The sequence below is a fragment of the Anas acuta genome, chromosome 18 (assembly GCF_963932015.1).
Source record: "Anas acuta chromosome 18, bAnaAcu1.1, whole genome shotgun sequence".
Lineage (NCBI taxonomy): Eukaryota > Metazoa > Chordata > Aves > Anseriformes > Anatidae > Anas > Anas acuta.
The window spans coordinates 12,334,819-12,550,358 of NC_088996.1; the positions used below are offsets into that span (position 1 = coordinate 12,334,819).

Below are 215,540 nucleotides of genomic sequence, written 5' to 3' on the forward strand. Positions count from 1 at the left end.
CCATCCCACCGGTGTCGGGTGGGTCAGCACGGCCACAGCTCCGCGGGGGGGGCGCTGCCTGCACCGCCGATGGGGGGAGAGCTTCTGGGGCTCTTCCCCTCCTTAGGGGGGGCCCGCTGGGGGGTCTTTCCCTCCCCGGGGGGGCCCCGTCCGAGCCGCGCGGGGGCGGCGGAGACGCGCCCCGACCCCTCTGCGTGCGGGGGGGACCTCGGGGAGCCTCCACCTGCCGCCCCCCTCCTCCTCCCCCGGTCCCTCTCCGGTGCCCCCCCCTCCCCAAATCCCGCTGGGTGGGGGGGGCGGCGGCGGCGCGGCCCCTCCCCGGGGCAGGGGGCGCGGGGCCGCGGCCGCCATGGAGGAGGAGCCGCCGCCGCCGTGCCCAGCGCGGGGCCAGCGGCAGCCGGCGGCCGGGAGGCTCCCCCCGCCGAGCCATGGGCCGCCTCGCCGCCGCTGCCATGTCGGCCGCTTTCCTCAGCCCCAGCCTGGCCTTCAGCTCCCACTTCGATCCCGGTGAGTGCCGCAGCCCCCCCTCCGTGTGTCCCCCCCCACACCGCGGGGCCACCCGCCCGCCCTTCGCCGGGCACCGGCAGCCGCGCTCCGTTGCGCACCGCCCCGCATCGCCCCGCAGCTCCCTGCATCGCTGCAGCCCCTCCGCATCCCCCCCCCCGAGCAGCCCCGGCTCCCCCCGGCTCCCTTCAGCCCCCCCCTGCATCCTTGCAGGGGTCCCCCCGCTCCCCTGCGCTACCCGCACCCCCCGTTCCCACCGTGTGTCCGACCCCCCCGGGCACCTCCGCATCCCCCGGGCTCGGTTTGCCGGCACCCAGCACCCCGAATCCCGCACCCAGCACCCCGCATCCCTCACCCCGCACCCCCCCGACCCCCCTCCCGTCCCCACTGCCCGGTGGGTGCCGCTGGGGGCCCCGCTGGGCGGCGATGAATGAAGCGTTCCCTCGCCTCCCTCGCCTCCAAATGTCAGTGCGCTGCCCTCCCCTGGCTGTGCCGGATGGAACCGAGCCGCGGGGGCTGCTCCGCGGGGGCGCAGCTCGGCGCAGCTCCCCGAGCGCCGCCGCCACCGGGCGCCGTTGCGGTCCGGCACCGGGGCGCACCGAGGGATCCCCGGGACCTCGCCGCCCCCGGAGGCACCGGGCAGCTTCCCCACGCCGCCGCCCCCCCGGCCATGCTGCTGCCGGTCGCAGGGAGGAGGAGGAGGAGGAGGACGGAGCCCGGGGCTCAGCCCGCAGCCGCCGCCGCCGCCGTGCCGGCTCGGTGCCGGGTGGGCACCGGGAGCCCCCGCTGGCGTTAGGAGGGCGGCGGAGGCCGGTGAGGTGCGGGGGGTGTACGGGGGGTGTGCGGGGGTGTGCGGGGCCGTTATGTAAGGCGGCGTGGCGCGGCCTCGCTCGCGCTGCAGCTGCAGGAAGGCTGCGCACAGCGCGGAGCGGAGCTGGCTTTTGTGTGCGCTCGGGGCTGCTGCGGCGCGGGGCTCCGGGAGCCGGGGCGCACAGGGAGCCGGCTCCTGGCCTCGGAGCCCCCTCCCCGTGTGGCTCGCATGTGCTGGGGACACGGGGACACCTTCACGTGTGGGATCTGACCCCCGGGAGCAGGCAGCGGGGTGGCAGCGCCCCAAATCCGCGGTGACCCGCGGGTGCCAGCGCGTTGGCACCGTCCCTTTGTTTGGCAAAGCTGGGGAAGCGGTGCCAGGGCTCGGCACCGAGCACCTGCTGGCGGCACGACCCGTGCCATCGTGCCTCCAGCAAGGTCCTCGTGCCAAGGAGACCGAGCGCTGCCCTCGCTGGACACGGCTCAGCTCTGGGTGTCAGCACCGGGCTGCACAACCCGGCCACACCGCGTCCCCCTCGTCCCCTCCTCGCATTTGGGCTGCGCCCCCCCTGCTCACCAGGAGCTGCCAGGGGCTGAGGCTGTGGAGGGATTTCATAGAATCCTAAAATCTCCTGAGCTGGAAGGGATATTTCGACGTGAAGCAGCCCCGGGATTTACCCGGCCGGGTCTCTGCTGGCGGAGACTTGGTTCTCAGCCTGCTCGGTATTGATTTGTGTTAGGGAGGAAACCTCTTTTATTTGCATCTAAAATGTGGCAGCGCTGGGAATGAAGATGTATTTACTGTCCTCGTCCTTCGGTATGATTTTTCTCCGGGTTTTCTCCAAGCGCCCAATTTGCCATGCTAATCCCGTCAACCTGGGGATTTGCAGGGCACGTTTGATTTAAAAATCCTCCTGCAAGAATTTTTGCTGTCGCTGCCTATCGCCATGCTGCGGAGCGCGCTCCCGAATCCGGGACTCTGCTGCTGCTGCTGCTACGACTGACACCCACGATTACCGTCAGGGAAAGAAATTAAAGGGGGGAAAAACGGATCCTCTGCTTCACGGGCTCGTCATCTTGGGTGTTTGGCAGCACCTCCTGTCTGCGCGGCGGCCCTGATTTTCCTGCTGTTTGCTGGTGCCTGCACGGAGCAGGGGGAAGCGCTTGCGGGGCACAGCCTGGCACGGCGGGCAGGGGACAGGGCCCCGAGGGGACCAGCGGGGACAGTGCGGGGACGGTGGTGGCACCTGCTCCATCCTCAGCTTGTGCCATCGGTGGGGCTGCTTGGCTGCGCCCCCGCCTGTCCTGACCACCACGTCCCCGTTTGTTTTGAGGCCACAGAAGCTCCCATCCTCTCACCATGAAGTCTGTGGCAGCTCCGGCAGTGACGTGAGGATGTCCCCCCCCCCTGCTCCCCGCCTGCCCCCGGCTCTGCCGCTGCCCTGGCTCCCAGCCTGGACTTCCCCGTCTCAGACCGAGGAGCACGAAATTTTGAAATCGTGAGAAACGTCCCCTCTTCCCCTGCCCAGATCTCTTCTTCCCCTTTTCTTTCCGAGCAGCGCAGTGACGGCTTTTTAATAACGGAAGAGCAAACGGAACCGCTGGGTGCAGGGCCCCAGTTGGTGTGCTGGGAGGCACTGGGCTGCTGTGGTGGGCAGCACTGGGGCCGTGCTGGGGCTGCTGGCACCACCGGTGCCCCACAGCTGTGCCCTGGCACCGTGTGAGCCCTGGGATGGCTCCGTTTGCCCCCCACCCCGCTGGGAGCTGCGTGCCACCCGCGTGGGGATTCAGCGGGCGCTCCGAGCGTGGCCGTGCAGCCTGGGGGGGAGCAGGGCAATTGGGGTCCCACTCCTGGACCCCACATGTGTCAGGGCAGCGAGGGCTCAGGGGGACTCTCCGCAGCCCCCAAAACATGGGTGCGTGCTGCAGCCCCCTGCCCCAATTGTCACAAGGGTGCTGCGTAGCAGGGGACTGGGGGGAGCGCAGCGGCAGAGGGGCCGAGCCCCCAGCGGCACCAGGAGCCCCAAATCCCCTCGGCTTTGCCCGATGCTGGGGGGTGAGGGCAGGAGGGTGGGACGCTAGGGGGGACGTGGGGCAGGGAGCTGAGCCTTGGGGTGAAGGCAGCTGCTGCGGGGGCGACGTGACACCCGGCAGAGCTTGGGGAGCTGCGCGCCCACCGGGCTGCACCTCTCCTCCAGGAACCGGTGCGTGGAAGGTGTCAGCGGCACGGGGCCGTGTCCGTCCGTCCGTCCATCCATCTGTGGAGGCCAGGGTGAGGGGCTGGCAGCGAGCCCCCCCCCGAGCCTCGCAGCTGGGCTGTCGCTGGCAATGGCGTTCGCGCAGCACCGCAGTGCAGCAGGGCAGCTGGGCCCCGCGCTGCGGGAGGACGGAGCCAGCCGGCAGCACCGCTCCCCCGGGGGTGCCCGGTGGCTCTCTCTCTCTCTCTCTTTTTCCCCCCCCCTGCCTCCCTTTCTTTCCCCTCCTTCCCTTTCTCGGCTTGCTGCTCCCTCCCCGCCCCGCGCGCTCGGGTGATTCCGTTCTGGATGGCGATACGGATCCCTGTCAAAGCCAATTAGGAGAAATTAATACGCTGAGGCTGAAAGGGCTCCGATCGCGGCGGTGACTCACGGGCTCCCTGCCCGGCTCTCCCCGTCCGGGGGACGCGAGGTGCCAGCACCGGGGACGTGGGGCAGAGCTGGCACCGAGCTGCAGGCACGGCCCCGGTGGTACCGGGGGGGGCTGCGTTTGGCTGGGGTCTCCTGGTGCTGTGCCGTGTCCTGCCCCGTGGCCGGGCTGTCAGAGCGGTGCCGTGCACCTCCCAGCCTTTGCCTCGTTTGTTTCCCGTGCTCCTTTTGAGCCCTCGCTGATTCTGGGGCTGGAAAATCCCCTCCAGGTTGGGCTCCTCTTGCGCCCGGGTCCCAGTGTGCCATCACCATGGGTGATGCTCATCCCACGGCTGTGCCTGTCCTTACCCCATGCGGCTCTGGAAGCCCAGCCCGAGCTTGTGAGGGCGCTGGGAGCTGTGGGGTGGGGGTCCCGGCCGTGCCCTGCAGCTGCTCGTGGTCTCTGCTCCCCTCTGGCAGCCCCATCCCCCAAAAGACCCCATCCTTTTGGGGCCAGGCTGAGCCGTGGGGACCCTGTGGGACGCAGCCTGGAGCAGCTCCTGGACAGGGCAGCCCCGGGGAGGCCGGAGGGTGCCAGGGCTCACGAGGGAGGGAGGGCAGCCGTGCTGACACAGCGTGCCTGGGGACAGCAGAACAAATCTCCTCTGGGCATTAATCTCCCCGAAGGCCCTGAGGAAGCCTTGTCTGAGCGTGCTGCTCGGCTCTCGTAGGGCAATTACTGCTCCAACGGCGTTTGGCATCGCCAGAGCTCAGAACCAGGGACCAGCCTGAGCGTGCCGGGCTCCTTGGGGTGGCCTGGAGGGGGGTCTCCATCCCAAAGGGCGGCCGCATGGATGGCACGGGGTGCTGGGGCCGCTGCTCAATGGGGCTGGGGGCTTGGGGTGGTTTGCTGGGGCTGGCCGAGGGGACTGGAGTGTGTTGGGCAGCACTGTGAGGGTTTGGCCGCCGGAGGAAGCAGGAGAAGGTTCAGGATTTCCTGCAAGTGGCCGTGCCTGCAGCAGGGACGAGGGGAGCGAGCGCCGGGGGCCAGAGGCCCCGTTTCCGTCCCCTCGCCTCTCCCAGCCGTGGCCGCTGCCCTCCCTCGCCGCCTGCTGCTGTGTTTGTTTCAATGCTGGAGCGAAGGAAAGTTCTGGTGTGGGGGCAGGCACTGAGTGGGGTGCAGCAGAGCCGGGCTCTCGGTGTCTGCAGGGAGAGGGGGACCCCGGGGCTGCGGGGGCTGCGCACCCCCAGTTGGCCCCGAGTGGCCATCCTGCTCCTGCTCACAGCATCCTCAACACCCTGTGGGGCACCTGGGGCTCTGTGATGCCAAAAATGCTTGCTAAAATCCCATCCCATTAATTCTTGGGGTCTCTTCCCCTTGCCCACTGCAGCCGGAGCTGTTTGGAGACCTGTGGGAAGGGGCTGGAGGCGCTGGGGGAGGCGTCGCGCAGCCGAGCGCTCCGAAACTGGGGCAGGCAAAGGGGAGCTCCCCAGGGCCGGGCACAGCGCACGGAATCGGCCCTAAAAATCAGCAGGACCCTTCCCTGTGGCTGGGGGTGGGCAGGGATCCTGCCTTTCTGCCTGCCCCCAGGGCACCCCTGGGTGTCCCCAAGCCATTGGGGCCGCCCGGTGCTGCTCTCAGCCAGAGGTCAGAGGCACGTGGGGATGCGCTCGGCTTCAGCCTCTTGCAGGAGCCCTGCTCGCCTCTGTCGCCCGTTTTTGGAGCTGAAGCTGCTTGTTTCATAACGTCGCCGAGCATTTCTGATAAAAATAGGCTGCCCCGCTCCACGCGGCTTCGCTCCCGCCGTTACGTAAAGGCTGCTTCGCCGGCTGCTGGGAGCCTGCTCCTGGCCTTGCTCGTGGTGCTGTGCCCGTGGTGCCGTTCTCATTGTGCCGTGCCCACGGTGCCGTGCCCATGGTGCTGTGCCCATGGTGCTGTGCCCATGGTGCCATGCCCACGGTGCTGTGCTCATTGTGCCATTCCCACGGTGCTGTGCCCACGGTGCTGTGCCCGTGGTGCCGTGCCAAGGTGCCCCCCCAACAGCACACCCATCCTCGTGGCACCGCACAGCCCCCTTTGGGCACAGGGCATGGCAGCAGCGGGCACCCCCTGCGCTCTCCTCCCTCGGAGCAGCGCGGGTGCTGAGCTCTCTCTTGCCACCCATGGTGCAGGGCACGAGGAGCCCTCATCCTGTGCCATCCCCTGGGATTTTGCTTCAGCCACGGCCGCGGGTTTGCTGTGAGGGAGCCGGAGCTGGAGCCGGAGCGTCCCTGCCGGCGTGGGAGGCGTTCCAGTGATTGCCTTCAGGCCTGATCTAACACACGGAGCAAGGGAATGTGATTTAAATCGTCAATTAATCTTGCTCCGTGTGCTGTTTTTTTTTTTTTTTTTTTTAATTATTATTTTCTCAGAAGAAGAAGGTGGAAGCTGCCCGTGGCTGGCGTGCACCCACTTGAAATGCGGGGCTGCAGCGGGAGCGGCTTTGATGGAGGAACTTGATTTTTTTGTTCCTAATCACGCTGACGCGCTCGGTGTGTGCACAACAATGATGCAGCTCGGCCCGCACTTATCGCAGCCCTAATTTTTATTTCGTCACCTTAGAAAATGATGGACGATCTTCTTTTTATTTTCCATCTAATTATTTTTTACTGCTAATTCATCCCGAGCTGATAAAACCAGAATGAAGAGGCACGAATCAATCCTTTTAAAACCCTTCTGCGCTGGTTAACTGAGCCCGCGTTAGGAGACACACGCGGGGAGCAGCTCATCGAGGCATGCCTCGCATTTACAATTAAGATCTGGTAAACCCCGGCCATGCTGATGGGGTGGCACTGCTGGGAAAAGGTCTCCGGGGCTGTGTCGGGTGCTGCGCCCTCGCACCCCGGGTTTGGGAGCCAGGGGAGCACAGCCCTGCCTGTGGTTCCTGCGTGGCTGCTGCCGGATCCACGGCTCTGGTGGGTGACCCTGCCCCACCGTGCGCCCGGGTGCCTCAGTTTCCCTCCGGGGCTGCGAGGAGCAGCCTCGTGCCGGCGTGCTAAATGGCAGCGGGCGGCTTCTTGCTGCCTGGATGCATGTGGGTGAGCAGAGCGCTCATCCTTTGAGGTGTAAAATTGCTTTCCTGGAAGCTGCCCACAGATCCGGGCCCTTCGTCTGGCCGGGGATTAAAATTTTACCAGGGCTGTGCTTGCGCCAGGAGAGCAGCTGGACACGGTGCTGGGTCCTGAGAGTTTGAACCCAGCGCCGCACCCTGCCCGAATCCAGCTCCAAAACTGCCCCCTGCCCAAATCCGGCCCCAGCACCTGCACCCTGCCCAAATTCAGCACCTGCACCCCACACCCTGCCCAAACCCGCACCCAGCCCTGTACCTTGCACCCTGCCCAAACCCACGCCCAGCCCAGCACCCTGCCCAAATCCGGCCCCAGCACCTGCACCCTGCTCCAACCCGCACCCAGCCCTGCGCCCTGCGATCCCAAAAGGGCTCCTGCTCCCCGTTGGAACAGACGGGGCAATGCCAGAGGGCAGAGACCCCCCGGGGTGCTCCCCCCTTGTCCCATTCCTTTACACCCAGTGCCGGGGAGGGTCCCTGGGGCAACAATGGGGTGACAAAAGGGGTCTGAGCGCCGTGGGCAAGCGGTCTCCCCATTGTTCTCCCCCAGCATCCCCATCCTGCAGGCAGCAGGTCCTCATTCCATGCTGCAGGTGCCCTGTGGGGAAACTGAGGCACGGTAAAGCAGCTCAAACAGCACCTCCAGCAAGGGGCTGGGGGATGGAGAGGGAAGGTGGTGGGGGGGGGGGCATCTTGGCTGTTTGCCCCAGCGGGAAGGGAAGGAGCGGGGGGCGGCCGCTCGGGCAGGACCCCCCCCTGCTGCCCAGGGGGCTGGGGGTGCGGGGCCCTGCGGGGAGCCCGGGGGCTCTCCCCTTCCGCACACGTCAGCCCCGTTCCTCGCCCGCTCTCGCCGGGCAGAGGCGAGCGGCGGCGGCGGCAGCATCCCCGCGCGATGGCTGGCGGAGCGGCCGCAGGCGCTGGGCGAACGTGAGTCAGCAAAGGAGCCGGGAAGGGCTGAGCCCTCGGCTGAGGGGGCTCAAGGGGAGGGGGGGGGGCTGCAGGCTTTCCCGGTGCCTTTTAAGAAAGGGATTTTATTTTATTTTTAATTTTTTATTTTATTTTTTTTTTGGGGGGGGTGGGCGATGCAACAGGGTGCGGGGCGCAGCAGCGCACGCAGAGCCGAGCCCCCACGGGTGCCGTGGAGAGGGGCTGGGGCTGGTGCCACGCTGGGGGCTCTGCTGAGTGTCACCCCCCTGTCCCCTGCTGTCCCCCCCCCCCCCAGCATGGGGCTGGGGGCTGTGTGTTGCCTGCCTTGCGGGCAGTGCTGGAGCATCCCTGCTCGGGGGCTGCCCCCCCAGTGATGCAGCAGTTCCCGCTGCCTTCCCCGGCCAGGCTGGGGGTGCACCGAGCTGGCTGCTCTCAGCGTGACCCCGCGGCGAGGCTGGGCTGTTGTGGGGGGGGGAGCTGTGGCTGGGAGGGTCCCGCGGGACCCCCATGGCCTGGAGTGGTGAGGGGGGGTTCATGGAGGTGCCAGAAAGCTGTGCAGGGCTCCCGGCCCTCCTGGGGTGCTGGTGACCCCCCCTCCTGCCCCTGAGTGGCCCCCCAGCCCCAGCTCTGCCCCCCCCAGGCTGCTGGTGCCCGGCCTTGGTGCAGGGGCTGCGCGGTGCCAAGGCTGGGGAGGGATTGGTGCCGGTCACAGCTCCCACACCGCCAGTTGTGCAGGTGGGGAAACTGAGGCAGGAGCGGGCGGCCCCCCCCCGCGCCTTGTTTTTTTGGGCTGGTTCATCCAAAAAGCTCCATTTCCCGAGCTGTGGCCTTGGGGCGGCTCAGCTGACGGTCCCTGCTGGAAAGGCTTCTGTCGCCGCGCTCCGCTCCCCTGTCGGCGTTCAAAAGGCTCTGCTGGGTGAGTCATTTTCTCTCTCTCGCTGTCCCACTATCCAAGGAAAATGGTGACATTCGCTGTACAAAGTGTGTTCACCATGGAAACGGGCTGAAAGCAGAGAGAATGCCACCCCCGGCTCCTCCCAGGTTTCGGCTGTGCATCGCCGAGCCTCAGAAGATGGCTCTGGGGCTCCTCGGCGAGCACCGACCCCGACACCAGCTCCGGGCCGGCCGCGCTGCGAGGACACGGGGCAGCCCTGGAGTGGCCGTGCGGGGCGAGCGGGGCCATCCCCAAAACCCTCCTGCCCTTCAGGTGCCTCCCCAAGGGCACGCGGTGCGGGGGCAGAGCTGTGCCGGTGGTGCCAGCCCCGCTCCTTGCCCGGCGTGGGGCTGCTGCAGGGAGAAGGTTTTGGGGTCGGTGATGGCACAGCCCCGGGGCACGGGGACGCGCTCGGTGGTGCCGCTGCAGCTCCCCGTTGGGGTTTTTTTGCTTCCTCCTGCCACAATCCGCCGGTTGTTCGGGAGGCTCTGGGCAGAATAGTAATGTGGCAGCTGCCTGGCCGCGGGCGCACCGAGGGCTGGCAGCTGAGGGGACGTGGTGGGGGCTGAGCCCCGCGGGGTGGGAGGGATGGATTTGGGGTTTCTGTGCCGGGAGGTGTGCGGGGAGCATCCCCGTGCCCCATAGGATGTGGTCTGGGGTTGGTGTGGGGTTTGGGGAGATGGGGCTGGGGCTTGCCCGGTGGTGTTTGCCCCCTGATGGAGCCGGGCAGGGCACGGGGAGCTGTCGGTGCCAGCAGGAGCAGGGGTTTGGGAAGGCAGGGGGGGTACCTGGGACCCCCAGGCTGGTGCATGGGGTGTCATTGTCACCGTGTGGGTACCATGCATGGGGTCTCTGCCCTGTCCCCCTCCATGCACTCCCCTCCTTCTCCTGGCCCCAAGCTGGGGGCTCAGCAGCGCTGGGAGCCTGTGAGCAGTGCCCCCACCAGCACCACCCCCAGGGTGCATCCACAGCCCCCACGCCGGGCAGGGCCCCCCTCCTGGCCCCCCTGGTCCATCTCCTGACCCCGCAACCCCCCCACCCTGTCCCCACAGACGGCACCCCCCTTAGCGAGCTCTCCTGGTCCTCCTCGCTGGCCGTCGTGGCCGTTTCCTTCTCCGGGCTCTTCACCTTCATCTTCCTCATGTTGGCCTGCCTGTGCTGCAAGAAGGGAGACATCGGCTTCAAGGTGAGCACTGGGGGGGGGGGGATTAGGGGTGGGCAGGGGGGGCCAGGCTACTGTGCAGCCCCCGTGCATCCCCCCGGGCTCAGCATCACCGTGGGCTGTATCCTGACCCTGTGCCAAATGGTGCCGGGATGCTGCAGGGCTCAGCATCACCTCGGGTCGTATCCTGACCCCCCCCCAGGGCTCCCCGCTGCACGGGGCCAGGCCATGGCATGGTTAAGGGCCGGCCACAGTCCCACCCGCACGCCCCCGGGGTGGGAGGCACCCTGACCTCAGAGGCACAGAATGTGCCGAGAAACACTTTTCCCTAATTGCTGGCATTTTTGTGGAGGCTTGCGGCGCCCGCGGCAGGAGGGGGGTCAGGCAAGGAGGGAGGGGGGACGCACGCTGGGGCCCGTTGTGTAACCGTCCCACACCGTCCGGAGCACCTCTCCGTGCCACAGGGGAACAATGAGCCCCCTCGTGCCCCCCTGCTGGCTATATAGGGGCGCCGAGCCGCCGCCGGGCACTGCCCGTGCCCGGTGGGTTGTGGCGCACGGCACCCCGAGGGGCAGCGCTGCCGGCGGCGTTGGCAGCACCATGAGAGGCGGTGGGGCAGGGGCAGGGCGATGCTCACCCTCGCCTACCTGCTCGCCAAGGCGGCTTTTGGGAGCCGGGCGCTGGATGGGTGCCACCACCAGGTATTGGGGCTGGGGGCTGGGGCAGCGCCTGGTGCTTGGGGGAAGCTTCTTGGGGTCTCCGTGCACGGGGCTGTGCGATGCGCAGGGGGTGTGGGGCGAGCTGCGGGGAGCCTGTGGGGTCAGTTGTCTCTGCTCGGTGTGTCCCCCCCTCCCCTGCGCGCCCCCCTCCGCCCCGGCCCAGGAGTTTGAGAACGCCGAGGGGGACGACTACGTGACGGAGTTCTCGGCCCAGGGCTCGCCCGCCCCGCAGCATGGCCCCGAGGTTTACATCCTGCCCCTCACCGAGGTCTCGCTGCCCATGGCCAAGCAGCCGGGGCGCTCAGGTAAGCCGGGGGGTGGGCACCGGGACCCCCCTGTGCGCCCTGATCCTGTACCGCCGTGCCGTGGGGTGGGCACGGGAGGGGTGACCCCTGCCAAAGGGTTTATTTAGCCAAAGGGTTTATTTAGCCAAAGGGTTTAGCCAAAGCAGCTTCCAGGCGGGGGGGGGGGGATTCTGAGGCCCCTCTGCACAAGGCAGCACCCCAAACCCTCTCCTGGCACCAAGGGGAGCAGCGTGCGTCCCCAACGGGGTGCAGCGGGACACGGAGTGCCCTGTCCCATGCCATCCACCAGCCCCAGCCCTGCGTAAACAAGGCAGTGAGTGGGAGAGGAATCCAGGGGGGGACCGGGGGGGGCCGGGACCGCTGTGCCACAGCCCCCTCGCTCCCATTGTGGCGCTCCCCGGCTTGGAGAATGGCAGCAGTGTGATGGGGCCGGCGCGGTGCGGGGTGGCGCAGCGCAGCCCAACAATGGCCCCATTGCTGCACCCCTTGGCATGGGTGCCTGGGGGGGCAGGACCTGCACCGGGAGGGGGCCGGGAGCAGGGGGGGGGGCTAAATGCCAGCGCTGCAGCTCGGCTGCGCTCTGCTCTCCCCATCCCTGGGGAGGAGAAGGGGTGCGGGGACGGTGCCCGGGCACACCGGTGCCCCACGTCCCGCAGCCAGCACGACCCCGAGAGGATGCCCGGCAGGGAGAGCGCCCTGGCTGCGGGGTGCCTGGGGCTGCCCCCCCCCATGATGAGGGGACAGCAGCCGGGGACAGCGTGGGGTGGCACAGCGGGGGCACCGGGACTCGGCCGGCACCGGCGGGTAACGGGGGGCTGGCTGAGCGCGGGGGCACAGGGCTGTGGGGGCGCACGGGCAGCTGGATGTGCCCCTTTACAGTGCAGCTCCTCAAATCCGCGGACCTGGGGCGGCAGAGCCTGCTGTACCTGAAGGAGATCGGCCATGGGTGGTTCGGAAAGGTGAGTGCCAAGCCGGGGGGGCAGAGCTGGGGCCGTGGGGGTATGGGGACATCGGGATAGTGGGATATTGGGATAGTGAGATATTGGGGCAGGGGGATGTCAGGACACCAGGGCACTGGGGCAGGGAGTGTGCCAGAATCCAGGGCTGCTCCAGCTCTCGTGCCACGCCGGGACGGGGGCTGCAGGGGGCTGCGTGTGCCCGTTGGGATGCCAAATGTAGGTTTAGGGCCGGGGATTGTTGGTGAGGATTTAGCGGGACGCCTCTGCCCCTTGCCCCGAGGTGTTCCTGGGGGAGGTGAACTCGGGCATCAGCAGCACCCAGGTGGTGGTGAAGGAGCTGAAGGCCAGCGCCAGCGTGCAGGACCAGATGCAGTTCCTGGAGGAAGCGCAGCCCTACAGGTGGGTGCGGGGTCGCTCCGTGGTGCCGATCCTGCGCCGGGCACATCCCCAAACTACGGGCTGCCCCCCCCCCCCGTGTCACAGCTGGCTGAGCAGAGCTGTCACAGGGAAGGTGCTGGGTGCCTGGCTGAGCTCTCCATGCAGCACGGCTCCGTCCCGGGGCTCGCTGGCTGCGGGGAGCTGCTGGTGCCCAGCCCCGGCTGCGCTGAGGTCATGGGCACGGAGGGAGGGGGGCACGGAGCCGGCCTGTGCCCTGCGAGAGCTGAACAAATGCCCCTTTGTGGCGTGTCCTGGGGTGCTGGGACACAGTGGTACCCGCTCCCAGCCCTTCCCGTCAGCCCTCGCGCCCCGGGGGGCCCCCCCAGTGCTGCCACCCCCCCCACCCCCAGCTCCGGTTGTCTCGGTGGCAGCCCCGCGGTGCCGACGTGCCCCTCGCTCTGCCCCTCGCAGGGCTCTCCAGCACACCAACCTGCTGCAGTGCCTGGCCCAGTGCGCCGAGGTCACCCCGTACCTGCTGGTGATGGAGTTCTGCCCGCTGGTGAGTCCCCCCCTGTCCCCAAGGAGCCACCATGGGGCTGTGGCTAGCCCCTGTGGCCACTCGAGCTGCCGGACGGCGTGCCATCGTTGCGGGGAGGCACAAAGCACGGCTCTGCCAGGCTTGGCACGGCTCAGCCGAGAGCAGAGCCAGCCCCTGGGGCAGGAGGGCAGCGGGGTGACGGTGGCACCGCCCCGCAGGGTGACCTGAAGGGATACCTGCGGAGCTGCCGGGGGGCCGACACCATGGCCCCCGACCCGCTGACCCTGCAGAGGATGGCGTGCGAGGTGGCCTGCGGCGTCCTGCACCTGCACAGGAACAACTACATCCACAGGTAGGCTGCCTGGGGGGGTGGGGGGTGAGGTTGGGCAGCCCCCCCAGGACGCCGGCGTCCCCCCAGACCTCTGCTCCTCCTGCCCAACAATATCCTGGTGCTGAGTGAGTTGCACACGGAGACTCCAGCATCAGTGATTTTGTTGAGGAAGGGGAGCGCTGCCGTCGGGGCCACCCCACCTGAGCCGGGCTGCTCGGGTGCAACCCTGCGAGCGATGCTGTGGCTGCGGGGAGGGTCGTGGGGGGCATGGCTGTGCTGGATGGGGGGGGTCCTGCGGGCATCCCAGCCTCGGTGGGCCCTGCGGCACCTGGGGGGGGGTCTCCCCGCGCGGTCCTGGTGTGCGCCCCAGCTGCGCGCACCCCCTCCAGGGCTGGTGCCAGCAGGGGTAGGAGGTGCCCGGGCGTGCGTTGCTCGGGGAACCTGCTTTCTGCTCGGCTCGGCGCCTGACGGATGGACGGACGGACAGAGGCGCAGCTGGGGCGCAGCGCAGGAATTCCTGCTGTGCATTTGCTGCCTGCTTTTATCGGCACGCCCGGCGCTTGGCCGCCGCACAGCCACCCCGCTCCTGCTCCTGCTCCTGCTCCCCGCCACGGTGCTGCCCGGGGTGCCCTGTGTCCCCCCCCCTACCCCCTGGGGGTGGTGACAGCGCCGAGGTTTGCTTGGCAGCGACCTGGCCCTGCGGAACTGCCTGCTGACCGCCGACCTGACCGTCAAGATCGGGGACTACGGGCTCTCGCACTGCAAGTACAAAGTAAGGCTGGTTTGGGTGAGCAGGGGGGGCAGCGCTTGGCTTGGGTGGGGGGGGGGCTCAGGGACACACACACCTCTCCAACCCTTCCCTGCCGTGCCAGGGCAGCCCCTGCCCCATGCCCTTTGCTGGGGCAGCGGGTGGGTGCTTCCCCGGAGACCACCACCCCGAGCTGTCCTTGTTGGCTCGTCCCCAGGCAGCCCAAGCTCCGTGGCACGAGCAGGGCTTTGCTCCCAAAAAGTGCCTGGGCTGGATTTTCCCCTTGGAAGCTGCAGAAACGGCAGGGCTGGGGCTGGGAGGCAGAAGGCGAACAGTGGGAGGAGGCTGGGGGTCTGCCAGGGGCTCAGGATGGGGAGACAGCGGGAGCAGGAGGGAGGGAGGAGGCAGAAAGCAGGAACGGCACGGTGGGGCTGGGGGCTGCAGAGGGAGCAGAGCAGGCACTGAGGGGCTCGGGGTGAGGTTATGGGGTGGCACAGCGGGGCTGGGGGGGTGTGGGGAGGCTGGCGTGGCGCTGTGGCCGGTCCCTTACGCGTAGGTTTGACGTTCTCTTCTCGTACTGACCCTGCATACTTGGCAGGACGACTACTTCGTGACGGCCGACCAGCTCTGGGTGCCGCTGCGCTGGATCGCCCCCGAGCTCATCGACGAAGTGCACGGCAACCTGCTCATCGTGGACCAGACCAAGGCCAGCAACGTCTGGTGAGCAGGGCAGGGGGGGCACGGGGGGGGCTGCTGCCAGCACGGCTCGGTCTCGAGGCACCCGCTGACATAAGCAGGAGACGTCGGGGCGCATCGTTTGTGGGGCTGCGGGATGGCGGTGGGATTTTTTTTGGGGGGGTCCCCGTGTGCTCAGCATCCCGCCGTGCCCGCAGGTCGCTGGGCGTCACCATCTGGGAGCTGTTTGAGCTGGGCAGCCAGCCCTACGACCACTACTCCGACCGCCAAGTGCTCGCCTACGCCATCAAGGAGCAGCAGCTGAAGCTGCCCAAGCCCCAGCTGAAGCTGTCGCTGGCGGAGCGCTGGTGAGCGCATCCTGCCCCCTTCCTCTCCATATTTCCCCGGGGTGTGGGGGTCTTTCTCGGGGTCCACCCCGTGCCACGGCTCCGGCACGGCGAGGCGCTGCTGGGGCCGGAGCAGAGCGGCCGTGCTGAGCCCCCTGTTCGCCACGGCAGGTACGAGGTGATGCAGTTCTGCTGGCTGCAGCCCGAGCAGCGCCCGACGGCCGAGGAGGTGCACCTGCTGCTCTCCTACCTCTGTGCCAAAGGTGCCACGGAGGCCGAGGAGGAGTTCGAGAAGCGCTGGAACTCCATGAAGCCCAACAGCAGCGCCAGCGGCAGCCACCACGGCGCCGAGCTCTCCTCCTTCCCGCTGCTGGAGCAGTTCTCGGCCGACGGCTTCCCCTCGGACGGGGACGACATCCTCACCGTGATGGAGACCAGCCACGGCCTCAACTTCGAGTACAAGTGGGAGCACACCAAGACCGAGCACTTCCAGGCCCCCCTGGGGTCCCTGAGCCCCAGCAGCGCCGCCCGCTACCACGACCTCTACTACCCGGCCGCCTCCGCCGGGCGCCTCAGCCTGGGGGTCTCGCCCTCCTGCTACGAGTGCAAGCAGCCCGGCTGCCCAGGCCTCCCCGCCCCCGGCGTGGTGCCCATCCTGGGTGCCCACAGCCCCTCTCTCGGCAGCGAGTATTACATCCGCATCGAGGGGCCGGCCGAGGGCAGCGCCGAGCTGGACTACGCCATGTGCTCCTACAGCCCCGAGGGCGAGCGGGGCTCCCCGCGGCCCCCGTCCTGCTGGAGACCCCAGGGCACGCGGGGCGGCAGCACCTACGACTCCGACAGCAGCCCCACCGTCTCCCTCAGCATGGAGCCGCTGCTGGGCCACGCGCCGGCGGGCGAAGGCTCGTGGGAGTGCGCTGAGTACTACCCCTACGCCTGCCCGGGGCAGGAGCAGCGCGGCTACGAGCCGTCCCCCGGCCACGGGGCCGAGCGGTACCTGCTGGAGGATGAGCACAACGAGCCGGGTGGCAAGGACTGGCCCGTGCCCGGCTTCCAGCACAGCATCTTTGGCGACCCTCTGGGTGTCTCCCCATCGGTGAACTGCGCCTACAGCCCCCGGGGGTACGGGCAGCCCCCGGGGCAGAGCGCAACCCGGCCGGACTGCGTGGCGCTGGAGCTGGGCGATGACAGCCCCCCGGGAGCCCCCCACCCGGAGGGTGCCAGCCCCCCAGCCCCGCAGCAACCCTGGGCCTCCAACAGCTCCTCCAACAACAACATCGGTGGCAGCCCGGCCGCCCGCGAGCCCGGGGACAGCTGGTGCTACCGCCGCATGATCACCTTCCGCGGGCTGATGGCCAAGCCGCTGGGCACCGTGCCGCGCGGCCAGCCCCAGCTCGGGGGGTCCCCACCGGGCCTCGATTTTCGCCGCCCTCGGGGGCAGGAGCAGGCCCCTGGCATGGCTGGCAGCTCCTCCCCGTGCCGCTCGCCCTCCCCACGGAGCCAGGCCTGGCAGAACCGTGACTCATCAGCCTCTGGCTGCTCTCAGACGGTGGCGATGGCGCTGGCTGGTGGCCCCGGCACGCCACGGGGCCCTGGCGCAGCCCCAGCAGCCGTATCCGGGCCCCAGCCATGCCCGCAGGATGCCCACCCGGCCGAGGGCACGGAGGTGAGCAGCCCTGCCCGCAGCCCTGTGCCGTGCGCCGCCGCTGCGCTGGGGCTGGGGGAGGCTGCCCCCATGGCTGGCACCGCTGCCCCGAACCCTGGGACCCCCACGGAGCCCGGTGTAGACGGTGCCCAGCCTACAGCGGAGGCTGCTGAGGCACCGGTGCCCGGGGAGGCGGCTGCGGACAGCAGCACGTGTCCTGCCAGCGACACGGACAGGACCCCGGACAAGACGTTTTCCAGCGCCAGTTTCCCCGCTGGGGACGAGGGGAGCGACGAGGACACGGCGGAGCTGACCTCCGGCGTCTTCACCGACTTCTCCGGGGACTACATGGAGAGGGTGGACATGGCCCCGGCGTTCAAGTCCCTGCAAAAGCAGGTGGGGACACCGGATTCCCTGGAGTCCCTGGACATCCCCTCCACAGCCAGCTCCTGCGAGGTGTTCAGCCCCACCGCCTTCGCGCCCGCGGGGCAGCCCAAGGCGCTCGACAGCGGCTACGACACCGAGAACAACGAGTCCCCCGAGTTCGTCCTCAAGGAGCCCCACGAGCCCCGAGAGCCAGAGGCTTTTGGCCAGCTGGGGAAGCCTCCCCCAGGGTTGCCGGGGGCTGAGGGCGAGGTCCCGGCCCCCGAGACGCGGCTCTCGGCGTCTTTCAGCACCGAGCTCCACGGCCTCTCCGAGAAGAACCCGTACCGTGACTCTGCCTACTTCTCCGACTACGACACCGAGGCCGAGCGCGGCCCCAAGGACGACGAGGACAGTGACGGGTCCGACAGCCCGGAGGCAGAGAAGGAGGGGTCCCAGCCCCATGCACAAGACCTGGCACAAGCCCCTGGGCTGGGCGAGGACCCGCTGCACCCCCCAGGAGCCCCTGGGAGCCCCCCGGCAGCGCCCAGCACAGCGGAGGCATCTGAAGCGCCGGACATGGGGGTCTCTGCAGGGGACTGGAGGGGGGCAGAGGCTGGGGATGCCCCGGCTGGCCCCACAGCACAAGAGGCTGGCACCGACCTGCGAGCCATGGGGCCAGGCACAGATGGAGACACCCCAGGGGTCTGCAGCGTCCCCCCGGGCTCTGTGCCACCCAAGACTTTCTTCTTGTCCCCAGTGCCAACGAGCCCCGAGGAGCCAGCACCAGGCAGAGGGACCCCCGAGGCTGAGGGCATCCCCGGACTGGGGGGGGATGCGTCCGGGGGCGAACAGACTGTGTCCCCCACGCCAGGGCTGGGGGAAGCGGGGCTGTCCCCAGAGGGCACCGGGGTGGGCATCGCCCCCGGAGGGGACGCGCCAGGGGGTCCCAGCACGCCGCTATCGGGGGGTGAGTCACCGGTGCGCTCCCCCCCGGGGCTCTCCCTGCTCCCGTGCACCCGGGAGCCACGGCCGGCCACCTCGGAGCGCCGAGAGGAGCCGGAGGAGGAGGAGGAGGACACGGAGGACAGCGACGAGTCGGACGAGGAGCTGCGTTGCTACAACATCCAGGAGCAGAGCGAGGAGAGTGAGGAGGAGCCGGCGGCCGTGCCCATCGTGGTGGCCGAGAGCCACAGCAGCAGGAACCTGCGCAGCCTCCTCAAGATGCCCAGCCTGCTCTCCGAGGCCTTCTGCGAGGACCTGGAGCGCAAGAAGAAGGCCGTGTCCTTCTACGACGATGTCACCATCTACCTCTTCGACCAGGTGAGGGCAGAGCCTGGGGAGGGCGCACGGTGGTGGGCACGGCGCGGGGGCGCTTTGAGCCCCGGGCTTGCCACCAGCGAGCCACCAGCATCTCCTCCTTCCCAGGAAAGTCCCACGCGGGAGCTGGGCGAGCAGAGCTTCCCGGATGCCCCCGAGCCTTCAGGGCAGCCCCCAGCCAGCGGCAGCCCCACGAGCCCCACGAGCCCCGCCAGCCCCACGGACAGGCTGAGCGCCTCCGACGACTCCTCGGACGGCAACGCCTCGGAAGAGAGTAAGGGGGCAGTGGGGGCAGCGGGGTGGCGGTGGGGCCGGGCGGGTGACCCCCCCTGCACGGTGGGCTCAGCCCCAGCCCCCTCGCTCTGCGTCACAGGCGGTGGCTTCGAGTGGGACGACGACTTTCCGCTCATGCCGGTGAAGCCGTCGCTGATGTCCTCGCTGTCGGGGACGCCGGCGGAGCCCGACCCCTCCGTCCCCGCGCTGCTGCCGGCCCCCAAGCAGGTGCTGCCCCTCCAGTTCTCCCGTTTCACGGTCTCGCCTGCCCCGGTGTCCCGCTTCTCCATCACCCACGTCTCCGACTCGGATATGGACTCCATAGGAGGTGAGGTCCCGCCGCGTGCCCACCCTGGGGGTCCCCAACTACCCCACAGGGCCACCCCTTGCAGCCCGGACACTTGGTGCCCTGTGCCCCCTCGGGGACCAGTCACCCCTGGGCCACCTCATCCCTATGAGCACTGTACCCAGTGCCCTGCTCACGCCAAATCTCTGCTCCTTTCCAGGCAGCAGCGAAGACGGTGACCGGGAGTGAGCCACCCTGGGTGCTCAGCTGCTAGCGGCACCGGCACCGGCACCGGCCGGCGGCCACGGAGGACAGACAGGGGCAGAGCCGGAGTGGGACCTGACCCGGGCTCATGGCACCGAGCTCCGATATTTTTTTTTTTTAAGGGGATTTGGTCGGAAGGAGTTTTTGGGTGCTGCTGCTGGTCGGAGCCGGGCACGGCCCGGGGCGAGGCGGTGGGTGCCGGCCGTGCGTGCGCGAGCGGATGGCTGCGCGTGTATACATAGATATATATATATAGACATATATATATATAAATTAGAGCATTCACGGGGTAGTGCCCTGACCTTGCTAACATTTGCGGAGTCCCCCCCACCCCAGTGAAGACCCCCACCCCTTTGGCTTCTCGCCCACGTGTGCTCCCGAGGCGGTGTTTGTCCCCACACGTCCCCCCTGTGCCGTGCACCTCAATGTTCCCCCACCGTGTCCCTCCCTGCCCGGGCTGGCGCTGGCTCTTGGTGGCTGGGGAGGGGGTCTGGGGGGGTTACAGGGGGTGCAGCACGGCTCGAGGGGGCTGGGGAGCTCCCAGCCCTTGCGTTTTGCCTGGTCCTTCTGGGGAGCAGCCCCCGGCGCGGGGAGGGACCCCCCCAGGGGGCTGAGAAGCTGGGGAGGGGGAGCGCCAACCCGACTATTTTTGTATTTAAAGAAAAGGAAAAAAAATACTAAAAAAAAACAACAAAACTTGCTGTTGACAGAACTCACATTGACGCGGTTTTAAGTTATTGTTGCCAAAGAGATGTAAAGAGTTTGTGGAGGCATTCTGGGGGGGGGGGGGGGGTCTTGCGGTTTGTTCGTTCAGGGTTTTTTTGTTGTTGTTTTCTTTTTTTTTCTTTTTTTTTTAATTCATTTAAGGCTTAGGATAATTGTGCAATTCCAGCTTCCAGAAGGAAATGGGACTAAGCGGAGCTGAGCGAAACCTTGAAATCAGGGCTGTTTCCTTTGGGGCCAATAGACCAAACCCTGAGGTGAGAAATGCCCCCCCCCAGACCTCCCCCCCCCCAGCCCCTCCCCGTGTCCTGCAGCCCGGGCTGGCTCCCGTGGGTGCGTGGGGTGAGTGCACACACAAAAACACACACACACAAACGCACACGTGTGGCTACGTGCCATGGGATGGGATGGGGGCTGCTTTTGGCCCCGGGGGGGGGCTCGGTGCTGCAGCACCAGCCCATTCCCCAGCATGGCACAGTTAAAATGCCAGGGGGTGACCTCGCACCTTCTCCAGCCCACCCTGCGCTCGTGCCTGCTGCCGGTGCCACCTCTTTGTCCCCCCCCCAGGGACGAGTGGGGTCCCCAGCCCCAGCCCCGAAGGCCGGGGAGGCTGCGCCTGCCCCGTGCCCTCCCTTCCTAATTTACCCAGCTCAATCAGTGCTTTAATTAAGCGCTTTATTTCAGCTCCAACCCAGCCCTAACCCCCTGTCCCCAGCCATGCCCTAGCACCAGGCTCCCTGCTTTGCAACCAGGGGTGCTCAGCCCCCTGCCCACCCCCCCCCAGCCCTCCCGTGTCCCCCCCCAGCCCAGGGTTTGGTCTATGGCGTGCGAGGCAGCTGCCTCTGGAGGGCAGCATGAGAACAGAGCTGTGTGCGGGATTATTTTTTTTAAAAACAGAAAAAGGCGATGATTATTACATTGTATATTTTACCAAATACGGGTCATAACTGCTGTATTTTTTAATCAGTGCTGATTTCCATACAGCTCCCAGCATGCGTGTCAAACATCATCGGGCCAATAATAAAGTTTTTAAAATATCCTTAAGCCGTTTGCTGCCCGCATCATTCCCCGGCAAGCAGGAAGGGGCCGGGGGCTGCTCTGGATTTGGATGAGGTGTGGGTACTCCAACCCCAGAGCTGCAGCACTGGAGGGCTCCGGAGCCCCCCAGCTAAGGAAAACACGGGGTACCTGGTGGGGTGTGTGTGTGGGGGGGTAAATTTTATTGCTCATAAATTACTTTTTTCATAAAAAATTCTTTCAGGTTACATCTTGCAGGTGCCACCAAGCCAGGAGGTGCAGCGAAGCCCCCGGGAGGACGGCAGCCCCTGCTGTGGGGCTGGAAGAGGACGACGTGGGGCTGGCGGCGAGGTGGAACCTGGGGCTGACCCCTGCCTGGCCACGAGCCCCCAGCCCTATCCTGTGGCCCTGCGCCCCAGCAGAGCCCCTTCCCCTTGCCCCCATCTGCCTGTGGCCTTCACCTCAACTGGTGCCCCCCCAGCTCCTGTGGGACCCCAAGAAGGCACGGCGAAGGCTGGCACCGCGTGGCTGCCCCCAGCTCCCAGCTCATCTCCCCCCACCTGTGGCACAGGCACGGACAGGAGGCTCTGCACAGCCCCGGCACTGCATTTTTGGGGTGTTACTGGTTTGGACACACTTCGGGCCAAGGTGGTGGCAGCTTCCCACGCGCGTTGTGGCAGCCGCGGAGCTGGAGGTGAGCACCCCGGGGATGCGCAGCGCAGGAAGCAGGAGGGGGGCTCTGGTGCGCAGGGTGCTGGGGGCTGCGGTGGTGCACAGCCTTGTAGAAGACACAGCACCGTGGCCAGGAGAGAACCGTGCCCGGGGGAGCAGACAGAAGCCGGCTGGTCCCAGGAGGATGCGCTCTGTGCCGGGGAACTGCCGCACATCAGAGGGGCACAGCAGCAACCGAGCCTAACTGGGAAGCAGCCCTAAAGTGGAACCCGCAGACAGCGGCCGAGGCATTCGGGGCTCTTTGCTACCTGGGCTAAACCTACCGTCAAAGCAACCACCGAGGGGGTCCTCTGAGCTCTAGCAATTAAAAAGTGCAAAAAGGCAACGAGAGCGGGAGGCAGGAGCGCAGAGGCACTGCCCCGCTGGTGCCAGCCGCAGGCACCTGGCTGCAGGCACAGCGAAGATGCAAATCCTGCCTGGAAAACCCATTCCCATTTGGGCAGCACACCCCGGCCCCACAGCGGCTCCTGCGATGAGGTTGGGGATTTGGGGGGATTCGGGGCAGGGTGCCCCCTCCTGCCGGCAGCTCTGCGCCGCCAGCGCCGTGCAGCGCGCTCGCTCGTGGGCGCGCACCCTAGCAGTAAGCTCAGCGAGTATACGTGTGGATATATCGGGCTCATGCAGCCTTGGAATAGAGGAAGGGAAACCAGCAAAGCGAGAGGGCTCGAGGGGCGAGCCTGGAGGGGAGCGCTCCTTCAAACACCAGCTTGCCCCGTGGCCTGGGCGCTGCATCCACCCCAGGCACCCATCCATGGAGCCCGCCCCTCCTCAAGTATTTTCCTAGCTTATATCTTACAGCAGTACCGTGACACCCCCTGTGCACGCTGCCGTGGTGCTGCAGCAGCTCCGGGAGCAGAGGCCGGCCCCGTCCCCAGGCTGCAGCCCTGGCACCAGCAGCCGAGGTCCCGCAGGAGGCTGAGCACTGGCTGTGGGGCTCAGCTCCCCTTGGATTATGGGGGGCACCCGCCCAGCCGGGGGGGCCCCATCTCCCCTCTGCTGCACCCTGGAGAGCAGGGAGCCCTCGGGGAGCTGCCAGCTGAGGCCGTTCTCCCCAGCCCTGCGATCTGCTGCTAATCCTAGAAGCAAACCTGGCTACAGGAGAGGTGCCGAGAGCGCCGCGCTCCCGTCTGCACAAGCAGGGGGTCGGGGCAGGGGCAGGGGTTTAACCCTCTGCCTCCGCGAGGAGGAAGGATGTAGAGAAGGGTGAGAGAATCAGGGCACTAGCTTTAGCCTTTGGCTTTGGAAGCAGCAGGATTAAATAAACTCTGCCTAAAAATGAAGGTCTGGGGAGGCAGACATGCACCGGGCGATGAGGAGGCGGCGTGTGCCACCCGGCACGGCGGCAGCGCTCCCGGCATCAGCTGATGAGCGGAGCCGAGCGGTCGTTCGTCACGGTCGGCTTCAGCTGGACGTTGGCAAAGGGGTTTCTGCAGGGAGAGAGGAGGGCAGAGTTTAGCAGAGGCTCTCCCCGTGCAGGGAAGGGAGCCTGCGAGGACCGGGCAGCGAGCGATGACCTTGGCGAGACCCCAAAAGCTCTGGCTCAGGAGGCGAGGCTGTGGCCGGAGCCCCACGCACCCCCTGCGGCTGTGGGCGAGCCGTGGGTGCCTGTAGCCCTGCTCCCCTCCACCAGCCCGGCCTCGGGCAGCGTTTCTGAAGCGGTGAGGCTGGAACTGCTCTGCCCTGCCCAGCCCCTCGCCGAGATGTCCCCAAGACGAGCTGGCGAGGTCGGTCAGCGCGGGATTTTCTCCTACCTTGCTTTTCAGCAGTAACCAAGCCGGGCTCTTCCAAAGGGAAAAACCAGGGATGCGTGCAGGGAGCTGGGGGTGCTCAGCTCAGGGTGCACAGAAGCAGGAGAAGCTGCTCCAGCCCCCCGGGCACCTCCTGCGCAGGGGAGCCCCGAGGCAGCTGCAACATGCACGGGGTAAGGCTCTGCTCTAAGGTGTGCTGGGACACCCGGGCACGAGCAGAGCTTGCAGCTCCGTGCCAAGCTGGCTGCGAAACCTCAGAAGCAGCAAAACCTCCAAGGGGCAGAGAGCAGGGAGAGGGGAGGCTCCTGAGCTGGTTCCACCCGAGCTGTCCCAGCACCATCCTGCACTGGCTGGCTCTGGGGGCCCAGTCTCCGGCAGGCAGATTGCCACACGCAGCGTCTGCGACAGCGCACAGCCCTCGGCACACATCCTGCACGCCCAGCACAGCCCCCTGCGTCCCCTCCTGAGCACAAGCAGCCCCTCGTTGCTGGCCAGCCCCCAGCTTCTGCCCCCATCCCTCCCCAGGAGCCAAACCAGCTACGGCAAAACCTGCACACGCCTGCAGCAGGGAGCTGTCAGCAGCCTGGGGGCCCCTCGCACCCTCTCCCCCAGCCCCCTTCCGTGGCTGAGCCGGTGCCGCGGGCACCCTGGTAGCAGGACAGGCATGAACATGGGGTAGGGGATGCTAGGAGCAGCCGTGGTTATCAGCTGCCTCCTCCTGGAGCAGAGCCCGCGGCTTGGGAGACGTCTCCGACATCGGCAGAAGGAGCAGGAGGGGCCTGGTGCCCCCCCGGCACTGCCCCCCCGGCCCTCGCCATGCCTCACCTTTAGAAGCGTGCTTTTGCTTTCCTCAAAAGATAAAGGGCTTTTGCTTCAAAATAGGGTAATTAATTTCCCCACCTAATTAATGCAGGTTCTTAGATCACTTTTCCCCCTAGGATGCCAAAATAGATTCTCGAGACTGAAAGGATAGAAAAGGTTGCTTTGATGAGTCACCGGGGGTTATTATTTAACTGGTTTTGTTCTGGCGGAGAAGAGCACTTTGGCCAGGAGCCCACGGCTCAGAACCACGGGGAAATCATCGCGTGGCCCGCAGGGAGCAGCGAGGGGCTGCTGCCCGGCTCCCCTGCGCTCCGCAGGGACCAGGCATGGCACAAGCAGACCCCGGGGGGGTCAGAACAAATTGGCTCCGAGCTGCGTCCCCAGAGCCTGGGGCTGGCAACGCCATCTACAAGCAAAAAGAAGCTGCTCAAAGAACTTCAAATTAGTGACAAGGTGTGGTCCTGCCCTGCCCCGGGGACAGGGTGGCAGCATCCAGGGGTGACCCAGCGCCACGGTGCCGCTGGGGCAGCGACCACCGACGACCTACAACCAAAGGGATTCGTTATGGGGTCGGGAGCACGGCGGGGAGCAGCAGGAGCTGGGCGAGAAGCCGGGGACCCCGCGGAGGCAGCGTGACACCAGCAGTGCCCGGCGATGCGAGGAGCCGTGCAGCGGCAGCGGGGTTGGATGAGGGGGGGCTCCCGCCACCGGGACAGGGACATGGGGACGAGTGGTGCCCGGGTGGGTGCAGCGGCACCGCAGAGCGTGCAGGGCGGGCGCAGGAAGCCGAGCGGTGGCAGCGTCCCCACGCACAGCCCCGCGGTGGCACCAGGTGCCCAGCGCCCAGCACAGCGAGGGGCAGACGGAGACCATCAACTTACTAACTACGGGCAGGGGCATCTCAAAACCTGGCCACTTCAACATCGGGGCTGCAAGGGAAAGAGAAGGCAGGTTGTAGGACACCGGCACGCTCCGCGCCGCCTTGACGGGAACAAAGGGTGGTGGTTAATGAGAGGAACCGGGCGGACACCGGCTGCGCCGCACGCATCTCCGGGAGGAGAAAGGAGGAAAAAAATAAAGGAGGAAAAAGAGGGATTTAAAAGTGGGAGGAAAAGTGGGATTTATGGAGAGCTGTGAGTCCCAGCAGCGCGTCAGGCACGGCCCCTCGGCACCGTGCGCCCTGCGAGGACGGGAAGGAAACGCACGGCCACAGCCGGAGCCAACCTGCGGAGAGGAGCGGGCGGCACGGCGGCGGAGGAAGGGAGGAAGGGAGGGGGCTGCTTCCTTCCCGCGGCCCCACCAGGAGCACCCCCGGAGCAGGAAGCAGGCGGGGGGCAGCCCCGCTCGCATGCAGCGCGGCGCTCGCAGCGAGGCTCTCGGGGGACAGCCAAGACGCAGCACAGAGGAGAGAGCAGAGAGCGAGCAGCTAAACAGCTTGAACGACTGAATTCGGCAAAGCTGTTTAAACAGAAACCGGGCAGGCTTGCAAAATGAGCACAGGCACGTGGCATGGAGGGGCTGGTTTGGGCCCTGCTCATGGAGGGATGGAGAAATTAAAAAAAAAATGGCATGGCAATGCAGGCTGTGATGGGCAGCGCACAGGCACGGCAGCCGAAAAAGACACCGAGGCCCAGCTCAATGCAATAAATAAAACTTTTATTCAAACAATAACTCAGTACAGGGCACATTTCTCTCTGGCTTTTAAAAAAGGTTTCAGCACTTTACAGTCTCCATACAAGTGTTACTAGGGTGGTTTTTTTTTTTTTTTTTTTTTCCCCCCTCGACATTCAGTCACTCGGCATGAAATATCCTGGGTTAAAAATCTTTAGCAAAATTATGACATCGCTGCGGGAGGGGCTCGGCACGGTATGCCCATAGTCTGGTATAGAAAACAAAAACTTGTCCGTGGGTATTGCCAGCAATGTCCTCGTAAACAGGCATGTCAAGAGGTTTTAAAAATCACATCAGAAAAAAAGGAAAGCGTGGAGAGCTCTGCAGCGCAGACGGGCGCTGGCGGTGCCGGCAGCCCCAGCCCCAGCTCTGGGATGGACACACAGACACGGCCGAGCCGCGCGGGGCTGCGAGCACGTCCCGGGACCCCCGCACTAAGGTGAGGTAACAATACCTTGCTACAAAAAAATAGAGATATTTATAAAACAACAAGGAGGAACCCCTCGGGGGCTGCCGGCCGCCCCAGCGGAGAACCAGCCGTTCCCTGCGGCCGGGGGCTCGGTGCCATCCGCTTCTCCTAACGCAGCCCTCACGGGGCTCGGTTGGGGGGGAAGCGGATCCGAGGGGCAGGGGGGGACCCGTGCCCACCTCGTGGCCAGCCCCGGGGCTGCCCCGTAACAGTACGTACACCAGAGGCCATGCATTGTGGGCTCCGTTCCGGGGAGCTCTGCCCGCGCACCGCGGCGTGCGAAAAGCCCCGGAGGAGGGATTAGTGCATCTCTAACATTCACAAAGTAGTACAAAAACTGGGTCCCACTAAAAGTGTAAACTGCATCCAGGCTGCTTCAAAGCGAGCACAGACCGATCGGCAGTTTCTGCTCTGAAAAGGCTTCAGAAACAAGGGCACTGTGAACACCGGGGAGGGGTGGAGAAGCACCATGGTTTCCTTGAAGATCACGAGAGTTTAAAATCCGAAAGTAGAGAAAGAGAAACAGGGGGAGTGGAAAAAAAAGGGGGAGAAAGAAGCAGAAAGCTCTTCCGAGCAGCGCGGTGCCGCTGCGAGCCCGGTGTCCTCACACCGTTGATACCAGACTGCTGCTGCCGCTGCGGAACAAAGCAGAGGAGGCTGCCCGAGTGCCCGGCCCAGCCGGTGCCACTCTGCTCACCACCCAAACTTTCCATTTCTATCCCAAAAACCGAGCGCATCCTGCCCTAGTGGCTCCGGGCCAGGTGGCCCCATGGCGTGGGGCTGCCAGCACCGAGGAGGGAGCAGGGGAGCCCCGAGAGCGCCGCTGGCTGCGGCCTCGCTGCCCAGGTTTGACCCAAGAGGCGGCTGCGGAGATGTGATGCTCTCCAGAGAAGCACCAACCCCATGGGGTGCGAGGTCAGGGACGGCTGGGGCTGACCCCAGGACCTGCCCTGGGTCGTGCTGTGCCCCAGCAGGATGAGCGCACATCCTCGCGCAGCCCGCTCCTGGGGACACGGCTTCACCCAGAGCCAACACCAAAACCACGTTTTTGGGTAACGCCGCAGGAAGGTGGAATCTTACCTGCTAACCGACCTCGTCCCGTAGTCATCGAGACCCTGCGGGGAGGAGAGGAAGAGTGGTGAGAGCTGGGCTGTGCCCCTTCAGCTGCCACCGGAGGGTCACGGGAACAGCCCAAAGCGCATCGGTGCCCAGGGATGCTTGGGCCAAGCCCAATGCGTTTTGGGATGAAAGGGAGATGGAGATGGCTTAAATGTGGGATTTAGACAGTGGGGTGGAGTCACACCACTCTTTGGAGCAGGACAAGGGAAAGCAGCAGCCGAGCATCCCGGCTCGCTCTGCCCTGCCCCACCTTGGCTCAAAGCTCCAGTGACTTTCGAGATGTGAGACACTTGGAAAGGGAGCAAAACTCTGAGAAACACCAAGGAAATGCTCTGTGGAAGAAGGTGTTTGTGCTGTATTAACTCCCACCAGAAATCGCACAGGGTTTTGGACCGTTTTCCCCTTCAGCTGGCGCTCAGTCTGGGACATGTGGGAACGGGGCTGGGAGGTGATCCCGTGAGGATGCTGTGCTCCGGATGAGGACGTGCCCCGGGGTCTGGCTGTGAGCAGCTCAGCTCCCCGTGCCAAACGGGATCCTGCCAGGAAGGACCTGGAGCTGCTGCCCGTGTTCCCACTGCCCTGGGAATGCTCCTGAAACCCCAAATCCATCAGCAAACCCTGCCTGGCTTCCCCTGGCATGGAGTGGGGCTGCGTTTGTCCCGTCCCTGCAGAGACAGCCAGGCTATGCTGCCCTCCTCACCACACACCGTCCCCTAACTCCTTAACCAGAAGCCCTGTGCTGGGTTTGGACACTGCTGGCGGGGGAAACCCCGGCCAGGTCTGCCCCAACCCCATGCCCCAGGTCCCTGTGGGACTGTCACCGGTGTCCAGTGGCACTCGTGTCCCTGGAGCCACCAAACTGAGCCAGCACGGCCAGGAGAAAACGCTTCCAGCTCCCCGTGAGCAGCTCGTTTCTGGTGGGAGGCTCCCACGGAGTTGGCAAGTGTTGGCCATTGGGGTCTCGCGGTGCCGTTTTGTGCCATCGCACCTCGTGTCCTGCCCCGTTCTGTGCAGGTGAGCCAAACTGGCCCATCCTCTGCCCCCAGCTCCTCTCCTGCCACTTCCCCATCCTCTTCTCCTCCAGGGGAGAGGCTCAGAAGGGGCTGGGCACGAGGGGGCCAGGCGCAAGCTGCCCGCCAGCCCCAATGGCAACCTTGCGCACGTGCGGACTTACAGCTGTCGACCTAGCGTAAGGCTTGTAGTGGGCGGAGGGTGGTTGGCAGAGGCCACTGGAATAGTCTTTAATTGCACAACCATAGGGCATAAGGTAGTCCTACAAACAACGAACACAGGCCTGTTGGAGAGGAGCCCCCATTCACCGCCACGCGCCCTGCGCCACGCGAACACCAAGCGCGCGCTTCGACGCCTTTCCTTCTGCTTTAAAACCACGGCTAGGAACGAAAAGCTGCAGGCTCCAGCAGAGATCAAGGCTCTGGGGCTCGCTCAATCACCTCCCATTTTTAAAAAAATCCCCCCCCAGCACCGGCAAAGCCCTACAGGCTGTCAGGGCTCACCTGGGAGAAGGCGGGCACGGCCACGCTGTACGGCCTCTGCTTGAAGGTGTTGACGTTCTGCGACGGGAAGGCTTGCGAGGACATGCCGTAATCAGGTGGAGGGATGGCGATGTCGTCTTTGTCGAGCAGGTTGCCCGTGCTGCTGCTCTTCCCCTGCTGCAGGCTGAAGGGGGGCAGAGCAGGGCCATCAGCAGCAGCCCAGCCCATGGGGGATGTGTCACCGAGCCACCTTGGCCAGCAAGCCCTCGGTGGCACCGAGCAGCGCCGCGGATGAGGGCGAAATGCACGGAGCCCTTCATGGGGATCCCTTCCCTCCCTGCTCCCCTTTGCTCCCCCATGTGCGGGGCAAAGCAGAATATCCCTGTCCCGAGGCAGCACCCTGATGAGGGCTGGGAGAAGCGGAGGGTCCCCGTCCCACAAAGCCCCCGCAGCCCTGCCCGGTGCTGGCACGCGGTGCTCCTACCTCGTGTGCACCCGCTCGCTGCCATCGTTGTCGAGGACACGCGTGTAGGAGAAAGGAAACCAGCCCCTCCTGAAAGAAAAAGGCAGGGGATGAAGCCAACCTGACGCTTTTGATGGAGGTGTCAGAAAAGGCTGAGCCCTCCTGGAGCCAGCCCCGGGGGGTTCGGGGTGGCCGCGGCACTCACAGTTTGGTTTTCTCGCTCTCCCCGTAGTGCCACCCATCCCTGGCCTCCGGCACCAGCAGCGTGATGAGGTCGCCCTCCTTGAAGCTCAGGAGGGTGCTGTTATCTCCGGCAGCGTGAGAGAAAATGGCCTGCACCCTCGTCCTGCCGTTCCTCTCGAGCCCTGCGGCCATGGAGCTGGAGCGCGGCAGCGTCTTGTTTTCGGCTGGCAGGAGACAAGGACCAAAAAAGGGCCGAGTCCTTCACCCGTCACCGTGTCCGGGCACAGCCAGGTGTCTGGCTCCCTTACCCTACCCCCCAACACTTCTGGTGGCTGATTTGCACTCCTGACACCTCCCTGTGCAGCGGCTGCTCCCCAGGGTGTACGCACATCGCCCACCCCTCTCCAGCATCCCCCACGTCCCTTCTGCCTGCCTCCACCCGCGGCACCGAAACCATCCCACAGGGTTTTGGGCTCTCACCGCATGGGGCAGCTTGCCCCAGTCCCTTGGGACCTCACAGATCCATGGATCCAGGCAGGATCCAGCTGCTGTTCTCGGCACCATCCAACAGCCCCATAAAGGAGCAGCCTCCCTGTATGAGCATTCCCTGCCCGCTCTCCTTCCCATTTTCTCAACGTTTTCCTCCTGGAAATCCCACCCGGGGGCTGAGACACCGCTCTCCAGCGAGCTGTGCCAGAGCCTGGCTCTGCTCAGCTCCTGGCACCACAGCGGTGGCACCCTGCTCGTCACCACCCTGCCGCTAACGAAGGGACCCCACCGCTAACAAAGGGACCCCGCCACCCATCGGGGTGACCCCCCGGGGCTGGGGGAGCCTCACCTGAGGCGTAGCTGTTTTTCGGCTGCACGTTTTTGCGAACTGGAAGCGTGTTCGAGTAAGAGTCGCTCAGCTGCTTCTGAGGCTGGGGAGGAGATAAAGATTTGGGCTGTGCTGGCTTCACCTCAGCCCAGTGGCTGTAATCGTCACTGTCTGTGCCCGAGGCTCCGTTCACCACCGGCATGGCCTCCTGCGCCGACATGCGCTAGGGAGAAAGGAGAGGAGGGGGGGGAAGACGGGAGATGCCTTCAGCAGCAGGGCACCCCCAGCAGCTCCCCGGGCAGGGACGCGGTGCCAGGGAACGCAGCTGATGGCAGACCAGAGCCTGACCCCATTGGGTTCGGTTCCCTACCCGATACAAACTCTTCTGGGGAAGGGAGCGGGGCCACCTCTACGGCACTGCACCCCTCCGAGCCGCGTCACACCCCATAAATCCCTCCCAAACCCTACTGCTCAGCTCACACCCCAACATCAGGCAGGTGACCCCCTTCTGAAAGGTATTTCCACCACGCGAGGCTCACCCCAAGCACCTTTCCCCCAAGGGTGCCTCGGCACGGCCCCACAGCTCCGCTCCCAGCCCGTGGGCTCCCCGCAGCCCCCCGACAGCCCCAGGCAGGATGGAGGTGCCCAGCCCCATGCACCCATCCATCCAAAAGCAACTTGCTGAGGACCACGGTGCCGCTGGCCTGGGCTCATCCCTCCGGCTTTGCTCGGAAGGGCAGGGCAACCTCCACCTCCCGGATACTTACTCCGACAAAAGGTGCCAGCTCCGGGGGGACAGGGAGAGGTTTGGCACCGGGGATGGGGTCAGAGATGATGAGGTTGGACTTGGATGTAGACAGAGGGCTGGGCATGATGGTGCCATTGCTGCTGGCAGCCATCTGCTGCATCAGCTGGATGGCGCGGTCCGGGATCTTGTTGGGATCGGAGCAGGACTGCTGCCACAGGGGGAGCTTCTGCGTCAGCATCTCCTTCCCCTGCCAGGGAGAAAGCGAGGTGAGAGGGTGCAGGGAACGAGGTGAGAGGGTGCAGGGAGCGAGGTGAGAGGGTGCAGGGAGCCAGGGCAGGGAAGGATCTGATGAGAGAGCATCCACATTTGGGCAGCACGACTGATGCGCTCCTCCACGCAGGGCACAAACAAGGTGGAACACAGGGATTTGCTGCTTCTGGGCTCCAAAAATTTAAGAAATCACTCTGATCACAAAAAAATATAGAGGGAAGGGGGAGGTAACTCCATCCCCAGCTGACGGAGATCCCCTGTGTGTGGCAGCTCGAGAACAGACAAGCTGCAGGGAGCGGGGCTGTGCAAGAAGCCAGTGGCCATACAAGGCACCTCTGTGCCCACGGCCCCGTTCCCCACCAGTAAAACCCTAATAAAGCTGCGGGTCGGGAGGCCCAGGGACACTCACGTCACAAGCCACAGGGACACGTCAAGGTGGCAGATGCCCGTGACACCTTTCCTGCACGCGGAGGTGGGAAGATCACACCCGTGCTGTGTGCTGGCACCCAGACCCCAAAGATGAGCTTTTTGCTTGGGGCTGCTCAGCCCCGACAGCCTCCAGGGCTGGTGTAGGGCACGGGGCAGCTCGGCACCCTGCTCCCAGCCAGGCAGAGGCAGTGCTGGCCTCATCCTTACCCAGATAACACAACAGTGGCTCAGGACAGCGCATCCCATCCTGAGACTCCCCAGGAGCATAACCACGCCATGGTCATTCCCCAGCCAAACGCACGGCACAGCCCCCGTGCAACGCACCGCATGCACACCCACAGCAGAGCTGAGCTGCAGGGGGGGGACTTTACACCTCCACACGGCTTTGTGGCTGCTCTCACAGACAGGATCGACCCAGACACATCACAACAGGCTCCCGAAGCCAGTGCAGAATCCCCAAGTTTCCCTGCCATCCACCACGGACCTCGCTGCTCGGGCACCTGCGGCGGCACCCGGGCAGGGTGGCAGCACCCAGGCAGGGTGGCAGCACCCAGGCAGGGTGGCAGCGCGGTGTTTCCAGCTCTCAAAGCCCACGTGTGGGATCTGGTGCCCACGCTGCACCCACACAGCCCCCCCTTGCACAGCCACCCTCCCTGCCCTGCTGCAGGGAGCGTTGGGCTTGGCCACGCTGCGGCCACGCCGGTGCCGGTGCCACTGCATCTGCCAGCCCCCACCCGCTCCAGGGGGCATTTCTCCCTCCTCCTGCACCTCTCGTTTGCAGTCTGCATGTGCTGGGGATTGATTCAGCCCCTGCCACAGCCGGGGACAGTGCTGACTAAGCCCAACTCTTCCCATTGCTCCCCTGCGCCAGGCGTGGTGGCGACAGATGGGTGCTGCGAGTGCCGGGGGGCGGCAGCGGGGAGCGAGCAGGAGGGGAGCACGAGGCTGCCGGGATCCACGCGCTCACAGCCCTCGGATGGGCTCAGCTCCAGCCCGGTGTCACAGCACCCCGGGGGAATGGGGACCCAGCCCCGTGCAGGGGATGTGGGTGGGTGATTGGGGCAGCGCTCTCGGCTCCGTTCCCTCCTCCTCTGCTATGGGCAGGGGGTGATGAGGGTGGGAGGGAGCCCTCCTCGCTGCCCCACAGGCACCAGTTCTGCTCGGACTTGGAGCAGGAATGCTGCTGCTTGGCATTTTTTCTGCTTCTACAAACCTGGAGCTGATGCACGAGCAACTGGGTAAGCCCCCACCAGGGTGAAGCCCTCAAACTTCAGTGACCGAGTGCCCGATGGGCACAACGTGCGCAGGATGGGGAGCGTGGGGGGGCTGAATCTGGGTGACCTCCCCGAGGTCAGGCCATGGCTGGCACTGCCCAGGAGAAGGCAGAGAGCAGCAGGACACCCTGCGGGGCTCCAGCCCTGGTCCCATCCACCCCACGCAGCCTGAAGCTGCCTCAAAGCACAGAGCAGCACCCCTGGGACACACGCACCCATCGGAGCGAGGGCAGCTCCGAGCAAGTGAGGAGGGACGGGGGCACTGCTGGTGCATCCCCCCCTTGGGCTCGCTGCTCCCCCGGCCCCAGGGCACCCGTGGCTCTCAGGGCACGGCCCTGCTCCTGTGCTAGGGGCTGGTGGCGGGGGCTGTTTGGGGAGCACGGGGGGCCCCCCTGACTCACCTTGGCGTGGTAGGTGATGGCGCTCTTCGCCACCGCGCACTGCTTCTCCACCAGGAAGCAGAACCGTCTCCTCTCCTCCGTCAGAGCCGTCTTATACCCGTCCGAGACGTAGTTTTCCAGCTCCCCTTGCTTGTTGCTGATGGCTTCGATGTACTGGAGGGGGCAGAGAAGCACAGAGGGGGCTGCGGTTACCCCTTCGCCCAGCGAGCGCCCACAGCCCCGTTAGCAGGGGACGAGACCCGCAGCATCCCGAGGGATGGGGTGAGCGGTGGGGCCAGCCCTGGGGGGTGCCCGTGGGAGGCCCCCAGCACAGGACACACACACACGTGTGCCTGCACGTCCCCCCCAGCCCGCCCTTACTCATCAGAGCCCCCCCACGCAGAGGCGCTGACTCAGCACGGGGGCCGGGAGCGCGCGGGCGGGCAGGACGAGCTGTACCCGTGCAGCCGCCCTCTCACCAAACGGGTGCCTGAGCCCCAGCGGGGGCTGGCGAGGCTGCCCCCAGGCTTCCCCCCCAATCCCAAGCTAGCAGAAGGTTCCCGCAGCCCCCACCCATCTCCTGCACCCCCCTGGGACAGCCTGGGTAAGCAAAGCACACGAAGCCAGGGCAGCGCTGCAGGTTGGCACAGCCTGGCGCACGGCATCACCCCCGGCACACGGGACCAGCACAGGGCTCCCTGCCTGCTGAGCACCTTTCCTTGATGCTGGTGCACCCCCGGGGGCCAGGCAGACGCCAGAGCACCGCCAGCAGCAGGCTGAGATGCTGCAGACGTGGCAGAAGGAGGCTCCTCTGCTGGCACGGCTCCTGCTCTACCTACGTGACTTCTGCCAGCTCGGCTGCGCCCGCACAGGCTGTGCCAGCAGGAACAGGGCACGTTCGTGTAGGTTTTGGTAGGGAGCAGGAAAGCAGCACGTGGGGCAGAGCCACGCAGTGCAATCACAGCACAAAGAAGGGCTTCAGAGCAGCAGGGTACCCTCCACGGTCACATCCACCAGCACACCAGAGGACAAAAAATGCCCCCATCTCCCTCAACCAGCCTCTTCCTCCCCACTCCCTGCCCTTGGTTTGTCTCAGCAAGGAGCTGCCGCCCTTGAAGTGGTCCAGAAGCAACCACCGAGCATCCCTGAGGGGCATCGTGCTCACCACGAGCTGTGCCCTGCCCTGCATGGAGCAGGCAGGACACCAGCACCTCGTAGGGTGACACCACGGGACAGCCACGAGCAGCCCCGTGCACCTCCAGCACTGCTAAACCTGGAAGTCTGAGCTTCCCTGGGAAGGGAATTAAACTGGAAATTCAGGGCCCAAAGCAGCTTTTCTCCTTTCTTCATGTTTAACAGTTATTTTTAGCAAGCTACGGTATTTATTAGCAGGCACAAAATGGAACAAACCTCAACAAAGCCGTGAGATTAAGTCACAGCCCGGACTTCAAAGGGGGTTTGCGGCAGAGCCGGAGTCCCAGCGCCCCACACGCACAGCACCCTCCCTGGAGAGCAAACCCCCAACCTAAACCGAGCCGGTTTAATTCCCTAAATGGGCCATCAAGGAAGGTGAGGAGCTCAGGACGGGCGCACAGCACCTTGCCATGCCAGGCGAGCAGAACTTCCCAGCAACGGTAAACTTTCAAGTTCTAATTGTGACCGAATCGAGCAAGGCGGTCTTATTTACATCCCTGATTTCAATCTTGTTTCGCAAGTATACTTTTAATTATTTAGCTAAGGAAAGGCTCGCCTTAATGGCTGCAGCCAGTTAGAACATGTTGATTTGCAAGCAGAGAGCTTGCGCTCTAAATTTAGGATTCTCACTGCTTTATATACTTTATGGAAATAAGCACGATGTGCCGCTGATTTATGCAGAGCCCTGGTTTTTACACTTTATTACATTACAAAATGGCGAACGCCACCTCTTATTCACCAGCTAGCTTTCATTTTGGAGTTGTTCAAATGGAAATGGGCTTTCAGACAATGCACTGAAACACAATTTCAATAAAACCTCACTAACTGTGCCAGACGCACGGGAAAAAGTAAGGTGCAGAGCACAGCGCACGCTCTCCCTACCATACGCCAAGGAGAGCGCTGTCTCTCGTTAGGGTTACCTGCTGCCACGTGCAGGAGTGACAGCTCTGCCTCCCAGCCTGGTTCCTGGGGGGTCCTTTGGGGCACCCCACGTCCCACGTCCCATCCGTGCGTTTTGCAGCTGGAGGTGCGTGCCTGGGCTCCTGCAGCGCAGCGGCACCATCACCGCTTCCCAACAGAAGCCTGCCAGCATGCACCTTTCCAGTTTGGAGTTTGTTTCAGAGCTTGATTTAGGCTGCCAGATTAAATTCAGATGCTAAGCATCACCTAAATAAAAATCCCAGCCTAAAGGGGAGAAGCCCCACCTGTGGCCGGGCCACCTGAGATGGTGCCAGCCCGGTCAGTGCTCACGGTGCCGGGAGCCAGCGCGCGCACCGGCAGCTCCAGAAAAGCTTTTCTGGGTTTCTAGGTTGGAGAGGCCTCAAATAACCCCCCCTTCCCCCACTCCTGAGCACATCCACCTCGCCTTCAGCAGCTCTGCTGACCCAGTTAGCGAGGTGGCAGGAGCCAGCTCCTGGGGCTCACCCAGCTGCCCAGGGCAGCGAGCGGGGCGCAGGGCACGGGTCCAGCCAGCAGCACCACAAAGGGGCCGTGCACGGGAGCTGCTCCCAGTTCCCCCCACACGTCAGGCAGTTTGGAACAAGGAAACACAAAAAAAGAGCAGATGCTGCAAAGGGACCCAGCCGCTGCCATCGCTGCTGCAGGAAAGCCAGGGCGCACCGAGGTCCTGCTGCTCGGGCTAACAGCATCCTCACAGCCGACAGCTGGAGGTGTGAAGGTGAAAGGGCTGCCAACAGATGTCAGGACCTGGGTTCTCTTCAAGCACACGCTGCAATCGGTGCTGGTAGTGCAGGCGAAGCAGCAGCATTTACTGAATTTCGCTCGAGTCTCTAATAACACGGCTGTGATGAAGAAAATTAGCTCCAACCGTTCTATCCGAGGCAAGAACACAAAGATCAGTTATGAATATAAGCCAAGGGCAATGCTAATCACCTCAGCGCTGTGAAAATCACCATTACAGATCTTTTATCAGCGCTGCCAATGTCTGTGAAATGGGCTGAGCGAGGGAACTGCTGCGAGGCCAACGGGGACCAAACCAGGCGGGAGCCAGGCTCTGCTTAGGGCACGGCAAAAAACCCAGGGACCACAAAATCAAAGCACTACGGGCACGTTTTGGGGCAGTGAGTGGCCTTGAGATTAATGCAGAGCAGGGAGGGGACCGTGTCCTCGTGGTATCCCAGACAAGAGCCTGATTTTGGGGACGAGAAGAGAGCAGAGCAGCAGGGAGAAAAGGCTGAGGGAAGAGGAGAAGGGAGAGGAGCCTGCAAGCTGTGCTGGCCTGATAGGGGCAGGCTGGAACATCCAGCAGAAGTAAACACGAGAAATGGGGATTTATTTAAGGAACCACAAGGGAGAATAATTAGAAAGTAATGAGATAAAATAGGAAAGGAGCTAGGCTGATTAACAGAGGAAGAGCTTCTAAGCTGCCACAGCCCCAAGGAGGAGCAGCTCGAGCCCTAGCACAGCCCAGGGTCAAAGTTGAGAAGAGCTCTGGGGGTGCTCAGCCCCCCCGGCTCCTGGGGAGGGAAATGGGTTCCCTTTGTCTCCAGAATTCGGTTCCTGCACACGAGTTAAGCTCCTTGGCCTGGGTTTATACAGGGCTGGGTAAAACCTGCGTCCAGCCGTGCCCCGCAGTGCAGGACGCGTGCCAGCCCCTCTGCAGGCTGCAACACCTCAGGCAGGGGTCGGCCTCGCATTGCACGCTGTGCTCAAAGCTGCTGCCTCCAAACAAGGCAGGAAAAGCACTCAGGGGTACGTGGCATCAGGGTACACGGCATCCCCGAAACAGCTCAAACCCCTCCTCGCTGGGGGAGCCCACTGTTCCCATCCCAGACCGAGCCCCACGCTGGCTCCCAGCTGGGGAGCTGCTGTAAAACAGCTGCTCCCGTGCCCCAAAGAGCCCGCAGACCTCTTCCAAAGAGAGAGAAAATGTTTTTTCCCTATGAGAAGCAGCTCGCTGGGCGAGCAGATGCCCAGAGAGCCACGGCATCAGCGGTTATCCGAGGTGAAACACGAGGCCAAGAAGCGCCCCGCTGCCCAGCCACCGGCCTCCCGTCCCTCTCCCCGAGGCACGCTGTCCTCCCCCATTTCTCTTTCTATCTCACATCTGTTCCGCGGGGCAGCAGCCTCATCCTTCTACTATTCCTGTACAGCTCCGCACACGTGGTGTTACATAAAACGTTCAGGGAACGAGCTGCGAGAGCCTCAGCGGGCTGTGCAGAGCTTCGCCAGCCGCTGCGAACGTCCCCGCAGCTTGGGGACACCGCAGGGCAACCCCTGGTGTGTGGGATCTGTGGCCAAAACGCACGTCGGGCACGGCCCCAAAAGCTGCACGTTGGGCTGGGGGATCAGCCTTCCAGAAGCAGCATGAGGCTTCTCAGCCAAAGAGGAAAAAAAAAAAGAAAACAGAAAAAAAAAGGGTTTAACTTCATTTATATAGAAAACCACTCGGTTGAGGGGTGTAGCAATTGCTTTAGGATGTGTAGGACCAGATCTTGAAGCCTCGGGGCTCCAGGGGGTTCTCCCACCAGGTCCTGAGCTGCGGGAGGTGAAGCTGCTGGGCTGTATGGAGCACACGTGGGTAACCACTGCGTTGGGACTCAGCTTCGCCGGGCTGAAAGCTGGCGAAAAGCTGGAGCCGGTTATCTGGAGCCAGAGCTTTTACATAATTCTTCCCTATTTGACTTTTACATAAGCCCTCGTAACCTGGTTTGCACAAACTCCTCGTCAGTTAGTGCTTCTTGACCTATGGCTAAAAATTACTTCTCCTGGTGGGAATATCAGAACGAGGTTCCAATTACACAAGTTTATAAAAACCTCCGGGCTATTTGGCACAGGGGCGTTTAACGCTTGCAGCATCCCTGCAGGAGCAGAGGGGGATGGCAGGGGGGACGCAGGCAGGAGCCGAGCTCGGCCACGTGCCCCCCATATTACCCCAACACTGGGCACTGTGCCCTCCTCTCCCCCCAAAAAAATAAATCCAATTGCCCCACCGGCCTCACCAAGCAATCCAATTGCTCACAGCACTACCAGGGGGTGAGGAACTGCTCGGGCCAGCGCAGCTCCCTCGGTGGTGCACTGATTCAATCAAGGCCCTAAAAACCCAGCGTGACCTCGATTTTGTGCCTCAGCCGTCACCAGCGTGTAATGAAGTTACAGCAGTTTGGGCTCCTTGATGACTGTTTCATCTTAATATTTGTTTTTGTTCTTCTTTATAAGGGACACGAAGCGAACGGAATTGGTTTATTCTCCCGGATTTGAACACAGGTCAAGAAAATCTCAGCAACTCCATAATGAGGGCAGGAGATCTGAGGCAGCGGCTGCCTCGCTGCGGTCCCAGCTTTCATTCCTCATGTACAACAGCAGCTCTGGACTGATTCACGAGAAATAAACCCCTGGCTTTTACTGCCACATTCAGCAGTAACAGCCCGTAACCGCAGCGTCTGCTGACCATGACAGGCTGAAAAAAATCCCTACAGCAGCCTAATTGCGCTTGGGGCTGCTTTTAAGGCACAGGAGTGGTCTTCCTTGAAAACCACCAGGGGTTTCGGTTCGGAACCATCTCAGTGCTGTGATGAAGCCCCTTCTCATGGATTAAGCTCCACCAGGCAGTGCCTGCAGGACATGGGCACAATGTGGGATCTGGGGCCAAGCCCCGTGCCCTCTCCATGCACCACATTCACTGCCCCGAGCAATCCCCAGCTCTGTCCTCCAGATAATAAGCAAGGTGCAGCACTTGCTGAACATCAGCTGCTTTTCCTGCCTTATAAAGGGGGAAAATCTGCTTTGAAGATGGAGAGGAGACAATCCAAGGCTTTTTTTTTTTTAAAGCAGCTCAGCACAGGCTGCAGCACCCAGGCCAGGTTGGCGCCCTGGCACCACTTCTCTGCCCCCTGCCCTAAAAACCCTGACCCCGCAGCAGGAGCTGGATGCTGGAGCTGCCACGTGGGGCTGGCCCCACCACGTCCCTCGCAGCAGGGCACAAGCTGTGGTCACTCAGCAAGCAGCAGCGAGGCGGAGGGGAGCAGTTCTGCTTCCCACAGCAGGAAGCGCAGGGACGATGACGGAGCGCCAGCCTCCCGGCTGCTGAGTGCTCCGGTGCCTTAAGTGGATGAGTCTTCAAAGGAAGAGCAAGATTTTATTGCTTTATTGAACGGGATGACTGATGCAGCTACCAGGATGTTTCTGCCAGCAGCACCTCTCCCACTCCAGGCCAAGGCAATGCTCAGAGCCGCATTCGGGGAGCTCCAGCTGGCTCTGCCCAAGCTCCCCAGGCACCAGCTCAAAGCTGACTCCAGCATCCCACGAGCCCAGGAGGTGCCTCCAGCAGCCTCCGAGGAGGCTCCTCCTGGCTGAGCTTCAGCACTGGCCACGGGGATGGTTCCGTGCCAGGCGAACAAAGCCGCACACAGCTCCCTGCTGCAGAGATGCTGGAGAAGTTTTTACGCAGCACGACCCCACGCTGCGGCACGAGCGGCTCCCCCAGCACCGGAGCTGCTGCAAGTGCCTGGCCCCAGCTCCTCCTGCTTTTTTTTTTTTTTTACATGGCATTTTCCAAGCCCCAGCACTCGGCATTTCCCCTGCCCAGCCTGCACATCGCTCCCTGGATCAGCAGCACGGCCGAGCCCCCGCATGGGCAGGAGCCGACGGAGCTGCCAAAAACCCAGGAACGGGCTCAAGGCTGCCCTGAACACTTTCCTCCTTCCTCCTCTTCTGCATCCCAGCCAGCACACTGAGGGAGAACCCCCCTCTTGACTGAATTCTGCAAATTAACTTATTTTGATCCGTGAGCTGGGAGGGGGGGGGGGCGGTGGAAGCAGTTGAGCAGTTTCATGGCTCTTTAAGCTAAAGCTCTTCATGAGGCTTTTTTTTTTTTTTTTTTTTTCAGAGATAAGCGCTTCCTAAACACTTACTGCTGAAAGATTAAGAGAATGAAAGCCTGATCCTGGTTTTCTTTGCCCAAAGAAGCGGTGCAGGCACAACGACAGCCCTGCTGCTGCCGTGCCATGGCAGGAGCAAACCATCACCATCACCCCTGGGCTGTACGCAGCTGGGGCAGGTTCTCTCCTACACGGGGGGGATCCCTGTGGAAACACGGCTGGGAGCCACCTCGTTGCTTAACGGGTACAATCTCCCTCCGTGGAGATGTGGAGCAACAGATTGCAGAGCCGCCGCCACCCCGGAGTGGTTTGAGCTGCTCAGCTTTCAAGAAAGTGCCAGCCTTCGCCGCAGCACGCAGGACACCTAAATCACACTGCAGCAACACCTTCTGAGGATGCTCAAATTAAGCGTGCCTCACACAAGCGGCTTCGGTACAGTCAGCGGAGCTGGGAGGCTGCAAATTAGCAGGAGCTCGATTCGGAGCACTCCAGCTCAGCACAGGAGCTGCGCTCAGAGCCTGGATGAGTGGTGAGATGGTTTTTTTTTTTTTCCCCCCCTTCAGCGATTATCCTGATTCACGCTACCAGGAGAGTGACTGATTTCCCAAATTTTGGTACAATTAGCAATGTCACTTCCCCAGCTCCCTGCTGATTATTTAAATGCCACCCTGTGCACAGCCCCAGCCGGCGAGGTGCCATCGGCGTTTGGATCACTTTTGGCAGAGATGGATGGCTTTGGTCGTGTTATCAGCCCGCTGCACCTGAAGCATCAGGTTCTGGTCCCAACACGCCACCTTCTCACGCCTTGCTTACAGACAGGAAGATGAGATTTTTGGCTTCAGAGTTAACCTTTCCCTTTTACCCCTTAAGGAATGAGTCGGGCTGCGGTCACTGAATGCCCCTAACCCCAGCAGTAGCAGCAGCACTGAGCCAGGCAGGTTTGCAAACGGATGCATTCATCTCTCATTAAAATCTGCTCTGTTTGGACACGATCCATGAGCAGCTCAGACCACAGGTCAGACTTCAGGAGACCTGAACTCATCCCACACATTTCCTCAGCAACCCTGCGCCGCAGCCCCCCACCACGACCCAGGCAGGGGCTGCGCATGGGATGCTCCACAACAAGACCTCGGTCCCGACCCGATCCCTGCCAGGAGCCGCATTGGGGGCCACCAGGGACCCGGTGCAGCCCAGCCCGAGCTCCCGCAGCAGGCGCAGGGCGCACGCAGCCCACGCCGCAGTCACGCTGCCGTGATTCACTCGCCAGCCTCCTCCAGCACGCGCTCGCCACCCGGGCGGGCTGGGGGAAGGGACTCCCCATCAGAAGGCACGGAAAATATTTAAGCAAAACACCATCCAGAGGAAGATGGATCTGGCACAACAAACTAATGATCTTTTCGGGTTCATTCATTAAGCAGAGGGGGGGATAACAGAGCCAGCCACGGCGGGCTCGGTGGGGTTAGTCACCAGAGTACCACCCTGCACGGTACCTGCTGGGGGCTGAGCTCTGGCACAGCCCAGGCTGCCTCCCCAACCAGCCCCTCTGCTCTAAAACCTCCTGCACGATCCACCACGGGCACCAACACCTCCCTGCCCGCTCCTCCTGTCGTTATCCAAACACCAGCACACGGCACGGGGCAGCAGCTCCTACCTGCAGCTCCTTATCCGAGTACTTCTGGGGGTTTTTGCTTCCTTGGCTCTTCTTGCGGAGTTTCTTCAGCTCTGCCTGGCACTTGTCGAGCGAGTCGCCCTTGCTCCTTTGCTCTGTCTGGTATTTCTTCAGCGCAGCCTGGGGGCGAGAGGAGAAGGCTCTGAGCTGCTGGAGTGCTGCTGCCAGGGGCAGGCGCACGGCCACCAGGAGACAGGGAGAGAACAAGCAGGGCTGTGGCAGCCTAACACCGGGGGAAAAAACAGCAATTTGTGTGGGTGACACGTCTGGTGGCCTGGGGACCCCTCGGAGCATGGCACAGCCGTGCCCTGTGCAGGGCAGGGAGGAGCAGGAGCAAACCAGCGGGTCACTTACGCTCAGGTAGCGTGAGTCCAGCTCCACCTTCTGCTCCAGCTGTGTCAGGAGCTCGTTGTGGAAGGACTTGAGCTGCAGAGAAAAAAGCAGAGGGGCTGTTTGCGTGGGCTGCCAAGACCAGAAGTAGCTGAACGCTCCCCAAAACCCCTGCGATGGGAACCGAGGGGGCCCAGGGAGGTGCACAAAAAGGGGGCTGGGGCTGGAGGGGTTGCTGCTGGCAGAGGGATGGACAGAGGGACCCGGCAGGACACTGCTCAGCCACAACGCCAGCAGCTTGGCTTTGATACGAGCAAACTCTGTGCACGAGCAGATCCACGTGGGGCTGGCTGAGATCAGATCTGGGGGCTCGGAGGAGCTGGGAGGGGGTTGCTGAGCCCAGGCTGAGGAGCAGCCCCCGTGCTGCAGCACCGACGCGCGCTCACCATCTCCTCCAGCTGGTTCTGGATCTGCCGGTGGACTTCTGCCATCTGGAAGAGCACGTCTCCTGGAAAGACAAAACGTGGGAGGGGGGCTCGAGGTGCTGAGCTGAGGGACACCCCCCATCCGGGGGTACCCCACTGGTGGGAAGGGGTCTGCAGCCAGACTGCGGGGCTCCAGGAGCGCACAGGGTACCCCTGGTGCCCACCTCCCAGCCAAAGCAGAGACATTTCAGACTCTTGGACAAACATTTGTCTCCTGTAGCACTGGGGAAACAGATGAAGGACGTGCAGCAGCCTGGCCCTAATACACAACACCCCCTGACCCGTCCAGCCCCAATGGCCAAGCCACAGCGCCCAGGGCTGCAATCCCAGCCCTGGTCCCTGCCCTGCCACCCCCATCCCCAGGCTGGGAACGGAGCTGCAGGAGGAAGGGCTGCCCTGGCAGAGGGACCCCAGCTCGGCTTTCACTCTTCCTTGAATTTTTCTTTTCGAATGTAAGACCATCAAGCTGTGCTCCCGCCTGGCTTTTTCCTGGACAGGAAGGGCCACATCCTGCCTCAGCAAAACCCCGCGGTGGCTGGAGCCAGACGGCGGCCCCACGGAGCGTCTTTAGGAGAGGAGCCAGGGCTACTGCTCGGCTGAAAGCAGCGGCTCCAGCTCAGCTTTTAGGGAGAGCCAAGCGCCGTCAGCTGTCTGTAAAAGCCAAGCTTGGAAGCCCAAACCCCCAGCACGGCATCTGGAGCTTCACAGGCAGCGATTTGAGAGTTTAAAGCCGTGATCTGCCGGAGCTGCGCCCACCTCGGACCCATGGTGCTGCCACCCAGAAGTGGCTGGGGGCGAGGAGCACCCAGAGCTCTCCCACCAGCAGCGTGAAACTCTAGGGCACAAAAGCAACTGGTGCGTACTGGGCCAGTCCCAGCCTGCCACCGGGTCACCCTGTCCCCAGCAGCGAGCCCCACGTGCTTGGGCACACGGGCAGCTCTCCAGCAGTGTCAACAGTGCTGGGTAACTGGGGACAGCCTGGTCCAGCATCCCTTCGCTCCTGGGGGCTGAAGCAATTCGGACTTTGCACCCACACAGCGTGTCTCAAAACTCTCTGCAAACATTAAAATCTGAGCCCGTTGCGTCCTGGGCGGGCACCAGCCCCTCCGCTGCGTGCCCCCTGCTTTGAAAGGTGGAAAATTTGTCTCTGAAGGCTGAAGGTGCTCAGCCAGGCACAGGGAAGGAAGCGGAGCCGCCGTCCCCCTGCCCGGCCCCGCGGGGAGCAGCGATGCACAGAGCAAGGTGACACCATCCCGCTGCGCTCCCACGCCGGGGAGCCGAGCCCCGAGATGGGCGCAGCAGCGGGCAGGCAGTTAACTTTTACGGCCTCTTTGGAAGGTGCTGAACAAAGCAAAGCAGCCCACAGCGCCGAGGCGGAGCTGGCAGGGCTCTGGCAATTACGCACATCTGCGATGAATAGCTCCACGCATGAATGGGAAGGCCTGGGCAAAAGGTCACCACTACAGAGCCCTCCAGGAAATTGCTCTCCGCTTGGGCTGCGGCCGCTCAATCATGGGAAGTGCACAAATTCCCACTGCAAGGGGAGCAAGAAGAATGACGTAAGGAGGGGGGCTGGGTCGAGGTTCCTTTTCCAGGAGGGTATCAGCGCATCGGTGGCCGTATTTCCAAAGCTCGTGCCATCCCCTCTCCTTTTCCCTTCCCATCTGACCGAAGCAGAGCCCCAGCTGACCACATTGGGCAGCAGAAAGGGCCAGCTGAGGGCTGGAGGAGAGCTCTGGCCACCGGTGCAGTGCAAGGAACAATCCCAGAGCAGGGTCTGGGGTGCTCAGAAATACCCCATGCGCCACCAGACCCAGCAGCGGGGTGCAGCAGCACCAGCACCGTGCGGCTCTGCCCCCTGTGCTCTCCTGCCTGGGGAAAAGCAGCCGGCTCCCGGCAGCAGGGGAGGTGGTTGGGACGCCTCCCAGGACACAGATAACCATCTCTGCCGATACTTTCTCTCCTCCACCATCCCCTTTGGCTGTTATCGCAGTGAGAGTGCGGGGAGTTTCAGCCCAGGCTGAAACCCACCCCACATCAAACCGGGCAGGGGCAGAGCCGTTCCCAGCTGCACCAGCACAGCGTGTCCCACTTTGAGCTGCCCCAGGTCCACCCCAGTGTGTTCCCAAGCACTGGGGTCAGTGCTGCTGTTTTCCCAGCTCAGGCATCAGGAAGCCTCGAGGGCTGCGGGGAGGTAGGGAAGGAGCACACACGGTGCTGAGCATGACACCGAGGGCAGCAGCCAGCACCCCACCGGCACGTCCCCATGGGGAACAGGCAGTGGCACGGATCCAGCCCCCAGCCCTGCTCCCGTCCCAGTTTGCTGGAGATGCAGCAGGACCTGCCCAGTGCCTGCAGCAGCTCCAGGCGAGCTCCCTGCGCCCAGGCTCCGGTGCAGGAAGGCTGCTGGATGCCTGCCCGGCGTCGAGTCAGAAGGGCTTCCTCTGAGGTTCCTCCCCAGGAGGAGCCAGGGCAGCCAGTCCCGAAGAAACCCAGCCCCAGGTTTCCCATGGCAGGTTCTGTAGCCGGGAGCCCACGCAGGGCAGCGGGATTGAAGCTATCTTTGGTGCTGTGCAAAGTCTCACGCAGCACCTCCACCACCCTGCTGCCTGCGCACCACGAGCTGCCTCGCCGCTGCAGGAAGGGTACGGCCCTTGCGAGGCACAAACAGACACCTCGCCCTGACACCGCTTGGACTAACGCGGCTTGGCAGCAGGGAAGAAGTTAAACTGTGACTAAGAGACACCACCGCGGCCGGGAAGCCTGAATATTTCAAGCCCTGGCTCAGAATAGGATCTGCAGCACTGCACCAGCGGCGCACGGTGCAAGGCGCTCGCGGCGGGGCCGGCGGCACCCGGGGGCTCCACGTGGCACACCCCAGCACGGGGCCGTGCCGGGAGCTCCCTCCCACGCCACGAGCTGCCGGCACCATGCACAAGGGCTGTCTGCAGCTTAAACACCGTAATTACAGCCGTGCAGCAGGCCACAGACAGGGAAATGGTGTGGGTCACACTGCAAAGAGCGCGAGCACCGGGTGAGCTCTGTGCCAAAACACACATCCTACGGGGCAAGAAACCCAAAGTAAGTGCTTCACCCGAGGTCACAGGCAAAGTCCCAGCAGGGTGGCAGGAGGGCAGTGGCGAGGGCTTCACCCGTGCCAGGCTGGGCACAGCTCCCTGCAGGGACGGCCACGGCGGCGGTGGCAGCGCACGCACAGGGGCGAGAAGGCTGAGGAGGCAAAGGGAGCTGCTATTTACGTCTGTCTGACTCACAGTATCATTCTCGGAGAACTATAGGGGCTATTGTGGGCCCTTCCCCACCACACCCAGCGAGGAACAGCCGAACAGGTTGTTCCACATCCCTCAGATTGCAATCGGGCACCGCAAGCCCTGAAGGAGCCAGCTGCCCGGCCAGAAGGCAGAGCAGCAGGAGCCGGCTGGCAGCGTCTCGTTCCTCAGCCCTGAGCCTACCCAGCACCTTTTTCTTCGAGCTCGATGCAGGCCATTTCCAATAAAAGCACCAAACGATGCACAGCTGCCCCGGCAGCACCCAGCAGGGATGCTCAGTTTGCTCCCAAACGGAGCAAAAAGGGAGGCAAAACCAAGGGGTCCAGGGGCCCAGCCATCCCCAGCTCTTTCCCCCCTGCTTTAAGGGGGACCAGGCAAAGCGACAGCATTGGGATGGAAGCAGCCAAGCAGGCAGAGAGGAGAATTGGTTTGTTAAGTGGGAAAAGGTGAAGGAGTTAACAGGGCAACTCGTCTGAGCGCTGCCTCCTGAGCCATGGAGCCAAAGGTGTGCCGTGGACAGGGCTCCAGCAGTTATTTACGGGGAGGTGTCAGCCTGTGCCCGTTCTGAATGGAGCATTTCCCACCACCACCAGTTACTGCTGGGACCAGCAGCGAGCCTGGCTGGAGCCCTGGGCTCCCATGGCCAGAGTTTGGCACCCGAGCTGTCGTGCGGTTGCTTCCCAACCTGTCCTCAAAACGCACAGCCTGGCAGCAGCTCCAGCTGCTCGCCGAGATCTGCTGAAGGTCCCATCCAAGCAGATTTACAACAGAAGCGTGCTACCGAAAGCTTCCACGATCTTATTTCTCCTCTGATATTAACGCGTCTTGATCCAAGCTCATGAGATGCTGCACAAGCCACAGACAAGCCCTTAAGCCACTGAGAAAAGCACTTCTGAACCCCTGATTCAGCCAAGAAGGCTCCAGAACCTGACTTTATCAGCTCTGACATGAAATGGCAAGGCAACGTGGAGGAAGATTCGTGCATGTACAGTGGGAAGGATACAAGTATGGGAAAACAATCAGCTTCTCCTCACTGATTCATCTATTTCCTCTTCAAAAAGGTTTCATTTATTTATCGCAGCCCGAAAGGATCACCCAGGATTTGTTGCTGTTATATTAGCAACTCATCAGCATTATAATGATCAGTTCTGTTTCCAGCCTGCGTTTCAACCCATCTTGGCAAAGCTTAAGACTTTTTTTTTTTTGAGATGAGGTAAAGAAAGAAGCGAAGGCTTCCCCAGACACCCTGACTCAAGAGAGGTGCAGGGCACATTTCCAGCAGCAGACCCTTGCTGGCTGAGCTTTTGCTGTGCCTCTGGCCTGGGGTTAATTCATGGGCACAGAGGGGCACAGAGGTGCCCCGATGGGCACCCAGTGCCTCCAGGACCCAGGTCTGGGCAAGCAGTGGAGCCACCGACACACTGCTCCCCCTCACATCCCCATCTCCAGGTGGAGGAGGACGCACCCCTGCCTAAAAGGAGGTTGCACCCCTGCCTAAAACCCACGATCTCACAGCTCTGCTGCTGCTGGACGGCAGAGGCCAGCCCCTGGACGTGGCTCATGGACCCCACCACAGCACCAGGGGAGCCTTGTCCCCATGGGGCTGGGCACCGGGGGCGCAGGCAGGTGGCACCCCCAGGAGATGTCACTGCCACGGCTGAAATCCCAGCACTAAACACAGGCTGCAAAGAGCCAGCAGCTGCAGCCAGACACTGAGCTCTTGGCAGCTGCTCACCCAGCAGCCTCCATCGCTTCCCCAGGCACAGGTGGTGAGAGCAACCCGGGGAGGGAGGCTGCTCCGACAGAAAAGGTTTCAGGCAGCGAAAAGGCAACGCAGACAGAACAGCCCCCCCTGGGGCAGGCAGCTTTTAAAGGCGTTGTTTTATTCCCACACCTTGGATTTAACGAGCTCCTTTCTTACAGACCCCACTCCACGAATTACCTGGATCTCACCAGGGTGTCCTCAAGCAGGACGGTGATGCTCAGCGCAGGGTGCCCGGCACTCACAGGACAGAGGGGACCCCACGCTCACTGCTTGGGGCCATCGTGCCCCCCATGCTGGGAAGTTTCTGGCTAAGAACAACCTCGGAGGCAGAGTCCTGAATTTCAGGAACAATTCCTCTGGCAAATGAGGCCTTTGACAGAGCTGCAGGGGGGAGCACCCGGCTCCAGAGCACCCGGCTCCAGAGCACCCATCCCTTCTGGCAGTGCCAGATCATTACCTGCTGAAGCACATCATTAAATCCAACCTCAGAAGGGTGATGCCTCGGGATTCCCACTGCTCCCCCACCCAGAGGCACTTTACAGGGACACCACAAGCTGCTGATCGTGGGGGGAGATGTCCTGAGAGCCGTGCTGGTTTCCCAGGCTCTGCTCTCACGGGTACGAGCAGGCACCGAGCACCACAGCCACCACCAGGCTGCTCCAGCACCTCACGGCCCCCCCGGCTCACATATTAAACACTTTGCTGCTACGATGACCTTTGGCTCTTCGGGATCTATATCTGCTGCAGGAAGCTCCTACCCGAAACAGCTGCAAATCCAATTAACAGATTAATAAACCTCCCCAGAGCATCGAGCGCAGCACAAAGCCTCCGCACTGTGCCAAGGCCACCGAGAGCCAGGCCAGGAGCTGGGACGTGCTTGGACAGCCCGGGGTGTCCCACCAGGCTGCTCCCGTCCCCACCAGTAGCACCACCGGGCTGTCCCCACTGGGACCAGCCACAGAGCCCCTCCTGGGGCACCCTGCGGGGTGCAGGTCCAGCACCCCCGGTCCGTGCGCCATGCACCACTCTCGGAGCCCGGTGTCCTCCTGCACTGGCACCGGGCAGCTCGGCAGCAGACTGGAGCTCAGAGGTGCCACGGGATACGATTTTATCGGGCAAACCGGGCATCAAAAGGCCCATTATCTCGGGGAGGCTCGCTGCAGCTGAACAATGGAAAACTAATTACTGCATTCCTTCCCCTGTCCTGGCGCCGGGCTTCACTCAGCCTCTGCTCCAAGGGGACCTTGGAGAAAAAGCAGCCCCAAAATGAAACCCTCCCCCAGCCCAAGGAGCTCTCTGCAGGTGCTGCTCAGCCCCTGGAAGAAGCGCTTTGAGCAGCATCCAGGTGATTTCAGCGCTGCATTTCTGCTGGCAGCAGCAGCACAAGGGCCAAAGGTACCCGAGCACTTTGGGGGCAGACTCAGGCTCCTTAGGAGCTTCCCAGAGCAAGTTGCCGCCGATCAGACAGGCAGCATTAACTGCAAAATTCACATTTGATAGCCTCAAGATACAAAGCGCAGCCCAGGCCAGCTCAGCACGTGAACCCCCAGCATCGTGAACCCCCAGCATCGCCTCCTCCCAGGGTGGCACAGAGCAGCTCAGCCAGCACGGAGCTGCCTCAAGCAGCTGGTTTGGGGCACCCTGCTGCTGTGCAGGGCCTGAGGGAAGCTGCACGCTGAACCTAGCCAGGACATCACCTTAGCTATGAAGAAAATCAGACTGAACATCCCAAACCCCGCAGTGGGGCTGGCAGCACGACAGTGCCCAAAAACCCAGGGCGCAGAGCGGATTACAACTCAAGTGCTTCATGATTGCTCGGTTTCCCGTTACTGCGTGAGATTATCCCGTCTACACGCTGCTCCGAAAATCTGGTGGGGAATTTGTGAAACATGTGAAGCGCTGAGCACAGAGCCGGGCTGGAGGCAGCAGCCTGGCAGGCGCCGGGGGGGGCAGCAAGGTAAGTGTGCAGCATCTTTATTTTATTTTATTTTTTTTAATAAAGCAAACACCAAGTGAGCTGTCCTGTTCTGGATACCCAGCATGTTTGCAGAGGCAGGGACCACCAACGGGTGCCTTTCCAGCACCCAGATTAAAGAACAAGCTCCTCAGAGCCGCGCGTGCTGCTGTGGTGTTGAGCTGGGCTGGAGGGGCCACAGCAGGGTCAGCCCCAACCCTGCTCCAGGAGGGTACAGAGCATCAGGAGCTGGGACAGATGCGGGCTTTCATCTCCTTTCAGAGAAGATCTGCCGTAGTTTTACTTTCTATTGATGCTTTGTCCCAGAAATGGCCCCAGAAAAATACCCCTGCTCAGAGAAGTGTTGAGGAAACAAATCCCTGATCCTCCTCTCGGAGCAGCATCCCCTGTGCTGCCCTTTGGGGAGGAACCCACCCCCAACGGGACCAGCTCAGACCCATAGATGTGAGCGCTCATTACAAACAGCCCCATTTGCTACAGCTTTTGGTAAGGCATGAAACAACCCAGAGCCCAGGGCTGGCTTCCAGCACTATCAGCAGAGGGCTGATAAGCTCAAGGTGTTCCCAGGCACTGCCTTACCTTCGGCTGGCACAGCCCAGGCTGAAGCATTCCTCAGCCCGTTTGCACATCCCCATTGGGACGGGGTGGCGTCCCTGCCTCTTATCAGCTCCGGGGAACCACAGCCAGAAATGTTATCTCCGCTTTCTTCTGCGTGTGGAGCAGCTGCCACAATAAATAACCAACAAGATCACCGCAGCAGGAGGGCCGAGGAGCAGCCGCTGGGTGTGGGTCGGGGCTAACAGGGGCTGCCAGAAATCCCCTTCCACTGCCAAGCCCCCAGATGGATGGGAGGCGCAGTCACCTGCGAGCATTTGAAACCAACCCCAAAATATCCCGTGCACACCGGGAGAGCCCTCGCAAAGCCTGCTTTCGGGCTGCTTTCCCCTGGGAAGCAGGGCCACCAGAAGCCACGCCAGGGCGAGCGAAGCCTGCAGCTGCTCCAAAGGGGAAGCCGGGTTTGTGGTCCCAGCTCCTGCCCACGCAGCTGAACCACTCTGGGGAACCTTCCCCAGGCTTTCACTTCCAGGATGACGAAGCCACCGTGGCTTGCGGCCCCAAAGAGGCAGTGAAAGCCTCGCGAGCAGCAGAGGAAGCCCTCGAACGAGGTCTGCGCAGCCTTCAGCCTCGCCTGCTGCACGCACCGCCGGCAGGGCTCTCGCTTTATTTATTAAACAGAAACAGATTGCTAGAGGCAGCTTTAATCCGAGCGATAAAGCCGGTTTCCATAGACACCTCGTGCCTCTCCAGAAAAACCCAGACTACGCCAACGAGCTGCGTGCAGCAGAGCCGGAGCTGGATCCGGCCGTGGCTCCGGCACCGCACAGCACCAGGAGCCCAGGGCCAGCCCTGCTGGGGGCTGCTCAGCACCCCGGGAGCCTTCACAGCCTCCTCCTTGCCAATCCACTGCCTCGGATGGCAGCAAAGAGCACAACTTGTGCAGCATCTGGCCAGCGAGGTGGCAGGCGGGAGCGCAGCTGGGGCTGCACAGGGTGCTTGGAGCACCGAGCACGGCATCCCCAGGGGGGAACATGAGCTGCAGCAGAGCCCCGGGAACAGCAGCTCCCCAAAGAATGGGGAAATGGGCACAGAGCAGTGGGACTCAGCAAGTCACAGCTCGGACACGAGCCCAAGCAGGTCACCAGTGGCACCGTGCCGGGACACAGCAGGCAGGGCACGAGCAGCCCCTGCAGTGGCTCCGCTGAGCTCAGCAGGGCGCTGAGTACGAGCGCAGCTCCCACACGCTGCGATGCTGCCAGGAGCCCTGCTGCAGCACGCCCGGCCTGGGTAATGTCCCCAGGCATCCCCACCTCCTGCTCTTTCTCAGGACCGAAGCCCACGGAGGTGCCCAGCACTGCCACGGCTTCCCGGGGAGCTGGGGCTGCTCTGAGCCAAGACAAAAGCACCAGCAAAGCAGCTCTGTGCAAACACTTCCCCTCCGCCAGCACCACGAGCAGCTGACATCTCAGAACCCAGAGACTAAGATTAGCAGGATTTTTTTAAGCTACATTAACAGTGAAGGGAGGCACAACCAGCATTTATATCAGGAGGATCAGCCCCACACCCAGCTCCTTCTCCCCACCAGCACGGAGCTGGTCCCATCCCCTGCTTTCAGCCTGCCCCAAACTGACTCCATCCAGCCGTGAGCAGGCGACTTACCCAGCTCCTTGGATCCTTGGCTTTCGCTGGCCAGCTCTCCCATCTTAACCAGAGCATCGAAGTATCCTTTTGCTGCGTATGTCATACCTAAGAGCATCAAAAAAAAAAAAGGCAGGTTATGGCCTCTTTCATGGCTATTACAACTTCCACGGCACTGAATAGGTGCTAGACACTAAAACAAAAAAGCTCTTACTTCAAAGGGCTTAACCCCACGGGGAGGGGTGAGACAACAAAGAGGCAAAATTAGCGCAGAAGGAACACACCGAGGAGGAAAGCTAGCGCAGCAAGATTACAGAGCTATTTAGGAGAAAAAAAGGTACGTGCAAGACCTCGGTGGTTTTCATTCCTGCGTAACCAGCAGCCTGCTCAGCGCTGCTCAGAAGCAGCACTGTGGAATAATTGACTATCACAGACATTCATTAGGAGTTCGGTCTTGTTTGTTGACATTCCAGCTACACACTTCACTTTAATCAGATAAGCAGGGGGTTTCCTCTAATCACGGGAACGTGTTGTACAGCTCCACAGCTCAACGCCACCGGATCGTGCACCACCGAAGCGCATCCAGCATCGTTCGGTGATTAATGCGCTTCCTTCAGGTGCCCCCACAAGCTCCAGGATCCCAAATGAAGGATGACCAGAGACAGCTTTAAAGATTGCGGGAAGATCTTGGCCTCAAAGCACACCCAGAGCAGGGACGTGAGAAAAACAGAAGCTGGATGATCACACCGGGTCCCCACACAGCACTGCGGTAACCGTGCGCCCAGCTCCAAACTGTGACAAACCCGGCACGCTGGAAGCAGCTGTGCCAGCCAAGTGGGTACACCATGCACCAGTGGAACATTTCAGAACATTTCTGCCCCCCAGGACTGCTTCTCCTCAGTGCTTGCACCAGTTTGGAGGCCGAGCATGGACTAAGTGGCAGCAGCACACCCAAAGCACGAGCCCCACTTCGTTAGCATCATTAGGGGCTGTGCAGTGCCAGCCCGCGGTGCCCCAGGAGGACGTCACCCCCACCACAGCTTCTTCTCCCCCCCCAGCCCCAAAAACACCACTGGGTAGGGAGGCAGCGCAGCTCGGAGGGATGCCAAGGGGGTCTGCATCCACCAGACCCCCATGGAAATACCCAGGAGCCCAGCCTGGCTGCGGGGAACAAGACAGGCTCCAGGCACGAGGCAGGAACACACAGATCCTTCCCAGAGGTCGTGTTTCCAGCACCACCCTTTAAGAACATCAGACAAATATTTTTTTTCTGCCGAGTTAAGATTATGACAGCCTCCTCCCTCGAAGGCATCTTCACCGAGCCAATTTAAAAAATAAAATCCAGGAGACACGCAGCGCAATTTTCTGAAGCGAGCAGAGGCAGAGCAAGCTACCTCTGCACGGAGCTGCTGCAGAGCTGGGCATCCAAAGCCATCAAGTCCAAACAGTTGGGTTTTGGGTTTCATCAATTCAGTTTGCTCAGTTAAATCTACACTCCTCTAGTGGCTCCCAATGGGACCCTAGATTCCCAGTTGAGAGCTGCCACCAATATTTCATTTTTTTTCCCTTCTTTTCCAATGTATTGTTCTGGACAGTGTGAACATTCAAGCGACACTTTTAAAGAGAACTTAAATAATTTTAGAGATTCAACAACGTGTGACCTGCACAGGGCTCACACCCTCCAGCGTTTCAGCCCTAAACACATCAGCAGTGTGGTTTCACTTACTTGCTAAGGCTTTTTCGTAGGTCTTCCCCATAGAAATGAAATTCCTGAGGCTGGGATTGAACTGCTCCATGATCGTCTGGAAGAGAGGACAGCAAACGTTAGCAGAGGTGTCAGGAGCTGGGGTAACTTCCACGGTGGGTAACTGAATGCACAACACATGGAAGTGGCCCAATGCTAAATCTGACACGACAACTCCTGAACACAGCCAGGAACAACCCGAGCCATCCCTCGCCCAGCCCCACTGAGGGCACCGCTGCCTTCCGCTGAGCACAGCCACCCTGGAGCAGCTTCCCCAGGCAGGCTCCAGCAGGGGCCACTGATACCAGGGGCAGAGCCCAGGCACAGGAGGGGGGTGGGCAGACCTCTCAGGCACCCTCCCTTCACCAGGAAGGACCACGTCCAGGTTTTGAACCCCATGGGGTGGGCAGTGCATGGCAATGCGGCTCCGCAGTGTGCTCGTTGGAGAGCAGCTGGGACCTACAGCCTCACACAGGAGCTTCAATTTAATAATTGCTCCAGCCCAGAACATTATCAGATATGGTGAAAGTGGCCATAATGTGGTGTAAATGACCATAACTGGCTGAGAGGGCAGCCCACAGCCCTCAGGCCAAGCAGCGCACTGGGAGGTGACCGCTGGTGAAAGCCCCGTCCTGGGAGCAGCACGGCAGCACCAGCCTGGGCTGCCACGGACATACAGGAGGGGCTGGAGGGCAGCATCCAAAGCAACTGCTAAACCAAGACAGCCCCAAAAAGTGCATCATCCCCAGCAAGCCGGTGCCAACCGTGGCTAAAGCTCCATGGGAAGAATTGCACCCCAGTGGCCGAGCACTTGGTGTCACTTCCCAGCTGCCCAAAAATGCAGAAACGAGAACACAGCACACCAGAAACAGTCCGCTGGGCTTTCCCTCCTCCCTCCCTTTAAGATCCTTATTTAACCATGAGGCAGAGAAGGACTAATCGGATCACACACAAGAACAGCTCTTTGTACGTTGGTCACAGCAGCGACTGACCCTCTCCTGCCAAAGCGACTCACTCCCAGCACCGACAGCAGCTCTGGAACAAATCTCGGACTCCCAGCTGGGCTGGGAAAAAGGCAGCGATGCCCCCATGCCCACCGCACCCTCCAGACCCTGCAGCAACCCTGGGTCCAGCCCCACATCCCTGCCCCATCCCGTGGGCAGCTGCCCACACGTCCCCAGCTGTGGGTGCCCAGGGGACCGGGGCTGTGCCCCGCACCGCTGCCAGCAGCTCCCTGTGCTGGGAAGGCAGCAGACAGACACTTCTGTCAAATAAGCTGATTAAGCAGCTGTCACCTCATCTGAAGCTGGCCAAACACTATAAAGCTCATTTTCTGCCTGGGGCATTTTTTTATCCCGAGTTCCTGCTGCCTGGCCTTTCCCGGGCACCGTGGTTTTCATTTTCTTCTGCGGGTGCCTGCATGCAGGACGGATCGGCTGGGGCAGCCAAGCTGTCGCCTTCCCCTTGTTCAAAATTTAATTTCCATGAGCAGCAACCCGCGTGGGATGATGCTCTGCCCCAGTCCATGCCGAGCACACCAAGGGCATCGCTTCAGTGCTGGCACAGGGGATCCCAAATCCCCCCCGTAACGCAGCAACAGCTGGGGGACAGGGCGCAGAGCCCCAGGGCAGCCCCGAGCCACGCTGCCAAGCCTCAGAGCCCACGATGCACAGCCCGGCAAGGGACAGGAGACGACCCAAGGGGATCTGACGTGGTGAGCACGAGGCTAATGAGGACTCCAGGGCTAATTGGGGCTGTGGGCCAGCCAGGAGGGCTCCTCCATGGCAGCACGGAGCCGCTCAGCGAACGCGCTCAGCTTGAGAGGAGAAAATTAACCCGTAGCAGCAAGCCACGGAGCGAGTTGTTTTCCCTAATTGTAGGAGGCAATTGCACAGGAGCTAATTAGCACCGGGGAGGGCTGCTCCGTCCTTCCCACGTCACGTTTGGCTTCGGTCGGCCGCGTCCCCGCGGCGTGCCACCGCCACGCAGAGCTCGGCCCCAGCCACCTGAGGCTGAGCAGCGCCCGTGCAGGAGGGAAATTGGCAGAATTTCTGCAGGGAAAGGATTTTTTAAACAGTTTGCTGGGTTAAGTGCAATAAGTGTTTGTGTATGTATGCGTGCGTGTGTGTATAAATAAACCAGTTTTTGCAGCAGTGCCCAAATAAACAAATCTTCCCCAAAATGAAGCTCCAAGAACCAGCACCCAAATGGGCTCAGCACCAGGGCACTGGTGCAGGTGGCAGTGCCAGGGAGCAAAGCTCAGGGCTGAAAGCAGCTGAGCTCCTCTCGACCTGCAGGGACACGGCACAGATTTGAGGAAATGCCCTCCCAAAATCCAACACATCTTCCCCAGGCAGGGGGCTGGGGCACAAGAGCCACGGAGCGACGCAGCAAATCAAAGCAGAACGGATCCCGCTAACCAAGGGGAGGGGAGGGAGGCGACTTGTGCTGGCCAAATAAAACCCCTGAAACCCTTCGGAGGAAGTTTGCTGAAAGTGAACGTCTTTAAGACGTGGCCTAGAGACTCCAACATAAACAGCCCCGCAGGATAAGGGCATTAAAAAAAAAAAAGGGCTCTTCACTCCTGAGATAAAAATAGAGTTTTTCAGCCCTCATTTTCACTGCCACGGTGGGAAAGGAAGCCAGCTCCAGAGCTAACACCTCCATATCCCCCAACACAGAGAAGCTGGAGAGCTACCAGCAAGAAACAAACACTGGAAGATAAACACCTTTACATCAGGGACTCAACAAGCTTCTCGTGCCCAGGAGACCCGGCACAGCACCACAGCTGCCTGCTGGGGGGACCGGTGTGCCAGCAGCCCCCGGAGGGGCACACGGAGAGGGCAGGGAGCAGCCTGTGTGTGTCTGTGTGCTCCTGCAGGGGTTTCTGTGAGCTGGGAAGGTGAAGCCAGGTTTGCCAGACGCTACCCTGAAGCTGATATTTGGAGCAATTCTGGTACTGAAAGCAAATCTCGCCCTCCCTCAAATTTTGCTCCATCAGCACCACCCCCAAGTTGTTTGCCTTCCACATGCCAGCCTGGGCAGAGTTTAGAAAAACAGAGACAAAAAAGAAATCTGGCAGCCAAAGGTTGAAAGGGCTTTGCTTTGTTCCACTACGCTGAATTCCCTGGGTAATACCACTCAGCTCTCGGGGATTGGCATGGCTTTTTTCAGCTGCCAAAAACGAAACTAATGCAAAGCACGAGGTCTCCAGGACACAGCCCTGTGAGTTAGGGGGGGGAGAAGAGTCCACAGAAAGCGAGCTCAACATCTCTCCCCTCTGAGTGGGCTCCGCTTTGTGCCGCAGCAAGGATTCACCTGCTGCTCCAGTGCCATAATAACCAGCCCACAATTAAAAGTCAATTAAGAGTGCTCCCCAAGAACAAGCTGGAAGTGGAGCTGCCTCGCATTGTATCAAGTTTCCCTTGCATAGGAGGCAGACCTTCACACCACCTCCCTGAAGTCTTTAAAAAAAATTAAGAACAGGCTTCATGATTTCCCCAAAGCCCACCCCACACCCCCAAGGCACCCCACAGCACCCCTGCGGGACACCGTGGCCATGCCAAGCTCCGCGGGGGTCTCCTTACAGCAGAGCCACCCCGCGCCGGCAGCTCAGCTACGAGGAAGTTTTGTTTCTAAATGGGTCAGCCCTGCTTTGGGAACGCCTTCCATTATTTCTGTGTTAATATTTAATGTCCAAACAAACCCCGTTGCTGCCACCACCTCCGCGCGCCCTGCCCCGAGCTCAGTGGTGGGACGAGCCCCAGCTCTGGGCGCTGTGGGGCTGGCTGTAGGGATGCTCAGCGCCTTACAACACACCCCGCTGCTCTGCCCCAGGAATTCCCCCACCATCCCAAGTCCCTGGGGTCTCAGGTACCGTGACACACAGCACAGCAGCTGCCTTTCCCAAGCAGAGCTGCTGATAGCTCTTGTTCCGCATCCCTCCGTTGCCAGCAGCAAGGCCACCGTGCCAAGAGATCCCAAAATTCGCTGTGAACGAGTGGAAGGGCTCAGGGTGGTCTTCAGGGCAGGGTAAGAGCAGGAACCCTTCTTTAAGCTGTAAACCACTTAATTTCACACCTAGGCACCACGTCAGAAGTGAGGCACCCAAGCTTCAGGGCTAGAGCCTGGGTACAGGCTTGGAGGGAGCTGAAGCCCTGCAGGGTGCAGAGCACCAGCAGCACGCTGGCTGGTGGCACCCCCTGGGAGTACCCCACAGGATCCCAAAAGCAGGAACACCGCAGGGCAGAGCCAGCCCCAGCCCCAGGGGCTCTGCTGTGAGCCGGGATGGCCACCGGGAGCTGGGGGCTGCAGGGCCACTGCTCCCAGTGCCAAAGGGCTCAGCTCTGCCAAGAGCTTTTGCAAAACCAGTGCCTGCGCAGGGGCTGCTTGCAGCCAGCTGCCCTACGCCCTGCAACAGGAGCAGCAGGGCTGCAAAACCTCAGCTGCGAGCAGGCGCAGCACAAGGAGCCACCCAAGGCAAAGCCAGCGGCACAGGGCGCATTTGGGGTACCTTGGGCAGCTTGTGAGCTACCTTCTGGATAACACTTCATAACCCGCATGTTTCAGCAGATTTGAGGGGTGCAGCAGGGCTCGCAAACCCCTCTCCACACCGTGGCAGAGCCATGGGAAGGAGGGGAAGGAGCAGCTTGGGCAGCCCTGCACCGCCAGAAGCGCCCGATCAGCACAAAGCTGCAAGTCAGCTCCGCCGCAGCGCCGAGACGCCCACAGAGGTGCAGCTCGGCAGAATCGGGCTGCCCCTGTGAAAACACCACAGCCCCGGGCCCTGCTCGCTAAGAGGCACCGATCCCGGTCTCCACACCCTGCACCCTCCTGCAGTCAGTGCAGGGCAGCAGCTCGGCACAGCTCGCTCGGCACAGCCCGCTCCCCAGCCACCAGCACAGCACCCACAGAGGTGCTGCAGGGCGCACCTCGGAGCCCCAGAGCTCAGGGTGCAGGAAGCACCCAGCGCTCCGAGGGCCCGAGAGCTCAGCACACAAAATTTGGGGGTGGCACAGGCTGGTTTCTGGGGCCAGCTCTTTCATCTTCTGTCACAGCGCGTTTTCCCTCCGCTGCCAAACACACCGAGCCACCCACCATTTCCCTTCTGATTCACTTGAGCAAGAATCTCCCCTTCCCTCTGGACTTGGAGATAATGAGGCAAGAGGCTGTTACGCTGGCAATAACATTTATTACATCTGATGTGGAGCAAGCGACTATCAGAAATTGTGTCTGTGTTTGTGCGAGACAACGAGGCTCCGAGTTTGGGGTGTTTTTAAGCAAACCCTTCTCCGCGCGCAGAGCTATTCACACACCACTGCAAAGCAATCTTCCACGCAAAGGAATGGCTCTAAAATGAAATGGAGGTTGGCCTGTAAACTGCAGTAATCTAATCTGTCGTAAGTGAGACAGATTTGTCTTCGGGGGGGGGGGAAGGAGGAATCATCCCTCCTTCCTTCCTGCAAGGCTCCGTGCAATGCGCGAAGGACGAAGCAGGGCTCGGGAGCTGCTGCACCAGGAGCAGCCCGGGCTCACGGGAAGGTGGCCAGAGCCTGATCCTCCAGCAGGAGCTTTGCCCGGCCCCGTGCTTGCAGAGCCCTCGGAGCCAGCCCCGCAGCTGTGCTGCTCCAGCAAGGTCCACACAAGTGAATCAGCGCCAGGGGAAGGTGGGATTACGTTGGTGGAAGGTGCCAGCATCCTCCGTCTCCCTCTGTAATTACTACACATGTGTAGGCAGCTGCCTGTAGTGGCAGCATCGGCAAGGGGGCGGCTGACAGCTCCTCCACCATCTCATTAGCACAGTCACTCCGAGGGTGAACACTGGTTCTGGAACATAATTACAATGGGCTTCCCAAGCAGAACGCCTCAGGAAAGCCTGCGCTGGGGGAGAAGGGTGCCGGGCACGGGGAGCGACTGCGAGAGCTGCTCCAGGCACCGCAGGGGAAGCGGCGCGGCCCCATGGCCCCAGTGGGGTTGGAAGCTGGGGAGAGGACGGCAGCAGCTGGAAGGGAGGCACGGAGCTGCTGCCACCCCCACCCTGTGCCCTGGTTTGGGGGAGGCAGCACTCAGCCCCTGCCTCAGCCCTTTCCTTTGGCTCAGCTCCTCCTGGCCCAATTTTTGCCCCATGTGCGGCTCAGGCTCCAGCAAAGGCCAGAAAAGCACGGGACAAAAACCACTTTGGCAATGGGGACGCGAAGCACTGAGGGTTGATTTTGGACTGGGAGATTCCCAAGCTTCCAGAGCTCCAGGAGCTCGCAGCCAGCACTGCCCCGAGCCACCAGCCCTGGCGCTGCGCTCCACGGGGCTGCACGAGTCCTCCAAGAAAGAGGCGAACGCCTGCTTCCTGCACGTACCCCATGCAACACCTCCGGAAGCCAAGAAAAGCACCATCATCTTCAGAGAAAAGGCACCTCATTGACTGAGGAAAATGCAAATACAGTCATCACTGTCTTCCTTCAGTCACCAGCGCTGAGAAGCTGGATGTCGCTGGGGAAAGCCACAAGATTTGCCTCCAGCTTCAAGCTCTCACCCTCTGCACCCCGGCTGCTCCCTCAAACAGATTCAGGTGCGACCTGACTGCAGCCTGTCACCTTCACGCTCCCTTTGCTTGCTTTTGGGACCCAGTGTGCTGGGACAAACCCCACGCCACCTTCAGCCAGGTGATGTTTGGACACCGGCAGCGCAGCCGCTCGCTGCGAGCTCCTCGCCAAGTTCCCAGCCCCACGGCGCACACAGCGCAGGAGCGATGGAGCCAAGGGTCAGAGGCAAGCAAAGAGCACGACCAACGTCCACCCCTGGGTTCTCAGGGGACCAGCACTCCTAAGTGCAGTTGTTCTTAGGGCAGAACTTCTCAGCACTCCCCTCCAGCCATGACAAACACCAAGGTGGGTTTGAAGCCACCCAAGAGCCACCCCGTGCGCTCACTGCGCACAGAGTCCTGGAGAAATTGTTACCTGCCCCACCAAGCTGCCATCACCACAGCTCACCCAGGACAACACCCCTCAAACAACACCTGAGTCACCACCTGAAACCCTTCTGAGCAGTTGCCCCTGGAGCCCGAGCACACCATGGGCGTGCAAAGCACCCTGCAAAGCACCGCGCGGTGCTCGCCCTGCTCCAGCACCTCCCGCCCAGTCCCGCTGATAAGAGCGCAGGAGAGGGGAGATTTTGGGTGCTTGGGGCCATTAAATCAGCACCCCAGCGTGATGGGCTCTGCCTATGTGACAACAGCCCAGGGACTGATGGACCAGAAGCATTTAGAGGGTGAAACGGAGTCCCATGGATACCCAAATCCCATGTGCTGCTTGATGGCCGTGCACAACGCTCCAGCCGCAGCCCTGCCCTACACCAGCAGCCAAACAGCTTGGGTGCCACGAGCACTGCTTGAGCAGCTGCTGTGCCCGAGGTGTTCCAAAGGAGACTTTGGAACTTTCCTGCCTCGGTGGTTTTCACGCTAAATTTTTCTGTTGGTGTTTTTTTTCCACTGAATGCTCACAAGTAACTCGGTCTGACCACTCCAGACACAGGGAACCACGCAAGCCTCCCGGTTTAATAAATGACACCCCCCACGCATGCCAGGACAAAAAGGTTCCCTGGGCTCAGCACAGCACCCAGCGGAGCAGAGAGCTCTCCCTGCACGAGGGGAGACCAAAGCGCACGAAACATTTCCTTTTTCTCATGCCACTGAGAGAGACGGGGGGAAAAAAAGGGGCAAATCGGGCAATGTGGAGATCCAGCAGCTCCAGGACGCGAACTGCTCGCAGGTACCCGAGGAGGGGCAGGGACCGCCCCGGCGAGGCTCGCCCGTGCCGACCCGAGGTGACCCGGGACAGGGGGGTTAGGAGGGGCCCCCCCCGGGCTAGGGGCCGCTCCCTGCGCCCCCCGGGCCGCCCCTCGCCGCCCTCCGGCCCCGCTCCCACCTCGGCGCGCCCCGGGGCTGCGGAGGGACCGGGGGCGGCTCGGGCAGCGGCGCCCCCCCGGCGGGGCTCGGAGCGCTCCGTGCAGGCTCCGGGGGGGGTGGGGGGAGCGGGGGCGGCTCGGCCTCCCCCCCCCCCCGGGCGGCGGCAGCACATCCTCCTCTTTCCTCCTCCTCCTCCTCCTCCTCTTCATCCACCTCCTCTCCTCCTACTCCAGCCGCCCCCGCAGCAGCCCCCGCGCCCGGCGGAGGAGGGGAGGAAAATGAGGGAAAGGGAAAAAGAAAAAGAAGGGGGGGGAGGAAAAAAAAACAAAACCTGTTGCCGGGCTCACCTTGTAGACATTCTCGGTGAGGCGGTGCACCTCCTCGGAGCGGGCCATGCCGGGCGGGCCGGGCAGCACCATGGGCAGGCGGTGCGCAACGGTGCGGAGCGGGGCCGGGCGGTGCGGGGCGCACGGAGAGCAGCGCAGCGCAGCGGGGCCGCCGCTTTTATCAGCTCCCGGTCGCCGCCGCCCGCCCCGCACCGCCCCGACCCGCCCGCAGGGAGGAGCTGAGCAGAGCCGAGCCGGGCTGAGCCGGGCCGGGCAGGGCGCAGGGTGCGGGGTGCTGGGCGCTGTAGGGTCGGGGGCGGCCGGGGGTCGCCGTGGGGCTGGGGCTGGGGCTGGGGCTGGGGCTGGGGGCGGCACTGTGCTGTGCCCCGTCTGGTGCATGCCCCCTGGGTGGGTCATGGTGGCACACCGCACGCCTGTCCTACACCCCGTTCCCATCCCATACCCCGTTCCCATCCCATACCCCAGTCCCATCCCATTCCCTATTCCTATCCCATACCCCATTCCCTATTTCCATCCCATTCCCCATTCCCTATTCCCGTCCCGTAACCCCATTCCCCAATCCCATCCTGCACCCCATTCCTCATTCCCATCCCATTCCCCATTCCCATCCCATTCCCCATTCCCATCCCATACTCAATTCCCATCCCACACCCCATTCCTTATTCCCATTCCCCATCCATACCCCCCACTGATAACCTATCCTATAGCCCCCACTCTTCCCCATCCCACACCCCGTGACGCTCCATCCCGTACCCATCCTATATCTCGTGCCCCTGTAATACCCTGCACCATGCCCCACAGTCCCTGCTGTGCCTCACACCCTCGCTGCCCCCCGTGCTGACCCCATTCCTGACCCACAGCTGACCCCCAGCTTTTCCAGGGGAAAGCTGCCAGACACCGTCCAGAAAGGACAGGAGGGTGCCACGGGTGGGCACGGGGCACACGGTGTCTGTGCGCAGCCAGGAGCAGGGCTCGGCCTGGGGAGGGGAGGCAGCCCCTGCCTGCTGCCCCCCGGGCTCTCCCTTCCTCACCCCACCAGCACTGGGGTGCTCCGGGCGTCCCCTCAGCCCTCCCGGCCATCGAGCTGTCCCACTGCTGTCCCTCGGATTGATGGCAGTGCCTTTTGTGTGGGTCCTGAGGGATGCGAGCAGCGTGTGCCTCCAGGGCCAGCACCAAACCATCCTCATCCTCACGGCCTTCCCCACCACGCAGCCATCCCCTGCTGCTCCCTGTGGTGCTGTCTGCGCTTGAACCAGAGCATCAAGGAATTCTCCCTGTCCCTGTCCCTGTCCCTGTCCCTGTCCCTGTCCCTGTCCCTGTCCCTTTGTGCCCGTGGCCACACCAGCAAGGAGCATCTGGGGTCTGGAGGTGCCAGGGTGCAAAGCACCACCACGGGCAGCCTCTCCTGGCCCTCAGAGCGAGCATTTCTCTCCTTCCCCTCCTGCCCCTTGGCCACAGGGAGCTTTGAAGTAGTTCAGCAGCCTCGCCTGCTTTTCTCAGTCATCTCCATCGATTCCAAGCAGCAGCCGCAGGAGCAGCCCCGGCCAGTCCAGACCTCGGCCCCAAAGCTCTGCTCCTGCCACCCCCGCTGCTTCCCCTCCACCTCCCGCAGGCGAGGAGCCGGGGGGCACCCAGGGGTGCTGCTCAGCCCAGGCACACCCGGCTCCCAGTTTGGCCTCTCAGAGGTTTCCCACACCAGAGGACAGAGAAGAATTTATGGCTGTGTGCAGGCTTTTCTTGTTTTCTGGTGTGGCCGGTTAACCCTCTGCTGCTAGGGCTGGGGGACAGAAGGGGGGGGACATCCCCTTGAGTGGGACATCACCATGGGTGGGACATCGCCTTGGGGGGGACATCACCATGGGTGGGACATCCCCACGGGTGGCAGGCCCCCGGCTGCCCACGCTTTGCTTCATGCTCCAGGCTGCTCCTGCCCGAGGTTTGGGGCTGCCCCCGTGGCCAATGCGCCGCCGGCTTTTTGCTGCTGGAGAGGGATTTCAGAGCAAGCGGCCGGGAGCAGAGTGCCTCCATACGCGTCTCCATCACCTTATTTTTAGTTGCGTTATGTAAGTTCTTCGCTACGTCACGAATGTGGGGGGTTCTTGCATCTAATTCCAGTGTGACAGCCCAGCAATTCAAACAAGCTGTTCTTCTGGTGGAGAAGATAAAAGGATTTGTAATTTCTCGTAAGAAAAGAGGCCTTTTGGGACGACCCTCAGAGAATCTCGCTCATCTAGGCCTGCCCCCAGCCTCCGAACTGCTCTCCTTTCCTCCTGTCTTCTGCTTCTCTTTATCTCTATCCCCAGGAAATCTGAGTACTGAAAGCCTTTCTGCCTCGCACCCCCTCGCTCCCAAAGCAAATCCTCATCTGTAAGCACCCACTGGTTTCTCAGTCGTACATTAAGGAAGGGATTTACCAAATTCCTTTTACCCCTGGCTTTTCCCGTGTCCAAACACGCTGCCGGGCACCCTCTGGCCGTGTTTCTGCTGATCCCACCACGGGGCCACCTTCCCCCAGCGCCCTGGGAATTCGTGGCAGGAAAAACCTGCCTGCGCCTCGTGCCCTACCATTTGCTTTGCTTTCTCCTTTTATTTTATTTTTTTTCTGTTAGCTGTCTTTTTGTTACCGTGATTCACTCCCCAGGGAGCAGCGGCAGCTGGAGCGTGCCCAGGGTAACCATGGTGTTGGAGTCCCTGGGTTTGCTTACATCCAGGCAGCACCTCCAGCTGCTCCTCGCCTGCTGCCTCGCCAGGCGGGGACCGAGTGGGGGCCAGGCTGGAGGAGCAGGACCCGAGGCAGGGACCTCACCCCCACGCCAGACCTCTGCCACCAGCGGGGTTCCCGTGCCCCAGAAATCAGACCCAAGCCCCGGCCGTGGAGCCAGCCCTCCCCGTTGCCAAACCCCCTTTGCGCCCGGTCTCTCCCCAGGGTGACGGCGCATCCACGCACGCGGCACCGTCCACCTCCAGCCCCGGGTGGAGCGAAGTTGCTGTGGCAACACCAACTTATGTAATCCACCCAGTTCGACTGCAGGTGTGTGGAGGAAATGGTGCTATTTTAGAAGTTTCATTAGGCTCCTTCCTAATTATCAGCATGGCGTCACGCCAGCGCGCCCAGCCAGGTCACGCGCCCCGGCACCTGGGGCGAGCACCAAGCTGGGCTGGTGGTGGCCAAAGGCAGGGGCTCGGTGGCACAGCCGGGGTCCGACGGCGCTCAGCAGGGCTGGGGAGGGCTCCTCTCATGCACCACACACTTAGACCATGGAAACTTGCTGCCTTGAGGCCCTGTTATAGCCGGCACCCCCTGGATTCGTGGCGAGGTGGAGACGCGCACGCCCGTCCGTGCAACCCGGCGTCCCTTTGGGGAGGTGGCTGCGGGGCCACATCGCTGCTTGGGGAGGGGATGGTGAGGCTGCGAGGTGTTGGTGGAGCTCCTGCATCCTCGTGGCCTCAGGAAAGCCTCCTGTCATACACGAGAGAAAAAAAAAACTGAAGGCAGGTGATGATCCCTCGCACCTCTGGCCATGACGTGGCCCCAGCCGCTACCAAGAGGACGCCCGGCTCTCACCGCCCGGCCCCGCAGCCCTGGTGGTGTCTCTGCAGGGGCAGGAGAGGGGGCACGGAGGGAGGGGGCTGCTGGTGGCAGGGAGCGGGGCTCCCTTGGCTGGCGAGGTGGCAGAAGCTTTCTCTGTCACCAACTTGCCTGGCTGGGACCGTGGGTGTGAGGGGCAGGGGCTCCCCACAATCGCTCTGCCAGCAGCAGTGCCCTGCTCGTGGCGTGCAGAAACAAAAGGAGCCAGAAGGAAAATCTCCTCCTCTACCCCTCTGCGCAGTGTGGCACAAGGCAGGAGCGTACCTGCGAGTGTCAACTTGTTAATGAGATTAACAGGAAATTTCCGGGCTTTTTGTCTGGTGCAGATGGCTTCCCCATCACAGCCCCGCTGCCGCCGCGCGTCTTCTGCTGTGGGTCCTCTCCGCGCTCTGCCAGGAGTTATTTGTTTCCAAAGCAATTTTAATATGATTTTCCTGCCATCTGACGTGGCACTTTGGGGAATCAGCCTAATGGGTCTGAGCAAACCCAGCCGAGCCCCCGGCGCAGGATGTGCTGTTCCCTCGGCCGTCTCGTCCCGCTCAGCCTCTTTGGCTGGGTACTGCTGATCGATGCGTGGTTCCCGTCCGCATGCGGCTGCAACCTGAGCCCTGGCCTGTGCCATCAAGCTCCAGGCTGCTGCACTCCCTGCCTGCTGCCTTTCCCGTCCCCCTCCAGCAGCAGCAGCAGTGCAGGGGCTCCGTGGGGCTCTCCCCACCACCTGGGGCCGGTCGCTGCCCTCCGGCAGATGAAAACCTCCCTGGGGCCTTGCACAAGTGCACAGCATTGCTGATGGCATCGGGATGCTGGCAAGGTGGCTGTGATGCCTCACAGTTGCCCTCGGTGCCCAGCTGGGTGCCCCCTGGTCCCGCCACAGCCACAGGACCCCTGTGTCCTGCCCAGCTGCGTCCCTCCCCTGTGCCACCGCTGGCGCGCTGCACATGCGAGATTTTGGGGTTTGGTTTTGGAGAGTCGGGACTGAAAAGTTGCCATGAAATTGGAGATTCCCTGCGTGTGTCAGCAACTGTCAGCCCGTTAAACCCCCCAAAGCACGAATCAAGTAAAGCCATTTATGGAGGATTAGCAAAGGATGAACAATTCGGGCTCTTATTTTATTAGGTGGAAGCTGTGGCACTGAAATCCAGCACAGAAGCTAAAACACTGCTGACAGCACTTTCGAGCCCTCATCTGGCTCTTTGCTGAGCAGGACTCCATCCGTGCCACCAAGTAGGTTGCTGGTACTTCACAGGGGAGGAGAGCGAGGCACAGCGAGCACCACAACTCGCCCCACATTAGCCTGAAGGGCAGGGGCAGGCAGAGATGGGGCACGGAGCTGGGCTGGTGGGGCGCTGGGGAAGCAGCTCCCAGCCCGGCCGTCTGCTCCTGGGGCACGGGGCTGGGCTGGGCACCGCTGCCAGGATCGGTGCCCGTCCCCAGGGTCACTGATGGCAAATAAATGTGGTGGCCCAGGATGCGGGCATGGGCTGGGGATGTGCTGGCAGAGGGCTCTCGTGGCACCGGTGCCGGCGTGGGGCCACATGTGCCGGGCTGGCAGCAGGAGCCGGGGGAGCCTGCGTGGAGGAGCTGCTCCCGTGGGGCCGGGGGAGAGCAAGCGCAGGGAGGAGCCGGAGTGACGGAAGAAAGCAGGGAGTGGGTGGGAGAACAAAGCTCTGCGGAGAAGGAGAGTGCCGTGGTGGGGCCTGGGAGGGCGGCGGGGATGGAGGCACCGGGTGGGCTGGGGGAGGCAGGACAGGGCATGGGGGGGACCTGGGCTGGTAACAGTGTGGGGCCAGCGGCAGATCCCAGCAGGTTGCCTGCTGAGGCTGAGAGGTGGATGGATCAAAGCCCCACAGCAGCCCCAAGGCCTGCTAGGAGGGGCTGGGGGGGCAGCAGGAGGGGATGCAGGGGGCTGGGGGCACCGCCAGGCTGCTGAGCCGGGCACAGCCCCGCGCGCTCCTGGCTTGCCCCAGCGCCTGGTTTCGGCAGTGAGTAATGCTGAATTACAGCTCGCTAAGGAGATCTCTGGGGATACTTCTGAATAGCAGGCATAGTTTGTGCGATTTGCATAATGGGCACGATGGGATTTCGCATCACGTTGCTGCACCGGGCACTGCCTCCCCTGGCGCCTCGGCCGGGGTCACCGGGCACCGCGCGCTGCGGAGCCCTCTGGGGCCGGGGCTGCCCTCCCAGACCCGTCGGTGCCAGGAGCCTTCTCGCTTCCCAACCCGGTGGCACAGGCACGTCCCTGGGACTGGTCTCCACTTGTTCTCTCCCCTGCAAACCGTGCCCGTGCGGGCCGTGACTCAGCGCAGCCCTGGGTGCAGCCGGCACCAGCCCCAGCGGTCGCTCCCTGGTGCCGCGGGTGGAGGTGTCCGGGTGGCAGCTCCCAGATGGGGACAAGAAGTGACTCGGCCCTGATGGCCGTACAAAGGCACGGTGTGTGCCCGCAGCTTCACCCGCCACCCCAGGACCTGAGGAACCGCATTCCTCCGCAGAGCAGGGAAGTAGCAGGAGGGTGACCCGGGGCCAGCCGTCACCTCCCAGTGCTCCTCCCAGACCTGAAACCAGCCTGGAAGTGGGCCTGGCGACCCCAGAGGGTGAAATCCCGACTCTCTGCCATCGGAGCCATCACTGCGGCAGCATTTTGGCCGCTGCCAAGCACCGCCGTGCCCCGAGAGGCGCCGGGTGGCGCTCAGCACTCGCAGAGGTCACATTCCTGCAGTCGGGCGCGCAGCTCGCTAACAAACCTGCTTTGTCCCCACCACTGCTCCAATTAGGAAATTGCGCTGATTTTCTTCCCACAGTCAAACTGTCAAACCCCAGGCTTGTTCTCTGCCAACGGCTCCATCTTCCAGGATGTGCGTTAGCAGCAGGGGGGGAGCACAGAGCCGTGGCTGGGGGGCTCGGGGCACTGCTAGGGGTCACCCCCTGCCCCAGGGACACAGCCCCAGCCACCTCCCCGTGCCCACTGATGCCAACGAGTAGCCAGAGCAGAGGCAGGAGCAAGGCCCACGGAGCAGCAGCCGCTCAGGTTTTCACCTCACCGTGGTTTCCAGGGGTGCTTTCGGGAAATGTTTGCCTTATGGGGTCCGCAGCCCCAGCCGGCAGCGCTCCGGCCGTGTTGGCATAGAAACTGCCGCGGCTCCGCCAGCATCGCTGCGGCTGCATGGAGAGGAAGGGCGGCTGCGAGCCGGGGAGAGGCTGCCAGGAGCCAGGGATGTCACCGGCTCAAGCATGGGGTCGGGGTCTTGCGTGGCCACCCGCCCCATTAAACACTGCGGGGATGGGATCAGGCACCCCTTGGTGCCACGGAAACACCCAGGGACTCCGGCAGCAGCTCCAGGAGGAGAGACAAATCAGCTCCTCCAGGACTGGACTTCACCCTCACCCTCACGTGTGCTGGGTCCGTGATGGGATGCTTGGGGTGACGCCAGCCCGGTGGCCTGAGCCCCCCCCTCGGGGCACCAGGCGCTGCGTGGGGCTGGCCGAGGAAGCGGCACGGGGCCGCCTGCATCCTGCGGGGTTTAATTAGCAGCAGCAAGGCTGCCACAGCAACACGCTCCGAGGGGGACAGCTCCATGGAGCTGCACATCTGGGACGGCTGGAGCAGCCCCGGGCTCAGCCTGCACGGCCAGGGGACGGCTCCCACCCCGATGCTGGAGCTGAGCGGGCACAGGGAGCGATAATTAAACACCGTGGAGCTGCACCCCCAAGGACGCAGCAACTCCGGGCACCTCCTCGTGCTGGCAGGAGGTGCAGGGGCTGAGAAACAGCGCGGGGTCCAGGTGGTTGGGGCAGGAGAGACCCAGAGACATCCCACGGCCTCAGCCCCCAAAAGAGACCTGCATCCAGGATAACAGGGAGGCAGCAAAGGGCCAGGCAGCTCCACCAGCCCCAGCTTGGGCCTGTTGAGAAGTTCCTTAAAAATTCCCAAACAGCCCAGCAAGACCCAGCCCAGCTTCCCTGCGACCCCCCCAGGCAGGAGGGTTCTTCCCAAACATCCACCCCAATAATGCTGCCTCCCGTGAGCCCTTCCTGGTGCTTGTGCCTTCTCCAAGGAACCGAGTGCTCTGAGTGCTGTGCATGGCCTCGGGCCCCCCGTGCACCAGCCCTGGGGAGCCGCTGTGCCAAGCAGGGGGCAGGCACAGCCCCACGGCCCCATAGCAGCAGCTTTACCACCGCAGCAATAACCTGATGCCTGGTTTCTCTGAAACGCAGCTCCACCTCACCTAATTTTGCTCCCAGCCCCTGCCACGTCTGCCTGGGCACCGCTGCTGTCGTTACCCAAGAGGAGCGCTGCGGGGACGGGCAGGCAGGCGGGATTGTTTTCCTCTTACACACGGAGCCGGGTCGGAAACTTCCTGCCCAAGGAGCAGGGAGCTGGGCAGGGAGGAAGGCAGCTCCTGCTCGCTGCAAACATTTACTTTGAAAACATGAGACTCGAAGAGGAATCAGTGAAACCATTAGAAACCGTTTATTGTTCCAGCACCGTGCGGGGGGCGCACGCCGCTCCTGGCTCTTCCTCCCCAGGAGGCTCAGCGCAATGTTTGCTCCAGGGAGTAGAAGGGGAAGCTGCTGGCGATCTGCTCCCAGTGACCTGCTCCCAATTTTCCTGTCGGGAGGTCAGCGTTCGGCCCCTTTTTGGCACCCACCGAGGCAGGGAGCAGCCTGAACCCCTCCGGCACTGCCCGAACGCGGCTCCTGCAGGGCAGGGGGCACAGAGGGAGCAGCTCAGCACCGCAGCCCCACGGCACAGCATCAGCACAGCTTCCCCAGGGGGTGTTTTGCTCGTGCCTCCCTTGTTGCCAAGAAGTTCGTAGGAGAGAAAAGGAGCAGGCAGACCACGATGACGTGTGCCAGCCCCATGGAACAGGGCTTACTCCGAGCACCAGCAGCAAGAGCTGTGCCCCGGGACAGGTCCCTTCGAGACCTTCGTGGGGGAGTCCAGCATTCACCCCTATGAGTCACAGATCAAACAGGGGAAAATTAAACAAGGAGACACCAGGCCGGCAACGCACCGAAGGAGGCTGGAAGCAAAACGTCCCAGCAGAGAGCAGCAGAAGCCACCGCGCTGGTGGGGACGAGGCTCTCTCTGGTGGAAAAAGCGGGCACTGCAACCCACCCCGGGTGGCAGCAGAGCAACAGGAGCAGAAAATCCAGCACAGGAGTGTAAACCAGACACAGCTCTGCCCTATTTGAGCTTCAGCTCTGAAAGCTGAGCGGCAGGTGGCTGTACGAGGCTGTTCCAAACGCTGGCTGGGGTGCCCGGCGCGCTCAGCACAGGCACAGGGAGCGTTTGGAGCTGCCAATTTCAGGGAAAGTTTTGTTTTCTGTTGCACTGCTCTGTAAACACGCCCGCAGCTTGTGGGGCAGCGGCTTCGTTATGCAACATTAATTAAGAGAGACTGAAAATAGGGCAGCTGCCAAGCGCACGCTGCCTCTGCTCGAGGGATCGCGCCCCACACCCTGCCCCGGGCAGGGGGCCGTGGATACCCCTCCAGTCCTTGGAACAGCACAAATGGAGACAAAACAGAGAGCACGACTTAAACACAACAGAACAGCGACAAGCAAACAAAAATCCAACACCCCCCAGCTGCTGCTGCCTCCACTGCAGGCTGTAGGGCAGCAACCTCTGGGATTAGTCAGCGGCGTCTGGCACCGGGTCACGGAGCCCCTCGGGCAGTCACCGAACCTCTCAGAGGGCCCTCTGGGTCCTGCTGCTGTCACAGGGACAGGGATTAAGGGTTGTGGCTTCCAGACTGTAATAAATAAAGATCTGCAGTGTCCTGAAGAGCATCTGCAAGCTGGCAAGTACGCTTGCTTCCAAGAACAGCTAAATCTGCCCACCACCTGGCTGGCCAGGCAGCTCTCCAAGCAGCTCCACAGCCACGCCAGCCCCGGCTACACCACGCCGAGCACCGGACTGTCCTCCACGGCCAGGTCTCAGGAGGAAACGGCCTCCCCTCTAACTCCTTCCTGAGCAGAGCCCTCGGAGTGTCGACTTAAAGACCTGCAAACTTCACGTCTGGTGCAGAACGAGCCTCTCACCTACCCAGCCTGACCTCTCCTGTCTCCTGCCCTGCGAGGAAATGCCAGCCAGGAGCTGACAGCGGGCAGCAGCATCGAGCTCAGGCCGCCTGAACACTGCGAAGGTGAACTCGGACGCTGCTGAAGGTGCTGAGCCAACACGGGTGACTTCTGGCTCGTAACAGCAGCAGAAGGCTCCTTGCTATAAATTTGAAGAGGCTCAGCAGATTTCTCAACTCCACTTCTGCATTCGGTGCCACGGATTGCCAGAGGCAGAGCGGGATCTGAATGGGAATCCTTACCAGCTGCCTCTGACTCACGCCCAGGGAGCAGCTCCTCACCTCACTGGAGGTTTTGTCCCTCTCAAGGAGAGCTGCTGCAGGCAAAGCCAAGCAATCTGTCCTGGCTTCGCCCCAGTGAAGCACCCTCACGTCTGCTGGTTTTGCACGAGCTGCCAGAACCGTTTCCAGCCGCAGCATGGAGGATTTGCTGCCTCCCCCTGGCTGCCTGCACCCAGCCCCTGCCTCCGGGGCCCCACGGGTCCCTGCTCGTCCCAGGCAGATCTAGGGGAGGATGAGAAACACCGGCAGCACATCCACAGACAGAACAGAAGGGGAGAAGCAGGGGGACAGAGGCGTGCAGACACCAGAAAGGTCAGGAGGACTCACAAGTGTGGTGGCCCTCAGACAGCCACAAGCGCTCCAAGGGAGGGCTCGTTGGGGATTCTGTCCAGGCAAAGGCAGATTTACAACTGAAACCAAACCAAGCAAACCTAAAAAAGCATTTGGCTTTGGAAGTTTGAGAGTTGTTATTTAATCCCGAGACAGCGCAGCTGAGTGAGTTCAGAATTTAAGTTACAAAAAAAGAAAGCACTAGAAAATAATCTTGATACAAGAGCAATAATCAACCAGCTGAGGCTCCCCACCCTGCGCAGGGAATCCTGCTCCGCAATCCGCCCAGCACAGCTGGGATGCTGCCGAGGCAGTGCTTGTTCCCAGCACAGGCTGGGATGGCAAACTGTCCTGGGTGAAAGTGATGGGGGAATCCCCAGGAGTGGGAGTTAGGATGCTGCCACGAGCTCTGGTTTTGGCCTGTTCTTGATTGGTGTTGGTTCTGTGGAGGAAAAAAGAGACTTGTTACAGAAACAGAGAACACAATCTCCAGAGTCATCTCCCGAGGAAGAACTCAGGCTCTCATTCCACATCTCAACAGAGCAACAAATGCTCACAGTGCCTGGAAAGTTACTAAGTTGTTCATTACAAATGATTCTACATCCCCCGTTTGCCCCTCTTTTTCACAGCACTTCAAGAATTAAAAGTTTCAGAATGTACCCGACACAACCTCAGCTAGCTCCCAGCCCAGAGAAACAGATCTGGAACAGCAAGAGATTCCTCGGAGGGCAGGGGGTGGGCAAGCTCTGCCTCCCTCCCCTTTATCCCAACACCAACCTAAAGCAGGCTCAGCCAGCTGCACGCTGCAAGGGCAGCTCGTATTTTATTTGGCCGTCCTGCGGCCAACGTGCAGAGATGACAACTGATCCGTGGTCAGTAAACAAGCACCACGACTAAACAAGCCCTGTCTGCAGAGCTCATGCTCCAGCAGGTCTGGAGTCCTGGGGCTCCAGCAACCCCCCCCCAGCCAGCTCAGAACCACTGTGGTCAGCTGCAGGAAGGTCACCAGAGCTTCAAACCACCACGAGTCTCACTGAGATTTTTTTTCCTCCTCCTTTTTTTCCCCCCCAGTGTGAATGCTGCTATCTGTGGTCACCAAATGTTGTCCTTGCACGCTGTGTTGACGTGCAGGGAACCGGTCAAGTTTTGGATCAAGCAGAGGGCCAGGGAAGGAATCCCTCGTGGAGCTTCACACCGTGACACAGCGCAGCTGGCAGCCCACCAGCGGGTCCAGAGCGTGACTTGGGAGCGGCAGGTGCAAGCCACACAAGGGGAAACCCTTCCAGAATGACTAGATGCTGACTAACAGAAAGGGACTGGGGCCTTGAGGCCTCTTAAGGCAAAGGTTCAGCAAGAAGGGGTTTGTCAGAGCCACTTACAGTAAGGAGAGGGTCTCCAAGTACTGCACAGAACCAAAATGAAAGCGTACCTGCAATCTCTGTCGGGAGTGGCTCAGAAGGAACTTCTGGAAGCTCCAGCTGTTCCTGCAAGAACATGGAAGGACACATTGCACACACCCCACACGCCAGGCGGCGGTCCCAGACCCCTGCACCCCAGTTCTGTGCCAAGATTGGGAACAGAACAGGAATAAAAGAGACTTCATAGACAAACTGACATCTGCCCCCAGAACTGGAAGGGTTATGGGTTCCAGCGCTGCCCAGTAAGTGAAGCCAAACCAAGCCAGTGTTTGGAGCCACGGGCAGCACAGAGATGGGTGGGAGTGATAACGGACACTGCTTTATCTGAACATGACCCAGGACTTTCAAGATCTTCACCTACTGAAGTGGAATAGCTCTCCAGTAAGAAGGGAGACCAGCTGACTGTAACAGTTAGCAAATACAAGTACAACCCTTAAAATCATCCCATTTTAAGTGACCCCGGTATATGGAGCAATTAGCTTAGTCTTTGCTGACACGGGAATTAGGCACAAACAGGTATAACTGATCTGTAGCAGAAGACAAGCTGTCACGAGTGGTAAAAAGACATTCCCCTATTGCAAACAGCTGCCTGGAAACGCATGCTGCAAATAATAAGAACATCAGGCTAATCCTACCTGAGTAATAGTGTTTAATTCTTCTAGAATGGCATCTTCATCCTCCTCAGTCAGGCTGCCAGCCAGTAGCTCGTCGATTTGCTACAAAAGTGAGGAAAAGACACATTCCAGTCAAAAACGATGCACAGAAGCAGCTCTGTGGCTTACAGCGGGACACGTGGGTGTGGGAAATCAACACAAACACCGGCTGAAGGGGTACTCAGAAAACTAACAAGCCTAATTTTTCTGCAGGCAACTGAGATTCAATTCCCAGCCCAATTGCCTGATAAATAAGGCTGGGAACACACCGCACGCCAGAGGAATTCTGCGTGGCAGGCTGCCTCTGCTCACAGCTGCTCACGCACACAGTACGTACCCTCTGGTACTCCACAGCATCTTGGGTTTCACCTATTATTCTTTCCACTTCTTCTATTGACATAACCTGAAGAGACAAAATTCGTGTGTAAGCGAGGCCTGCAGGGAGCCAGCTGCCAACACCCAGGACCCTGCCTAGTCCGAGGCAAGGCAACACTCAGCTGAGCTGCTCACACGTACCTGGTGCATCTTGTTCAGACACTCGTTGCCTATTTTCAGACCCTCGATGACCTTCATTTCGATCTGGGTGAACTCGATGTCCTGGACCTGAAACAGGAAGGAGAGGGGGATGCACCACCAGCTGTCACAGCCCAGGCACAGACTCCCAAGGTTCCCAGAGAAAATGCAAGGAAAAGAGCGTCAAGAGCCCCAACGGAGACTTCAATTACACCAGCAGCATGAAACATGCACAGAAAAACTTTTAACGCAGGCAGCTGCATATCCAGCAGGCCTTTTTCTGGCTCTCTAGCTGGCAACCTAAGCTGAGGCTGTAGTTTCGCTGACCACACCAGAACAAATACTGTTCCTAAAACCAAGGTCCCAAGACAAGCCAGAGGAAGTTTCTATTACAGCTGCCTGCACTGTGCCTCAAGTTTTAGTAACTTACTACACTTGTATTTAACACGGAGCTGGCAATACAGACTCAAACCAAGCTCACGCTGATTCGTTAGAGAAGAGCCGTGGCACGAGGCTGATCCCAGCGCACTGTGCGTTGGGCACAGGACTCTGCCCCCAGCAGGAGGTGTTGGCTGGAGGCTGTCACCCCCGCCCCAGCGGGGCGCCCGGCGCTCACCATGCGCTCCAAGTTGCTGATCTGGTTATCCGTCCTGTCCAGGAGCTGCTCTTGGTAGCGCTTCTTCTTCAGCAAGAGCAGGGCTTTTCTGGGGGATGAGAAGAGCAGGAAAATTCAGCACAGAGGGGAGCAAAGGGGATAAGAGCGGGGCTTTTCTGGGGGACAAGAGCAGGACAACTCAGCACAGAGGGAAGCAGACGAGCCTAAAGAGGCCGCTTTAGGTGACGGTACTCATTTAAACACCACTCATTTTGTGTTATTTTTCCAAAAGAGGAGAAACAAAAGTGAAAATTAAATGTGACCTCTGAGCTGTTCCTGTGGATAAGGGTGGGTCAATTAATCGAGCATAAATTGGCGACCTAGGACCTGTGCTTGGTGGGGACGGGGGTTTTATTGTGCTGGGGGGGGGTCACAGTGCTGGGGGTGTCACCGTGTTGGGGGGGGGGGGTCACTGAGCTGGGGGTGTCACCGTGCAGCCCCCCAGACCCGAGCCGGGCCCCCAGGGGCTGGGCCCAGCTGGAGAAGCAGCCCCAAGCCCCCCCCCAGCGGCCCCACTCACTCTTTCTTGCCCTCCTTCAGCAGCTGCCGGGCCAGGGCTCGCTCCCGCTCCATGTTGAGGCTGATCCGCTTCTGGTACTGCCTCAGCTTGTCGCGCTGCTGCTTCAGCTGCTGCAGGGACACGGCGGGACGCGCCTCAGGGCCGGGCCCGGGGCAGGGGCAGCCGCCGCCGCCTCACGGGGCCTCACCGGGCCCAGCCCTCACCACCGCCCCCCCCCCCGTTACCAGCACGGCCTTGTCCTGCTCCGTGACGCGGCTCCGCCGCTTCCTCCCGAAGAGGTTCCCCATGGCCCCGGTCCCGGTCCCGGTCCCGGTCCCGGCCTCGGCCCGGCCCCGGGCGGCCCCGGCCCCGGCCTCCCCCTCGGCCTCCGCCCCCCGACGGCGGCCGCGCAGGGCCCGGCCCCGCGGAAGGCGAAAGGCGGAGAGGGGGCCGCGGGGGGGCGGTAGCGGGGCGCGGAGGGAGCCTGAGGGGGGTGGGGGGGTGGAAGGGATTGGGGGGGGCTGGGGAGGGGGTGGAGGGGATGGGGGGGTGTAGGGGGGGCTGTAGGAAATAGGGGATGCTGGGAGGGGGCGTAGGGGATGGGGGTCTAAGGGGGGGGTCTGTAGGGGATGGAGGGTGAAGGGGGGTGTAGGAAATAGGGGGTGTTGGGAGGGGGTTTAGGGGATGGGGGTCTGAGGGGGGGTCTGTAGGGGATGGGGGGTGGTGGGGAGGGGGTATAGGGGATGGGGGTGTAAGGGGGGGCTGTAGGGGATGGGGGGTGAAGGGGGGGTATAGGGGATGGGGGGTCTGTAGGAAATAAGGGATGCTGGGGAGTGGGTGTAGGGGATGGGGGCGTGGGGGGGTCTGTAGGGGATGGAAGGGTGAGGGGGGGTCTGTAGGAAATAGGAGGTGTTGGGGAGGGGCTGTAGGGGATGGGGAGATGTAGGGAATGGGGGTGTAAGGGGGGGGTCTGTAGGGGATGTGGGTGTGGGGGGACTGTAGGAAATAGGGGGTGTTGGGGGCTGTAGGGGATGGGGGTTGTAGGGGATGGGGGAGGTTATAGGGCACTGGGGTGTGGGGCTTGTAGGAAATAGGGGTTGGTGGTGGAGTGTAGAGGATGGTGGGGGTGTAGGGGATGGAGAGTAGGGAGGGGGATTATAAAAGAGGAAGGGGGTTATAGAGGGGGGTTGTAGGGGTTGGTGGCCATAGGGGGTGGGGATATAGGGTTAGTGGCTATAGGGGATGGGGGGTTATAGGAGAAGGGATGCCACCTTTATGGGGGGGTTTGTGGGACAAAGCATTCAGGGGGTGGTGGGGTATAGGGGAGGGTAAGGGATGGGGGAGGCTGTAGGGGATGGGGCAGCATTGGGGGGTCTGTAGGGAAAGGGGGCTATGGAGCATGGGGTGTATAGGGAATGGTGGTTGTAGGGGGTAGGGGAGCAATGGGGAACGGGGGTGTATGGGATGGGGACTAAAGGGATGGGGGACTGCAGGGAATGGGGGGCTTGTGTCAGAGCCTCAGAGATCCACCGGCACGTCCCCGAACACCATGTCCCCACGTCAGATCCCAGGGCCCTGCAATTCGGAGCCCCCCGGGGCGTGCACACCTCGGGGCCTGGTGCTGTGCCCCTCTCATGGCGCTGCCTCTGCGGTGCCAGCCGCGGTGGGTTTTGGTCGGGCTCAGAAGCAGTGACCTGGGCTTGTGCAAATCTCTTCTGCCCAGGATCTCGACGTGTAAGCGGCCTCTTTGTGTGCAAACAGCCCCAAATCTCACAGTGTGCCGCCTAAAAACATAACTCCGCTGTTGGACACAGCTCCCGGCCTCTCACCCCTGTGGCACTGCCCCTCCCCACCTCCACCCCAGAAAGTGATCCTCAGACTGAAGTATTTCTGCATTTATTTTTTATTAACCATTTATCTGTTTGTAATTGTTTTACTCTCACATTACAATTGTGTTCTGTTTGTTTGTTTTTTTTTTTAATATTTTTTTGTTTTTGTAAAATAAATAGAGATAAGTGAACTTTTAGGTAGGATGCTCTCCAGATCCTTGGTTAAACTTCATGATTGAATCTCTGCGTCAGACCTGTGAAAATACAGCCCACACACACGCGCTTAGATGAAAGCAAAACAGGCCCAGTTAGTTAAAAACCCATCTCCTGGCTGCGCCGGCTGGCGGGGCACCCGGGAACGCTGGTGAGGAGCAGCAGCTTCCCACTGTGCACCCCCCCCATCTTGCCAGGTATTTCTTGTTCCTTTGACAAATACACTGATACAAGTTAAAAATCTATCGTTTGTTTTTTTAAGCTGTGTATGTTAATCGGTTACGTGTAGATCCCAAACTGCCCCCACGCCTGCCCGAAGCCCGCTGCTGGCCCCGGCGGCGCGGGGCGCGCGGGGTGGTCGCAGGCTGGGGGCGCGTACCGCTGGGACAGGCTGGAGCAGCACAGGAGCAGCTCAGTGGGTCAGGAAGAGGCACAGCTCTGTTAGACCATAATTAACTTTTGGTAACTCCAAAGTGGACTTCTAGGTAGTATTTCCTCAAGTTTAAAGCCTTTGATCCATCATCCTGGTGGCCCTCTGCCTCCCTGCTACGGGGGGACAGCAGCGGTGCTGACGGGTAAGGACGCAGCGCCCGGCTTTTGGCTTCTCTCTGCCTCCACCGTTCATGAAGCCTTGCCAAATGAATTTCCAGATGTGCACACGGCGTTTCATCGTCAGCTTCCCTGCAGCAACGCTGGAATAGCAACCGGGCCAATTCCTCTAACCCTGCACCCCTCGACGTGCAGGGAACGGGGTTATCTGGTACATGCGGAGCGGAGCTGGGTCAGATCCACTCTGCAGGTGCCGTGGCAAAGGTAAAGCCACCATCTGCATGGTATGAGAGCATTTCCCAGCCCTTCCCTCATTTGTATGTCCACCACCGTCAGCCTCGTTGCTGGCACAGTTTGCTGGGAGCCTGCAGACCCAGTATCTTGGCCAGAAGAAAAACCGTGGACTTTAGGATTTAGGAAGCCTACCTTTGTCAATGCAGTGATTTTTGCACAAGCGCAAGTTCTGTTCTCGGGCAGCTAAATTGCACCACAGCAGCACTTGAAAGAAACCTGCCCTTTGGCTTTGCCTACCTCTCCCCCACAGTGACCTCCAGACACATCATGGACTTCAAGGGACAGAAACATTCATCAAACAGACTCGGAAGGTGCCGATAATGGAGCTGCCTTTCCCCTGGGGAGCTGGGATAAGGCTGGTTTGCTCTAAGCAGGAAGACCCCTGCTGTCTTCCCCCTTTAGTGATTCTCTTGTGCTCAGATCACGTGTGGCTGGTTACACGCCCAGTCCTTGCAGGGACACACAGACAAGCCACAGCCACGCACGCAGTGTGTGTAGCTGCAGGCACCCAGCCACAAAGTGCACAAATACTCGTGTCCATCACCTTGCTGAATATTAGCACGTTGGAGCGAGATGAAAGCGTGTGGCTTGAACCCGCAGCCTCCCCTGCTGGCTGGGCAGTTTCCAGGTTATCAAACGTGTTTGCGGAGTTCACTGCGGGCAGGGCAGCGACTGCAGAAGTGACAGTGACAGAGACAGCCCAGCCTGCACCAGCACCACGTGCTTGGGTGGAAAGTGGTGACTGCAGCGACTTGCTGGGCTGACAGAGATGCTCACGCTCTTTCTTCCCTCTTTCCTCCACGTGCACCCTGATGGTATGGTGGCATCCAGCTCTGCTCCATCACCTCCTCGAGCCGCTTTCCTCAGGATCCCTGCCTTCCCTTGCCACCAAGTCGTTCTCTGTCTCTACTTCCACTGGAGGGGAAGCTGCAGAGAGGATAAGGTTCACGCAGAGGGGACGTGTCCCTGCCTCCCCTGCCCATGCTCAGGCAGTGCAGGAGCAGGCGCACGGTTCTGCAGGTGGGCAGCTTGAGTCTCGCTGCCCTGCCAGAGGAGTTGCTGTTTGGCACGGGGGAGGCAGCAGCTGGAGGGGTCCCGTGGTCAGCTCGGACGCACAGAGCTGTAGGCGAGTCCTGACTTCAGACCTCAAAGCAACCTACGCTCCAGCAAAACATGGAAACAAAGACTAAAACAAAAAGCCCTTTTCAAGGGTACCGCCTCATCCAGTCCAGAGCTCAGGAGCCGTGTTCCTAACAGAGAAGCCAACCACTGGAAACAAAAATAAAATGTTCCTTTTCTGTAGCTTTTAGAGGATACAGCTGAAAAAAAAAATATAGGAGATTGTCTCTCTTCCCCTTGTCAAAATCATCAGTAGCTAAGTCAGGAAAAAAAAAAGTTCAAGTTACGGGTTGCAGCAGCAGCCAACACTAAACATTCAAGTCGATAATTTCACTATGTACATTATGGGTGAGACACGGCCCTGCCCGCTGGGACTCCCTTCTCCGGTGACGCTGCCACGAGCCGTTATCTGATCCGCTTCTCCACTGAGTACACCGAGATGTAGTAGTCATTGCTTCCGACTGCCAGATGAGGCTGTGGAAAGAGCAAAGCAGGGATAAACATACAGGTGTTCTGCAGTGATGAGAGGCACGTCGCAGGGAAGATGGTAAGGGGTGACATTTGCAGCAGTGACACCCAGATGCTGGAAAACTCCTAAGTGCATCTGCCAACGCCGCTCTGACGACGTTTTGCCAGGACCTGCACTGTCGCAGCGAGCTCTGAGCCCATTTCAGCCGGAGGAATAAATGATGGGGACTGTTCGTTGCCAACACCTAGCGCAGTTCTTCCAAACAACTGCAGATCTGCTAGTTAGGAACAGTCGCCTGGACTGAAAATTAACGTGCCCTCTCCCAGGAGGCCCGGGCACGATCCTGGCCATGGAGACCTGGGCTGGATAGGGTTTGTGTGCTCAGTTAAAGAACAAAACATTTCAAATCATCAGCCACTTCTTCCTTCGTCCCCCAAACTGTAGGACAGCAAAATCACTGCTGAGCTTTCTGCAAGGTGACCTTTCAACAGCAAAGGGGAGATAAGCTCCCCTTTAAACCCCATTACCTTTAGGATGTAAAATGTGTGTTAACTTTGCAGCAAACCAGCTTTCCTTCTGCCTGTCCAGCTAATACCACATCCGAAGATGGCATTGCTCTTCCCTCCTCTCCTCCAGGCCCTTCATCATTCCCACTGCTGTTCCCATCACATATGAAGTATTTGTGTTCTGATTGGCAGGTTTCTAATAAACTCTCTCCCTAAATGCCTTCTCCTCCAGTTTTTCCTACCCATTCACATTGGTTTTCAATCAGTCTTTCAATCTCCTTTCTCTTATTCTCTTCTCTGTGTGAGCAGCAGTCATAATGCAGATGGGCACCCGCCTCCTAATTAAGTAGCAAACAGATTCTCTAACAACTGACTGCAGAGCCACCTCACCTATATTCAGAAATTTCCCTTTTACTCTGTTTTATCCCAGACTTTATCAGCTTGTAAGCTTTTAAGTTTTCTCTTTTTTTTTTTTTTGGACAGTTTTTCTGCTGCACAGCATTAGGTCTTCCTACAGCCTTACATAAGCAACAGTGTAAAAGCAGCCCCGGAGACACACGGGTGAGCCTACTGTCTGCAAGAACAGAGCCACGGAATAAATAAGCACACAACATTTGGCACGCTGGAAGTGAGAGACTGCACCTCTCCACCCAGCTCCAGGCAAATTCACCTTGGAGGATTTCTGTGGCAAGAGACAGAGCTACACCAGGCGGCAGACCCAGAGTGATGGGATCAGTACCAAGCTGCCCCACAGGTAAAAAGGGCTCAGCAGCTGGGACATCAGCACTGGTGGCACCCGAAACAGGCTGGAGGATGAGCAAGGAAGGACTTGGGCTAGAAAGCAGGCTCAAAGGGCCTTCAGAAAACTGAGCTGGGGCAGCAGCTCTCCGTGCTGGGGGAGTCTCTGTGCCTTTCCCTCGTCCAACACCACCTTTAACTGAGAAATGCACATTCCAAAATCCCAAAAGAGAATACAGACCCAGTGAGGATGGAAAGCCAGGCAGCTGATGGCTCCAACTCTTTGTCCCATAAAACCATCGTAGTATTTGATGTTGTTGATCAGCTCGCCATTTCCATTGTAGATTGCAGTGAACTGATTCATTGAGCCACTGGAAAGGAATGAAGAGAACACGGTGTCATTAACAACGTTGTGGGAACACCAATATTGTTGCCCACAGCCCCTTTTTCAGCTGGGGAGACCTCAGCTCATCAGGCTGGTGTGCGAGGAGCTCTTACAAGCAGTGAGATCGACTTCAGCTGTACCATGGCAACCTCAGCACAGGGAGATTTGCAGAAAGGCTCGAAGCACAGCCCCTGTTACAGTGTGTGACAAAGAGAAAAGATGGAAAGCTGATGTAGGTGCCCCCTGGAAGCAGCCCCCCTGCAACCTCCAGGACTCCTGGCTGCAGACCAGGTGCTGGTCCCCTGCTCCGTGCCCAAAAACACACACATGCTGAATTTATACAGGGACCTGACATGGGAGTGAGAGACAGCACGCTGTCACTGCTGGCAGGGGGATGCCCTAAGGCATGGCAGGGCTAAAATACCCAAACTGCAAACACGGGAACGAAACTGCACTTTTTATGGTGAGGTTAAAACAACAAAAAACACGAACGATGTCTGCAGAGACGATTCATCCTCTCTTTCCACTCCAGAGATGCAGGAGGTGAAACTGGAACTTACCACGCAAAGAGGTTGGCTTGTGGGTGAATGTCAAGAGCCGTCAGCCCTTTGACTATCTGAAGGACCTTCATGGACTCTGGCATCCGGGGGTCGAAGAACCGCACGTCTCCGTTCACACTGCCAACACAGGAGTTTCACAAGGTCAGGCTGTACCCGGAGCAGATCCTACAGCCCAGGGAACTGAGCCATGTGCCTGTCTGCGAGCTGACCGCCTGATTCAGGAAATTAGGGCAGAGAAGACACGCACCCTTGCCTTCTCTATCAGCGCAGCTGAATTTCCACTGATGTCACTTTTATTTGGTACCATCCACAAAGCGTTAAGAGCTGTGCAAACAGCCCTCAGGAGCGATCCATTAGTACTTTTATCACTCACAGCCCATCACCGAGTGCAAGTGCCTTTACTGGTATGTCATACCCAATACACTAAGCTACACGTCAGAACCGAATTCCTTCTCCTTTTCACAGTAGGAAATTGTGTTAGCGAACTGTAACCAGATGGGATCTGCTGGTACGATCTATTATGCCGAATGCCTGGGCGCTGCCGCATGTTCTTGCTGTCCAAAGCACTCTGTGGACCAGGCGTAACAAATGTTGCTTAACACTCGGGCGATATGTCAATCCTATTAACGACTTTATCAGGGAAAAGACAGGGGGGAAGGCAATAATGGCAGTGACAAGGTACCACGCTTAGGAGATGAAGCACTTTTCAAAGTGCATTTCACAAATGACTCCTCGTTGTTAATTGATGTCTCTGAAATACATCAGCAGAATCACATCTGTTGGAAGAGAAGAGGGTGCATCTTCCCCTATAGCCCCGGAACAGAGGGCTGAAGGTTTGCTGTGATACATCTGCTCTTCCACGCTTCTTAGAAGAGACTGGTGTAGGGAAAGACCCACAGAAATCTTACGGAAACTAAAGGCAGCACCAACTCATCTGACCTTATTCTACTGGCAGCAGAAGGAAGGCTTTTGGCAATACAACTTTAAAACGTTTTTTCCAAGTAGTACGACAAGATGACCACGTACAACTCCAGAGTTAAGAACATCTGAAAGCATTAAGGAGCATATTGCCTTCAGTTTCTTCACCTCTGGAATATCTAATAGCAATCAAAAGGCTGTTATACAGGGTTACTTATATCATTATAAGAAGCTGCAACTCCAGCTGCCGCATAATTAAATCCAAAACAAATTAAACTTTGGGTTGATTTCATTCCTAAAGACTGGATAGAAACATTATTTGAGACAGATCAAATATACAGTAAATTCATTTAAAGTTCTGAACCTCAATACGATTGAAAATGGTTCAGAACATTTTGGAAGACCATGTAAGAGCTTTAAAATGGAAACAAAATTCTGTGACGAGGGGACTACTTATGAGAACATGGTTTTAAGAAAGCACAACCCAACTGAACAGTAACAGTCATCAACAAGTCAACAACAGCTAACTACTAAAGCAGGATATTCAGGTGTTTAAGGACCTTTTCAGACAATGCTGTCAGCCTGATAGAAGCAGGACTGCCGATTAATTAGATGTAGTTTCCAAACGAGACATGGGGAAAGGCATTGCCCTAATGTCCTACATAACTCTGGTGTTGCTGTAGAGCTCGTCAGTAACTAGGAAACAAATCTACCGTACATTCACCAGGTCCAAATTCTCCCATTATTCCACACGAGTATTTTGGGGGAAGCCACTAGTGAACTGCTGGAGAGTAGGAAAATGCTGTGGTGGCTCGAGCACAGAGATCAGAGAGGCTGAGCCAAACCCTGAGCAGTGAACCACTGCTGAGAGATGGAGAGATGCAGAATCTGGGTCTGAGTCACCCAGCTTGTATTGCAAACTCCCATCCCTGGTCTGGATGAAAAGCTTCTCTACGATTCAGAGAATTACTCCACAAGCAATACAACGCCTTGAAGTTCTTTTTTGGGAAATAGATATGCCAGGCCCTTTTACATCCTAACATTTGTTGTTTTTTTTTTTTTTTGAACCTTGCTGTCAACCAAAGGACGGTGAATTGGGATAAACTGAGAGTGGTGTGGTTTGTCTTAAACACAGTTCCTCTGGGACGGGACCACACCTGCCTTTTGAGGTATAACCATTTTCTCAGACTTTTTCAATCCTGAGAAAAAGCATCATTTGCTCATGAGGGCACTGAGGAGAGGGAAAAAATGAGCCTTCAGATACAGGCTGGCCGAGTATACGAGCCTGACCCCTGGGATTGTTGAAAGAGATTACAGAAAGGAAGATTAAAAACTCTAATATGTGAGCTTGACAAATCTGTCAGCGGCATCACTTAAGCCCCTTTCTGAAAATCTTAATAATTTTTTGCTGGCCCATCCCCCACTCCAGGAATGTTCTGCACCCTATAAACCAGTTTTGTTTTCATTTTGTAATCAAGAAAAAGGGCCTCTCTGTGTGCAAACAGCGGTTTTGTGACGATAAATTATATTCTGCTGTTCTTTAATGGCCAAATAAGTATATGCTGCTCTCTATGCAGTATTTACCAGGCAGCAGAAATGGATTTATGTGTAGAAAATTGCTAAACAGCAGAGTAATCCTGCACAGCAATATGCCCAACAGATGCAACATAAACCTCCTTCCTTCTCGTGTTCTATCTCAAATGACCCCAGAAAGATGCTGGCAATCAAGAAGAACAACCATAAGATATGCTATATCTAGCTGAGGTTTCTGGTTCACTTGATTCCTCCCTCACATGCCTCGTGATAGTGATTTCAGCACAGATACCTTCTTGTTTACTCTCAGACCTAACCAACAGGCTTCCAAGGAAAGCTTCACTTTTTTTTTTTTTTTGCCTTCTCTCTACCACGTTTGAGCAGGAGTTAATTACTGAAGTAAATGTCAACCTAAAAAGCTTTACGCTCTTACCTTCTGAAATACCAGAGGTGGATTTTAAACTGAAAAGCAAGCCGTGTTTAAGAGAAAACAGCTCAAAGAGTAAAAGCTCTTTTACCTGACACTCATTATGTTGCCTTCAGGATGTTTCTGCAGGTATGCCTTCACCACCCAGGCTGTGTGCTCTCGGTAGGTCATGACACGGCTGGGGAACAAGCAGAGAGGAGAAACGTGAAGGGAAGGCGGAGGAAATGCGAGGATCCCACTGAAGCTGGGTAGTTACCATTCACTCAGAGCCATCCTCCTGTCAAACACGCGGATGGAGCCATCACCCAGCCCCGCCACGATGAGCGAACGATGAGAATCACACGAAAGGCTGGTCACACAGCTGTCCGCTCCGGTGGGGATGTCCTAAGGAGAAAGCAAAAAAAGCCCAGTTGAGACCATGATGTGTCTGCAAGTCTGCAACCCCAAAGAAAAGGCACTACTGGAGGCAAGGAGCCAGAGGCTCCCTGCGCCCTCCTCCTCTCCCATTCACCGTTCTGTACATCAGTCCAAAACTAAACTGGGGTTAAACCCTGATCTGCACTGGTGCAAAGCTTTTCTCCAGGCTCTCTGAACATGACCAGAAGTGAAGGAGTGCTGGCCCTGAGGATGACGGTCACTGCTGCTGTCCTGTGTCAGAGCCACGCAGCCCACAACTCGTCCCAAATTGCCCAGAGAAAGAATTCCAGCAAAACCAGCTTGTGGCTCTGGTTTATAAACCAAAACCAAGGCAAGGTCTGTTTTGGGAAGGAAAAGTTAATGTTATTCTCTTCTAAAAATATCTAATTAGTTAAAGTAAATGGCCAGAGGAGTTATTTCTCCATAAACCATCTTTTTTGGATATAAGTTTTGAATGCCATTGGAATGGCAGGCTGGGTGCTAAATATTTGGAGGAGAAAAGTCAAGAAAGATGAATATACCTGTAGAAAGGAAAAACTCATAATGCCATATATAAAAACACATATAAACCCAGACACACAATATGCTACAAGGCAATGCTATCTACGAAAAACCTGCTGAAGGAACAAGGCTATGAAATGTCAGCCCTTTTTGTGCATCAAATCAATGCCCAACCAACTTTTAGAAAATAATTCAAATGTCTCTTGTAGAAGAATCTACAGAAAAACCCTGAACAGTAGCATGCAAAACAGACCAAATGATTGATTTAAGAGAAATATTTCCTATGCAATAAACCCAGATCTAATAAGGTTTTATTTTATTTTATTTTTTAGCACTTAGATCTCTTCCTCCTTCCACCATTAGGACCATCACTGCACCTCTGCAGCACCCCAATGTTTGCTGCAATGGGCCAAGCTGAGCAGGGGACAGCAGGACTGGCTGAGTGTGACCTCCCTGCCCTCCCAGCAAGGCAGCGAGTGCTGCTGCAGCAGCTCTGGTGCTCCTGAACAACGTCAGAGCCTTACAACACGGTGAGCTGCCCAACTACAACGCGGTGCCACAAAATCTTTTACGCAAGATAAAGCCGGCCGGTGCTGTGCCACTTATCAATCCTTGCTTTAGGACCATGTGACAGGAAGATTCGGGTTATCTCATTAGATGCCAGGCACTGTGTGCATTAAAACAAACAAACAAAGATGGAAAAGGAAGATTGGAGCTTGCATGGACAGCTGTGCTGGGAACATGTTGCACACTCTTATTCTGATGCTGCTGCTTTCCCCCTTTCTACTTGCCATAAACAAAAGAATTACTTGGAATTATGTCTACGAAGGGTATAAAGAAAAAAAATCAATTGGAATAGGTATAAACTAAGTAATATTGCCAAAGTAGGATGACAATCAGGAGACACGTTAGAACTGCATTAGCTAATTTCACACTTCAATCCTATTTTTGCGTCTGTGCATATTCACCTTTCCTAGCTGCTATTCACAGCCTTGGCTGAGTGCAGAAGCTGTTGGCTGGAGGCACCAAACTTCAGGGGCTGTTTTCAGACAGCTATTCTAACTGCCTAAAAGCAGATCGCGTCTTTGAAGCAGAAACAAGCAGCAGAAGTGAAAATGAAGTACTTGCTTCTTCAGCTACATCCAAAGTGCTTCCAGAGGTTCACTTTTTTGCAGTTCAAAGAGTGGGAAGGCACCTTTATTAGCTTGGATTACACAGCTCTGCTGCTCTTTGTGCTGAATTTCAGTTTCCCAGTGTTACTGAGTCAGGAAGTTTCAATCACTCGAATTTCAACACAACCAATCTTTGTAATTAAAAAAGAAACACCGTGTTTTCAGATACTTTCAATACAATCATTAATCCTCGTCATTTAAAAGATTTTCACCTCCTGAATTTTGATGTTCCCTAATTTACATAGAAAAAACAGTACGCGAATGTAATTAAGATTAACATAGACTTAATTATCCGGCATTGCAGGGTCAAAGTGTCATAATTAATGCTCATCCACGGGTAATTAATTTCTAGCAGCTTTGAAAACTAGTCTTCTCTTCTTGTCTCCAGCATGGTGACTTCATTCTCACAGACCAGCTGCTTCTCCTTGTAATTCCTCAGAACCTTTGACTTGCTTACAATTGACACAAACTCTTGGATGGTCCGAGTGCTCTGCCACCAAAAACTCAGATGGTCCGAGTGCTCTGCCACCCAGCCAGCTCACCGCCAAGTCTCCTGAAGGATTTTTGTGCTATTTCACCTGTATGCTCATAGGAAATCCTGTCTGCATCCTGGTGACTGCCTCTGGATTTCAGAGGCCTCCCCTTTCCCAGACGTTACCGCTCACCATCCAGAGCAACAGCAGCAGCTTCCAGACCTGACACACTTCCTAAGCATGTGCTCCTTTTTATTTGTCTTGTAACGTGACTCTGAAGCAGGGAAGCAGCGGATCCAGAACCATGGGCCTGTCAGCTCTTCACAAAGTCTCAGACGCTTTGGCAGTGTACGAGGAGCTAGCTCGGTGTGTGGGATGCTCTGGGAGAGAAAAGGTTAGTGGGACAAACACGCAAATGTTACCTGCACTTTCATTTCCCGATCTGTGTCCCAGATCCGGATTATCCTCACGTCTCCTGAGGTCATGAGGAGCCCGGTTTCTTGTTCCCAGTCGACCACCATTCCTGCTCCTAGGAGAAAACACAGGCAGGGTGTGCAAATCACTCTCCTCGTCAGCACAGGCGCTAATTACAACACCAGTTTCTGTAGCACAAGGCCGTGAAACCTATCGTCGTTAGAGAAAATTTACAATTGCATACACACACATCCATACATCCTCCAAATAGGATTAAATCAGCTGGTCATGGATTTGAGTCCAAAATATGCCTTTTACCTCTTTGCTAGCTTAAATGCTCAGAAAAGCCTAGGAGCAGATGGCCTCCACGGGCAGGGGGACACAGCCCTCCGGGGACTTTGGGAAGCTGCTGGGGTCTTCTAAGGGAGTCCGAGTAAGTTATCCACCACCTTACAGGACACCAGACTAAACGAGGACTGAACTGGTGACATTGCACATAGCGAGAGGTGAGAGCCACGATTCCTCATTCTAACAGAAATCTGCCCGTTTCTAAACAAGGAACATCATTGCTGCAAGGCACTGAATTAAACAGCTTGGTAGGAGTAAAAACTCATTTGCTACACTGACAAATAAGGAGGGAACATTCTGCAATTATCCTGAGTAAGATACATTTATTAGAGCTTTTGATCCTCATCTTTAAGGGACAAACCTGATTGCTCATTGAAGTTTACCAAAACGTCCCCTTGTAATTCTCCTGCAGCATGGATGGATTTTCTATCCCCCAAACACCTGACACTGGCATCTGCTTGCAGACAGGCTGGTAGACTGCATGAGATGAACTTCCCTGGCATGGCAATTTCCAGAGAAAAGTGTATTTCACCTCCTTTCCCAGCTGGGGGAATAAAATGACCAAAAGCTACAGCGCGAGCTCCCTCACCTGAGCACGGAGCACACAGCCAGCAGAACAGAAGAGAGATTTGGGTTGGGAAGTAACTGGCAGTGAAACCCCTGATTCGGTGGTGGGAAATCTCCAAGGTACAATTTTTGTATCTTTACAAAGATGCCTCCCCAGCATGTAAACGCCTCCCCAGCACATGAAAGTTTTGCATGAAGCAAAGAGCTGTACACCAGCCACCTGTTGCTGTTCACACTGCAAAGGCTGACCAACCCCAAATCTAGGGGTTTTCCACTTTTATTCATAGGTAAAAAATAAAAAGAAAGAAACAACAACAAAAAAAAATAAGCACGACATGAGTGAACCTGACGAGAACTCCAGTTTTTGCCTGCTTGCCTTTGCTCGGGCAGGGCTCTCCCTTTGCCAGAAGCAGCAAAGGTTTCCTCTCCTCTCAGCTCGCTGTCCTGTACGTGCCCAGCTGGGACTGCTGCTGGGAGAAGTGCTCGACAGCCACACACAACACAAACCAGAGCCCTCATTAGGACTGGGGGCTCCTGCCCTGAGCCTCGTGGTTGCCTTCAGGGGGATTCCTCTATTCCCCTCTGCACATTCTCCAAAGACAAGCGCGCACCTGGCTTGTCCACAAGGGATAAGCACGATCAGTGATCATGCCACAATTCACTCCTAGGAATTAGCCCTAGCAGGACACTAAAACATCCTACAACATGCTTTTTGCCAGTTAAGGACCATAAGTACACTTTTTACCAGACCAAGCACCTTTACAAGTGGAAACAAGAGAAGCAAGTCACGAACACTGAGTTTTTTCCCCAAAGATGATGAAATGAGCTTGTTTTGTACAGACTCAAATAAAACGTTTTGCCCATCCCCTTCCTTAAGCATCACATTCAAGCCGTTTCCTGATCTCGCTGCATACCATTGAGAAGATTACTGACGTTTATTGACAGCCTTTCATCTTACTGAAGGAAATTCAGGACTCCCAGCTAAGCTGGGCGCTTGTACCTTTATCTTGCGAGCCCAATTGATTGTTACTTCAGATTGCCTGGCGGGAGAGAGGGCTGCTCGAGAGCTGAGGCAAACAAGCAGGCAGTGATTTAGATGATAAACATCACCGAAGTGTTTTCATTTGTCATCTTGTTTATGGCCCATGCGACAAGATAAACCTGGCAGGCTGAGATAGATATTGCCATTACCATCGCTGATGGAGTTAAGTAAGCAACGTGCTCTTAGGCAGTTTTAAAGTTCCCAATTTTCCAGTTACGTTCCCCGGTTTGAAGCCAACGATTTCCTTCAGTCTGATGGGTGCCAGCAGCCCCCGACCTGCTGAGGTCCCAGCATCCTGCGCTTGGGGACGGAGATGGTGAGTTCAGAGCCAGGGGTGGCAGCGTTTGTGCTGCCGCTGCCCAAGCTTCCCTTGGCGCACCTGCGGGGAATGCGATCACTGAAAATATTTCAGTGGGGAAGAAGCCCCAGAGCGGTCTCAGTTGATGTAAAAGCAGTACAGAGAGCTCCCATGAGAGATTACTGGGCGGAAAGAACAAGGGTTTACCCCAAAAAGAGGAACTGAGGGGAGGAGAGGAGGGGGCGATGCGCACAGGGCAGCTCTCTCTGTGCCAGCTCCAAAACTTCACATGGGTGCGTGGTGGGGCTGGGGGGGCTGGCGTGGAGACAACGCAGCTCCTGCCTCCCCTACACAACGTCCCGAGCCTGTGTAACCCTAACCTCTGCTCGGGGAGAGGCGCGTGCTCCCTGAGCACTTCGCTCATCCTGTACCAAGCAATTTTCTCTTCCTCTTTCCAGCCTTATTCTCTGCAGAAAATACCACCCTTGCTTCTCCTCAGCTTACAGGGTGCTCACATTGCCCCAGGCAACAGAAATACCGGGGTATTTGCAGGAAGGCACAGGCAGGGAGGGCTCCTGGCTTCCTCAGGGTGGGAAGGGAACAGCTCTCCCGCAGCCCCCATCCTGCTGGGCTCCGTCTGCAGAGGTCGCGCTCGTGCCGGAGCTGCGGGGACTGCGGGGCCACGGCTGCAGCCCGGGGATGCGAGAAGCCTCCGAGGCTCCTTCACGTAGCCGGGTGAAATGCTGAACTGGAATTAAACGTCTGGAAAGAACAAAAGGCTTCATACACTCCCTTAAGCTGTTCGGAAGCGTGTAACGGGGAGAGATGTTAAATTCCAAGCTGCCACGCGCGGTGTGAACCGAAACAGAAATAGCTGCACTACTCCTAGGTAAGGAGAAATGTTTTCGTGGTGGAAATGATACAGCGTTGGCTCATGTTTACACGTGAAATTCCTAGTATTTTGGGATGAGAAGCAAACGGGGACATACTACTAATTATCACTTCCTTTTTAATTAACAGAGGTCCTTCTCCAGGATGTTCCAACCGAGACCGCAGCTCACCTGCTGCGTTCTGGCTCGCAGGTGTGCCATGGAAGCTGCTTCCCAGCCTTACTGTGGCAAAAGGGCAATAATATATTCTGCAAACACCATCTCAGCTCCTCGTGAGCCACCTCACGAGGTTCGTGCATTACCTGCTGCCCTATTTCCAAGCTCCCACCTACTTGCAGGGCTGACCCCACCGCTCCTGCCTGACACTGGCTGGGAGCGGGGCTGAGCCACAACCAGAGGCTGAGGAATTGCAGGGACGAGACCCTAACAAGACAGTTAATGCATCATTAATTAAGGTTAACACTTTCCCGTAAGGAATGCTACGTTCTCAGATAGCAAGCAACAAATCTTGCACAATTCAAGAAAAAAAATAAAAACACACCAGTATTTTTTTGTTGTTGTCGAGTCTTTTAACACAAACACTTGCAGTTCTGCATGATGCGGGATGATATACAAAGCAACACATCAATAACCGTTCTTGAAGCTGTAACTTTCTATTGCTGTTCCCTCCGAATTCCCCCTGAGCATCAGATATTTGTCTCGATGGGATAGTTCCTTGTATACATTTCAATAAATAACAGCGGCGTTGAAAGCAGCTGCATTCTGGGTGTCTGCACTTATTTTTATCATGACTGGAACGTGGCCAACTTGCACTGGGCATTTCAACGAGATCAGAAATACCTAGACAGACCACAGAATAAAAGCGTCTCCGATTCTGACTGATGATTTTTTAATCACGGGCCCTCCTGGTTGAGCAATGAGGCGCATCACTGTTTTAATTTCCAGGAAGCAGTGGGAGGGTTGTGTGACCTCACTCTTCATTAATTTCTACAACATCCTTTCAGTAAGTGTCACTCTTCTCCTGCCAAGGACTATGCACAGCAAGGGGAAAGAGTACCTGTGATGCTGGGAAGCCAACTGAAAGAACACAAACCCCTGGAGCTGCAACTTCTCCAATTATTTCATTTCTGTAAAAATATCTGACCAGAACTAAGGAGGTTCTCCCAAACTTCGTATTCCTGAAGGACGTGGTAGCAGCCCCTGGGAGGTGTGGGAAGACTTCACTTTACCTTTCTCTCCCCCCTCTTGTTCTCCAGCATAAGCTCCGTTTGATTTTGATCTGCTCCTCCTGCAGGTTAGAGCCTTCCCTCTGCCGAGGCTCTGGCACAGGCTGCCCCACGTGGCTCAGGAGCCCCGCAGCTCCCCGAGGCACCTCCTGCCAGGAGGCCAACTTTGATTTCTAAGAATGCTCGGGCTGCCTTTCCAGCCTCTCCCATCTGGATTGCTCACCAACTGCCAGAAGAGTCAGCATTATTCAAAGCAGAGCAGAGCCTCCAGAGGGTAAGGTCCTGTTTTTCTGCAGAGCAGGTACTTGACGTCTTTCATTTCGTATCGGAAACCCCAGGAGAGCAGGAAGCAAGCAGGGAACTGGCAAATATGCGCTTATTCTTCCCTGCTTGGCATAAGTAGAAATTTTCTTGAGGTAGGTCAGATTGTGGCTGTTTACACATCAGAACTAAAAGCCCCCACGAGGCAGCGATGGATAGAAGTGCACGGGGGTCAGATGCACGCCCTCCTGCTAACACCACCACCTCCTCCTCTGGTCAGCGGTGTGCTGAGACACCCCGAGGAGCTCTGCTGCAACAGGAGGTGAAGCAGCCCGGGCACAGGGTCACACCAAGGCACCCCGAGCCTCCTGCTGGCTCAGCTGCCTTGGGGACGCCGTACTTGCCAGCTGCAGGCTTTGCTCTGTGCTCCCGTGAGTTTTAGGGATTTCTGTGCTGATTTGCACGAGTGGCCTGGTACGACCTGAGCTGTTCTTAAGCCCTTGGTCTTCCCGCAGCACATCGCTGATCTGCGGCACAGCAGCACACGGTGACTCCGGCCTCACCCGAGGCATGAGCGGAGGCAGATCCTTACCTTCCATTCAGCAAAACGCCCACAGAAGGCTGGGCAGTGAGAGCTGGGTTTTGGTGCTTTAGTGACAAACTAAGTACACTTTACCTGAATACAGCTGGTTTTATTCTGCTGCCAGGCAAACGGCTAAATCTGCTACGTTTTTACGACTTCCTCGGTGAGGGAGGAGGAATCCTTTTGCTGAATATTTCACCAGGAAAACACCTGGTCAGAAAATGCTAATGAGTGTTTTATATTGATTCTCAGTTATTTGTGTGCTTGGGACAGAGTGCACTTGCTTGGCATTAGCAGCATTGATCTCACGAAGGAGTGCCTGGTGTTTCCTTAAGCTGCTCAGCCTCCTGCTTTACCCAGTGGGGAATTCCCCGCAGCCAACTCGAGGTAATTTTTGCCTTTCCATTGGCCGGTGGATTTTTGAGTGAAACACAGAGCCAGGATGCTGAAAGCAACGCATCAGCTTTGCTAATTTCTATCCTAGGCTCCAAGCAGTAAGAGATCTGCGCAGACCTCGAGCTGAAGAGCTTTGAACTGCACAGCACCGCAGTCACCTTTGCTCTGTTCGTCACTACAGACACACTCAGCTCTTATCAGCCAGCAAATATTAACGAGTGGGAAGGCTGCGTCAACAGCCACATCCCTGTAGGTGCAGGCACACGAGGATGCCCTGACACAGCAGCCATCTGTTCCCCCCAGAGCCCTCAGCAGCAGAGGAGGGGGCAGGCTCCGGGCAGCCCTGGCTTCTTCCACGTGAAAGAACAGAACTCGTACAATTTATTGGGCATGTTCCTGCCAAAAGACTAAGCCCGCTCTTCTAAGCCTCCTCGGTAAGATTCGTAAAAGATTCTTGAAAAGCTTCTCTTTTTCAGATGATATTTATAGCAGAAGTGCATTACAAATAACCCCAGCACCCATTAGCTTAACGGCCACTCATGTTTGGAACCTGTCAAACTCCTCTGTCCAGGGATGCTTTGAAATCTTCCAAGAAATTGAGATCTCTACACCCCAGAAACCCACCTGGACTTCCTCTGACTGCAGCTGTTTCAGACACAAACACAAGGCAAGGAGGGGGAGAGGGAGCAGCAGCAAAGCTTTCCAGGAACCACGAGGACCCAACAATCATTCAAAAACAATGCCAAAAAAAAACCACAACAGTCAACCAACCAGACGTCAGACGAGGAGCTCCTTCCCACCCCAGCTGGTGATAGGTAACAGGAAAGAAAGCACTCACCTCCCTGTTTACTTCTGTCAAGATAGATTGAAACCCTTCGGGCCAGACCTGTGAGAAGACAGGGATTAAGGGGTTGACGCTAAGGGTAAGTTGGTCAGCCAGAGCAAAAATAAATCTTCAAAAAAAAAAAGGATTAGAGAAAGCAACACAAATCAAAGGAAAGGACATAAAAGAGAAGCAGAAGCACCAAGAGCAGCACATGCCTCCATCCAGAGAGCAGGCATTAGTTCAGTCACAGCATTTCCTGGGAGCCATCAACAGCGGCGCTGGTCGTGTGTGCAGTGAGTGCTCTGGCTGCCTGACAACAGCACAGATTTGACATTTCTTCTCGAACAAGGAGACTCCTTTGTATGATCTGGTCCCTGTTCTGAAGTGAAATGTATCAGGAAGTGACAGACAGAAATCCAAATCGCTCCTGGCATCTGCACAAACCGAGCCACACACCACGCACCAAGCGGCTCCGCGAGGGGCCTGGCTGCACCGCGGCTCCTTCACCGGGTGGCCGAGCTGCTCAGCACCCAGGGCACACACACACACATTACAAGAGCTCCATTTAAACGGTTCTTACGTGGGAAGCGAGCCACGGACACGGGTTAGCTCCCATCCACTGGCAGCTCCCAGGCCGTAAGAGAACTGCAGCCAGCAGAGAATGGGAGGCGGATCGGGGTGGCCCTGGAAAGCCCGAGCACAGAAGCCCAGGTTTTTGGGAAGAGACCCTGAGAGGTGTCCAGCCCTCCTGGGTCCCCACAGAAAGAGGCTCTGGCTCCCCTCGTTTCCCTTAGTCCCAAGGAAGCAGTACAAAAAAGCTGCAGAGGCACAGGCGTGAGCACTTGTTGGAGGAGACAGCTGGAGAGAACAAAGTCAGAGCAACCCCGAACCCAGCTCTCATGCAGACAGGGCAGTGGGTTACTGTGCTGCTCCTGCCATCACAGGAACTCCAAAAGCTTCCTGCTGTGAAATCACAGCTTTGGAGCACGTCAGATTTACATTCTTCCTACACTGCTCATAGAAGATGCTTAGCTTTTCCGACATCTCTGCAAAACCTATCTTGGCTTGAAACACTACGGCGATTACCGACGTGTTTTGCCTTTTTCTCTCCCCTCTCATATTTGTCACGTCAGACAAAAAGTAACACTGCTACATAAACATCCGGATTTTAAGGGACTTTCTTGGTGCATCATGAGTGCAGATCTAAGATCAAAATCAACAGATCTCATATTGGAAAAAAAAAGAGAGAAATAAAAGGAGTGCCCGCACAGCAGTTTGACAATGGTTAATTAAAGGCTCCCCCACCCTGAGTCTGAGTCTCAGGTCAACTAAAGAGCAACGAACTGGGGCCAAGCTGCTGCTGGGTGAGCCCCGCAGTGCAGATGGGTTAACACACTCACGTCTCTGCATTAGCTCATTTCTCTTACCTTGAGCTGCCTGACACAAGCAAGGCCCAAAGAATGTGAGTTTCGGTTTTGTACCTCACTTTGCATCACTCCCCCAAACCCAGCAGCCCCTCAGTGTCTGTTATTGTCAACTTCCCATTGCTTTGACAACACAGTGATGATTTTCAAGCTTCCAGAGGATGTGTTTGGGCTTTGTGTATCCCTCCCTCCTTTTATAAGAGGGACAACCGCCTAGAAAAGTCGGTATTCAGGTTGCGAGAAGATTATTAAATTCAGAAATGAGCATAACATGGGAGAAAAGGTTGGGAGAAGAGAGAAGGAAATCAATAGTGAGAGCAAACAAACCCCAGTAAAACTCCTGAGCTCTGCAGCTTCAAAGATGCATCCTCAGTTTTATGAGCCAGTGCTGGACCACAACTGTGGGCTTGGCAGCAAAAGATGACTGTTCAATAGAGCGTCTCATTTCCAAGGGGACTTGATCTACATAGCTCTTTTGAAGTGAGCACAGTTATTTCTCTCTCCACAAAAAACCTGCCCTTTTCTTCTTCTGAACCTAATTCTATTGCTCTGAAGGTGAAAGGCAAAGAAAACAGGGCCCAGACTTCCTAAGACCTTACCAGAAAGAAAAAGGCAAAAAAACAACTGAAAGAGAACAGGTTTAAAAGTTCCAACACACTTGTTTTGGCAAGTGTAACCATTCAACTCTTCCAGCTAAATCAGTTCTTGCCTCAGCTCTTAACCTATTTTGCAACATCAAACATTGATGCCCTGGTACAACCCTTCCTTCTGCATTAAAGCCCTGGAGAAAGTAAGGTAAGATCAGCAAACACTGTGCCTTTGGAAGGTGCACGTAGAAAGTAAGGCAGGGAAGGGAATTAGCCTGAAGGTTCGGTCCACAGCTGTCAGCATCTTCCCTGAGCACAAGCGATGATGCAGCAAGAAGCTGGTGATAAGCTAAGAGCAGGCAGGGGGAGTTCCCGGGCATCGGCTTTTCGGGTGAGTCCAGCACCAAGGAAGCAGGATCCTGAACCCGGGCATGGCAAACATTAACCAACGTCCTTCCCAAAAACTGCTGTTGACAAGAAAGCAACAGACACCAACGGAACGCTACCGAGGGCAACCTGAGATGCCTGCTGATTGCTTTCCTCGCTGCCTAAGGAATTACCACTGCTTTCGTCCTCCTTTTCCTGACATTGCTGCAAAGAGCAGGGTTCGACCACGGCAATTTTCACAGTATGCTGCAAACTTCCAGCAGCTCCTAATCAGTTTTGTGCACACACTTCAGCGAGGCACAGAGCCTAACGTTGCCTCAAATACAGTTTCTCTTTGCTAAAACACCAGAGATGGACCATGAGGTATTAAGGAAAACACAACGGATAGGAGCTCAACAAGGCAGCACTGGTAAAATCCAATGAATAGCTAAAAGAGCTGTGTCAGACTCCTGTGATGAGCCCCGCAGGCTCCAAAATGAGAACTGTCAGATTTTAAGGTCAGAATGAATGATGATGGTCATCTCATCTGACCTCCTGCACAGCACAAGCCAGAGAACCTCACCCAGCAATTCCTGCATTAATCCCACAAGCACTGATTGAACTGGAGTGCACCTAGTAAAACTTGTAGCCTTGATTAAAAATATTCAAGTGACAGAGAATCACCATTAGAGCATCAGTACATTATCGGGTCTCAGGAGAATGAAACGTCCACCTCCTTTAACGTCTTTGAAAACAGACTTCAGGGTTACCTAAGCTAGTCTTCTGGTTTCATCCTGTGTACGGCTGGACACCAGTGCCCCTTTTTACACCTTTTTCGAAGTTTTCTAACATTCAATGCTGGTCAGTGTTTAACTGTGCTGTCCTGTATGTCTCAGATTTAGCTTGCGTATTCTCTTGCCACCTCCTGACGCACAATGAGCAGTGGAGAGTAAGTGCTAAAACTGAGCTAAATGAAGTCAGAGGTGCGACATGCAAAGCTGTGCAAAGGCTGAGCAGCCCATCAGAAAGAAAGAGGCAGTACGTGAGCCACTGTCCCCCCGACAGGGAAGGAATAACCTCCTACCACCATGAGCGCAGAGCAGGACAGTGCCCAGTTCCACCGTTGTTCTACAGCTCTCTCCTTAGGAACAGCCTAGAGGAACGCTTGGCCAAAACAGCTGCTGCGAAGCTTGTGAAGGACAAGAACTTTGTGCCCTTTTGCTCCCCAGCAAGAGGCTGCTCTGGTTGTTTCTCAGCACGTATGTGAGGTTGTTGTGTTGGGTTTTTAGTTCTGTTGGTTCATTTTGTGAGGACTGGAAAAGTAATTCCTCACCAAGTCTTGGCCAAAGGCCGTTCCAGAAAGGCAGAGACTGTTAAACAAGGATGTTACTGGTGGCTGAGGTTGAGAAACCCATTTCACTCTACCCATCCCTAGAAAAAGCCCTAACATCACAAATCATTTTTACCCCCTCCGCCCCACCTCCCACAAGAAATCTTAGTGGCGACCTACCTCGTGTAGTTGGCAGCATGTCCGACAGCCCCTGCCAAGCAGTTACCATCTCTGGGTTCTTTTCCAGGTCTGCGAAGTTCTTCCATACTCTGATGGCACCATCATCTTGGGAAGCACAGAAAAGAGAACACAATGCAACGCCACCGCTGATGCCACCCTCGTAATTAGTCGCGCACAGTACAGAGAAGAAGAGAAGCAGAACTGGAGTCACACAAACTCCAAACCTGAGAGTGTCACTTGAATTTAATACTTTTTATTAGAGTTGTTTTTTCTTTAATCTTACATCCATAAAGCCTAAAGGATTGTTCCACGGGGAACTGTTCTGGAAGAGCTTTTCTCCTTCCCACAAACAACACCTGACATTAGATGTTGCTCTGTGTCTTTGACCAATCCATTCTAACTAGGACTTTTCTCTGTCCTCCTTGCTACTGGTACTAAGTTCCACAAAAATACCCTCCTAAATACAAAATACAACCCCACAGAAGAAGCTGAATCAAAGCCCAGCCCATCAGCAGCAAATCTTTCAAGAACATGATGTGTTTTTTTTTCAATTTGCTCCCCACCTGTGAAACTTTTGTGCTACGAATCAATACATTGAAAGAAAAATGTCCTAAAGGCCCTCTCAAATCCTCTTCCACCTCTCTTAATTATACCCAACTTGTACGTTTCAGCATGAAGTCTGAAAAGCTATTGAAAACACTTAGACTGACAGGTTTAGAATGGTTCCTTGGGAGAGGAGCGTATCTTACCCACAGCTTTACAGACCAATGAATGGGAAAGAGCTCTTCATGCTACCTTACGTGATGCAACAGGGCATTCTAGGGAACTTTGTCCCCTGGGTGACATATAAGGACCAGAGAGACTCACACAGAAGCTCAGAACTGTTTGAGAAGCGCTTAAAATAAGCCCTGTCTGCTCTAGACTTAAAACAGCACAAGCAACAAAATCTGATTTCTTACACATTGATTGCAGCATGATTTCCGTTCAGCCCTGGGCAGCAGCTTTTAACTAAGAGCACGTTGCCCGAGCTGTTGTGTAGGAGCTCACCGTGACTTTGCAGGGATAGGTAGAGACTCAAAATGTCGTAATAGAGCTGTGATGGGAAATGGCTTCAGCAAGTGTTTGATTTTTCAGTTAATTGAGAGCATTTGCAGCATTTACTTAAGTGGCTCAGATATTTCAGTATTGCCAGAAGCAATTTTCACGTTTGATCCTGGAAGTGCCTCCTCAGTTGAGACCACGCAGGCAAGCCACAGGGGAGGGGAAGGGCCAAGTTGGGCCACATTCAAAGTGGGGAGAGCAAGAGGTCCAGAAGAGCTCACACAGACTCGAATTCTGCCACGAAACACGGGGACACGCATCACCCACCTGTGGCAGTGAGCAGCAGGGAGCAGTCCTGTCCGTTCAGGTACTCCATCGCGGTGATCCTGGTGTACCGAGGGTTCCCGTTGTGGAAGTAGTCCAGCTTTTCTCCTTTCTCCCAGTCCCAAAAACTGCGGGGAGAAAAAATATCAGGTCAGTTCTTGGTTCTCTGTGCAAGCTCTAGAAGAGATCTCATAGCAGCTAAACTAAGAAGTGCACATGTTGCAATTCTATTTGTTTTCCTCCTTCAGCACCATTTTATTAGTAACATAGGTCCACACTCTGCAAAAATAGAAGAAAAGCCCAGTTGCAGGTAAGTTGCAAGGCCCCGGTGCCATGCTGACAGCTGCACCACCGACCCCCAGGACTTCGGCCCCATCTCCCTGCCTTCCAGAAGGGAAGGCTGGCCCTTGAGGGGCACGGGGAAAAAAACAACAGCCCACAACTCTTCCTGAGATAACCCACGCACATCGGACGTGCCACATAACCACAGGGTGCACACGTTCTGCCAGAACCCCCCAGAAGCTCTCACCAGATGCTGTCTTTGTCGGCTACCGCGATGCAGGGCGTGAAGGGGTGGAACTTCACCACGGAGGGGACGCCGGGGTTCCTGTTGAGGAAGATCTGGTCGTCCAGCCGGGAAATACCTGAGGGGACGGGAGGCAGCCAGGGCTCAGCACCCGGGAGCTCCCCAGGGACGGACGAGGCTCAGCCCCCAGCCCCCAGCCCCAGCAGCAGCCCCCTCCTCCTCCCGGGGGCTCCCTTATTTTGGTCACTGAAGAGCACAGAGCAAGCCCAACCAAGTCCAAAGAAATACTCGCTCGTGTTGCCCCCTCCTTTTTTTTTTCCAAAAAAAATAAAACAAAACATACTTTATTCAACTTAAAGTATTTTGATTTAGCTTGCAAATTATTTATTTAATCTTTTGCTTCAGTTCTTTTAGATGCTAGGTTAACTTCCAAATGAAAAATGTATTTTCCACCGAGACATTAAAATGATAGCTAAATACCTTACCCTCCTCTCTTCAGAACGGTTTGTGATTCACAAACAGTTTGGGGATCCCTGAAACTGCATTTTTGGCACAGTATGAATTCATCACACAAAACTGCAAGCTCAAGAGACGTTTACTCAGTTCTAGTTAGTTTCAAAATGCATCCATTTAATCTAATTTTCATTAAAGGATTCTAAGTCTATCTTAATTCTTTCTACTATTTCAGAATTTCATTTTTTTAAATGAATGCTGGCACCGCAGTTGCTCAGGTCAAGCAACCAAATATGAACGCTGCCTAGAAAAAAAATGTAACTTCTTCAGGCAAGCACGAACAATCCCCTTTCTTGAATTCAGAAAGATCCCCCAAGCCATTTCCTGGGCTCCAGTTTCATTTCCTTATTATTCTGGCTTATGATGTGCTGCAGTTTCATGACATTACGCTGCCCACTGTGCCGACTGGAGCCCAGCAAACCTCCGGAGAACGAGGTTGCCCCAGCAAAATTGCTTTTCCAACTACGCCTGCCTCAGCTGGTGTCCCAGGGGAGGACCACGAGCCACCCAAACGGCTCTGCCCTCTGGGAACCCTCCAGGGAGGACACAGGGAGCTGTTGCTGCTGCCACCACCCAGCCCGCGCCCCTCGAGGCACCAGGCAGGAGTCGTTTCGGTCACAGGGTGACTTGGAATTTGAGTAAATCCCCACGTTAAAATAATTCTGGCCCAACCATCGCCTGGTAAAGGCATGATTAATGGGAGTTGTGCTAGGAGCCCCAGGAGGCTACCTGCAGCATGGGGAAGAGGGAAGCTCACCCTTCTGGATGATCTTCTGGGCTTGCTTCCTGACCCGAGCGTTGCGCAGGAACCGCCACTCCCTCTCCTTGCGGATCTGGCTCTCCAAGTCATGTTCTTCTGGGATCTTTCAGTATATCAACACGTTCACAAAACAAAACAACAGTAAATCAAAACTCCACGTATTACTCTTGATCACGGTTCATATGCATGCATGTCAGACCAAAAAAAAATATATTTTTAGCATCTCCAGGCAGTGAGTGGAGGAGCTCATGGGATCTTACGCTTTTAAACACTTAAGCATCTTTCTGATCTAAACCTTCCCATCATCTGTAAAATCTTCCCCTTTCCTTTTGCTGCCCTATATTTTGCTTTGTTGTTGAGCCACAGGCATTTCTCCGCAGTGAGTGACAGGGAGTTTCTAAAGAGCTACGCGCATTCAAATCATTCATCTGCCACCGCAGCACGCAGGGGGGGTTGGCGAGGAACCCCCTCCTGCTGCACAGTCATTACACTGCTTGGGGAGGGAAGGAGCTGTAAGTCTAATTTCAGTGCAATACAGATTACTCTGCATAAAACTTTTCATCTGAAAGCATCACACAGCAACCCTGAGATGAAAGAGGGCACACGGCTTTGATACAGGCAGAAAGCTAAGAACACATCTTAAAATCTGTCCTTACTAATAGACTGCTGCAGGCCAAAAACTGCATTGCTTTACTGTTGAATCCCTGAGATGCTCAAGTTACAAACACCACATTTACTAGTAATGACAACTGTTTTAGTTTCCCAGACCAGAATTGTTTGCAAGAAAATGATTCCTCTGTGTGATCTGGGCTTGATTACACACACTCCTCCACCTGAAATTGGATAGAGGCCCTGAGCAGTATACAACCATTCTGACCTATTTTATTATATTTATTCACACTCCATAGCTCCAGGCTTCTGCCTGCTAACACGGCTTTCCTGCAAAATCTGTCCTCGAGCCAGAAGAGCTGGGGCTGCATTCTGCAGGCAGCGGCACCACCGGCAGCTCCTGCCAGGGCCTTGGCAGGCAAGGCAAGGCAAGATGCTGCACCGAGATCATGGGTTCTCGTGTCCTTAGCCAAAGTACGGGATCAAAAGGAATAAACTCACATGATTTCATCCCCAAAACCACTGCAGGAGATATAATAAGTCTTTTTTTTTTTTTTTTTTTAATGCTTAAAAAATATCTAGGACTAGTAACGTTACTGCTCCAGAAACATCCTTGGATCAATTAAGAAGATGAGCTAGCTTCCTTTGATAAAGGAAGCTACGTCTGTGCCAAAAGGAGTAAGTCTTGGAGAAGGGAGACATAAAAGACCAAGTCTTTTGCTCCTTCCCTCTTCCCCACACACACACACTTTTTTCCTGAACAGGAAAGCACTTACACCATCTGCCACTATTACACACACTAGCTTCAAAATGTACTGTGCTCTGGAAAACAACTATTACTGAGCTGAATCGCTGCCTCTTTAAAATAAGAAGCCTACCGTACCTGCTAAAAAAAAAAAAAAAAAGTACTGCTATTTCAGTTTTTCAAGAATACGAGATTTATTAGAAAGGCGATGACAGATGACCAATAATGTAAAGCAATAAACAAACCTAAGATAAAATACATCAAAGGAGATTTGAGAGTAGCGAGATTACAGCTACACCTTAATGAAAATCTGGCTTCTCTGGGAATAAATTAAAGGCAGACCTAAAAGGCCAGAGGAAGAGGAGGGCATGAAGAGAATGAAAAATCTTCCCAGAGGCACCCAGCAGCTTTCCCAGCTCAGGACTAAGAAACACAGAGCCGTGCACCTGAGCAAGGAGCTCTCCTATTTTCTTGCAGATAAAGAATATCAGCTTAAAGAAGCTGCTGGGTGGAGAAAAAGAACTTTTCCGAGAACTTTTCCCATTCCCATGCAGGGTTTTGTTAGGACTGTGCCACAATCCGTGAGAATACAACCCCACAGAACAGCCACAAGGGGACTCGTGGCAAAGCAGCACAGGACGCGTGTGTAAGGAGAGCAGTGACCTCCAGCCCAGCTGCTGCAGGCTGCAAAAGCAGAAATTATTCAGAGGAGCTGGCTGTTTAGGCTCATTATTCATGTCTTCGCCTCCCCTCCCCTCCACCTCGTATTTAGGCATTAGAAAGTCATTTTAGTAAACAACAGCCTGGTTCTGGCTGCTGCTCAGCTCTCCTCCAAGCAGAGCTCCCCGAGGTACGTGGGAGGCACAAGCAGCGCTGCCACGAGGATCGCCCCACGCCGCCCTTCCCAGCATCTCCGAGCTCCCACCCAGACACAAACCCACTACGCCTCCGAAACCTCCCACCGGGCAGTGTCACCCGCAAGCTAACCGAGTTTCTGCTTGTTTTTAATGCTTTGTCTCTCCCTCTCGATACGGAGGTCAGCGTTGGGAGGGGAGCAGGGAATATTCAGCAAATTGCAGCTTTTCCCCCCGTAACGTGGCTGCAGCAAGGCAGGCTCGGCTCCCCAGCAGGACTCTGAACGATGGCCAAGACGTAGAGCAGTGAGAGTGCTGAGGGGAAGGCTGGGATTTTTCAGGAAGGATTTCTTATGTAATTCTCACCTTCCAGGCTCCTTCCCAGCTCCTGCCTGCATGTTCTGCCAGTCCTGGAAATAACAGATGCTGGCTCCCGCTCCCCTTGACTCAGGGCTTCCTGACAGCTGGCAACACGGCTTTCCTGTGCCGCTCGGGCCAGGGCCGCCTGTGGTTAGCAGAGCAGCCTTTTGCCACACCGGGCTTTTAGGAAGAGGAATGACTTCAGTAGCAATCGGAGCTGTGGTAGGTATTTGTTTTCCCTGGCACACTGAGAATTTACAATGCAGCATTTTCTTTCTCCATTTATTTGATTAGATAATCGATAAATCAAAATTGGTATCATGGCTTGAAACTCAGCCAGTGATTTACACTGGAAATTAATCCCTCAATCTTTCCAGTGAAAGCATTCTCAGAGCAAGGTCTATGAAGCAAAACTAAATTCATAAATTAAATATGACTAAGATGCACTCACAGTCATTTTATGTTTATTCATTACAGGAATAGTTGTCTTGTCTTTCCCTGTTTACGATGGGAGGCAGCATCTCCAAATGAAGCACTGAAATTGAACATCAGTGTCATCCTTTTCCATCAGGACTCGGTAGACTTTACTCTCTGCCTTTTTCATGAGCCTAAAGTTCCCCAAAGACAGCAGCCACAAGCCGGGGCTGTTTGTTCCTTGTTGCAGCAGGAACAGATTCTAGGAAAGGAGCACTCGATGGAAACCCAGCCAATACCCCAGTTACGGGATGGCCAGTCCTGCCTGATTACATAAGCAGCAATCAAGCAATGACAAAGGAAGCTCTAGCAGAGGGACTTCTCCCCGTCCCTTGCACACACACCTCCCACTCTCATTACGAAGTTGCCCGCATTTCGCTATCAGTCAGCCTAACGTGCAAGATTTTCAGCAGGAAGAACTCCATGTGGCCTCTTAAAGCTGCTTTACAAAAGTAATGGGGAAATCAATTCTCTTCCTTGCTTCATCAGAAGACACAGCTTTGCTTTTGCTCAGACTTTACCTAAACCACTGCTGCCGAGGACAGCCTGTGCTCAGAACGCACAACCCAAGGCAATGAACGTTACCAACCAAAAACACTTACGGGAACTAAGAGACCCTTTCATGTCACATATGCTGCTCCTCCAGCTGCTGTAGGAAAAGCTGAAGAGACAGATCGCTGCACACGTGGCAGGCGTGCAGATGTAGTCTGGGGCATCCGAATCCTCACGGTGACGCACGGAGCTGGCTGGGGCTCACCACGGAGCAGGGAAGCCCGAGGTCTCCATTGCCGTGATTCCCCCTCCCTGGCTTGTATGTATTAGGAGGGGAACGCTCCATATGTTTTCTTTCCTCCCCCAAAGTAATTTTCTCAATTTTATGCACACGAAGTACTAAATCCACACACGCAGCTCCCCATCTACGCGTTGAGACCGCGTTTTGATTGTCTGTCAACCGTGATTTACCGTATTAATAAAGACACCCCTCTTTTTCCTTAGAAAGTAGACAAATGTTTTTAATAAGAACTAAGAGACGGAACAGCATCCTCCTCCTTTTCTTGTACTCTTTTCTGGACTTGAATAAAGACACCAAAACTCATCTTGATGAGAGAAAACCCTAGTGGAAAGCTTGACCGAGCCCCACAGGCCAGATGTATTTTTCTAATGAATTATTCTGCTAATGGTATCAGAAGAAAGTGAATTTCAGCAGCAGCTGAGGAAGTATCAGGCAATCGCTTTACCATCTAGTTTTCCCTTCTGGTGTTTCTCTAAAGAAATCAAAGCTACACAGAAACCTGGCTGCCGTGTCATCGCTTTCTGCTATCCTCAAACTTGGGGGCAATTACCTCACCTCATCAGCAAACTATTTACATACCCAAAGGCTGGAAGGAGCAGTAACAGATGGCTCAGTGGCAATTCTTAGATGAGACAGCACATAAAACGCACAATTTCTTTGTATATTCTGAAGATTTTATATGCAGCCACCGATATTTAACATCCACAGCTGAGTTGCTCAGGTAGTGGTGTTAATACAGGCTGGGCACTATTTTTCACATAAATTGTAACACCTCCAAAAAATTAAGCTGAAAGTTTGGTTACGGTTTGTGCTGCTTGAATCCCAAGGTACCTGCAGGTCTGTTTCATTGTATTTACTTATAATAAGGCAAGATTTACTGCTTGTTTTGATTTCATACTTAAGATTGAAACCTGATCTTTGGCTAAAAGATTCCGGGAATTTAAGTTTCTGTTTCCAGTCATTGACAATCTTTGCTCATCTCTGAAGAGCAATGTTTTGTTTTATTGTTGTTGTTGTTTTTTTTTTTTTTCCTAGAACAAGGCTTTAGTGCATCTCTCACTTCACATAAAACCACCTTAGAGTTATCAGAACACACTCGCTTTGAAAGAGATCTCAATGGAGATTTGTCATTATCACCCTCATTCTTTGCTGTAACAGGATTCTTTTTAAACTTTAAAAAGAATAATGATGCTTCTAAAGTTTTTCTCAGACAGTCATGCAGACTCCCAATAACTCTAATATTCTCAATTCTAAGCTAAAGGAGTCAATATTTATACCACCTAAAAAAATCAGTGATTTCTTTTTTCTTTTTTTTTTTAAACTTAATACCATTTTCAATAGAAAGACAAGCATAACATCTAAAACTCTGTAATGCAAATGTGCAAGACTAGCGGATCTGGACCAAGTACAAAACCTCTCCTCGTTTTTACATTTGTTCTTGAAAGTATTCCACAGGTGCAGGGTTTTAGCCCTGGGCTCCTTCCCTAGCAGTACATTGCTGTCCTGTCTGTCACTGCCTGTTCTTGCTACCTCTGATAGGGGCTGGCCATGCAGCTCACCAAAGTCCATTCCTTTCCCTCCCCGGACAGAAGATAAAAGGAGGGGAAACAGATTAAGCCACCAGCTGACATAAGGACACCGGCACCCCAACCTTTCCAGAGCTGCAGGGCCACAATACAGAAAGCATGCACGGAGAGGATTACCTTCATGACTGGCTGAGCAAAATACTTCGCACTCCAGTCACAAAACCCCGTCTGCACTGTGGCTGAAATGAAACTTTTGTGTCCAACGGTATCATCAGCATCGTCAGTAGTCTGGTGAGAAAGAGAACAGGATGTTATCTCACGTTCATCCCACTTACACGGGCAAAATGTATACACAATAATATCCCAATCGCCTTTGGCAGATCCCTGGGCAGAAAAAAAAAAGCTCAAACACATTGCCAAGGATATGAAATTTCCTACACAGCTTTAAGATCACTGTAATTACACTGACTGTTCAGAATGCACAAACTACCTCATCTGCACAGCACACAACACAATCAGGCTACCATATAAATCAGGGCTGAAGCATCAGCGTATCACAAAAATGAAGTCCTGGGACAAGTTTTCTCATGATCTCCCAAGAATGTGGCATGAGAAACCATGGCACAGTGAAGATGATTCAGGGTGAAGCACCACAGGACATAGCAGAATATACCTGCTGCCTTTTCCAGTTTTCTCTCATAGAGCAAGCACCAGAAAAAAACTGGAAATGCTCTGAGAGAGAGGTAAACACACAACGACTGTCAGATGGCTGAATCCTGAACACTGCCCACTGGTAAGTACAGCCTCTGCCTTTCAGTGGTGGCCGTAAGCACACGAGTGTGCTTGGACTCAACCATGCTCGTCTGAGATGAGTCATCTGAAGCCATCTGAAGGTGACATTCAGACTCCTTTGTGCACGCTACAGGACTGCTCTACTTGGCAGCACATCAGTCCTTCATGCTTCTGTAAGTGGAAAAATGCCCAGTATCCGATGACTGTCTTTGGAATACTGAAATGGCTGCAAACCCCCTGCTGGCACGTGTGCTGAAAAAGTTCCTCCCAGAGGTTCCTGCAGCTCTCAGCTATCAGCTGGCTTCCAGCAGAGTCACCTATAATAAGCTTTGGTCTTCCTAGTACTAGTCTGGGCTTACACCAGCCCTTGTGCACAGGGAAGAGGGGCTGCAAAGCACGGAGTGGGGTCAGGACTGCTGTAATGAAGGGGAATATTCTGGCACAAGGGCATCTAGCAGTATCTCAAGAGGAACGTTGATCTGTATGGTGAAGGAAGAGGAATCTCCCCTTTATCATCCTCTATTCCTGCTTTGCTGAGGTTGGAGAAAAAGCATCTGACGGTCACAGATCTGGCTGTGCGTTATCACTCAGGCAGACAAATGCTTATGAAAGAATAAACAATCAACTCAGATTAAACACTACTCGGTGGCAGCAGAAGTGAGTAATGTCCTATCAAAGCCATAAAACAAAATTTACTCTGAAGAAAAAAATAATCAATTTTTATTTTCTTGGGTAGAGGAAGCTAACCTGGTGTAAGAAGGAGCTAGAAGCTAGGAGAAAAGACATGCAGAAATAAAACACAAAGAACAGAATGCGTAACAGAGCCCAGTGGAGTAAGGAAATAGAGCTGAAAGGAAAGTCTCTTTACCTGTTCTGGTCCTTTGTCAAACATTTTCCTTGTTCTGGGGAATTGGTGGGAGTGGGGAGTGTACTGAACCCCCATGTTGCCTACATTGGCAGGTCTTACGGATGTGATGTCCCGACTGACCGGCTGTTTTGTCACATCATTTGTCAAGCTGGAGCTGCTTGTACTAGTGGTTGGAGGTGACCCTCTACAAATGGAAAAAGAGTAAAAGGATTTAGATAGCTGTGGACATGAGACTTGCCCTCATTTTCAGAACCTCTCTGATAGGTATCCTCCTGAAACCTGGCACGTCTCAGCAAACTGCAACCCTGACATGTTTCTCACCCTTGAGAATCAGCCTGCTTTTCCACAAGCAGAAGGCAAATCAATGGTCTCTCGCAGGAGAAACAATGCTGACCCACCGAACACGGAGGGCAGAGGATAACACCAGCTCCATTACCATTACCTGCTCCACTGCCTTTACTCTTGCATGTGAATTAGGCTACTTTTTTGCTTTGTTTCTTTATTACACGATTTGTACTTCCCTGCTGTGTTTCCTCTACAAAAGAAAAACAAAACCAACCAAACACAATCCTTCCCCCCCGCCTCCAAAACAGATATAACCCCCAAGAGTGAATCCTGACTGAGCCAACTCCAGATTCAGGCTGAGAAAGTCAAAATTCTGGGAACCTGTAGCTCCAAGAGTCTCGCAGCCACGCGTGACAGTGTGCGACCCAAGGCACACTGACGAGCAATTTTATTTCAGTGTGCTGATTGGGAGCCCTGTCAGCCCAGGGGAAAGTATTTTAATTTACATGTAAAATAAGATTTCTGCTATTGCACGGTTGCATAATACTATCAGAAGACATTAAAAACATCACCGTGCAGTTCTGGGCTCTCCTTTACAACCGTGAACCTTCCTGGTACATGCCGATTGTGAAGCTGCTGGATCTGAAGCCAGGTGTTTTCTCTCGGACAGCATGTTTTGGGAAGCAATCAGATTTTCAAACCCCAGCATTGCTCGTACCGTTATCTCACTGGAGTTTAGGCATCACTCACTGATCATCAGAAAACCCTGGCTTTTATCAGCTGAACATGCAGAAACAGATCAGACTTCAACGGGAAATTTGGATACCTCGCAGGTCAGGCCAGAGTGTGTCAGTAAAATCAGCAACATTTAAATTTTCCTTTCAATTCATCTGTAGCCAATTAGTGTGGCTTGTTGCTCTTTGTCCTAAGAAGAATAACAGGAAGAGACACCCCACCTTTCCCCAGAGCCTTTGTTTCTGAACATCTCACCAGCACTAAAACAAGAAGCTACCGAGACCTTTGCAAATTTAATCTCTCTGGTGCAGCTAATGGGGACGGCTGCTCAAGCGGGGCCAGGGAGCACCTAACCCCACTGTGGCAAAAGCCCTCGAAAGCGGTGCTTGAGCTTACCCCACTTGGTGGATGTGCATGCCCTTGTTGGTGGGGCTGGCAGGGGCAGACTGCGTCAGCGAGGAGGTGTCGAGGATGCGCTGGGGGCGAGCATTTACCGTTGCCTAGAGGAAAAAAACACAACAGGGTTGTGAACAGCCAGGGCTACGAAATACCAACTGCAGTTATTTATTATGCACTACAATTGCACACCTGGGGTTAAATGAAGTTAAGCTCTCTGTCAGTGTCTGTGGGTGTTTAAAAATGCATATGAAAAGCCACTGCACAGTTCCCAACTCATAAGATGATTTTCCTACTCTTTTAGTCTGACAACACTTACCAGAAAGTCTCCTTCTGTTGCTTACGGGGAAATAACTGACTAACACATCAGCCTCTTCCTTGCATCAGTCACAGCCCAAAATCTGGACCAGAACTTCCAAACACTGAGCCCGGGGGCTCTCCTTCAGCAACGAGGCTTGCTCTCCTCCCTCGCAATGGAGGGCTGCATTAATGCAATAATTTGCCAGCCCCAGCACCCGTTCTGACCCAGGTCTCGTGTTTGGGTCCGAGCTCTTCTCGTAAACCCGGCAGCTACGTAAAGCTGCCTCCCATTGCCTCTCCACCTCTCCTGAGCAGAGCCAAGCTTTTCTGGAGGCCAGCAGAAGATGCCCTTTCCAGGAACACCAGCTCCCATCTGCTCTCAGGAGGAAGGCAAGGGATTTGCAAGGTTGGGTAGCTCCAAGCTCTACAGAACACAGCCAGGCTCCTGCAAAACAGCACGCTCCCACCACCTACAAGAGACCTCTTTCTGCAAAAGCCCTTACAAATTTATTGTCCTGTCTCCTAGGAATGGCCTCAAATGCAAGCCAGGGGAAGGCAGAAAGGAGTGAACAGACAGCTCCATCAGCATCTTTCATTTCTCCAGGCTGAGCTGCTTGTGCTGCACAAACCTCCCCTCTGCCAAGGGAGAAACCTTCCATTGCTGTGGCTTCCCTTCCTTCTCTTCCACATCACCCTGCCTTCTCTGTTTTTTTTTTACATATTGAAATAACTTAAGGGAAACCCATCCTGGCATCAAAAACCTGGAGGGACAATTACAGCTATCCCACGGGCAAGCTGACTTTTATCATCTCCTCAAGCGTCAGAGAAAATCCGCGTCTCACAGCACAAGAGCTGAGCAAGGCTCTGAGGTGCCGACACCGGGGCTTGCTTCCAGCTGAAGCTAATCCAGGCAAGATAAGACTAGCAGCTGCCGAAACACCGAGCATACAAGAAGAAAAAACTGCATGTGAGGTCTCGGGGAAGCCAGGCAGCTAACAGGCCCTCTATACCTCAGTGCCTTTACATCCCGTGCAAACAGCAGCATTTCCTCCGTGCTTCACGCCCCCCGTAGTGCTGCAGAGTGAAATGGGAGGTGTGTGTGCTGGGAACACGGCCTGCCTGCCCCTCCTGGGGCCAAAAGGTCTTCTGAGACACCCTACTCCTCTTCTCTCCAGTGACCCAAGGAGTTTTTCCCCTCCCTGGCTTCAAGAGGATTCGAGCCCTCCTGGCTGTGGGTTGTTTGGCCTGGCACAGCACCCCTGCAGCACGGCAAACACCGGCTGGTTTTGGCTGAGAAGGCAAATGCCACGACCTCCGGCTAGCCAGGCTGGTCCCTGAGCCAGCCTCCTCCTAAAAACAGGCTGAATTTTTGTGTTATTTCCTCCTCGCCGTATGGGGGTGAGGAGGGCCCTAAGGCTCGGTGAGTCAGGACTGCCGCGGGGTCTCCGGTGAGCAGCTGGCACCCCACGGGGCTGGCACCGGAGATCACGCAACGAGAACGGGAGGAAAGCTGAAGCAATTTAGCAACTAGTCACGGATTATTATTCATAACTAGTTTTAATTAGTCATCGGAGGCTCGGTTTGAAGATTCTTGCGGTCTCTGTCAGCTGAAAGGGGTCAGGTCACCTTGTTTCACAGCAGAGGGACAAGGTCAGCTAATGACAGCTTGTTGAAGGGGTAGACAGAGATGAATGTGACAGACAGCCTTCCTTTTTACTGGGAAAAAAACGAAAAAATATTCTTTTCTGCAAGCAGTGAGCAGTGTGTGAGGGCTGCAGTTCAGTGACATGGCAGCATATTTTGCTCCAGGCTGCAGCTCCCCATTTCCCAGGGATTTGCTCCTCTGCCAGGCAAATCATCTCTTTTCAGGAAGGGAATTGGTAATTCATAATTTTTCAAATTGTCTCCAGATAAAGAAAAGAGGAAAAAAAAGGGGGAGGGGGGCAGGGGGAGAGAGAGCACACCGTCAGAATTGCTTGCTTGTACTCAGAAAAGCCTGTACCAAGGGGTGATGTTGTTGGAGGAGCAACTTCTGGGATAGTTCAGCCTCAAGCCTTCCATTAAAAACAGCTGAATGAAGCAACCTGGGAGGAAGCAAACTTTCCTTAATTAATTTTGATTTCAAAAAGTCTTTAAAGGCCAACATTGCTTCCTGGGTCCTTTGTGTTTGTTTGCTTTGGTACAGATAAAAACCACGTTTTGATTTTTTAAAAGATCAGGCTGGGAAGGAGAGTTGTACCCTTGCAATCTGCACCATAAATATAAATCACAACACAGCAGCAATCTGTATGAGAACCAGCAATGTCTAATGAGCCCATGAAATAAAACTGCACATTTCCAACCCAGGAAGCGTGCACGTCTGTGCAACCTACTCACCAGCTGCTCAGAAAGACATCGCCCTATTTAAAGACCACTGGAGCTCTCCTGTACATAAGGATCTATATCCATGGCTCCGTTACACTGAATAGAAGTTGCCTCATTTGAAAACAAAAATTCCGTTTTTAGTTCACAGAGTGCCTTGCAAATGCCTATTTTACAAGTTCAGACTTAACCTGAACTTCACCAAACTCCCAGTCCTCTTGGTGTGTGGCGATGCTGATTTCTGAGGCTCTCATACCACGCCACTCTCCGTGTGTTGTCTGAACAGCCATCAGGGCAACCGAGTTGCATGACTAACACCTACCTTGTTCAAAATATGTTTAAAAATCATAAGGATTTAAAGCACAGCTTGGCAACATTTTGAGGCTAAATACTTAGTTAACCAAACACGGAGGTGGAGCACTTCTGATACCTTTCAGAACCATAAGCCTGTGGCTAATTTGTTCAGGTCTTTCAGCTTAAAAAGCCAACACCGGTAACAGGCAATGCCATACAAATTGCAGGTGTTTTGTTAATACAAGAAACTCTCAGATGTCCAAGTTCCAAAATGAAGCCTCTCTTTCCCTAAATTTTGTATCAGCTAAAACAAGAGGATGAAACCCCAAATATCCAAGTTCTTTACCTAGGCTGAAACTGTGCATGTCTCTCTCTATAAACACGTGTGTGTATATTTCAAGAAAATCAACTTCAATTTCCATTCAAAACTAAAGCAAACAACAAAATAAAAACACATTGTTTGCATGTGCTTTACTCAGAAGGGGCAGTGGGCCTGTGGCCAAGCATTCAGGCTGCTCCATTCATGTCCAACCAACACTCCATTAACACCAAGGAAAGATTGCAGGGTACAATTAACACAAATGTAATTGCTAATAATTTGCATTACATGACAGACAGCTCTTATAATCTATCTGAGCTCACAGCAGCAGAGACAGGCAGATTTCAGGCTGTGAATCCTGCCAGCACTGCTCACAGCGGGAGCTTTGTCCATGACGAAATGAGCAGAGGCCAGATCGTAACCCACGGTCTGAAGCCTTAACTTCCATTTTGGTGGGCTGGTAATAACATTTCTCAGAAAGAAACCATTTTAGAAGCTACCTAAGCCACGTAATACTTGCAAGAGCAAATGCACACCACCACCAAGTGTGCAGGTTAAGCCCCCATGTATGCATCTGCCCAAAGTGCTGGACAAATCGCACGTTTCAATGCTTTCCTTATGCACCTTCTGGCTAACACAGGAGCAAATACGGCTAATAAGAACAAGTTAATTTTGGTCACTGAAGCATCCCCAGATAAAAGTCTTCATAACCAGGAACGCTTTTATTATTTTGCAAAACCATTTGAGAAGCCATTGCCTTGTGGAGCAGCTGTCTGAGGAGCACAGCCTGCGATGCATGATATCCGTCCACCCGAGCTTTTGGACTCCTTTTGGTACCAACATATTTAGGTCCAGACGTGTCAGGATCAACACAAAATCTTATCAAACCAGTCATGATATTCCTATGGACATCGCAACACAATGATGAAAATTCCTGCTGGCTAAGCAGAACTACAGTGGTGCTAGTGAAGACACCTGCAGGGTACAACTGCATCTTTATTAATATTTATACATCTCTTTCCACTAGAGCAAGGGAGTAAGTTCTGAAAAAACAGTTAAGGCAGGAAAAGCACATCCATTTCCTCTTTATAACCCTTTTAAACCCACAGTTGGACTAACACTTTATATTGCAAAGAGCCTTCCAAAACACAATGCTGAAACAGCTTCATGCACCTAGAACAGAGAGATGGAAATCTTTTAACTTTTCCTTTCCTTATTCACCTTAGTTTGGAATCTCCAGCCTGACAGTAACGTGCTGTACATCTGTATCACCAGGGAAGGCCAGACCTCATTGTCCCCACTCAGAATTTTTCTCTATCCCAAAACACAGACTTTACCAACTCACTGACATGTATTATTAAAACAAATGGAAGAGTTTAAATAAGTAACTGTTTTCTCCAGAGAAAAACCAGATTTCAAAGCAAGAAGTCTCTAACGCATTAAAATGGCAGTGCACAATGCTGGCATCTCTTACTGCAACTTTAGCTTAGAAGCTTAAGTCTGAAGGTTTAGGATTATTCATTAGAAATCATCAGTAAGAGACGTCATCTTGCATTGGAATGGCTCATGGTATTGATGCTAGAGCAACTAGGAAGGTGGAATCGAAGCATGTGGGAAGGACTGCGTTCAGATAGCTTTCTGACACCATCGACTGGGGCGGACAAGGGGAAGGCAGTCGGTGAGAAGATGTTCTGGGGTGGCCTGGTGCCTCGTTTCAGGTGGAAAGTGAGGGTGCTGCTACAGCTCCCCAAGCTGGCAATTCTGAATCAGCAGTGATGGCAGCCTCCAGGGACATCTTGTCATCCTTGGAGGATGAAATGTGATGAGGATGGTGGTTTAGGCGGAGTAGGCCTGGGTTGAAGAGGTGAGTAGTGGCAGGGGTGTCTGCATGCTGACTCACATGTACTAGTTCACCTGGATTGGAGAGCCGTTGTGGCTTCAGTCTGCAGGCCAGTCCCACTTGCATAATCTAAATCAGTTTGCAAACGGATAATTTAATGAAGTATATTTAAGGTTTCTCCCAGGGACTGATCTAGACAAGTAGGCTTCTAAACAAGACCTACTGTCTACGGTCCGTACCTAATTTATGTCCTAAAACAACCCCAGGCCCTCCCCCACTTGAAACATTAAAAGTTCCTTCTGAAATAGATTCAGACTGAACTAGGATCACTTACCAGAGCCCTCCAATGGACCTATTTAGTTCAGTCTACCTATGCTTCGCCTAGCCATAAAAAGAGCTGACAGAAAAGCCTCAGAGACACACGCACGCAGAAGGGCATACCTTGTAGGCAATACTATTGAGAACTTTCATAGCCAAGTCGGAGACATCAGGGTAGGGGTCCGCAGCTAGGTGAAGGAGTACTCTCCAAATTTGGGTATAAACACTGTTGAAACTCACACCTAAAATAGTAAAACAACAACAACAAAAAACAAAGCCCCAGAGCACATTGACAATCCATCAACTCAAACTCTTTCATCTTATGTGAGAAAATTCATTAGAACTCTGAACATCACAATGACATCTAAGAAAACATCAAGGTAAGATCTCAAAAATACTCTCCGTGGGCTTTTTGTCTTTCTTTGTGAACTCTGCAAGGGTTTGTAGAATGAGGGTGGGAGAAAGCAAAATAAATACTACCTAAATAGGCCTTGAACTGCTAGTTTTCTATGCTCTTGAAGCAAATAATCTGAAAAAGCGAAATGGAAGACCAGATAGTGTCTTTGGAGTTCCTGAGCTAAAATACTAAATGCTAAAAAAACAAGCAAACAAACAAAAAACAGTTAGTGGCTTATATTTGGATGCTCACTTTTATTGCTGTTTTAAGGATTAGTACTCAGCTTGCCTGTTCAGGGTTCTGTGTATCCTACAAGTCTACTAAATGTTAAAATGAAGCTTTAAGAACTGCACCTTTAAGAAGCAGCAAGTCTAACTCAGCCTCTTCCACCGACATTTGTACCAATTCCTCAATCACCAATTTGTTATTTAATAAGAATATCTGCAGTTTGGTGTTTCAGCAGAAGGGCCTGACAGATTCAAAGTACAAATCAAATTAATAAGCTTTTGTAACAACTGACAGAATTCTGTGAATATTGCATTTTGCTGCTTTCAGGTGAATCTTTAATTTGTTATTCTTTCTTCTAACCTTATAACGTTTAATAGTTGCAACACTGTCTTTTGGGAGTTGAGCCATTTGGACAATATTAAAGTGGTTGCACTAACAAAAAGGGAACTAAAATAGGGATTTCAGATGAGTCACAATCAATGGTAAATGACAGATCAAGCTGTTACTGCATTTCCTTTCATGTTTCTGTAGGCATCTAAATATAAAACGTTAAGTTACAAAGAAAGGGCCCTTGTTCAACAAGCACCTTGCATAGCTGCTACAGCTGCTACTGAAACCGACAGAAAATAGACACAATTCAGTTTGGATCTTTGGCTGAAGAATGCAAGTGGCGCGCAGTTACAAACTTCAGCCGTTCACATGCTGTACTTCCATGTGGCTATCTGCATTAGACAATTCAATCTTTCTTCTGTCAGAAAAAAATCCCCAACACGTGACAAAGCATCCTGCAAAATGCAAAGGAAGTCATTAACTCCATCCCTTCATTTGGCCTGCAAGGCAAAGGTTCTCGTGCTCAGCTGACATCCAAAGAATTTTCCAAGGGGGCACCTACTTACAGAGTTTCATGCAGAAATCTCACAGAGAAGTATTTATGGCAGTGCCCCCCAGTGCTGCCCATTTGCTGGGGGTCACCTATACAACAGACTCCTACAGCTAATCCTAACCTTTCCTGTGCAGGTAAGACACGGGGCTTGACAACGTTAAATCTGCCCAGGAAAAATGATGAAGTTGATGACCCCAGAAAGCAATACCAACTGTCCAGATGCAGCAGAGTCAAAGGGCACTGATCTGTCATACGTGGTTTATGCTAGCAGGGGACAGAGCCCACAGTGTATTATACTGAGGAACACGTGAATGCAGTGGGGGGTGAAGGGGGGGCTAACAGAGCTGACTTAGAACGGTGCTGATCCAACCTCAGGCTTTGCCCTTAGTCACAACTGGCCAAAGTCATCGTCTTTTTCAGAATTTCTTTATCCATGTTTGAAAATGTCAACACACAATAAAGTAAGTCTTTGCTCAGAAGAGGGTCAATACTCCCAGACTTAAAGGATGGTGATGAACCACTTGTCTGTCCTTTCTGGGCTTCTGACCATTTGTGTTTCATTTCTGCAATTGCCAAGTTCCTCCTGGAAGCTACTACTACAAGGAAAAGAAAAGGGGGTGGGGGAAGGAGAGACAGCAGGAGACACGCAGTGCTACGAGCTGTGGCAGCAAAAAAACAGTCCCAGCAACTGAAGCAGTAGCCAGGTAAAGCCATCTGAGGTCTGTTCGGTGCTCTGCCTCCTACTTTTGGTCCAGTGCTAGCGGTTACATAAGGACCGATGGGAATCTGAGTGGTCTGATTTCTTTTAAAGCCCTTCAAAGACAGTAAGAGGAGAGGGGGAGAAAGGGGGAGCGAGGAGGTACCCATCAGTTTTTCCAGTTTTTCTGATAACCAGCTCACTCATGACGCAGCCACGAAGAAAAAAAAAAAAAAACAGCGACATTTTTTATACATCTAAGCGTCATGAAAAACAAATTTAAAACAGAACTGCGCCAATGCAATCCCTCACTCGCTCAGCAGCCTTTGAAAAGAACAGAGGGAATTTCTACAAAGGCTCGGAGCTGGAGCTCGGAGGACTGCTCCTTTCTTCTGCTGCACCCCCCCCCACGTTCGGGCTGTTCATTACCCTGATTCAATCGGGTGACACATCTGACACAGCCCCTTGTAAAAACTTGAGCACCGGAGTCAGTGGGATAATGGAAGGCAGCAGAGGCGGCGGGAGGAACAGCAGCTTGATTTCATAGAATGGACTGAAATGAAAAAAATAGCCAGGAGATGCAAACAAAGAGCTGAGCAAGGGGGACGGGGTGTTAATTTAAGCAGACAGCTCCGTAATTAGTCAGACTGATTCAAAGCCAGTTAAATGGACCTTGCAGTATAGATTTACAAAATGATTTCTCTCAGCGAAGAATGTCAAAAGTAAATTGCATTTCTTCGCTGATGACTTTGATTTTGTTTGCATATGCATAACGCCTAGTCCAATTTAACAGGCAGCATCACGCCGTGGCCCCGAGGAAGGGACCCGGCTGAGGTCGTGCAGCCTGGTCACCGAGTACACGAAGACCAGAACCATGCGGGATGCAAAAACGAACGCTAATGTTTTTTTTTATTTACTCTTTCTGTTTTGACAGGACCTCTTTCTAATCCCCTTTAAAAATCACTGCAGTGATTTTAAGCCTTGATCTCCCGGAGCAGATGCAGTCCGCTCCCCACCCAGCACAGCAGCAAAAACTGACCAATAGCTGAACCGGCGCTGCTGCGCGCCTTGGACCGCAGACAGCTCTGCTTTCTGCGCGTTCTGCCTGCAGGGAAAAGAGCAAGTTTGGGACTGGCACGCAATGAAAACATCGAGCTGAAGTATTTCACACTGCACAGTACCTGAGGACTCGGCTACCTGCTTCCCATCGGTGCTAATCCCACCCGGTTTGTAAAGCTGTATCCCGCAAGCCGCTCCTCTTCCCATGAGCCACACAGAAGGTCCTGCGAGAGCTACTCAGATGAAGAAAACATCTGAAATTCTGATGGCTCTCTGAACTCTACTTTGACAATGTGAAGAGCAGCTCGTTCCCTGGAGGAATGGCAAATTAATATTTCTTGCACAGACTTGACAGTCTGCAGGCTGCTCTCTTTGCACGGGGCCATGCAAAAGCGTTCCCGAGCACTGCAGCCAGCCTGAGACCGGCTGTTCCCTTGCTACTCCTTGCTACAATGAAGTTTGGTTTTCTATGAGCTGCTCCCAGTGAATAATAAGCATCTCTTGCGAAGTCAGGGCCCTAAGGAAGGCTGAAGTGAGAGCAGGAGTGACATGGGGTGGGAGGGATGTAATGCCTTTGTTTGCCAAGCCGTAGCTGACATGAGCTGGGCATCCACAGTGCTGGCTTTGTGTGTCTCACTTTGCCACCCCTGGTGGTAACTCAAATGGCAAACCATGAGTTTTTAAACAATTTAACAGAAACCAGGAGCAGCTCATCAAGTAGAGGGCAAGAACTTCTCTGGGATCAGGGCTGTCCCAGCAAACAGGAAAGCCCACGCCACGTCTCCTTACCTTTTCCACAAAGGATATCAGAGAGGCCAGGGCGAACAGTGGCACATCAGGGGAGAAGGAAAACCAAGGACAAAAAGCCAACCCTGCTGCTCTGATGCCTGCTGCCACACCCTGACATTTTTCTCCCCACGGCAAACATTTTCTATCCCCAGCTTCTGCTGGAAAAGAGAATTACTCCCCAGCGTTTCATTGCTCCAAGATCCTTTTTTTCCTCCTCCTTTGATCATTCCTTAATATAATCTTTCCAGTGATGGTCTCCATAGGACAAAGACTTTAATCATGCAATTTAGATATGAATAATCAGCCTCAAGGTACGCAAAACCCTCATCTTAATTCCTTTTCTTTTCCTATCCTAAAACTAAATGAAACTTAAATTTCAGGAGGCAAAGATAAATGACTTGTTTTATGGAAAAAGAAGCAAGGCTTATTTCCCAATCCAAACTGATGTTTTTGTTGACTACTCAAAAACTGGCCATTGCCAGCTGAGAGACACGTGGGCCAGAGATAAATCTCTTCTGGTTACTCAGGATTGCTTGGCCAAGGAACAGTCTGCCAGAAAACAGCACACCTAGACTAAAAGTACATGCTGCATTTTCTGGGGGCATACAAGGCGGCATTTTGCTGCTTAGCTAGGAAGTTGTTTATAAAGTGGCAGAAAAGAGAGTGCAGAGGTTTTCCTCAGGTTATGGGAAAAAGTACATCGCCACAATATCAAAAAGCTGGAGAGACTGATCCAGAATAACCCTCCTAGAAGCATCTTCCTAAAATCACAGGAAGGGAAGAAAGCCCTGAGCATCTGTGAATCAACTTAGAGAATGTTGTGTACGGAACACAGAATTAAACTGTGGTCTCTAATTTCTCCTTGTGTTATTACAGACTAGATTTCTGCTTGGGTTTGATTCGACTTGTGCCCAATGCACCCCTTTTACTGCTCTTCCTGTCTCAAGTACTTGGCACGGTCATTACCTCCGAGCCAAATCACCATTAATTCTCCCAGAAGACAGAATAGAGCAAAATATTTCTACAGTCAAGGCAGGTCTACCATCTAGGTGACCCCGCTCTCAGTTACCCCATTCTTGCTAGCAGTATAGCACTATTTATTGCACGCTAAAACTTGAAGAAAGGACTTCACCCGTAAGGCAGAAGGGCATTTTTGGAAGGCTACAGGCCAGCTGCAGCTGCTACTTTCAAGTAAAAATTACCCACAACAGGGTTAATGTGAGCCCAGCAGAGCTGCACAGCAGCCACAGTGCTACTGAGGGTGGCTGGAGCTGATGGTATTTTGAAAACTCTTTCCTTGGGGACCAGGGGAGAACAGGCTGAAGGATGGTGATTCTTCGGTAGAAATGAAAAAAGCCCAGCTTTCAGCAAGCAAATGCTGAAAGTAATGGGATTCTCTGTGAGTTATGAATTTTAAACACTTCTATAAGCTCTGCTGTTTCCAGCTGGATATGAGCTCTTCCGATTGAATAGGAATGAGGGAGGCTTTGGAGAACTGCTCTTTTTGTTTTCCTAAGTTTCCCTCGCTCACCTCTAGCTCATCTTTAGATTCTTTTTCAAATGTGCTGAAAGCTCTTGTGAGTCTTGCACAAGCCACCAGGCTGATACCAGTTTGCACCAGTGGAAAGGAGAAAAACTCAAGCTCTAGCTTAAGACAAAGAGAAATTTCCTAACACTCCAGTCGTGCTTTAGAAGACCCAATTTCATTGCCTATAATCAAAAGGAAATGAATCGATCAAGGCACATTGATAGACTGAAAAGATACAGATTTCCCTCAACATTTGTTTCTCTGCTACATGACACCTCCTCTGCTCCCTGGAAGGAGACTCTTCCAAAAGCTAACCCCCTTCTGCACGTTGTCTGTTACCATCCCAAAATGGTTTAGGCTGTTTGGAAAATGGCAGCTTACAGCTAGTTTAAAGCAATGCTATTGTAGCAAGCAGACAGGATTGGGAAAGTTACTAAAAAGAAACAAGCAAACAAAAAACACTGAACTAGTTCAATATAAACAGCTTTGTTCTATAGAAGTGCAAAACAAGCATTACATGCAATTCAGCTGTGCACTGCATAAATGCAACCAAAATCTCCCTTCCTTCTGTGCTATAACACCACCCTGCAGAGGTCTGTACATTACCCAAAGAGTCAGATGTCCCAGGGAAAAAGGACTGTTGAGTAGTGTTAAAAATTTCAGTCAGTTACCGATGTTAGAGCTACCTATCCAGGAGGAAATAATGGACAGGGCCTGGAGGCAGTGGGATCAGCCATGGAACTTTTTGCACAAAAGGAAATTTCTGTGAAATAATTAGTCTCTGGTTATGAGACTCAGTTTGAGGTTTCTTCTCTATTAAGTCCTATTTTATCAATTTACATATAAACGCACATGGTAATTAACTAGGTACGGTTTCCTTGTACGAATAACACGATAAAATGGCTGTGCTGTACAGAAATACGACCTACATGAAAAATAACCAGGGGAAGGGGTTACTGCCAGAGAGCCCAGCTGCTACATCCATGGGATGGGGAGTGCTTGTTTTGATTATCCAACTAAATTGCAATGGATGTAAAATTCCTGTATGTGCTACATTTTTGTGCTCAAATTCCTAACAGGATTGCTGCCTGTCATGGTGAAGCACACAGCTGAGGCCAACAGCTCTCACTTCCAGTGCCATCTGAGCAGCAGGGACTCTTCTCTGCATATAGCTTACCCAGACACACAAGTAGCATTTCTACTGATATGAGAAGTCTTGTGGAGGTCTAGGAGGAGCTAAGATCCAAACCTTCCACAAAAGCTAGTGCAAACATGTAAAGAAAGGTGACACCGAACAAAGGATGAGAGAAGCCTTACTCACCTATCAGTGAATTCAGAGAAGAGTAAGAGCTGACTCGTCTCATCTTGTCAATAGTCTCAAATGACAGGATATACTCTTCATTTTCAGGGCTGCCCAAGGTGCTGCTAGCACTGCTGCTGGTGCTGAGATTCCCAGGAGAAAATGCAACAGAACTTCCCGCTGCCAAAAGAAAAAAGGACAGATGCTTAAACAGGAACCGGGGAGAGAACAATTTTTACCCAGGCATAACAGCATTTGCGAATTCTACAACCCTCTGTGAAAGTGTAGGCAAATCCACAAAGTCCCCTTTTAAAAACGGAATGTTTAAATACAGAGTAAGCACCAAGGGGTCATAAATGATTTAGTTAAAAATCCACATATGTCAGGAAGTCGGAAGACACCTTTTTAGTCACCAGACACTTTAAAAAAAGTCAAAAAAAATCAAATAGGAGAGTGCTCCTCATTTAACCCCTTGGAGCTGTCAGCTAGATAATTTGGGCAAAAATGTTAGTTTCAGTTCATATTGGTTTGCACACGGTAGCTTGCATGGTAGCACATGGAGGTGAAAAAAGAAGTGGTATAGGGAAATGACAGAATTTTCAAATCTCTCTTACATTCTTCATTCAGGCTGAGGTTCTGCAAGGACTTGTTCAGGTTCCTGGCTGTGGTAACTGCTCGGATGTTTCCGTAAGAGCTGACAGACCGCAGCCTCGGTGTACATGGACCATCTCGCACCGGGGTCAAACTCCCACCCTCTGCGGATGCAAAATTTAGCAATTACAAATGCAACCAGAGAGACCATAGACTGTTGGCAGATTCCCAGCAAATAAATTGCTCAAATATTACCAATACAAACAGAACTCAGCCATTGCCTATTATGTTAAAACAGAATGAGGTATGACAGGCTCCTCCCTGAACATAATCAGTAAGGACCGTGTTTCTCTATTGTTTAGGCTGTGACTTTGTTACATCCAATAAAACCAGGTGAGCCGAGCCTTGCCAGTGCCTGCAGACTACCCAGAGAGATACGACGACTCTTCTCTCCAGGTCGGTGCTGGGCCACTGCCCAGATACTGTGCTAGGACAGGCTGCTACAGCAGGCGCCATTTAGGAGATGGCATTTGCTTGCTTCTGCTCATTAAAACTCTGGAAAATGTTTTCATTATAAAGGGTTATGAAAATCCTGTTTTCCTGACCAAATTTCAGACCTGGTTTCAACCTGTATTTCATCCGTGACCTGGATAATTAAAATTTCCCAAACTTTTTCATTTTCATTCCTGAATACACACAGAGTACCATGACTTCAGAACAGCTACTTCATTTCAATGCGGAGGTGGCTGCATTATGGTACTGAGGCAATGCTTCCAGTGCATCCTACTTATAAAGTACTTTGGGATCATTCTGGATAAGAAAAAGCACTATATAAACTATAAATAATGATTATTTCCTGCAGCCAAAAATGATAAATGTGAAGAAGCTCGTTTTCTAATACGTTTAATTTATTCAGACAATGTGGAGATTAAACTACTCCTTGCAGAGACAACACATGCTCGTCTCCAAGCTTCTGTTGCAGCAGTCCCATTATCTTTGATAATTTCCAAGGTTAATATAAGAAAAATATGAAGTCAGCATTAACTTCACTTGGGCTTTTCATTTCCTATATAAAGCCATACACACAACAAAAGTTTGGGATCACAGACAGAAAACATGAAGTTCTTGACTGCTTCTCCTCTGGTGCTTTAGAGCAGCAAGAAATACGTCTGGGTCATTGTTCTGTGCTGTGGCTTCTTATTAGCCCCATTAGGTCAACATGAAGCTGAAATTTCACATATAATTTGAGAGAAGTCTGGTAAACCTGTGTACCAACCATACTTCAGTTTTGATCTGAAGGGAATCTCTTTGAATTTGGTAAGGTGTTCAGTCTCCACAACTTTTTAGTGAACTCTAGGCATCTTTTAGCTGAGAGCACATTTCTCCAAGATAAATATATTACAGTGCTACGCACCATGCCATTCAAATTTGTAGCAATGGTGTTGTTTGAGAATTCACCACCAGCAATAATTTCACTGTGTTGGGCAAACTACTCAGGTAACATTCTCAAGCACTAACAGGCTACAAGTTTCCTGTCCATAAAGACAAAACCGACAAACCTGTGGCAGCTGGAGAAGGGAGAGGGTAATTCTTCTCTTCTTCCATGAACTGCAAGGCAACGGTGCAGAAATTGCTCTCATACTGAACCACCAGGTGACTCAAAGCCACCACCAGCTCCTATGGAAAGAGCAGAAGAAAACAGGTATTTCATTGTTATATGGATCAGAAATAACACACAAAGGGAAAAAGGCAGAACAATATGGTCATTACTACTGATATTATTGAATAGACCTCCAGACTAACACTAAGAAAATGTAGAAACAACCAACAGCAATTGCTATTTGCTGTTTGGCCCCACGCTGAATCCCACAGCCAGCGTTGCAATGACCTGCCATATCAGCAGCTAACGTGAGGACGATGCTGCATACCCACAAAGGATCGAGACAACTCATTCTCATCAGTGCAATACAGAAACCTTGAATTATTGGGGTAGGGAGGGTAGAGATGGTGAAGTTCAGGCCCTCCAATGGACAGCATTTGCTATGCTTTTGGAATGAGCAAACAGGAGAGGTGAAGATCTGGCATTGATTGCTGTTCTCTGTTCAGGAGACTAATCTCCAAAATAGAGATTTATGAATCTCAAAGAGCGTACAGTGTGACATGCAGTTCTCTCTTTAATTAAACTGATAAATGCTGGAAAAGACAACCAAAATGAATCCTCACAATGCTGGTGACTACTTGTCAGGGTATTGATGTTCCACAGTTAAGCAAACGCAAGTTTTAGGACACCAAACTACATCCCATCAAAAGCAACCTAAAACATCAAATGTACCATTGTTGTACAACGGTGTGGCAGAAAATAATTCTCCAGCACCTGAAGTATTACTTGTAACCATTCTGTCATCCCTCCTTATGGTTTCTAAAAGCAAGAAGATCTTTTTACAAGCTCTCACATTCTCTCTGCAGTACTCTTACTTCCCTCTTCTTTTCCTCCCTAGGACTGTCACAAACTCCATGTTTCTAGCAAGAGATTACCATTTCACTTAAAACCTGAGATCCTGTAATGTAAGATTTTGCAATCAAAACAGAAACCAACAGAAGAGCATTAACAGAGTAGTTGTTTAACCAGAATTCTCAGAGTTTTGTCCACCTGAAAAAGACTTCAGTGTAACTCCTCTCCTTCCATATCTCTCTTATTGCATTCCCTTTAAATTCAAAGAACAAACACCACCACACAAAAATGCACAGCCAGGAAATAAAAATGCCCACAAAACCCTGAGATTGTTACTGCTGTGTTAGACATTTGCTTAATTGAATAAATAATCTAAATCAGAGGTCCACCTTGATCTAAATGACAATCTTGTCAACTACTGGAAACTGTGATTTAACAGACACTAGTTATATTATTCCTTTCAGTGGACTCCTTACATTGCACTGTTAAATGAAACGTCATAGTACATGCACTGAAAAAGGGCGAGGAGATGAACCAACATCCCAGTGCACTCCTGCACGCTGCCATCCTGCTCTGAGCAGGCTGCCCAAACGGTGTGGTCGGCGGGCTTGTTGCCTCTCAGCAGGAACCAAAGCTAAAAGCCTTCACAACGAACCAGAGGCTTTGAAATGAGTCTGATTCATTAAAAAGTCTATTCAATAATGCACTCTGATTCAGCACGGTGCAGAGCTCACCAGCACAAATCCACCAACCTCCTGCACCACCAGCCCCCTCCCTACCTTTCTAACCATGGGGCTGCCGTCGTTGATGAGCTGGGCCAGCATCATCGCCACGTTGTGGTCGATGGTGGTGGAGTGGTCGGTCCGCTCAGCTGAGTTGCCCACGAACGTTCCCAGTGCAAAGACTGCAGCACAGCGAACCTGCAAGACGCAAGCATTCATTATTATTTTTCTCTTGGTTCCAGCCTGGAGCTTACCATTGGGATGTTTTATCCTCACGAATGGCATCTCTGGAAACCGAGGCTACTGTGTCAGGTAAATAGTGAGGGCTAAACGGAAGCCCACAGAGACTAAGAACCAAAACAGGTTCATCAAAGCACTGACTTTTAAGTATTCACAGATGAAGGAGTACATTTAATTTCCCAGAATACTCGGTGACCTTCCCCTGGGTGATTTTTCCAGTTGACACTGCACAGAATATTAATTAATAGGAATAAGGTACACTGGGAGTTACTGTTGGCATGTGGATCTCTTTAATAACAGCGCTGAACTACGGTCTTCAGATAAGGGCATACAAAAAGGTAGCAGAAAATGGGAAAAATGGGAAAAGGGAAAAGAGAAAAGACAGCAGCTCAAATCTGGGCAAATTTTGCCAGATCACACAAAGAACAGAGGGATCAGATGGCTTACAGCTTGCCTTGGCAGACTGAAAACAGTGGGGATACAGCATAACCAGTGAGTGCAGAATGTGCTTCACAAAGCAGAAACCATCACTCAGCTCCCCAAACAGAGCTGCAGATGTGTTGTAAAGACAGGTGAACCTGATCACCGAATAAATATGGTTTATAAAATGGGGGAAAGATTAGGCAAGAGAAAGGAGATTGAGGATACAGGACAGAAAGACTGAATGTAAAAGGGAATCCAATCTTTAATCACTGCAAGTCAGCACTGGCGTTTATCTCCAGGCTTACTTCTCCCACATGCACTGTAATTTCACTGGGGTCTGACAGGCTCTGTCAATCACAGGCATGCTCTGCACAAGAATCTCTTCTCTCTTGGAGAGTTGGTCACAAGGGTAAAACACATTCAATTAAAGATGTACTTTCACACATACCGGGAGGAGAACAGTTTTCATACTCAGATAAAAAAGATTAGAGGGTTTTTTGAAACACACGGTAAGCTTTGGGACCACATTTTTAAAATGCCTCTGATATGCCAAGAAGCAAAAAAAGGTGGTGTCTCCTATCGCCAGCTCCAAGATTTCGAGACTTTTGGGCTGTAGGAACAGCCCCTGCATTTCTTTAGTTGCTTCTCTCACAGGGCTTGTATGATTTGAACCATCTTGAAGAAACAGCGATAAGATCTTTCTTTGAACCAGACACAATCATGAAGCTCTTGAAGGCCCTGGTTTTCTGAGTACTTCTGCAGCCTGCTTTCAGAGGTCTGACAACTTGGCTGTTGTTTATTTAAAAAGTTGGATTTTTACCTCTGGGATTGGATCAGAGAGGAGACTGTAGAGCTTTTCATGAGCGCTGTCTCTCACACCACACCACCTGGCTGAGTCAAAGTTCTGCCAAATCCGTCCTAAACAAATGGCTACCCATTGACGCAGAAGAGGATGTGGATCGTTTAACTGTTCCAGGCAAATAGCAATCAGGTTTCCTTGAAGGCAGGCTTCCTAAAACACAAATCAATGCAATTTATTTTGGTTGACATCTTCCCATCTCATCATCAGCAAAGAAGATTATTTCCGAAATAGACAGGAAAGCAAGAGAAAATAATTATTCCTTGGTCATATACTCATTTTGTTCCAAAATACCATTTGGAAGGAGCATAAAGGGAAGGTCAACTACACGCTGTTATAGCTAGCTAAACAGTTCAGCATTAGAAATACTTCCTGTATTATTTAAAGCTTGTTTTTTCCTCTTTGGAAATACTCCTTGCACCTGTCAGAGCCCTAAGGTTTATGGCTCATTCCATACACTCTTCCCAAGAACTTTATCACAGCCATCAAGTTTCCACTCGACAGCACCTAGGCACTATTTCTTTAGCAGCGTGTCAGCGTAGTGCCTGGAGGGCTGGTTGCTCAGTGACTTGTGTCCTTAACCTCCGCGTCCAGGTGCCGCGTCCATAATGTGTTTGTCACACCTCCAGGTCAATTTTTCTTTTATTCCACCAAAAAATAATGTAAAGCAACCTTCTATTTCAGCTCCCCTGTTCAGGGTTGTGCATTAATGCAAGCCGGGACGTTTTTATCAAAGGAAAGGCACAAAGCAGAGAACAAATAGGAGAGACAATGAAAGGAAAAAGGATGTTGGGACTCACCTGTCCTGTGTTGTAGTTGTTAACAATTACAGCCAGAATAAAAGCAGTCATTGTCCTGTGTTCAGCCTTAAAACAATATACAACTAATTGTTATCTGGAAAACAGGTCAGAGCACAACTACATTCCACGCTTTCTGAAACATGCGATAGAAACTGCACTCAGAATGATCTCATTAAAAGAGCAAGAGAGGAGAGAGAACTGGAATTTTCTTGTCACCCAGCCCTGTCATACGCCTCAGACACTTGATAAACTTGTATCCTCAGGCTGCCAATATGATCCTCCCAACCAACCTCCGTGTATTGTTCTGGAGGAGGCATACAAATATTCATTACAGGAAACCACACAAAAAAAACTTCTGCAGAGTGAATTATGAAAGTTACAGGGAAATTGGACTGCCTCTGCACCCAGCCCCCAGAAACCCACAGCTCCCATCTTCACCCCTGAGTAATCTGGGCTTAAATAGCTTCACACAAATTTGGCTGTCTCCATCACACAACTTGGCACTAGCATTTTTAATTCCCCGGTTGCTGACTCCATGGCTCAGCTCTGACTGCGGTAGAGCAGCAGGTCTCACCGTAGCTGGAGGTGGGAGGCAGCCCTACCTGAGCACCAGCTGCATCAGAACAGCAACATTTAAGCCCCGACAAGCTAAGCAAATGCTAGAAGAGTCTGAATAAAGATGACTTGTCCTTACTGGCATATAAGGATCTGCCAAAACTGAAAGGAAATACTTGTGACCGTTGTCCTTCACAAGGTCAGCTTGGCATGACTGAAAAACGAGACAGAGACAAAGGAAAAAAAACAATGAGTACACTAACATAAAAGTACGTTTTCCTCCAACAATGTATGCATATTTCATATCTTAACCATTTTTCTTAAGTCCAGTTTTCACGTGAGAAGCAAAGGAAAGAGCATCCCCTCCATCAGGGCCATGAGCAGAGCGCCCCTCGGAAGGGACAGCAGGGAAGAGAGTAACTACAGCCACGTAAGTGACAGAAACAGTAACCAAAAATATGACCTACTGAGGAAAAGAGTTAAATTTGACATTTCTGCCCCACATTATACCTCTACCAGTGTCCGAGAGCCATCAAAGAATAAACCAAGGAGGAATCTGATTTTTTTTTTTTCTTTTTTTTCTCACATATAGCAAAATAAAGATGCTGTAAGACAAGGTCTTCCAAAAGCTTCTGGTCTACTTCTCCACCTGCTTTCCATTCCCATGCCGTGGCAATTAGCTTACCACAGATCAGATTTGCTGCTAATTGCTGCTCACTTTCTTCTAGCTGCACAGTTAGATATCTGCATAACAGGTGCAAAATCCTGCACAAGCCCCCGGGTGCCTCTTCCCCCAGGCTGGCCCCGTCTGACCTGCAGGGCTGTGGAGCTGGGGAAGCTTCGAGGTGGGTCCGGCACCTCACCCTTCTCGTGTACTTCACCCCCTGCCCAGTTACGGGAGGTGCAGCCTTCCAGTTCAGCCCTGCAGCCAGGACGTGAGGTGTCTACGTGAACGTTAAAGCATCGTCTTTACAAGCAGGACAGCTCTCGGAGCCGGCAGCACTGAATAAACCTGGCACGTGTTCCTTTTACAGCGACCCACGTCACCGAGCTGTTACCAGTAAGCCTGCGAGGGGACGGCGAAGGAATTATTCATCCCCCGTACTGTGCAATCCCCACCTGGGTGAGACTCTATTTTGGCAAGAAGATTTCGACTCATCGCACACACACGACTGATCTCTGCATTATTTGGTCAAGTGCTGACGTGCACTGCCCCGGTACAACAGCAGCACGTAACAACGCGATCTCCTGCTACACGCAGCCGAAGCCTGCAGAGGAACTCGGCTGCCTGGTAAGCCCTGCAGGGAGGAGAATGCAGTTTTCTAGGGCAGCAGCAGCAGCACACGGCCCCGATTCATCAGCTCAGCGTACACCAAGAACTTCTCCGTGCTAACACACCAACTTGGGCTTCATGTATGACACATCAGGGTCAAACCCAGAGAATGCATGGTACTAAAGTGGAAATTTAAGGGAGTAAAAACTGAGTTGGCATTCAGTTTCCCCTGTGACAGCGGTTCTATTGTATGCTTTATGCCAGAGACAGGATCATGTATTTTTTATCAGGCATAGGAGGTGAAGGAGGGAACTAACTGTTGAAAGGAGAGGGGATGGCAAGACGGAGATGCAAGAGAATATTTTATTGCTGAAGGGAGTAAAGACGCTGGTTTTGGCAGACCAAATAAGCAGAGGAAATGAATTGATGCCATGCTGCAGCTACGAGAGGCTTCCCTGACTTTTGTGTAATGCTGCACAAAAAATAGGCTTCCCCCCCCCTCCACCCTCCGTTCTCAGCGGGAACGCTTTTAACTCCTCAGAAAAAAAAATAAAAAATCTCTTAGCTGCAATGTAGGCAGACACCAGCACAGAGAGGATGCCCGTCTTTACACTACGTTATTGTGCTGCCACTGTTGCTCCATCACCCGAGGCTCGAGGGAGAGAGGCAGCTTTAATAAAGCCAATGCATTTACTCAAATCCTCCCTGTTTAGATCCTATTGAACAATATGGAAAGCCAACATCAGTAACACTTCTTCAAAGAATAAGCAGCTATTCTTGTGAATAACAACACAACGTGACCAAAACAAGCTGCAGAGCACAGATTTCTTCTTCCTCCCTAAAACGACATGCATGCTGTGTAACTCGTCTCTAGAAATATCACAAGTTCCTGGAATTCAGCAGCACTGCCACAGCTGTGGGGATCCCGAGCACTGCCCTACGTGGGCAGGGAATCATCTTCCTGGAACACCTAACTTGGATATTTGTGTTAAGCAGAAGAGATGAGTTGGTAGTCACAATCCTGCTAACAAAGGTCACAAAATTTGTGTCATTATTCCTTCAAAAAGTAGGACAAATGCTTGTTTGCTATTGTCTTCGGACAATTATTTCAGGTGCTATGAAGTCTTTCTTTGCTATCCCACATTAGTAATATTTACTTCTTTTCGGCATTGTTTCATGTATGTTTGCTTTTTTTTTTTTTTTGGTCTTGCTTAAATTTCTGATTATAATCCTTAATCACAAGAGGGAGATTTTTTTCTGTTTAAATTCAAGTATTTCAAATTTCGATGGTGTTGTTTAGCAAACGTTACCAACATAGCATGTGGCAAAATCTTGACCTAAACTGCATTTGCCAGTTTTATGTCCGTGTGGCAGCACAAAATGCTACTCCTACACCACCCTATACCTGCCAGATACCTACAGGAGGCAACTCTGAACCTTCCCTTGTTATGCAGCTCTGCAGGTGGACTGTCTAGAAATACTCCAGCAGGCTTCGGGCAGAGATGACTAAAGTCCTGAATGAATATCCTATGAAAAATCATCTGATTATACATGGAATTAAAGCAGATCAATCTAAATACCCCCATGCTTATTTTCACTTACACATCACACAACCAATTCTGAGATGTGATGGTGCTGTAACGTCACTGATTTGTCCTGTGATTTGTTAATGCTGAGGCACAACTCCTCGCAGGATAGCACGAGGAGGGAAGGTGCTGTCTGAAGGGATTTGGGGCACACTGTGCTGCTGTCTCATCCCACAGCACCTTCCTTCTGCCTTCCTGTCTGAGCGGGAGGATCCGGAACAGAAGTATTATCTCAGCAGGATGTTCTGCTCTCCAGGGCACTTGTGAGTCTTACATAACTTGTTCTCACTCATACCCCAGGCAAAGAGGTGTGAGCAATCAGCTCAGCTCCACTCCTAATGAAAGTAATTTCATCAGCTCCGGTGTCCTGGAACCAAACACAGTGCACGGTCAGGGGGTGGTGGAAGGAGGAGACAGAGCTGCTCAGGTACTGCAGGGATGAAGACTACCTGGCAGAACACCTGGACACACACACACACGTCCCCTGATGCTGATGGCTTCTGTTCTGCTAACAGCTCAGTACTGCCAGCAGGAGGAGGGAAGGCAACAGCTCCTGGCTGCCTTCACACTCCCAGAGCATGCCCCTGGGGTTTTCATCCCTCTTGTGAGGCTTACGAGGTGGCCATGCCTGGGAACCTGCTTCTTGCTCTGCAGCGTGCAGGTACTGCCCTGTGCTGTGTGCAGGTCCATTTACCTTCTGGAAAAGAGGGGGCTGGGGGAAACGCAGCAGGCTGTGCAATGTCAGAGATCTTGGGATGCACACAACAGCCCCACGATTATATCCTTTTTTGTTAATCTTTGCAACGCTTTGTTTCAAATGTACACGGCCAAACCTCGAGTCAGCAGGGGAGGGAAGGACACTGCTTTCTTCTCTTTTGCCAGTTATCAATACAGCAGTCTTTAGCCTCTGATACTAGGACGTATTTGCTCCCTTTACAGTGCAGCAATCCAAGCAGCTGCCTGTCCCCTGCCTCGGTGACGTTCATTCCCCTTTCCTGCTGCTGCTGCCCTCTCCTCCCATCTCACTTACACCACTTGTCTGAGGAGGCAGGGAATTGAAACAATGGGAAGAAACCCAACACAGAACTGAAAAGCATTTTTTGCTGTTTTGTTTTTTAAAGCGTGGCCTACCAAATGATCAGGGCAATAAAACAGAGCAAGGGAGCAATACTGATGCTGGCAGGAGAGGGCAGGGGGGAAGAGAGCACTCTCAGATTGGCTCTGCCACCAGAGACATTGAAGGATGGCGTGACACCCACGTAAATTATACATGAGCCTACTCCATAACATACCTGGGGCTGAAGTGTGAGCCATGGAGAGGCATGCATCAAAATAAGATTTTCAAGAGTAGCTCTAAGATGAATAGTTTTCATTTTCTTTGCTTTCCAAAATCCTCTTAGGATGTTAATGAAAATATATTTATAAAACTAAACCTGACAATGCTATATGAGCAGTAGGGAAAAATTCCAACAAATTCAGTATTATTCTCCAAACTGAAATGGAAGAGAGATAATAAAAATAAAAAGCAAAATAGGCAAGATCCAACTTATAAAGCTGTCTACACTGCTTGTAGATCAGCTTATAATTGTGCCTACAATTAACTGTGTGTAGCATTCCTAATAATTTTCAAGTGCTCAACTAACTGCAACCACAAATCCTAGTCATATATACGACTACAAATGTATCTATAATTACTTATCTGCTCAATTATTTATTTAAAAAAACAAACACAAAAACCAGCACTAACAACAACAAAAAGCTAGAGCTCTGGTTAAGACCACCTTTAAAAAAAAACGGCTCATTTTTAAACCATAACCTGAAGGTGACAAAATATTGTAGAGAAGACCAGAATCATGGACCTGTGATAGGAATAAAATGTCTTCTGCGGGGGATAAATACTTCTACCCCAACCACGTTCACTGCAGCAATGCACAAAGATAGTATCACATCAGACTTGGAAGAGGACTCCTAAGTTAAAGTCACCAAAAAAATCAGTTTTGCTTTATTTTTAGAAAAAATCTGGGTCTGAAAACTAGCCAGAGCCTGTTTTGACAGCTGACGGGAATGGTCTTGAACAAAACAAGTTTGATAACAATTTAAAATGAACAAATCTGGACGGCGAGGGGATGGGAGAGAGTGTGCATGTTCTCTCACCTGTGAAGACGTGACAGAACATGTGAGTGTTAAAAACCAACAGGAGTGAAGGGGCATTTTAAGCTCCTCCAGCAAGAGAAGCGCTATCTTCCCCAGCAAAGGGGCAGTCGGTGAGATCTAATGGCTTTCACCTAGAGCACCCTAGAACCAAGGAAGGAAGCAGGAGCTGGAACATGGTAAAGTGACGCTGCAGCACTTACAGATGGAGCAAGCATGCTTGCATCTCATGCAGGTATGAGGGGGTGGGCAGCCAAGCCTCCAGCCTGTCCGTATCTTAATGGGGATTTCACATTCACAGAATTTCAGAAGCTAGCTTGCATACAAGTGGGATAATCTAATGAGAAATACACTGGTCTTGAGATAATACAGCATCCTTTTTCAGTGCCTCAAGAGAAAATCTAAATTGTAAAGCAACTGGATTAAGCAAAGGGGAAAAAGGCACACTGCTGTAAAACACAGGAGCAGCCGAATTCGGAAGTACTCACACTGTCCACTGCGAGAATTTTGGCCCAGATGAAGACAAGAAGTGGTCTCAGCTCACGAGCTGAACTTTGAAGTAGCTTCAGCACGTACGGGAAGATGCCGACAGACAGGGCCTGCGGAGCCAGAGAGAAGAGCAAACCCTCAGAAACCCCTCAGCTCTGCAGCAGCAGCGCTGCACAGGGGCAGAGCCGAACGTTTTGTGAAGATGTAGCACATTTAATAACACAGATGAGAAATCTGGTACAAAACAATTTCACACATTTCTAGTAAATTGGGGATCCCTGCGTATTTGCCTATTGCTCATTTTAATCCTGGATGTCACCAGATATTTTCAGACTCATTTGGTCCGGTGAGACTCAGAGTTAATCTAGCACTAGCTTCTACTCGTTACAGCCTGTGCTATTTTATGCTTCATGATATGTCGTGTTCTTCTCTGATGGGGCCATTTGCTTTCACAAGTAAACATATTGCAAAAGCTCGATAATTACAGTCTTCCCACTGGAAATTAAACAGGCCTCTCACTTACACAGACTTCTTACCAAGCTTTTTGCTCGCAGGAGGACATGCGATGTGCTAAATCTCTGAGAATCCCACCGTGACTGCGGTACCCTTCCCAGACTGCCATGGAAAGAAACAGTACGAGGAGGATCGCATTTTCCCTCGGGGACGTGCCAGCTGCACGGAGGGCACGCTGCCAGGAGCCTGGGATCCTGGTGGGTCCCCCACCACGCGCTGGGAGAGCCTGGAGTGGAGCTGAGCATCACTCAGTGACACGGCCACTGTGGTCTACAACGTGCAGAACAGCCACGGCGAGGGCAGCTGTGGCTTACCCACAGCTATGTTCTGATCCTCACAGAGGTTTATAATCCAGAGGGCTTCAAACCACCTTTAAAGCACACTTTCCTCTTACTACTGTGGGATAAGCTGGCTGTGAAGAGCTGCGGGTGGTGCAGGAAGGAGTCTTGAGGATGAAAATGAAAGGTAAAGAAGGCCAATAAAAAGGCCCATCATAGAGCCATTTCTCTGCCAGCTGGTGGTTCGTCTTCATCACCGTTACCAACAAATAGCTCCATTTACAAGCGTGCTTTTAACTGCTCCTCTGTTTCATTCTTATTTATTATCTGCATTGTGCTAGCCACTTTCCAAAATGCAGAAGGCAGTTGCCTCCTCTCAGAGGAGCTTATACAAAGCTTATGCAACCCAGAGACCAAACTGACAAAGAAGAGAAGAAAATGATGCAGCTAGTAAGCTGAGAGAGGAGAGGATGATAAACATACGTGCTTTTTGTTGTTATTTATTTTACATGACAAACCTCCTTACTTGACCTGGGTATTTCCTCCAGTTTTGTAGCTTCCAATATTTTACACTCAGCCGTGTCTAAGTAACTCCTCTTTGTAGTAACGCAAATGAAAAGCTATTTGGCCTCCTTGATTAATATAAACCACTTTTCTTTTAGGGATGCTTGCTCCATTTCATATGAGTGAAGAATACATAAAACGCAGTCATTTGTCAAATCCGTGGACTATCCTCCACACCTCCCTTCCATAAATCACCATTTCTATTTATCACCTACACTGAGGGTCTATAATTGACTTTTACAAGACATCACGCAACACAAACGCACCAAGCTAACTGCCCAGGGCCCCAGGTCCAAAAATCTTCCCAGCAAATCGAGAGCTCGGAGCCGATGTACCTGGCTCAGAAGAACCTGTAGAGGAAAGGGACAACAGTTATTACTAGAAAAAACAAAGCTCTTCGTGAACATAAGAGGACCTCGGGATCATCACGTAACTTTGAAAAAAATGACAATCTAAATGGAAAAAGCAGCAGGACAAACCCTGGCTGCTGAAAGCTTTCACTCCACTGAACAGCATCACCAGTGGGTTGCTCCCTTCCAGCAATGCTCCCCTCCACGAAGTTTCGGCAGACGCTTGCAAACATTTTCCATGGAATACAGACACCCTCAGGCTCCCAGTTGCTGCTCCAGTTGCCCTCCCTGTTGATATTTCTCTGAAGTGCAATGGTACCTGTGCAGCACAGCTCTGCTAGCTGGAAGCAGCCACTACAGATTTGAAATACTCTCAGCTTTCTGCCTTTTCTCGGTAAAGCAGAAACTGGATTGCATTTGCAGGAAGGACTCAAAGGTGAGCAGCAGCACCAGCCTGCCAGTGCTCAAAACAGCTCAGAAGAAGAAAAAGAGGCTTTGCTTTCCTTGGCAAATCAATATAAGAGACTTAAGGGGGAAGCAAAAGGTCACATTAGTCGTTAATAAAAATCTCATTAAAACGGAGTCTGACAACGATAATGAGGTGGTAGTTTACTGGCTTATACCTACCCTGGTGTGAAATATTAACAGACAGACTTTCAGTTCTTAATCTCCTTAACAGATGTAAGATATTGGAATGCAACATTTAATCCTCAGTTTAAAATGAGTAACATCCCTCAGCATGGGTCTTAGGGAAAGCAACTCGCTGATTTAGCTCCCCAATTCCATCCCCTTCTCAATGTTTTTCCACATTGCATATTCAAATTAATTTGTTTTTCATGTTTAATATTGAAAAATAACTGAATTACTTGGCTTACATCTCATATCATGGACAACTGACACTAGATACTAAAGCTGTGCAGAGAAAGTCCAGATGAAAAAGATGCTTACATGGGAGGGCGTGTTAATTGCTCTAATTGTTTCACCTCTGAATATGCAAGCTCAGATCCCAAGATAGGTCATAAGAGAAAGCATTTTGGTCATCCTGCCCTAGTTGGCACCAGCCTATTCCATAAACTTACTACAGAACTTGGCACGATTAACAGTGTGCTTTAAAGATGCCCAGCACAGGAATAACAGGGCCAGCTGTTTAAGATTAAAGCAGTAATAGAAACCAGGGCATGGTGGAAGCTGGGGCAGAACTGAAACGACAGCAAAGAACTTATCAGATGCAGGGTGCTTACGCAGACATGGGAGGCATACAGATTTGACAATGGTGTTATTATCTGACCTTCAGGAAAAAAAAAAAAAAAAAGGAAAGAAAGAAAGTAAAGCCATAAATTCTATTGTAGCTGGGAAAAAAAAAAAAAAAAAAGCATGTAACTGAAAAGGATTTCTAGGTGAAAAATCCTATGGCAGGAGGCACCTCCTCAAGCATTGAGCGCTTGCATATGCTGAGTGCTGTCTTCCATAACTCCTCTCCCCCCCGCACCAGGAGGCCACCTGTGTTCGACCTGCCCCATACACAGCAAGATTTGGAATGGAATTTGGAACTTCAAGAAGTGGAATCTGGAACTTCTTGAAGCCAACAGAAGGCCGTTTACAAAGGACCGTTTCCGTGTCCTTGAGAAAGCCAAGCTTTGCATGGCTGGCACCGTGCCCCTGGCACTCAAGTACTATCTTCCCCCAGGGGCACATCTAAAATGGGAAAACAAAATCAACCTTTGTCAGGCTGCAGCAGTGCAGTTTAAGCACTCTCAGGGGCTCAAAGCAAAAAGGCACTCAAAGGGGGGTCTGGAACACAGTTCCTCTCCTTTCCTAAGCTGTTGTTCTCTGATTCAAAGCATCTCCAAACTGTTAACAAGCCAACTTATCCCACTCAACAACTACGTACACCTTAACTGTAAGAATAATTACCTTGTCCTAGCTCATTTTTGCTCCAGGAAGGAAAGCAGATTCCTTCGCCAGGTGACCTCTCAATTCCACTGCAAGGTTAAGCTACCTGCAGAGCCCTCTGGTGCCAAATAATTGACTGGAAAGCAGCAAAGTTGGTGCTAGAGTAGAAGCCTGCCTTCTCCCATTGCAGTGACAGAGACAAACCTTACATTTATTTATCCAGCTGATCTCTCGAGACTTGGGAGGCTTAGGGAAATTAAGATTTGGTCTCACAAAGATTGATGGTGCTGTCAGTCACAAAACAAGTTGGTAGCTAACAGAGGGAAGGTGAGTCTTCTCACATTTAGTGAAAGAAATCACACATCCTTGTAGAGATGACTGGAACCATGTACCTTTAAACAGGAAGAATTTAAATTTTGCTGCCTGATAGAAAAGAGACCACAGCTACCTTAATGAGGGTTTATATCTCCATCAATACAAACATCTGAGGAGAGGGCAAGAGCAGATGAACAACTGTCATATTTTCCTTGCTATAAAACATGATTTGAAATGAGGTGTTATGTTTCTGCTAGATTTACTTCTTCTTTCTACAAATGAACTTTGTGTAGTCTGAGCAAATCGCTACCAGAACTCTACGTTCCTTCCAGGCACAGTCTTCAGAGACTTGTTTCTGTTCTTGCAGTGAAATTTCACCATCGCATTAAAGGGAACACTTACCAGGCTGTACCAGCAGCACAGAAAAGGAAGCCATTTCCAAACCATTTACACTGCAGCAATGCCCACTTTGAGAAAACATACAGGAGATAAAGTCTCTGCATGACAGAGCTAGCATATATGAGGAGATACTACAGGAGAAAACAAAGATGTGCTACTCTGTGAAAAAGTCTTGCTATTTCACAGCAAAATAGGAGGCAGCACAGCCTGAAACTGTTGATGCTGCAAATGGACGATACCAGGAAGTCGTGCTCAACAGAGAGTGAAGGTACGGGGGAAGAAAAGCACTTTATCTTCATCTGCACAGGTCTAGCAAACACGCAATCAGCTCTAATTATTCCTGAAGGAGCCCACGTAATCTCTGTACCCAAACGCCATCTGGTTGGCAGCACAGCACTCAGCGGGCAGGGAGAGCTGTGCACAGAGGGGCCGGCGGCCGAGCTCACCTGCAGGACGATGGGGAGCTGCTCCGGAGGGTTGCGGTTCTCCACGCCCATCGTCAGCCACACCTGGAATGCTGTCAGCTGCTCCGCAAAGAAGGGACTGTGCTGTTAAAGCAAGCATATGGATGCAGGTTTGGCTTTAGAACAAGTGAAGCAGCTAGTCTTGGAACCTACGGACTCAAAACGGTTTATTGTCTCCAAAAAGTATTTGATTTAATTTTTGTTTGGTCTGGTTTTTAATGAAGAAATTTTCCAAGGACTGATCAGATACAATTTCCTTTAAATATATTTGCATTTTCCAATATAAATGTTTGAAAAAGGGGAAGGAAAGGCTAGAGAAACATGAAAAGGTATCACAAAAGCTCCGGGGAAAATCTGGGTAACCCTTTCCACACGAGATGCAGACAGAGCAGTCAATTTATCAGCTCTGCAGAGGTACTTTCACTTCTTTAGCACACAGCGCTGCCTCTGCCCAGACCACAGTGAATGCAGTCCAACAGCAATGAAAAATGAATCCATCCACATCTCACTCCTCCTTGGCTGCCATAAACCTGTCCTACAAACAGGTGGCCATTCAGATGTGCTGGCTTGGGTTGCAAGGTAGATGTCTCTCTATTTTTTTTTTTTTTATTTCAAACCTTTTATTTAGCTATCCATCACTTCTGACCCCCATAACACAGTAAAATTACTTTCTAAAGACAAACAAAAAACCTGTAAGTGTACTTACAATACCAAACCCACACATTTAACTGGAGGTAACCCACTCACAGAGATATCCTGGGTAAATGAACAGAGAAATAACCTGCAGAGAGCTGCAGTATTTAATACCTTTAGCAGGGCAGCAGGGAAACATATCAGAAGTGGGATGAACTCCCAACATCAACTAATAGCTGTGCTTTGGTGCTTAGACATCAGCACGAAAAGTACTATGGAAAAACCTGAAATATTTAGGTTTATCTGTTCCCTCAACACCATCAGGGACTGGTCGATAACACAACACCCACTCCCAAAGCTCTGCTCCACGGACAGTCCCTGGGCACATCAGCCAGGGAGCATCCCCTTTCTTTTTGCCACCTAGTTTGCACAGCCCATAGTACAAAATAGGTGTTAGAAAGTACTAACATCCAGTTAGAAATCCTGGGGAAACAAAAATCGAGGGCAGGGAAGAGATGGGAGGAGGGGGCCTACACCCACCCAAACCCACAAGAAGCCCATCAGGCCCCCGCCATCGTTAGACCCCGGGCTCTGCTCCCTCAGGTTATTGTCCAGGCCTGAATAGCGAAGAACACCAAGAGAATAAGCAGAAGCCGGGAGCACGTGGTTTATATCGTGCTGCTGCAACAGAACAGCCCTCAGGAGATTAGGGATTGCTTTATCCAGGGCCTGCCTGGACGCTCAGCCCCGAGCGGCCTGCAGGGCCAGAGAAAGGCCGCAGGTGATCCTGGGCTCCCCGGGCATTTCGGGCCCAGCACTGCCGCTTCTGTCAGCCCCAGCAGGGAGCAGGCTGATAAACCCCGGGAACACAACGCCCCTTCCCCTGCCTGGCATTAAACACCCATCCCTTGCTGCATTACTGCCGGCCAGCAGCAAGCCTCCTCTAATATACGCCACCTCCCACCAGAATAAATCAAGAGGGTTGAGGGCGAAATTTTGATTAGAACACAAGGAGTAGATCAGAGATGTGCAATGTCTGTCTGCCCCCGCCATTTGTCACAGGACAAAGCTAAGCCCCTTCCACTCCCTCCCAACCTAATAGCCAAGTTCTGTGCTATTTCAGTAGGTGTCTGAGGGAGACATTCAACAGGTTAGTAACTGTTCTCTACACAACAGGCACGGAGCTACACGGTATTAATTGGGCAGGATTTTAAATAAAAGTGTAAGGCCGAGCACAGATGAGGACTTGCTCCTGCCTTTACTGGATATGAATATCCCATATCTGGATATGGATTTTTCTAAGTGACTTTAATGGAATTCACAATCCAGAATCTGTGAGAACGTCATAGTGGAATAGGCATCTGAGGTTCTACAGTAACTATTATTTAAAGGTTTCCATCCATAAAATATCAAAGGAATATCAAAAATCTATACTGACTAGAGGAACTTAAGCCAAATACAATATTAAAAACTTTACCTTTCTGCTCTCTGCTAAAAAAAAACACAACAGTGACTCATTAGTGGCACTATGAGTAAGAAAAGGCTTTGGACATATGCTCAGTCTCCTCTATTTTATGTTTACTTGAAAATACCTTCACTAAGACCTAATTTTTGCATTGTGTGAAGCTGAAGTCTTTCATTACAAAAATCATGCTGGCATTTTGTGTGTGTGTATGTATAACAAAACTGTTAGTTGTGATTGAGTGCCCAGAAATTTTGAAAGTCAGGTCTCAAACACCATTTCTACTGGCAAGAATTTCTTCCTTGCCAACTTTTAAAACCAGAAAACTATCACTTAGTAGTTGTCCTTTTTATGGTATTTTACATCGAAAAGGCATCCTGGCACACACAAATTATATATATTTCATACAAATACACCTACAGAAACAGGTGTTTGAATTCAGTATGGGTTGAGTCAGACATATACAGCAGTGATGAGTGTGAAGTTTATGTTAAATCTATTCTTCTAAGTGAGGTGAATCTAGATCTACAGTTTTCCAAAAATATAAACCACTAAATTGCAACAATTCAAATTTAAAAACGCAAAAGTGAAGTGCTGAACTGAGGTTTCCAATAGTGGGTTATGCTGGGACACAACATTTCAATATATTATGTAACTTACCCTAAATGCAGTTCCTTCCTCTATAATTGTAGGTAATTGGGAAAGGCAAATATCAACTGCAAGGTCCCATGCTTGCCTAGACAAAACAGTGAAAGAGGAAAAAGCCATTACTAGTTATCCATAAGCAATATCATACAAGAATATGGACAAAGCAATGCTGTCAGAGTGGCTTAGCAATGCTTCATATTCCCTTTCTAAAGGCAGTTTTAACACATGAAAACTATTCAGAGACACTGAGGAGGTCTAGTCCAGCATCATAGCACGCTGCCCCACCAACTGTGAGCAAGGGAACAATATCTCTAGCTGAAGTTTGCAGAAGCTGCTCCTCTCTGTAATGCAGAGAGAAGCAGGAGTGAATTAAGTGTTATTATACACCTGTTCTCATGCAAAAATTGATGACTTTTTTTAAATTAAAAAATGAACTCAATCCTAGATTAGCTCTAAGCCATAATCCTTCAGGCACACACCTCCCTGTATGCATCCAAAGCCTTGCTTGCTCTGTATTCGAGTCACATCAGAACAGCTGGGGAAGATGTAGTCCTGCTGACAAGCCCTCCAACCCATACCGCGGGGATATACCCACACCACTGCTCTAACTCTCCTTTTCAGCATCCTTGACACAGGCACTGTCATTGTACATATCACTGAGAAAAGGAACTCAGTCTCCATCAATCTAACTCCGGGCTGGTTTTGCACAGAGACCTTATTGACAAAGAGTTCTCTACGTGACTCACCCTAAGGATGGAGGGATGAACACTAAGCCAGAAGAACAGGAAATGTTTAAACAGTTCTGGTTTTACACTTATCCGCTGTACTACGCAATAGTAAAGTATTGTGATCTATAATACTAACAGCACATAAACTACGCACAGTGGCCAGGGAAGCTGTTGTGGGAGACTGAGTGCAAATGCAACGTGGTACTGTCTGCTTCAAAATGCTCACACTAAACTAAGAGAGGTCAAACTAAAAGAGGACCAAACTGAAATGAATGGGTTTGGTCTCCAAAGTTCCCGAAACACCTCTAAAAGTGTGAAATGGGTACTTTTCACCCAAGAAACCATTATCCCCGCTCTAACCATAGACATCCCATGCTCTTTTCATTTTAACATATGAATTTATGCACTCTGAGAGGCTAGCAAGTTAACCCACCAACTCTTGGGTTTCTTAAACAAAAGAAACTAATTTACTCTCTAGACACATTTGTTCTTTAATGACTTGTGGCCATCATGGGTTTACCTCAATAGGCTTAAGCAGTTTTTCTTCTAGGAACGCCTGCAGACATAAAGCCAGAGGTGATAATCAATACAGTGCTTTTCAGTTACCTGCTCTAGTAAGTTCTTAAATCGCCCTGCTCCAAGTCAAACAAATCCTCCCATCAGAATTACGAGCGAAATCTGTCCCATTAGCCTAACTGGCAGCTGTTCTCAGCTAAAAACAACCTCTCCAATTAGATAGAAAAATAAACTACAAGGCTCTTGCATTTTTCTATGGATTCAGGAGATGCAGCTCGTTTTAGCTGTCCCAGACCTTGTCCCTCCGCTCCACAGCATTTGCCTTCCACTTGACAATATGCTGCCAATATAATTAAGAGGTAGTCAAGAGACAATCAAAGCACGGGCAACAAATGCTTCCCACATGCTCAGTAAAGTCCCATGCTGGAGCCAAAATGTTTACACAGAACTGATGAGATATGTTTATGCCTCGTTGAGGAGAAGTCAATTAGTACAATTATAAAGATAATTTTGCTTCAAGCAAAGAATGAATATTCCTGACTACCAGGTGCTTGGAGGAATGGGCAGTATCACCTGAAGAAATTCTCTCAGACTTTAGAAGATGCCAATACACACCGCCTTTTGAGGCAAATGTTACTAGGAGGGAGGAAAAGGGCTTAGAGATCAGAGACAACTGGTCTTACCGTGGCTGCCTATAAAAGGATTCTGCGTGGGTCGTTATACTGCAGAGGCACAGAACTAAGATGCTGAGCTCCTCAAAGTCATTTTAGGTAAGAGGCACTAATACTGCTATAAAAATGTCTAAAGCAGCCCTGCAAGGTCAATTCTCAAAGGTTTTAAATGTTATCAGAAAGAACAAACTAAAATTTAAAAAGAGCTTTTAGTAGATTAAAACAAAATCTCTTTTTATGCTTCAAAAAACAGGCCATTAAAAATCAATGTGGCCACACAGCTGATGTTATTCAATCTTTTAAAAGAGCGTAACCACCGACATAAAACCTTAACGTTACTGCTCATCACAGACTAGAGAGCTACTGATTAACATCAACTGCTTAAGAGACTCCCATCAATTCAACTGCTTAAAATGATTCTCCAGCCTTTCCGAAATAGCCCAACATGCCATTTCTGCTTCCTCTCCGTAAGAAACAAGACAGAAAACCTGCCCACCCAACGAGACACATGAGTAAACATCAGTTTTGCCCGAAGTACACACCACGCTATTTCCAACCCCTAGAAGAACAGCTACACATTGCTTGCTAGACTTTGGGCTGCATAATTCATGAATGAGTTGTCACTCAGCTAACTCACTGCATTGGCAAAATAAATGACTGCTTTTAAATAGGCATTACGGTAATTAAAAGATTCAAAACAAGCCACAAAAGAATGGTAGAGGACTGGTGCCACTGAGTACGTGGAAAAAAAGCAGAGGGGGAAAACTGCTTGATACAGTCATGGTGAAAATAATGCCTGCTGGTGATGGGTAGTAGGAGAAGTGATTGACTGTTTCAATATGCCAAAGGGAACTAGAAAGGTAGGCAATTTGTAGATATGCTCTCTGAACTAATATTACGCTTTAGCACACAAACAGGAGATAAATTAGGGAGCAGCAGGGGAACAAGGATGGGTGGCTCTGTGTCCTAGAAGTGATTTATGAAAGCCAGCCCAAGAGATTGCTACCTCTCTTCCTTCTTCGTGGAGATTACTGTTTGCAAAGTGCTGTGGAAGATTTGTTTTCACTACATTAGCTCCAAGAGCTGGGTAATACCGCGGCATTGTCCTTCCCTCCCTCACTATTGCACTCTCCCAACAACCCCACGTCCCCGTTGCAGAGCAATAGAGGCAGCAGTCTGTACAGAACACAAACCAAAAACGCCCTGCACCGACCCACCAGTTCAACAAAGTCCTCAAGACAAGCTGCCAGCTATCATCCTGGGGAAGGATACAGCATTTCTGAATATATGAGAAGGAAAAATGAAAGAACATTGCTCTTTCATAATTCTACAATAAAAATTAAACAGGAAGAGAGCTCTCCTGAATCCAGTCACTAATTCCCTCCTTTTAAGATAGAAATATGTCTTCTTATTTCAGCTTCAGTATTTCTTAGCCCTTCAGCACAAAGTCCCCGTTCGCATGTCCCCAGGCTCCATCTCTCCCCCTTCCCCAATACCAATTTCATTACACTAGGACTGGTTAAACTTTTATTAACTTAATGTTAATTCATCCAGCTGCCTTTACTTTGTTTCCCCCAGGGTGCTGCAAAGTTTGGACTTGTACACAAGGAACAGAAGGCCGTGAATGCCAGCTCTGCTCAATGGCCGTTTTATTGTGCAAATCCATGAAACATTCAGAAATGAGAGCCCACAGTAATACTTCAGCAACATAAATGAAACATGGTTAGAGATGTGCTTTAGTCTTCCTTCACCCACATGTGCTGTATTAGCTGGCAGAGCATGAAGGCAGATTTTCTCACATTCAACTAAAATTTTCTGAGTCAGTGTCTAATCCTTTTAACTCCCGTGTCACTTTTTTTTTTTTAATAAAGTATTATTGACATCTTCTGGCATTCTGTCTTTTTCTGGGAGTAGCTTGTATTATATTGCACTGCACATAATATTAGTGAAAAATGGTATTTCTTACTGCTAAGCAGCAGCTAAGGAGAAGCTGAAGCCATCTGTAGGCTAGGGGCTCAGGCACCAGGGTACCTGCTCACAGTTTGTATTCCTGGAACTGTTAAATAAAAACTCTGTAGCAAATATGTCGGACAAGATTTTCTATGTTTTTCTGCAAGTACAACTCAACAACATACCTTGTTTGATGGAATTTTCAGATTTCAGCCTAAATTCACCTGCTTCGCAGTGACACGGTGAACTCCCTAAGCCTGCTTTAGGGGAAGCCAGCTGGGGAGATGCTCAGACAGCTATTTTTGAAATACAGATATATTTATTGCTGTGAATATTTGGCACAACTACAAAATCCTTCTACCAGTGCATTCCCTCACTGTAGCTGCAACTTAAAGCACACGCTTTGCTGTGTTTGCCCTACATTTCCCTCCACTGAGCTATCTGTAGTTTTTAACATTTCTAGGAACCACCAGTGGACTAACACAGACACACAAAATACCTGGTTAAATCAACAGTGTAATCTGAATTAACCTAATTCTTCAAATGCCAAACTGCTCCAAATACCCTTTCCAACCATCACTTCTTGCCGAGATGCTAAGACTTTTCTGTGCAGCCAAACTGAGGCTCATTTCTCCACGAAATCAGCGAGCAGACCTGCAGCTACTTGGCAACACCCCCACAAAGACGCCGGTTCCTCTCTCACCTGTAATTGGGTCGCTGTATTATGACTTCCCTTTCAGCTAGAATTTCAAGTGTATTTTATTTGCACTATATTATGACTTTCTTTCAACTGGAATTTCATGCTTGGTTTATATACTATTGCAATATTTCTATTATGGACAAATCATAGTTCTTCCACAGCGTAATTAAGGTACTTTGTTCTTAATATATGTCCTATGTTAGGACATATTTCTAAATACATTATTGAGTCTATTCAAAGGCCATGAATATAACTTGCTGCCAACAGCAGTAATGTATAAACCATAATCCATCACAGCTGAGACCAAGATGCTGACAGAGCATCAGGCCTCCTATTTGTACTGCACAACAGACAAAACAACTCTCGAAGTTGCATAGCTCAGCCAGTCAATCAATATATATTAATATTAATACAAGAACCTACAGCACCAGGCCCCACACGGACACAACCAGCCCATGCCTGGAAGGGTTTACACCTAAAGCAGGTAAAACAGAGCAAGCCAACCAAGGACAGACACGGAGGAATGAAGCAGGACATCACAATATACTGAGCAGGACCGGATCATAGCTCAGCTCTCCTGATTCCTAAATGTGATGCCCTTCTTGGTGAAATATAAGGACGGATAATTTGTGGGTCAAATTTTCCCTCAAAAATTAAGCTTTCACTTTTCATCAGTTGTTTAAGTGAAAAGGACAATTAACAAAACAGGTAGCAGTGGTCTCCCAGAGCAATTGCGTAGAATGACGATTTAATTGGTCACAATTAAAAAAAATTGTTTTCAAAAGGACTCAAAAGACAGACACTCATATCTCCAACAACCTTAGCGCTTCTATTACACCTGTGCAAGACTCTCAAGACGTGTGACTTCGGCAAAATTATCAAACAAGCCCAAAGGTAAGCAAAAACAGAGCAAATGGTCCAGATTTAACTTGAGAAGAGGGGCAGGCATAATTATTCATAAGGTAAACTGATGCTTCAGTCAAGCAGAAAAAACATTTCATAGCTCCTGCCAGTAACGGCGAGAATTGCAAGGCCAGCGCAGAGCATCACGAGGGCAGATTCTCTGCTGCTCCTGAGATAAGGAGGGAGATCAGGGCAGCTTATGGGAAGTTCAGAAGAGACCGTGTGTTACTGCTTCCAGTGAAACGCTGGCATTGACTTATGACTTTGCAAAACACAGTGGAAAAAAAATATCCTAACACAACAGTAGTTTGCTTCTCCAGTCAGCTTTCTGCTGGGACACAAATCGGGTCCACATGCAGATCCCATTTTTATTCTCAGGAGAGAAACTCGGCAATCCTCTGCGAGCACTGCGAATGGAGCAGTAAAGTCCAGGAAGACTGGCACCCAGATAATAATGTAAGGGAGGATATATGCAAATATACAGGAGAAGCTACACTCAAACCACCATTTAAGCTGCAAGCAGTAAAACAAAAACCGAGTCAGGAGCATGCACCCGGTGCACACAGGATCAGGGTTACAGGGGAGCAGCGAGGATACGAGGCACTAACACAAACACCCACCCAGGAAGCACAGGAGAGAGGAGGAATGCCATGAGAGGCAGGGAAGCCCCTTAAATTTTGAAGTCAGGTCCCTGAGGAGCACTGCCTGGTACTCTGCGAAGGTCTCCATAAAACCACAACCAGCAGAAAGTTGCTGCATCATCCACGCAGCCTCCACCACTTAACAAAGCAGCAACTTGCAAGGCGATGATCAAATCGCTCCAAAGTTTCGGTTCTTTTCAACACTCATCTGGCCAAGTCTCCCCTCCTCCCAGCCACATTATCTAGTTTATCTAAATAACAAAATGGGTTTGGAGGTTTCAGATCTGGAATCCGATAGAAAAGTACTGAATGAAAGGTGATGGGTAAAGTGCAGAGGATTATTTTTAGAAAGTATTTAAGTGAGGCCTAAATTAGTTTCTAAATCTGTCTTCTCTCAACGTTCATAATAATGAACTGAGCCACCTCTGAAAAAGTGGAATATTCTCCTTTCCTGGATTTGATTCCAATGGCACCTTTTTTTTAGGACACAGAAAAAAATGCATCAGGGGATTCTCTGCGCACTTGTTTTTTCCTTTGCTAGTGTTTGGTATTCACAAGGAGGAAAGCCTTGCACATGGGACCTTTCCTGAGGAATTTATTCTCCCCAGAAATCCTAAAAATCAGCAACAATGCCATTATCCTGTGGTATGGTCTGAAGGGCTTTACAAAGGTATTTTCAGCTCCATTTCTCACAAGGAAGAACTACGAGAGGAGAAGAATGCCTTTCTAGAATCCATCGTGGTACCAAGCAGGTCTGTGAGAGACACCGAATGGGATCCAGGTCTTCTGAGCTCTATTCCTGTGTTTCAGCACCCAGACAGCAACACCACGTCAAGTAATACTCCATAGGAAACAACAAATACAGGCTTTCAGTATGCTGGCAATAAGCAGGACCTATATGCTCATTAGGAACCAGAAACATAGGGTTTTAATATACTGGCAATAAGCAAGCTAAAAATAACTCAGGAAATTTACTGTATTCATTTCAAAATTTCAGCAAAAACATGTCTTGTTCTATTGCAACTGCGAATGCACGGTTCCACGGCTCAAGCTCTGCCCAGTAGAGCTGTAAGATCATCTGAAAGACACCACAGGAACTCTCAGGTTTTCTTCTAGTCCTTTCACTCACAAATTTCCCAGTGCCTCATGCTGCACAATGATAAAACAACTCCCCATATTTATAAGTGACTGAAATGATTTTCCTCAGAAGTTGATAATTCAAAGCACTTAAGAACACTGCCATGTACAAACACACAATGCATTCAGCAAGGCTATCCAATTTGCAAAAAAACCATATCCAATGTCTATCCTACCATCTCCATGTTTTTCAATTATTAAAACAACTTTGTGTTACCAGCAAATGCCTCCTTGTTGATTGCTTGCACCTGCAAATGCTACTGGGGCTCTCTGTTACCTTGCCTACATTTCGTAGAGAAAACATTCAATATAATTTAAATTGGTGATGTTGCTATCAGTTTTGCATTGATCGTCATCACTTCATATCTCCTCCACATTTATTTTCTCCCACATTTTTATGGGGGAAACTTATCAAAAGGATTTTGAAACCGCAGGCACATTAAGCCCACTCACCTAGACCTGTCATTTTATTAGCCTTTTAGCAAGTTACACAGCTAGCATTTTCTCCTACAAGAACTACATTAGCTTGACTCTACCAGTTTGTAGCTAGCCAAATTTTGTACTCTTCTTGCATCAAAGTAAGCTTTTAATTAATTTGTTTGATAGCCAAAACCACATTTAAGAGGTTTTCCATAACTGCACCACCTCCATTTCTGTTAATCATCTTAAAAGCAACAGTGAGAGTAGATGAACTCTGCAGTAAAAAAAATTCTTCTACAATGGAAAGTAAGAATGTTTCCCTTGGACCCCAGCTCTTCCCACCCTTTGCAATTCCAGGTGACTAGCTTTGCTTTGTGAAAATAAAGATATCAGATGCCCCACTTTCTTTCTATTTGGAATAAAAGATTACATAGCTGAACTGAGGCTTCCATATTACAGAATTACATTACAATTATGTATGCACAAAGACATACATTTGGAGGTGGGTATTAACACTGCCACATGCTCTTTCATTTCTGATCCAGTGACTTAATCAGCAAAGCACTGTGTAGATTTAAGTAGTAACAATCTTTCCTGAGTACAGCTCCTGAAATCTCCTTAAGGCATCAGCACTCAGCCTTTGTAGCCGGGCTGTGTGACTTACCACATTGCGTGCATGTACGTTGGAGGTAGACGAGGGCTGCTGACCGGGGTACAGTTGTAAGATCTCATAATTCTTTCTGCCAAGAGAAAGTTACGAAATAAACTGGCCACAAGCAGGTCTTGCCGGAAGAGCTTCTGGAAAAGATCTGTCAAGAGATTGCATGAATTACTATATATATATAACTCAAGTGCTCTAGGTAATAAGTAAAAATCATTTCAATGATAAAAACGTGTTAATATTTTATTCCAGTAACAAGAAATCTACAACTGTTTTTAGTGATGCGATATCACAGCTATTAAAAGTACATCTGCCCTCTGAGTTCCCTTAGAACATCACAGTTACCCTTCTCTTTTCGTTAAAAGAATTAAGCACTTCCTAGCTCAGGTTGGATTTGCCTTTTCTGGACAAAATTTCTCTTTCAGTGTTTCACTTGCACTCATTTTCCCTATGGTTTTGGAGATTCATAAGGGAGAAAAGGACTTGTTAACTGGCAGTTTGGTGTGCTTATGAAAAGCCAAAATGAATACTAAAAGATAACAAACACTACCTTCCACAGGGGCAAAGTGTTTATGCAGTAATGAGCATTAGTGAAAGTTGGAAAACTGTATACAAATTCGGCCACTCGTGCTCCAGAAGAATGAATTCAGAGCAGAACAGGTGGAGAAAAACAGGATGAAGTTACTCATGCTAAAGACAGACTGTCTTACCAGCAAAGAGGAAAAAACAACGTTATGCATGATACTAACAAAAGCTGGAAGAAAATAGATTGCTCTTTCCAAATACAGTAAGAAAAATATTCAAGGTAAAGGAATGTTAGCACTGGAAAAAGTCTTTCTTGTTTTTATTCATCATGTTACCAAAGTTCTTCTGGTTGAGAAGAATGAACATAAAGAATTCAACTAGCCTTAAGATCACATCTGATCTGCTCTTTCAATATCAGGCTTTAATTTTCTCCTTATTTCAGCGTCTCATTTATCTAATTCTTCATCCTACTTTGAATAAGTAATGCTCACTGCTGATGAAAACTCGATTCACCTGCCTGAGTCCTACCTCTAGGCAAGACGTTCCACGCAATGGTGTCTGTGATGGCTGTGAAGATCCAGTTCAGCTCTCCCAGGGGAGTTCTCCTGTCATTCAGTCTGCCAGGAATCCTATGGGGCAGGAGAAGAAGGGAGGGATAAGCAGGTTTCCTCTTTTTTTTTGTTTAAATATACATACTTTTCACTGTTTGTTTAAATACACACACACACACCTCTAAGCTTCAGTCAAGGCACATGGAAGACCATATTCCAGAACCTTAATTCTCCTAGTGCTAAAAGGTTTCCCCTCCACCCTTTTACCACTTGAGAGGTTTCCTGAAGTGAGATGCCGCAACAAATGAAATCTTCATCTACTTCTTTCACAGAGCACCTATTTACTGTGATCAAGTAGGTAACAGTGGTATCATAACCAAAATAGTTAAAGCAAGAATTAATGTTGCTAGACAAACTGTCCTTTTTCAAAACAAATTACGTACAAAGTGGCTTGTGAGATTAATTACTAGAGCTGGGGGGCACGCTTGCTGTTTCTTACAAAGCCACAGTCTGCCACCCAGTACGCTCCTTGAAAACCTGACATTGGGAATTTAGCTGGGGATTCATTGCTTGGCCATCAGCGCTGTACACAGATGCATACATAGTATCTCGATTAAAAGGTCGTTAAGCATGGAGTTATTAAGCATAATCAGCAGCTTTTCAGTTCAAATGGGAGACATTATCTGCAGCTAAGACCTTTCTGATGAACACCTTGGCATTCACAGGAATCAGTCAACTGAATGCCAGCTCCTTAACTGAATTTAAGGTTAACACACCGCTTTCACAGAAAGGTGCCAGCAAAAGGCACGTTCTTTGTGAGCTCTGTAAACAGGCATCGCTGAACTTTGAGTGAAAGAGATGCCATTGACAAGCACCTCCTAACGAAGAAAGCAAAATGCTGCCTGAATGCCGCACTCTGGAGCCCTCCCATAGCAAAGCCACAGCAGAAACCAAGGCAGCACATCCTGCCCTCATGCTGGCTACATGCAAGGCTTGGTCCTTGTTTAGAGAAAACTATTTATTTAGTCCAGGTTTCAGCGTAGTGCTAGTCTAAATATCACAGCGTGCTATTAATACGCTGTGCATAGTCACTATAATTTAATCACTTGTGCCATGCCAGTACCTGCATGTCTAAAAAAAATATAAGAAAATAACGTTTCTTTCTACTCTGCTCTATTTTTCTTTTCCTCCTGAAGAGGCTGAATTCCTTCTCCTAAGAGCCAGAGGCCTGTTTGCACAGCGTGCAGGGGAAGCAATCAGCAGGCACCGTCAGCTCAGCCTTCCTCCTGCTGGTCAGCGGGCCTGCCGACACAGGCTGCAAACAGGGAGTGCAGTGTCAACACTAAAAATACCCAATTCTTGTCAGCAGTACAGATCTGGAGTCTATTTGTGGTGTAGTAAGGTACTAAAAATGCTGAGGAATCCAATGGCTAATTGTATTAAATATTTTTAAAGTAGAAAAAAAGTGGCAGTAATCAATACCCGGGCTGGCGGCTTTCCAAGCAGCGATCTACTCTTGTCCCTGCAAACACCTCGGACATTCACTGAAAATGAGCAAGGTAGTGTTTTTTTTTTGTTCTTTCATATTTATTTATTTATTTATTTAAGATTTTATGTAAAAAACTCAAATCCTGCGAAAGCTGAAATATTCATGCAGATATCCTCGTTCTCAAAGCAAAAGCAGAGGACCAGCTGCTGATTCTACAGGGATAAAAGAGCTGCACATTGCGTGAACATCTAATAAATAATTACTTTTAAGTACACTCCCTTAAAGCCAGGGGCTGACTATAATGCACAGAAGTAGTACCGGGCTGAAATAACATTTTGGTGTGTCACAGCAAAGACCTTCACTGTGACTGTAGCAGCCAATGGCCCTTCGCTCTTCAGAAATGGACCAAAACAATTCTTTCAAGCATGTGTATTATATGTGAATATGTACGTATATATTTTGGCTGTAAGATGACTTGCATATAAAAGATTTTAAGAAAACCTAGTTCAGATGTTAACCTCTCTTCCAAAATCTCTGGTGTCAGTAGATGCCAAGCAGCGTGTTGTGATGGACAGGACAGAGCAGCGGAGGAGAGGTGATACCTCCTGGTATTGCTGAGCCTGATACGAGAATGCTGTGCCTAGCAGTCATGCTTTGGCATTCATTTAAAATGGGGCATACAAAATATATCAGGTGCAGGAAAAGCTAAAAAAACCCACGACATTAAATTGATGTCACACTGAGAAATTTAAGGTCATTCCTACACCAAGGAACAACTTGAACACTGTGGATGAACACCCACAAGAGGGAAAAACCCTGCTGCTAACAAATACTTTACACGAGGAGATGAAGAAAGAAGAGCATTTAACTGGTAAAAGAAAGGGAAGCAACTGAGCCTTCGTGTTTCAGAGGTTTAAGGTATACATAATTCAGAGGAGCATCAGCTATTTCGGCCCTGCTGAGGGGAAGCCAGGTAAATTCTGTAGCCTGAGACACGCAGAAGGGCAGAGCAGATAACGTGACTGTTCCCAGTGGGATTAACATTTATTACTCCAAGCGTCAATACACCAGAGACAGCCGCCTGAAAGGAGCACGTTCGGCGCAGGCAGAACAGCACAGACCTCTTCTGCAGCATCCCAACGACACACGATAGACACTGAAGAGGTTTAGCCTGCAGTCCATGGAGAGACAGATTTGAATCTGAAAGCTTCCTGCAGTAGCCAAAATTAGCTGCTCACTTGTCAGTATGAACTGATGACGTGGTACGGCACTGCCTAGGCATGCTCCACGTCCAAAGGAGAGAAAGGCACCTGTCTGGTTTGGCACTTGTGAGGTGCTTGCTTTTGTAGACTGAAAAAAGTCACCCAAATTTATTTCATCCAGGAGCTGAACTCCCGCTGTATTTGCTCATCCTTAACAAGAAACCCAAAGGAACTACAGGACCAATGCTCCTTCTGTGGTCTAAGAGACCAGACAAAAAATCTACCGTGACTCAAAATCCACACGCACAAGGTTACTCAAAGGAAGAAAAGTGGCTGCGAGCTTCAGCATCTCGCAGCTCCTGGCTCCATCCCGAGCACCTGTCTCAGATGCGTTTTCTAATGCTTTTGTGCTTCTCACAAGAAGTTGTTATATATTAAAAATATCAAGACAATCTATATGAAGAGCAAGTGCTTTGTCTGTGGTAAGTTGTTCTGCTACGTATGGCAGCATTATTTCCCATGCAGGTTCAGATGAAGCATATTCCCTTGCATAATGACAGCTCTGAAACTGCTAGACATTAACATATTATAAAAAAAAAATCCTGTCTGTCCTGATATCAGAGGAAAAATACACATCTCTGAAATAGTGTTTGTTAACTGATTCCCCCAGAGCAAGCAGAGGGAACACAAGGCCACACAACTGCTCTTATGAGGTTTTCACACAAATATTTGCATTGCAGAACACCCTCTGCAGCAAAATAACAGCATTTCCTAAGTTGGAATTTTATTAACCAGAAACCAAAGCATTCCTTGTTGAGATTCCCCAGCAAGCCAAATGCTGAGCTGAAACCTTTTGATGGCCACTTTCAAGCCAGTTTTCAGTGGAAATAGAAACAGCATTTTCATGGTGGAGTTCAAATCTTTACACCAGATGGAGAGTTCTGCTTACAGTTCATATTAGATTATCTTTATTAAATGCAAATTGTGCATTGATACTTATCTTACTGATCACACTAAGCAGAAATGACAGGCTGAAAGCCAAAGTTGCTTCTAGCAGCCCAGACTTAGAAAGTCCTTGTGACTAGAATAATCTGCTTTCTTAGGGAACAAGGTATGCTTCGTATTTTTGCACTGAAAGGATTAAAATGACTACCTATTAGTATAGCATAGGTTTTATTTGGGATTTTAAAATACATTTGGTATTTTTGCACTATGCAACAGTGCTTTCTAAGACTGGCTGCAAGATCTGTAGAAAATACAGCTAGCTACCAGGGACTGCAGTCAAGAAGCAGAAATTAACAGGATGTCATTCGCATATCTTACGTGGCATCAGGTGAGTTCGTTTTCTCTCTGCTCTCATATATATTCAGGAAGATACTGATTTGGTACCCAGCTCCAGTAGTGTGAAGATTAATGCTGTTCAGTGCTTTAAAAACCTATGCATTAGGTGTTAATGGTGAGGGTAGAGAGAGTGAGGAGTAACACAAGAATGAAAGGCAATACATTTCAATAACGGCACAAAACCCTACCAGAGCTTTCAGATTTTGGACTGGAACTAGAAAGCAGCCATTAGGAGGAAATTGGCAGCACTGCTGTTTTCTGTGCTGCACACAGGAATCAATTAAAGTTGGAACAGTCAGCACTATAAATCGGCAGATGAAAATAAATACAATGTGTTTTCCGCTCCGAGATTGGACTACTCAAACTCTCATCCCAGAAACTAGAGGACAGCTTGTACTACTCAAATGAAAAATTGAATGATTGAAGGAGGGGATTTTAACACAGTACTATTCAATTACAGTAGATCTTGATCATCTTTGAGCATTACAAGTTTAAACTTCCACAGATCACAGAAGAATGATTCTTAACTCTCAGACTGCAAATATACTCTCATGGTAGGGCAATGAATCAGCTGACCATCAGCTGAACACATCAGATGAATTCTGTCTCCCTGCACTGAAACTCAGAGGTTTCCCACACGTTAGGAGAGCTCCACCACAGCATGACATTAAAAAACCCCACCACATATACAAGAAGATCACAAGAGAGAAATACAGCAATCTGTTTCTGTACCATAGTTATAAGGAACTATTTGAAATTATTATTATTATTATTATTATTTAATCATCAGCTATGCCTCTCCTAAAGAGCAGAGGTCGCTTTACTAATGCTGTTTTAAGTTCCACTACAAAAATGCCATTTTCCAGATGAATTATGTCTGGGGGACTAAGTATATATCCCTTGCACAATGAACTCTTTCAAACTTGTCCTATGATTCTAAACTAAAGCTCCTTTTAATTTCTATTTGGACATGCGTCTACACAGCCAGAAAGTTGCAAAGGTCCACAAGTTGCAAAGGTCCACAACGCATTTCCCCCTGTTATGTCTCGGTACCACTTCTCCTGGTGCCTTTCACATTATGGTTTGACAGTCACCAGAGAGCCTTTGACAGTAAGGACAAAGCAGGCTTCATTTGTAAAATCTATTTTTGAGGGAGAGTAAGAAAAGGAAAAAAGGGCAGGCTGTCTCAGCTGCTGGCTTCAATTTAACATCTCTGGACTCTCAATTGCTTCTTCCATCAACTTCCTGACAGACGCCTTTACAAAGACCTAAATCACTGCAGTCTATTGTGAAAAGTGAAGACTACAAAATGTCAGGGTCACTAAAGAGCTTGTGCTAGGTGTAACATCAATGTCCTTGTCAGAAATTTAGCAAAATCCCATGAATCACTTTAATTACAGGGGAAGCATTTACTTCAAAGGATGCCAGATTTTCCCTGTGGATGGGTTCCATCATTACCTCCACTTTTGTAATGTAGTACATATAATGTTGAGATATGCAATACGATATTTGGACTTCAGGAAACAAAATGCATCTGCATTGATTTGTACCTGCAGACATTCACAATAATTTTAGTTTGGGGAAAAAAATTGTAAGTAGATTTCACTTTTTATTCTTTCAGGAAAAAAAGGAGAGAATGTATCATAGAGAACTGTAAAACAATAACGCGTGCAGCGTATGTGCTTTGGCAATCTCTTGAACTGGCATGAACTGCATAGAAACGCTCAACACAGCCACTGTGCTCAGAGACACGTTCTTGTCACAAATAACACAAATGGCACAGGCGTGCTGGGATTGGGCGCCTGAAACCTTGGCAAACTACTTGAGAAAGACAAAACATTTGAGCTTCTGAAATCATTCGTTCGAGAGGGCTGCAAGGCTTTGTGTGCTACTTTTCAATCCCGTCATCTTTCCGTATAAAGATATGAAAGAGGTGTTGCCATGAAAACCATCCTGTTGAGTGTGATCTTCAGCTTGTATACACAATAGGCTTTGCCTACACTAGAGACTGATAGCCTGTAACAATGGTGATAAAATTAAATACTCCATTTCAATAAAACCAGATTTATTAAAGAACAGAAACTTTTTGGAATAACATCTTCAAAAGCAAAGTTTTCCCTGAACTCATGTACTAATGAGCCACGTATTACAGACGGGTAGCGTGGCACACTATCCCTGTTACACTGTGACTAAACAGTACTTACCCAAACACTTACATTCTGAAATATGCACTCTAATGCCTTGCACTGAATTTTCCAGAAGAAAAAAGCAGCTGAAAGCTGCCTAAATTCGATCCAAAGGCAAGCTAAGAATTAGATTTCAAAGTATAAATCAAGTAAATCACATTTAAAAAAATCAACTTTGAATTATTAAATCTATATTAAAAAACAGGTAGCAGTATTTCAGAAGTTGGACTATCGCATGGTTAATTAAATAATTCTAATTTCAAATTGCACATCAACTGGGATCATCTGGAAAAATATGATAGTAACCAGCTGCACTCCATCACCTGCCCTCAATTTACCATTCTGAAAGGCAACTGATTAGTTAAGTTCTGAGGGCATGCACAGAAGATATTTGTTACACTACAGCAAAATTTCTGCATTTTCTCCAATTACATTATTTTGGCTGTTGATATTTTGGGATTTTGCTTTTCCTACCTCTTTAAATTGGCTCCTACCGAACGATCACCCATCAATAATCGATAGATGCTAAAACATCAGTAATGTTTAGCTCATGGCAGTCCGTAATACCTGAATTAATTTTAGTCTCAAGTTTATTATTTCTAGTGATTTTTATAAATGGATTTTCTGGTGGTGAGTGACAGCCCCAAGATGGGCTCTCTGCTTGCAGAGCAGGTAACAGCATGTGCTGCAGCAAGGCAAGTTTCTGCCGCGCTGCTCCTGCCTGCATGACTCAGAGCTGACATTCACAACAGGTCCTTTGTAACAAAACCCTGACAGCAAGGGACAACATTTCCCTCCCTTTGCCAAGTACCAAATGGGCCTGGGGACAAAATCCCAGGAAAGCAATATACGATGCTGTTCTCACTCTGTTGAGAATGTGATTTTGTGGGAGAGAGCCTGATGCAGCAATATAGAGTAACGTGTCCTCGTACACCCCGATGCTTGGTACCCAGCTTCACATCCCCATCCTACACCAAGTTACACCACTCCCTAGGACATTTCCCAAAAAAAAATTTAAAGGCAGAACAGAGCACCAGTTCCTCTGAGGAGCCCCGCAGTGAGTTACGCTGACACAGCTGACAAGACAACTTGCCATGGAGCAGAAAAGACCGACCCAGCCCGCAGGAATGCCTGACATCAGTGCTGCCACAGGAGACGGTCTCTTGAAGTGGCAGCCACAGCTTCCTAAATTCTTAGCACTCCACCAACATGATTTTCCTTCTTTTTTTTTTTTTCCTTTACATTTTACTGCCTGGCTCCAGCAAAGACCTTTATTTCTAAATTAGGGATTGTTTTGGCTTCATCTCAGCAGAACTGCAATATAAATGCACATCAGGATACACCACATATTTATTCATCAGGATGCTGCTTTAGCCTAGATAATTAGAAATTTGGGCCGCTCAAAGAAGGTGCAGACTAATTTCATCTCAAAGTCTGCAGCCTAATTAGAATATAAGCTCTTTCCCCAGTTTTAAAGACAACTAAACTATAAATTACAATATACACATAGGCAATCCTGGAGGTATTTTAGGCCTATCTTGGGACTACAATAAAAAAACACATGCTTTCTACAACTGGTAATACACAGCAGATTATGATGAGGAGGTTTAAATATCTGATACCCTACAGGAACTTATTTCTAGTAGTGTTTTCACAAAGACAGCTTTTAAAGCTTTAGACTTGGTGATTTTGAAGGTCTATTCCAACCTAGACCACGCTGTGATCCTACAGAATCCATGCGTGCTGTGTATAATCAACAAGAATCATGAATCCTGAATAATATTTATTTTCAGTAGCCTATTATTTAAAGAGTTTTTCCACCCTCAGCAGCACATCAAATGTTCGGAGAAGCTGATTCCTCAGCTACCTGGCTCAGACTTTCCCTGACCCTTGCCATATGTTCTTTGATTAGACACACTCTTGTAGCAATGCATTAATTATAATCAACATAACATAGCCATTGTTCTAGAACACGTTTATTCAGAGACCTGAGGCGACCTCAGTCTGCACTGATAAGGAGCCCACTGCTTCAGGACGAACTTCTGCTTACCCGTGGTGTCCCACAGCCAGAGCTGGCCAAAACAACGGCCCCTTCACTCTGCTCGTTTAAACAATGGTCAGGGAACCACACACCTTTCTCCCATTAAATAACGAGTACGCAGGCAAAGCAAGCCCTTGGATTTCCTTCCTGCTTCTCATCTCCTTGACAGTCAGACAAAAGCCACCACATTTTCACTCATGGCTTTCAGAGAAAATCCAGCAGTGGACCCTTTCCCAGGCTGACACAGCTGGAAACTGCTCTAACTTTCTCTGATAGCTGCAGTGGGCAATGCCAGCTTTATTTTTCTCAGAACAATCAGAAAACAAACCAGATGCATAGAAATACATCAACATGTCACCCAGCTTGCGGAGCATTACAGGATGCCTGTATTTCCAGATTTATTTATGCTCCAGAGATTATGTAAACACCTCTCATTTTTTCATTCTGCCAGTTGCATAATGTAACTTGGAGGAAAGCACCAAGCAGTAGAAACTCTTATGCCCCACGCAGACTGCACAAGTTCAAAGGCTGCACTGAACACTTTGGAAGCACGCAGCAACCGAGGGCAAGCCTTGCTGAGCAAACAGTGACCATCAGAAAGAACCCGAAAACTCAGCACAGCCCCGAGATACAAGACATACAAAGAATGCTCGACAGCTCCAAAGAAACAAATTAATTCTTTTAGTTGTTTACAGAAATTCCTGACTTTTGTGCATTGTCCTTTTTATTACATAAAATGAGGTTTTCTATTTCTTCAAATAAGCTCCCTAAAATGGTTTCTAAAACAATCTGTCGTTGTGGGCATGCTGGTCCAGACCTGGAAACAACTTCATCTAGATCCCAGTTCAGCAGCCTCTGGATACATGGCCTGGATAACCAGGTACTGCGTTAAGGCAACCAAAAACTGAACTCAAGAAATAAATACCACCTATATCTACGCATCTGTCAGAGTTACAAGTCTTGTGTCTATCCCTGAAAGTTGAAAAAGATTTCTGTTTTGGTAAGATTAGTGCCCTGAAATGCAGTTTTACAAGAATCAGTACTTAGTTTCCCCAACTGAGATAAGATGATCACATTTTCAGACATAAAATCAGCATGATTAAAGACCTAGATAATACTGATAAGCCTGTCTTCTCTAAAATACATGTTGTGGAAGAACTAATGGCATTGAGAAGCATCTTTAACCTCCTCTGAATGTAAAGCATGAAAGTTACTCAAGGGAATGATTTACTAAAGCAAAACCCGAACAAGAAATTTTAGCTAATGCAACCTTACCCTCATTATCTGCTGTAACAGATCATTTGCTATTGGCAGCACGAGCAATGAATGATGGCTGTACTTTGCTATACCATACAGAAGCTTATTAGAAAAAACAACAAAGTATGATAATGTATTTCTGTTTTGAATACACACTTATTATCCAGGTTCCTGCTCTCCTAACCCCTTTCAGGGTGCCCTTTGATTCTACAGTTTTCATCTCAGACAAAAGATAACTGGACTGTGGGCATCCATGTGTCAGAAGTGTAGACATATGGCCTGTTCTAATTAATCCTGACAATGATATTTCTAGAGTCAAAATTCCTCAGAAATTGAACGATCTTGCATTAATCACTGCCAGTTTGTGCGTGCGTATCAAAGTTCCAAGAATAGGATATTCAAAAATAATCTGCAAGGAGTTCGAATGCCTGCATCTACTGCCCTGACTCTAAGAACATGCTTCCCATTAAAAAAATAAAAAATCTTAAAACCCAGCAGGGACTACAGTGGCCAATTATTATTTCAGAGGCTAGCTTGTTGGTATAAACTGCAGTAGATTTAAGAACAGTTTTCTACCTAATTGGTTTGCCTCAGCTGCCTGAGAACCAGTAATTATGCTCAAATACTGTTTGGGTAAAAGGATTGTAGCACATTTCAGTGGTGCTAAGTCTGAAACATAACACGATCAGACAAAGCACAATAGGACAGCACTGCGACGAAATGAGAAGTGGTAAGAGTTGTTCTGCTCGTGTTGGGTTTGGTGATGTGGGGCATACAACTCTGCTGTCAGAGCACACCAGGACCAGCCACGTGTGGCTGCTCAGCACGGGACCCCTGGGCTGTGACCCGTGCCCACAGCTCCCATTCCCCAGGCTGGACTGGGCCCAGTACAGGAGAGCTGCAACCCCTGTGCCGTGCCCACCCCTGGGGCCTAGGCCCCAAATGCATGTGGTAGGACAAGAAAAGACAAATTCGGCACAGACGGACTCTGCAGAAAGCTTTCCGAAGAAATTTCCTCTCAGACAAACAGGAGAAATGCTAGAAATAACCAGGAGATTGAGCAACAGGAAAAAAAAAATCATAAAATTTGGCTTACTTTTCTATCAAATCCAGTGTGACTCCTGGCACCAGTCTGACACTCTTCTGCATACAAAACCTGTGGAGGAGAGAATAAAAATAAAACATACAAATTGAATATTTAATGACAAGGTTCAGCGGAAAGAATGTGGAAGAAGGTTTCTTTATTACAACGTTTCTGCTTTTAAAATAGTGTTTGGGTAGAAAACTTTGCCACAGCATAATAGGAGCCGAACAAGGCCCTCAATTTTTGTCACACTCATGATTATGCGACGATTTCCATCACCAGGTGTCAAACCTGGGGTGTTGGAACTGTCACGGTGACAAGTTCTCCAAGGCACAGCGGAGGGAAAAGGGTTCACAGCCACCCAGCACGGTCCCTGGGGAGCACCGAGGAGGCAGGAGCACGCTCCTGGAATAATGATCAGCGCGGGCCGGGCTTCCCTGGCACGGCACGAAGGGCAAGAGAGAGAGGCAGACACCGAGAGGGATGTGTCAAGTTCAAGCACCTCGGTTATTTAATTAAAAAAAAATGCTGACTCCACTTCCTCAGCACTGCAAATACTACTTCAGAAATGCCGGCTCTGGAAGACACAAAGCCCGTTAGCACGAGTGTTTGCTGCTCTACAAATCCCATCAGCAGCTAAAGCCAGGCACACGTGGGATGGCAGCACGACCGCCAGCACGGCTTCCCACTGCTCGCCTCCCTCCTCCAAAGCTCCTGGGGATGTGTTTTGTGGCCCAGAGAGCAGAATCAGAAAGCAATTGTTCTGGGAAGAAAAAGCAGCTAATTCATTTGGGAAGTGACTTCGCTCCCAGCCCACTTCCCCAGCATTTCAGAAATCTATTATCTGCTGTTTAAGGAAGATGTGACCTGACCCACCAGCCTAACAAGTCGATGTTTAACCCCCACGCTTCAGCCTGTGCTGGAACACAAGGCTCTGCAGGCTGGGTGGTACTGGGGGGTTTGATGTCCTGGTAAACCTCCCCACATCCAGCAGGAGCTGGAATTATTGCAGCAAGTGTCCCTCCTTTCACCACCACATCCGCATCCAAAAGGCTCTTCCCTTGGAAAAGTTACAATTTACAGCAATTACTTCTTTAAAGATCAAGCTGTGCATAGCTCCTTCTTGAAACCTTGAGGACCCTCCAGTTTTCCTCGTGGTATCCATTGCCTGCAGGATATCCATTATTGCCAAGAACAGGGATGAGCTCTGAAAACCTAAGTGGTCTCTAGACTGCTTTACTGATGCACATGCTATCCCTCATTAAAAAAAGAAATCATAAAACTATCTGTGAATGCTAGAGTGAAGCCTCTATACAATCTTTTAAAACATAAAAATCTTGCGACACTGCATTACAGAACCACGCAGGGAAACGCCGCTCCCAAACAAAAACTGCGAGCAGATTTCAGCACAGCAGAATTAGGTTATTGGAATCAGATTGGAGTCTCCCTGTAGACTGTGGATGCCAAAACACTTTCTAACTTTTCTGCTCAATGCCTCTACATTATGACATATCTGAAAGGATTAAAACAGAGCCAGCACAACTTTGGGCTGCGAAACATTTGTTTTCTGTAAAGAAAGAACGGTTCCACCTATCAACATGTCACACAGTATTTTGTATTTACTTTGGAAGCCTCTCATCTGAGTTATGATTTGACCTAACCTCACTCAGCGATATTTTACCAGCTCACAGATTAATAGGACAGAGCTGCAAGCTGTTGCAAGACGGTGTCAAAGCAGGATGAGCCCTGTGCAGCACTGCCAGCCTCCTCCGGGCCAGGCAGCAGGAGACCCACAGCTGATGAGCAGGATCTCGAGTGGCAGCAGAGTGCATTGGCCACAGGGCAAACAAATACATTTGCCTCCTTTTTGCAAGGATTTCTCCTAACCACAAAGCTTTTGATTACAGCTGGTTGGATTAAGCAGCAGGAAGCTTCCCCCCTACATGCGGACATTCAGGATGCTTAAGAAACACAGAAATTGTAGGAAATGCTTGGCACAGTGGCAACAGCGAGATGTGCACACCTTTGAGGGTCAAGTATAAACAGCCATTTTCACGTAGTAAATGTGTTGTACAGCTGTCACTTAGCACTTCCCCAGGGAGCTGCACCGTGCAAGATGTAAATAAGCTTAGATCTCAGCTATTTCGGTCAAGCCCTTGGATCCTCAAAGTTAAGGAAATAAAACCAGATTGCATTAGACTTAGTGAAAAGCACCCTTTCTGCCCTCACCACAGATCTCTTTGGTATTTACCTGAATGAGAGTGAAGCAGCAAGTGCTTACTGCTTGTGTATATACTTGACCGTTAGAGGATTTCTTTTAAAAATCTCCACCGTCGCTATGAGCATTTTGAAAAAGATTAGTTCATTAAAATCCCATTTAACCAGTAACAGACTATCTGCATCTCCTCTCTAGCTACCAGCAATTGCCAAGAAAATGTACTTGTAAACAGAATGTTCCTCATCCTGTATCTGCAACCCCCCTTTCAACACTCCAAGGCTCTAAACGTGATGTCTCCAGTGGATGGTTGGTGTCCTCAGCACAACCATCAGGCAAGATATGCTAGAGCTGCGAGTAAACATACCAATAAATGCCAAGCAATAAAGAAGAAAAGCAGAAATACGCATAACAATATTCAACCAGATTCTGTGCAGATAACAGGAATGTTTCGAAACTCAATTTAGTTTCTTTAACTCTGAGACAGATTAGTCCAGTTAACCCCCAAAATGTTATAGCAGAAATGCAAAATAAAGGCATTGGAAAAAAAAGGTTTACCTGACCCAACATAAAATCAGCTGTCATGAGTCAAGAGCTATCAAGAGCTGTTTTCCAGGCACTTACAAACTTGTTATATTTGGGTTCCAATATACAAAGCTGCATATCTAAAATACCTAGGTCTGAGCCCCCAATATATATAAATATTTATTTATTTATTGGTTTGGGTGGGGTAGGGTGAGGGGTGTCCCAGCGCTTTTCAGGAGCCCTGTAGCCTTTACACGAGTGGGTCCTTCCAACAATTTAGACAAGCACAGCCTTCTCCCCGATGCGTAACATTGTGACAATGCAGCTCGTTTATGTGATAAGGGACTGGCACTAACATCAGCATATGACACCCCGCTGATCACAGCTCCCAACAGAGTTGCCTCTTTACTTTAGACAGTGCATGAGACATAGATCTGCTGCTCAAAACAATGCACCAACTGGATATTAATTTCTGCCTGTTTCTGTAACAGCTGGGTCTCCTTCCTGGATAGTTGGGTCAATATTAATGATCCAGGTGTCTTATCTTTAAGCTTACCTTATATATAGTTGCAACATACATTTGGAATGTCAGCTCTCAATAGTCACTACACAGGAAGGCAATCAGTACAAAGTTAACCTGAACTTATACACTACATTCCTGAAATTGTCAGACAGTTTTATTAAGAGTTTTGTGCTTTCCCTTCAGAAGGACACAATTGACCTGCATTTCTCTCACTGACATCAATTTTTCTTTCCCTGAAGTAAGGCTGAAGTGGATGAATCTGCAACCCCATTTAATAAGTGATTTTGTCTATCAGTTTTCTCAAAGCACAGAACACAAAATGGGATGTACAGGAATTTATTCACCCAGCTTTCATTTGCCCATAAATCCCATATATGAAACCTCATTAGCCTGTCAGTCTGGAATTGCAAAAATGTTATATTTCAAAAGGAATTCTGTAGGGTTCTCGATCAACTTTAATAAAAGGGCCTGACTGAATTTAAAGAGTTTTAATTTTAATTGTCATTAAATTAAATTTTAATTGTCATTAAAATTGTCGTTTTAATGACAAAGGCTTACATCTTTATTTTTGGTTCCCTGCCTGCTTCGGTGCACAGTTTGCCTCGAACAACTGGAATGTTGGAGTCTGGCTTTGCCTCTGTTCCGTTTAACAGCAGTGAATAACAACGCTCTGCAAGCAAACTCTTCTTTACAGAATTTGCACGGATAAAAATACAACCGTAATAATGCCAATCAATAGGGAATATAAAGGGAGTGTAATCTGCAGAGTAAAGAGCAATTTTGTTTATGTGCAATAAGCAATACACATAATCATTAGGTTCGATGTAGTAGGAAATGTCTCACTAAGCAGGAGTTAGCATGGCACCCACCAGCATCAACACCAGGAACAGCTGAGGTTAACAGTTTTAAACCTGAACAGCATTTTTACATTTTCTGTCAAGCAAATGAGACAACTCCAAATATCTCACCCTTCTGCCAGGAGCAGCTCTGCTCAGGAGCCTGCCTTGATCCAGCCACATTCCCATGGAGATGAAGCAACAGAAAATGCCTGAACAGACCATAATATCCAAAACACCTCTCAATATATGTAAACTGTGCATTAAACGCTGCTGCATAAGCAGGTTTAATGTTTGGAGGAGACTTTCTTCCAACAGAAACAACCCTTACAGAGCCTTTGCATTTCCATATTAATGATGGTGTGAACTGAAACAGTTCTGTATCACAAGACAAGGAGGACACTGAAGTCTCAGTACCAAAAATTCTCATTTTTAAGAAGTTTCAGTTTGCTACAAACCAGTTAAGCCTCAACAGGATCACAGCCCATGCTATGGATTCCCACAAAGACTTTACGAAATAATTAAAACAACAAAAATTAAGCAATAACGCTGCATCTTCATGGTTCTGATTTAACTCACATGCACAATACTAAGTTATTCAGAATAATTACAAGCCTCAGTTCAGGCAACCTGTATAGCATTTAATTCTTCTCTCCACATCACCATGGAGTTTCGATGAAAACATTCTCCCTGGAACTTGAACTCAAACCTCTATAGGCCGGATCCTTCACTGGTTTTTGTTTATTGGTTTTGCACTCCATTCAAATTATGTTCTTTTCTTTAAAGAAAAAAGCTACACTCATTGTATTTGCCAAGTCGCATTCATTGTCACCTGTGGCTAGCCTTGCACAAACCAGGTGGAACGTTCACTTAGATTTCAAAGTCTCCATGGATTAAAACCAGCAGAAACAAACCTGGAATTCCTTCACATTGCACTGCTCGGACAGCAGTGATCTAACAGTGACCATATGACAAAAGTAGTTCCATGGTAGAACTGTATTTTCCTGTATATATATTTCTATATAAATATAAATATAAATATGAATATGAATATATATATATATATTTCCTGTATATATATATATATATATATATATGTATTTTCCTGTATATATATGTAACAGTATTTCTAAAAGTTCCCCTAAAGGAATTTTGCTGCATGGTGATTTCCTTAGCTCCTAAAGAGAAGAATTTACACAGGCAGCTGGAGCATTTTCATGCAGTGGAGTTGAGGACTGTCCTACCACCAGCACATCAGCGCGGAGATGGGCGTACAAGCAAGGCTCCCAGTCACGGCAGTCACCTCGGCAGTGAAGAGCTGTCAGGTACAGGCTGGATTGGAAGGCAGCCTACTCCTTCCCTTCCCCTGTCCCAGAGGGGAAGCAACCATTCTCTCAGGATTTGAAGAGATTAAGTGTCTCTGCCTCATCAGGCTCAGTCCCTTGCATGTCTGGAAGTGCTCACTTGTGAGTTTTGATGAGTGACTAGTATTGTAACTGGACTAGCTATTTTGGAAAAACAACATCATGATTCATTTTTACAGTAGAAAAAGCAAAAAAGTAATACAAAAATGACTGTAAAGCTATGAGAGGAGTACATAGCTGCCTAACTTATTCAGAGGTTTGTCATTCCCTGGCACAAACTCTAGCCTAGGCTCCCGTAACGTCAGACTCCACGTCCCTGACGCCTGGGTTGGAAAAACATTTTCTCATTAGCTCTCTTAAAACCTTCCCTCTAAGCTATTCCTCATGTCTCTGAAGCTCTTTGCCATGAGTCACAGAAGACTTATCAAAGACTTATCATTATCTAAGACTTAAGCCTATGTTTTACAAGCAAAACGTACCTATCCAAAGGCACTATGAGTCTACACCAGGAACTGGTCAAATTAACTCACTTTGTTTGCAGGAGTCAAAGCAAGCGTAAGCATTGTAAGTTACTACGAGTATCTCCAAAAGCCAAGGAACTCTTGAAGAAGTGACTCAGCTGTTTACCATTGTCTGCGACGTCTGTATGCTTCTGCCTGTTCTAACCGAGTCGAGCGAGTGACCTGGAGTTTTTTGTTCTGGACTACAAATAACTTTAAGAGGATCAAGTGAAATGTGCTGATAGGAATGAATCAACGGAGCCGTGTACCTGGGGGGACATACTGCACATCTCACACCGTGTCCTCAGCCGGCACCACAACTCTTTGTGATCCTCCTGTTGTTGGGGAACAATATTGTTCTTTGAAAGCTCCTGCTATCTCCAGCAGGCTTTTGCATCTTTCTGCCCAATTAACTTGGTATGTCATTCTGCAACATCTTTCTTTGGTTTATCGCTCAATTTCTTTCACTACAGCATTATTTAATGCTGCTGCATTATTTACAGCAACAGCAATATTTGGAATATGATTTGTATGAAGGACAATTTGCAAAGAGTTGTATTGTACTGTGTACTATTTCGGCTCTCTGAAGAAGCAGATATTTAATTCCCAGAACAGTAAATCCCTTAATCTGAGCAAACCTAGATATTGAGCTGGAATCTAAAATGTAATATGTAGAAGATAATTTTTTCACCTTTCTAGTTCTGATTAATAAAATGCTATCCCAAATGCATAGTTCAAGTCCTGTAATTGAATACTGCAGAGAAAATTTAGGTTAGATAAAGCACTTGGCTTAAGAAAAAAAATCTATTATTTCAACAGACAAAATACACAAATTATGCACTTGCCTTCAATAATGGGGAAGATACTTACCATCTCAGAGCGATTTTGATTGGCGTAGTAAGGCATGATGTGAAAAGGTCGGCTGGCAGATCGGGGATCATAGGTAGCAATTCATTAGCTTCACATGCTGCCAGCTGAATGCAGTTTTTCATGGATGGAGGCAAAGGCATTTGAGCAAGTGGATGGTTTGGGTTAATTGCAGCCACCTGAACAGACCAAAGAAATTACATGGTGAATTTGGTCATTCTGGAAAGAAAATTTCTGTATCATCTCAAAAATAAGCAGTGAAGAGCTATCCAAGTCCAATCTCTTTGGTTTCAGAGAAAAACAATAATCTTTCCCATGCCTTTCTGAAACAGTAAAACAAAACAAGCAATTCAACCTCCTAATTTTGATTTGTGGTACTCAAAGATTCTTAAATGAATAGGGCAAAGAAATTTTAACACCTGCAACACCTTCGCTGCCCTTTCATTCAGCATCTAGAAAACAAAGAGCTGTCACAGTGATCTCTATGTTGTGTTATCCGAGCAAACAGAAGTAAATTCCTTTCAAAGACCAACAATTTGTTTTTTTTGCCAACCTAGTAAGCTGACACAGTTGACTAATAAACTCATTCTTTACCATCCTCGTACATTCTGTCTTCAGAACACATACACACGTTACATCTTCAAAATTCTGTCTCGAGGAAATTACATTGGTGTCTCACAGGGGTTTATAGGGAACAGACTGCTTGTGTTACAGACCCAGAGCCTGGCACAACCGTAAACCTCTCGTCTAGCAAAACACCCGAGTAAGCTACAGAGAAGTTTCAGGTGATATTTCACAAGTTCTCCAACCTATTAGTTTTTCTGATTCTTTAAATATTCTTTTTTTCCATTCGAATCCCAGAGGGAGCACTGACACACTTCGGCTTTCTCAAACTGCCCAGATTAGCTCAGAGCCACCCTTGCTCCTCGTTGAGCTGCAGTGCTTTCAGCAAGGATTGGTGCAATAGCTTCGGTGGAAACGAACCTATGCTCAAGTCATCACTTTTCCGCTAGTGATGTTTACTGCACTTCTCAATAAAACTGAATCTGTACACTAATAACTAAAAAAAGATAATTAGAATAATGAAAAGATCTTTTATTTGAAGAGAGGCATGACAGACGGTGAGAAAAAGCATTAGCTCTTTACTGATGTATAAATATAAAGCAGTCAACGTGCTTATAGCTATTAATTCCTTAAAGAAAGACTTGCTCTCTGGACATCCTCATAAATGGGCTCTGCAGGTGGGAAGCACATTTACATGAATTTTCTGCTTTCTGAGTCGTGCGAAGCCCTGCAGACTTGACGTTTGTCATGCCCTGGTAGTGCCCCTGTTCTGATGCAGAAGTAGCTCACACTCCAAGACGGGCTCAACTCGTGGCTTCTACACCGCAAGACAAACTAAAGGAGCTGCGCCACGTGCAATGTAAATATTTGCCCATTAGGAGATGAGCTATTGACAAGCAGAAAGTGAACATACAATACCAGCTAGCAGTTACAGACCCTCAGATTATTGGGGATAATGATATAGCAAAAGTCTTTTACAAAGTAAGCGTGAAAGAGAGGGTAAAGCCCAGTGGGAACCTTTATTTTTGCATCCTCAGAACATCCACCAAAGTCACATTTTCTAGATTGCTTAGTTCCCTACAAATGTAGTTCTTCATAGGGCGAGACATGGAATAAGTAGATGGCTGAAGAAGGTTAAAAACAAATTGGTTAAAAACAAAATATACTAATTCACAAGTGCAAGAACAGTAAATAAACCATGGGAAGCTACCATATGTGAAATGTTATCAAAATTAATATGTATTTATCTACAATGTTTAGGGTTTTTTTCATATGTCAACAGTTTCTAGAAGAAAGCAATTAGATGTAGATAGATCTTGCAGCAGCCTGACCTAACTCACAATTGTCAGCAGAAACGCCATCTCGAAGCAAAGAGATGCACACTTCCCTGTGCAAGCTTTGGGAGTAAAAATGTCCTTACTATCAACAAAGTACTTACTGCATTGCTTGCTGTTATTTCAGGGCAACTGACAAGCCACAGCCTTTAAGACAACATAGTAGTGGTAATATTCATTTATCAGTTACACTGCAATCATTCCTGTAAAATGTAGTAGCTCATTTGTTCTGAAAGCAAATTAAAGCTGCCCAAGGTAAGGAGCACTTCGTTTCGCTATTTGCAGGTGCTCTGCCACAAGAAGAGCTAATGAATTTGCAGGTATTACTGCTGGTAACTAACAGAAGGGGAAACAATACATATATTTTAAACCAGTGTTACTGAAAACATTTATGTAAATGTAGTTACACTGAGAAGCAAACACTTGATGAAAAAAAAAAAAAGGTGTTTTTGAATTAAAAGGCATGTTTAAGTTAAACTTGGGAGAAACTCTGACCCAGCACAGACACTTGCTGCTGTTGTTACTTCAGGAGGTGACCTGCTGGCTTCCCACAACTCCTGCTGCGAGCATCCTCCCCCCGCAGAAGATTTTGATGCAACTCAGAAAAGATGTTCCTCTCCCAGCAGATGGTGGATTAGAAGAATTCTCCCCCCAGACACGATGCTAATGCCAGATAACAATCTGCAGTATTGTTGTTGAGCTAATTTTTTGAGAATTAATTTTGAAGATAGAAAAATAAAATCTGTGAGCTCCTCAGCTCCGATCAGGACTGTTTAGTCAGCCGTGCTGCTGGAGGGGAGGAAGAACAGGAGCTCCCACCGTGACACCGAGTTCCCACTCAGCTAAACGCAGAACAAGCTGGTGTTTGGCTATGGGATACGCTGTCAGAAAATTCACACGATGAAGTTGAAAACCGAAAGTTGCATTTCTTACAGCAAAGCACACATCCGAGAGACATTTTCAGCTTTCATTTCCGTGCATCTCCAACGTGGCCTTAAGACCACAGACCTTTTCTGGAAGGAGCAGCTCTGAGTCGGAGGAAGCACAATGTCACAATTACACAGAAAATTAATCAGAAATAACCAGCCTGCTGTTTTATCATTGTTAGCACCGCACACTTAAGACGCCTGCTTAATTTTCCAGAATTACTCTGTATTTATAGACACTCACAGAATCATCAGAGCTAGCTAATGAGATGATTAAAAGCAACCATCGCCTTCTCTTCCGTTACAGGTTACAAGCAGAGTTCGAAGGCAGATACATGCAAAGAGTTTTCTAAAGAGGCTCCTGCCAGCCTTGTAGATATCATTTCCCTGCCATTTTCTTACGGTCAGGCCCCGTGAGGCAGCCTCTGCTCCCTCCTTCACCACCAGTACCCCTGCTGGCTGCTCTGCTGCTGTGCTGGGTGATGCCAAACAGGACACGGATCAGGAAAGCAACAGCAGGAACTCCAGTTTCAGAAAGCTGGGGTCAGTTTCCAGCTCTGAAAAATGTCTTTTCGAACAGGAAAACAATGGCTCTCTGTTACAAGTCTTGGGACAACACCCCACTGCCCCCCAGAAGGGGCAGGACCTACTGGAAAAATTAATTTTTAAACGAATATATCCCACATACCACCATATCCACATCATGCGGCCAAATGGATGTTTCTTATTTGCAAAATATGTACTTTTGTTTCGCTAGATTTCAACCAAGACCGTAAGTTAACTGCCCACACAGCTGGAAATTAAAACAAAACGCAGCTCTTGCTGTGACACAGCCAAGTCTAACACAGTCCTGGGAGACCGCCAGTCCCTGTATCAATGGCATTTAACTTAAAATTTGGAAACACTGTGACATACTATGAATGGTAGGGATTGGTAGACTTTGTTAGCTTAACTGCTGCAGTATAATTACATGTGATGAAGCTATAATCAAGCGACAAACTTGCCTCCACATGCACATATTCCCATCCCACCAGAAAGCAGTTGTATCTGTACTGGTTTTGGTATCCTCGGGCCCCTGAGCTCCATCTTCTGCCCTTCGCCCTCACTGCCCCCTGGAGAAGTAGCCTCGCTTAAGACAAAGAATATTTATGATCGTAATGTGCCTACCGGGATAAGACACGACAGATTCCTGCCTCCGGTACAAAGTCACCATCATCCTACTGCAACTGAGAGACTGGTTTCTATCTGCGCAGCTCTCCGCTCACACAGACCAGCAATATCTTAGTTTTAACAAAGGTTTTTTATTTTTATTTTTATTTTTATTTTTATTTTTATTTTTATTATTATTTACTATTCAAGTGCTATTTTGGAGGCAGCTCTCTAAAGAAGACGACGTACCATGCAGTGCTACAACATTATCTTTTCTCAGGTATCTTCCAGAAGTGTTAACTGCTTCCCCATCACTCACAACTCATTTCTTTTTGTGCTTCCTCTCGTTGAAGGATGAACAAGATTTAGATTTCACATTAAGAAGGAATACTAGCCTTTATATTCCATGAACAATGAAAACTAAATATAATGGGATTGTAAGCACACCTGTAAGTATGCTGTAATTAATTTTTACATTTCTGGTGGAACTATCTGATCTGATGGTGCCTGGCCAGTGCTCTGTGCCAGCCAAAAAAGGGATGCATAAAACAAAGAAAAAAACCATCCATGGCTGGATCTGAGCCTGGTAAATAAAGATCACGTACCAGACCTAACTGATCAATGTGTATGTTAACTGTAATACTGCAAGATAAAACCATTAATCTTGCAGAAAATGGAGACTCACCATTTTCCTAGCATGTCACTGATACATGGGTTGCCTGCCTGTCTCTCAAACTCACCTAAAGATTGCTTGACCATGCAAATCCCAAACCAAACAAAACCCAACTTACCAGAATAACAGAAAAAATATGAATTCAGACTGTTCTAAGAATGGTACGTATTTTATACAAACCACGAAATAAAATTTGTGTGCTTAACATGAAAGTTCAGTCTCTTGGTTGGTCGTTTGTGTCACACGATCACCCATCTGCTGCAGCCGTACTGCCTGCAATCCCTTCCTCACATCTCCAGGCTTCATAGCCTTCCCCCTCCTTAATTAACTTCACCACCTAATTTCTAGGTATCTAATGGATATTGAGAAAATCACATTACTATCAGTATCTAAAAAAACGTGTATTGGTTGTGACTAGTGAATAGTTCATTTCCTATGGTAGAAGTTTTCCTGCGGCAGCGGGGCTGCGCTGTGTGAGAACCACAACACACGTTTTTGGGTGCGTACGGTTACACCTTGAAACCAGTTGGTTTCCATCCTCCCAGCTCGCAGGTTGTTCTAGAACCTTATCCTTTCTTTCTTCTAAGCCTACCTATTTCCAGACTAAACTTATTCACAGAAAAGAACCCATTTGTTCTTGTGTCAACATTATCCTATGAATACTTCTCCCTCCCGTAAGCTTATCCTTCAGTGAATTTGTACACGCAGCCACATCTTGCCCCTGCCTCCGCTCTATCAGCTTAGGAAAACAGCAAGCTCCTCTAATCTCCTTTCAGTAAGATGGGCTAACAATTATCTTGATCACCCCAGCAGCCCCTCTGAGTACCACTTCCAGCTTGACTTCACTTGTCGTGAATTCGGCCAACGCGATGATTTACAGCATTCCAAATTCATTGCCACCCACATTTTGTATGACTCCGCAAGCAGTCTTCCATCTCTGCTACCAAGTCTTCTATTTATTCTTTCTATTAATAATAAGCTGTTATCTCGGTGAGTTTTCAGGAGCTAATGAAGTCTAAAGACACAGAATGGAAAGTTGACATACAACCTGAAAGCATTTTCATAATCAAATTAACCAGTAGTTTTAATTTATGTTGCAAAGAGAATAAACACTAGAATAGTTCCCCTATGTGACCTCACATATTTTGACAAAATAAAAAAAAAATGAGCAAATAAAAATTTATTATTTTTGTTGGAATAAAGCTTGACATTATTACTTGGGCTCATCCTTCTCATTGTAACCAACTGCCCTTGTACCTGCTTTGTTTGACTTACAGAGGGGAGCTTTTCCTGCACAAGCTTCACCTGAGCAATTTATCTGCCAGACAGCAGCCACCAGCAGCCACCTGCAGCCGCCTTCCTTCCCGAACAGCTGCAGTCCTTCTGGAGTCCAGCAAGAGCCAAGGAGAAAAAGGAACTCATACCAAAAGCAGGGAAAGGGAGAGTAAAAGTTTTTAACGTGCTTAGGAATAGAATGAGAAAAAAAAAGAAAAATCCTGAAGGGCTTAATTTTACAAACAGAAGAGACAGACTGCAAAAAATATTGCAATGAAAGTTGTAGGCTGATAGAAAATCTTGAAAAAGGAGAACAGAATATGAGCACAAGACATTTTCTTTGACCTTAAAGGACTGTAACCTTCAAAAGGCATCTATTACCAATACTATCGATCCGTGCACAGCAGTTTCATGTTCATCCCAAGCCACAGACTTCGGGAAGATTCTTATCTTTACAACGTACAGTAAAGGCACTGATTGGAAAGAGAAGGACTGATGAAAAGACCTACATATCTCAGTCTGTTGGACTGATTTCTGTCAGCAGAAAAGTATTTCTACTTGCCAAAAAGTCACCACAAAAGCATCTTCAAAAACTGGAATTTAGAATGAAAGGGACTGGAGCCAGGGACATTGGTAACTGCTTGAAGGTCACACTCATGACAGTCAGTTGCCTCATTAATTAATATTTCTTCAAGCTTTTTTTTTAATTATTTTTAATTCAATGTCTTAGAACTACAAGAGCATTAAAAGTTAACCTTTAAAATATGTGCTTTCTCCAGGCTGAAGCTAGCAGAAGTATCTGGCACTGGAGAATCTTGCCATCCCCCAAGCTGCTGCACAATGAATCCTGACTTCTTACCTTCCACTCTGCATTTCAGATTTACTTTAATAAATTTATAAGTAATTACATTTGCAATTAAAGGCATCTTTCCATTAGAAACACATTCAGCTTATGAATTCTTTGATACTGAAACCATCAGTGACAACCCCTCTGTGCATCAGGTTTATTTAATTTGGTTTTTTATTTGTACATTTATCTCCACAGCACAAAACACCAAGTGCATCCAAATACATACCCAGATACCAGACTTCTGCATCTAAAACAAAAATATTTAGTTCACCTCAGCATTCATCTCAGCAGAAAAGGCCATTAGGGCACAAATTCATTCTATTAACATTATCATTTAGTTAGCACTTCTATTAAAAAATACTCAAACTTTAATAAGATAGCAAACCAAACCAGAAAGAGCAGAGTGGCAAAATTATTTGCAAATTAATGTGGCTTTCAACATGGTTTTAAACGTATTTTTTTCAGCTGTGCATAGCAAAACAAGCTTAAATTTAACCCTACAGCACAAACAGAAACAAAAACCCTTGCAATAGACTGTGATCTCACCTCCAACTCTTGCTCCCTCTGTAGTGCAAATTGTTTGAATGACTTGACAATAAGGCCAGCATTAGAGCAATCGTAGACAAAAATGGAAGGGCTGCCCATCCAAGTCTGCAGGTCATAGATGGAGAGAGGAATATACTGAGTATAATTCTGTAAGAAGGAAAAAGAAACACCGGAGTTACACAGAGGCAGAGAAGCACCAGCACTTGCATTGGCTGGATAATAAAATACATACGAGAGTTCTGAAACCACAAAATAAAACTTTGATTGAACACAGGGCATATTGATCATGAAAAAATACCGTCAACACCTACTAATAAGGACTATAAATCCAACTCCAATATGAAATGCACATCATATTTCATTGTGGTATTGTTTGAGATGCTAAAAACTTTAAAAGAAAATTCGAAAACTCAAAGAGCACTTTGATACGCACAACTGATTCCAAGCAGCATTTCATAGTCCAGTTTTATCTCAAATTTTGCAACACTGATAAAGGATGTAAACCAGATGTCCTTAATTTAACCAGAACATCTTAAACTGAATATTCCATCAATAAATCAAGACTGATAATTAAGACTACGTAGCCCATCAGCAGCTGCCCCATCTTAGTTTCATGAGATGCTTCATGATTTTATTACAGCCCTTAACTTCTCTGCAACTTTCAGAATTATCCAATAAAATTAAAACCAACAAAGCCTTCAGCACAGTGAGCTGCCAACAAATCAGTTTCTGTAAATATGAAGCGTTTTGTTCCTTCTCCTCCACTTCAACCCAACCAAATAATTGGAGGCAACAGCTTCTTATCTAAAAAGAGGACGAAAAATCAGGCTTAGAATTAGCTATGAAGGGGCACACCCCAAACTCCGTGGCAGAACTGCAAATGCAAACTAAAGGATTTTTCTGCCATTTGAGCCCATGAATAGTCACTGCCAAATGTACAGGGGCTGACTGCATAATCCTCCTTATCTGCAGCCAGAGGGCAACCTGTTCATGTTCATACAGCATTAAACTCTGCCCGAAACCAACAGTAAAAGCTGGGATGTTACTATTAACATCAGCAGGATGATGGATGGGATCATAACTCCCATTTAAATTCAAGAGACTTAAAATAGCTGTAATAAAACCAGTAAACTTTTACAAAAATCAAATTTTCAAGGACACATATTGGCGTATATAAAGACAGAAGCGATCATAAACTGTGCGTTAGGTAAGGTAGGCAATACTAAGTCACCTCAAAATATGGTTTTGCCCATATATAAAAGTTTGTGTTGTTTTACTAAAATTAATAGGAAAAAATCATTGTAAAAGTTTTAAGGAGTTAGGAGCTTTGCATGTTGTTACGGGAAAGAAAGATGCAGACACTGAACATTGCCATGGACCATTTCTAAGGACATCACTAGTTTTAAGCCTATTCCAATCACACTAAGTTGCATACAAAAAATTGAATTAAACAAACACCTACCAGTAGGAGAGAAGGCAGGTTTGGTTTTTAAAGACCAAGTTAATTCAACCACTAGCTTTTCGAGTGCCTTATGCAAATTGCACCGCGCTGCTTCCCCTTTCGCACTCCTTTCCAGAAGCGTTTGAACTCTGTTTAACTAAATAAAGGGACTGGGATGGGAAGCCGAAGTGCATCAGGCTGAATGACGCTTCCTGAAGGTTTTTTATCTTTTTTAATCTACGTATCAGTACATACTGTTTAATCTCTCCTGAACACAGTACTGCCATGCACGGAAGGCTTCCTACAACCCACAGAGATCAGCTGCAAATTCAGGGTCTCCTCTGGCAGGGCAAGGAGGCGACCTGCTAATTCTGGGGCAGAGCTGCAGAGCAGCACAGAGCAGGGGCACCCAGCCGGGGTGCTGTGCTCCTGGGACACCCCTGACAGTCCATTAGCCCATCTGCCAGGCCCTGTGTCAATTAATTGCATCAGCTCCACGAGCAGATTCTTTTTCAGAAGAGTAGAGAATAAAGCGTGTGAGAGAAAGCATCCTCCATATATTAACATTTTAAAACATCAGCCACAGAACCAACTGTGCAGGGGCAGAAGCTTAATTTGATTTTAACATACCAACTCTTGAGAAATTATGGAGAAGATATTAATGAAGATCTAACACTGTGTGACCTTTCTCCAGCATCTTTGCAAAGTGCTCCTGCACCACTGCATCTATTTGCTGCCCCTGACCGACTGCCGGCACACGTTGGGAGCTTTAAATAATCTGTGGTGCTACAGGAAAGATGCTTACGAGCAGCCGTGCCCTTCTCCCCCAGCTGCCACAGATGTCCCCAGCCCCAACCTGACTTGCTTGGGACATTCAGACACCACCAGGATCCTCACAGCACCGTGAGCTTTACCAGTGCTGGAAGCCACAGCCTCCAAGAGAAGATGAGGAATAAAACTAAGACAGCAGAGACGGGATTTCCAAAGATGTGTTTGTTAGGGAGACGAGGGTGAAAAGAGGAACACCGATACTCCGTTCCTCTAGGTTTCTAGGCTCTCTGATGGTAGCTACGAACAGCACTGCAAAGCTGCTTTCACTTGTTCTTCCCTCGCAGCAAACCAGCGTGAAAGAGGATCAGGTCTGCTAATCTGCACACCCCAGAAACCTCTGGGAGCTGATCCGCGCGGGTCTGCCAGCAGCACTGCACACACACGGGCTGCAGGAGGGCACGGCAGGCAGTGCTGGCTGCTGGAAGGCACTGGGAGCAGTCTGGCATCGCCTGTCATCAGCCTGTAACGTGGCACGCTGATTATAAGGAGGAAAAAAGGAAAGGAAAAAGGAGTTCTACCAACAGAGAGCAAAAGTTTATTGAAATATTTGCACAGGCTCTTGGAGTTTCATTGCTGCCTTCCATCACTGCACAAAAACAGGCATTACACCCCCTTTGTCCCACTGCCCCACGTGTTCCTGCAGTGCTTGCATTAGTCCCGGCCATCAGCCCGATGCCTCCCACCAGCCCCAGAGCCCCAGGTTCTGGGAACACGAGGAAGATGCTCAGCCCAGCCCCACGGGAAGGCAGCATCAATCCAATAATCTTTATTTGCTTGCAAATTTTTATTTGTTCCCTAGCTGAGATGATCTCAAGGTCCCTTTCAGGTCTGCTTTCCTGCTATTATATCTGAGACTTCAAGTACGTGCACGAGCATTTTAAATCTATGTTTAAAATGTCAGCACAGTCATTTTTCAGTACATCCACTATTTCAATTCAAGCCGGCTGTAATACTGATCCTCACTTGGCCCTCTGCTGAGACTGAATTCCTCAGGACTGACTTCTAAATGCTGTTGTTTTCTTTTTCCTTTATTTCCTTAAATTTAATTATTTGCTTAAATGAAAAAAGTTCTATTTCTGATATTCTAAAAGTTCTATATAAAAAACAATCCTTGGTAACATGCTGCAAAAATTACTAAGCCTCAACCTTACCTGTCAATTTTTATGACAATTAGTTTTTTTTTCCCCACAGCCTGTAAGATAAATCAGAGAGACCTCAGCTCCTAATCTCCAGCGGAGTCCACACCACACTCCCCCAGCTGATACTGCAGGCAAACTGGCAAATACCCAGTAAGCTCTTAATAAAGCATTTGGCACAACACACAACTTCATTGAGCAGTAATTTCCTCTTCTTCCATGTGTAACACATTCTGCCCAGCATTCTTACTGGCTTATTTATTACCCATTGGCTGTTAAGTAAGAAGAAGGTCACTCCTATTTGTTCTGAAACACCGAATTCAGCTTCAAAATAATCGTTTAGAATGGTGGTCTGAATACTAATCAAGTTTCCAATATAGACGCACCAGATTAAAGTGATGTCCTCTTGCACTTTCTCCTCTTCCCTTTCAAATTATTATTGAATGCTCATTCAATTAATACATGGGAAGTATGAGAAAAGAAGTTTAGTAAGTCCCCAAAATAAAATAGGAGCAAATCTGTGCAAGTCCTCTGTCAGCTGGATGTGCTTCCCAGCTACGAGCAGTACCTCACAATTTCTTAAGACTCCGTCCTAAATCAGTTACCCTTAATAGACACTAAATAGCTTAACTGGAGGGAAAGCAAAGCACATTCACGTCACACCTGGTAGCACCAGAAAGGTGTTGCACAGGTCCTACATGGCTGTACAAATCATGGCTAGCAGGAGCAGCAAAAGTCTTTAAGAAATGAAATATACACATTGCATTGTACTCAGAGGTTCCTCAGTCTCAGAACTAGAGCTGACTGTATTATTTATGGTCCTTGTGAATTACCCCCATGGGGTTGGAGCAACAGCTATTCAGAGGTAGTTGAGATTTGAAGCAAACTTCACTGTAAGAACTTAATAATGAGTGATGTAAGGCAGCAAAGCCAAATCCATCGTGCACCCTCCCTGCTTGCTCCAGGCATGGCAGCAGCAGCGTGCTATGTCTGAAAGCAGAGGAGGCGTGAAAGCAGCTGGCTCTTCAGGGTTCTGCAGTGACCCTTGGGGCACCTGTGAGAACAGCTCTCCTGCCCGGCTGCAGGGCAGGGACAGCCCGTTTGGTCTCTGAGAACTTCAAGAACACGGAGAAAACAAAGAGCTGTCAGCACGGGACCTGATACCCATGAACACAGTGAAACCTCGAAAATCTAATTGTTCTCTACCAGAACACTGCAAGGCTTTGCAGAGCCATCAGGAAGATTCGGCTGGTTTTAACGCTGCTGCTCAGAGACGCACCTTGTTGAAGACCCAGATCTCCCCGTTCACGGTTGGCCTGGGGACTCCATGTCCGTTGTAGTGGAAAAGGACCCGCTCTTCCTTGGCGTTCCGGCGCAGAGACGTGCACAGCTTCTTAACTTCATCCACCGTAGGATCCAGGCTCTGCTTGTACCTGGCCTAGCAACATAAAATACAAGAATCATTTTAAGTGTAAAACCAAAACTATTTGAGATGCAGGTACTTACTTAAGGCAGAAGCATTTACATAAATTGGTAAACTGGGAAAAAGAAAAAAGAAAAAAGAAAAAAGAAAAAAGAAAAAAGAAAAAAGAAAAAAGGAAAAAGGAAAAAGGAAAAAGGAAAAAGGAAAAAGGAAAAAGAAAAAACAACACATTTACTGGAAAACTGAATAAACAAAACATGCCTGCTCCGTGCTGGGTGGGAATACACACACATGGAGTAACGGCTACGTGTGGGTGAGTGCATCACAGACCTGGGGTCCGATCCATTCCCCCAGGGATAAATAACATGCAAGGTGTTTGGGGAAGGTCAGAGATGTTTTAAACATTTGTCAGCCTCAAAAATAACCCTCTGCAATTCTCTCATCATCACATTCATACCCTGTACATCTCCAACTGAAAAAAAAATCACCCCTAAAGATAGAAAATTGTCTAAGCCAGGTACAACGTGAACCTCAAACCTCATACCGAAATGTTCCTTCTGTCCCACCTGGAAAAGGGACAAGGCTCTCAATTTGAGCCTTCCAAGGAACAAAAAGACCAGAGCAAAGAGTAGAGGAGAAGTTCAGATACCCACCCTTTGTGGAACAACACTCATAACAGCAGCCCCGTGCTCTTCCCAAGCCCAGACTAGCTAGCTCTGTGGCATAAACACATCCCCTTTTATTAAAAGGGTGGATATAAAAGAAGGTTGACCAACATCTCTGCAAATATGTCAAACCTAAGCAGCGTTCTGCCGTGTCTAGGTGGAGCCACAGCAGACAAGAGGCTACAGCTCCTGGCAGGAGCCTTCTCGGGGACAGGTATGAGGCCACCGAGTGCTGAGCAGAGCGAGGAGCCCACGCCGTGTTCTGGGCACTGGAGTTTCTCCTCCCAGCAGTTCAGCACCAACTCTAAGCAGAGCTGCCTGAAGGCAAAGAAAGTGAAACTGCAGCACGGCTCAAGCAGACAACTGAACAAGAACACAGATGAGAAAGGGAAATGTAAATGAGCTCTGCTTTCCACTCCCTTCACTCTTCGCTTGTTAGCACTGACAGTAACGCACAATTTCTATAGCTCATAATAAAATCTCCACATTTCAGTACCCTCACCTGTTTTTCTTGTATACCTGTACACATACATGTACATGCAATTAGCAAAGCACTGAAACTTCTAAGTTAACTTCTTAACAATTAACTGTTAAGATCAGGCACCAGGGTATTGCAGACTGCACGCACCTCCACACTAATGAAGGAGATTGATGAATATAATTGTTATTACATTTCATCTTCTCACCTCTAATACTTTATGCCAACACCACTGTCTAGATGACAATGCATAAAGTTCCAGGAATTTGCTATTCACACAGCTGGGTAAGAAGAGGGCAAAATGATGGAGAGCCCTTGGTAACTGACGCTTGCTTTTTGAGAAAACCGATATTTGGTATTATCACAGCTCGGGCTGGGGACGCTCCTTTACTGTACCAAACTACACAGCTCTGCAAGCTTGTAAATCACAGCACGCTGCTCTGTTTGGTATGGGGGGGGACACAACGACACCGTTAAACGAACCCAATACTTCAAAAACATTTTTACTCAACGAAGCTCAAGATGCTTCTGTAGTAAGCTAGTTTGTCATACTCAAAAGTGCATTTTTTTTGAAGCAAGGCCAAATAATAAAAAGTCTTTCAACTGTCCTTTGAAAGATAAAAGCCTGTTTCTCCCTCTCTTCTCCAGACGTGCAGAGAGAGACTGAGAATCCAGAATCACAATGGCTTAAAAAATTAAAGCTGATGTATTAAATACAGAACCGGGTTTAAGAGCAGGACAACCGTCACAAACCTCTACAAAAACCTGCCATCGGGAGCCTGCCTCTAAATCAAGGTCTCAAAAGTTAACGCTTTTTAAGTTTTCTTCTGACATGCAAAGGTAAGGAAGTCTTGAAATATGATAGCAAAAGAGAATGAATAACTTTATTTCATGTAAAACTGTTTTGCTTATCCGTGCAGCTTGAAAAATAGATATCATGCTGTTCAATTAATATGCGGCATCTCGAGTCAATAGGCAAGATGGGTACAGAGAACGGTGTCATTTACATGATTACAGCCACGGAGCAAAGCAAGCACACGGAGAAAAAATATGAAGAAAGAGGCAGTGATCTGACACACTCATTCCTTTCGGGGACTTGCTCACTAAGTAAAGATAAGAGGCTGTATTAATCTTAGCACAGCCCTCCCCGGCCCCCATCTTTCTCTCGCCTTTCAGTGTTGTTATCAAGGTGCTGATGTGCAAAAACGGGCACCTTAAATCACGTTCCGCCTGCTGGCATCTTTACAAGACACTATAACCAGAGTGGTTGGTAGTTTTTCAGTTCCCCTTTTTTAAAGGGGAACGGGCTCATTGGAACACTCCTCACGTTGCTTTAGCATAAATATTAAATGCAGCTCGCAATTAATGGAGGTGAATTCATACCCTAAAACTAAAGGCTGTAGATCTAAAGACCCAAACTGTAAACATATCATTTTCACATTGAGAAACACACGGCCGAGAAGAAGGAAAAGGAGAGGAAGGAGCCTGTAAATAAGCAGACAATCACCGAGCTGTCAGCCGAGGACTTTCAGGCGTGACTTTATTACACATCATTCACATGCATAATACAACAAATGGATAACCGAGTAACAAACTAGCCCAGCTTTTATTTATTTATTTATTAAGTAACATCTTCCAAGGCTTTTTTCATTGCTACGGAAGAAATACCAGGCAAGCGCGTGCTGTGATTACGAGAAAGGTTCGGGGTTTGTTCAGCTGATTGCGGTGTGGGATGTCAGCTGTGGGGGAAGAGGAGCAGCTCGCTATTTCGTTTGATGCTCCGTGGGACAGGGTGCTATTTTTAATAACTGCTAAAAACCAACGTAAGGTCTCTTTCCAGAACAAAATGACAGGAACCGAAGGTCCCCGAGAAGAACATGCAGAAGGAGCATGAAAACCTTCGCTGTGTGCCCACCGCCGCCTCCGACGGCTCCAGCCGGACACCAGGCTGGCAAAGTGTGAGCTGCCACGACTCCATCCCATAGCCGGCGGCTTTCAGAACTGATTTAAACTCTACTGACAGAAAGGCAGCTCACGGAGATACAGACCAAAGACATCATCCCAAAAATTACGGCTCAAGGCTTGGTCGTTTTCACAAACACACTACAGTGTATTCACACGCTTTGTACCTCGTGCTTTGTTAAAAACATAACACAAATACATGTATGCCCATGCTTAGACAGCCTCAACTCCATGGCCAGGAATCCTGCTCATTGCTTCACGAAGGAAAGCTTTCAAAAGGGGAAGGCAGGAAAACAGAGAGTGAAGCAGCATTAATCAACTCAGAGTTCCCACCTCCAGGCACAGTCAGCTGTAGCACAAAAGGCACGGGAGATTTTTCCCCTGCAACGTATATACATGTATGTCCTTTGATTTTTTTATGGCAAAGCAGGCTAAATAGCAAACTTGGAGAAGAAGCTACAGTTTGCATGAAAAGGACAAAAAATACTGTTTTTCCCTGTGATGCTTTTATTCTTAATCTTTTATTTAGCAGAGGCTTTACAAATGCTTACAGATTAAGGACAGCGGGCTACTTTCCTGGGGGAAAGGAAGGAGTGTTTTCAGCATGATGCACGTTCAGATCCCGTTGGTCATTTACTGCTAAACAAGGACAACATGTTACCGTGCAACATTTCTAACCCGAAGATGTTAATATCATTAATTAATGAGTTTTGGGTAGTAAAAACTTAGAGAATATTTTATAGCGCCATCAATATCAATGAATAAATAATAGCTAACCCCAGGATCCTTAAAATATGTAGAGCCCTCCCTATAGTAAAGTAAAATATTTTCCTTTTAAAACTACCAGACTCGAAGAGTTTCTTCCAGATCTCTCCACCCAGGCCCCTCCATTCCCTTTGTGCCTCACGGGGGATGCGCCGCACACCCCAACGTGCCCGTCTCCAGCAGGTCTGCACATCTTTTTCCAGCTATCCCGTTCAGTGTGCAGCTGACCAAAGCCCATTATCACCTCCAAAATTTGCTAAAGGAAGTGACAAAAAGATTACTAGACCTTTGGTAGTGTTCAGATTAAGCAGAGCAGAACGCATCCCTCCGCACTCTGCTGCCAGCAGCCCTGCAGTGTCCCAGCCCCTGAGCTGACACCAACCCAGGAATTTACCTTTCCTGCTGGAAAAGCCTTTTCAAACACACTTTAAGCTGTCATACGCACACTCCACATTTTAGAGTCATTGCCCCTTTGCTGAATATCCTCCTGTCGTCCCCCTCCTCTGCTTCCTCGGGCATCACTCACGGCTGTGTCCTGGGGACGTTGTGCTGCACCCGTCCCCTCCTTTCCTTCCCCAAACAGCTGCTTTCAAGCAGTTCGTGCAGGAGGCAGCAGAAAGCCTAACCCACTGAACGCTGCGTTGGGGTGACCCTCTGTAACTTGTTGGTATCCATCCCCACACAAAAAAAGCCTTTATGCCTTGTTTTTCCCTCGTTTTCCAGCCATTGACCAGTTCCAGATGGTTCCTGCACCTGAAGGCCGTGCTGGCCCTCCCTGCCTTCTATCACGTGTCGATGAGAGAGATTTTGTGGTGTCTGGCAAGGAGTCCTTGCTCCCCGGCGCAATTACCAGACGAGACAACCTCGACTTCGATCCCCCTGCAGATGATGCCCAGCTGTAGCTGCTGCTCCCAGCTGCTGCTGCTGCAGCCGTAGCGGGAGAGCTGCCAAAATGCCTGCCTGGAGAGCGTGATGGACGCGCCCGGAGCTGCTGACGGGGCTGTCAGCCGCCTCTCCGCCGGGGATTTGATTTTCTGATCACCTCCGTGTCTCGCTGAAGAGCTCCTGTCAAAAGCAATAACTTGGTGGAGGCCTGATCCAGGCTCCCCTCATTATTCTACTCATGAGCAAAATTGAAAGTTTTGCTTTCTTATGTAAGCTCGCCACGCTGGAGACAGAGCGATGTCTTTTATGAGACACTCATTGCTTTAGCCAGCCTTTTTCCCATACGCTTGTTTAAAAATTAACATCGTAATTGTATTTCCAACATATTGCAATTTCCACCATACCGCAAACTCCCGGGCTGACAAAACACTGACAAAGTTGTGAGAAATAGGAGGAGTTTTCACAGAAAGACGTTCTGCCAAAACAGGCACAGCAGTTTGGGCTGAATAGCAGAAGCATTAGCCAGATGTTTTGGCTGTGGACACCACTCAGTCCAGTGCTTAATGCCCAAGTTCAACGTGAGACAGTTTTGCTCGGAAGCAGTGATGCTGATGACACACTCCCAGATTTACTTCCCAAATTTGCTTTAATTTTGTCGTGATTGGAATCATCTTTAAGAGAGGAACCAGGCATCCTCTGCAGTCAGGATCTACAGGAGCCACGTACTTCCCTTATTCGAGGCAAGAGCAACGTTCAGGGCGCATTGAGGGTTTCAGAAGTAGTTAGGACCTACCCCAGCCCCATCTTGTTTTCAACACGACACATGAGCAAGGTGCCAGCAGGGGTCTGGGAAAACAGCAGGGGGCTGGAAAGCACCAGCCCGACTGAAGAGCCAACCAGGTCCTAACCTGGCCTCTGCTAATGGGACCGCAGTGCCGGCACCACGGCTTAAACCCAACATTAAAAGCAGCAGCACTAAAGCACAGGCTTTTTTGCTTCTCCCACCCTTGTCCCATCTGTTTCAGGAAGGATGTAGTTCTTTCAAAGGATAAATAAAACACCCACACGTTCACGGGTTAGCACGTGGTAATGGTACCTTCCCCGAGATGAGTCTGAGTGGAGAGGAAAAACCAATTCACCGCGCTCATCAGCTCCTGTCCCGCCGGGAAACGTCAGCAAGTATTGGCTGCGGGAAGCGATTCCCACAGCTCTATGGATTTTGTGCTTAAATGAATGGCTCTGCCTTGGAACCTTTGCCTAATTACAGGTTTTTCTTTTACCTTGAATGGGACGAAAACAAATCAAACAGTGATGGAAAAAAAAAAAAAAAAGTCTGAGGCCAAAGTCAGATGTCCCTTTCCCAGGGTATCAGCAAGTTATGCTTGAAAGAGCAAGAGCTGCAGAAGCTCAAGGAGTTTGTGACAAAGTGCTTCTGCCATTGTTTCAGACACTAGGACCTGACTCAGTATCTGCCTCGCAAACACCGGTGTGCTGAACGCTGCCAGGTGCTGAGGTCAGGAAACTCACCTCAGGCTTTGCTCCTCTCCAAGAAGAAGCAGAGAGACCTAAGGCAGACAACTCGAGAGCGATGTAAGCTGCTGATGCGCTTACCATACATGATGCATGCTGAAGCACTGTGGCATTTTCCATCAGGGAGATTCATTTTTTCCTCCTTAAACCCAAAAAAGATGAATTTATTTCCTATCACAGTTACAAAATTCAAGTCCTGTTCCCTTTCCTTGCAGCCTAGGAGCTCAGTCTGGGTTCCAGAAAGACTCCACAGCACGGAGACCACACCGTGTGTCTGCTGTGATTCAGTGCCCGAGTTCCTGCTACAGGTAAAATAAACAAACTACAATCACTGCCGTCGCTCTGGGGGCTTTAGAGTTCACTATAAAGCTGTCAGTCGATATGCAGGGTATGCATAATACAAAGAACAGAGGGTTTTCTACACCTTGCCATCTCACTGCTCAGTCCAGCACAGCCGCACAAAGCCAGGCTGGGCTCCACGAAGCCTTGCAGTGCCCTCCTGCAGGACCAATTCCATCCATACCCCTCCTGGTGACTGCCCATCTATCCCATGTTAAAGGCTTCCCACAGCTAATGCCCCAAAATCGCAGTGAGTGCTGCATGTCCCTTGCTATAAAGATGCTTTTTCCTAACATAGCCTAATTCTTGCTTATAGCAATTTATAATAATCTGTTCTACGCTATTCTTCAAGGCAGCTCTGCTGCTCAAGGTGAACCTCTGCATAAATGGGGCATGGCAGGGTGTGGTGCAGCTGCTGCTCTGTGCCTTGGATCAGGCGTGAATGCCAGTTTCCAAACGCAGAAAACACATTAAACCTGAGACTTCGCCCCGCACACAGCCAGCCTACTTAACATGATTTAATTAAAAGGAATCAAAGCAATCTAATTATTCCAAGAGAATGTTTCTGGAACAATGCCTACATTTGAAAAAGACAAATATAAAATGCTTCACAAAGAAAGAAGCTGCAAAGAAGGAAGTTACAAAGAAATCAGAGTAAGGAACCCAGCAGCTCCGGGGGTGAAGGTGCACAGCCCCTGCCCCGGCACTCAGCCCCACTCGTGCTGCTCCAGAGATGAAGGCTGCGGCTCGGTCCCTGCTGTTGCACGAGCTGGTTCAGCTCATACTGCCTGGAAGGACAGAGGGACCAAAAATAAAAATTAAAAAAACAGAGGGGGAGATGCAACAGCAGGGTCTGAAGTGACAGGAAAATTGCTGCTAAACTTCGGGACTCGGCTTTATCAAAATAAGCAAGACAATTTGGAGATGAAAAAAAAAAACACAAACCCACCTGCACCCTGAGATGTTTGAAGACCTGCTAATGATGAGCACTAAAAATACCGGATTTGGTTTTCCTAAAAGTGTAAGGAGCAGAACTGAATGAATGCAGACTGTGGGTTTTAGGGGGCAGCTGTCAGTCGGATGCAGGATGTTCTCCAAACGTCTGGAACAAACCGGCTCAGACGTACAACAGGCCCCTATCTGTCAAGCAATTTCACAGTCAGATAATTGGATGCCTGTTATGCCACAAAGCAAAGCAACACAATCGACATTTTACTTATGGGTTGCTGTGGTGGTTTTTGAGTTTTTAAATAAAAAAACTATTTAACGCACTGCAAGCGTATAAAACACTGAAAAAGAAGATTACGAAAATGATGGCAAAGCATTTGTAGTTAGCTTAATATAAAAAATGTTGAGTACTATAACAATTTGGAAAATGAAAAGGGCCAACAAGAAGAACGCGCATGCATGTGTAAGGAAACAAATTATGGTGAAAATACTGGAGATTAGCAGAGACATTTAAACCAGTAACACCCCTACAAGCACGGGCTTCTGGCTTGATTTTCAGGCTTGCATAAAAATTCTGCCAACCTGCATCTCCATTACAAAAGCAAAGTGGAGAGACGAGCAATATTTCCTCTTTTTAGTACTTCAGAGCTAATTGCCACAGAGCTTACCTCAATGTATCTGTATTTCGCCAGTAATTACTGTGTAACTGTTGATGAAAAACATCTTGATGTTGATCAAAACATCTTGATTTGTGTTCCATTGTTTCTTTTCTATATTTTTATTAGATTATAACAATCAATGAAGGAGCACCAACGCATTTACTGTGCTCAGGCACAATACTCAGAGCCACAAATGACGACACACACAATTCAAACTACAAAAATCAAAACCTTTGGCCTGTGCCAAGTATGGGCAGGGTTTTGACTTAGCTTTAGGATACAGGAACAGCCTGAACAGCCTGTGTGTACCGTACACACAAAACATAAGCATGTGTAAGGTTGTTAACGTAGCAGGCAGCAAATAAAAGCTCTTGATAAATGCTGTTATTATTCTGGGACTTTCGCAGTGCAGAATTAAGTAGCTCCAGATATGAAAAACTGAAAGGAGCCCTTTTTAATTCGTCGGCCAGTCTGTTAAAGTCTGATCCTGAATTATGGTACAGGAAAAAGCAATTCTAATCTTTCAGCGTTGCTCTAGGCTTTGGTTACTACGTCAGGAATATCAGCGTGGTAACTGGCACACCAGTAATACAGGATAACAAAGTGGCTCAGGAGAACCTGAAAAAAAAAATCACCAACAATGTGACCCCAAATCTGCAAGAGCACGGGGTTTTTACGGTGATGGGCTGGGAACATTTCGTTACCACCGGCCCTTCTGAAGGCTTATTAAAAGACTTGCATGAAAAACTCTTCATAAGGACAGCAAAAATATAGAGCAGATAAGCCTAAAGAAAAATTACCCTCCGTGCCACTGACAGAAATAGAGATAATAACTTCTATGTATATCCAAATCACATGTCTGCCTCCCGCCAGCGGCGGCTGAGCGCGCAGGACGTGGCCAGGCTGCAGCCAGCTCCCGGCCACCCCTGGGCAGGTCAAAAAATGAACTGAGAGTGGTCAAAAAACGAACCGAGTGCATTTAATTTGCATGGCAGGGAATTATTTTAGATCCTTGGTTACGTGACCTCAAAGAAAATCAACTGATGAAGAGCAAAAATTAGGAAAAAATGCTATAATGCTACTTCAGTATTTACTACTTGTAATAAAGCAAAATGAAGGCAGGGCATCTTAAGTATTGATAAGCTTTTGTTTTATTTTAAAGCATTCCTTAAACAATAATCCATGCTTAAAGCAGGAGCAAGGGAATAGAAGGATTTATACTTGCATATTAACAAATACAACAGGAACAGCTTAGATAAATTAGAAGACTACAGCGCTCACATTTTTATTTGCTTATTTTAAAATCATTCTATAAAATCATAATGTAGTAATAGGCAGGGAAATAAAAAGGGATCAAAAATTCAGCAAGCTTTACAAAAGGCTTAAATTATATACTGGTGAAGTAGAAAGGTAGAAGTGAAAAAAAAAAAGTAGAAAGGAAGCTCGCCTTGTGCCATTTTTTGGGTCTTTTTAAGGACTGGAATTTCAATTTTATTGTTCTTGACTGGATGCTGACACTCCCCCTGGTTTCCATTTCTCTAAATGTCAAGTTAGATTCCTTCTCTGAATATTCACAAGTTCTTTGTAATCACTTCCAGTCCTTTTTGTTAGGGAACTTCCTGATGACGAGTAGGAAGAAGAAAGGAAAAAATCCCAGAACTCCAAAATGAGCTGGAGCAGGCAGGCAAGTTCATGTACACACAGCAGTGGGGAAGTTATCTGCAGATCGGGTAAACCACAGGAAATCTCTGCCTCCTCACTTCTTCCACAAAGCCTTTCAAAACACCCTAGCAGTTGGTGTTCCTAATAACTTCCACTCCTAACTGCTTTACACCCATGAATTCCCTTAAAGTTACCTTCATTACTAGGGACTCTGATCCCGTAATTTCGATGCTTTTCCCCTCGCTCTGACACTGAGCTGGCAAACTCCCAAGTTGTGTGATGCTGGAGCTCTCTCAGCGACAAGCCACCTACCTCATTCCTAGCAAAAACACTCTGCTCCTTGGTTACTTCAAAACTGTGATTAATATCCCGGTCCTGTGAGCTACAGCGATGTAATTGCAATACTGATTCAGACACGTTTTCCCTTTATCAAAGAAAGATTTGAGATCCTCGATTTACACCGTCTTTGGAAACGCATCAAAGAGCTGACAGATTTAGAACTGTACAAGAATATTTGTTTGGTTTTTTTTTTTTGCACAATTTCACAATAAACAAGCAATTTGTGTGGGAAAGAACTCTTTCATGAGAAGCAAAACAAACTGCAGACCTTCCTTGACTCCGGTGCTCATTTTGGGGTTCCTGTACCATCTAACCAGGGGCAGTCTCTTTCTGCAGGCTCAGATGTTGATGGGGATCTCCCCTCCCTCCCCATAAGCCGCTGTTAGTGCTCGGGCTCAGACTGCAGCCTGCTCCTTCAGTGCCCAAGAAGGTAACAAGAAGCAGTCTCTCCAGGCAGCTATTTTCACAAAACGTTTAGGACATTAACTTAAATTCTGAATTTTCAATCCTCAAGAAAGAAACGGCGTGTGATGCGTTAGGGTTGCTGGGCTACGTAGTAGATGCAAGACACAAGACAACCACACGCTGCGTGGTTGTAAAACCCCGCCTTCCTCTGGAAATCTGTCAGAAATACAGTCAATCCTTGGAACTCATTAGCAGCATGTTCAGCACTAGCCCATTACAAGCATTTGTGTGAAATAACCCTTGCTACATCAGTACAAAGGATGCCTGGTAAGAAATCTGGGTCCATTTCTCTAAAGGATCTCTGACAGTTTGTCCAAAACCCATGTGCTCATGCAGCTGTTTTCCACATCCACCCCAAACAGGGAAACAGCAGCAAAACCTACGTAAGACAAATCCCCTGCAGGCACCACAAGACCCCGCAGTCACCCATGGTCACACAGAGCCCGGGAAGGCTTCTGCTACGACAACTTTGTCCCAAACTATCTGGCAAAGTCTGTCTAGCAGGGAGCTTGGCAGGCAGCCTGCAGTCTCACAGAAGGTTTTCGGAATTTCACAACATTTGCACTGATGCAACTTTGCTGGTCGTTTCCTTCTGCTTGCAAACACGAGCGCCTGCCCAGGACTCTGCTGCACCAGCTCAGAGCGCACAAAGCAGGTGGCAGAGAAGTAAAGCACTGCGGGAGCACGCTATGGATAACAGCAGAGATCGATTCAGCAATGCAAGAAGCGATCTCAAATGTCTGCCTGCTACCCATCAACCAGAAATTGAATTGCCCGCAAGAACAACCTGCTATGAGCACAGTAACTCTTACATCAGGTATACACATGCAAATACAAGTTATGCTGAACTGTATCCACAGATTCCAGGCTTTTTAAAATAATAAAAACATCTTTTATTTTAGGTGATGAAGTTACCTTTATGTAAATTCATGAGGATAATCAGAGAGCTACACACAGTTTTTTGTTGTAAGCAGAAGAGATTGTACTAGAAATCCCAACCCGGTATTAAAAACAACAACTTAACTTGGTTAATACAAACAATGATTATTTTTTTTTTCTGATTATTAGTTATTGATAGCTTGAAAAAATATTAATTACAGTGAAGAAATACCTTTACTTAAGGATACTTCAGTTTAAAAGCTAAATTAAGCCAGAAGAAAGACTCGTTGAAGTCTTCAGGAAGCCCTCTGTAGATATCTGGCTGCGTTTTAAAAATCCATCTCAATCTCCTAGAACATAATATATTTGCAAGCAGCCGAGACTTAAACAGCTTAATTTGCTAGATGTCTAGGACAAAATGCATTACTAGAGCTAAGCTGTGCGGGTGGAACATTTATTCACTTGACTGGAGTCAGCACTGTAGTGACTTTACCTTTCCTCTGCAGAGTCTTTGACCTTGCTTTTAAGTCCAATGTGAAATGAATTCTAAAGTACCTAATCCACGTTGTGTGGATTCAGTATTCAATAATACTTCCAAAAAATACCTTTGAGCAGTCTGTTCAGAAGAACTGATGTTGACAGGGAAGACAAAAACCAGGAGTGCTAACCTTGAGTATCTGCTGCAATGGATTCAGGACAGGCACAGGCGTTCCTCAGCAGTTACCAGCAGCTACGTACCGCCAGCTTGCTCCAGGACGTACAAAAAATTGACCTACCAGCCTACACGGTTTGGGAAGAAGCCCTCCCTTTTTATTGAAATAAACAAACAGTTTGAGATGGCTGTGCAAACAATTGTGTGTTTATAAACAACAAGAATTGGTAAAAACTTCAGTCTGCTTCTCACGCCAGATGCCTTTCCTCTGTCTGGTAGTTTGGTGGCTCTGACAGGTCACACCACAAAATACGCTAACAGGATTTTAAGTACAGACCAGGACACATCTTTAAAACCTACTTAGTCAACACAACTCCTAAGCGACAGTGTCATTTTAGTGCTATTCCATCTTTATAACCTCTATTTTAAGAGCTCTTTAAAGTTTCAGGCTCTTCCTCTTCTTGTTTCTTAGATATTAAACCAGGACGTAACGCCGAGCCCAGTTTTGGCTGCAGGACCACAGTCGGGTGTGTGAATGAAAGCTGAAACCGGCTGCTTTTATATTCTGCTCAACGTGCATTGTCCTCAACAGGAGGTTCAACAGGTGGGACTGCTGTCCTGCGCTCCTGCTGGGCTAAGAAGGTGATCTTCTCAAAACTAAATAATAATTTAGTAATTTCAGGTTTTCCTCTGATTACAAAGCAATTGCTTCATGAAGTGATGTTCAGATTAAGGAACATCTTAATGGGTTAGGAGAAGGAAAAACAATCATCCAGAGCTCTACGCTTTAAGAGAGGAGTTAAAATATTTCGGGCTTTTTTCATTCTGCCTGAGCTACGAACAAGAATACAAATGTAAAGAGTTTTCTCTCTCAACGCTCTAAGTTTTGTGCAAAACAGATGTTTAGGCAGTAAAAAGCTTACGTTGCCTAGTAAAGCACCATTTGCACATCCAAGTTTGCAGTGACAGAACCCTTGTCCAGTGGATCCCAGTGCTATTTACCAAAGCACCAGGGGCAATGCGAGTGGACCTGCAGCAGGCTCCCCCCCGTCTGTAATCGCCAGCGATTCACCACTCTCCAGGGAACACAAAGACAAGGTATTTTTAAATAGGTCACGCAGAGGCTGGGTGGTAATTACAGAAAAACGTTAATCAGATTTGAGCAGGCAGAGCTGCTTATCTCTGTCAAGAAGCCTTGCTAATATCAGGTCTTTCTTCACATCTTAGGACAAACAGACATTCAGAGCACAATGGTTGTATGGAAATACTCCAGCATACAGAAGTCTTGCTTCTCCGCCAATTCTGGCCTCGCTTTGATGACAAAATACAAAACAAACCAGGAATTACACAGCACGTGGATGGATCTCATTGTCAGAAGGCTATGGAAAGCGAAACAAGAGAAAGCCTGGTCGCTGAAGTCTTGCATTCATACAAAGGATCCTGATATTGCTAGGAGGTCCTGGACCGTACCCCCAGCACCTGAAAAGCATCTCAGAGTTAGTGTCGGGGAGTCCCACCCTGGCAAGGTGGGCCCAATGCTGCCCGAATGAAGTGTGTGGCAGGGGAAGGGAATAGGTAAAATAAGAACCTGCTTCTTGCCCCTGTGCCCTCAGCAGTTGAGAGGTGTTTTTCACTATTTATCATACTCACAATTTGTGTTTTTCTGGCTAAACTACCCATTCTTTCAGAGGAGCATTTTATGAAATCAGCACAGGGCTAACAAACTCAGAACGACACCACAACAACTTTTCAGACAGAATAACGACAGAATGCTTTTGGCAGTTATACTTGTTGACCCCCTGTTCTCTGACGAACTTTTTTTTTTTCCAAAAAAAATGTTAATTTTTGCTGAAGACGGTTGATCTTTAACAAGACAGCAAAGGATTGATACAGCAAAATTTTGCAGAGCCCAAAATAGCTGCCAAACTCAAGCGGCTCTTGGGAAATAAACACAACAAACATAGCCCCCTTAGGAAAACCTGGTTTTGTTAAACAAGGTCACAGCGTTGGGCTTCTTTCCCTTTTTTCCTTCTTCTGTTTTTGTTACCTGTTCCTATGTCTACTGAATAAGGAGACCAAGTACACATTTTTCCATTTCCCTCTTTGGAATTCTGTAATATTTCTTTTACAGGAGCAATTAGTATTTGTTGTTGTTTAACAAGAAAAACCCCACAGAAATAAAGGAAAAGTATGACTCAGAGAGAGACCAATAATTAGGTCATGTGTCCAATTAGTTTTCGTGCTTAAGTAGTTACTCTTTAGGAAATGCTCAACCTTTGATGTGCAGCAGGCAACCTACCAATTAATTAGGCAGAAGGAAGCAATGCAAGGAATGAAACCTCAGAAACCGTATCAAAGCCCAGAGATATCTAATGAGGGGAACAACAGCATCAACAACAGAAAACATGCACGAGGAGGTAGACGCTTCAAATGATCTTCAAGTATCTTGGCTGCGCTTCCTTTTAAATTAAGACAAAACTGTTGGGAAGCAGACGAGAAGAAAGAAGGAAGAAGCCTCGTTTGATCAGAAAAGCATCAGTTTCCTTGAAGACTTGCCAGAAAAAAAAATTATATATATAATTTCTCTCTATTCTATGAGACGTTTCCCCAGACATTGTCACTCACTGGTGGAAGCAAGCTGCAAGAGGCACCACACACCATCTGATATTCAACTGGGGAAAAAAAAAAAAAAACTATTTGAAAAGCTGCAGAGTTAAGCACCATGGGACGTACATACTGCTAAGAGCCAGACACCAACAACACAGAAGAAAACGATGATACAGCCAATGAACGTTTCTGTTAATGCTGCATGGGGAAGGGAAAGGGATGCCCACTGGGGACTGGCTCTGAGTTTGTCGTTCCCTTAGGCCAGGCTCCTGCCATGGTGGCAGTGCAAGGTTGCTGCAGTCACTGCTCCTCAGCTCCGGCTCCTCTTTGAGCTGAGGGAAAAATGGGTGCAGCCACATCGATTAACGGCGTGGAAACACCTAGGACATACCTTGATCTGCCAGACTAATGAGTTCAGATACGTTACTAATATGCGATGTTAATCTAAGTTATGCAGTTCTCTTATTGATGCTCCATCAGGAACAGAAGCCAGCTTGCTGCGTGACAGCACCCACAACATTTATTTACACACTGCCCTCAGTGCCAGGGACACTACAGATGCAGCAATTCTCAACTATCAATACCCGTTTTCAAGCCAACATCTCCAAAAGTTAACCAGAAATACATTTAGTCTGGCCTTCCAGATCTCTCCAGCCCTTCCCCTACCAGATATTTTCATTCCCCATCACAGGCCACTCTCCTTCACTCCCGTGAGGTCCATTCAAGTGGAGCTATAAGGAAATACTAACACGAAATCCCATTAGGCAATCAAAACACAGCATTAGTGGAGATGATTGTCTTTGGGAAAGAGAAAAAAAAAGGAAATGGAGAGAAGAAAGAGACAACAGTGTAGCACCTGAATTAGAAGAAAATCAATACTGTAATTGACCGACTCTTCCTTTGTTTTATTTAGGCAAGTGGCTGGGAGAAAAAAAATTCTGTGGGATGGAACATTTGAAGCTCTTTGGCTTTGCTGGTGTTGGTTACTGCAAAGTAAAGAAGTCCCAGAGCTGCTCGCCTTAAAGGACAGGAGGGGGAGTGGGGGAAATAGATGTTGCCCAGATGACAAACAGACCTTGCTGTGGCTACATCCTACAGAGAGGCACCGACCTCTCGTGCTCCTTTAACTGACTTATCAGAGGGTGTAAAAATTTCTCTCACCAAAATCCTCTTTATGTCAGTTCGCTAGCTAATGATCCAAAACTCACTTAAATTCCTTCTCGAGCATTTCAGAAGACTCTTACTTGCTCCCCAATTTTTGTTAAGAATTACAAAAACCTCTACTGGTGCTCCTCCTCTTTGAAGCCTCCAAATCTTATTTCTTTCACTGATCTCATATACCAACAGAACTGACCTACGACCTTACGCTCCGGGCTGTTCCAAACCCATTTCCCTCCGTACATTCTCTTCCATCTGCTCATCACATCTTCAAAACTCCCCTGGAAGCACTTGCTGCTTGTTCCTGTCTTGTACCATGCTGCAACATCTCCCAACACGCACACTTAGGCTTCTGGTACATTAAGACCCTATCACATTGATTGCTATTATTTTTTATTTTACGGTCCCTCTGTACCCTCCTATTTGTCTACCTCAATCCTATTCGAAGAAATTCTTTATCCAGAGGGCGGCGAGGCACTGGCAGAGGCTGCCCAGAGCAGCTGCGGGTGCCCCATGCCTGGAAATGCTCGCGGCCGTGGGCAGCCTGGGCTGGTGCCCATGGCAGGGGGTTGGAGCTGGACAGGCTTCCAGGTCCTTTCCATCCCAAAGCCTTCTGTGATTCTCTAAATCTCTTTCAGGTCACAAGCTGTGCAGCACTGCTTCCATTTCATCTGTACAGCACCTTGCTTAAGCCAGCCTTCCTCCAGCAGTGGTGCTACCATTAAAAACAAAATTAAGCCTTACGGAACCACCCCTGTGGGAGACACAAACACCCCTCATTTGTCTCACAGCTAGCTGTGCAAAGACAACTGCATGGCACAAACACTCAGGAAAAGAAAGGTTTTATAAAAATGGAGAACACCGATTTTAGACGAGACCAGCCCCCCTGCCCCCCCTGTTAAAAAGGCTCTTCACAAGCAACAGAGGAATGTAAGCGCCTCTGAGCTGGCTTTCTTAACCTAACCTCTGCTCAGGAAGGATCACAAACAGCATTTTTTGACCTTCCAGTGGCAGGACTTGGAAAGTTTCTGTAAGGGAATAAAGAACAGTGTTGTAAAAAGCATTTGGTGTAGGAGGGCCACTGGGATTCCTCTGGACTAGCAGAAATCACAACAGAAGTGTCAAAATTGAGTGTGGTAAGAGAAAGGGGAAAAATAACACCCCGTGAATTTTCTGGGCAGTTCTGAGTTAAAAAAGATGGTCAAAAGCCATAGCTGACAAAAAAAAAACACCCTGTAATTCCATGCAAATTTAATGAGCAGATGCTCCAGACTACTTCACACCAGCTCCTGAATTATGTAAGCCGCGCATCATTCAACCTGCAGCTCTGCCTTTGGCTGCACAGCCCCGCGCTCATTCAAAGGTAAATGCACAGGAAGAGAGACAAAGGCAAGTAATGGTCCTGGAAAGCCAGAAAGCCAAGTAATGAGACTTTTATTACAAGAAGGGGGGAAAAAAATTGTCTGGCACCCTTCTAAGCATGAAGCCAGAAATCACAGGCCAACCTCACCTAGGAGCATTTTCCACGTTTACACGGGGTAATTGGGGCTTTTCATACAGAGGTACTGCAGCCTGGTTCAGACAGCTCCAGCCAAGAGGATGCAGAAAAAATTCTCTCAAACCAGCCTGCAGGAACAGCAGAAAGCTGAGCAGCACCTTCATGCTCTCCACTAACCCCTCTGCTCCAGCCCCCAGTCCCAGGCTCTGCCCAGAAATGGATGTGAACTGGGACTTCAGCAACAGCTTCTGCTGATGAAATCCCACACTTGGCTACTGCATCACTGCAGGAACACTGAACTCACGGAGCATTATTCCTAAGTTAAAAGTCAACAGACTCTAAAAACAGGGAAGTCACTGCTTTTTGAATGGTGCAACACGTGATGCTGCCAAAACTAAACGTGCACACGAACACCACGGGAAATATTTGTTACTCACTGCCAGCACAGGCAAAGTACTGCCCTTGCTGGTCGTTCACTACAGCACCACACCTGATCCAGGCAGAATTCTGCAAAGGGTAATGAAAGACCAGAAGCAGAGAAATGCCATTTCCATGCGATCAATATCTTATCTAAATACTTTAAGTACTGAGCACATGAAGAATCTCCAAAAGAATCTCAACGCACATTTTATTGTAGGCAATTAAAGTGATGGAAGGCGCTGTCCGGCTAAAGGCTCTCCTTTTCCATGGGCTTCTCCTGGCACTGCCTGCTGAAACCTTCAGCCTGGGTCCTGTAACTGGAAATCCCAGTTCTGCTCAGCTGCTCCAGCCATTCCCTGATCCATCAGCCCACAGATTCCCCCAAACACCCAAAGGGCAGCTGCAGGGAAGGCTTTCCGCGGAGCTGCACTATGGGGTCCTGTGCTCCTAGCCTCCCCTACCTTTTCCTCATTTCATTCTCAGCTGCTTAGGCAGCCCCCCTTATCCCCTATCACCGAGCCTCCTTTCCAGATTACCCTCAGGTTTCACCCCTTCTATGCCCAGTGGAACTCAAAGCCCATGGCAATACTGGAGAAGGGCTCTCATTTTTTTCTCCCCATTTTTTCACTAGCTCCTCAATCATCTTTGCACCGAATTGCAAGGCCTCTTACTTGTTCAGACAAAAACCTTCAGAGATAAATTCTTCATTGTGTGCCTGCAGCTTTGTCATCTCCTACTTGCTTCCCCCAGTAAAAATTTTCATTTGAGAATTGCAGTGAAATGACTGAATATTGTTTAACCGCAGTATTTTGCAGATGAAAGAATGGCTGAAGTGTTTCTTACTCCTGCAGCACACAAATTTATGTAGCTACACAACAATAAAGCAAAGTCTTAAATTTAATCAGAAGAAATACTTCAAGCAATGGCAAGCTGATAAATTATTTAGAAAGGGGCTCAATAAGACCTAGAGGGAAATTGGCATCAGCTGTGCAGCCTGGGAGCTCCCAGAAACAAAGAATTTCCATCCTTGTCCCTTCTAAGGCTTTTTCACCTAAGCTATTTGTATTTAACAAAAATGGGCATTTATTCAAACATCATCTTACAATTACAAGCAGACAAGAGCTGCACTGGTAGTGGTGTTAAAGGACTTTTCACACAGCATTTATTATTGGGACAGTACTGGAAGGACTGACAAGCCATTTACCAGCAGATACCACTATTTGTGCATTCACAATACGATATTGATGCTAGGCACTTCCTAGCTTAAGGACCCACAGTAACAAGCCAGTAACACCAACTATTTCAGAAGATTTTAATGATTTGGTCTTTTTCCAGACTGCCTAGTTTTCCCAGAATTGTCTTCTTCCCATCAATTCTTCAACCATTCCAAAACACTGAGAACTAGACAAAACTAGATGTATTAGTATTTATATGAAAGGTCTAGGAAATTCAATAATGTTCCTATTGTTTTATTGCAGATGGCACATCAACTTCTCTTTATTACTGCAGAAAACTCAAGAGCCCTGTAGAGTGCAATAAAACGGTACGTGTTTAGCTTCGCAATGTTTCAAAGGGCTGTGATTTACTGCTACGAACCAGGCACCTTGCACACAAACATCTGAGTTCAGTAATTGCCTCATGTTTTGTGCAAACTCTACAAGGCAGCGTGAGGTCAGCCCACACACAGAGTACCTGCTGCTCCTCGATGCCTGTCCCTCATCCTCAGTAATACGGACTCTGTTATTAAAGAGCTGGGAAAGGTTTGTTGTCACCTTTGCATCAAGATGTTTTACTTCTCCCATTCGGTCGCAGGCACTGTTTATATTTTCTGCCAAATCTCTGGGCTGCCAGATAGATTAAAAAAATTGCCAATGCACCAAAAGGAAAAACACCAAAGTAAATTCTTCTGTCTTAAATATACACCATACTTACACGCTTCAAGACAAACCCTTCGTATATAAGTACACTTCCAAACACTTCTGGAAAAAAGCATATCCACCGAATATTCACATTTGAAGTGTTATGTAGAAAGCTACCCACAGATTTAGCAATGTAAACATCTCGCCACTAAACACAGCACTTCTCCTCCAGGTAACACATCCAGCCTTCGCTGAACGATGAACTCAGTTCTCAGCAGCCAACCCTGAACAAGGGGGTAGGGAAGTATCGCACACAGGCAAGAAATAAAGAGCCTGCATTACATGTATTTCTTCTCAAACTGCTCTGCATATATTATTTCCATCAAGCTTGAGTTAAAAAGCAGAAGAGGGACTCAGAATGCATACAATGAAGTCCTTCACCAGCATCCTTTATAAACCACACGCACCAACAACTCTTTTTTTGGTGAAAAATATTCTCAGCATCTGGCAAAAGAAAAAAATTTTTACTGTTGCAAAGATAACCCCAAAGCCATTTATCTTTTATCTGGAAGTACTGGTCCTTTATGAAGGAATGGAAGATGTGGGGAAAGAAAACAAAATCAACCCCCCCCAGCTCTCCAGAAGGTGCAGCTCCCTGCAGGAACAGCCCCTCAGAGCTGGTAAGTTCTGCGCTCACACAAAGCATTGGCAGTGGCGATCTATCTTTATTGATTTTATAAATTACGAAGAAACGAGTAAACAAACATAACCCAGCACAGTTTAAATAGAAAGATCGGTTGAAGATACCTAAGGACACCGCTAACACAGACGCCTTCTCAACCACTCTTCCTATACTGAGGACAGGAACACGAGAATAACTTTGCCAGTTGCAGATCACACTTAAACCATCCACCAACAAACATTACAGAGACAGTCAGTTGGTCATACATTAAATAAGGTAGCGAGCAATGTTAGAAGCAGAAAATATAGTCCCAGTGCTGACAAAAATGCTCATTAATACTGAAGTCAATTTAAAATGAAGAGATCAAACAGCGTCCCCTCTAAAACATCTCCCTAAAATGAAGATCAGCTTAAGGCGCATCATAAGGGGAAAAAAAATAAAGGCAAATCTACAGGTAGGTTCATTCAGTGAAGTTATTATTTCTGTTTGGGTTACACATTACTTATAATCATAAATTTATGCTTTAGTAGCCAATAGTGTAGGTACTTTGAAGAGCAGTATTTATGTGTATACCCTACAACACACCGATAAGGACAAGAACACACCGGGAAATGTTAATAGCGAGGATGATTCTAGAGTTTGGTTTTTATACCTATTTGAAAAATGCTGCAGACTTCAAACTTTATTTAGATCTTATGTAGCTTATTTACTGAGACATACAAAACTGTGGATATTGAAACACCCAGCAGTAACAAACTTCCCTCAGAAGTGATACTGAAATGTTACAGAGCAGAAAATAAATAACCAGTAAGGAGCATGTTTAACTTCTGCTTTGTTACTAGTATCCAAAGCAGTCACTTTCAAAAACTTCTATACACATTGTATTAGTTCTATACAGATACAATTAGCAGTTACCAAAGGTCTCCAGTTACATTTTACAACCAAACCAACAGCCTTCCCTGGCTACTGACCATACAACGTTTACTTTTTCCCATCAGAAGATTAACAAAGTACCCATGACTGCTGAGACACATACTTTTGAACTAGCTGAGGCCAAATATTTTTATTACAGATGAAACCACAAAACTCAGAATGAAAAACCTGTGAACACCTCAAAAAATAAAGACGGGAGAATATAAATTAAGTTCTACAGCTGAGTTCTTATCTAAAACATCCCACACATGATTGAAGAAGTGCTAGCCAAGAAGTATCCGCTAGAAACCTTGGGATTTTGACAGCCTGCAAGAACGTGTTCATCCTGATGGATGACAGAAGCAACAAATGCTGCAAGAGCGCCGTGCCACACAATAGCACACACCTCAGTTTTCTAAGTTGAAAGTCTACAGTGAAGGGGTGTCACGCCTATAGATGCTGAGGGGGAGCCCAAGGAATACTTACTCTTGGCTGCCAGTTTTCATACTGCTTCTGTAAGTTCGCCCCAATGGTTTCCAGAGCTTTTTGAGGACCCATTGATAGGGGATCTAAGAAACAAAACACACATGAGTCTTTTTGACCACGATTGAGTCGTTCAGCTTACCAAGAGGATGACATTACTTCCAGTTCCATGTGCATTTACACCTGTAGCTACTTCGCATTATGTTTCTGTAAAATCCGGATCTACAACCTTGGAGACCAAAGCCTACTGACAAGAGCAGCACTCCTTGCAGAACAAAGGCATCAAAGCTTTCTGCACTGCTCCTCTCCAGCGTTCTGCATGCAGGAGAGGGCATTTAGTGATAACTTAGTGCAGATTTCTTTCCTGCATTCATTTTAAAATTCATCAACATTATATTCTTCATGGAAGTTATTTAGGTATAACACCAAAAAATTATCCTCAAACTCTCCACTCAGATGCAAAGTAAAAACCATTAGAACCTGACAGATTTGGAAGATTTCTCTCACTAAGGTAATAAATACAAATGTTTGAAAGGGAGGAGGAAAGGCTTAACATTTGTGTCTTTTAATACTAAAAAAATGTTTCTGTAGTAAATAATGACAATTGAAATAGCTTACACAAACATTACAAATGGTGTATAGCCTCTGAAGCAGTAAGCAATGGTAGTAAATGAAGCAAGATTGTTTTTATTAGAAAAAAATGTTTATCATCAAACATATAACCATTTTAATAAGTTAATTTTATCACTAGATAATTACCACAATCCATAGCAATATAATTTCAGCTTATGTGCTCATTCAAAAAAGCATGGCCGTATAATTGACAAGTTTCAAAAAAAAAGCCTAGAAGCTAATATTTTGCAATTTAATACAAATTATTTTTAAAAGCAATTAACAGATTCCATTAAGTTTTTAAAATCAACTTTATGAATACTCTACCTTATACTATTAGAAACAAAACCTAATAAAGCTTGATGAAGGCAAGATTTTATGAGTTATTTTTCTCAAATGCATAAAAACTAGGATTTTGCTGAAGTTATCGTATTCTTTTGTAGAATGATTTAAGGTAATATATCATTCACATTTTTCCAGACATACTGAAAACAAATAACCAGCAGTAGTAAATGGGCTTCTTGAAGTCTAAGCAGACAATTTATTTTCTTCAGCTTAGCTTCAGCTCTTACTCCACAAGTGTAGCCAGGAGCATCACCAGACAAAAATGAGTTCTCCAGTCCTCTCTATAAAGCCTGCAGTTTCAGCACTCACTGACATACATTTCAGAAATGTTTCTACACACTGCAGTAATCTTTGTCACTCCGAACTGCACCAGTCCCCTTGCTTTTTAAGGCAAGTTTCACGAGAGACCCTTGAGCTGCAGGACAGCAGCATTGGCACTGATGCTACTAAAAGGACTCACACTGCCTTGTGAGACCTTTTGTTAGTTAATATGCCATCAGCTACTGCTCAAACAACAAAAATGTAGCATAAATACACCAGACATTTATTTATTGTGTCCTTCAAAAGGACCAAGCTGAACGTTAAAAAAAATATTTCAGATCCACTCTGACAGCAGAGGAATACCGTTAGTGGACTTTGGAGTACCGAGCACTAGACAATGCCCTTCCTGCTCTAACAAAGTACACTGGTGCCACTCCAAGAGGCAAACAAGAGAAGAAAATCTTCTGTTTCCCTCAAGACTCTTGTACAGCAGAAAAAACAGTGGGTGTTTTTGCAGATTACACAACTTTACATTTCTGAAAACAGTAGAAATGGAAAGGAGTGCTTGTGTACACACACTAAAAATTTAATTTAAAAACTGCATTCAAAATTCTCTTTGTTGATGATAATCACTAATAACCTTAACGACTCTGCAACACTCCTCATTCTCTTTGCTCTCTACCCATGTACCAGTGAGAAATGAGAGCTGTTCTCTCCACTGAAGAGACATATTTGTTAGTGAATGCTCATGGCTTTTTAATTGCTTTAAAGTCATCAGCATTTTTTGGTTTAAAAAACAAAATGAGACACTGCAGATTCATAAAGCAGGTTAGAAACGAAATGTTCTGAAAGTTGTTTTTTAAGAAGTTCAGTTTATACAATGATTAATTTGCCACTGTAGCCCATTATAAGGCTCAGTATTTGGGATTACGGGGCTTTGCGTCTTACTCGCTGAAGACTGAACATTTTCAATTCCTAGATAAAACCCAAATCTCTTCGTTTTCTTACACAAGGTAATTCCTTTCAATATTATTTCAGATTTATCTCATCTTGAAAATCTCCAAAACCAAGGAAACTTTTCACTTCCTAATGAAAAAAATAGAAATTTAATCCGATGCTGCATCAAAGTATCAAGCCCTTGTGTTAGCACTGCTAGCAAGAGATTTTTGGGAATAATTCCAGGTTTTCTGAATTTATGTACCCAAGTCAAATAGCCTCAGAGCAGTCACCTCGATCTGCAGTGAAGTCCATGCATGTTAAAGACCTATTTCTTGACTGTATGAGGCAGGGTTATTTTAAACCTTTGCAGAGCACTCTAAAGATGTAACTGCTCAGAGGTTTCCTTAGATACATTTTTTTAATATTTTTAATTCCTGTAGATTTACAAGTAAGTAGCTAATTAGCAGCCTTTTTTCCTCCATACTATCTCATTTTAGAATAAAGCAGGAGAGATGACCTATGGCAGCTGATACTGCTGGACACTTAATTAACTCGTATAGACATGGAAAAATCATAAACCAGATTTCCTTTTGTTCACCCTAGTTTTAAGTCCAGGAAACCGACAACTTTGCAATTACCATATATGCTACACCTCAGTATCTGTAAGACTGATGCAGTTATCTGGAACTCGGAAGATTCAAGACTTACCTATCCAACACTCCAGACGGGCACACGGAGTTGTTTTCACCACATCAGGAGGGTCCACGCCGACATTTAGGCACAAAACTAAGGCAACACTAACAGTCTTCATCTGGAAAGAAAAAACAGTAAAACGCTTACTTAGTGTAGAAGCTAAATAATTTTTGTGTTGAAGTCTACTATAACTTCTGAACGGTTTCAACTAAGTTTCGTTATCTGCTCTTTAACACAAACTATTTTAAGCAAGGCATGACTGATTACATTTTTTTTTAATAGAACAGTACTTCGAGATTTTACATTACTATTTTTATTATTATTTCCACAGCTCATTCTTCTTTTATACAGCATGGAAATGGATATCATTGGACTTCTATGCATCTTAAATTAGTCACTGTCCAACTGAAATGTATTATTAAAATATGGGAATATGCTACTCAGGGTCCCTGATCAATATTAGGATATAGTATGTCCTTTCTAATGCTGAAACCAAAAGCAATAGAAGGAAAAACCTCCAAGTGACTAACTAAACTCTACCAAAATGTTTAGTCCTTGTTTTTTGTTTCCATCACATGTAGCTAACCTGGATACATCTCGCAGACCTCTGAAATGACACAGCTCATAGAGACAAGAACCTTAGTTAGGTGCTTATAATTACCTGAAGAAGAGACTAAAGGATTTGGGTTTCAGGTTTTTATTTTTATTTTTTCATATTGCCACATTCAGAAGCCATCCTGCATTTTTCCACCTTTTATTCATTTTTCTAAAATTCTGCAGCAGGAGATGTTTTGGCAGGCAAAGCACATGGTGTTGAGCACTCCAGGTACGTATACCCCACACAAACAGCCCACAGCTGGATGGGAAACACGTTACCTTGAAGCTTCTAATCAGAAGTTTCCCCTTCGATTCACCTTAAATATTGGCAAACCCGGGAGCGGCTACCAAAGCTGAAAGCTCTAACCGGTATTTCTGACAGCATTAATCCACCTCTAATTACGTTTATTACGTGGCCCCCAGAATTGCACAAACTGCCACTACATCATGCTTTAAATCTGCCTCCCTGTAAGGATGTACGCAAACCCAGCATGACCAAGTATCATTTATATTATTTGGCTGCTTCATTCTCTCCTCTAGACTCCTTCAGCCTAACACCAACATACCAATAAGCCCATATCCTGATGCCAAGAAGGAAAACAAGAGAAGCAGCGCAGCTCGCTGGACTTCCATCGAGCGCTCGGCTCTTGCTTGTCTGAAGCCAAGCCACCCGCGTCTCGCTTCCCCAGGGTGCTCGTTACGATTCAGAACAGCAGGAAAAAAATCCAAAAGTGAGAGCCACACAACTGTATAATTTATACAGAAAGCAGAAAGTGGAGCAGGGAGGCTCGGGGAGCGGGCAGAGGAGCGCAGAGCCCCTTGGATGCGCTGCCTGCCACGCAGGCGCTTGGCCCCCCAGGCTGTGACCTGGTCCCACTCAGCAGGGACTGGGAATCGAGCGCTACTCTTCCCTTTTTAAATGGATCTTCCCTTTAGCAGACCAGCTACCAAGACACAAGAGGAGCACCAGGCCTGCCGAAACCTCTCCAGCTCCTTTGTAACGTTTACAAGGTGACGTCTTCACCAAGAGCTTCCCATTGCAAGGAAGCTTTTATAGGAAGTTTACGAGAAATACATTGTTTGAAAAAACATCCGTGTGCTTCTGCACGGTGATAAAAATAGCAGAAGGCAAAGAAAAACTTCAAGGTAACGTTAATAATGCAATACCTCTGCAGGCAGCCTCCACCATCTGTGGTCCGAAAGGTCGGTGCTTGCTGTGCCAGCAGGTACCAGGTTCCCAGCTCAACTCCTCCTTCGTGTTTGTTTCCCTTTTCTAGCCCGTCTCCCACACCAGTACCATGAAATCTCTGCACACACACACACGGGCTGTTCACCTGCCCTGAGAACAGCACCAGGAGGGAACGCCATCCCGAGATGTCCCCCGGGACTGGAGGTGGCCACGCGTGGCAGAGCTGCTCTTCAGAATAAAACTGACGAAGGTGGCTGAGGCACCGGGACAGCAAAGCAGCAAAATACGGCAGAAAACCTGAGGACCCACAGCACGCAGCAACTTGCTGAAGAGCCCTGCTGCCTAGGATGATCAGGAAAATGCTCCTGAATGTATTTTGGCTAAAGAACCCCTCATTCTCCTTCCTAGGCAAGTCTGTCTCAAAACTGAGCCACAAGGAACGATCAATGACCTCCCTCGGTTATCAGTGGCCTTACCGTGCTAACAGTCACCATCACAAACATTCACGAGTAGAAGATCAGCGCAGCAGCAAGCCAATTAAAGCAAGGCAGCAGAGAAGAAACGAGAACACCCCCAAAACTCTCAAAAAAAGAAAGACCCATGGAGAAAAACAGAAACGACGCTCCAAGGAAGGCTGCTGTCCTGGGATTTCTCTACCTGCACGAAGGCAGAGAGAAGCTTAAGAACCAGAAACGCCCTAACAAAGCATCTCCTAAAGGTTCACGTAACCCTCGGAAGCACTGCAATGTGCCCAGAGCTGCAGTACAGGAGTAGTTGTCAGCAGAACTGATCCACAGCCTTCTCCACGAGAAAAAAATCCCTATGGAGTCCCTGGTCTTGGAATACTCTGGGGAAAGAGCAGATTGATTAAATCCAGACAACTAAAGAAATGCACAATGAGGTATAGTTTTATTCTGTAGTCATTGACATCCCACAAGTTACCTTCACTAATAAAGCCTTGTGCCAGTGAGCATCTCTCAGAACTTTGTATCTTAAACTACACAAGAAAAACCATTTGAACTCGAAGTTGGGATGTAGCAGAACATCTCCAGGTTTTAATCTGAGCTTACCAGGAACACAACTGTAACTGGTATGAGGGAACAACTACCTCCACCACACAGACACCTCTCTACCAGCAATAAAATGAACTCAGAGAGTTCAAATGTTGGCTTCAGTCTGTTAAAAAACAAAACAAAAAAAACTTTAAAGCTTGATTTTAAGACATGTAGACAAATGTACCCCCACTACACGTTCACTCTGCACATTGAACCATCACAAAAAGTTCCGAATCATCCTGCAAGAAGTCTGCAAAACTCTTCAGAGCTGTTCAAGTCCTCTCTGCTTGGACAGAAAAGTGTCTGTAGACAGATGCAGTGCGAGCTTCCCAACTCGATTCAATCAATACCCAACGATCTTAATTCAAAACGAATCCTGCTCTGGGTAAGAGAAGACAAATCCGTAACTGGAGGACAGCGCTCATTACTTACAGCAGGGGGTTCGGCGGTGGGAGAAGCCGAGTTGCTTTGTTTTGGTTTGTGTTTCCAAAGCCATTTGTAAAGCAGCAGGTGCCCTACCTTGGCGTCAATTCGCACACCTTGCAGGGCAGCTGCTGCCCCTCTGAGCAACCATCAAGCCGCCACAGATTGCAGCCACAGCCTGGTGGGGGGGAAAACAGAGCCACACCACCCCCAGCTCCAGGGGCCACTCCACGGCAAAGGAGCAGAGTGCTCCCAGCCAGCCCAGGAGCTCACCCACACACTGGGGGAAGAGCAGAAGGCACACATCGTTTGGTTTTGACCCCAGACTAATGCCCAGGTTGTGAGTTTCTTACACACGAACACAGCTGACAGCCTGTGACAATGCAAAAGCCAACACAAGACAAATGCTTAGGATGCAATCAGCAGAACTGAAGCAAAGGCTGCCACCAAAACGTGACCTCGCACCCCGACGAGGTTCCCTCAGCTCACAGACACCCCCTGAACTGGACCTGGAGGAGAGAGGGAGATCAGCGGGCAGCCAAGCTCCTTCCAGTGCAGTTGTGGTTGGAAAGTCCAAAACAACCGCCTGAAGCTGAAATAATGTGCACAAGCTCCCAGTGCTATCGCCTCCGTTAACTTCCCCTGCCGTAGGAAACACGCACCGTGCAGGCAGGTGAGCTCTGCTTCTCTGAACCGAGGGCATCTGTATGCAGCACTGTTTTAATCTGCATTTCCATAGAAACCTAATTGTGCATTCCTCCTCTCATAAAAAGAGGATTTAATTCTCACTCAGCAAGTTATGAGGCAGCAAGAAAAAAATGCTACAGTCAAACTATTACAACTGGCTTTCTTACTTGCCACTTATTTTAGAAATCAATGTAAGTACGGCGTAGCCTCATTTAAATATTCTGAATTTGGTAGCAACTTGTCAGTAAAACCTGGTATCTTTGAAACCTCTTTATTTAAATCAAGTTTCACGACTTGACTGCTGCCGAGGCTGTGCGATTTAATTCAATACACAAAGCATAATTCCAAACCTCCTGTGTTAAAAATATACTTTAAATAAATAATAGATCAAAGCAGTGTCACTTTGATGGCATATGTAGTCCAGCGAAGCAGGAGACGAAAGATTAAATGTCTTCAGAGCAGTCCCTCCAGATGAAAGGGGGCGAGCGTGGTTCAGTTACTTTACCTAGATTTACTGCTGATTACTTTTCTTATTCGATTCTTCCTTCTTGCTGGATTCCTGCTTTCTAAAGAATCTTTAATTTCCTATAAGCTCTGGGTTTTTTAGAGCAACAACAACAAAAAAAAAAAGTCATTCCAAAAGTCATTCCCTTCCCAAACCTTAGTGGAATAATTTCCTGTAGCTATAGTGAAGTTAGGCTCACTCCTTAGCAGGGAGTGCTCAAGGTGATGTATAAGCACAAAACCTGCCCCAGCCTGTGTTTTTTTCATGATTCATAGGGAAAAAATGCTACAGGTTTATCTGCATCTCTAGCAAATACACATTCTGGTTGGTGGACCTTTAAGAATTTCTTAGTTTAGATATAGGCTCAGCCTATGCTGCCACAAGCAAATTTATCAAATGCTTTCCACACTTTCAAATCATAGCAAGAGATGAGTTACACCCCTCCAGCCCTCAAGAAAATCTTTCGATAGCACCTGGAGGAGAAGAACGCACATCTGGGGCAATGGGAGGTGGCTTTTGGAGCAAGGCAGCAGCAGACAAGTAAAGGAAGCTGAAGTCAGCTGGGGAGCACGACAAGCCAGCAGTCAGGTGGAGACAGAAAAGGAACCACTACGTGTTCTTAATTTGATTAGTGGCTACAGAAAGGTATCAGAGGCCTTGAATGCTGACCAAAACAAGCACGGCTGCAACATAGAATTCTGATCGGTGGGGAACAGAGCTCTAAAGAAACAGAAAACGAACGAGAAGAGTTCCTGAAGTCAGCTAAAACAACAAAACGAGAGGAATTATTTATAAAGCAAGAGAGAACAACTCAAGTTAAGTGAAATCAGGAGGAGGGGAGGAAAAATCTTGTTCTTAAGCAAAAAGTAATTATACATAATGGCAAATCATGTATCCAAACAATCCCTAATAAAGCTGTCCACAGGCACAACGTGATCAGCACGACTCATCTGGCTCTGAAGTTACTTGTTTCAAGCTCACAGTGAAAGCAGAAAGAAGCAAATGTGAAGTCTTCAGTTTATTCCGTTCTCTTCATTTACAAAAATAAAACTCAATGTCTTTGAGAATGAATTCCCTCAGGGCCTGATTTTGCTGAGCTCTGGGCCATGCCGACTGTTGTAACCACCGCTCTCTTCATTAAAGAGATTCCCTTTTACTGTAACAGGCACGTGAGACGTGCTACAACAGAGAGAAGGCAGCTGATTACTACTACCCCTGTACTCACGTTTATGCTGTAACCTATTGATCATCAAGGCAAAGTCGTTCCCGATTTAGAAAAAGACAGCTTGCAGATCATCAAGTAAGCAAATAGGAAGCTTCACGGGAAGGCAGAGGGATCACTAAAATAGACAAGCGAGCTCATCCCACCTCCACAGTCTAGTAGAGAAAATCGCTTTTTTGCCAAAACCCTTTAAAGAAGGCACACCACAAGACACTGTGTTCTACGGCTCATTTAAATTGGATCCTAAACCAAAAAATTCAATTCAGCCCATTAACGATCTGCCAAGTCAGATCCTTACTACATGGCTCTACTCAGACAATTCTGGCTCTGCCCGAGCCTTCCCCAGCACTTCTGAGCACAGGAACCATCGGGCGAACACCCCCAGGAACATCCAGATTACCACACAGCCCCCCCAGCCCTGCTCGTGGTGCCTTTGGGAAGAACTTCGAGGAAGGAGTTTCCAGCAGTTCCCAAGCTTAGGTCGCAGCGTTACAAACGGGATCATAAACGTAACAGGAATTCGGTCAGACAAAGAAATCATACAGGTTACGGACACAACTCCGAGACCTCGGGAACCCGGTAACAACTGAAAGCCAATTCCAAAACTGGAAGGCGTGGAGCTGATTATCCGCAGTGTTTGTTAGGTGTTTGCCTGTATATTTGTTTTAGCTTAGCCTAACTAAGGCAGGACACAAACATAGCACAGGGTTGAAGACGCCCTGGCAGAGATCTTTGCTTGGCCTTACCAGTGCAATACACAACACACCTACAAGAGCATCACCTTGCTGTAACACTCACTAGGTGCTTCATCTAATAATTGTTTTCTGCCTCCAAAATCATATAATCTCAGTTTCCTCTCAGACTGAGTCACACACACAAAGAACGCCTTAATTTTGTATCCCACATAACGTGCTGGTGGCGAACTTCGAAACCACAAAGCTTCCGTGCACCTCCAGCAGCCTCCTGCAAGGGCATTTCCCGTGCCTTGCTCCGGCGTCATTACCTGCCGATCCGCAGCGCTGCTTTAGCCCTCGTTAATTTTATTGCCTCCACTGAAGAACACCAAGTACCAATTCCATTTAAAGAGCTTAAAGGAGGGAGCTATTCAAACAGCATGTTACGGTGAAGTTGGAATCTGCATTTTCCATGCAATGCCCAGAGCTGGAAGGGGTCTTCAGGGATCTCCCAGCCCCACATTTGGGACCCGGCCGCATCCCTCACACACATGAGGGGCACCCAGGCTGAGGGCGCGTTGGGTGCGATCGGATCCCCCCCCGGGCCCCTGCCCTGAACGCAGCCCCCAGCTGGGAGCCCTCAGGGCACCGACTCCTTCCCCACACCCCCCACACCCCCCCCAAACCCCCCCTGCCCCTCAGCCTCACCCGGTCCTTCATCCTCCAGCTCTGCGCCAAGGACTTGGAGCCCTCGATCTTCTCGCAGTGCCTCTTCTTCATGAAGGCCAGGGGCAGGTTCCAGTCGCTCAGGTCGGACTCATCCTCCTCCCCCAGCCCCAGCAGAGGCGACTGCAGCAGCTCGGCCTCCATCGGGGCGGCGGCGGCGGCGGCCAACGAGTGCCCGGCGGCCCCGGCCCCGAGGACGGCCAAGGGCAGCGGGGGCGGCCAAGGACGAGCCCGGGGCAAGCGGCGCCTCACGCCCGGCGGCTCCGCGCCTCAGCCCCGTCAGGGCCCGGGGAGCGGCGGCGCCTCCCGGCCCCTCCGCGGGCCGAGCAGCGGCGGGGCCCGGCCCGGGGCCTCCCCTCGCCGCCTCTAGCCCCGCGGGCCCCGCGTTCGCTGCGGAGGGAGCCGCGCCCGGCCCATGGCGGCCCCGCGCTTCTCGCACACCGGAGACCGCGGAGCGGAGCGGATCGGCGGGGGGCGGAGGAGGGGACGGGGAGGTGGGAGGTGAGGAGGGGGGGGGGTGAAGGGGCGACGCGTCCCGCGGCACCGGCAGCCGCCTGGGCTCAGCACCGCGGCCAGGACGCGGCCATCTTGGCTCGGCCCACGATGCACCGCGCTACGGGCCGCCGCCTGGGACACGCCGCGCCGCGCGCGCGGTCGCCATGGTGACGGCGGGGCCCGGCTGAGGGGAGCTCCCCCCACACACCCCGCTCAGCTCCGGCCCTGAGGGGCCGCCCCTCGCCCTCTGCTCAGCTGCGGGGGGAAGAGATGGGGAAGGGTGAAACGGGCCCGCGGAGCCAGGGCTGGTGTCCCTACATGTGAGGAGCAAGGGCCTTGTCCTGAAAGTACCCCCCTTGCTATCAAATAAACAGGGGGTTAATTAAATCAAATAGTGCTCCTCGGGAAGGTCCTGTGTCTGCTCTTACCTGTAGTCAAAACCAAATGCATTCACATCCGTACATAAACATTCATGTCTCTACGTATACATTCATATCCATACATCTACATCCATATCCGTACATGTCTCTATATATACATTCACATCCATACACATACATCCCTGTCCATACACATACATCCACATCTCCACCTATACATCCATATCCATACATGTCTCCACATACACATTCATGTCTCTACATATGCATTCATATCCATACATAGCGTTTTAAAGCCGTAAAAAAGTATTTCAAAGTCTAGATCAAAGAATACACGTATAATTTGAGTTACACAATCATATTAATCACTGACACTATCAGTGTGTGTACATCCATGTGATAGGGCATACTCCAAAGACCTTTCTCCAGATGGCAAAAGGCCGCTCCACGAAGGCTCTGATCCTGGGGCAGCCAACATTGGCTTTTCCCATTTGCTTGGCTGGCTGAGCCGGTTCATCATTTATGGGTGCTTTACACAAAGTGCTTGTGGCCGTGGCTCTGCTCACCTTGAGCGAATTCCTAATGCCAACAGCAGCCGCACAAAACCGGAGCAGCAGTCCCAGCACGCTACCTGCAGCGCTGCCAGCAGCTGCCCGGCGCAGATGGGCCCTGGCATGGGCAGTGCTGGTTGCTAATCCCGGCTCCCGACAGCATTAGGGAGCGTGTGCCGGCGCCTGTCCCGCCGGAACGTGCTGCTCGGCAGCGCTGGAAGCCACAAATACCTCTGAAGGACACAGCTGGCAGAGGGCAGTGAGCACAGATGTGCTTCCCTTCACACAGGCAAAGCGTTAAAGCAGTGGCTGGTTAAGATACGGGCCGTGTGTTCTCACAGTGCCTCGGGCGAAGTCCATGGCCTGTGCCAGAAGAGCTGTGTTTGCCCCCTGTTCCTGCACAGACACATCCTTCCCCTTTATTTCAGGGATTTTGCTGAACCCCTGTCCTGCTCCCAAGGTTCCCAGTGCTCCCCATTCTGCCATCCCACCCACACCTGCACTGCTGCTCTGTTCCACTCAAACAGGGACAGGGAAGGTGTCAGGAGCAGGATGCCAGAGAGCAGAGCTGCAGTGATGGCTGGGCCAGGGGGACAAGGACCTGGGGGTGAGCACAGGCTGTGCAATCCCTGG

At 50.8% G+C, this 215,540-nt stretch overlaps 4 protein-coding genes across 22 annotated transcripts; 1 reads left to right on the forward strand and 3 right to left on the reverse strand.

Moving 5' to 3' along the window:
- The first annotated feature begins 312 nt into the window (after positions 1-312).
- Positions 313-21,321, forward strand: AATK (apoptosis associated tyrosine kinase). Of its 10 annotated transcripts, XR_011088687.1 has the most exons (16): positions 315-507; positions 9,938-10,071; positions 10,930-11,071; positions 11,951-12,030; positions 12,311-12,429; positions 12,880-12,967; positions 13,165-13,298; positions 13,965-14,049; positions 14,606-14,745; positions 14,919-15,068; positions 15,219-18,378; positions 18,484-18,649; positions 18,749-18,976; positions 19,155-19,389; positions 20,091-20,178; positions 21,183-21,321. XR_011088687.1 is itself a non-coding variant. In XM_068654784.1 (14 exons), the coding sequence occupies exons 1-14, from the start codon at positions 429-431 to the stop codon at positions 19,181-19,183; spliced, it is 4,683 nt and encodes a 1,560-aa protein (XP_068510885.1). In that variant the 5' UTR covers positions 313-428; the 3' UTR covers positions 19,184-20,965. The 10 variants fall into 10 exon arrangements, 8 of the variants coding, with proteins under 8 accessions (XP_068510885.1, XP_068510882.1, XP_068510883.1 ...); XR_011088686.1 differs by lacking the exon at positions 21,183-21,321 and having other exon boundaries at positions 20,091-20,965; XM_068654784.1 differs by lacking the exon at positions 21,183-21,321 and having other exon boundaries at positions 313-507; positions 10,981-11,071; positions 19,155-20,965.
- BAIAP2 (BAR/IMD domain containing adaptor protein 2) lies at positions 21,121-62,450 on the reverse strand. Of its 7 annotated transcripts, XM_068654803.1 has the most exons (17): positions 62,289-62,450; positions 54,024-54,099; positions 52,319-52,405; positions 43,036-43,097; positions 42,614-42,685; positions 42,242-42,379; positions 33,578-33,730; positions 31,223-31,450; positions 30,477-30,678; positions 29,661-29,862; positions 29,477-29,545; positions 29,014-29,176; positions 28,674-28,772; positions 27,461-27,495; positions 25,607-25,615; positions 25,122-25,210; positions 21,121-23,097 (listed from the first exon to the last, which is right to left on the reverse strand). In XM_068654803.1, the coding sequence occupies exons 1-17, from the start codon at positions 62,358-62,360 to the stop codon at positions 23,072-23,074; spliced, it is 1,782 nt and encodes a 593-aa protein (XP_068510904.1). In that variant the 5' UTR covers positions 62,361-62,450; the 3' UTR covers positions 21,121-23,071. The 7 variants fall into 7 exon arrangements, with proteins under 7 accessions (XP_068510904.1, XP_068510899.1, XP_068510902.1 ...); XM_068654798.1 differs by lacking the exons at positions 25,607-25,615; positions 28,674-28,772 and having other exon boundaries at positions 25,122-25,169; XM_068654801.1 differs by lacking the exons at positions 25,122-25,210; positions 25,607-25,615.
- Positions 62,451-72,690: 10,240 nt separating this feature from the next.
- On the reverse strand, positions 72,691-76,726 carry CHMP6 (charged multivesicular body protein 6). The gene is made up of 8 exons (XM_068655002.1): positions 76,556-76,726; positions 76,332-76,441; positions 75,773-75,860; positions 75,160-75,246; positions 74,981-75,046; positions 74,626-74,706; positions 74,002-74,056; positions 72,691-73,014 (listed from the first exon to the last, which is right to left on the reverse strand). The coding sequence occupies exons 1-8, from the start codon at positions 76,616-76,618 to the stop codon at positions 72,962-72,964; spliced, it is 603 nt and encodes a 200-aa protein (XP_068511103.1). The 5' UTR covers positions 76,619-76,726; the 3' UTR covers positions 72,691-72,961.
- A 1,469-nt stretch (positions 76,727-78,195) lies between these two features.
- Positions 78,196-214,098, reverse strand: RPTOR (regulatory associated protein of MTOR complex 1). Of its 4 annotated transcripts, XM_068654647.1 has the most exons (36): positions 213,464-214,098; positions 206,419-206,521; positions 203,557-203,639; positions 181,563-181,721; positions 176,876-177,022; positions 169,562-169,737; positions 162,741-162,800; positions 152,106-152,206; positions 151,056-151,200; positions 142,738-142,813; positions 139,965-140,066; positions 136,828-136,911; positions 135,206-135,316; positions 129,847-129,921; positions 129,153-129,218; positions 128,314-128,505; positions 126,888-127,028; positions 125,216-125,333; positions 123,680-123,820; positions 123,087-123,245; positions 116,308-116,426; positions 115,927-115,995; positions 110,753-110,856; positions 109,337-109,520; positions 107,854-107,964; positions 102,313-102,418; positions 101,046-101,160; positions 100,520-100,644; positions 99,152-99,256; positions 95,277-95,324; positions 88,836-88,942; positions 86,107-86,234; positions 85,942-86,028; positions 82,973-83,089; positions 82,269-82,398; positions 78,196-80,788 (listed from the first exon to the last, which is right to left on the reverse strand). In XM_068654647.1, the coding sequence occupies exons 1-36, from the start codon at positions 213,623-213,625 to the stop codon at positions 80,720-80,722; spliced, it is 4,125 nt and encodes a 1,374-aa protein (XP_068510748.1). In that variant the 5' UTR covers positions 213,626-214,098; the 3' UTR covers positions 78,196-80,719. The 4 variants fall into 4 exon arrangements, with proteins under 4 accessions (XP_068510748.1, XP_068510750.1, XP_068510751.1 ...); XM_068654649.1 differs by lacking the exon at positions 95,277-95,324; XM_068654650.1 differs by lacking the exon at positions 115,927-115,995 and having other exon boundaries at positions 213,464-214,097.
- Between the last annotated feature and the right edge of the window lie 1,442 nt (positions 214,099-215,540).

Coding starts and splice junctions, on each gene's coding strand:
- AATK (XM_068654781.1), top strand. CDS start 429: ATGGGCCGCCTCGCCGCCGCTGCCATGTCGGCCGCTTTCCTCAGCCCC. Junction 12,430..12,879: donor GAGGAAGCGCAGCCCTACAG/GTGGGTGCGGGG, acceptor TGCCCCTCGCAG/GGCTCTCCAGCACACCAACC. Junction 13,299..13,964: donor AGGAACAACTACATCCACAG/GTAGGCTGCCTG, acceptor TTTGCTTGGCAG/CGACCTGGCCCTGCGGAACT.
- BAIAP2 (XM_068654803.1), bottom strand. CDS start 62,360: ATGGTGCTGCCCGGCCCGCCCGGCATGGCCCGCTCCGAGGAGGTGCAC. Junction 54,100..62,288: donor TCACCGAGAATGTCTACAAG/GTGAGCCCGGCA, acceptor CCTCTCTTCCAG/ACGATCATGGAGCAGTTCAA. Junction 23,098..25,121: donor GATGCCCCTGCCCGTAGTTA/GTAAGTTGATGG, acceptor CTCTCCCTGCAG/AAACCCCTTTGCCAACGTCC.
- CHMP6 (XM_068655002.1), bottom strand. CDS start 76,618: ATGGGGAACCTCTTCGGGAGGAAGCGGCGGAGCCGCGTCACGGAGCAG. Junction 75,247..75,772: donor TCAGCAACTTGGAGCGCATG/GTGAGCGCCGGG, acceptor TTCCTGTTTCAG/GTCCAGGACATCGAGTTCAC. Junction 75,047..75,159: donor GTCTGAACAAGATGCACCAG/GTACGTGTGAGC, acceptor TTGTCTCTTCAG/GTTATGTCAATAGAAGAAGT.
- RPTOR (XM_068654647.1), bottom strand. CDS start 213,625: ATGGAGGCCGAGCTGCTGCAGTCGCCTCTGCTGGGGCTGGGGGAGGAG. Junction 125,334..126,887: donor GCAGCCCCATGGTTAGAAAG/GTAGGGAGGGGG, acceptor CTCTTTCCATAG/GAGCTGGTGGTGGCTTTGAG. Junction 107,965..109,336: donor TTGACAAAGGACCAGAACAG/GTAAAGAGACTT, acceptor CTTTCTCACCAG/ACTACTGACGATGCTGATGA.